Consider the following 288,358-nt stretch of genomic DNA (forward strand, 5'->3'; position numbering starts at 1 on the left):
TAAATTAAAAATAAATTAAATGAATTACATTAAATGAATAAGAGATTAAGATTTAATTTTAAAAACAATAAATTAAAAATAGATGAATTACATTAAATGAATAAGAGATTAAGATTTAATTTTCAAAACAATAAATTAAAAATAGATGAATTACATTAAATGAATAAGAGATTAAGATTTAATTTAAAAACAATAAATTTAAAATAAATGAATTACATTAAATGATAAGAGATTAAGATTTAATTTTAAAAACATTAAGAATAGATGAATTACATTAAATGAATAAGAGATTAAGATTTAATTTTAAAAACAATACATTTAAAATAAACTAAATGTATTAAATGAATATGAGCTTAATATTTTTTCTATTTACATTTTTATTTTATTATTTAAAACATAAAATAAAAAAAATAAAATAAGAAATTAAGAGTGGGAACGGGAAAAGGGGGAGTTGAATACAAGGTGGAAGAGAAAAAGAAAGAAAAGGGGGCATTAACTTCCACTTTCTAGCTCAGTACAAGATAAACATACTCCAGCCTCAACATTTTTTTGGCTGGAGTTTATCTTGTATTGAGCTAGGAAGAGTTGGAAAGTTAAAGAGATTAAGATTTTGCTCAAGAGCCCATAACCGGCAGAATGAGTTTAAATTTACATTTTTCAAGCTAGACCTTTCAAGGAGAGGATCTGAAACATTTTATTCCCCTGAGTTGAATGCTTCAGAGCAATCTGCCATATTCTTTGCTTTCAAAATGTTAAAGGTGTGTCAGTTTTTTCCGCAAGTGAGGAATTCTTAAATTTCCCCCAAATGAGGAAGCATAGAAGCCATTTTGTGTTAGAATTTCTATAGAATCATAGGGTTAGAAGGGATTTTGGAGGTCTTCTCATCCAACCCCCTGGCCAAGAGAGGAGATCTGGGTATTCCATAACCAATCATCCTTTTCTCACTTTTGCTTGTTTAAGAATAGGGACAAATCAAGATCTATCCTACTTTCACATTCATTCATTCATTCATTCATTCACTCATTCATTCATTCATTCATTCATTTTCTCAAGCATGTATTAGATAACAGATATAAGTATAAACATGATTATGAATACATAAAATAGGTACAAATAGAAGAAACATTAGGACAGGGATGGTAGGCACGCTGGTGCGCTTATGCACGCCCCCTTACAGACCTCTTAGGAATGGGGTGTGGTCAACAGTAGACAGTCTAAGGTTAAAGTTTTGGGGGTTTGAGGATGTAACAACTGAGTCATGTAGTACATTCCAGGCGTTGACCGCTCTGTTGCAGAAGTCGTATTTTCTGCAATCGAGCTTGGAGTGGTTTACCTTGAGTTTGTATCTATTGTTTGCCCGCGTATTATTGAGGTTGAAGCTGAAGAAGTCTTTTTTTAAAAAAAAATTTGATTTATATGCCGCCCTTCTCCGGAGACTCAGGGCGGCTTACAATGCGTTAAGCAACAGCCTTCATTCTTTTGTATATTTTATACAAAGTCAGCTTATTGCCCCCACAAACTGGGTCCTCATTGACAGGTAGGACGTTGTAGCAGACAATTTTGTGTACTACACTTAGGTCAGACCGTAGGCGGCGTAGTTCTAGGTCAGTGGTGACGAACCTATGGCACGTGTGCCCTCTCTATCGGCACCCCTCAGCCCAACTCCATCGCGTTTCTCCCGCAAGGGGGAGAGGAAGGGAGAGAGAGAGGGATGGAGGGAAAGAGAGAGAGAGGGAGGGGAAGAGAGAGAGAGAGAGGGAGGGGAAGAGAGGGAGGGAGGGAAAGAGAGAGAGAGGGAGGGGAGAGAGAGGGAGGGGAAGAGAGAGAGAGGGAGGGAGAGAGGGATGGAGGGAAAGAGAGGGAGGGGAAGAGAGAGGGAAGGGAAGATGGAGAGAGGGAGGGAGAGAGGGAGGGAAAGAGAGAGGGAGGGGGAGAGAGGGATGGAGGGAAAGAGGGAAGGGAAGAGGGAGAGGGAGGGAGAGAGGGATGGAGGGAAAGAGGGAAGGGAAGAGGGAGAGAGGGAGGGAGAGAGGGATGGAGGGAAAGAGAGAGGGAGGGGAAGAGAGGGAAGGGAAGAGGGAGAGAGGGAGGGAGAGAGGGATGGAGGGAAAGAGAGGGAGGGGGAGAGAGGGATGGAGGGAAATAGGGAAGGGAAGAGGGAGAGAGGGAGGGAGAGAGGGATGGAAGGAAAGAGAGAGGGAAGGGAAGAGAGAGAGGGAGGGAGAGAGGGATGGAGGGAAAGAGAGGGAGGGGAAGAGAGAGGGAAGGGAAGAGGGAGAGGGAGGGAGAGAGGGATGGAGGGAAAGAGAGAGGGAAGGGAAGAGGGAGAGGAAGGGAGAGAGGGATGGAGGGAAAGAGGGAGGGGAAGAGAGAGGGAAGGGAAGATGGAGAGAGGGAGGGAGAGAGGGAGGGAAAGAGAGAGGGAGGGGAAGAGAGAGGGAGGGGAAGAGGGAAGGGAAGAGGGAGAGGGAGGGAGAGAGGGATGGAGGGAAAGAGGGAAGGGAAGAGGGAGAGAGGGAGGGAGAGAGGGATGGAGGGAAAGAGAGAGGGAGGGGAAGAGAGGGAAGGGAAGAGGGAGAGAGGGAGGGAGAGAGGGATGGAGGGAAAGAGAGGGAGGGGGAGAGAGGGATGGAGGGAAATAGGGAAGGGAAGAGGGAGAGAGGGAGGGAGAGAGGGATGGAAGGAAAGAGAGAGGGAAGGGAAGAGAGAGAGGGAGGGAGAGAGGGATGGAGGGAAAGAGAGGGAGGGGAAGAGAGAGGGAAGGGAAGAGGGAGAGGGAGGGAGAGAGGGATGGAGGGAAAGAGAGAGGGAAGGGAAGAGGGAGAGGAAGGGAGAGAGGGATGGAGGGAAAGAGGGAGGGGAAGAGAGAGGGAAGGGAAGAGGTAGAGAGGGAGGGAGAGAGAGGGATGGAGGGAAAGAGAGGGAGGGGAAGAGAGAGGGAGGGGAAGAGAGGGAGAGAGAGGGAGGGAGAGAGGGATGGAGGGAAAGAGAGAGGGAGGGGAAGAGAGAGAGGGAAGGGAAGAGGGAGAGAGGGAGGGAGAGAGGGATGGAGGGAAAGAGAGGGAGGGGAAGAGAGAGAGAGGGAGGGGAAGAGAGATAGAGGGAAGGGAAGAGAGAGGGAGGGAGGGAGAGAGAGGGATGGAGGGGAAGAGAGGGAGGGAGAGAGGGAGGGAGGGAAAGAGAGGGGGAAAGCGAGAGGGAGGGAAAGAGAAATGATATTACAAAAGTTTTTCCTTTTTATTGTTGTTAAACGTAATATTTCAAAAGCAGGAAAAAAAATGAAGGGGCATGAACATTTAGCTGAACTCTTATCATTATTTTAGGTAGTAAAACCTCATTATTCAGGTTAAATTGCTGTGCTGGCACTTTGTGATAAATAAGTGGGTTTTGGGTTGCAGTTTGGGCACTCGGGTCTCTAAAAGGTTCGCCATCCCTGTTCTAGGTTGTCCAAGCCCAAAATTTCAACCCTGGTGGCATGAGGTATTCTGTTGTATACACCCAATACAATATACAATTATCACACACAATATCACATACTATAAAATATATATTGTAATCAAATATATAATATATATATTTTATTATAAATTAATTTATTAGAAATTTATAAATTTATTATGTATTATAAATATATAAAATATATATTGTAATAAAAATATTTATTTATTTATTAGTCGCATTTCTGTGCCGCCCAACTCCCTAGGGACTCTGGGCGGCTTACAGCAAAAAACAACAACAATGCGAACTATATCCCATAAATTTTTTTTAAAAAAGAACATTAAAAACCCATACACTCTATTCCATGGCCGGGTCTCGCAAGATCGCCGTAGCGAGATCAACGGCCCCAGGCCTGCCGGAAAAGCCAGGTCTTCACCGCTTTCTGGAAGGCCAATAGGGTGGGGGACGGTCTGGACCTCAGGAGATAACTGGTTCCAGAGAGCCGGGGCAACCACAGAGAAGGCCCTCCCCCGCGGGCCCGCCAACCGACATTGTTAGCTGACGGGACCCGGAGGAGACCAGCTCTGTGGGATCTTACCGGTCGATGGGAGCTATGCGGTAGAAGGCGGTCTCGAAGATATACAATATCACATACCCAATATAAATTATATTGATAAAAAAGCAATAATCTGCAGTAACCGGCCCTTTTTCTATGAGGCTCTGAAAGGATTGTGAGCCAAGTCGCCCTAGACTGCTAGCAGATTACCACCGGATTCTTTAATAAAACGAAGTCTTGATTTTGTGTCAGGTAGCTAAAATTGGATGCATTTGGTCTTGGGAGTTCTAAAACATTGACTTGCCTATTTCTTGGCGTTTCGGATTCTTCTCTTGGATTTAGGTTGCCGGATGAACCAGATTGCCCCAATGGTGCTGTTGAAGCTTCTCACTTCAACCACCCTCCCCATGCCAGAAGCAGAGGGAGCCGATCCAGAGGAGGACCACGGCAGATGGAAGCCTTGGCCAACAGTACCCAAACCCGAAGAGGAAATGGCCGGGCTAGAAGGCAGCCCCCCAAGAAGCCAGACAGAGCTCTCTATGTCCCCAGGGCGATGCGGAAGAAGCTGGAGGACACGGGACAGGGTAGCTCCCTGGAAGCATTTGAGAGTGGGTTGCATTGTATGAGCACCAACAAAGAGGAAAGTCAAACATCTGGCAGTGAAAGGATTCCAGATGGACACAGGTTATCCAAGATGGAATATGAAAACACAAAGTCCCAGCCCCCACCCAAGCAAAGACATTCTGATACGGAGCCTGCCAATCAAAGTGGCAGAGGTGCTCTGGGCTGCCCAGATATGTCTCTTTGGAAGGACGCACCAAGGGCATCTTACCTGGAGAAGCAAGAGAATGTGAAGGTGGCCACATTGGTATCCAAAAGTAGTCCAAACCTATCTGAGATAGACCCCCAAAGCAAAGATGGCCGAAATGTTTTTGTCCCAGAAAGCGGTGAAAACTCAGGTCTTCCCGAAGAACTGATGGAGACTTTCGTTGATGCTCTTTCAAAACTAAGTGGACATTCGACTTCGCCTGAAGGCCAGAAGTTCACAGCTCCAGAGGTCCAAAAGTTGAGCACAAAGCCACTCTTTCTTGGAGATTTGGATAAAAGCAGCCAGGATTCCATTCTGTTAGAAAGCGACACATTCCCGTCCCTTCCTGGAAACGGTGGGACGGACGCTTCAAATGCTTTTCTGTTGAAATCTAGTCAGGACTTACCCCTCTTTGAAAATGACCACAGGACATGTCTATGTGCCGATGGAGGAGAGGAGTGCAAACTTCTCCCAGAACTGGGAACGAGGACTGTAGAGTCCTCCAAGGACTACAGTGAGTTGCCAGCGGAAACCCAACCTCAAGATTGCACCGTTGACCTTCCGTTGGAGTGTGGCCAAACCCAGCCATCTGGACTCATTAAGGAGGACTTCATGAGGTGGGACAGTTGCAAAACCCCATCTCGGCTCAATCCTCAAGCTGAACCCTACTTGCACATCTCTATCCCCAGTCCCAACAAAGCCAAGCTACACTTTGAAAGCCAGAAGAAAGAGTCGGTAGGTCTGGAGGGACATCAGTGGCCGGGAGTCGAGCTGTCTGCTGGGGATAGGAGCACCGGAGTTTCTTCGGCGGAAGGGAAGAGCAGCATATTCGAAGACGATTGTGGGACGGAACTCTTGCAAGAGGTAAGATCACGGTGTCATTCTTTGTTTCCACCAGACCGGCTTTATTTCATGCCACAATTTTATTTAATTTACAGGGAGTCCTCGAGATACGGCCGCAACTGAGCCCCAAATTTATGTTGCTAAGTGAAACGTTTGGCCCCATTTTACGACTTTCCTTGCCTCAGTTGTTAAGTGACTCGCTGTGTTTGTGAAGTTAGTGATGTGGTCGTTATGCGACTCCGTCTTCCCCTTTGGCTTTGTTTGTCAGAAGGTCGCCAAAGGTTGTGACACCAGGACACTGCAGCCCATCATAAATATGAAGCAGTGGCCAAGCACCTGGATTTTGATCACGTGAACACGGGGATCGTAAGTGTGAAAAATGGTCGTAAGTTCACTTTTTTTCAGTGCTGTTGTAACTTGGATCGGTCACTAAATGACCTGTTGTAAGTCGAGGACTACTTGTACTTACTTGTATCCTGCCCTTGTTATTTTCTCCTTCCTCGAAGCATCGAAGACATCGAAGCATAGCCAGCCGAACAAATAGGTTTAAAAATAGTTTCTATCCTTGGGCTCTTAAACACAGCCACAATCACTCCAAGCACATGCAGAAATGTATGACTAGTTTTTCTTTTTCTTTCTTTTTCTTCCTCCCCCAAAGCCCACAAATTACTTGCATAGGGATTATTCTTTATACTATTTATCTTGTTTGTGTTTTTTGTCATGGATTGCACCAGAGAGGCTAAAACCAATTTTGTTGTGTACATGATGTGCAATGACAATTAAGGCTATACCCGTGATGGTGAACCTATGGCACGCGTGCCACAGGTGGCACACATAGCCATATCGGTGGGCACGCGAGCTCAGCTGTGGCGCCCATGCAAGGGCCAGCCAGCTGATTTTCGGGCCTTCTGGGCCCACCAGAAGTAGGGAAACAGGCTGTTTCCGGCCTCCGAAGGGCCTCGGGGGGGGGAGGCTGTTTTCGCCCTCCCCAGACTCCTAGAAAGGCTCTGGAGCTTGGGGGAGAGAGAAAAATGGGCCTACCAGGCCCACCGGGCCATCGCTTGCCAGGAGTGGGGGGGAGCATTGCGGGGGCTCACATGCACATGCACGGGGGTGGGGCGCATAGAATTATGGGTGTGGGCATACGTGCGCATGACCCCTCCGCTCCCCCCACTCCTGGCACGTAATGGCAAAAAGTTTAGCCATCACTGGACTATACTATACTCCTCCTAATTCACCGCTTTTGAAGCATTTCAAAGGGGCCTGGAATAAAAGCGCCAGTAAAAGAGGACGATAAACAGTACAAATTGTACCGTCGCTAAGCGAGACAACGGTTAGGTGAGTTTTGCCCCATTTTCATGACTTTTCATGCCACAGCTGTTAAGCGAATCACTGCGGTTGTTAAGTTAGCAACACGGTTGTTAAATGAATCAGGCACTGGACCCAGCTGTTCCTCCTCTTCCTCATCAGCCACCTCCAGGGGCTGTTGACTCTCCATCTGAGGACTGAAGGAAGGCCCAAGCTCCGTCTCTGTCTCTCTCTCTCTCTGATGGCTCCATTCCCTCTTCCTCCTCGGAGCTCTGAGGTTGCCTTGATACTGGCCCTGACTTCCACACCACCACCACCACCTCCTCCTCCTCCTCCTCCTCCTCCTCCTCCTCCTCCTCCTCCTCCTCCTCCTCCTCCTCCTCCTCCTCCTCCTCTGATTCGGTTGCTGGAGGGGCCGGCGGCCGACAGAAGTGAAATCCATGGTATTTTGTAAAGTACCTTTCTGATTTTAGCGCACATGTTATTTTCTGTCCTCCTCAAGGGGAGTTTTGTTCCCCAATAAGCATCGTTTGCAGCTATGTTATTTCCTGCCGGGGAAAAAAATAGCAGGTTTTGGCTTAGAATGAACAGCCAACCTGCTGTTTCTCAGCGTGCTGTCCATCACTTGGCAGAGATTGTTCCCACTCTGATCTTTTCCTCGGGAAGTGAAAAATAGCGCAAAATACTTAATACGCAAACACGACTCTGTCTTTCTCGATTTGATTCCATTTTTTTTTTAATCCACCGCAGCTGAACAGCTTTTGATCGTTAATGAATAATTCAATAATTCAGGGGTTCAAGCAACATAAAAACAAAAAAACAAAACTCAGATATTTATTTATTTATTTATTTAGATATGATAGTCTTTAAAGGCAGGGAAAGCAGAATTATCTTAAGGAGTATCGTTGCTCTTTTAAATATTTTAAATCCAATAGAATTCTTTATTGCCCAAGTGTGACTGGCTCCACAAGGGATTTGTCCCCGGTGCATAAGCTCTCAGTGTACATACAAGCAACAAAGTGATAAAGCATGATCATAATCATAAAATATAATCATCAAGATGCAACATTTGGTGTTAGTCATAGGATACTACATAAGCAATCAACAGAAATCATAATAGGATACTAAAAATTGCTTAACGCATTGTAAGCCGCCCTGAGTCTCCGGAGAAGGGCGGCATATAAATTAAAGCAAAAAAAAAAAAAAAAAAAGCAATTGACATAAATCATAAGATACAAACCACAAAGTTTATACATTCTGTGTATTTTATTGTTTATAAAGTTTTTACATTTTCCACTATGTTATAGAGGCTTTATTGAATTTCCCAGCCTACCTCATCAGTAGAATCGTACGCCAGCAAAGCTATTTCTGGGCTTTTATTCTTTTTATGGGATCGGGAAATTGCTCTGTAAAGGTTAATTAGCAGGAATTTATTAGTCAGTAGATGGCCATATGAATTATAATTGTAGACATTGAATTCCAACATGGTGTTCCAGCTGTTGCTTAAAATGTTTAAAAGCACACTGAGAATGACGATCGCCTAATTTTGCCGATTGTGGTTTGTGTTGATTCTTATTGTATAGAAGTGAAGATGTAAAAAGGTGATTTATTTATTTTTTTTTGCTCTTTTTCAGATCACAAATTATTTGACCATAAAAGACATAAGCATTGAGAAGATTCAGTTTGATTATTCCAGCTATGGGGAGGCACAGATCAACGAAGGAGATTTTGGCCACGTGCTAGAGATCTATGATTTTTCCCCATTGCTAAAAACAGAACATCTGATGGAGGCCTTTGCAGATTTCCAGTAAGTGGTGGGGTTTCATGTTCTGGTGCTAGTCGTTCCCGCCTCTAGGGGGCGGTGCTCATCTCCGTTTCAAAGCCGAAGAGCCAGCGCTATCCAAAGACGTCTCCGTGGTCATGTGGCCGGCATGACTAAACGCCAAAGGCGCACGGAACGCTGTTACCTTCCCACCAAAGGTGGTCCCTATTTTTCTACTTGCATTTTTTTACGTGCTTTCGAACTGCTAGGTTGGCAGAAGCTGGGACAAGTAACGGGAGCTCACCCCGTTACGTGGCCCCAGGGTTTCAAACCGCTGAACTGCCGAACTTTTGATCGACAAGCTCAGCGTCTTAGCCACTGAGCCACCGCATCCCTTAAGAGGTTAACTAAAGAGTTAAAGTTTAGTTAAAGAGTTTAACTAAAGAGCTTAGTTTTATCTTAAAACAGCCCGGGACTGTTTGAAGCAAGTATGTTGTATGATGAGCAACTTACTTAGGAGTCAAACTTCTCTTTTCTCAATTCTAGGATAGAGATGAAATTCTAGACAAGCGCCATAAGAATTCTCTAGCAGGTTCTTTGTTCCTTTTTTTTGCTTCATCCCCTTTTAGATCTGCAGAGAATGTTTTTTTTTTTAATAAGAATGTTAATTAATTCTTTCATTGCTTTTAAAATAGTGACAAAAAATAAATGGCGGGAAAAAAATGCAAGGATGAAAATAAGAACTTTGTCAAAGAAAAACACACACCTAGGCAGTGCTTTAAAAGAAAATAAACAGCAAAGGAAAAAGTATACTGTATCATTTTAATAGTAAATAAGGGCTGCATGGTATGTTTATTATTTTTGGAAAAAAAAATTATATAGCTTTACAACATTAATGTTGCAACATTAGGCATTTTATTTATTTATTGGTTCGATTTATAAGCTGCCCTTCTCCGGAGACTCAAGGCGGCTTACAATGCGTTAAGCAATAGCCTTCATACTTTTGTATATACCTGTTTAGTAGGGCTTTCGGCCCCCACTAAGAGGTGTTCTTTTTTAATACAAAGTCAGCTTATTGCCCCCACAATCCGTGTCCTCATTTTACTTACCTCGAAAGGATGGAAGGCTGAGTCAACCTTGAGCCTGGTGAGATTTGAACTCACAGTAATTGCAGGCAGCTGGTGCTATTTAACAGCACTTTAGTCTGCTGCGCCACCAAGGCTCTTCCACCACCAAGGCTCTTCCATGTTGCAAGCTTTTGTTTATCTTTTTTTCCTTTTCATTAAAGAAAGAGAAAATGCTGGCTTTCTTGGATATCGATGGAAAGATCGAAAAGATTATTGGTACATACCTGATCCGGTCATCTCAGAAAAACAGAGTTAGAAGGGACCTTGGAGGTCATTTAGTCCCACCCCCTGCTCAGTCAGGAAACCCTATAAACCCTCTTGAATGGAATGGAATGGAATGGAATGGAATGGAATGGAGAATAGAATAGAATAGAATAGAATAGAATAGAATAGAATAGAATAGAATAGAATAGAATAGAATAGAATAGAATAGAATAGAATAGAATAGAATAGAATAGAATTCTTTATTGGCCAAGTGTGATTGGACACACAAGGACACACTTTGGTGCATATGTTCTCAGTGCACATAAAAAGAAAAGATACATTTGTCAAGAATCATAAGGTACAACACTTAATGATAGTCATAGGGAACAGATAAGCAATCAGATCATATTAGGAAACAGTCAATATAAATTGTAAGGATACCAGCAACAAGGTTACAGTCATACAGTCATAAGTGGGAGGAGATGGATGATAGGAATGATGAGAAGATTAATAGTAATGCAGACTTAATAACTAGTTTGACAGTGTTGAGGGACAGTGTTGTTTAGCAGATGGCATTCGGGAAAAAACTGTTCTTGTGTCTAGTTGTTCTGGTGTGCAGTGCTCTATAGTGTTGTTTTGAGGGTAGGAGTTGAAAGAATTTATGTCCAGGATGCGAGGGGTCTGTAAATATTTTCCCAGCCCTCTTTTTGACTCGTGCAGCATACAGGTCCTCAATGGAAGGCAGGTTGGTAGCCATTGTTTTTTCTGCAGTTCTAATTATCCTCCGAAGTCTGTGTCTGTCTTGTTGGGTTGCAGAGCCAAACCAGACAGTTATGGAGGTGCAGATGACAGACTCAATACTTCCTCTGTAGAACTGGATCAGCAGCTCCTCGGGCAGTTTGAGCTTCCTGAGTTGGCCCAGAAAGAACATTCTTTGTTGTGCTTTTTTGATGACGTTTTTGATGTTAGGTGTCCATTTTAGGTCTTGAGATATTGTGCAATTCAGAGACGTGGCTTTCGATCCTCTGAATGGCGGAAGAGATGCCTGGATCAGCTGCAAAATCACGACTAGTGATTTCCATTTCAATCCCTTAATTGGAGCACGCCACTTGCCTTTCTTGATTTAGCAAAAAGCCTGCCCAATATTTCCCCAACCCAGGTTAAGGAAGAAAATAACAGTTAAGCTGAGTTGTCTTCCTGTAGCTAGAACTAAAACCTCATTTTTTAAAAAATAAAGTTGGACATTCTTGTTTCCGATCATTTCTATCAGCCCTGCCTTGAATTGGGGGGGGGGTGTCTCAGCATTCAATACAGCCTCCCTTAATAGTCCTTACCGCATTATGCAATGACGGATTCGCAAAGTTAATTATGCAGCTTATGCAGTCTTTTCTTTGATGGCGTTGGAAAAAAATGGAGATTAAATAGAATACATTCTTCAGGACACCTACTGTTCATCCCTTGATTAGGGTAATGCCTCTCTGAGCTGAGTTGGGTATGTTGCAGGCGTAATATTTTTCCCTAATTAATACACATGAAGGGGAGGCTGGTGAGATCTTGTTGGGAAATGCAGCACTGAGAAAAAGAAAGAAAAAATAATAATAAGCTTTATTTTTTTTCCCCAGCAATATCTGAACTAGGATGACCTGACTACTCATCCACGCCTTGCTAGAATCCTTAGGAAAGATAATTTACTATATTAGTGATTGGTTTCACTCGATTGCTGTAAGACTGCCCAGAGTCACTTTGGGTGAAATGGGTGGCTATACAAATTTAATAAACAAATACATACATTTTACTCCAGACATTTTTTTTCTGAGAGCTGAAGGCAACTTCTACAGAGGTATTTCCTTCTCTTATTCCCTAAAACAGGAGTCTCCAAATTTAGCCATTTTTAGACTTGTGGACTTCAACTCCCAGAATTCCTCAACCAGTCATGCTATCTGGGAGATTCTGGGAGATGAAGTCCGCAAGTTTTAAAGTTGCCAAGTTCGGAGATCCCTGCCCTAAAACACTGTAGGATAGGTTGACTCAGCCTTCCATCCTTCCGAGGTAGGTAAAATGAGGACCCGGATTGTGGGGGCAATAAGATGACTTTGTATAAAAAAGAACACCGCTTGGGGGGGCTGAAAGCCCTACTAAGCAGGTATATACAAAAGTATGAAGGCTATTGCTTAACACATTGTAAGCCGCCCTGAGTCTCCGGAGAGGGGCGGCATATAAATCGAACCAATAAATAAAAAAATTAATAAATTGGATTGAGAAAGATTGACTGGTCCAAAGTCAGGAAAGGAGTTCCATAGTCCAGTGATGGCTTGAATCTGATTCGTTCCCGCAATTCAATAATAGCAATAGCACTTAGACTTATATACCACTTCGCAGTGCTTTTTTACAGACCCTCTCTAAGCGGTTTACAGAGTCAGCCTCTTGCCCACAACAATCTGTCCTCGTTTTACCGACCTCAGAAGGATGGAAGGCTGAGTCAACCTTGAGCTGGTCAGGATCGAACTCCTGGCAGTGGGCAGAGTTAGCCTGCAGTACTACATTCTAACCACTGTGCCACCACGGCTCTAATCTAACCATCAAAGACTGAGAAGGGCCTTGGACTGGCCTGGAAATTGATTGATTGATTGATTGACTGACTGATTGATTGATTGATTGATTGATTGATTGAATTTATATGCCGCCCTTCTCCGGAGACTCAGGGTGGCTTACAATGCGTTAAGCAATAGCCTTCATACTTTTGTATATACCTGCTTAGTAGGGCTTTCGACTGCCCCTAAGTGGTGTTCTTTTTTATACAAAGTCAGCTTATTGCCCCCACAATCCGGGTCTTCAATTTACCTACCTCAAAAGGATGGAAGGCTGAGTCAACCTTGAGCCTGGTGAGATTTGAACTTGCAGTAATTGCAGGCAGCTGGTGCTACTTAACAGCGCTTTAGTCTGCTGCGCCACCAAGGACTGGCCTGCGGTGCATTTGCTAGTAAAAATGGGGTGTGGGGAAGCTGCGTGCGGGTCCCTGCGTCCCGCTTTGGCCAGCAGGATGCTGCAGGAGGCCCTCCAGGCAAAAAATAGAGCATGGGGGGGGACTGCGTGTGCCCCCCCTGCATCCCGGTTTGGGTGCTGCAAGAGGTGTCGGTCCAATTTCCCCCCTCCTGCCGGCCCACTTAGGAGAACTACAAGGCTGATCCAGCCCTTGGAGAAATCCAGATTGACACCCCTTTGCCTCTAACCCTGCCCTCCAGATATTTTAGCTATTCTAGAATATTTATACAGTATATATTCATTTCCATGCTTTTGTACTTTATTTTTTAATTTATTTTTTTAATTTGATTTATATGCCGCCCTTCTCCGGAGACTCAGGGCGGCTTACAATTCATTAAGCAATAGCCTTCATCCTTTTTGTATATTTATACAAAGTCAGCTTATTTCCCCCACAACTGGGTCCTCAATTTACCTACCTTAGAAAGGATGGAAGGCTGAGTCAACCTTGAACCTTGGCGAGATTCGAACCTGCAGTAATTGCAGGCAGCTGGTCTTAATAACCAGCTTAATAACAGGGTGCCTTAGACCACTATACTACCAAGGCTCTTAACTGTAATTTCTGTATTCTGTATTCTCATGCTGGGTCTATGATCGAATAAAGAAGAATCTAACCCAGGGGTGAAATCCAGCAGGTTCTGACAGGTTCTGGAGAACCCGTAGCGGAAATTTTGAGTAGTTCGGAGAACCAGCAAACACCACCTCTGGCTGGCCCCAGAGTGGGATGGGAATGGAGATTTTGCAATATCCTTCCCTCAGCAGTGGGGAGGGAATGGGGATTTTGCAATATCCTTCCGCTGGAGTGGGGAGGGAATGGAGATTTTGCAGTATCCTTCCCCTGCCACGCTCACCAAGCCACACCACACCCACAGAACCGGTAGTTAAAAAAAATTGCATTTCACCACTGATCTAACCATGTGTTTCCCAACCTTGGCAACTTTCAGGTGTGCGGACGTCAACTCCCTAAATTCTCATCAATGGCCAAGCTGGCTGTGGAATTCTGGGATTTGAAGTCCACATGCCAGGAAATGGACAAGGCTGGAAATATTAGCCTAACCACACCACCAGATGCATCATGCCTGATGAAGTTGTACAAAGACAGCTTCGCATGTGGGTCCCATGCGACTACCCCCATTTTGAAACCCCCCATATCACTGAGTTCGGTGCTACTCTCTGCATACAACCAACCCAACGCCTTCCATTCTTGCTTACTGGGCAGGAATAGAGAAAACGCTTGGAGGGAGATAAAAGCGTCAGATCTGCTTTTGCATGAAATCTTACTCGGGTGAAACTGACATTTAAAGAATTGTAACTCTGATCTGTCTCTTTCAGAGAGAGTGGATTTAAGTTGCAGTGGGTTGATGACACTCATGCCCTCGGGATCTTTTCCAGTTTGGCAGCAGGTAATTTTGTCTCTGCATGTGTGTGTGTGACTTGTGTGTATTATCCCCTGATAATAAGCCCAATCGGGCTTTTGAGCACATGCGCTAAAATGAGCCCCCCCCGAAAATAAACCCTCCCCGAAAATAAGCCCTCCCCGAAAATATTTAAACGCATGTGCAGCCTGTGAAGTTTCCGAAAGATGCCCTAATTAATTCATGAGCCATGAGCCGAACTTCAAAAGAAATACAGTCATTTATTAGGAGCACCATTTCGGCAATATTCGGATGCAGTTAAAACTAATCCCACGTAGATTTACGTTCCCCTATGACCCTGTCTCTCCCCTCCTCTCTGGAAATCACATTCTCCAATTAACCACTTTGGCTGGCTGTGAAATCCAACACCCTCCTTCTGATTGCGGTCAGGAAGAATGTATGGAATGCACTTCAGTTAGGGAAATCAATCAGCTCTGTCAGTTCTCCCACCCTCCTGCTCATGGCAACTTGAAAGCTTTGCAAGTTGACACAGCCAGTCCCCGCCATTTCCTCTGGTTAAGGTTAAGAAGACAGAGCTGGAAATCAGGTAAGATGGCAAGAGGAACCCCGTCTTGCTCCACGCTCCCCAAAATATTTTCGACCTCACCGAAAATAAGGCCAAGCGCTTATTTCGAGGTTCAGAAAAATATAAGACAAGGTCTTATTTTCGGGGAAACACGGTATGTCCAGTTCTGTTCACCATGTCGATTCTCTAGAACAGCAGTCACCAATTGGTGGTCTGTGAACCACTGGTGGTCCGCGAGAAAATTTTGGTAGTCCACAGAAAAATTATTTACATTTTTTTTATTGCAGTAAATCAGGGGTCCTCAAACTACGGCCCCTGGGCCGGATATGTGCAATGAACGCTTGTGTTGCTGCAGAGAGTCTCCCCCTTCGGGGTCTTTTTGTGTGGGGCAGAGGGGGGCAGAAATTCCGACTTGGGGTCTGCTTCAGCCTCCTGGGGTGGGGCTTTGGGCGAAGGCTGGAGGGGAACGCTGCTGGTGGCGAAGAGCCGGAGGGCCTTGTTCCAGTGGGACTGCATCATGGCCTGGAACTGACTGACCATCTCAGCCCGCTGAGCCTCCAGGCACCGAGACCTGGCCTTGCACTCCCACAAGTCTTCCCTCTGCTTGGAAAGCCTATGCTCCTAGTCCTCAGCGAGGTGCTTCTGCTGAGCCTCCTTCTCGGCCAAATCCAATTTGAACTGAGCCAGCTGTTCTGCCAACTCTTTCTCGTGGTGGCCGCTTAGCTCCAACAACTGCTTCCTGTTGGGGCCCTAAGGAACCCGGGCAGGGAGGAATGGCTGGGAGGGGAGGGGTGAGTAGAGGCCAGCAAGGTACCCCTCGACGTGAGTGACACTGAGTTGGCCATGCCCACCCAGTCACACGACCACCTAGCCACGCCCACCCAGCCGGTCATTAGGCAGAGTGGTCCGCGGGATTTAAAATGATGAATTTAGTGGTCCCTGAGATCTGAAAGGTTGTTGATCCCTGCTCTAGAACAGACATGTCAAAAACAAGGCCCGCTGGCCAGATCCTGGGCATTCTTGGGCTACTGCAGATGAATTCATGGACCATGTCTTCAGGTTCCCTGGGACAGAAAAAGGCCATGCAATGTTGTGCCTTACATGAGACCAACTCTGGGAGCATTGAGCTCAAAAGTATCTCAAAGGATTCTCTCTCTCATTTTTCAGCATCTCAAGCCCTGGAGCAGAACTATACCTCCGTCAAAATCCGGCCTCTGATCCATGGAACGAGACAGTCGAAAATTAAGGCACTTCAGCGTCCAAGTAAGATATGTAACCGGTTTGGCATGCGGCCTCCTAAAAGCAGTGGGAGACTGGTTTGCCTTCTATGCAAATAGAGGTGGATTTCTGTCACCTTTGCTTCTAAATTCTAGCATGGTTTTGCGATAACTTGCCATAGAATAGAATAGAATAGAATAGAATAGAATAGAATAGAATAGAATAGAATAGAATAGAATAGAATAGAATAGAACAGAACAGAACAGAACAGAACAGAACAGAACAGAACAGAACAGAACAGAACAGAACAGAACAGAATTCTTTATTGGCCAAGTGTGATTGGACACACAAGGAATTTGTCTTGGTGCCTACGCTCTCAGTGTACATAAAAAAAAATACATTCATCAAGAATCATAAGATACAACACTTAGTGATAGTCATAGGATACTATTTAGGATGCTTATTTAAGGATACTAAATAAGCAATCAAACCATACTAGGAAACTAAATAAATCAATTGTAAAGATACAAACAACAAGGTTATTGTCATAAGTGGGAGGAGATAGGGAATAGAATGGAATAGAATAGAATAGAATAGAATAGAATAGAATAGAATAGAATAGAATAACAGAGTTGGAAGGGACCTTGGAGGTCTTCTAGTCCAGCCCCCTGCTTAGGCAGGAAACCCTACACCACTTCATACAAATGGTTATCCAACATCTTCTTAAAAACTTCTAGTGTTGGAGCATTCACAACTTCTGGTGGCAAGTTGTTCCACTGATTAATTGTTCTAATTGTCAGGAAATTTCTCCTTAGTTCTAAGTTGCTTCTCTCCTTGATTAGTTTCCACCCATTGCTTCTTGTCCTACCCTCAGGTGCTTTGGAGAATAGCTTGACTCCCTCTTCTTTGTGGCAGCCCCTCAGATATTGGACGGTGAACCTTTAGGCACAGAGTACCTAAACCGGAAGGTGCGTGCATGCCAGGGCGTCAGAAACCTGATGACCAGCTGGCTGGCACGCATGCACGCCACCAGCTGACCTTCGGGTTTTCGAGGCATACATGCATGTATTGGAAACCTGACCAGCTGGTCAGCATGCATGCATGCGTCGTAAACCCAACGACCAGCTGGCTGAGCTGGGGTGACGGCGCGCGTGCCCACAGAGAGGACTCTGCGTGCCACCTCTGGCAGGTGTGCCATAGGTTCGCCATCCCGGCCCTACACCATTTCTGACAAATGGCGCTCCAGTAACACTCCCATGTAACACCCCTCCTGCGCGAGCTGCACTGGCTCCCGGTGGTCTTCCGGGTGCGCTTCAAGGTTTTGGTTACCACCTTTAAAGTGCTCCATGGCTCAGGACCTGGGTACTTGCGGTACCGCCTACTACCACCAATAGCCTCCCACCGGCTGGTACACTCTGATAGAGAGGGGCTCCTCCGGGTGCCGTCGGCCAAACAATGTCGACTGGCGGCCCCCAGGGGGAGAGCCTTCTCTGTGGGGGCACCTACTATCTGGAACGAGCTCCCCCCGGAGATACGGAGGATCCCGGATCTGCGCACCTCCCGCCGCGCTCCCAAGACCTTTTTATTTCACCAGGCGGGCCTGGCCTAACTTTCTCCCTCTTTTTAAACAATTTTAATAATTTTAATATTTTTAAATATTTTTAATACTCAAAGTTTAAATTTGTTTTAAATTGATTGGGGTTTTAATCTGTCTGGGCCAAACTATGTAATTTGATTTTAATTCTGCTTTTTAAATTTTGTATATATGTATTTTATTGTTGGCTGAGTCCTTCGGGAGTAGGGCGGTATATAAATCAAATAAAAGTAAAGTAAAGTAAAGTAAAGTCTCTTCTTGAAAACCTCCAGTGGAGCCTTGTTAGTACAGTGGTTTAATGCACCCTGTAATTAACACAGCTGCCTGCAATTTCTGCAAGTTCGAATCTTACCAGGCTCAAGGTTGACTCAGCCTTCCATCCTTTCTAAGGTGGGTAAAATGAGGACCCAGTTTGTGGGGGCAATAAGCTGACTCTGTATAAATATACAAAAGTATGAAGGCTATTGCTTAACGCATTGTAAGCCGCCCTGAGTCTCCGGAGAAGGGCGGCATATAAATCAAATAAAAAATAAAAATAAAAAAAATGAAGCTGATAGGATAAACTACGGCTTGTTGACAGTGTGATTGGTGACCAAACAAGGATCAAATCTGAATCTTGTTCTAATTTGATCGGTTACCACTGAATCGAAACAAGCCGGAGTTCCTTGTGTTAATGCGTATAGTGGTAAATTGTAGTTTGCTGAAAAGCGTATGATTAATTTGCTTTACAACCGAATGGAGGGAAATATATGAACCCAAGGTTTGCTGTGCTTGTTCATGTAGCAGGAAGTGATGATATAAATTATAAACATATCTGAATCGATGCAGACTCTTGGAAGGGAGGGAATTGAAGGATAAAGTGTCAGCCCTCCCAAGGCAAACCAAAGAAAATGTGCTTCCCCTCCTTTTATCTTCATGAGAACTAGGAAGAGTTTCATCTGAGATGCTTTCTCGGATTACAGTTCTGGCCCAGACTCAGATCTCCTTTATCTAACTATTGTCTCTGTATTGCAGAGGTGTCAAACTTAATTTCATTGAAAGCCGCATCAAGGTTGTGTTTGACTTGGGGGGGCCAGGGTGTGTGTGGCCGGGGTGTGTGTGGCAAGCTTGACTTCACTTGTGTCGGGAACCCCTGTGGTGGCCCGAGCACTCTGCCACAAAAACAGGCTCCTGAGCTCCGTTTTCGGCTGCGATGGCTTCAGGGGTGGGTTCTACTTACCTTTACTACCGGTGTCAGCACTTCAAGCTGCATTTACTCTAGTGCTGACATAAGAAGGAGAAGCGGAGGCGTCTGGAAAGGGACGTTTGACTTTTCACCTACTTATTTTTCCTGGAGATAAAATCCCCTAGGAGATGGAATGGGAGGGGGGAAATTCCTTTGAGCTGGAGCAGTAGATTGGTCCTGCCTTCTCTTGGGATGTTTTTATGACTTTGAAGTCTAGTCTAGAACTCTGTGATTTACTCATGGTCTCCTATTCATGTATCAACCAGGTCAATTCCAGCTCGGCTTCTTGCTGGCTAGCTGCTTCTACCTGAACTTGGCTTATTACAGGAGAAAGTACTAAAACTTTATTCTAGAGGAGAAAGCATTAAAACTGTCCGACCTTTAGTGGGGCAGAAATTCCAACATCTGTTAACTGTTGGGATGATTTGAGATAGATAAGAAGCCATGATAAAGTTTCTGAGTTGAATACAATCATAGATTGTTAACAGAGGGGCTTGAAATTTTAACCTTGTCTCTTTTTGTTGTGTTACCTATTAACTTTTTTTGTTATTCATATAATAGATCAGAGGTCTTCTAACTTGGCAGCTTTAAGACTTGTGGACTTCAACTTCCAGAATTCTGGGAGTTGAAGTCCACAAGTCTTAAAGCTGCCAAGTTTGAAGACCTCTGCAAATAGATAGATGACTGGTTAATAATTTGCAAATAGAGTTAGAAGTTCAAAAATTTCGGGCCTGTTTGGCAAGTGCATATCCTGCAATATCCTGTTGCAGTATATTAAAAATAAATAAATAAATAAATAAATTTTATTTCTATACTGCCCTTCTCCCGAAGGACTCGGGGCGGTGTACAGCCTATTAAAAGCACAAAACAAACCTCAATTAAAATTATTTAAAATTATTAAATAATTCAGCTCAATTTAAAACCCCAGAAATTTAAAACATTGATTGATATTGATTAGTATTCAACTAGAGAGGGTAATACAGATAATCCTCAACCAATAACCACAATTGAGCCCAAAATTCTTGTTCCTAAGGATGACATTTGTGACGTAAATTTTGCCCCTCCCCCCTTTTACGACCTTTCTTGCCACACTTGTTTTTTTTTTTTTATTGCAAAAGTTTTACAATTACATTTTCACCCCTTTTTCCCCCCCCACCTCCCCCCCCAAACTTCCCAACCTCCCTAACCCTCCCTAACCCTCCCCTCCCCCCAGACTTCCCTATAATATACTCATAATCATGAAGAAACCTAATATAACACTTATATATAAACTTGAGCCCCTCCCTCCCCTGTATAATTTTTCTCTTTATCTCATTACTTTAAAAAAATTTCTAGTACATTATTTTCAAGTAAAAGCTATTTGATACTTTCTAGTTTGATATTTGTTCTGAACATATTCTATCCACCTTTTCCATTCCCACTCATAAGTCTCTTGTGAACAGTCTTTTAAATATGCTGAAATCTTCGCCATCTCTTGTTAAGTTGTTAAATTAGTGACACGGTTGTTAAGAGACTCTGACTTCCCCATTGACTTGGCTTGTCAGGAGGTCGCAAATGGGGATCACATGACCTCAGGACTAGGGTGGATAAAAATCAATGATTTTTTTAAAAAAATCAAAAAAATCAGATTTTTTTAAATTTAAATTGGATTTTTTTGATTTAAATCGGATTTTTTTGATTTTTATCGAATTTATTTTAATAAAAAACTTTTGGGGTAAAAATCTATCGTAAGATAGTTTTCTATTTAAGATACATAAATAATTTAGTTTATTCAGCATGAAATGGAGCTTAGTTATATAGCATGAGGCTGTATATTCTGCAACACTGGGACTATCGGTGAGTCAACAGCGGGTCAAAGGAGTATCAGAGATGACAGTTGCTCTTTAAAAATTATGATTTAAATTGAGTTGATTTAAATCAAGCCTTTTCACTAGTGATTTAAATCATGATTTAAATTGTGATTTAAATCAACTCGATTTAAATCAAATCCACCATGCTCAGGATGCTGCAACTGTCATAAGTACCTGCCAGTTGCCAAGTGTCTGAATTTTGATCACGTGACCATAGGGAGGCTGCAACAGACATTAAGTGTGAAAAGCGATCAATTTTTTCAGTGCCGTTGTAATTTTGAACGGTCACTAAATGAACTTGTAAATTGAGGACTACCTGTATGTGTGTGTTTATATCAGCGGTGAAATTCCCCCTGGTTCTATCCGACTTGCCGAACTGATAGCGCCAGTGGCAGGAGGCTCCGCCCACACGCTTGGACGTCATTACGTCCCGGTTTTTTACCATCTCTGCATGCTGAGAAGAGGGCTACCGTTTCCCAAACCGGTAGCGAAGGTAAGCGGATTTCACCGCTGGTGTGTATATGTGTGTGTGTGTGTGTGTCTCTGTGTGTGTTTTGTTAAAGCACATTTTTAATGTATTTTTTGTATTCTTTGTTTATTTTGGTAAAAAACCCTTTTTTCCCCGAATTTTGTATTTTAACATTCTTTGAAAATGTATGTATGTATGTATGTATGTATGGAGAGAGAGAGAAATTCTAACATCAAAGTCCTCTGTACATTTAGATTAGATCTGATCTACTTCATGAAATAAAATGATTTGTGGCTTCGAGATCATTGTGCCAGGCTTCATAAGACTCCTTTTCCAGTTCTTTTCCAATTCTTCTATTCCTTCTCTGCCATCTTTCTCTCTTTTTTTTTTTCCTTCCTCAGAGCTCCTTCAGCTGGCTAAAGAAAGACCCCCAACAGATACAGCAGTAGCCCGACGACTAGTAACCAGAGCCTTAGGATTACAGCGCAAATATCAGCAGAATTCAGGCTGCCAAGGATTGGAATCGGCAACCACCAACCTGCCAGATTAAAACCAGAGTGGTTTGAAGTGACTTTGGGGTGGCATTAAAACAATGTATACAACTGTGTGATGATGGCGGGTCTCATCTGTTCTTTTTTTTTTTTTTTTTGGGTTGTGTTGGTGTTGTTGTTGTTGTTGTTTTGAAGTAACGACAGGCCGGTGGCAATAATCACAACTTGATGTGTGTTGGAACTGGAAAATTCCCAAGTTGGTTTGGGAAGTTAATCTGTGGGAATTGATGAATGGGACGGAGGCCGATCCGGGAAGGCTCCACAGGAGGGCACTGTAGCCTAAGAGAAGAGCTTCGTCCGCCAACTCAAAGGATTTGCCAGAAATACCTTGATTGAACACCTTTGTTAGCATGGAAGTGATAGGACCGATTAGTTTTTGAAACCTGTTTTTGAAACCGCTCTGCAAAAAGTTGGCTGCAACTAGCATCTCATTGCCGTCAACGAGACAGAATTAAAATTCTTTCAAACTGGTATCAAACGTTTTTCTTTCCTCCTCGTGGCTTTTGTCTATCCTCCCAAACCCGCCGTCCCTTTCAAAGCTCGGGTTACTCTCAGGTTACGGGCTGGAGACAGGAGAATTCCTTGGCTGGGAAGAACATACCGTAGCTTTTTGATCTATCGGTCAAATCAGTCGCTCTGGTTTCATAACCCACAGACAGAACCCAGTTGATACCTTGCCCAGTTTCAGCTTGCAAATACATTTGAGAAATAACACGTTGGGATTCCAGCGGATTGAGTTTTGGATTCCCAAGAGATCTTTCAGAGCAAGCAGGGTGATGAATGGAACCTTATCCGCAGCTCCTTCAAGCACCCGAGACCCGGGACAGTTTCTGCAGCTAATGCTTGACTTCAGAAGGATGGCTAAAAGTTCTAGAAGGGTCTAACGTTAGCTTCTCGTGCCCTCTGAAAGCAGGTTCTTGGAACTGAAAGTGTTGCACAGCCCTAGATGGTAGCTATCCACTTTTGGGAAAAGCAATTGGAAAAAAAAGGAAGGACTGAAATGTAGTTAGTGCTCTCTTGCCATTTCTCTCCGGTTTCCCCCAAAATAAGACCTCCCCTGATAATAAGCCCAATCGGGCTTTTGAGCACATGGCAATAAGGCCAAGCGCTTATTTCAGGGTTCTAAAAAATATAAGACAGGGTCTTATATTCGGGGAAACACGTTATGTAATGGCTTAGATCAGGGGTGTCAAACTCGATTTAAATGAGGGCCACATCAGGGTCGTGTTTGACCTCGGGGGAGCGGAGTGGGTGTGGCTGTGGTAGGCATGGTCAGGGTGGGCGTGGCCAGCTCAACATCACTTGTGTTGGGGGCACCTGTGGTGGCTAAGGCAGGACGTCCCTCAGATCCTCCCTCACATTATTTCCTTCCTTCCTTCCTTCCTTCCTTCCTTCCTTCCTTCCTTCCTTCCTTCCTTCTTTTCTTTTTCCTTCCCTCTTCATTCTCCTTTCTTCTTCCTTCCCCTTCTTGCCTTCTTTTCCCTTCCTTGCTCTCTTTCCATCTTCCCTTTTTCTTTTTCTTTTTCTTTTTCTTTTTCTTTCCTCTCCCTTTCTCCTTTCCTGTCCCTTCTTGTATGTTCAAATGCAAAGGGGAAACATTTTAGTTTGTTTTGCTAGCCCTGTGCCAGTGAAAACGGGGCTGGGGGGGGGCATGTGCACCCCCCCTGGGCTGCATTTTCGGCCACGACGGCGTCCTGAAGCCCTCTACCAGCAAAAATGGGGCCCGGGTGTGTGTGTGGCCCCCTAAGCTCTGCTTTTACTGGCAGAGGCACCGCAGTCTGTATTTTTGCTTATTTCCAGGGCAGCCACATGGGCCGAATCCGGTTCGTGGGCCTTGAGTTTGACACCCCTGTCTTAGATGAAGTAGATGAATTGGTATTACAGGATACAATCTGGGTCGGTCACCAGGACCAGAGGTTTAGTCTTCCGAGCTTTTAGACTAATGTTGGAGTCTATCCTGGGGGAACTTCTGTTTACCGAAATGTAGAGAGTAGAAGAGAGAGGGAGGAAGAGAGAGGGAGGGAGGGAGGGGGAGAGGGAGAGAGAGAGAGTAGAGCTTCTGTCTACCACACCTCCCAGTAGAGAGAAGTTCCCCGAGGATGGACTCCAGCATGAGTCTGAAAGCTCAGAAGAGTAAACCTCTGGTCCCAGTGACCGATCCGGATTGGATCCTGCAACATTAACCTGGGACACATATATTTGTCTTTATTTGTGGAAAATGGTATTGCTTTAATTCTGCCTTTTTTCTATTTTTGAAAGCAATAAGCATGCTGTCAGGGTTCCAAGTACCGTATTTTTCAGAGTATAAGACGCACCTTAGTTTTTGGGGAGGAAAATAAGAAAAAAACTGATTGGCAGGTGGATCGGCCTCCGGGAATATCCCCAATCAGCTGTTCCCAGAGGTGAATTTTAGCAACAGGTTCCTTAGTTGTGAGCTCTGTGCCTTGCTTTTTTTTTTGTTTTTTTTTTGTTTGTTTGCTACCTCTGAAACTTCTGAAACTCTGTTTCAGAAAAAACTTTTTTTCCTGCCTCTGAAAGCTTCCGAAAGAGAGCTTCAGAAAAAAAGCCTCTGAAGCTCTGTTTGGGGGCTTCTTTTCTGAAGCTCAGTTTGAGGGCTTCTTTTCTGAAGCTGTGTTTGGAGGCTTCTTTTCTGAAGCTCTGTTTGGGGGCTTCTTTTCTGAAGCTCTGTTTGGGGGCTTCTTTTCTGAAGTTTCATTTCTGATGCTTTTTTCAGCCTCTGAAACCTCCCTTTGAGAAGCTGGGCAGGGCTACATTCAGAGAATAAGACACCCAGATTTTCACCCTCTTTTTGGGGGGGGGGAAAAGGTGCGTCTTATACTCTGAAAAATATGGTAATAAATCCATAGCAAGCAAGACTCCAAGTCATGCAGATTCCTCAAAGATGACTTTTATTAGGAATTATCATATTGGCACTTATCTGCTGAAAACCGACTCTGAGGGTTCCTGAGGTTTTCACCTAATTAAAAGTTTGTTCACTTTCTCAAAAAAGTCAGATGGTCCAATCACGGTGTGATCCGGCAACTGGGTAGCATCACTCCGCCTTCTTCCGACCAGTGAGAATGTCCTTGGTTCCCAAGAGAAAATATGGGGGGGTTTTTTGGCTACAGAAACCCCTCTATCTCAAATCCCCCCTCCCTATCCCTTAGCTCCAGTGTAGCAACACTGAAGTGATAAAAATGGCTTCAGTCAGGTCAGCCTCAGGGTTGACACATGCAGCTGCAACTTTTGATTTTCAAATTCATGTGAGGGAATGATTTCTCGGCCCTCTCATGATGGGACTACAGGTCTAATTAGATTATGTGCCTAATTAGATTGTGTGTGAAAACACTGAAGACACTAAACCATCTATTTGCAGAAGCCATTGACTTGTTTACTGACTCCACTGTTCATTTGTTTTTACAAAAAATTAAAATTGTTCACATCCAAGCCAAAATGCTCAGTGATTTGCTCAAATCCTCTTTTGTTTGCTGCCTTTGACAACTTAGAAAAGTTGAATCGGGGCAGTCTTTTGGCAGTCTGTGATAGGCATTCAGTGGTGGGTGAAGACTTATCACCCTTCTAAGAGATGCGTTTTAGTTCAGGGGTCTCCAACCTTGGCAACTTTAAGCCTGGAGGACTTCAATTCCCAGAATTCCCCAGCCAGCTTTGCTCCCAAGTCCTCCAGGCTTAAAGTTGCCAAGGTTGGAGACCTCTGAACTAGTCCACTGGCCAAATCCGATACTTCTCAGCCTGGATTTTGCTGAGATTGGTTGTGATTTTTGAGCGTCACAGAACTAGCACGCAAGCTTTAAGAGGTACGTTCCTTGGTCAAATTAAATCTGGGTTTGTCTGGTCAAACTAATGGCCGGACAAAAAAAAATGATCCAGGGGAAGGTTACTGCAAAATCCCCATGTCCTCCTGATCAGCTGGGACTCGGGAGGCAGAGAATAGATGGGGGCGGGGCCAGTCAGAATTTTTACTACCGGTTCTCCGAACTACTAAAAATTTCCGCTACCGGTTCTCCAGAACTGGTCAGAACCTGCTGAAACCCACCTCGGAAGGAAGGAAGGAAGGAAAGAAGGAAGGAAGGAAGGAAGGAAGGAAGGAAGGAAGGAAGGAAGGAAGGAAGGAAGGAAGGAAGATCAGTTCAAACATAGTTTTGTGAATGGGCAATTAGTCTTGTCATGCCCATTGTGTGATGAGAGATCTGTTGTGGAGAGAACCAGCTCTGAAAGTTCGTTGGTGCAACCTTTTAAAAGAAAGTCTACAAACGGTCAGCATAATCTCAGTTTATTCATACAACACTTATACCTGTGCAAAATACCATTTTAAAATCCTCTTAGCTTATTCCTCCCAACCAACGTGTCTGTACTAGTTCTCATTCGACAAGCAAGAATCAGCAGAGCGAGCAAGAAAAAGGGAACGGATGGCTATTAAAAAATAATAATAATAATTCACAGTGTCCCTGATCAAGAAGAGTTGAATGAACTTGGTTTGCATAAATCTCCACAGTACTGGACGAGACACTCTTTTTGATAACGTGATTCCCCTCTCTGGTTACGGATTTATTTATTTTCTCTTCCCTAAAGCAGCCAAGGAATGAGTTTTCAAGAATTGGAAGGCTTTTAAATCATTTTATGTTTTGTCTTTTCGCTTTAGATCAGGGGTGTCAAACTCGATTTCATTCAGAGCCGCATCACGGTTGTGTTTGACCTTGGGAGGAGGAACGGGGGCGTGGCCAATTTGATGCCATTCGTGTCGGAGCACCACACACGACCCTCCCGAGCTCCGTTTTCACTGGCAGAAGGTTGCAGGAGGCCGTTGCAGCTGAAAACGGAGCTTGGGAGCCCGTTTTCACTGGCAGAAGTACCGCAGGCTGGGCCTTCGCTGTTTCCAGGGCCAGATCTAATTACCTTGGACCTTGAGTTTGACACCGCTGCTTTAGTTACATTGAATTCCTTCTTTCTTAATAGTCCCCAAATACGGTGGGTTTAAAGCAGTGGTGGGTTTCTACCGGTTCGCCCTAGTTTGGTGGGAGGCTCCGCCCACCTGCCGGATGTCATCACGGATGCTCTGAGCCAGGGGTGGGTTCTAAATTTTTTTACTACCGGTTCTGTGGGCGTGGCTTATTTTATGGGCGTAGCATGATGGTCATGTGACAATTCTTTAGGATTTAGCAGAGGTACTGGTCTACCAGGCTTTTAACTGCTTGCAGAGCTGTACCGGTCTACTCATTTGTTTTTGGAGGCACCGGTCTACTCATTTGTTTTTGGAGGCACCGGTCTACTCATTTGTTTTTGGAGGCACTGGTCTACCCATTTGTTTTTGGAGGCACCGGTCTACTTATTTGTTTTTGGAGGCACCGGTCTACTCATTTGTTTTTGGAGGCACCGGTCTACTCATTTGTTTTTGGAGGCACCGGTCTACTCATTTGTTTTTGGAGGCACCGGTCTACTCATTTGTTTTTGGAGACACTGGTCTACCCATTTGTTTTTTGAGCACCCTGGTCTACCACCACACTGCCTTTTAACACTGATCAGCTGTAGGGCGGCCCCCGTGGCAAGAGTTTAAACAGTTTTTTTCCTTCTAGCTGATCAGCTGGGACTTGGGAGGCAGCAAATAGATTGGGGGCGGGGCCAAATAAAAGGTAAGAATAACGGGGGTGGTGGTGTGCAGGAGGGCCCAGCTCCCGAACAAAGAGAACCGGTTCGGTGACGTCATATCGTCACTGCTACCGGCTTGGCCGAACCAGGCCGAACCAGGAGGAACCCACCACTGCTCTGCGCGTGCGCAGAAGGTTCTGAGCATGTGCAGAAGCGCCGTGCACAAACAAAGCGAGCGTGTGCACGCGCTCACAGTTCCGAACCGGTAGCGAAGGTAAGTGAAACCCACTCCTGGTTTAAAGTCTTGATGCAGCAATAACTAGTAACGTCCACAGTCAGAGGCAATCTACTCTTAGTCACTGGATGCTTGAAAGAAACAATAGATCAAAGTTCACGTTCGGCTTTTTGAGCCTCCAAAAACATCTCCGATTATTATTGTTATTGTTATTATTTTAGAAACAAAACTGCTGGACGTGGGGCTCTGATTCCCCTGCAGCAAATCCATAGCTCGAGTTTGCAGTTCCCTCTTTTGTACAGGATCGTAAAAGTAAGAAAATGGGAACCCTTTCTGGATTGTTTTTTTTTTTTAAATTTCCTTCGGAAGTACTGTATACAAACTGTCTCCCTGGGTAAAAGGCCTTTCCTTTAAAAACGCGGAAAAAAAATAAATATATTCAAGTAGGAATGGTTTTCTGCAGGAATGCATGGCCTCAAACAAACAGAGGCAAATGTGCTTAGCACCATCATACATTTACTAAAGATAGGGTTGTCATCAAAAAGTCAAGATGGCTACAGTCACATGGTTGGGAGTTGCCATCTTGATTTTTGGAACCCCTTCAAGGACTCCCATGTAAAATGTGTCCTAAGAAATTCGTTTTTAAAAAAATCCTTACAAGATATCGTAGAACAGTTTGCTGTAATAAAATAGGGAAGAGGTCTATCGTGGGAAAAGCTTGGCATAGTTCAGTGGTGGGATTCAAATTTTTCTACTAACGGTTCTGTGGGCGTGGCATGGCTTGGTGGGCGTGGCAGGGGAAGGACACTGTAAAATCTCCATTCCCACCCCACTCCAGGGGAAGGCTACTGTGAAATCTCCATTCCCTCCCCACTCCAGGGGAAGGCTACTGTGAAATCTCCATTCCCTCCCCACTCCAGGGGAAGGATACTGCAAAATCCCCATTTCCTCGCAATCATCTGGGACTCGGGAGGCAGAGAATAGATGGCAGAGCCAGTCAGAGGTGGTAGTTACCGGTTCTCCGAACTACTCAAAATTTCCGCTACCGGTTCTCCAGAACTGGTCAGAATCTGCTGAAACCCACCTCTGATATAGTAGATGTATTTCTTAATATTGACGGGAAGGAAATATGTGGCTAAGGGTGGGGTGGCGTGGACGGAAAAGACATGGATAAGGCAGAGCAGGTGAACAGCTTACTGCAGGGGTGTCAAACTTGATTTCATTGAGGGCCGCATCGGGGTTGTGTTTGACTTTGGGGGAGCCGGGTGGGGCGTGGCCAGGGTGGATGTGGCCAACTCGACGTCACTCGTGTCGGGGGCACCTGTGGTGGCCTGAGCCCTCTGTCAATGAAAATGGAGCACGCGGCCCTCCTTACCCTGTTTCCCCCAAAATAAGATAATAAGCCCAATTGGGCTTTTGAGCACATGGCAATAAGGCCAAGTGCTTATTTCAGAGTTCAAAAAAATATAAGACAGGGTCTTATTTTCGGGGAAACACGTTACCTCCATTTTTGCTGGCAGAAGCACTTCAGGCTGGTCCTTCGCTATTTCCAGGGGGGGAGCGTGGGCCAGATCTAAGCACCCCGCAGGCCAGATCCAGCCTGCGGGCTTTGAGTTTGATACCCCTGGCTTACTGTGTTTCAAAAAATTCACATTCTAGTGGTTTTTAAAACCAAGATGGAAGTTAGGATGGCCATATTTTCCTTGCCCTACTGACAGTTTCCCCTGTTTTTCCCCTCCCAAAATCAAATAATCACCCATGTTCTTGTGAGCAGGCTAAGAGGATGTGAGCAGGCTAAGAGGAAAGAAAAGTGACCTCCCACCAGTGGCATAGAGTCAGATTTTCGAACGTCTGCAAGACAAACTACTGAGGCTGAAAGAGAAGTCCTCAAAAAAAAAAAGAAGAAGAAGAAGAAGAAGGTAACTCTGAGCATCAAATCCTTGCTGAGTTGTCAGTCAGGTGCCTCTTCGGACGCTGCAGTGGACCAAGTGGGAGTGAGTGAGAGTTTGCAAAGGGTTGAAGTACATGGAGGGAAGGCAAAGTCGTACAGCTAGTGCAAAACCTTCCTTCTCTTGGAACGGTGTGAAATTTGAGTCTGCCGCTGCGGTTTCCTTCTGCTAAATGTTGCAAAGTAGATTTTGGAGTAACATCCTTGAAAAATAACTTACAGAGCTAACGTGAAAACGTTCATTGCTTAACTTCAGTTTTCCGAGCAGTGGTTAGGGAAATCATGGGGAAAGGCCTTCCTCTTTTTTTTTTAATTCCTTTTTTTTTTTTTAATTAAACAGAGGGTCTAAAGTTAAAACACCTGATTGTTCCAAAGTCCATTGAAATATTCTTTCTGGTCTGGTTCGTAGTAAGAGTTGGCTGTGAGAAAGGAGAAAAAAAGAGAGAAGAGACAGTCAACTAAGTGCAAAAGATGAAAAACTACAGGTATTCCTCAACCTGTAGTGGAGGAATAACCACAATTATTCCTCCACAGCCACAATTCGGGACAGAATTTCCACTGGAGTCATGCCCGATCTTATGAACCTTTTTTTTGCCCCCGTTGTTAAGCAAATCAATGCAGTTGTTAAGTGAAACGCGCAGGGAAATGTCCAGATAAGGCTGATTTTTAACTTTGCTTTTCAAAACAGGTGAATTTCCCAGTTGGCATTTGTGCCTTTTAGATACGTGATAGGCTTCCTGGAAATTTATCCAGTGTGTGCAAAAAAAAGCAACAACCCTTGCAGGATTCTAGGATGACCTTCTAAATGGGAGTTTCAGGAACCGATGAACCAGTTCTAATTCAATCACAAAAGTATCATAATTTAACAAATGAACAATTAAATTAATGGGATGTTTAATTAAAAATAAAAAAAAATTTCTTACACTGTTTTGGATACAAGCAATTCAATTATTGTATTGAATATTCTTTCAAGAGACAGCTTGAAAGAAGGAACATGAGGGCAATTTTATAAACACCAGCAGAGCCTTGAGAGAGGTAGGGTGAGAAAGAAACTCAACGCTGCTCTGTCTTAATTCTCTTCAGAACAAGAGAGAGAGAGAGAGAGATACACACAGAGAAAGATACAGAGACATACATACAGAGAGATACATAGAGATAGGCACAGAGAGAGAGAGAGAGAGAGACAGACAGACAGACAGACAGATTGAGAGACAGAGACACGCAGAGAAATACAGAGACAGAGACAGAGAAACACACACACACCGAGAGACAGGGAGACACACACCCACACCCACCCCACACAGATACACACACACACACACAGACACACATACAGAGACACACAGATACAGAGAGAGAGACAGAGACATAGAGAAACACACACACACCGAGAAACAGAGAGACACACCCACACAGATACACACACACAGAGAGAGAGAGACATACACACAGAGACACACAGATACAGAGAGAGAGACAGAGACATAGAGAAACACACACACACCGAGAGACAGACACACACACACAGAGACACACCCACACAGATACACAGAGAGAGAGAGAGAGACATACACACAGAGACACACAGATACAGAGAGAGAGACAGAGACATAGAGAAACACACACACCGAGAGACAGACACACACACACAGAGACACACCCACACAGATACACACAGAGAGAGAGAGAGACATACACACAGAGACACACAGATACAGAGAGAGAGAGAGAGACATAGAGAAACACACACACACTGAGAGACAGACACACACACACAGAGACACACACACACAGATACACACACACATATAGAGAGACATACACACAGAGAGACACACAGATACAGAGAGACAGAGACAGAGACATAGAGAAACACACACACACCGAGAGACAGAGAGACATACACACAGAGACACACCCACACAGATACACAGAGAGAGAGAGACAGACAGAGAGAGACAGACAGAGAGAGAAAGAGAGAGAGAGAGAGAGAGATACACACACAGAGACCCAGATACAGAGAGAGAGAGAGAAAGAGACAGAGAGAGAGTCAGAGAGAGACAGACTGAGAGACAGAGAGAGACATGCAGAAATACACCGAGAGACAGAGACAGAGACATAGAGAAACACACACACACCGAGAGACAGAGAGACACCCAAAAAGAGACACACGCACACAGATACACCCACACAGATACAGAGAGAGAGACAGAGACAGAGACAGAGAGAAAGAGAGAGAGAGAGAGAGAGAGAAAGAGAGATACACACACAGAGAGAGACACACAGAGACACACAGATACACAGAGAGAGACAGAGACAGAGAGAGAGAGAGTCAGAGAGAGACAGAGAGAGGGAGGAGAAAGTTTGCCAGGCTTTCAAGATCCTGCAGCTGTAGAGTTTTGATAGCATTGCTATACTCTGTTTCCTGATCTTGAAGAACTGAGAACTATTTCATTGATACAAAGCTCATCTCTGCAAGTCGTTGTTTATAAAAAAAAAAGAAAAAGAAAAGTAAAAGCCAAACTTACCTATATGGCAGTTGAATACCCATACGCGTTGTGGCCCATACCTGACGTTACATAGCATCACATTGTTGGAATAATCAGACTCTGCCACTTCAAAGTTCGGATTAACAATGATCTGGGAAAAGATAATTGGGAATTTTAGTGTGATCTAATTGGAGATATAATTTTGATTGGGTGCGTGTAAGAAAAGTTACTTTGATCATGCAATTGAAGCCCCATCTCTTTTTACATCTCACACGTAAAAAAGGGGAGACTTCAATTACTCATTGCTAGCAAACAATTTTCTAGCACAAACTGATGCAGCCATTGTATTTACTGGAGTTAAAATAGCCAAAGAAAGTCGTTCTCACCCTTTTTTTTATTTTATTTTTGCCTTTCATAATTGTACAGCAGTGGCCAAAATTGTGGAAACCTTTTGGGAAAAGTGTATGTTTGAGGTTTGATGGCTAATAACACTACTTTTTGGGGGGGGGGGAGTTTCAAGATAATCCTATTCCACTGCTGGAATGGCCTGGGAATAGCCCAGACCTTAACCCAATTGAAAAATCTATGGAGCCGACTAAAGAAACTTGTTAGTCAGAAGCGACCCAGCAATAAAACCCAGTTAATAGAAGCCATCATTCAATCTTGGTTTCACATTAGAACAGCTGCAGAACTAAAAGACTTGGTTCACTCCATGGGAAGACGTTGTAAGGCCATAATTCATGCTAAAGGTTACCCAACTAAGTATTAACTGACATAGTGATCATTTTTGTAGATCTCGTTTTTTCTATGGTGATCATCTTTGTATATCACGTTTCACTTTTCTTCTTTATAACTGCTATTCTAATAGCAAATCCTTCATAAAAGTGATTGCATTACATTCTTGATTAAACTTTTTTTTCCATTGATATATAATTTTATGGTACTACTCAGTGGTGGGATTCAGGTAATTTAACAACTGGGTCTCTGCCCTAATGATTTCTTCCAATAACCAGTTTTCCAAACTGCTCAGAAAGTTAACAACCGGTTCTCCCGAACTGACTGAATCCCACCACTGGTACTACTCCAAAAAAAGTGGTGTTATTAGCTAGTTTTAGAAAATACACTTTTCCCAAAAGGTTTCCACAGTTTTGGCCACGACTGTAAATATTTTCCTAGTTTAACATTTTTATATATTTTTTTATTTTTATTTTTAATTTGATTTATATGCCGCCCTTCTCCAAAGACTCAGGGCGGCTTACAATGTGCTCAGCAATAGCCTTCATCCTTTTTGTATATTTATACAAAGTCAGCTTATTGCCCCCACAACTGGGTCCTCAATTTACCTACCTTAGAAAGGATGGAAGGCTGAGTCAACCTTGAGCCTGGCGGGATTCGAACCTGCAGTAATTGCAGGCAGCTGGTCTTAATAACCAGCTTAATAACAGGGTGCCTTAAACCCCTGTACTACCAAGGCTCAGTTATTTATTGAGTTACAAGATAAAATAAGATACAAAATACCAAAGTAAATAGGAAGAGAGTGAGGAGGAGGCGGAGGAAAGAAAAGTGGGGAAGGATTAGGAAAGAGAAAAAGAAGCATTGACTTCCAACTCTCTCCGTTGCAGTAAAATAAAGCATTAACATCAAACCAGAACTTTCTGGTTTTTTTCATAATAATATCAACTACTAGCCATTTCTATAAGGAATCTATCAGTCTAATCGGTAAAACCCAAAATCAAAGTTTCATATTTTTCCCACTTCAAGCACAAAGTTTAGAAGCGTTTTCCAGGTGGAAACCAAAGTACTTATGGTCTTTTCTTTAAACAAGATAGCCAATTTTGCCATTTTAGCCAATTCCCATCAGCTTCTGCAACCATTCATCCATGGTGGGAATTGAAGTGCCCTTCCATTTTTGTCTGTGGTTCTCAACTTTTATTTCACCACGGGCCAAATTCCAGGCAGCCGGCAGGCAGCAGAAGTAGCCTGCAGTACTGCATTCTAACCACTGTGCCACCGCGGCTCTGAAATCTGGCTTCCTCATTGACTTTGCTTGTCAGAAAGTCGTCAAATGTGACTCTGGGATGCTGCAACCGTCATAAGTATGAACCAGTTGCCAAGCGTCTGAATTTTGATCGCTGTTGTGGCCCACCAGCGGCCTGTGCAGCTGGTAGCTGATTCCGACAGCGAGGAGGCTGGTGTGGTATTCGCCAGCAGCCTGTGCAGCTGGCACCCAAGTCAGACAATGAGGAGGCTGGAGAAGATGTGGTGCCAGAGGCGGGGATTCAGCCAGGGCCTTCAGAACCTCCAGAAGCTCCCATAAGTGAAGAGGAAGAAGAGGAGGAGCCTCTTCTCGATGCATGGGCGCGCAGAGCTGCCAAAAGGCAGGAGTGGCTCCTCAGGAGGAGGTCTTCTCGAGAGTAAGGCTTGGGGCTAATTGGCTACTCCCCTAGCCTATTTAAGGAATGACGACGACTGATGCAATTTGCAGAAAACAACTGCGTTCATATTCCTTCGTGTATTGACTCCAGAAATGTCTGATCGGCTCTTGCTTCTCTCTTATCATTTTTCCTGCAAATTGCTTCTGGGCATTCACCACAGTAAGTTTACGGTTATCTGAAAGACTGTGCCTCAGAATTGAGTTTTATTCCTTGGACTCTTGTCAGCTGTTAATGAAGTTAAATTAACAGCCTTTGTTCAGAAAAGACTGATTTAAGGCTGTACTTGTGTTTGAACAACTACTAAGAAAGCTCATTAGTAGTCCTTAATTAGTAAACTAAGGTTTGTACGGACTTTGTGTGTGCTGCGTTCTTTGTGGTCTGTAGCTGGGGCAGAACAATCGCCTGATCATGGAGCGCTGCAAAGTTGTAACTGTTGAAAAATGGCCATAAGTCACTTTTTTCAGAGCCGTTGTTAATGGTCACAAAAGCGAACTGTTGTAAGTCGAGGACTACCTGTAGTCAACTGGCTGGCAAAGAGAGAGGCTGGGTTGCTTCTATTCTGCAAACGAGGCCCATGGTTACCATTCCCTGGCAGAATCACGGCTTACCCGGAAGATGTAGTCTCCTGGTTTGAGATCAGTAACGTCAATCCACTGGCAATCAATATCATGCCGATACACGTCATAGCATCCGACAGAGATCCCTTGCTCCCCAAAGTTTGCACACTCGTACTGCTTCTGGACTCCTAAGAAGGAAGTCAGTAGAAAGGTATGGTAGTATCAACGTATTGGAAGGCAAGTTGGTGTTTTAACTAAACCGCAATAAGAGAAGTGATCTATGGATAATGCTTTAGATCAGAGATCTCCAACCTTGGCAATTTTAAGACTTGTGGACTTCAACTCCCAGAATTCCTCAGCCAGTCATGCTATCTGAGAGTTGAAGTCCACAAGTCTTAAAGTTGCCAAGGTTGGAGACCCCTGCTTTAGATGAGCACACCAATACGAATGTGGCCTATGGAACTGGAAACCCACTTCTATGCCAGGACCAATGGCCCCCATTTTAAAAAGTTATGGGAAGTTGTCTGTTTTTTTCCCCCCGAAGGATAAAGCATATCATGTAATTATTAGCCCAAAGCAGGAGTGAAATCCAACAGGTTCTGACAGGTTCTGGAGAACCGGTAGCAGAAATTTTGAGTAGTTCGGAGAACCAGCAAATACCACCTCTGGCTGGCCCCAGAAGTGGGGAGGGAATGGGGATTTTGCAATATCCTTCCCCCTGGAGTGGGGAGGGAATGGGGATTTTGCAATATCCTTGCCCTGGAGTGGGGAGGGAATGGGGATTTTGCAATATCCTTGCCCTGGAGTGGGGAAGGAATGGAGATTTTGCAGTATCCTTCCCCTGCCATGCCCCCCCAAGCCACACCATGCCCACCAAACCACGCCCACAGAACTGGTAGTAAAAAAAAATGGATTTCTTGGTTTTTGAAGAAGGAACTGAAGAAGCTTCTTGGATGAGTAGAGAACATTTTTTAAAAAAGTAGAGAATATTTTCAAATGGGACAAAAAACCCGAAACAAACCCAAGTCCAGTTGCTTTTTGGAAAAAGCTCCTTTGGAAGAACTATGACCTGGATGACTGAGAATTTCCATAGACATAGCATGTAATTAAATATCCTGTTTCAATGGTATCCCCAAAAAAAGAGGTTACACAATGGCCAGTTGACTTGGGAGGAGATGTTGGGTAACAGTCTTTGGTAGGAGGAAGTGAAGGCTTGTGGGGCAAAGCCTTAGATGTTGCTCACTTCAATAAAGGTAAAAGTTCCCCTCGCACATATGTGCTAGTCGTTCCCGACTCTAGAGGCCGGTGCTCATCTCCGTTTCAAAGCCGGAGAGCCAGCGCTGTCCGAAGACGTCTCCGTGGTCATGTGGCTGGCACGACTCAACACCAAAGGTGCACAGAACGCTGTTACCTTCCCACCAATGGTGGTCCCTATTTTTCTACTTGCATTTTTTACGTGCTTTCGAACTGCTAGGTTGGCAGAAGCTGGGACAAGTAACGGGAGCTCACCCCATTATGCGGCGCTAGGGATTCGAACCGCTGAACTGCCAACCTTTAGATCGACAAGCTCAGCGTCTTAGCCACTGAACCACCACGTCCCACCACTCACTTCAATAGAGATATACTAAATCAGACTGGCCCTCCGTTCTGATTTAACATAACGCAGTTTCCTATATCCACAGGAATGAGTGCCTAGAACTAGTATTTTCTTCATTCTGAAGGGGAAAGTATAATCTTTAAAGATTTATTCCCAGGAATGTCCTAGACTCTCAATCATTTTCAGCCTGATTTGTGGATAAATTGAACAATGGATGGTGGAAGGTTGATTCTCCATTTGATTTTAATAGCAATAGCCATAGCACTTAGACTTATATACCGCTTCACAGTGCTTAACAGCCCCCTCTAAGCAGTTTACAGAGTCCAGCCTATTGCCCCCAACCATCTGGGTCCTCATTTTACCCACCTTGGAAGGATGGAAGGCTGAGTCAACCTTGAGCCTGGTGGGATTCGAACTGCCAAATTGCAGGCAGCCGGCAGTCAGCAGAAGTAGCCTGCAGTACTGCACTCTAACCACTGCGGCTCATAATGGTCACGGAGACTCAGCCTTCGACATATTCTCTATGCTGGTGTTAAGAGGGAAAATAGCTGGGATTAAGGAATGCTAATCAACTGGCATATTGTCAATGCACTGAAATAACGTTAGAAACACATGTACCGTCTATGCAGTCACTGTCCTCCAGGCAAAAGCTGGCTTTGTGGCCTTCGGCAACTTGAGTCCAGTTGCTATCCAACAGATCGTAGTGGGCAAAGACTTCCATGCTGTGGTAATGCCTGTGGAAGCCAGAAAGAAAGCAAATTTCTGAAGGTTGCCAATGAAGATTTGATGTCTTGTGTAAACTCAGCAACTGATTATGTTACCTAATGAAACGTCTGCAAGAAAATCACCAAGCTCAGAGACCACCAAAGACTCCACCATTCAACCCTGAGCTACAGCCATTCTCTTCTATCGATAAACTCGGCTCTCTGTGGTTTAGTTAGCAAATCATGGTGAATCTAGACATTATATAATCAAAGCATATCTAATTGTTGGTTGTTTTAGACACACCAGAATGGCAGTTTATCGTGACTCTAGTATCTCCCTTACCACATATGCATACAGGGAAGCCCTAGCCAATTGTTGTGGCCCGTAAGCAGCCTGCGTGGATCGTGGCTGATCCCGGCGACAAGGAGGCTGGTGTGGGGTCGCGCCAGCAGCCTGCACAGCCGACGCTCGTTTCGGACAGTGAGGAAGCTGAAGAGGATGTGGTGCCAAAGGCAGAGACTCAGCCTGGGCCTTCAGAACCTCCAGAGGCTCCTTCCAGTGGAGAGAGCGAAGTGGAGGAGCCTCTCCTCAATGCTCGAGCACGCAGGGCTGCCAAAAGGCAGGAGTGGCTCCTCAGGAGGAGGAGGTCTCCTTGAGAGTAAGGTTTGAGGATAATTGGCCACTCCCTTAGCCTATTTAAGTTGCACGCAGTTAGTAATTTCTTGCTGGAAACAACGTGTAATTATTACAGAGCATTTTAGAGAGTGAGTGTCTTATCGTATCTTGTTTTCTGGGCTGGTTGCCAACCTTTGCTGGATTTTTTTATTCTTAGTACGTTATAACTTTGATAAGGACCTTTGGTGTGTGTCACAATCCTTGGGAATCCAGAGCTGGGGAAGAACACCAATGGTCATCCAGATTTACTACTGGTTAACTATAAAAGCTTTTCGTTCAGATGAAAACATCTCCAAAATGTGACTATTTATTGGATGAATTCCAGCTTGATGACATTAGTCTAGAAGAAGGAAATAAATACCATATGGAATGCATTTTGGGGGGGGATCCTGTTATTTTGTCCCGAGCAATAATACAATATGACTATCCTTAAATGTTGTACCTTATGATTCTTGACAAATGTATTTTTTCTTTTATGTATATTGAGAGCGTATGCACCAAGAGAAATTCCTTGTGTGTCCAATCACACTTGGCCAATAAAGAATTCTAATCTATTCTATTGAATTCTTGTGACGTCAAAGACTCAAGTCCATTCCTGTCAACCTCTAGCTGTCTTCAAGAACTAAGAGGATTATGCCTTAAAACAGTGTTTCTTGACTGTGGCAACTTTAACATGTGTGGACTTCAACTCCCAGAATGCTGGCTGGGGAATTCTGGGAGTTGAAGTCCACATGCCACGTTTGAGAAATGCTGCCTCATGAGATTCTGAGAACTTTGGCCTGATGGGCAAGATAACATAGAGCACGGGTGTCAAACTCGCCGCATCACATGATGTTTCGCGATGTTTTTCCCATTCGTGGAGCTGGGGTGGGCGTGGCTTGCATGTGACGCATCCGGGCCGCGGGCTGCCAGTTTGACACCCCTGATATAGAGAATGGGTCAAGAACCTGAATATATAGAAGATACAGCTCTTTAAAAGCAGGAGACATAGGTCTTTTAAATTAAAGGAGTGGTGCGGTGGCCTAGAGGTGGAGTTCTCGCCTCGTAATCAGGAGGTTGTGAGTTCGATCCTAGGTAGAGGCAGATATTTCTCTTGCTGGGTACAATGAGAATATATCTGCTGAACAAAACTCCGCATTGGTGACAGGAAGGGCATCGGGCCATTAAAGAACTCTGCTAGCTTCATTCAGTTGCCCACCCCGCAGCTCCTGCCAACCTAGCAGTTCGAAAGCATGAAAATGTGAGTAGATAAATAGGTACCACTTCGGTGGGAAGCTAACAGCATTCCGTGAGCCTTTGACATAGAGCCATGCAGGCCACATGACTTTGGAAATTGTCTTCGGACAATACTGGCTCCCTCGGTCAAGAAACAGCGGTGAGCATCATGCCGCAGAGTCGGACATGACTGGAACCCTTAACCTTTTACCTTTTATTCCCATTCCTTTAAAACTGTTATATATTAATCAATTTTCACTTCTGTTCAGAGGTGGTATTCAGCAGGTTCTGACCATCGTTAAAAGATGATGATAGGTCTTTTAAATTAATGCTCAATGGAATTGATAAAAGCCAATAAATCTAGTCTCAGTTTCCATAAAGTTTTAGTGCTTGCTAAAGTTGCAATTGTCCTGCTCGGAAATGCGCTTTTCTTGAAGCTCAATTCATAATTTGGAACAAACTTAACCCAGCAGTGCTCCACAACACCCTTGATCAAACTAAACAGTGAGCTCACCTCCAGGGAGATAAACCTCCTGTAGGTACAGAACTCACTTAGTGGGAGGCCTAATTCAGAGCTTTACTTAAGCTTTAAAAGTTTAAATAGCTTGCGGGTTGATGATTTGAAGAGCCATCTGCTCCTATTTATCCTTCCTGGCCTTCTTTTCATCAACATAGATTTTAGCAGATGGTTACGAAGGGACTCCATCTCTTTGCAGACACGTTCACTGCAACCTGTTTTGTACTCTCTTTGTTTATTTTGTTCTCCAAAGTTTTGAGGGCATCGCTGCAATTTATATGTCCTCTGTACGTGGCCAATATTATAATTAATTCTGTGCTAGGATTATATATTTATAGATTTCTATTCTGTTTCTGCTATGTGTATTGCAATCGTGGGATTCAAAATTTTTTGCTACAGGTTCTGTGGGCGTGGCTTGGTGAGCATGGCGTGGCTTGGTGGGCGTGGCTTGGTGGGCATAGTAGGGGAAGGATACTGTAAAATCTCCATTCCCACCCCACTCCAGGGGAAGGATACTGTAAAATCTCCATTCTCACCCCACTCCAGGGGAAGGATACTGTAAAATCCCCATTTCTTTCCGATCAGCTGGGACTCGGGAGGCAGAGAATAGATGGGGCCAGTCAGAGGTGGTATTTACCGGTTCTCCGAACTACTCAAAATTTCCGCTACCGGTTCTCCAGAACTGGTCAGAACCTGCTGAAACCCACCTCTGGTGTATTGTATATTATGATAATGGGGTCACAGACCGAATCTGTAATGTATGCTCCATTTCATTTTGGAACGGCGTAGAACCATTTAAGTAAAGAACTCAATATTGTCTACCGATTTGTGCTAAGATGACAGAGAACGAATCAACTTCCTAGGATTGATTGGGATTACCACATTCTTTAAATAAATCAGTCAGAAATCAAGGAAGCAAACAGACAAACAAAAATACACTCTAACTTGGCAGGATATACTGGACTTAAATCCGACAAGATTTTGGTGTTCTTTCCTGAAACGTCGTGAGGTATCATGAAAGAATCCTAACATTTTACAAAATTTGGCAAACTTGCAAGATGGAAGTCTTTGGATTTCGGTTTGTCAAAATAATTTGTCGTTAGTTGGGGGCAGTGGTGAAATGTAAAATTTGTTACTACCGGTTACTGTGGGCGTGGCTTGGTGGGAGGGGGGGTTAATATGACTGAGTGGGCGTGGCCAACTTTTTTTCTTTTTAACTTTTAAAACCATTTTTTCTTCGGCTGAAGAGGTTGTAAAAAAATGCTTTTAAAGCCTCTGACGATCCCAGCTCACTTGCCTGATCGCAAAGGCTTTCTTTTTTTAAAAAAAAGCCTCTGACAATCCCAGCTGAGCCACACAATCACCAGAGGCTTTTTTTTTTTTTTTTTACTTTTAAAAGCATTTTTTCGGCCAAAAAGGTTGTAAAAAAAATGCTTTTAAAAATTAAAAAAAAGGCCTCTGATGATTACGTGGCTCAGCTGGGCAATGGGGGGAGGGCCAGGGATTTTTGCTACCGGTTCTCCGAACCACCCGCATCCATTGCTACCAGATCGGGTGATCCGGTCCGAACCAGGAGCATTTCACCCCTGGTTGGGGGGCAAAGCCTAGAGATGGCATTTAGAGGGACGATGGTGCTTTAGGGCCCAATCTTTGAGCGTTACAGTGCTGGCAATTTGCACAAACCTGAATTTCTTCCACAGATTTAATGGTCTCATGTATTAGAAAGCTCTCTCATATTGTCAAGGTATTTGTCCAACCAGGATACTACCTCCTCTACGACTTACAACCATGTTCCAGAAATCTTCCTGGAAGAATTCCCTTCCCTCCCTCTGATACTTGAATGTTTGAAATAGAACTTCAACTGAATGTGGGACTCTGGAACTCAGCTGTGGTTCCTTCCCCAAAACAAAAAATATTGTGTGAATATCTATGGAGATTCTTTGGAGGACTTTGTTGTCCCAAAAGTGCTTTCTCAAAAGGCAACTGGGCTTTCTTTGTTTTTTCCTTGACCCTGAGGGCTCAGTTAAACCTCCAAGTGGCCTCAACAACTCTCAGAAAGAATGCTAACGACCAGATGACTGCAACGAATATAAATCCTCCCATTCTCCACCATTCAGTCAGAAATGACGAAGATTCTTGGATGAGAAGTGAAACGTCTTCACGGAAAAAGAAAGTCCAGTCGCCTTTTGAAAAAGCACCTTTGAGAGATAATTGTATGAATATTTGACCCAGAATTTATGCTTACAAGGGTGGGGTTATAAGTATCAGGTACATTGTAATAAGCTTTTCTGTTGAATATTGAAAGAGATTCTGGCATCTTGCAAGAGGTTTTTAGTTTTTAATTTGTGCAACATCCACGATGAATGCCCACCAGTGGTGGGTTCCTCCTGGTTCGGTCCGGTTCGGCCGAGCCGGTAGCGGTGACGATATGACATCACCTAACCGGTTCTCCCCCCCCCGCCCTCCCTCCCACCCCCCACGTTATTCTTACCTTTTATTTGGTCCCACCCCCAATCTATTGCTGCCTCCTGAGTCCCAGCTAATGACTAGAGGGAAAAAAACTGTTTAAACTCTTGCCGCGGAGCTTCAAAGGGCCGCCCTACAGCTGATCAGTGTTAAAAGCAAACAAATGAGTCGGATCGTAAGTACGAGGACTGGTCGTAAGTGCGAGGACCTTCCAGAAACGACTCTGACCAGCTAGCCACGCCCACCTAGTCACATGACCTCTAAGCCGCACCCACAAAATAAGCCACGCCCACAGAACCGGTAGTAAAAAAATTTAGAACCCACCCCTGATGCCCACCGATTGTGCAAAAACCAAGCGTAGAATCAGAAAGCAAGCGCATCCTGGTATAAGTTGTGGAAAACTAAGGATCTGCAAGGTAGAGTTAGTTAGCTGTTTTGCACCTGAGAAAATAAACCACAGAGGACATTAAACACCTGGAATTCAGTATCAGGGAGATGATACATCAATCTGTTTATTTATTCTACTTGCTTGTGGGGAAAGGAAACCTTCAAAAAAAAAACTGACTCAGAGTTGCTATAATAATTTTCTTTTGCCACACATTCTTGGGTTTCTCTTTTACCTGCCTTTCAGTGGAACTCTGCTACCCACCCCCAACCCGGATCGTGAATAGAATTCCACAGCCTGCAAATGGAAAATACGGAGAGCTGTTAAGAAGTCCAAACTATTTGCTTTGAAGCTGTGTGCTCGAGCGATTTTCCGGTGTGAAAAAGTCAAACATAAATGCCGACTGTTCCTAAAATATGCCCGCCTGCTCAGGGAAGTGTTTATCTTATGCTGTTTATGGACCAGAAATACTGTAGAGCAGTGTTTCTCAACCTTGGAAGCTCGAAGATGGGTGGACTTCAACTCCCAGAATCCCCCAGCCAGCGCTGCTGGCTGGGGGATTCTGGGAGTTGAAGTCCACCCATCTTCGAGCTACCAAGGTTGAGAAACACTGCTGTAGAGGAATTGAGTAGGTATCCCTGTCTATAAACAAACTGGTTTCAACCGTCCGATCAGTTGCAGCTGCCTCACTTAATTTGAACTTTTCAGAAAGTAAAGAAACGAGTGTTAATAGGAAAGGACATTGTGAGGTTAAACAGAAAGAGGCCACATCAAGAGCCATCTTTGTTGGTTCGAGAAGCTTGATCAACTGGTGCTATTAACCTGCCGGAGATACTCTTAGGCTTTGAATCAACAGAAGGAGATGGACCCCACAATCTGGAATCATCCACAAAAGGGGCTGCATAGATTCGTACAGAACTGGCAGGATTCCCTCCCTGTGCTACGTCATAACACCATTTGCTTGGGGAATGATGAAACCCAACTGCGGGGTTTTAAAGCAGGGCTCTCCGAACTTGGCAACTTTTGAGACTTGTGAGCTTCAGCCGGGGGTGGGCTGCTGGGGGGTTCGGAAGCTAAGATTCTGTGCAGTTCGGAGAACCCCCAAATTCCACTCCTGGCTGGCCCTGCCCATACCACCACGCCCCTCCCAGGAGTCCCCATGTGACCCATTTTGGATGCAGGTAAGTGCAAGACGTGCACGGAGGCTCAGGGACGGTGAAAAATGGGCCTACCAGAAGTTCAAGAAGGCCAGAAATGAGCATGTTTCTGCCCTCCAGAGGGCCTCTGGAGCCTGGGGAGGCCGTTTTTGCCCTCCCAGAGGCCTGAGGAAAGCCTCCGGAGCTTGGGGAGGGCAAACACACACACACACCGCCATGGTGCAGGAGGCCGACTAGGCCACGCCCACCATGGCCACGCCCGCCCAGTAACTGGGTAGATAACCCCTTGCTAAAAGTTTTGAAGTCCACCCCTGATTTCAACTCCCAGAATTCCCCAGCCAGCCATGTTTAAACCACAGCGAATTAAATTATGGCTTCAAGGGAGATGTGAGCAGGTCAGGAATGTGCTCATGGCGTTGTTGAGATTGACTTTGAACCAACGGCCAAGGCCACCAGTATTTTAAGTCACACTTAGAACCCTTTTTTGTCTTGCATGTTGGTGACCCCACATGAGTTGTGTCAGCATTTCACTTTTTTTCCCTCCTTCCTATTCTACAAAAGCGAAGACAGAAAGCAAGACTTGCCTGTGGCATTCGTGCCAGATCCAAGCGTGGCGGCCCGTTTTGGGACGGAAGTCAGCCTGCCCGTTATTATGGATCTGGGAGGAGAAGCGGAAGAGTCTCCTGTAACCGGAGGTCACCGAGGTGTTGACCGCGGAGGAGGCCAGGCAATTCTCCTCCATGGCGCACTGCAGCACATGCATGGGGCGATCCTCCAGGTAGGATGTCTGTTCTACTTCCTTGGCGTTGAGGACGAGATCAGCTGCAGCTGCAGACATGAATGGAGAGTAAGGACTTCACTTTTATCCTCTGATTATTTCCGCTGAAGGATTTGTAGACGGCCTTGAAAAATGGAAGGTTTCCCAAGACGCTTTTCAAGACCCGTATTCATCCTAAGGTAGGGTTAGGACCAGTGGTGCCCCTGGTTCGGACTGGTTCAGTAAAACTGGCGGGAGGCCCTGCCCACTGTCCCGGATGTCGTCATCGTCAATCTATGCATGCCGTTCCGAACCGGTAGTAAAGGTAAGTAGAACCTACCCCTGGTTAGGACCAGTGGTGAAATTCATCCAGTTCTATCTGGCTCGGGCAAACTGGTAGCGCCGGAGAAGGGAGGCTCCGCCCACCCACCCAGACATCATTATGTCCCGTTTTTCACCCTCAGCACATGCGCAGCAGATTCTGTGCATGCGAGAAGGAGGCGTGCACGCTCACATTTGTGAACCGGTAGTGACGGTAAATGAATTTCACCCCTGGTTAGGACTCCCATCAGAGTTTGTTTCCATTTATGGAAGGTGATGCTTAGTGATATGGCAGAGATATGTGATAGGGACACATTATTATCAGAGGAAGACACCAGCAAAGTGTTTTTCTAATATTGTCAATAAATCTATCTGGGATGTGATCTTGTGACACCAGGAGAGAAGCTCAGCTCAGCTCAAGAAAATTTTTATATTAATGTTGTGGTCCACCAGCATCCTGCAGAGCTGGCAGCGGAGTCGGACAGTGAGGAGGCTGGGGAGGACAATGGGCCAGTCTGGAGTCTGGGGAAGGCCTAGATGAGGGCACTGCATCGGAGGCAGAGATGGGGCCAGGTCCATGGGGAGTGAGGTGCGGACTCCAGAGCCTCCAGAGGCTGACAGCAGAGAGGCAGAGGAACAGGAGGAGCCTGTTCCTAGTGCATGCATGAGAAGAGCTGCCAGAAGGCAAGAGCAGCTAAAGCAAAAAGGATGACTCGGGAGTAAGGCCAAGAGATGATTGGCCCCTCCCATAAGGCTTAAAAGACCAGCAACGGCTCTTGGGCTCTTTGTCGGAAAACAATGTTGATAGATTTGTTACTTGTCTTGCTGCATTTATTTCTTGTCGGCGTCTTCTGCTTCTGAACTTTTGCCAAGAAAAGCCTTTGGCAGTTTGCCTAATTAGACCAAGGTTGGTGATAAGGCTGAAGAATTGTGTTATGAAGAATTTGTTTTGATTTAGTTTGGACTACACTGAGAATGAGTTAATTCTCAGCTGTTCTAATAAAATCTGTTTGTTTTGAACTGATTGTGTCTGATAATACCTACTTGGGCCTGGGTCACAACAATTAATTCAGATGGCAGTACAATACATTTGCCGGGGCAAATTGCAGCACTTGGCTCACTTTGGTTGATCAGAGAAAGCTTGAGAGGTTAGATCTTGTTTAGAACTTGAATGGGAGGTCTCAAGAATGTCCAAAGGTATGATCTCATCTGGAAAATTGAAACTCTAAAGTAGGCAACGGTAGATCTTTTCCATTAAGTAAACCACATGGACGCACGATATTAGAAACACGAAGCAGTTTTGAGTTTAGAATCAGATTTCTCCCTGAAATATTTAACATAGAATTATAGGGTTGGAAGGGATCTTAGAGGTCTTCTACTCCAACCCTGTGCTCAAGGCAGGAGACTTAAATCATCCTGGTCAAATAGTTGGCCAGTCTAGTTTTGAAAAAAACCTCCTGTGATGGAGAACCCACAACTCCGGGTAGCGAGATATTCCATTGTTTAATTGTTCATTATTGACCAATTAATTGAAGATTCATTAATTAGTTAATCGAACATTATTGATTGGTTTCAGAACCAATTTGTTTTGCTTGCCATGTCACAATAACCAAAGTTATGGAGAAGTCGTGTTAGCATTCATCCTGGTTAAACCAGGGGTGAAATCCTACCAGTTCGGATCGGTTCGAGAGAACCACTAGGGATTATTGGCATCAGTTTGCCAAACTGGTAGTAATTACCCCTCCTTGGCCCCACCCACGCCAAGCCGGTCACCGCTCACCTCTTCCAGTCGCTCGATATTCCACAGAATTCAATGTTAAATGCAGCAGAGAGAATGCTAACTTTTCTCCCTCCATTTACAACGGAGCTGTCCCTTTTAAGGTAGTCCCCAGGAGGGAGGGGGACAGGAGGTGGGGAGCAGCTGGAATGGAGCCGTTTTTGTGAAAGGCAGGAAAACAGGGAAGGGGATTTTCCTGCCTGTCATCCATTCCTCAATCTCAGCACAGACTGAGGGAAGGATGGTAGGCAGGAATATTCCCCTCCCCATTTTCCTGCCATTCGCGACAAGGAGTGGCTGGGAGGGGAGGGGCCGGTGAGGAGCCCCTTGATGTGAGTGATGTCAAGTTGGACACGCCCACCCAGTCACATGACTGCCCCCCAACAAGCCACACCCACAGAACCGGTAGGGTTTTTTTTTTAATTTCACCCCTGGGTTAAACCCAATAAAACACTCATAAACATACTTGGCCGCGATTTAGATAAACTGTGGTCTAAGATGTGAGCCAAGGAAGCCGAAGTGCTTACTTTCTGTACAGGAAACACCAGCTGCATGGCGTCCGCCTCCCTTGGGACAGGAGATCTTGGCATCATGTGGGCAGTGGAACAAAGCCATTTCTGTCCCGGAGCATTTCATCCCACTCATGACCACGTTGTCTGCACCAGTGTCACCATACCAATACCAGGTCTCCTAGTAAGAAATACCCCCCCAAAAAAGGAAGGTGATTAAGTATAGATGCTTTGTAGCATGTCTTAAACCATCTTTCCCACTTCGGTAACCTCGGGAATCACTGAATTTTAGTTTTTTGTTGTCCAGCGCTGGGGGCCTAATGGCCAGCTCATTGCGTAACAGTCTTCTTATTTTTTCAGTATCCACATCAGATATCTTAGGACACGGGTGTCAAACTCAACACGTTATGTTGCCGCTACGTGACGTTTTGTGACATTTTCCCCCTTCGCGGAACTGGGGTGGGCGTGGCCTGCATGTGACGCATCCGCCCACGGGCCATCAGTTTGTCACCCCTTGCTTAGGAGAATTCCTGATTTAAAGGCCAGGCTTCGAAAATTCAAATTCAAATTTAATTCAAATTCAGGTTTCCTGTTTACTTTGGAGAAGGCAATCCCTTCCTTCCTTTATCGATGTACAGTCTTTACTGAGGTGTAAGACCAAGAAAATGTGAAATGATCGTAAGTCAAACAAAGGAGAGCAATGCAAAGCATCATGCGAGACGTAATAAAACAAAGGAAATGGAAGCAAATATTCTGTCAGGTTTCGATGCTATCTCAAAATAAAAGGAATTTCCAAACTGCCGATCTTTAAGGAAATTTTCTCTTTATTTAGCATAGTGATCTGTCCCTGGCTCTTTTGCGGTCAGTACTGACCTTTGCCCCCCAATCCCTCCCTTTCCGATCTCCAATTCTCTGCGTCTCATTGGCTATCTTCCAAGCCACTTTCCTCATCCCTTCTCCATCAGATCTTCCTAATTATTAACTGCACCAAGGATTATATTTGCACAATATTGAAAAAATGAAGAAATAGCATGAGACGAAGAGATAATTAGGAAGATACTGGATTGTGCAGAAATGGACAGACTCACATTGAAGATTAAACAGGAAGAAGATACAGAATATTATCAAACATGGAACTTATTCTACCAGTGGTTGGGAAAAAGGGGTGGAGATTAAGAACGCAATCTGTACTGCTAAGCAAATAAAATAACCCAGACAACACGATGTTTATTAAGCACTAACAAAATGTAGACAATAGAAATTAATAAAACTTTATATAAAAAAACAAAACAAATTCCTCATTCATTCATTCATTCATTCATTCATTCATTCATTCAATCAATCAGTCAATCGATCCAAAAGACACTTATCTCACTTAAATGCAAGGCAGTGACAGACACTGTCAAACTCTGCTGTTTGCATTTATCGTGACAGGAAGTGAGAATTCAGCATAAGGATGGGGGCCACGTTATACAGTACATACATGTTAGACTTCACGTGGCCAAGAAAAAGGGGGAACCTGTTGCCAGTCCAATAGTCCAGGCACAAATAGCCAGAATTATTTGTGAATGAGCCCAAACAGATATTTTATTGTTGAGCACCTATATTACAAGAATCTTGTCAGTTATTCTGCCTTCCCTTGGGAAATGTACAGCTACTGGGATGCGGTGGCTCAGTGGCTAAGACACTGAGCTGGTCTATCGAAAGGTTGGCAGTTCAGTGGTTCAAATCCCTAGTGCTGCATAATGGGGTGAGCTCCCATTACTTCTTCCAGCTTCTGTCAACCTAGCAGTTCGAAAGCACATAAAAAAAAAATGCAGTAGAAAAATAGGGACCACCTTTGGTGGGAAGGTAACAGCGTTCCGTGTGCCTTTGGCATTGAGTCATGCCGGCTACATGACCACAGAGACGTCTTCGGACAGCGCTGGCTCTTCGGCTTTGAAACGGAGATGAGCACCGCCTCCTAGAGGCAGGAACGACTGCGAGGGGAACCTTTACCTTTATATTTAAACCTAAACTAGGAATGAACTCCAAGCTGAAATGTCTCTTTACTCCCCCAGGTGGAGCTCCCTCCCTTTCAACTGTTGGTTCCATCACAGATCTTCTAATAGCTCCTTAAGCTCCCTGCCTCTAGATCTAATCAATAGATTAGAATAATCATTAGTTAATGATTGGGAGTGAAAGATGATTGCCTATTCCAAACCAGCTTTGCTAGTAGAAATGACTAAGGATTCCAGATGGTGATAGACAGGAAAATGAGATGAGATCAGAGGTGGGTTTCAGCAGGTTCTGACCAGTTCTGAAGAACTGGTAGCGGAAATTTTGAGTAGTTTGGAGAACCGGTAGTAAAAATTCTGACTGGCCCTGCCCCCATCTATTCTCTGCCTCCCAAGTCCCAGTTGATCAGAAGGAAATGGGGATTTTGAGTAACCTTCCCCTGCCATACCCCCCAAGCCACGTCCACCAAGCCACACCCACAGAACCGGTAATAAAATTTTTTGGAATCCACCACTGGATGAGATACACTGCAGTCCTTATTGTACATGATCCTGGCTTTGCATCTGGGGTGCGTGTTTGTGTGAGAGACAGATGCAATCTGCAGATCTGGTCCGCCTTTACTTCTTGCTTGGCGTTGAAGTTGGTGGCCCACCAAATATGTAGTCAAAATTCAAGGGAAGCTTTGGAGAAGCCTTCAAGCAATACGCACAATCCTATAGGTTGCGTACTTTTGACCTAACAGGAAGGAACTCTTTAGAACTTGGATCAACTGTTTTTCTGCCAATCTCTCTTTCTCCCCCGCTCCCCATACCCAATCCATCCACACTGGCCTGTAATGAGAATGAATTAACTGAATTATGAGCCAATTAGAATGGCATTTTCCTGAGCTCACAGAGCAACTGAGGCCTGGACTCTTTCCCGGAAAATACATAACTGCTCAATAATCAGCAAAACAAACTGCTCGGCAATCCGTTCCCCCTCCCACAGCCCCTCCTCCTGAGTCATGCAGGAGCCAAGGATCCTGTCTACTGTGAGTGAATGAATGCCTTTTCCATTAGCAGTTGCCCTGTCCTGAGCATAGGACTGACCAGTTTAGCATCTCCATGATAGGATCTTTCATGCTAGAGAATTATTCCAGCATCAAATTTGTCAAGTTCACCTTAAATTTGGAGAGGCATCGTTGCTCTGGACCTTGCGGTACTCATGTCTAAAGATCTAAGTGCCCGAGCCCACTGTAACAACATTGCCAAAAAGGCATTAAGAGTTGTTAACCTAACCTTGCGTAGCTTCTTCTCTGGTAATGTTGTACTACTAACTAGAGCATATAAAACATTTGCTAGACCAATTCTTGAATACAGCTCATCTGTCTGGAACCCGCACTGCAAATCGGACGTAAATACAATCGAGAGAGTCCGGAGATATTTTACGAGAAGTGTCCTCCATTCCTCTAACCGCAATAAAATACCTTATGCCACCAGACTCCAAATTTTGGGCTTAGACAACTTAGAACTATGCCAGCTTCAGTCTGACCTAAGCATAGTACATAAAATCATCTGCCACAATGTCCTTCCTGTCAACGACTACTTCAGCTTCAACCACAACAATACAAGAGCACACAATAAATACAAACTTAAGGTAAACTGCTCCAAACTCGATTGCAGAAAATATGACTTCAGTAACAGAGTGGTCAATACCTGGAATGCACTACTTGACTCTGTAGTTTCTTCCCCAAACCCCCAAAACTTTAACCTTAAACTGTCTACTGTTAACCCCATGACCTCACCCCATTTCTAAGAGGTCTGTAAGGGGCGTGCATAAGAGCACCAGCGTGCCTACCGTCCCTGTCCTAATACTCCTTTTTACTTACTCTTTTCATGTATTCAAATTAGGTTTATACTTTTACCTGTTATCTTATATATGCTTGACAAATAAACTTATGATTATGATTATGATTAGCTATGGGTGAGGACTTATTGGGGACTCGATTGGTTCCATCACACACTTTGGAAAATCATACAGGTGATTTTTGTGAATCAGTGCATGCCTCTTAGTATCTTCATTTCTCTCGGCCGTCTCTTGACAAATTAACTTATTGCAAAGTGCACTGATTTGAGATTGGCTGGCGTGTGTTATGTCCAAGCTCCAATTCTCAGTGGAACACAGCTCCATGATCAATCTACCTGCTTAATCTGTTTTGGGATAGAATTCTTGCCATGATCGTATTGTTACCCACTAAATAATCCTTTGCTAGTTTTCTGCATCTGGAGGTAGGTTCGAACCCCAGCTCCATAACCACACTTGCACTTAGTTAATAAGTTTACTTCGTGGAAATAGAGTGGAGAATGAAGTTGCCTGCTTTGGAAGATGAGGTGAAGATCAAGAACCTAGTAACACAGGTCATCTTGGAAACAGCTCAGTAGTGATAGTGGAATCCTGAATGTTATTATTCATTAATTTATTTATTTTGCATATGATTGTAGGTAGGAGACTACAATGCTAATGCAGAGTAGTCGTTTGGCTGCCTAAAACTACTAGCTGTCAGGGTTCCAATGGATGCCCTAATTAAATCATCCTGACAGCAAGCCAACTCTGACTCCACCTAATTTACTGCCCAGACTTGACCTTGTTTCCCCCCTCCCTCCAGGGTGCGTAATCGGTCACATTCACCAATGGAGCAATTTCGCAGGTTGTAGAAATCACTCCCCTCTGGCTGCTGTGAGTAACTCTGGGAGACAGCCTTGAGAGAGATATGTCTAGAATGTGCTTTTGTTTTTTTGGCTGCTGTGCTGCTTCACTGTTTTCCCATCCCCCTTACCTATGGCAACTCAAGAGCAGGCCAGGGATGTTTTGTGAGTTGACATTAGCCCTATTTGGTTCACGCTCACGCACTATCCAAGGTGAGCTATGGGTGAGCTAGCTCTACATCAGAAAGAAAGAATAGCAGCTTTCCTGCAGCATCATGTAGGGCCCTCTCCCTCTACTAAAGTCACCTGGCAAACTGCTATTGCACCTGGGAAGGTCCAGTGCCAGCAGGATTCTAACTGTCTGCACAAAGTGCTGGCTCATCCCCCCCCCCCATCAAAATGGTACCTATTTATCTACTTGCACGTAGCATGCTTTTGAACTGCTAGATGGAAAGGAGCTGAGGCAAGTGATGAGTGCCCACCCTGCCACGCAATATTAGAACTCAAACTGCTGAAGGGAAGACCGTGTCCAGCGTCATTAAGCTGCTGAGCCACTGCCTCTTCTAATCCTGAATACGGTTAACACTTCACTATAACCAGATGTATAAAAACCAGGCAAGAAAAACAGCAGAATAGTAATGACTGTCCAGCGTTCAGAATCTCTTCATCATATTTCACCTAAGGAAAATGCTGCTAAGGTTCTAACGAACAGGACGTTTCTTGCATCAGGCAGAACCTTATTAAAAATGCCTTCTTGGCATGCAAACCTCCACAGGATAAGTCTGTTCCACCTATACAGAGGGTTTGTATGCTCTATGAGGAGGGCAGCCTGGAGCAAACACAAGGACCCCTGTTCCCAAAATAAGCAGATCCAGTGCAAGGAAATGCCTTCTTCCATCAAAGAGCATAAGGGCCGCTAATGTCAACACAGCAAAGAGATTGGAAACGGGGGCATTCGGTGGACATAGCAGTCCTCAACTCCTGAACCAAAAATTGGCTGCTGTACAAGAAAATAAACCGAGACCTCTGGGGTGGCAGAGCTTTTCAGTGGAGCTGAACTTGCAACAGGCAAGAGTTCCCTTTACTGCTCTTCCCTTTTTGGCTTGTGTGCCGGCCCAACTTATTTCCTGGGGAAAGGCTGAAGGAGGAGATGAAGTGAGTTGCAACAAATCACAGGTCAAGCATGGCGAGCCTCATGAAAAAATAAATTTCCCAACCATTTTCTGCAGAGAGCCATTTTCCTATGAAACTGATACACTCTCTCTTTCATGCCACCAATTTATCACTCACTCACTCACTCACTCACTCACTCACTCACTCACTCACTCGTCCTATCTGTCTGTCTGTTTCTCTCTCTCTCCCTCCCTCTCTCTCTCTCTCTCTCTCTCTCTCTCTCTCTCATCTATCTATCTATCTCTATCATCTACCTACCTATCTACCTACCTCCCTACCTCCCTACCTACCGGTATCTATCTTTATCTATCTATCAATGTCTATCATCTACCTACTTACCTAGCTACCAGTCTCTCCCTCTCTCTCTCTCTCTCTCTCTCTCTCTCTCTCTCTCTCTCTCTCTCTCTTTAGACTAACAAAAACATACATACAATACACAACATAAACAAACTATACATTTAAATCAAGTCTTGCAACTTGAGCCTTAAGAAAAAAGAAAGTTACTTCGGTATTCTATATTTCTCTCTATATATATCTACATCTTTCCTTATATAACAATATTTTAAGTTTATTTCTTGATTTTTGTTTCCTTAGTTGGTATTCCCTTTCTATCTTACTAATTATTTTTTATTTCGTCTTCCTTTTCTCTAACCATTTGTGCCATCGTTGCCAAACTAGATAATACTCTGTGTCTTCCTTTTCTTGTATTTCTTTGGTAAGCCTATCCATTTCTGCACATTCCATTACTTTTTGTATTATTTTATCCTCTAATGGCGTATCTTCTAATTTCCACATTTGCGCGAATGTGATTGTTGCTGCTGTCAGGATATGGATTATCAAATATTGTATTTCTTTTTCATAGTGATTTGTTAATATTCCTTATAGGTACTGTATGTTTCTGGTTTTAATGGCACTCTCTGGGTCGTAATTTCCTCTAATTGTTTTTGAATCATTTTCCAATTTTTTTTTGCCTTTTGGCAGGACCACCACATGTGATAGTATGTCCCTTTGTGTGATCTGCATTTCCAACAATCCTGTGTAGTGTTAGGGAACATCTTTGCCAGACATGCGGGAGGGAGATGCCACCTGTAGGGCTACTGTCTCTTAACGAATTTGCAGCCAAAGATACTGCGTAGAGAAGATAATCTCTCCAGCTTTATCCCCTGAAATATGGGTGGTCCATTTCTCAATGGTTGCAAATGATGTCATCTTAAATATCTTTCAGGGGCCTTCGATTTGTAACTTCACTTTCCTTCTTGCTGCCTAGCTACTGTGCTGTGTGGTTTCAGCCACAACTGCTTGGCTTTAACAAGAGCGATGAATGTTTTTTTTTGACTCAACAGACATTTGGCTGAAAATGGTCTCCAAAATGTTGGGTGTCCAGGACCTAAGACTAAATCAACTGAACGGAAAAGTAATTCAAATCAGATGGAATTCAATAGCGTAGTTGAAAGTTTTCACCTTAATGTTTCTCCTTTCTGCCACATGATTAAAGAGTACAATTCAAGGCTAAATTAAAATTAAGGGAGGTGTTCCATGCATAGCTTGAGCATTCCAGAGAAAAAACAAAACATAAATATGCCATTTTATTATTAGAGTTATATTTCGCCTTTCCTCAGCGTGGCTTACTTGGGCATTCACTTCACTCAGTAAGTTTCTATAGCTGAGAGGATGAGTTTTTGAGCTACAATTAGCCCATGAGATGAAAAATGTCAGGAAGGAACCCTTTGATCTGACTCAGTATGATTTTTTTTAAAATGTATCTATAAAAACATGGTGAATCTTCCCATCCTGCTTACAATCTTTTTGGACTGTTGCTTCTGGCAGAAGATACAGAAAATTAAAACTCGGACCGCACATTTTCTGAGTAGTTTTTATCCTAGAGCTATAATTGCACTCAACAATGAACTAAAGGGCCACCATCAGTGAGCTGTTGGACAGCATTACTTGGTCTGTTGTGTGGATGTTTGGGTGGTTTAGGGGCGGGGAATTTGTGGTGGGTGGGAATGTGTTTGGGGATTGTTATGTGTGTTGGACCTGGTCTTTGGGTGTTAAGTGAATTTCGTTGTATGGGTATATTGTGTATACACGTACAATAATAAAGTTGTTGTTGTTGTTGTTGTTGTTGTTGTTGTTGTTGTTATTATTATTATTATTATTATTATTATTATTATTATTATTATCATCATTATTTAATCTTTAGTGAGATTCACAGCCTTTGAGGCTGGTTAATAGCTCAGCAGCTCGAGTCCTAACCAAGGACCTAGGAACTGTTAAGGTATCGTCGGAGGATGTAAGCTGTTCCGAGTAAGGTGGTTTTTTGTAGAGTCAAAATGTTCAAGTCCGGTAAATTTAGAATTTCTAAATAGAAAATAAATTTCTAAATATTATTATTATAATTCTTCTTCTTCTTCTTCTTCTTCTTCTTCTTCTTCTTCTTCTTCTTCTTCTTCTTCTTCTTCTTCTTCTTCTTCTTCTTCTTCTTCTTCTTATTATTATTATTATTATTATTATTATTATTCATATACCAGGGGTCTAATGATCAAAGTAGATTGTCATCATCATTCTTTGTTTGAAGTATGTCAGTGACTACAAATAAAAATATGGGACCTGATGAACTTTTGATCAGGTATCCTGAAGAAATCCTTGTGCTTATGCGCCACAATGCTCCAAAAATAAATACTGATGCTCCATGGAACATTAAGTGGAGCCTCAAATTATAGCAATAGTAACAGTACTTGAACTTATATACCGCTTCACAGTGCTTTACAGCCATTTCTTTACAGAGTCAGCATATTGCCCCCAACAATCGGGGTCAGTGGTGGGTTTCAAATTTTTTACTACCGGTTCTGTGGGTGTGGCTTGGTGGGCGCGGCATGGCTTGGTGGTCATGGCTTGGTGGGTGTTGCAGGAGAAGGTTACTGTAAAATCTCCATTCCAACCCCACTTCAGAGAAAGGATACTGTAAAATCTCCATTCCCTCCACAATCCAGGGGAAGGATACTGCAAAATCCCCATTCCTCCTGATCAGCTGGGACTCAGGAGGCAGAGAATAGATGGGGGAGGGGCCAGTCAGAATTTTTACTGCTGGTTCTCCGAACTACTCAAAATTTCCGCTACTCGTTCTCCAGAACTAGTCAGAACCTGCTGAAACCCACCTCTGATCGGGGTCCTCATTTTACCCACCTCGGAAGGATGGACGGCTGAGTCAACCTTGAGCCGGTGAGAATTGAACTGCCAAATTGCAGGCAACTGGCAGTCAGCAGAAGTAGCCTGCAGTACTGCACTCTAACCACTGCACCACCATGGCTCTTTATATATATATATATATATATATACAAAAAAAATAAAAGGAAGAAACAGCTGCGATCACACATTGCTCCTAGAAGCACGAAGCCGAAAACACCAGCTTGAAGATGATGAATGAGACTTCGTCGAAACGTCGCCAAGACACTTCCAATTTTACGCAGGAGAAAACCCGAATAACCAAAGACCTACATATATACTTATAATTTATATAAATTATACTCAGCTTCTACAAAAGAAATAGTGTCATCTTGTATCTAATTTATCACAATTCTATCATAATTCCTCTTCTTCATGTTACTGATCTTTGACTGGTAAGTGTAGCTCCTGGTTGTTCTGGGCTGAAAAACACATTTCTTTGATAGCCTCAAATTAGAGCCAATTTCATGTGACTCAAATGAGGGCCACTCAACATCTGTTTCAGCTTTCTTTCATACCTTTTCAAAGGCGACAGGAAGGGAAGAGAGGAAGTAGATTACACAAAAATATGGGACTATGGAGAAGGAAGGCTAAAGCAGAGGGAAGCAGAAGGATAGACACAGAAGAAAGTTGTATAGGATGCCAGGAAAACAAGAAATTTGTATGTTGTAAATCCTGGCCTGAAAATTCAAAGAATATGTCTTTAGATAAGAACTTCTGAATTCCGAAGCGCAACGAATAACAACGGGAATTTGTTTTTCACCCGTGGAATTAAAACAAATCTCGTACCTGGAATGCATGGTTAGCATAGCCAAGATTCAGCTGGCGACAAACCACCATGGCGTCCATTATATTCCATCCTTCGCCGCAGATGGACCCCCATATGAAGGTGCCATTGCGTTCCTGGAGAACTTCCACCCGGCCTTCGTAAGGTGTGCGGCCGCCACTCAAGCGTACCTGCGGAGAATAATTGACAACTATAAAAGTCACACTCCAATTTCACTCCATGAAAGAGGCAGAAAGTTGCATTTTCTGCTCATAGAGGACAACCAGAAAACCAGGTTAGTGAAACGAGTTGTGTCACAAAGGTATGTTTGGCAAGTCGGTTTACCAAAATTATCCGGCTGGCTTTTGAATGGGGATTGCTTCCAGTTGACTTGGAAATAACTTTAGATGGTTTAAAACTTTTAAAAATTTTGAATTGCAGAAAAAAGTATCCCATTGACATAGCTCAGGCTACCTCCACATTTTGAGTTGTCGCTGCCCAACGATATCTTCCATCAGCATGATCAAGATGATGTCTTGAGCCACGTTTCAGGTCCAGGACAAAAAATTATTCATAAGTTTTTTAAAAATTTTATTCCACTTTTATTACTTTAAGACTAACTCAAGGCAGCAAATGAACCGAATACTCCTGCCTCCTCCTATTTTCCTCACAATAACCCTGCGAGATGGGTTTGGCTGAGAGAGGGAGAGGGAGAGGGGGAGAGGGGGGGAGGGAAAGGGAGAGGTAGAGGGACAGAGGGAGAGAGGGAATGGGGGATGGAGAGGGAGAGAGAGAGGGAGAGGGAGAGAGAGGGGGGAGAGGGAGAGGGAGGGAAAGGGAGGGAGAGGGAGAGAGGGGGAAGAGGGAAAGGGAGAGAGAGGGGGGGAGAGGGAAAGGGAGAGGCAGAGGGAGAGAGGGGGAGTGGGAGATGGAGACAGAGAGAGAGTGGGAGAGGAGGGAGAGGGAGAGAGAGCAGGAGAGGGAGAGAGAAAGGGAGAGAGGGAAAGGCAGAGGGAAAGGCAGACAGAGAAAGGGGGAGAGGGAAAGGGAAAGGGAGAGAGAGGGAGAGAGGAGGGAGTGGGAGAGAGAAAGGGAGAGAGGGAAAGGCAGAGGGAAAGGCAGACAGAGAAAGGGGGAGAGGGAAAGGGAGAGGGAGAGAGAGGGAGAGGGAGGGAGTGGGAGAGAGAGAGGGAGAGGGAGGGAGGCAGAGGGAGAGAGAGAGAAACTCAAAATCACCCTGCAAGTTTTCATGCCTGAAGCAGAACTAGAACTCACAGTCTCCTGGTTTATAGAACGGCACTTCAACCACTGCACCAAACTGGTTCTCTATACCAAATTGGCTCAGAGGTCTGTGAATAATAACACCTGTAGTCTATAGATGATACCTGGTATAATATCTGATGATCAATTTATACAGCAGCCTTCCCCAGCCTCATGAAATATTTTCAGATTATAATCAAAGACAGAAGCAACCTGGAATTAAGGAGAAACTTCCTAACAGTGAGAACAATTAACCAATTGAACAGCTTGCCTTCAGAAGTTGTAGGTGCTTCATCACTGGAGGCTTTTAAGAAGAGACTGGACAGCCACTTGTCTGAAATGGGATAGGTTCTCCTGCTTGAGCAGAGGGCTGGACTAGAAGACCTCCAAGGTCCCTTCCAGCTATATTCTCTTCTATTACTCCCACAATTCCTAGCAAGATCTCGGCTGTAATAAATCCTACTAGAAAAACTCTAGCCTTCTACTCCTAAATCCATTAAGATGATCTTAAATAATCAACAGCATATGGCAACCCACCATACCCTTAGCCTATCTCCTTATTCTTGGAAGTCCAGAACTCCAAAATAATTTTTATATATAAGCTATCCAACATGATATAGATATATCCTACACACTATGAAAGATGTACTGGGCTATGCTAGATTTGATGGTACCCAGGTTTTCCCAGGAACCTCTAAAAATCATACTAATGAAGGATGAAGTTTTGAGACATGAACAATTTTACCTGGGGGAATAGGAGCTCATTTTTTTCCTACCAGTTCTTGAAAACAATGTACTATGTTTACTCAGTCTAGATTAGAAGAGTCCTATTCCAGGGGTTTCAAACTCAAGACCCGGGGGCCGGATCTGGCCCACAGGGGCCGGATCTGGGCCCTGAGGCCACCCTGGAAACAGCAAAGGACCAGCTGCAGGAGGCCATCACAGCCAAAAATGGAGCCTGGCAGAATGCTTGGGCCACCACAGGTGCCCCCAGCATGAGTGATGTGAAACTGGCTATGCCCACCCTGGCCACACCCATCCTAGCCCCCCTGAGGTCAAACACAACCCTGATGCGGCCCTCAATGAAATCGAGTTTTGTCACATGAATATTCATAGACTGGAATAAGTCAGCCAATGAATAGGCATAGCAACTGGGTCAGCCAATGAGGGCTCTTTTGGAAACAAAAACTTAAGTAAGAAGTTTGGGCATGGCTTAGCCCTGCAGCTGCTGAGTCTGTGCAGAGAAACCAAGGTGGCGCAGTGGTTAGAGTGCTGTCGCTACTTCAGCTGGCTGCTAGTTCAGCAGATCAGCGGATCAAATCTCACCAGGCTCAAGGTTGACTCAGCCTTCCATCCTTCCGAGGTGGGTAAAATGAGGACCCAGATTGTTGGGGGCAATATGCTATTTAGTATACTGTTGATTGTTGTAAGCCGCCCAGAGTCCTCGGAGAGTGGGCGGCATAGAAATATGATTAATAAAATAAATAATTAAAATAAAATAAAATAAACTGAAACTAGTCTGCTCTGCTGAAATGAAATTAACTGTTCTCTCCTGCCTTGTGTTTTGCTTGTAACTGCTACTACGTTGAAGAAGAATCTATATTGGTATTGTACATTTATCTTCATGTATTATATGTATATAAAGAAGTTAATGAATCCTGCTGAATCAGTTTACCTGTGTGTGCTTTCTAGATTTCATTTCTGCAACAAACTCTGATAAATTTGACAACCCTGTTCTACTCTAACCTGATATTCCTCAGATGTATTGAATTATAATTCACACTGTCTCTAAGTTATCAGGATATTGTTCTGAACTGTAGTCCATCAAGAAGGCATCAAGTTAGGTCGGATAGACCTAATCGACGTATAAAGGTATATAAGTTGTTCTGTCTTCTCCGGAATATAATATGGGAACATAGTACCGAATATTAGGTTATTAAGGTACTACATAGAGATATGCCTGTTTTTTCTTTTCTTTTCTTTTCTTTTCTTTTCTTTTCTTTTTTCTTTTCTTTTCTTTTGTGTTGTATTGTATTGTCTTGTGTTTTGTGTGTTATTTATATGATGTGTTGTTTTCTCTTTTTAATGGAAAATGTAAATAAAGATTATTTTTTTAAAAAAAAAAGTTGGCAAAAGCCTCTCTTGGGATTGAGGTTCTCAAAACCGAGGTTACATATGGCCTCTAACCCTGACATTAAGTAATGCCTGAGCATAAACCCCAACTGATATTCAAGGCGGAGTAATTGTTTTAATGAAAGTATTAGGAAGAAGGTTGGTTAAAAACTATGAAGCAAGTTATTTGGAGAAAGGCTAGGATGTTTCTCAAATTATGTTGCGCTCATGGATTTTAAGAGAACACAGATGTTAAACTGAATGGAACATGTGGAGTTTGGCCAAATCCTGGGTTGTAAATCTTACAAATTCACTGAACTGCCTGCCAGTAGGGACTCTGAGCCAGCAGTCTGAAGATGACCTCAATATGGAAGGTTGAGGAAAAGCGCCTCCTGTTCAAAAACCCGAATTCAGTAAACATTTTAAGGAGTCTCCAAAAGTCTGATTCATATGACCCTTGTCAGGTCATGGCGGCTATTTGAGGAGGCTATTTGTGTTTTTTGGTCCTCTTAACATCTGTTTGTGTGCTGCACTTTATACGGTTTTAGCTCCATTTGCACATGGGTTTAAAAATATTACAATGTGCTCAAAGTCGAATTTGACCCCATGGGTTAGTAGCTGACGTCACACGCAGTGATCATGCTACCAAGACATAAAAACAAGCCACATCAAAAGACCCCCCAGCTCCTTTGCTCTGACTGACGGTAAGACTGGTCCTGAAGAAAACCGCTACTTCTACTATCACTGCTACTATAGCAATTAACTCTCCTCATTGTCTACGGAGATTCTCAGTCATCTAAGTCAGGGGTGTCAAACTCAAGCCCTGTGGGCCAGATCCATCCTGTGGGGTGCTTAGATCTGGCCCGCAGGGCCACCGTGGAAATAGTGAAGGACTGGCCCGCAGTGCCTCTGCCAGTGAAAATGGGCTCCCAAGCTCCGTTTTTGGCTGTGACAGCCTCCTGCAACCCTCTGCCAGTGAAAACAGAACTTGGGAGCCAGGGGTGGGTTCTACTTACCTTTACTACCGGTTCGCAATGGGGCGGCGTGCGCATGCGCAGAAGCTTCCTGATGACGTCAGGGTCGGTGGGCAGAACCTCCCACCGGTTTTACTACCGGTTCTTGCGAACCGGTCCAAACCGGGGGCAACCCACCACTGTCGGGAGCCCATTCTCACTGGCAGAGCACACAGGTGCCCCCGACACAAGTGACATTGAGTGGACCATGCCCACTTCAGCCACGCCTCCTGTGGTCCCCCACAATGCAATCAACCCTGATGCGGCCCTCAGTGAAATCGAGTTTGACATCCCTGATCTAAGTTATGGTTGTCGCAAAGGTGATTTTTCTAAAAGGCAACCGGATTTTCTTGGTTTTTTTCTTTGAGAACATTCTGCTTCTCATGAAAGAAGCTTCTTCAGTTCTGAACTGAAGAGGTTCTTCAGAACCGAAGAAGCTTCTTGGATGAGAAGCAAAATGCTTTCAAAAGGAAAAATCAAGAAAGTCCAGTTGCCTTTGGGTTGACTCTCCTCGTGTTTTTGTTCTAACAACAAGGTGGGGTAGGTTGGTCTTAGAGATTGTGGCTGGCCCAAATTAAACCAATGATCTCAAAAGTAGAATAGATTATATCTTTGATGGTGGTCTCTTCAACTGGAGGTCAAGGGGGATAAAAGTAAGGATTATATTTCCATGTTCCAGCTCTTATGATGAAGTGCACAGTGCATTCTACAGGAGGAGGAGGAGGAGGAGGAGAAGGAGGAAGAGGAGGAGGAGAAGGAGGAGGAGAAGAAGGAGGAGGAGAAGGAGAAGGAGGAGAAGGAGAAGAAGGAGGAGGAGGAGAAGGAGGAGAAGGAGGAGGAGGAGAAGAAGAAGAAGAAAAAGAAGGAGGAGGAGGAGGAGGAGGAGGAGGAGGAGGAGAAGAAGAAGAAGAAGGAGAAGGAGAAGGAGAAGGAGAAGGAGAAGGAGAAGGAGAAGGAGAAGGAGAAGGAGAAGGAGAAGGAGAAGGAGAAGGAGAAGAATTCTCTCATCATACTCCCAATGATCTCACCTGGTTTTGGAAGCCCATTGCTGGGATGTTGCATTTCACACCAGCATCTTCTTCATGGGTGCAGCTCCTGATCTCCTTGCTGAATTTACAGTCTGTAATAGACTTTTCAAAGCCTGTGCAGTCCACTTCATTGAGATGGATAGGGCCAATGCCTTTAAAAAGAGAGGGACGCTCATAAGCTCATTTCCCCACAATAAATCTGAAGTACATATTCTACATGTTCTGATGGAAACTACCCTAATTTGGTGACTATAGCAGTTAAAGTCAACATATCTGCATAGTTCTTCAATTAAGAAATGTGAAGATCTTACAATCCCCCTTTCAGAGAGTAAAACATATGACTTCATTAAATGTGGTAAGCCAATGTTGTTGTGTTTTCTCCTGCTTTTTCGTTCTGCTTAATAAAAGCTTTCCCCCATGTGGTCATGTGGCCAGCATGACTCAACGCCAAAGGAGCACGGAACGCTGTTATCTTCCCACCAAAAGTGGTCCCTATTTTTCTACTTGCATTTTTTATGTGCTTTTGAACTGCTAGGTTGGCAGAAGCTGGGACAATTAACATGAGGTCATCCTGTTACGCCGCACTAGGGATTCGAACCGCTGAAATGCCGGCCTTTCGATCGACAAGCTCAATGTCTTAGCCACTGAGCCACTGCGTCCCTAGAGACTGTCTATAGAGATTCTCAATTCAACTGAAGAAGCTTGGATGAGCAGCTAAATGTTTTCAAAGGAAAAAAACCCCAAGAAAATCCTGTTGCCGTTTGAAAAAAAGCATCTTTGAGACAATTTATAGACTGAACATCTCAATTGCCCAGATATTCTCAAACCCAGATAGAGGCCCAGGAAACTTCTGAGTTAAAAATATCCAGGGCTTTAATAAAGTTTTTCTGCAGTTAATTTTGTTTTTATTCTTTGAAATACCGTTTCCAATATTTTTCTTTCTTTCAATTGTTAGAAGCAGAACGAAGGCCAATTTTCCATTTCTCCATCATTTCTTAAATTTCATTTGGAGAATTGGAAGCAAAATATGCAACTGGCATTTTTTTTTTTTTACTATTTTTGCCCACAAGTCTGACATTTCAACAGGGATCAGGATAATTCTTTCGTAGGACTATAGAAAGATTGCAAATAAACATGGATTATTGGAAGATTTCTAACATTATTTTTTTACTTTTGCAAGGAAACAGAGGGTTATAAAAGGATTTCCAAGAATTCTTTGAACTTTAAATGGACATCATAGCACTACAAAATTAGAGAAAAAATATTAAGTCTGGTAGAATGGCTTATGGTTCCCTTTTGTAATGCAACCCCAGTGAAATAAGCTCTTAAAATCCAGCTCTTCTCCCAAGTCTTGGGTTAAAGTAAACCATGGACCTCTGATGGGATATCAATCTAGTAGAGCCAGTGTTCCCAAAGGTGCTTTTTCAAGAGACAATTGGACATTCTGGTTTTTCTTTGAAGACATTTCGCTTCTCATCCAAGAAGCTTCTTCAGCTCTTGGATGAGAGGCAAAAGCTGAAGAAGCTTTTTTTTTTTTTTAAATTAATTTATACGCCGCCCTTCTCTGGAGACTCAGGGCAGCTTACAATGTGCTAAGCAATAGCCTTCATACTTTTGTATATATTTATACAAAATCATCTTATTGCCCCCACAAACTGGGTCCTCAATTTACCTACCTTTGAAAGGATGGAAGGCTGAGTCAACCTTGAGCCTGGTGAGATTTGAACTTGCAGTAATTGCAGGCTGCTGAATGTTAATCACCGTGCCTTAGTCTACTGAGCCACTCAGGCCCCTGGAAGCTTTTTGGATGCGAAGCAAAATGTCTTCAAAGAAAAACCCAAAAAGTCCAGTTGCCTCTTGAAAAAGCATCTTTGGGAACAACCAAAATCTGGATGACTGAGAATCTCCATACAGATAGAGCTGGTATTTTTCCACGCATTTGTTTTGCATTGTTTTGCATTATATTCTTTTAATGAATATTCATGCTGAACACTGTCCAAAGTTGCGATGAAACTAGACAGCCTACAACTACCTAAATAAATACACAAATAAATATTCATGCATTTTCTCTAGTAAATCTATTAGTGTCTGATATTATGCATGTTTATTAAATATTCCCATTAAGTTCAAAAGATGCAAATAGAACTGGACTCTTAGGGTGCTAGCAAACAAACAGTGTTGTCTGTTATCTTTACTCTGCCAGCTTATATTCAAGGCAGAAGAAACCAAAGAATAATAATAATAATAATAATAATAATAATAATAATGATGATGATGATGATGATGCACTTTTGAATGTTCAGTTGACTGAGTTTCAATAATAATAATAATAATAATAATAATAATAATAATAATAATAATGATTAAAAAATACAGAATCTAAAAACTAAAATAGCACATTAAAAACTAATAATTTAGTAGGTTCCAAAATGTCAGGCATGAAGAATTAGGACCGCATGTTAAGTTCCAGTTTTACTGATTCATTGCTTTATTGCTTATTTATTATTTATTGATTTATTACACAAGAATCGAGTCAACTAATGGTCAACACTAAATTGATGGAATTTGAGAGGAGCTGGAATTGGATTGCTTGCGGCAACATAATGATTCCCGGCAGATTCCTCTCTTGACTCCGCCCCAGGTTCTGCCTCTCCTTCTCCTACATCAAATCATTTAATTATCACAAGACTAGCAAAAATGCTTTGTCTTTATAGGTTTTCTACACACTGAGAGAGGGCAAAGTATAATTCCTAAGTGGAATACTGTATTTTTCGGAGTATAAAATGCACCTTTTTCCTCCAAAAAAGAGGGTGAAAATCTGGGTGCATCTTATACTCCGAATGTAGCCCCGCCCAGCTTCTCAAACGGAGGTTTCAGAGGCTGAAAAAAGCATCAGAAACAAAGCTTCAGAAAAGAAGCCCCCAAACAGAGCTTCAAAAAAGAAGCCCCCAAACAGCTTCAGAGACTTTTTTTCTGAAGCTGTTTCAGAGCCTTTCAGAGACAGAATTTTTTATTTTCTGAAACGGAACCTGTTGCTAAAATTCACCTCTGAGAACAGCTGATTGGGGGTATTCTGGGAGGCCAATCCACCTGCCAATCAACTTTTTTCTTATTTTCCTCCCCAAAAACTAAGGTGCATTTTATAATCCGGTGCATTTTATATTCCGAAAAATACGGTATATTTCAAAACATTCTTAGTTTTTCCACAACTATGGGCTTCTGAGAGCAGTGGCTACATCAAAAGAATATTTCTTGCTGATCTTAGTGATTGGAGAAGTTTCCAATGGGAAAGGCGGTTCTTTATACCTGAAGTTTCCAACCTTGGCAACTTTAAGCCTGGCGGACTTCAACTCCCAGAATTCTGGGAGTTGAAGTCCTTCTGGCTTAAAGTTGCCAAGGTTGGAGACCTCTGCTTTGGACAATCAGACCCTGAGATCAATGCCATTATCAAGATTTAAAATTAGTCAATTTCAGAGTCAGTTGTAGAGTAATTGGACTGAGATGGAAGGCTATTAGAAATTGAATAAATAAAATTACATTTGGTAAACAACTGGCAATCAGCATTGATATTTTGATGTAAACATATGTGATTCTTGCATCGGTTGGGAACATAGCTGCTACATTTTACAGTTTCTGTGTCCTTTTCAAGAGTACAGTACAGTGGTGGGTTGCCCCCGGTTCGCACCGGTTCTATAGAATCGGTAGTAAAACCGGCCAGAGGCTCCGCCCACCAGCCCCGACGTCATCAAAAGGCTTCTGCGCAGCCCTGCTGTGAACTGGTAGTAAAGATAAATAGAACCCACCCCTGGTACAGTACATATAGTAGTAAGTTAGTTTTCAGTATTGATTTAGACACCAGAGAAATTTTAGGATCATATTATAGCCAAGACCCTGTGGAATTAATCCAACTATCACAGTAGCGTCCTAATTTATTAGTATATATTGAAGGTTAGAACTGTAAAACAATTACAGAGGCCTGTTCATGCGATCCTGTGTGCTTGAACAGACTAATAAATTAAACTGAAAGACCTTTCATGGTTTTCCAAGTTTCAAGAACAAAGTTTAGAAGACGGAAAAAGTTAATTTTGTTGCTGTTCTCATTAAGCAGTCATCTACATTTCTCCAAACAATATACCCTGTTTTCTCCCAAAATAAGACATCCCTTGATAATAAGACCAATCGGGCTTTTGAGCGCATGGCAATAAGGCCAAGTGCATATTTCAGGGTTCAAAAAAATGTAAGACAGGGTCTTATTTTCAGGGAAACACGGTAGATAGATAGATAGATAGATAGATAGATAGATAGATAGATAGATAGAGACAGATAAGAGACAGAGACAAATAGATATAAATTAATAAATATAGATGATAGAGATAGGTAGATAGATACCCTGTTTTCCCCAAAATAAGACATCCCCTGATAATAAGCCCAATCGGGCTTTTGAGTGCATGGCAATAAGGCCAAGCGCTTATTTCAGGGTTCAAAAAAATAGAAGGCAGGGTCTTATTTTTGGGGAAACATGGTAGGTACATAGATAGATAGTTAGTTAGATAGATAGATAGATAGATAGATAGATAGATAGATAGATAGATAATTATTTCAGAGTTCAAAAAAATAGAAGGCAGGGTCTTATTTTCGGGGAAACACGGTAGGTAGGTAGGTAGATAGATAGATAGATAGATAGATAGATAACTATTTCAGGGTTCAAAAAAATAGAATGCAGGGTCTTATTTTCGGGGAAACACGGTAGGTACATAGATAGATAGATAGATAGATAGATAGATAGATAGATAGATAGATAGATAGATAACTATTTCAGAGTTCAAAAAAATGGAAGGCAGGGTCTTATTTTCGGGGAAACACAGTTGGTAGGTAGGTAGGTAGGTAGGTAGGTAGGTAGGTAAGTAGGTAGGTAGGTAGGTAGGTAGGTAGGTAGATAGATAGATAAATAGATAGATAGATAGATAGATAGATAGATAGATAGATAGATAGATAGATAGATAGATAACTATTTCAGGGTTCAAAAAAATAGAAGGCAGGGTCTTATTTTCGGGGAAACACGGTAGATAGATAGATAGATAGATAGATAGATAGATAGATAGATAGACAGATAGATAGATACGCTGTTTCCCCCAAAATAAGACATCCCCTGTTAATAAACACCATTGGGCTTTTGAGCGCATCACAATAAGGCCAAGCACTTATTTCAGGGTTCAAAAAAATATAAGACAGGGTCTTATTTTCAGGGGAACACGGTAGATAGATAGATAGATAGATAGATAGATAACTAGACAGATAAGAGACAGAGACAAATAGATATAAATAAATAAATAGAGATGATAGAGATAGATAGATAAATACCCTGTTTCCCCCAAAATAAGACATCCCTTGATAATAAGCCCAATCGGGCTTTTGAGCTCATGGCAATAAGGCCAAGCACTTATTTCAGGGTTCAAAAAAATATAAGACAGGGTCTTATTTTCAGGGGAACACGGTATACATATATATTTTCTGAAGCAGAAAGGAAAAAAAATGCAAACATATTTTGCTAGAGGTGGTACCACCTGCTTTATTAATATACTTCGGAGCAAGGCTAGCTGTTTTTCCTAGCAATCTCCAATTTTCCGTAAAGAAAACACAAGAAAACCGAAGCAGTCTTTCAAAACGTCTAGCTTCTCCTTGTGTAATGTGCCAACCTGCTCCAGCCCCATCACGTTGCAGTGAGGCTTTTTTTCATGTGATGCTAACGCTTCCGTAGCGGTAACCACAATTAAATATATATTAGAGCCCGTTCCGTGCAATTTGGCTGTAAGCTCACATTTTTAAGATTCCGGAGAGCTGCAGTGTCTGTCTCATACATGAATTATTTTCCTTTTCTTTCCTCAAACCACACCGTTTTGGAGTTACTTCATGGTTTATTTAGATCCCTTGACTCTTTTGTGCCATCAACATTGCTTTGATGCTACCATGGCAGAATTTTTTTCCCCAGCATCCAGCCAGGCTGAATTCTATACATTTAATGCAGTGGTGGGTTTCAAATTATTTTACTACTGGTTCTGTGGGCGTGGCTTGGTGGGCGTGGCGTGGCTTGGGGGTGGGGCAGGGAACGATACTGTAAAGTCTCCATTCCCTCCCCGCTCCAAGGGAAGGATACTGTAAAATCTCCATTTCCTCCCCAATCCAGGGGAAGGTTACTGCAAAATCCCCATTTCCTCCCAATCAACTGGGACTTGAGAGGCAGAGAATAGATGGGGGCGGGGCCAGTCATAATTTTTACTACTGGTTCTCTGAACTACTCAAAATTTCTGCTACTGGTTCTCCAGAACTGGTCAGAACCTGCTGAAACCCACCTCTGGATTAATGTTACATTTTTTTGAAACTTGTGTCATTTCCCCCCCGTCTCTCTCTCTTTTTTTTTTTGTACACCAATCTTTTTTCTTTTGTTATTAGTGCTGGATGTATTTTTTTTTCCTGTTTTGTATTTTAGTTTTGTTGATAAAACAATATATATATATATTAAAAAACTTAAATCTTAGATACTGGATTTTATAGAACAGGGGCGTCAAACTGGATTTCATTGAGGGCCGCATCACGGTTGTGTTTGACCTTGGGGGGGGGCTGGGGTAAGCGTGGCCAGGATGGGCGTGGCCCAGGGGTGGGTTCTAAATTTTTTTACTACCGGTTCTGTGGGTGTGGCTTATTTTGTGGGTGTGGCTTGGAGGTCATGTGACTAGGTGGGCGTGGCTAGCTCGTCAGAGTCATTTCTGGAAGGTCCTCACACTTACAACCAGTCCTCGCACTTACGACCCGACTCATTTGTTTGCTTTTAACTCTGATCAGCTGTAGGACGGCCCTTTGAAGCCCCGCGGCAAGAGTTTAAACAGTTTTTTCCCTCTAGTCATCAGCTGGGACTCAGGAGGCAGCAATATATTGGGGGTGGGACCAAATAAAAGGTAAGAATAACGTGGGTGGGGGTGGGGGTGGGAGGGCGGGGGGGGGAGAACCGGTTCAGTGACGTCATATCGTCACTGCTACCGGCTCGGCCGAACCCGACCGAACCGGGAGGAACCCACCACTGGCGTGGCCAGCTCAACGCCACTCATCAAGGCTCTGGTTTTGTCTGCGATGGCCTCCTGCAGCTCTCTGCCAGCAAAAATGGAGATCTGGGGAGCCGCGCATGGCCCTCCTGAGCTCCGTTTTCACTGGCAGAGGCACTGCGGGCTGGTCCTTTGTTGTTTCGAGGGGGCCCCCACAGGCCAGATCTAAGCACTCCAGGGGCCAGATCTATCCCACAGGCCTTGAGTTTAACACCCCTGTTATAGAATATTCCCTCCCTCTCTTGATATGCCATTCTAAGTTATATCAGCTTTCCGAAGAGTTAGACAGATTGTTTTATCTATCAAGCAATCCCTTCCTAAACCTGAAGATGTTAATGATCAGATTATAGGATTTTCTGCATATAAAGCATGGACTCAGCTCATGGACTCTCCATCTTCATTACTCCTTCATCCTTTCTAATAACTCCCTAATTTTAAACATGCTTACCTTGTCCAAGTCTCGCACCCAAGATAGCCTCCTTGGCGGTTCCAAAGCCCAATTCTCGGCAGGCCACACTGGCTGAAGGTAGGTCCCACCCGTCATCACAAATGGTTCCCCATTCTCCATTCATCAACACTTCAAGACGGCCTTCTCCAATCTGGGCTCCACCCTTTAGCCTCACCAGAAGGTGCTAAAAAGGAATGGGAGAATCTTTATTACTTAGGAATGTAATTCCCAGAGGCAATTTTTGTTTTATCTGGTTTTTTGTTTTTAAATCAACTGATCAACAGAAATGCATCTTCTGGCACAAATCACAGATGGCATAACAATAGAACTTGACTTATGACCAAAAGAGTCGCGGTGGCGCAGTGGTTAGAATCCAGTACTGCAGGCTACTTCTGCTGCCTGCCGGCTGCCTGCAATTTGGCAGTTCGAATCTCACCAGGCTCAAGGTTGACTCAGCCTTCCATCCTTCCGAGATGGGAAAAATGAGGAGCCAGATGTTGGGGGCAACAGGCTGACTCTGTAAACTGCTTAGAGGGGGCTGTAAAGCACTGTGAAGCCGTATATAAGTCTAAGTGCTATTGCTATAACTGGAACCAGAATTTCCATCACTAAGCAATGCAGATGTTGAGTGGTTTCACACCAGATTTTTCACATTTTTTTTGCCATGAATTAACAAGCGAATCATGGGGTCATTAAGCAAACCCAGTTTCCCCCTTGACATTGCTTTTGAAAACGCCTGGGAAGGTCACATATGGCAATCATGTGAACCCAGAATGCTGCAACCATCGTAAATACACACTGGTTGTGAATTTGATAAAATGGCTACAGTAATGCTACCAAGGAGCCTTGGTAGTACAGTGGTCTAAAGCACCCTGTTATTAAGACCAGCTGCCTGCAATTACTGCAGGTTCAAATCTCGCCAGGCTCAAGGTTGACTCAGCCTTCCATCCTTTCAAAGGTAGGTAAATTGAGGACCCAGTTGTGGGGGCAATAAGCTGACTTTGTATAAATATACAAAAGGATGAAGGCTATTGCTTAGCGCATTGTAAGCCGCCCTGAGTCTCTGGAGAAGGGCGGCATATAAATCAAATTAAAAAAAAAAAAGATGTTGAGGCTCTAGAAAGAGTGCAGAGAAGAGCAACCAAGAGGATTAGGGGACTGGAGGCTAAAACATATGAAGAACGGTTGCAGGAACTGGGTGTGTCTAGTCTGATGAAAAGAAGGACGAGGGGAGTCATGATAGCAGGGTTCCAATATCTCAGGGGCTGCCACAAAGAAGAGGGAGTCAAGCTCTTCTCCAAAGTACCTGAGGGCAGGACAAGAAGCAATGGGTGGAAACTAATCAAGGAGAGAAGCAACTTAGAACTAAGGAGAAACTTCCTGACAGTTAGAACAATTAATCAGTGGAACAACTTGCCTGCAGAAGTTGTGAATGCTCCAACACTGCAAGTTTTTAAGAAGAGGTTGGATAACCATTTGTCTGAAGTGGTGTAGGGTTTCCTGCCTAAGCAGGAGGTTGGACTAGAAGACCTCCAAGGTCCCTTCTAACTCTATTGTGATTCTATTCTATTCTAAATAAAGAATTGAGTCAAGTTCTACTTTTCATTACTCCTGAACACAAACCTGTCTGGATTATGACCTGCTCCACAAACATGCACAACCAACATGGAACAATTTATTGTACAACCACCTTTGAAAGATCTATTTACAGGTAAGTCCTCACAGCAGTTCCCTTAGTGACCATCCGAAGTTGCAACGGGACTGAGAAAAGTGACTTGTTTCACACTTACGACCGTTGCAGTATCCGCATAGTCACATGGTCAAAAATCGGATGCTTAGCGACTGGCTCATATTTATGACGGTGGCAATGTCCCAGGATCCTGTGAACATGTTTTGTGACTCTTCTGAGAATGGGGAAGCCAGATTCACTTAACTTAACAACTGCAGGGATTCATTTAATGACCGTGGCACAAAAGGGGCTCAATTATGGTCGTAAATCGAGGACTACCTGTACAATCTATTAACAAACCTGAATAGCTTGTTAGAGCCACCAACATCACAGCTGGAATCTCAAGATCTTATTAATCATCTTAATCTTATTAATAATATTTTAATAATTAATTAATAGCCTGAGTGGCGTAGGAGGCTAATGCCTCCTAAGGCAGCATTAACATCCAGCTGTCTGCAATTAGTAAGTTCGAATCTTGCCAGGCTCAAGGTTGACTCAGCCTTCCATCCTTTCTAAGGTGGGTAAATTGAGGACCCGGTTTGTGGGGGCAATAAGCTGACTTTGTATAAAATATACAAAAGTATGAAGGTTATTGCTTAACGCATTGTAAGCCGCCCTGAGTCTCCGGAGAAGGGCGGCATATAAATCAAATTTAAAAAAAAAATAACTAATTGATAACATTAATAATCTTATTAGTAGGAAGAATTAAGAGTCTCCAGGTAAAGAATTGTATTGCATAACAGAGTCATTATATAATAAGAATCAGGATCTAATATAGTGTCTCAATCTGGAGCCTTTGAGTTGGTTTACAATTCCAGACCCGGCCAACCGAAATGGTACCATGAAGTCTATGCTGTGATTGCTATTTTTGTTACCAACTTACGGAGTCGTATGTGGCGATTTTCAGCTTTTAAAATATGAGTGCAGGAGATCTGCGGCATCCAAAAAACGGGGCTGATTCAGAAACAGTTGGCAGCCTCAACTATCCATCTACATTAAAAACAAATCCGTTTTTCCTCGTCTTTCTTTTGCTGTCACGGCGTGCTAATAAGCTACAAATCCACGCTTACATAAAGTTCAGGAATTCTAAGGCACAACTGTCCACATTATCGTTTACATAATAGGAAAGCTGTCTTTTTTGGAAGAACACAAAGCAACAGTCAGCTGGCGTGAACAAAAGAATTTGGAACGAGAATTAGGCAACGTTTTGCCAAGAGCTTCACCCCTTCCAGCGATAAATGAAGCTTGGACAGTTCTGGAACTCCTAAACATCCTGAGTTAAAGCAGGGAGGATTTGTAAACAAGGCTCTGCAGAATATAATTCTTAGCATTTTCCAGGTAAATATGAGCAACTGAGCAACGGTGCTTGAAAAATAAATGCAACGTTTTAAGAGTGATGGCAGTGCCTTGGAAATATTGTTATTTAGGAGGAGCAGGAAATATAAATATACGCCTTGGAATGCTGAACTTCGGAAAATTAGAATCTGCAGGGGAGAGAATGTTTTCAGCACTATGAATTATGTGGAATTGGGAGAAAAGCTGTTTATGACTGGCTTTTAAATGTCTCCTATTTAAGTCCCAAAACATTTTCACAATATTTTTTTTTTAATGCTGTCATCTTATTTAGGAATTTCATACTATTCAAGACATAGGCAAAAAAAGAAGAGAAGGTCAAAGAACATGGGGCAGACTCAGAAGAACATGGAGATACAACATTAAAGACACAATACAACAACATCAATTAACAATGGTTGAGGCCATTAGAAAAGCCATAGCTTTGTATCTCCCTGGGCAGAGGAGGAAGAGGGATGGGGAAGGGGAAGGGGAAGGGGAAGAAGAGGAGGGAGAGGAGGGAGAGGAAAAAAAGGAGGAGGAGGAGGAGGAAAAAGAAGGAGGAGGAGGAGGAGGAGAAGGAGGAGGAGAAGGAGAAGGAGGAGGAAAAGAAGAAGAAGGAGGAGGAGGAGGAGGAGGAGGAGGAGGAGAAGAAGAAGATGAAGAAGAAGAAGAAGAAGAAGAAGAAGAAGAAGAAGAAGAAGAAGAAGAAGAAGAAGAAGACGATGAAGGAGGAGGAGGAGGAGGAGGAAGAGGAGAAGGAGAAGGAGAAGATGATGAAGGAGAAGGAGAAGGAGAAGACGACGACGATGAAGGAGGAGGAGGAGGAGAAGATGATGATGATGAAGGAGGAGAAGAAGGAGAAGAAGAAGAAGAAGAAGATGATGATGATGAAGAAGGAGAAGAAGAAGAAGAAGAAGGAAAAGGAAGAAGAAGAAGAAGAAGGAGGAGGAGGAGGAGGAGGAGGAGGAGGAGGAGGAGGAGGAGAAGGAGAAGGAGAAGACGATGAAGGAGAAGGAGAAGGAGAAGAAGATAATCTTATTTAGGAGAAAATGCAAACTTATCATTCAATGAACATTGGTTACATTCTATGAGATGGAAGGCTGGTCCAGCAATAAAACTGCTGGAATTCATACACAAAAAAGGCAAATTAAGAAGCAGGGTTCCTACTATTGATATACAACACAAAGTATTGTGAAGAATACTATTTTGTACAAACTTAATGTGTGCCTTATCCTACCACTGGACTGTAGCCAGTTATGTTCACAATTCTGTAAATAATGACCATATATGGACAAAGAATTCGTGATTAGCTAGGATATTTTATCCCAATAGAATTTGGCCCCTGACTGAGCAGATTTTTGCTCACTTTTGGAGCTGAGTAAACTTACTCAGGCTATAATGACACTATGCAGTGTCCAACACATTCAACATCTTTTCCTAAGAGTATTTGAAATGCAAAAGTTTGTGATTTCAATACTAAGACAGCCACAGCCACATAGACCTCTAGCTAACCTACAATTCTCAAAGTTAGCAAATGAGAACTAACTAACCAGAGCAATTTTATGATGAGGAACATTACTGTGTAGTCTACCAAAGACTATTGTGTCCTAGTCTGAAATCTTTTGAGATCTCATGTGAGACATGTGAAATCTCAAGAAATACTAATCTTTTCACATTGGTAAATGTTCACCAAATATTTTAATTTTAAAATTTGCTATCCTGCCAATATTTGCATTGAAGGAAGACACTATGGTATCAACACAAGAATTTCTTGGAAGCAACTCAGAAGCTTGAGCGATTCTGGTTGTGATATCATCTTGCATTGCTCTGTCTCAACAGATTGACCAGAGAGAGGCCTTCACCCTACCTCAACCCTTAATCACAAGAAGAATAACTTAGAAAGCAATCTGCTAAAGACAAATAAAGCACCATGGTTAATTTAATGATCCTAACAGTTTTCCCTAATTAGAATGAACATCACCACTGCTGAAAATTTTGGGAAATGAACTGTAGGATACTTAAGTTGTGGAAAAGTGGGTTAAACCATCTTGCTAAGATCAGTTAGTGTTTTGCTAAGATCTAACATATTAGAAATTGTTTCATATAAAGCACCACAGATCAAACAAAGAGTACAGTCACCATGTGCTTTACTGCTCAACTATATTACGGTAACAGGAAACAGGAAACTCTCCTCAGAACATAAAAAAACCATAGATTATAACCATAGATGCACACTAAATGCTGCCATCTATTGGCTAAAATAATTCTGTAGTTGTTGCAAAACAAAATACATTCTAACATGTATTCCAACAAAACATTATGTTCAAATCCCTACTATGCCATGAAGCTCATTGGGTGTGATTTTATGTCTTCCAATCAACTTCATTTCGCAGGTCTTTAAGAAGATAAATTAGGAAGAACCATGAATGTAGCTGCTCTTCTTGGAGAAAAGATGGGAAATGAATATGATAAATAAGGAATACTTCACACGCATTGTCAAGCATTGGATCCAGGTTGATGCAATGAAATGGTGAAAGGGAATCAGGGCTACAGTTTCCTTAATATCAAGGTGCTCAAGCTTGGAAGTGATCCTAAAGTTTGTTTGAACGGTTCACCGCTAGCAATATGCGCCATAGCAAATTCAAGTTCCCTATCAGACCAAGGAGAAGTTCTTCCACTTACCTGAGCACGGAAAGCTTTGCCGAAGCCACTGTGGCTGCCTGGGGTAAACGCTAGTCCAGGGCTGCAGCTTACCACTGCAGGCATCCCATTCTCACAGGTAATGTTCCCACCGAATGTCATGATCCGATCACCCATTTTGCAGCTAAAGAGATGTGACTCAGTGCCTTTGCAATTCACAGAATAAGCCCAGTATTTATGATTTCTTCTGCTTGCTGATGTCCTGGAAGAGAAAGAAGAATACGACAATTGTTAAGATTCCGCCACTAAGGAAATAGCAATAATAGCATTAGACTTATATTCCACTTCACAGTGCTTTACAGCCCTCTCTAAGCGGTTTACAGAGTCAGCCTCTTGCCCCCAACAATCTGGGCCCTCATTTGACCCACCTCGGAAGGATGGAAGGCTGAGTCAACCTTGAGCCTGGTGAGATTTGAACTGCCAAATTGCAGTCAGCAGGCAGTCAGCAGAAGTAGTCTGCAATATTGCACTCTAACCACTGTGCTGCCGAAATAATGGAGAAGACCTATCATTGACCAGAAGCAGTTTGTTTACCTGGAGGCCAGGACATCCTCGCATCCAGGCCAAATGAGTTCACACAACCAAGCAGGCAAGCATAATAAGGTCTACGACAAGTCACCATGGCCAACTGACCATGGCCAACTTGCCACAGGACAAGAGTTAACACCAGTGGTGAAATCCAAATTTTTTACTACTGGTTCTGTGGGTGTGGCTTGGTGGGCATTGCAGGGGAAGGATACTGCAAAATCTCCATTCCTACCCCACTCCAAGGGGAAAATACTGCAAAATCCCCATTCCCTCTCCACTCCTGGGGGAAGGATATTGCAAAATCTCTGTTCCCACCCTAGTCTGGACCAGCCAGGGGTGGTATTTGCTGGTTCTCTGAACTACTCAAAATTTCTGCTACCGGTTCTCCAAACTACTCAAAATTTCCGCTACCGGTTCTCCAGAACCTGTCAGAACCTGCTGTATTTTACCCCTGGTTAACACTACTATTGAAGAAATAATGGAATAGAATCATTAAAGAAAGGATGCCAAAGGAGGGACAAAATGAAATGTGAATGACAAAACTTAAAACAATTTTTAAATTAGTTTAAATAATTACACCGAATGGTTGAATTGCCCCACAATAAGTTGTCCCATGGCAGGTTGGCCCTGGCGAGTTGCACCGCAGAGAGTTGGCTGTGGCGAGTTGTCCCTGTTGTGGTCCGCCAGCAGCCTATGGAGCTGGCAGAGGAGTCGGACAGTGAGGAGGCTGGGGAGGACAATGAGCCAGTCCTGGAGTCTGGGGAAGGCTCAGAGGAGGGCACTGCGTCGGAGGCAGAGATGGGGCCAGGGCCATCTGGGAGTGATGCGCGGACTCCGGAGCCTCTAGAGGCGGACAGCAGAGAGGCAGAGGAACAGGAGGAGCCTGTTCCTAGTACACGCATGTGAAGAGCTCCCAGAAGGCAAGAGCAGCTGAAGAAAAAAGGACAACTCAGGAGTAAGGCCAGAAGATGATTGGCCCCTCCCATAAGGCTTAAAAGAGCAGCAACGAGCTGTTGGGTTCTTTGTAGAAAAGCAACATTGATTCCAGTGCTTCTTGTCAGCGTCTCTTGAACTTTGTGGGGGGTTTTTTTGCCAAGAAAAGCCTTTGGCAGGTTGCCAAAGACATCAAAGGTTGGTGATAAGGCCGACGGACTGGTTATGAAGAATTTGTTTTGGACTAAGCTGAGAATGAATTAATTCTCAGCTGTTTTAATAAAATAAGTTTGTTCAGGACTGAATTGTGTTTGGTAATCACTATTTGGGCCTCGGTCACAACAGTCCCATTCCGAGCATAATAATCTGAAAACCTGTGTAGCCTTTTCTTAGATTGCAGTATATGTCAAAAGAAGGAAAGGATGATTTCTTGAAAGACCTACATGTGTTTGATATCAGGGCAGTTCATGCTATTTGGATGGTCTATTCATATCCAATTGGTTTGCAAAAGATCATGGAATAAAAGGAAACAGTACAAATGAAGTCAGCAAACTAATCTGGTTAATATGTTTACTTTCTGCCCTCAGGCTGGAAAGGCAAAAAGTAATAATCTACTCAGTTTATCTACCATTTAATCAAAATCCCACCTTGTCTGCAATGAGTCAAAAGTTTGGTCTAGTGCCAAAGAAAGCGAGTTTGGTCTAGTTAAGACACCAGATTAGAAACCAGGGGATTGTTCTGTCCCCGTCACACACACGCACCCCCACAGACGGTCCGGAGTTAATAAGCCACACGACAAAATCTTTGAAGATAAAGCTGGCAGCAACCCAGTGGCTAGCTGCCAATTCAGACTTTACTCACACAAAACAAAGATTAGACTGCAAGCATTCCGATAAAGCAGGCAAAGTTTCCACAATACAAGGATTAGTCCAAATGCAGTCCGACAAGGCAGGCAGAAGTCCAGTAACTCAGAGATCATGGATTATTTCTAGTTTTTGCTCATCACAAACTCAACTGGCCACCACACCCACATTTATACCCTGTGGGGTGTGGTCCAGTGACTCAGCTAATCTCTGGCACACCTTCCCCTCTGCTGTGCACGCTTCTCCCTGCGCCTCTGCCAAGGGTCCAGCCAGCACTTATCTCCTTCGTTGCTGTCCACCTGTGGCTGCGGGGACGTGCTTGGCTCTGGGCCTATCGTTTGGCCTTCGGTGTCCTCCGGAGACATTGCCAGAGAGGAGGATCCTGGAGAGGGAGGCCTTGCCAACTCCTCTCCCTCACTCTCAGAGTCTGCATCTGTCTATAGCCCAGGCCCAGGCAATGGAGCCACAACAGAGAATTTGGGCCAGTCCCGCCCTCTCAGAACCAATTCACTTCACAGGGTTGTTGCCATTGGAAAATAGGAGAAGGAAATAGCATTAAGTATGGTCATCACTAGAGTTATTTATAAAACAATCAAGGCAGGATATAAATAAACAAAATAAAAAATTTAAGGGAGTCAAGTTCTACTTTTCAGTATTCCTTAAGGAAAAAATTGTATAATCTTAAAGCAGGAATATATGATTTATATCCATTTGAGGGTTATTTGATTGTGAGTAACATGTCAAGAGCTACAAAAGGATGAGACAAGCACTTGGCATCGTGCCCACATTGTTGTCAATGGTACGAATTATGTAATTTGCATCCATTGCATTCCGTAATAATACCTTTGGTATTACTAGCTCTCCTTACCCTTACTTTTCATTACTCCTGAACACAAACCTGTCTGGATTATGACCTGTTCACTTAGTGACTGTTCAGAGTTGCAACGGGACTGAGAAAAGTGACTTGTTTCACACTTACGACCGTTGCAGCATCCACATAGTCACATGGTCAAAAATCGGATGCTTAGCGACTGACTCATATTTATGATGGTTACAATGTCCCAGGATCCTCTGAACATGGGCCCGTTTCCGGCCTCCAGAAGGCCTCCGGAGCCTGGGAAGGCTGTTTTTGCCCTCCTGGAGGCTCAAGAAAAGCCTCCGGAGCCTGGGGAGGGCAAAAACACACACAAACACCCCGCCGTGGTGCAGGAGGCCGACTAGGCCACACCCACCATGGCCATGTCCAACCAGCAACCAGGCAGAGAACCCCTTGCTAAAATTTTTGAAGCCCACTCCTGGTCCTAAGTCACTTTTTTCAGTGGCATAGAAGTTTGAACAGTCTCCCTCCTCTAAGATTAACCAATGACCCACACCGTCTGTTTCAACAGGGGAAAAAAAATCAACCGAGGAACAATCCCTTTGGCTTATCTGCTAGTTCCGAACAGAACCTTTTATGGCCTCACTGCTAAGACCCTCAAGGATTACGTTCAAGAGGTAAAGGAAATCCTTTGTGCCACGTTACGGATAATTTAGGCAATCCTTTCCTTCCACCGCTTCCAAGTCCTTCAGATAAGATTGGAAGAAAAGAGAGAAATTAACTTTGCCCTTCCAACCAGTCTGAGAACACAAGCCAGATCTTCCAAGTATGTCTGGAAGAGAAATTCAGCAAAAGGCTGTCAACAACTTTGGGAACAGATTAATAGGAACCATTTGAAAGGAACACATACGCCCTTGCCCGTAATATCTGTGGCATACGGTGTGGCAATATTTCATACAAATTCCTGGACACGAGAGAGGGGAATAAATCACGATGGATTACTCTGTGTCAAAATCAACAATGATTTTGTTACGGGAGGAAATAAGATGGTCTTAATTTCGAACCGGTACATGAAATCCACTTTGGTGATTTTGAAATCATCCCAAGAATTAAATATAGCATCCACATTACAAGTCGGCAGACTTAGAGGTAGTGCAAGCACCAATAATGATGACTAATGTTACCTTTATTGTAAGGTTACGTTAACAGACTCTTGCAAATCTTAAAAAAAAATGCTACTTCTTCCCCCAACTTTACAATCCAAGAAACTCATGTCCTTCTGAGACATTTGCTAGACCCCTAACATAGCTGTAGCATACTAAAAAACAAAAGAAAGACATCACCCTGCCAACAAAAGTGCGTATAATCAAGGCGATGGTTTTCCCAGTTGCAATGGATGGCTGTGAAAGTTGGACCATAAGGAAGGCTGAGCGCCAAAGAATGGAGGACTTTGAACTCTGGTGCTGGAGAAGACTCCTGCAAGTCCCTTGGACTGCAAGGCGATCCAACTGGTCAGTCCTAGAGGAGATCAACCCTGACTGCTCTTTAGAAGGCCAGATCCTGAAGAGGAAACTCAAATACTTTGGCCACCTAATGAGAAGGAAGGACTCCCTGGAGAAGAGCTGGGAAAGACTGAGGGCAAAAGAAGAAGGGGACGGCAGAGAATGAGGTGGCTGGATGGAGTCACTGAAGCAGTCAGCGTGATCTTAAATGGACTCCAGGGGATGGTAGAGGACAGGAAGGCCTGGAGGAACGTTGTCCATGTGGTCACGATGGGTCAGACACGACTTTGCAACTAACAACAACAACAACAAAACTTTACAGTCCAAGAAAATCAGAAGGGTCCTTCTAAGACATCTGCTAGACCCCTAGGTTAGCTGCCTCTTATCTGCTGTAGAAAGTTAGCACCCACCCCTTACCTAGAAGAATGAAATATTTTAGGAAATATTGAAAAGGCAGAATATTATATTTCCCTTAAGGAGAAATGGAGAAACATTGTCTCGGAGACAGAAAGCAACCCCCACCTTTCTTAATAGCCCTCAGCAGATGCCAGCACTTAAGAGATAAAGAGCTTATTGAAAGAAGCCAAGTATCTAGGTAGCTCTAGTCATAGGCAAAGCAAATACTGCTGGCAGAAATCCATTCAAGACAGGATATTTCGAAACAAAGGCAGAATGGTAGGATTAGCCCTCACTCAAGATCCAAACCAACCATTAACCCATAATAGGAATTGCCCAACACCCTTTAAGAACACAGGCTCCTTCATTGCATCATCTCAGTTGTACCACCCCCAGCAAACTTCAACCAAACCTGGGAGCTCAGACAACCTATAGAGCCAGCTATGACCCCTACATAACCCCTAAACAGCCAATAGAGTACATGTTCTTGCACAGGAACAGGAAGCTCAAGTGCAAAGCCCAAGAGAAGGTATAAAAAACCCTACACTCTCAACTCCATGTGGTCGGCTGCCCAGAATCCATGTGCTTCTGCTTCATCATTAAACCATCTTTCCAATCAGCCTTCATGTTTCCAGTGTCTTTCTCCCAGCTTGGAACTGAACCAGATGGATGTTTCTTCCCACACTGTCCATTGCCTAAACTTCTGGTCCCTCTCCTCCTCCCAAGGTCATTCCCACAGACCATCAACAAAGCTGACCATTCTTGACTTAAAGGGAGCATTTTAGCAAAGTCATATTGCAACTGCAATGATGAGAGTCAGTAAATAAGAAAAGGAGAAGAAATAACTTTTGGCTTCTTTTCACGAGCATGCTGAACGTTAACTGTAAAACTTCTATAAATTCTTTGTCCATATTAAATGATCTTTAAAATTTATAAATGATTTATTTTAAAAAAATGATTAAAAAGCAATACAAAATGGAATTGAAGGGTTATGAAAGTTAAGGGCAACTTCTAAATTAGTCCAGTTCAGGGGTGAAATGTAAAATTCGTTACTAGCGGTTCTGTGGGCGTGGCTTGGTGGTGGTGAGGGTAATGTGACTGGGTGGGCGTGGCCAACTTTTTTTTTTTTTACTTTTCAAAGCATTTTTTCTAATACTTTGAAAAGCCTCTGCCGATCAGGCAACTCAGCTGGGATCGTCAGAGACTTTTCAAAGCATTTTTTTTGCCACCTCTTCTGCCAAGAAATTGCAGAAAAAAATGCTTTGAAAAGCCTCTGACGATCCCAGCTGAGCTGCGCGATCATCAGAGGCTTTTTTTTTTAACTTTTAAAAGCATTTTTTCGTCGGAAGAGGTTGTAGAAAAAATGCTTTTAAAAGTTTTTTAAAAAAGCCTCTGATGATCCGCGGCTCAACTGGGCATGGTATGGGAGGTGGGGCGTAGGGATTTTTGCTACCAGTTCTCCGAACCACCCGCCGTCATCGCTACCAGATCGGACGATCGGGTCCAAACTGGGAGCATTTCACTCCTGGTCCAGTTGTGTCTTGCTTAAAAAAAAAAACCCTATTCAATTTCAAGTTGTAAGTAGTCAATGAGTCAATTTTATTTATTTTTTTTGTCCAAGCTTGTAAGTAATGCTGGCACTCGACGATACCTATGAGTGAAACACACATGCCCCTTCTACTTTAGATATTTAATCTTGGCTCATGGGTAATCAAGTAGCTACGACAGATCCAAAACTTAAATCAGAAACAGAATGCTTCTGAATATCACGGAGAAAAAAAAAATGCTTTCTCACAATGTGCTAAAATATTGCACAATTTGCTTGCTTTTCACTTAGCGTTGTGTGCAAACACTACCGTGTTTTAAACCGAGATCTGATTAAGCATAATGTATGGAGTCAGTCAACATGGGGGAATTTTCCCCCAAACTGGCCATCCCAACTGGAAATTTGAGGAAACGCAATCCCCAGAAGGCTAAAAGAGAATACTCTAGGAAAAATGCTCAGAAAAATACTACGTTCTCGACCAACCAGGTCCCCCTTTTACTTCCACGGATGACGGAAGCCATGGTCTTACCCATTCTTTTAACAGATTAAGAGTTGGAAGGGACCTTGTGGGTCATCTAGTCCAACCCCCTGCCCAAGAAGGAGACCCTACACCATTTCTGACAGATGGCAGTCCAGTCTCTTCTTGAAAGCTTCCAGGGATGAAGCTCCCACAACTTCTGAAGGCAACTTCTGTTCCATGGGTTGATTGTTCTCACCGTCAGGAAATTTCTCCTTATTTCCAGGTTGAATCTCTCCTGGATCACTTGGTAGTCCTTGGTAGACTTACCACCACAATTGAGCCCCAAATTTCCGTTGCTAAGAGAGACAGTTATTAAGTGAGTTTTGCCCCATTTTACAACCTTTCTTACCCCAGTTGTTAAGTGAATCATTGCAGTTGTTAAATTACTAACACGGCTGTTAAGTGAATCTGGCTTCCCCATTGATTTGGCTTATCAAAAGGTTGCAAGAAGTGATCACACGTCCCCGGTCATAAATACAGGCCTGTTGTGAAGTGTCCTAGTTTTGATCATGTGACCACGGGGATGCTGCAACGGTCATAAGTATGAAAAATGATCATAAGTCACTTTTTTCAGTGCTGTTATACCTCCGAACAGTCACTAAACAAATTGTTGTAAGTCAAGGACTAGCTGTATTTGACTACCAGCAATTCAGAGCTGGTGGTATTAATGGATTTAAGCAGGGGTGAAATCCAGCAGGTTCTGTCAGGTTCTGGAGAACCAGTAGCGGAAATTTTGAGTAGTTTGGAGAACCGGCAAATACCACCTCTGGCTGGCCCCAGAGTGGGGAGGGAATGGGGATTTTGCAGTATCCTTCCCCTGGGGTGGGGTGGGAATGGAGATTTTGCACAATATCCTTCCCCCAGGAGCGGGGAGGAAATGGGGATTTTGCAGTATCCTTCCCCTGGAGTGGGGTGGGAATGGAGATTTTGCAGTATCCTTCCCCTGGAGTGGGGTGGGAATGGAGATTTTGCAGTATCCTTCCCCTAGAAGTGGGGAGGGAATGGGGATTTTGCGGTATCCTTCCCCTGGAGTGAGGAGGGAATGGGGATTTTGCACAATATCCTTCCGCCAGGACGGAATGGGGATTTTGCATTATCCTTCCCCCAGGAGTGGGGAGGGAATGGGGATTTTGCACAATATCCTTCCCCTGGAATGGGGTGGGAATGGAGATTTTGTAGTATCCTTCCCCTGGAGTAGGGAGGGAATGGGGATTTTGCACAATGTCCTTCCCCCAGGAGTGGGGAGGGAATGGGGATTTTGCAGTATCCTTCCCCTGGAGTGGGGAGAGAATGGGGATTTTGCACAATATCCTTCCCCCAGGAGTGGGGAGGGAATAGGGATTTTGCAGTATCCTTCCCCTGCCATGCCTACCAAGCCACACCCACCAAGCCACACCACGCCCACAGAACCAGTGGTAAAAAAAATTGAATCCCACCACTGGATTTTTTTTAAGTCTATCCAAGAAGGCCATTCTTACCCTTTTCTGCTTCTAGAACAGCAGTGTTGACTGAGCTCAAGAAAACAGCACAAAAACGAATCCCCAGATTTTCCAACTCGATTTTTTTCCTTCCCCCTTTAACATAAATTGTCCGCCGAGCAGAAATTAAACGGCATTCTAAAGAGCAAAATTTGGCAGCCAGGATTGGGATGAACTAAACTGTTTGCTTTTGCAAAAGGTCCCATCTGTGACTCATTTCTTCCTCACCGCCCAACAAGAGGTTCTACAGCTTCATACGGGTTACCTCAGCACCTAAATTCTGTGGTTAGAGTTTTTAAAAAATGAAAACTCTCGGCTTGGCAGGCAAATCTGCCTTTTTTTCCCCCTAGACTGCCTACAGAAGCATGAAGCCAGCTTATTGGAAGAGATCCTCAGCTGCAGAACCACAATGTGAGTGGAAGATCCCATCCATGGCGAGAGTAATTTGTATAGAAGGAGACCAGAGGGATGAGACACAGATTAACAGGGCCTCTGGAGTCACGTGTAAAAAGAACTTGGTCCAAGTGACTGGCGAAGACGTGAATGGAAGCTTTCCTTCCCTTGACTCTACAGGTAGCTCTTGACTTACAACCCAACATTTCTGTTGCTAAGTGAATCAGGGCAACGAATCAAGGAGAGAAGCGACCTGGAACGGAGGAGAAATTTCTTGACAGTGAGAACAATGAATTGGTGGAACGAATTGCCTCCAGAAATTGTGAATGCTCCAACAATGGGAACTTTTTAAGAAGAGATTGGACAATCATTTGTCTGAAAGGGGATAGGGTTTCCTGCCTGAGAAGGGGGTTGAACTAGAAGACAAAGAAGAGGGAGTCAAACTATTCTCCAAAGCACCTGAGAGTAGAACAAGAAGCAACGGGTGGAAATTAATCAAGGAGAGAAGCAACTTAGAACTAAGGAGAAATTTCCTGACAGTGAAAACAGTGGAACAACTTGCCTCCAGAAGTTGTGAATGCTCCAACATTGAAAGTTTTTAAGAAGATGTTGGATAACCATTTGTCTGAAATGGTGTAGGGTTTCCTGCCTGGGCAGGGAGTTGGACTAGATGACCTCCAAGTTCCCTTCCAATTTGTTATTCTATTCTAATACCTCCACGGTCCCTTACAACTGTCCTGTCCTATCCTATCCTATCCTATCCTATCCTATCCTATCCTATCCTATCCTATCCTATCCTATCCTATCCTATCCTATCCTATCCTCTTCGAATGTGTTGTGCTGTAAGCTTTATTATTCTTAGCCAGTACTATCAGTGGTTGAGTTGATTAACTGGAATTACAGAGGTTGTAGTCCAACTTATCCAGAAGGTGCCAACATTAAGGAAAGTAGAATTATAACAGTAGCAGAGCTGGAAGGGACCTTGGAGGTCATCTAGTCCAGCCCCCTTCTCACGCAGGAGACCTATACTAGGGATTCGAACTGCCGAATCTTTCTGATTGACAAGCTCAGTGTCTTAGCCACTGACTTAATTGCTTTAATTAATTAACTTAATTCAGTTTTTAAAGAAGAGATTGGACAACCATTTGTCTGAAATGGGATAGGGTTTCCTGCTTGACAAGGGGGGTGGATTAGAAGACCTCCAAGGTCCCTTCCAACTCTGTTATTTTGAATTCTGCCCCATTTCATAACCTTTCTTGCCAGAGTTGTTAAGTGAATCGCAGTCATTTGTTAAGTTAGTAACACGGTTATTAAGAGGATCTGACCTCCCCATCAGTTTTGCTTGTCAAAAGGTCGCAAAAGGTCATCACATGACCCTCGGGGCACTCCAACCGTCATAAATACATGCCAGTTGCCAATCATCCAGATTTTGAACATGTGACCATGGGAATGCTGCAATGGTCGTTAAGTATGAAAAACAGTCATATAAGTTACCTTTTTCAGTGCAGTTGTAACTTCAAAGCAGGGGTGAAATGCTCCAGGTTTGGACTGGATCGCCCGATCCAGTAGTGATGGAGGCGGGTGGTTCAGAGAATCGGTAGCAAAAATCCCTGCTCCCTCATTGCCCAGCTGAGCTGCATGATCATCAGAGGCTTTTTTTCTTTTAAAAGCCTCTGACGATCCAAGCTGAGTTGCTTGATCATCAGAGGCTTTTTTTCTTTTAAATGCCTCTGACGATCCAAGCTGACCTGCATGATCATCAGAGGCTTTTTTTCTTTTAAAAGCCTCTGACGATCCAAGCTGAGTTGCCTGATCATCAGAGGCTTTTTTTCTTTTAAAAGCCTCTGACGATCCAAGCTGAGTTGCCTGATCATTAGAGGCTTTTTTTCTTTTAAAAGCCTCTGACGATCCAAGCTAAGTTGCCTGATCGTCAGAGGCTTTTTTTCTTTTAAAAGCCTCTAACGATCCAAGCTGAATTGCCTGATCGTCAGAGGCATTTAAAAGAAAAAAAAGCCTCTGATGATCAGGCAACACAGCTGGGATTATCAGAGCCTTTTGAAAGCATTTTTTTACAACCTCTTCGCTGAAAAGGTTGTAGAAAAAATGGTTTTAAAAGTAAAAAAAAAAATGGCCACACCCACCCAGTCACATTACTCCCCCCACCAAGCCACGCCCACAGAACCGGTAGTAATAAATTTTAGATTTCACCACTGCTTCAAAGGGTCAGTAAATGAACTGTTATAAGTCAAGGACTATCTGTATATGAATCTACAAGAGTAAGTTTTTTAAAGGAGAAAAGGAGATGCTACGGGTTGAGTTGCAACAGAAAGAAGCTGATAAATTCTTTTGCTGGGTTTTGAAATTGAGTCGTTTTGGGTCAGCTGCTAAGGAGGGTCAGGGCAGGGGCAAGTGTTGGTTGTCCTTATTTTGCTTTCAGTGACTATCTCTACCTTCTGCCACACGCAACTGGAAAACTACAGAAGATTGAGTCCACGTTACTCTGCAAGCAATACATAAAATAGAGGAAACAAAGCATGCATGTTTATAGTAGCTGACAATCACTAAGCAAACTTGGCTGATCTCAAAAGGCTAAACATTGGCAGGTCTGGAAATCTGACAGCTGTAGCATGGCCTGGGGAATAAAAATAGGTTGGGAAATGGAGATGGCAAACCACGTCATCACGCAGTGAAGAAAACTTCACAGCATGTTCATGAAGTCACCAGAAGTCAACTTATTGAAGGAAGTTTTGGCCTTAACTTTCCTGGGAGTGAATAAAAAGTTTGGTGCATAACCCTGGGATTATACAATAGCAATAGTAATAGCACTTAAGATTTATACACCGCTTCACAGTGCTTTCCAGCCCTCTCTAAATGTTTTACGGAGTCAGCCTCTTGCCCCCAACAATCTGGGTCCTCATTTTACTGACCTCAGAAGGATGGAAGGCTGAGTCAACCTTGAACCAGTCAGGATCGAACTCCTGGCAGTGGGCAGAGTTAGCCTGCAATACTGCATTCTAACCACTGCGCCACCAGAAAGAAGAATGAGAAAGGGAACAAGAGAGGGAGGGAGGGAGGGAGGGAGGGAGGAAGGAAGGAAGGAAGGAAGGAAGGAAGGAAGGAAGGAAGGAAGGAAGGAAGGATAGCAATAGCACTTGGACTTATATACCAGTTCACAGTGCTTTCCAGCCCTCTCTAAACGGTTAACAGAGTCAGCCTCTTGCCCCCCAAAAATCTGGGTCCTCATTTGACCCACCTCGGAAGGATGGAAGGCTGAGTCAACTTTGAACCAGTCAGGATCGAACTGCTGGCAGTAAGCAGAGTCAGCCTGCAATACTGCATTCTAACCACTGCGCCACCAGAAAGAAGAATGAGAAAGGGAACAAGAGAGGGAGGGAGGGAGGGAGGGAGGGAGGGAGGGAGGGAGGAAGGAAGGAAGGAAGGAAGGAAGGAAGGAAGGAAGGAAGGATAGCAATAGCACTTGGACTTATATACCAGTTCAGAGTGCTTTCCAGCCCTCTCTAAGCGGTTAACAGAGTCAGCCTCTTGCCCCCGAAAAATCTGGGTCCTCATTTGACCCACCTCGGAAGGATGGAAGCAGTGGTGGGTTGCTCCCGGTTCTGTCCAGTTCTTTAGAACTGGTAGTAAAAGTGGCGAGAGGCTCCGCCCACCCACCCGGATGTCATAATTGACGATCTGCACATGCGCAGAAGCGCACACACTCTCCCGTTGTGAACCGGTGGTAAAGGTAAGTAGAACCCACCCCTGGATGGAAGGCTGAGTCAACTTTGAGCCGGTGAGAATCGAACTGCTGGCAGGCAGGAGAATTAGCCTGCAATACTGCATTCTAACCACTTCACTACATTAATGCAATATAAGCAATCCTTGACTTACAACAGTTCATTTAGTGCAGTGTTTCTCAACCTTGGTAGCTTGAAGATGGGTGGACTTCAACTCCCAGAATCCCCCAGCCAGCGCTGCTGGCTGGGGGATTCTGGGAGTTGAAGTCCACCCATCTTCGAGCTACCAAGTTTGAGAAACACTGATTTAGTGACTGTTCAAAGTTCCAACAGCACTGAAAAAAGTGGCTTATGACCATTTTTCACACTTATGACCGTTGCAGCATCCCTGTGGTTACGTGATCAAAATCCGGCCACTTGGCAACTGATTTATATTTATGATGGTTGCAATGTCCTCGTGGTCATGTGTTACCTTTGGCGACCTTCTGACGAACAAAATCAACGGGGAAAACCAGTACTAATTTAACAACTGCAGTTCAATTTTTTCTGAAGATCTTCCTTTTCCCAAACAGTTTGTAAAACAATTTTGTTTTTATTAGTTTGGATGAAGCATGCTTTAAAAGTGTTTGATCTTATCGGGAGTAGATTAGAACCGTAACTATGACAGAAGGGGGAAATGACTAAATGCAACCCAGACAAGTTAATGTACAGAGTAAGGGCTGAATGTAATTTAAATGATTTCAAATTCAGCATTACCCTGGCCCCATCATCTCTTTGGAATCATTCCCTGAAGGCCAAGTTGGGGCTTTTACCATAAACAATGTTGTGTACTCTGCCCTTAGCAACAGTTGCTGAGAGGCAATTCCCCATTTTGGAAATATTTAAGAGGATTTCGTGCTGTTTCTGGTGGCCGGGTGAAAATTTCATTTGTCTAAATTGGACTTTCTCAACATGACCAGAGGTGGGTTTTAGCAGGTTCTGACCAGTTCTGGAGAACCGGTAGCGGAAATTTTGAGTAGTTCGCAGAACCGGTAGAAAAAATTCTGGCTGGCTCCGCCCCCATCTATTCTCTGCCTCCCAAGTCCCAGCTGATCGGGAGGAAATGGGGATTTTGCAGTAACCTTCCCCTGGATTGGGGAGGGAATGGAGATTTTACAGTATCCTTCACCTGCCACGCCCACCAAGCCACAGAAGCGGTAGTAACAATTTTTTTGAAACCTACCACTGAACATGACCCTCTGTGTGAGAAGATGGAGGAGTGTGTACCGATGGCCACTGTTCCACTGTGTGAGTATGGTGGGGCGGGCTGCGGTTCGGTGAAGAAGATGTGCTGCCATAGCACTACACAAACCCAGAGGAGCCGGAGATGGCTGCTACCAGGTGGAGAAGGGTGCAGAGATGACCCCCGTGGGTGGAACCGGTGCTGCAGGCATGTGTGCATACTTGCTATTGAGTATGAAATTTCTGAGATCTCATCCTATGTGGCCAGACTCCTCTGGAGAATAAGTCTAAGTGATTCCTGGAGTGATTGATGCTCAACCTTCCCTGACAGTTTCTCCATTGACTTTGCTTTTGTGAAGCCAAGAGAGAAGTTTGCAAATGGCGGTCATGCATATACAACTATCAGAAGTGCAAACATTGGATTGCAATTATGTGACAGGATTTCGGCAGAGGTGGGATTCAACCGGTTTGCACCACTTTGGCTGAACCAGTTGTTAAATTGCTGGCTGGCCCCGCCCCGCCCCTTCCGGAAGTCCCCACGCACCCCGTTTTGGCTCCAATGTAAGTGCAGGGAGGGCCAAAATGGGGGGGGGGGCGGGACTACGTCTCCCCCCCAGTGGCCTGCTTTTGTTCCCAGGGTGCTGCAGGGAGGCTTTGTTGTGGTCCACCAGCAGCCTGTGGAGCTGGCAGCAGAGTCGGACAGTGAGGAGGCTGGGGAGGACCATGGGCCAGTCCTGGAGTCTGGGGAAGGCTCGGACGAGGACTCTGCTTTGAAGGCAGAGAAAGGGCCATCTGGGAGGGATGTGCTGCCTCCGGAGCCTCCAGAGTCAGACATCAGCGAGGCAGAGAAACAGGGGGAGCCTGTTCCCAATGCGCGCATGGGCAGAGCTGCCAGAAGGCAAGAACAGTTAAAACAAAAGGGACGACTCGGGAGTAGGGCTTGGAGATGATTGGCCCCTCCCATAAGACTTAAAAGAGGAGCAAAGGAACATGGGCCTTTGCAGGAAGCAACATTTGTTCATTCAGTTCAGCTTAAAGCCTGAAGCTCTGTTTGATTCTGGACTCCATGTGGCTTTGTCAATTAGGTCTTTGGCAGCGTGTCAAGGGAGATAAAGGTGAGTGATTATCAGCCTTATCCCGAAGGACTCTTGACAACTATTTGGGACTCATCTGTGAATGAACAGAATTCACAGCTGTTAAAATAAAAGAGGTTTTTGGGACTACTCGTGTGCTTTACTGACTCAGGAGGCCTAGGTCAGAACAGGCTTACTAGGCCCAAAATGGGACACTGGTGGGGAGGGGGTGTACCACCACCACCCCCGGCGGTCCATTTTTTTCTCCCAGGGAGGTGCAGGAGGCTGCGTGGGCATTAACATACTGCAATTCTAACTGTATTGTTGGTGATGATCATTTAAGCAATTGCTTTTCCTTGTAAGCTTCTCCAGGAATTTGTTGGGTTGAAGGAAAGGAGATAAATGAATCACGAATGATAGGATGTAGCCATTTTCCTACTTTCGACTGACCGAAATGACCCTACTGAAGAGAGGAAAGACTTAGTCACCAAGCCTGAAGACCGTTCCCTCAGGACAGGCAGTTGTGATTCAACTGACAGAGCAGATAACCAGATTTATTCTGAGTGAGCAGTTAAGCAGGCGATCCTACTCCATGTAAAGCAGCAACCAGCTCACCCGAAGGTAGAGATATAACCAGGGTGGAGACTAGAGATCCCAAGGAAGCCAGAACATTGGTGTAGACACGTGATTGTTTCTCCCCCACGTGTAAAACAAAACACGCCTGGCCATCTGGAATCACTTCCACACCAATGATTTGTAAATATATTATACATAAAAACCCGGGATGGCCTTAAGAAATCCACTGTGATGCGGTTTTTAAGAATTCCATTCCATAAACCTTCCTTCTTTCTTTTCATTTTAATTGCATTATTTTTCACTAACGAAGTATTTGAAACTTGGAAAATGAAATCTTGCAAAGAGAGGAGACTAGAGGGGAAAAAAAATCCTTCATGGAAACTTGAAGAGCAAGCATGGAAAGCAGAGACTTGGTACCTTCAGACCTCCCTCCATCTTTGGTCAGGACAAACTGTTCAAATTATATTGCTCAAGAGAATATGCTTTACAGCTGTCCGAAGGCCTCTTTTTGTCAAAAACGATGAAGGAAATTAAGAGTTGAAGCCCTTCAGACGTTGACAACAAAACACACAGAAACTACCAGAATTTTTCCAACTCCTGTTTGGAAAGGGCTGGATCCAAATAGATCTGCATATGCATTGTATTCTTGAAGTTTAAGAATGTAACCATCCAGAGGTGGGTTTCAACAGGTTCTGGCCAGTTCTGGAGAACCGGTAGCGGAAATTTTGAGTAGTTAGGAGAACCGGTAGTAAAAATTCTGACTGGCCCCGCTCCCTTCTATTCTCTGCCTCCCAAGTCCCAGCTGATTGGGAGGAAATGGGGATTTTGCAATAACCTTCCCCTGGAGTGGGGTGGGAATGGAGATTTTACAGTATCCTTCCCCTGGAGTGGGGAAGAAATGGAGATTTTACAGTAATCTTCCCCTGGAGTCGGGAGGAAATGGAGATTTTACAGTATCCTTCCCCTGGAATGGGGTGGGAATGGAGATTTTACAGTATCCTTCCCCTGGAGTTGGGAGGAAATGGAGATTTTACAGTATCCTTCCCCTGGAATGGGGAGGAAATGGGGATTTTGCAGTATCCTTCCCCTGGAGTGGGGTGGGAATGGAGATTTTGCAGTATCCTTCCCCTGGAGTGGGGTGGGAATGGAGATTTTGCAGTATCCTTCCTTTGCCATGTCCACCAAGCCACACCACAGGCACCATGCCACGCCCAGAGAACCGGTAGTAAAAAAATTTGAATCCCACCCCTGTAACCATCCCTTAGAAAACTGCCTCTTACTTGTAGGCTCTGACGTTGTATTTCTTCTCTGCCGGAAAGCCGAACATGCCGCAGACAACACGGGAATTTTTGTTGGTCCAGTTTTTGTCGCAGATCTGTTTCCAAGTACCCCCTTCTTTGACCTCCACGTAACCCTCCGTTACAGGGATGCGTTTGCGAGACGCTGAAAAGACGGCCCGTATTCGGACATCTTCTACTTTGATGTTTGTGTTCTAAGGAATGTAAGGAAGATAAGAGTTTCTGTTTTAGGCATAGGCTGCTGGAATATATAAAGGCCAGAGGGGGGGAAATAATCCTTTAAACCAGGGGTGTCAAACTCAAGGCCCGGGGGCCAAAGCCGGCCTGTGGGGTGCTTAGATCTGGCCCGCAGTGCCTCTGCCAGCAAAAACGGAGTTCGGGAGGGCCACATGAGGCCCTCAGAGGCTCCATTTTCGACCGTGATAGACTCCTGCAACCCTCTGCCAGTGAAAACGGAGCTCGGGGGGGCTGCACGGGCTCCGTTTTTGCTGGCAGAGGGCTTCAGGAGACCCTCACGGCTGAAAATGGAGCCCAAGTGGGCCGTCCATGGCCTCCCTGAGCTCTGTTTTAACTGGCAGAGGGCTGCAGGAGGCTGTTGTGGCTGAAAACAGACCCCAGGTGAGCTGAGTGACATCAAGCTGACCACTCCCCCTGGCCACTCCCCCCTGGTCCCCTGAGGTAAAACACAACCCTGATGTGGCCCTCAATGAAATTGAGTTTGACACCCCTGCTTTAAACCAACCAACCAACCAACCCACAAACTCCCTTTAAAGTAGAGTTGTGAAAAGCTGCACAGTATTTCTGGCATAGCGCTTCATAGAAGTCACTAGACGTCTTCGAACAAATCACTTCCTCTCAACCCAACCTTCACTTCGACATTTTTTTCCCCCTTTACGTTTTATTGTAACGCCTTTGCTTATTGTGAGTCGTTAAGAATCAGGTGACATAAATGCATAAATCAATAAATCTAGAAGGACCAAATATCACAGATGGATTCATCCAAACTTGTGCGCTAAAATCAATCGATTTCTTTCCGGTAATGCTGGACAGAAAATCGTGGTTCTCCAAAGATTCAACAAATGAACAGATTAACGGAGTTGCAAGCAGGGATGAAATCTACTTACCTTCCTTACTGGTTCGGAAGCATGCACGCGTGTCATATGCATGCACAGACCTTCTGCACATGCGTAAAACCTTCTGAGCATGTGCAGAAGGTAAAAATCATATTACTTCCTGGTTAAAACCAGGAAGTAATGACACCCAGGCGGGTGGTTGGAGCTTCACTCCACCATCGCTACCGGATTGCCGAACCAACAGCGAAGATTGGCTACCAGACTGAGCGATCTGGTCCGATCCGGGAGCATTTCACTCCTCCTTGTGGGTTATCTAGTCCAACCCCCACCCACCCAAGCAGGAGAATTTACACCATTTCTGACAAATGGCAGTCCAGTCTCTTCTCGAAAGCTTGCAGCGATGAAAATTTGGATTGCTGGATTCAGAGTCCAGAGGGCTAACCGTTCCACTTGTTGAATCAGGACTTCAGTTGCCACAACTATCTTGGGAGTTGTTGCTTAGCAGCCTTTGAGGGTCCCAGCTCCCCACCTTTCTGTTGTGGCTCCGTTGCCTGAGCCTGGGCTATCGACAGATGCAGACTCTGAGAGTGAGGGAGAGGAGTTGGCAAGGCCTCCCTCTCCAGGACCCTCCTCTCTGGCAATGCCTCCGGAGGACACCGAAGGCCAAACGATAGGCTCAGAGCCAAGCATGTCCCCGCAGCCACAGGTGGACAGCGACGAAGAAGATAAGTGCTGGCTGGATCCTCGGCAGAGGCACAGGGAGAAGCATGCACAGCAGAGGGGAAGGAGTGCCAGAGATTAGCTGAGTCACTGGACCACACCCCACAGGGTATAAATGTGGGTGTGGTGGCCGGTTCAGTTTGTGACGAGCAAAAACTGGAAATAATCCATGATCTCTGCGTTACTGGACTTTGCCTGCTTTATCAGACTGCATTTGGATTAATCCTTGTATTGTTGAAACTCTGCCTGTTTTATCGGAATGCTTGCAGTCTAATCTTTGTTTTGTGTGAGTAAAGTCTGAATTGGCAGCTAGCCACTGGGTTGCTGCCACCTTTATCTTCAAAGAGTTTTGTCGTGTGGCTTATTAACTCCGGGCCGTCTGTGGGGGTGCGTGTGTGGTACAGGGACAGAACACCTTCACACTTGTGGTTTCGTCTCGCTAAAGGTAGAAAAATTTAATCCATGATTTTCTAAGACTCCTGTGTTTTGCTTGGGAGAACAGCATGGAGTGCTGAAACTATGAGTGGGGATGAGTCACAAAAGTGAAGTATTTCCATATTCCTGCCTACGTGAAACTTCCAGCAGAGCCAATCCCAACGGGCTCTTATTGGCTTTTATTGGAGAGGACTGAGCAGTCTCGGAAAAAATGCTCTTTGCTGCACCAATAAGTAGCTAAAAAGGGAACTAATTCCAGAGAAGGTTTATGTACTTCTCTGCCACCCAGCAAGGCCGGGTTTCTATTTCATGACCTCAGGGCTGTGGAATTCTTCTCTTCCCATTTATAAACGCAATACCTCCGAAGGGCAAAAGTGTTTAAAATGCTTATTATAGAATAACTGGAAATCAAAGTTTTCAACGGAAGTTGGATTTCACCCAATCCACCGTTTCTCCGTGCCGGCATGCAATCAACAGAAAAGATGAAGCTTAAAAAAATATATGGGAATTTTGAAAAATATATTCAATAAAAATCGGGGATGCCTGGACATCATAGTAAAAAGTACTAAATTGAAAATGAATACAGCAATAGAGAGAGATGGAAGAAGGTGTGGGGAGATGGAAGGAAGGGAGAAGGAGAGAGAGGAATAGAAGAAAGGGAAGAGGAGAGGAAGAAAGGGAGGGGAAATAAGAGTAGGAGAGAAGGTAGCTAGGGAGGAAGAAAGGAGGAGGGGGAGAAAGGAAGGGGAAGTAGAGAAGGAGTAGAGCTCCTGCGCGAGCTGCACTGGCTCCCGGTGGTCTTCCGGGTGCGCTTCAAGGTTTTGGTTACCACCTTTAGAGCGCTCCATGGCTTAGGACCTGGTTACCTACGAGACCGCCTACTACCACCAATAGCCTCCCACCGGCCGGTACGCTCTCATAGAGAGGGGCTCCTCCGGGTGCCGTCGGCCAAACAATGTTGCTTGGCAGCACCTAGGGGGAGAGACTTCTCTGTGGGGGCACCTACTATCTGGAATGAGCTACCCCCGGAGATACGGAGGATCCCGGATCTGCGCACCTTCCGCCGCGCTCTCACTACTTTTTTATTCCATCAGGCGGGCCTGGCCTAATCTTTTCCCTCTTTTTTAATTATGTAAATTTTAATCAGTTTTTAAATGATTTGGGTGTTTTAATGTGTCTGGGCCAAATTGTCTAATTTGATTTTATTCTGTTTTTAAATTTTGTATTTATGTATTTTTACTGTTTTGGCTGTTCACCGCCCTGAGTCCTTCGGGAGTAGGGCGGTATATAAATCAAATAAAGATAAAGATAAAGAAGATAAAGGAGTAGGAGAGGAGGGAAGAAGAAGGTAGGAAGGATAAAAGAAGGGAGGGAGGGAGAGGAAAGAGAAGAGAAAGAGAAGAAAGATTGCTGTAAAACAAAAATAATGAAATGGAAGAAAGGTAATCCCGAACATGTTTAAATGTATTAAAATAAAGAATGAATTATCAAAGAATTAAAAGAAAATACATCTGATTAAAAATGGAGAAATTAGAACTGGAGGGCAAAAGAAAAAAAGAATGTTGTTTATATAAACAAGCATAGAAATATTAAGGTATGATTAAAAAATATGGAAAAAGAATACTTTGGCAGAAATTGTGAGTAAGTAAAATGTATTTGGATATGACAAGTTGTATAAGATGATATGATATGGCCAATACTTGGTTTCATAAAATATGTGGGTGGGTGTGAAGGAAAAAAAAAAAACACTAATAAAACTTGACTCAAAGAGATGAAGCTTGCGCTAAGCTTTCAACGCTGATTTTTGGAGCCAACAAGCGTCATTTAAACGAGACAACAAATGTGTAGATGAAATACAACACATTTTCCATTTCAAAGCAATACTGGCTTGCCATGATTATAGCCTAAAACATTAAAAAGATATTAACAGTGTGGAGAGAAATGAATGAATACAATAAGAAATTGTATTCCTTTCTGATTTGGATCTTATATAGCTTGGATAGCTCATATACTGCTAGTCCTCGACTTACAACAATTCATTTAGTGACTGTAACACCGGCGCTGAAAAAAGTGACTCGTGACCGTTTTTCACACTTATGACCGTTGCGGCATCCCCATAGTCATGTGATCAAAATTCAGATGTTTGGCAACCGGTTCATACTTATGACGGTTGCAGCGTCCCAGGGCCATGCGATCCCCCTTTTACGACCTTCTGACAACCAAAGTCAATGGGGAAGTCAGATTCACTTAACAACTGTGTTACTAACAACTGCAATGATTCACTTAACAACGGTGGCAAGAAAAGTTGTTAAATGGGGCAAAACTCGCCGAACAAATGTTTCACTTAGCAACAGAAATTTTGGGCTCAACTGTTGTTGTAAGTTGAGGACTACCTGTATTTTAGAGATTAATGGATGAGAAGATGACAGACTGAAATAATGTTGCCATCAAGAAATGGACAAAACAACATATAGACTTGAAACCAGAGATGTTTTTGTTGGGCATTCTACCTGTTCTGTCCCAGCTACGGACCCCAAAGAACGCAGCACACACTAACTCTATACAAAGCTTATTTTACTCAAATAACTTAGTCTTTATCATTCAAAGGCTGTTAATGCACTGTCTTAACAGCCTACCAGAATTCTAAGATAAGGTAATCACAGTCTTACTAGAGTTGGCAGAAAGCCCAGAAGCAATTTTGCAGACACGAAAGAGAGTGAACTAAAGTTGTTCTCTACAGCTTGTTGCAAGTGGTGTTCCTTCTTAAATAGGCTAAGGGAATGGCCAATTAGCCCCAAGCCTTACTCTCAAGGAGACCTCCTCCTGAGGAGCCACTCCTGCCTTTTGGGCGCTCTGCGTGCCTGTGCATTGAGAAGAGGCTCCTCCTCTTCGTCCTCTTCACTTAAAGGAGCTTCTGGAGGTTCTGAAGGCCCTGGCTCAATCCCTGCCTCTGGCACCACATCTTCTCCAGCCTCCTCACTGTCCGACTCGAGCGCCAGCTGCACAGGCTGCTGGTGCACCACCACACCAGCCTCCTTGTTGTCGGAATCAGCTACAATCTGCACAGGCCGCTGACGGGCCACAACACTACCGGAAAAATATGATAAAAAGACTATATATCTGATTTTGCATATACTGACCGCAACTAGAATTGTATTTGCACAGCAATGGAAAAATGATGAGATTCCGTCAGAGGGGAATATAATTAAGAAAACATTAGAATACGCAGAAATGGATAGATTAAGACAATTTAAGACAATTTAAATGTCTCTGTTGTGATGGGGGTAACAGGTTTGTGTATCATTACCCAAAGAAGAAACATTTTTACTTAATTTGGGATAATTTACCCAGATTTGGCAAGTACTGGGATTAAGAGACCCAGTCCCTTATATAATTTACCCACTCTCCCTGTTATTTGCGCTTCTCTGTTCTCCTTCCAATTCATCAGCATATTATTATTATTATTATTATTATTATTATTATTATTATTATTATTATTATTATTATTTGATTTATATACTGCCCTACTCCCGAAGGACTCAGGGCGGTGAACAGCCAACAATAAAATACATACAACTTTGTCCAAAACTGGACAAACAAGTACCAATGTAGCCTAAAGCATAAAGCAGAGTTGTTATTTGCTGTAATCTCAATATTACAATATCAGTGCCATCCAGTGGTGGGATTAATTTTTTTTTTTTACTACCAATTCTGTGGGCGTGGCTTGGTGGATGTGACAGGGGAATGATACTGTAAAATCTCCATTCCCACCCCATTCCAGGGGAAGGATACTGCAAAATCCCCATATCCTCCCGATCAGCTGGGACTCAGGAGGCAGAGAATAGATGGTGGCGGGGCCAGTCAGAGGTGGTATTTACCGGTTCTCTGAACTACTCAAAATTTCCGCTACCGGTTCTCCAGAACTGGTCAGAACCTGCTGAATACCACCTCTGGTGCCATCCAAAAATGCCGTGGCTCTGTTGGCAGTTGCACCACGTTGCTGGCTCATGCTTCATGTGTGGCTCACCAGAACAGATGCTAGAAAAGAAATTAGTGCGCAAAGCTCAAAAAGATGTGCAACTTCAGCCATCTGTTATAATCTTTCTCTCTGTGTAGCATATGGATTTTGTGGCCTGGAAGGGCTCCTGTTCTGCTTGGACAAGCCAACATATGGAGTGAGAAAAATCCAAGGAAAAAACACAGCTCAGTTTGGGTGTCGAAAAGCAGCTGCTATATCATGAGGTCTGATGAGCTAACTTGGCTCCTAGTCAGAGCTGATGTGGGGAAGTTTTGAGTCAGTAGTCCCATTGGTGCAGTGAGATACCTAAGTATCAGGGACCTCAGCCGGGATGGGGGGGACACTCTCTTCTCACTGGGACATGCTCCAAAAATTGGAGAGAGAGAGAGAGAGCAAGAAGGAGCAGGAGAAGGAGAGTAGACTAGAGTACATTTTTGTGGCTGGAGTGAATGGACAAGCTGGAGAGAAGTTGTAAGTGAATTGTGTATTGCAAGTGTCGATTCCTGCTTAAGAATAGAAGAACAGTCCAGGGGATTCTTCCGTGGGAGAAAGGAAGACTCAGAGAAACAAGCTCCACCCAAGCCCTGAGAGAGGAAAGAGACTGGTGCAGGTGGCAGCTTTGCCCAAGACCCTGGAGAGGATGGAGATCGGGGAGAAATACTACCGGTTTGGGCCGGTTCGTACAAACCGATAGTAAAAGATGCTTTAAATTTTTTTTTAAAAGGTTCCGACAATTGTGCGGCACAGCTGATTGTCACAGCTGATTGTCACAGCTGATTGTCGGAACTTTTTAAAATCTTTTTTAGTTAAAAAATGCTTAAAAAGTAAAAAAAAAGTTAGCCACACCCACCCAGTCACATGACACCGCCCCCTCCCCACCAAGCCATGCCCACAGAACCGGTAGGGAAAATTTTTGAATTTCACCACTGATGCAGAGAATCAATTGCTTGTACGGAATCCCTGACTGAAGACAGAGGAAGGAAACTGGAAAAGACAATCCTTCTACCAAGGCAGAAGAAGGTGAGCAGCTGCAAACTCTGCTGGACTTATCTCTAAAGGTTTTGGTTTTTTTTAATTTGATTTATATGCCGCCCTTCTCCGGAGACTCAGGGCAGCTTACAGTGTGTTAAGCAATAGCCTTCATCCTTTTGTATATTTTTACAAAGTCAGCTCATTGCCCCCACAAACTGGGTCCTCAATTTACCTACCTTAGAAAGGATGGAAGGCTGAGTCAACCTTGAGCCTTGGAGAGATTCGAACTTACTAATTGCAGACAGCTGGAGTTAAATTACAATGCATTAGTCTGCTGAGCTATCCAGGCTCCTAGATAAGGTAAAGGTAAAGGTTTCCACTGTCCAGTCATGTCCAACTCTAAAGGGCGGTGCTGATCTCCATTTCTTAACTGAGGGAGCCACCATAGTCTGAAGATGCTTCTGTGGTCATGTGTCCAGCATGACTATACACTGAGGCCAGTGGTGGAATTCAGATTTTTTTACTACCGGTTCTGTGGGTGTGGCCTGGTGGGCATGGTGTGGCTAGGTGGGTGTGGCTTGGTGGGCGTGGCAAAATCCCCATTCCCTCCCCACTCCTGGGGGAAGGATATTGCAAAATCTCCATTCCCACCCCACTCTGGGGCCAGCCAGAGGTAGTATTTGCCAGTTCTCCGAACTACTCAATATTTCCGCTATCGGTTCTCCAGAACTTGTCAGAACCTGCTGAATAGCATCCCTCGCTGAGGCACACGGAATGCTGTTGCCTTCCCACCGAAGTGGTACCTATTTATCTAATCACATTTGCATGCTTTAGGTTGGCAGGAGCTGGGCAAGGAGCCGAGCCCACCCTCTTGCGCCATCCTTGAACCCAGGCTGTCAACAGACAAGCTCAACGTCTTTAACCACTGAGCCATAAGCCCCAGCGGATTTATATCTACTGAACTTTTATAGTTGACTCCAGATCGCCTAATTCCTGGTTCAACAGTTCAGCCACAATACTTCACTGCTTCTCTGCACAGATATTTCAACAATTACTATGTTAACCGCAGTGTGGAAGACAAGATTTCCCATAACATCCTTTCTGCTTTTTTCCAATTCTCAAGATTTCGTTAAGTGACTCATATATTTTTTTTCTCATGGGGTATTTCCATGAGCGGTCCTGCAATAACCTCATTCTTTAAGGTTTCCATCATAGTTATAATATAATTGACAGATAGATTTTCTAATAATTGCACATGGAATTGAGGAATGGGGGAATTGGAGGGAAAAAAATGAAATTTAGGAGGAAAAGGTAACGTCTCACCATAACAAGTTTATTCCATTGACTTGGGATATGAGTTGCCTACATGTTCCCACCACATTGTGTAAGCTACTAACACATTTGGCAACTGGTAACTCTTTATGGTATTTTTACTGACATCACCAGGCCTGAAAAGTTAATGATTTGTGGATTTCTAAATGACTAAGGCATGGGTTATGAGAAGAAAAGATATTTGCTGGGATCCTCTCGCTGCTCCTGTTCAACATTTATGTGAAGCCGCTGGGTGAGATCATCCGTGGTTTTGGGGTACGATGCCATCTGTACGCTGATGATACTCAGCGTACATGCTTCGACTCAACCCTTCCAAGACCGAGTGGCTGTGGATGCTGGCGTCCCGATACAGTCAGCTGGTGCCATCGCTGGCTATTGGAGGCGAGTCATTGACCCCCACAGAGGGGGCTCGCAACTTGGGTGTCCTCCTGGACACACGGCTGTCTTTAGAAGAGCATATGACGGCCGTGGCCAGGGGGGCTTTTTATCAGGTTCGCCTGATACGCCAGTTGCGCCCCTTTCTGGATCAGGACTCCTTATGCATAGTCACCCATGCCCTCATCACGTCTCGCCTGGACTACTGCAACGCTCTCTACATGGGGCTCCCCTTGCGGAGCACCCGGAGGCTCCAACTGGTCCAGAATGCGGCCGTGCAGGTGATTATGGGAGCGACGTGGCGCTCCCATGTAACACCTCTCCTGCGCGAGCTGCACTGGCTCCCGGTGGTATTCCGGGTGTGCTTTAAGGTGTTGGTTCCCATCTTTAAAGCGCTCCATGGCTTAGGGCCAGGGTACTTCCAAGACCGCCTGCTGTTACCGATAACCTCCCACCGGCCAATACACTCTCACAGAGAGGGCCTCCTCAAGGTGCCGTCGGTCAAGCAATGTTGGCTGCCGGTCCCCAGGGGGAGATCCTTCTCTGTGAGGGCACCCGCCCTGTGGAATGAGCTACCTCTGGAGTACGACTGATCCCGGACCTCCCTACCTTCCGTAAGGCCCTGAAGATTTATCTATTCCAGCAAGCCGGCCTAGCCTAAAGGGTTTTTAATGGGATTTTTAAATTTTATAGACTTGGGGTTTTAAATTGGGAGGCCGATTGATTTAATCTCTTTTAATTATCTTAACTTTTTTATTGTATGTATTTTAATTTTGGCTGTTCACCGTCCTGAGTCCCTTTTGGGAGAAGGGCGGTATACAAATTAAATAAATAAATAAATAAATAAATAAATAAATAAATAAATAAATAAATAAATAAATAAATAAATAAATAAATCTTACAGGGAATGAAGAGTTATTAAGTTTGTTTCTACTTGTGATGAAGATAGAAAGTCACTTTTTAAATATTTCTTTTTTTTAATTTTTTTTTATTTTAAATTTGTATACCGCCCTTCTCCCTTTTCTTTCTTTGCACCTTTTATTCTTCTTTCTGCTGCTCATTTTTCTCTGCGTTTATTTTGTATTTGCTTTCACTATTTTAAAACATCCTTTTAAAATGTTTTTATTGCTTCAATGAAAACATTTTAAAAGGCTGATCTTCAATCTTCTTCAATGAATGTTATCAGATCCATCCATTTTACCAGAAAAGCCCATTTAAGACTACACATTCCATTTTCTCCTTTGCTATCCCTTGAAGTAATAGTCTTTATCTCTTTGTGTAGTGTTACGTAGACTAAAGTGTGAATACTTAATCCCGAACAAAAAAACTTTAACATCAAAAGAACAGTCGAACAACATGTAGCCAAATTCTGGGAAACAACATGAATGGAATGGAAAAACCATCTCCCTCTCTGATGTCACCAGGAACTGAGTTTTACTGGAAGTCTTAACATTTATTAAGAATAATTTTCATGAATTATTCTGAATTCACAGCTCGCCTTAAATTATAATCTTTGCTTTGTTAGTTCCAGTTTATGATATGGCGTGAACTAGCCATTTGTCAAACAAGGTTTATGGCTTAGTATATTTTGCAGAAAGAGCCAAAGCTGGTTTATTTCACAAACCACAATTAAACCAAATGCAGCTTACTGCAAGATGGGACTCCTGCTAGCTACTGACCTTGGCTGACTGAATAAAAACCTCTTGGATTGAATAAAAAGCGATGACTGACACAGTTGGCAGTAAATTGTTCCTCTTTCAGTGCAAGATTCAATTAAAATTGTGGCTCAAAACTTCTCATTGCAAAGGATATTTCTTTCCAACTGTGAGAAAGAAACATGGGTGACCTATTCCGATATTGGCTACAGAACATGCAAAATTAAAAGCAAAGCAAATCTACTTTTTCCCTTTGGAGGTATCACATTTTCTTTGGGCAAATCTGGATAATCAGTAATTGAGTACAGAGTTGTTGGTTTTTTTAGTAATAACAGATTCCAAGGACTCTTGTGATGGAGGGGTGTGTGTGAGAGAGAGAGAGAGAGAAAGAGAGGGGGAGGGGGGAGAGAGGGAGGGAGAGGGAGAGGGAGAGAGAGGGGGAGAGAGGGAAAGGGAGAGGCAGAGGGAGGGAGAGTGGGGGAGAGGGGGAGAGGGAAAGGGAGAAGGAGAGAGAGAGGGAGAAGGAGGGAGGGAAGGAGAGTGGGAGGAAGGGAGGGAGAGAAGGAGGGAGAGGGAGAGGGAAAGAGAGAGAGTGGGAGAGAGGGAGGGAGGGGAAGAGAGAGAGGGAGAAAGGGAGATTATGTATGTATGTATGTATGTATGTATGTATGTAAAGAAAGAAGCAGATAAAGTAAAGATATATGAGCTATTTTTTCTCTAAATCCAGAGTTTCTCAGCCAGTTGTGTGAAGAAATTCTCCCCAAACTTCCCCAAATATGAGAGGAGAACAAAGATGATGTCATTCTTTGGTCAAGTATGCTAAAACAAATAAACTGATCATGACAACAAAGAATTTTCTTCTGTCCAAGATTAGAACAGTCTATTCGGTGTGTGGTGACTAAATACTGTTTTGCACTATTATGCATTATTTACATTCAAATGGCAGAGGACTCATTTATCTCTTGATTTCAGTTTATGGAAAGTCTGTTCCTACCGCAGTCGACGCTACTTTAACCCGAGTTAGCTCTCAGTTGTTATTTTATGCTTACAGAAGTGACAATTATTATTAACAGAATTACACGATATTTATGTCTCCAAAATTCAGAAGGATGCCTCTGAACCAAAAGTGGTATTCAGCTGGTTCGGACCGATTCGCCCGAACCGGTAGCGAAAATCGTGGGTGGGCCTGCCCAACTGCCCTGGTTATATGCCATCCTATTTAGGCACATTTTTGAGGCTGGGAACATGCGCGGAAGATGCGCATGCAGGGGTGAAATGCTCCCAGTTCGGACCGGATCGTTGATCTGGTAGCGATTGCGGCGGGTAGTTCAGAGAACTGGTAGCAAAAATCCCTCCCCCCCCCACGCTCATGCCCACCTAATCGCCCGGTCCCCACTTGCCCACTTGGCAACTTGCTGCTTCTTTCGGGCTTGCTCGCTTTTCCTGCCTTGCTTCGGCTGCTGCAATCCATTGCATCTGCTAGCAACTCAATCTGCCTGCCTGCAATCAATCCAATTGGTGAGCAACTCAATCTGCCTGCCTGCCTGCCTGCCTTCAATTCAGTAAGTAACTGGGTTTTTTGGGGGGGGGATAAAAAAAATAGTTAATTGGGGTTTTTTTAGGAGTTTTTTTTGTTTAGACATAGCAATTTAAAGTTAAGGAAGTTTTAAATTTAGCTGCTTTTATCTAAAAATATAAATAAAATAAAATAATAAAATAAAATATTTGTGCAGCTTTCTGAGATTTGGTGTGTTTCTGTAGTGTTTCACTCTAACTACACAAACACACCAAATCTCACAAAGCTGTATGTGGCATTTTGTGTGGAAAAAGTGTGAAAGTTGTTTTTTGAGCTTTTTGTGGCTGTGAGAGGGTCCTGCTTGTTGCAGGGGCCATTTTGGGTCAAGTGCAGCTGCTTTTACATTGTGCGTGAGTCAGTTGTGTTGTGTTGTGTTGTGTTGTGGTGTGTTGTGGTGTGGTGTGGTGTGTGGGTGTGTGGGTGTGTAAAGTGTGAAAGTTGGTTTTTGGTACCTCTTATTGTTTTGTGTACTTTATTATTTTTATTATTTATTATTATTGGCCATGCTCACCCGGTCACCTGACCACCAAGCCACACCCACTGGGTCACCTGACCACCAAGCCACGCCCACCAATTAAGCCACACCCACAGAACTGGTAGGGAAAATTTTTAGATTTCACCCCTGTGCGTGTGCCAGCACATGCGTGGAAGGCTGGGCGCATGCGTGGATGGGGCGCGTGCACTCACATTTGCGAACCGGTACGGAAAGTAAGTGTATACCATCCCTGCTCTGAACATATAAATATCCTTCTCAAAAAACAGAGTTTCAACCCAAATTTTTGAGGGAATAATTGGTGGGACTTAAGATATAAAAGTCCGAGAACTACTGGTCTAACTCATCCCAAGCCTGGCCACAAAACATTCACTGTTTCCTTGTCTATTTTTCCCAATAGATTTTTTTTTCCTTCTGAAATCCTGGGATCCCCCCATTCCTTTTAATAGAATTAGAAGGAATGTTTCAGGGGGGCTTCTCGGATTTCCTAACCAGCTGCGAGTTAAAACAATCATTGTATTTTGAGGCACTGCCAAGCCTTTAGGAAGTCTGAGTAATAATAATAATAAAAGGCATCATTAATGGGCATTTGAGCTGAAAAACTCATAATATATAAAGAAAAAATAGCTCCCCCGCCCCTCCGACAGTGGGCAAATGGAAAAGTGAGTTGGGTACAAAGCCAAAGGAAATTCAAGATAATCAGACACTGTTTTAGACATGTTATGAGCTCATGGCAATCAGGGAATGTTGTGGTAAGTTTTTTAAAAATGACTTTTAAAAAAAACACAACACAATGCTCTCAAATATAAAAGAAAAGAAAACCCAACTCTCAATTCAGTTCCACATAGTGACATATCTTGGCAACAATCTACTGCCGCCTTCTTCTACTTCTTAACCTACTGCCTTCTTCTAAATTTTGTTTTAAGTTTTCTCCAGAATAATTTTCAGTTTTAGGATTTCGTGGTCTTTCAGTAATTACTAATCAACCTGTTTAGATTTCAGTGATCAGAAACATTTGGCAGGGATCAGTGGTGGGTTTCAAATTTTTTGACTACTGGTTCTGTGGGTGTGGCTTGGTGGGCGTGGCATGGCTTGGTGGGCGTGGCTTGGTGGGCATGGCAGGGGAAAATTACTGCAAAATCTCCATTTCCTCCCAATCAGCTGGGACTTGGGAGGCAGAGAATACATGGGGATGGGGCCAGTCAGAATTTTTACTATCGGTTCTCCGAACTACTCAAAATTTCCGCTACCGGTTCTCCAGAACTGGTCAGAACCTGCTGAAATCCACCTCTGGTTCTAATGCTTTTTACTGTTTTTATTGTTTTAAACCTATTTTTAACATTTTAATTGTTATAAGTAAACAGGATAACTGCTCAAATATTGGTTGACCCTATTCCTCAAATTCTAGTTCTTAGCCAACTGTTCATTAAGAAGAACTCTCTCATGGCCAGGAAGTTGTATATAGAGATGCTGAGATCAGACTTCCTTCAAAATAAAACATATTTTCTGCATTGAACTAAAACATATTCTCGGTCTTTCTCCTTCAGATCATTTTCTGACCCTTTGCTTGGTGCCGATTTCCCCACACTTTTGTTTTTCTCTTTGGGATAGCCCATCCTTCGTTTCGCCAAAGAATGGAGGCCTTTGAACTCTGGTGCTGGAGAAGATTCCAGTGAGTCCCTTGGACTGCAAGGCGATCAAACCGGTCAGTCCTAGAGGAGATCAACCCTGACTGCTCTTTAGAAGGCCAGATCCTGGAGATGAAATTCAAATACTTTGGCCAGCTGATGAGAAGGAAGGACTCACTGGAGAAGAGTCTAATGCTGGGAATGATGGAGGGCAAAAGAAGAAGACAGAGAACGAGGTAGCTGGATGGAATCACTGAAGCAGTCAGTGTGAGCTTAAATGGACTCCGGGGGATGGGAGAGGACAGGAAGGCCTGGAGGAACATTGTCCATGGGGTCATGATGGGTCAGATATGACTTCGCAACTAACAACAACAATCCTTCATTTAAAGCTCTCCCATAAACCACAATCTAGTTTTCTTTCAAGAAGCTGAAGAATCCAAAGAATGCATTAGCATGTACTCTCAATATGTACAGTCTCAGATGAGACAGACGTGTCCCCTTAAAAGTGCATCTGCTTGAAAGCTCCGACATTGGTCTGAGTAGACATCATAATCTTTGGACATAGAATTCCTTTCCTCCTTCTGACACATTCCCTGCACGCATGACATTTTTTTCTGGCAGCACCTTTGGCATCAGGAATGCTAAACTTTTGATTTTGGAAGGGAGGGCAGGGGGGGGGGTCCTGGGAATTCCTCAAGCGGTTTACACTGACGCTGTATTTGCTAATCTAGCTAGTAATTGTCCCAAAGGTGCTTTTTCAGGAGGCAACTGGACTTTCTTGTTATTCTTGGAAGACGTTTTCGCTTCTCCTGCAAGAAGCTTCTTCCGCTCTGACTGGATGGTGGGGAATGGAAGGATTTATACTCCTTGCAGACAGCTGGTCATTTGCATCCTTTTAGAGGGTCGTTGAGGCCACTTGGAGGTTCATCTATGTCCTCAGAATCTCTACAGACGTTTAGCTGTACAGTTTGGGATGAATGGTGTGGAACGGATTTCCAGAGGAAAAAAATTGCAGACTGCAGGAACCAGAAGCACCACTCAGGTGACTCTGAGGACAAAGATAACCCTCCAAGTGGCCTCAATGACCTTCTAAAAGGACGCAGGTTGCTTCCTTGCGCAATTTGTTGGCTACTGTGACAAGAGATCGTGGATTAGATCGACCAGGGATCTGATCCATGAGGACATTGCTTGTGTCTTTAAAGTCTAGTCTTAGTTAATTGCAATACAGAATAAGAGTGATAGAAAGGACCTTGGAGGTCTTCTAGTCTACCCCCTACTCAGTCAGGAGACCCTACACCATTCCAGACAAATGGCTGTCCAATATCTTCTTAAAAACCTCCAGTGATGGAGCACCCACATCTTCTGGAGGCTATCAAAGGTCCATAACTTCTCAGTTCAGCTGGTGAGGAGCTATGGCAGGGGTCCCCAAACTTGGCAGCTTTAAGACTTGTGGACTTCAACTCCCAGAATTCTCCAGCCAGCACAGCTGGCTGGAGAATTCTGGGAATTGAAATCCACAAGTCTTAAAGCTGCCACGTTTGAAGACCTCTGAGCTATGGAATGTATCATGCACATTCCAACAGCCCATTAGTATAAAAAGAAACGTTCTCAGCATGTGAGGCCGCAGACAAATGCAAACATGGCAGGAAGCAAAGCTGAGAAAAGAAGGGGAATGCCAGTAGCAGTCAGCTGTTAAAACGAAAGATTATGAATAAGGTATCTGTGCACAACGGAGAGACATATATAGACACAGTATATAGATTAGGGAAAGTCTGGTCGAGGTTCGGGCAACGTTCTATTCTGCTTATATTACCCAACGGATCATCAAAAAGAGTCTGCAATTTGGATTGTTTAGAGTTTCTCCTTCAAATTCCAAAAGATGGCTGGGCCCTATCAGGCGGATTCCCACTCTTGAGCAGCTCTACAGGATTCATAATGGACATGTTCATTAAGATAAGTCAGCAATTATGGCAGGGGTGTCAAACTCAAGGCTGGATCTGGCCCATGATGTGGTCGGACCCGGCTGATGGAGCCATCCTGGAAAATGTAAGGGGCCGTCATGCATCGCTTTGGCCTAGTCTATCCGTGGAACTTCGGCTCGGTATATCCAATGAGAAAAGGAAACATCAGGACAGTGTGGCTTCGGCCTGGTCTACCCAGGGGTGAAATCCAGCAGGTTCTGACAGGTTCTGGAGAACCGGTAGCGTACATTTTGAGCAGTTCGGAGAACCGGTAGCGGAAATTTTAAGTAGTTCAGAGAACCGGCAAATGCTATCTCTGGCTGGCCCCAGAGTGGGGAGGGAATGGGGATTTTGCAATATCCTTCCCCTGGAATGGGGAGGGAATGGGGATTTTGCAGTATCCTTCCCCTGCCCACTAAGCCACGCCCACCAAGCCACACCACGCCCACCAAGCCACGCCCACAGAACCAGTAGTAAAAAAAAATCAGATTTCACCACTGGGTCTACCCAATACGAAGAGGAAATATGCCAGCAGTTTGGGGAGTGGCATCAAGCTAGCCATGCCCACACAGTTACCCCCCCCCAAGGTCCCCGGCACCCCTGAGGTCAAACACAGCCCTGATGTAGAATTGAGTTTGATACCCCTGACCTATAGGGTGGTTTAAATTTTGACAGACCAACCTATGGATTTGTCTTCTAGTGAATTAAAGAACGGGCCAGCTCGGTTCCGTGCTGTCCCTGCTCAGATTGACAGTGACTGAGATGTAACACAAGGAGAGGACCTTCAGAAGTTTGGACAGGAATTAGATTTGGAGGCCTCGGTGTGCCAAGTGAGCTCACTAGCACCAGGCTACGTCTTCCCTCTGCACAAAATAGTCTATATGACCGCCATCTTCTCCCTGTGGGACCTGTCTTCTCTAAAGCCAGAAAAAACTTTGCAATGCAAGGAGGTCAAAGAGACCGCTTTAAGGAAGAAGGAAAAGGTCTCTCTTACTGCACACTATGGCCTAATCCCACTCCTGTAGGATAGCCATTTAACATGTTTAAACTCTATATGCTAATTGGTCTCACACTATTACTGCTTGACCCTGGTTTTTTAAAGAGACAACTGGACTTTCTGGTTTTCCTTCGAAGATGTTTCTCATCCAAGAAGCTTCTTCAGTTCTGACTGGATGGTGGGGAAAGGCCGAAGAAGCTTACAGAGTAATAGAATTGGAAGGGGCCTTGTAGGTCATCTAGACCAATTCACACACACCGTCCAAGCAGGAGACCCGATACCATTTCTGACAGATGGCAGTCCAGTCTCTTCTTGAAAGCCTCCAGTGATGAAGCTCCCACAACTTCTGAAGGCAACTTCTGTTCCATGGGTTGATTGTTCTCACTGTCAGAAAATTCCTCACTTCCAAGTTGAATCTCTCCTTGATCAGCTTCCATCCCTTATTCCTTGTCAACCTTTGGGTGCCTTGGAAAATAGCTTGAACCGTTCCTCTCTGTGGCAGCCCCTCAAATATTAGAACACTGCTATCATGTCTCCCCTGGTCCTTCTCTTCCCTAGACTAGCCATGCCCAGTTCCTGCAACTGTTCATCGTATGTTTTAGTCTCCAGTTCCCTAATCATCTTGGTTGCTCTTCTCTGCATTCTTTCTAGAGTCTCAACATCTTTTTTATAGCTTCTTGGATGAGAAGCGAAACATCTTCAAAGAAAAACCAGAAAGTCCCGTTGCCTCTTGAAAAATCACCTTTGGGAGAACCATGACCTGGATAACGGAGAATCTCCACAGATATTACTGCTTTCAGTTTTTCATTCTTATCTCCCGATTAAGATGAAGATGCTGAAGCAGAGCAACAATGCTTCTGTGCACAAAACCACAATAGTGTAATGGATCTGATCTTAGTCCACTGAGACACCTATAAAACATCACTTGCGGGATTGCAGAACTATCCGAGTGGACTTACGAAAGCCCACCAGATGGCCTTAAGAGGAGAATCTTAATGATCCGATTAATGATGTACAACTACTTAATTACATCAGTGGAAAAAACATCCAGGCCTGGCAAGATATTTTTACTGCAGATAAACATTTGCTCCAAGAATCACGCGAAGTCAAGCTAGAAAGACTCTACACAACCCATTACACACAGGTAATTCCCTAATCCCAATGGAGCTACCAATGACTGGGGTTGCTATTTGTCAGCACAAAGTGCAGCCCGGCCCAGTTGGGGCACTACGGTACTTTCAGAGAACCAGAAGTTTCATTGCTCAGGTTGTTCTGGTGTTGTAACTGAAAAAAAAAGAGTAGAATTTGACTAGGCTGGTCTGATGCATTAAGTAACCAGAATGCAATGGGAATTGATAGATTTACTTCTGTGCAAGAGAACTGTGCAAGAGAACAGAGTGCAAAATTGCTGTTCCTGGACAATAGCAAAGCACAGAGAAACTTCGACATTACGAGTTGTTAACCTAATCTTGCGTAGCTTCTTCTCTGGTATTGTTGTACTACTAACTAGAGTATACAAAACATTTGCTAGACCAATTCTTGAATACAGCTCATTCTGTCTGGAACCCGCACTGCATATCGGACATAAATACAATCGAGAGAGTCCGGAGATATTTCACGAGAAGAGTCCTCCATTCCTCTCCCCGCGATAAAATACCTTATGCCACCAGACTCCAAATTTTGGGCTTAGACAACTTAGAACTACGCCGACTTCGGTCTGACCTAAGCATAGTACATAAAATTATCTGCCACAATGTCCTTCCTGTCAACGACTACTTCAGCTTCAACCACAACAATACACAAGCAAATAATAGATACAAACTCAAGGTAAACCGCTCCAAACTCAATTGCAGAAAATGCGACTTCAGTAACAGAGTGGTCAATGCCTGGAATGCACTACCTGACTCTGTAGTTTCTTCCCCAAACCCCCAAAACTTTAACCTTAAACTGCCTACTGTTGACCTCACCCCATTCCTAAGAGGTCTGCAAGGGGTGTGCATAAATGCACCAGCATGCCTACCATCCCTGTCCTAATATTCCTTTTTACTTACTCTTTTCATGTATTCAAATTATGTTTATACTTTTACCTGCTATCTTATATATGCTTGACAGAATAAACTTATGATTATGATTATGTAACTGTTCTCAGCTGATGACTAATAAATGATCCTCCTAACTTTTCCCTGAATTTTGCCACGGGTTGCTAATTTCATCATTTGACCATTGTCGTACGCTGGAGGACCCACCTTGTTGCAAAAACGCCTTGCGGAATAGTAGGAGAAAGAGTGAGATTGGCTTCTGATAGTCATTGTGAAGGAAATCATATCCTAAATCAGGGTGTCCAACTGTGGCAACCTTAATTCTTGTAGAACTCAGAATTTCTATTTTATGACTATTATATGATTTATGATAGAAATTGGAGGCTCAGTTATGGCTGTAGGCCATCTATCTACAGGTAGACCTTGGCCTACAACAATAACTGAGCCCCCAATTTCCCTTGTAAGTCACTGTAAGTCATAAAGGGGGAATTGAGGGAGGTCCAGAAGTCTTAAAGTTGCCATGGTTGGACACCCCTGATTTAGGACATGACTTGCCTCACAGCGGCAGTGAAATCCTCTGAAGTCTGCTACTGGATCTGTGAGTCTGCTACCAAGGGCGCGCTTTGCTAAAATAGGAACATTTTGAAGCCTTCTGAGTTTGCAAAGGTAGGCTGATCGTCAGAAATACCGGTTCTCCCGAATAAGCAGCATTTTTTTTTTACTACTGGTTCGCCCGAACTGGTAGCATTTCACCTGTCGAGCCCGACATCAGCTCGACATATTTGTCGGAGGGGGAGGCATCCAAGGCCGTTTGATGATTCCTCTGAAGAACCGCCCAGAGGCAGATCAGAAGAGCCGAGATCACCCCTGCCTCACAGCAATGGTGAAATCCAAATTTTTTTATACCGGTTCTGTGGGCGTGGCTTGGTGGGCATGGCAGGGGAAGGATACTGCAAAATCTCCATTCCCACCCCACTCCAGCGGAAGGATATTGCAAAATCTCCATTCCCACCCCACTCTGGGGCCAGCCAGCGGTGGTATTTGCCAGTTCTCCAAACTACTCAAAATTTCCGCTACCGGTTCTCCGAACTGCTCAAAATTTCCGCTACCGGTTTTCCAGAACCTATCAGAACCTGCTGGATTTTACCCCTGCCTCACAGTGACTATCAGAAGCTAATCTCAATCTTTCTCCTATCATTCCACAGGGTGCTTTTGTGACAAGCTTGGATGCCACAGCATGGTTGAAACGCATGCAACAACGGTCAAAGGATGGAATTAGGAATCTCCTAGTTTCAGAGGCAGGCAGTGTTAGGATATGGTTTGAGCCTAACAAGTTGTCCAGGCAATATAAGTGTACTGTAACTTTAATCTGTAAATGTATTATGTGACTTTAATATGAATATGTATTATGTTACTTTAAAAGGTTTTCTTGCTGATTCATTGTACTGCTGAGTCATGCTGTAATTAGGTAATCACTGGTTGTGAGAGTATTTAAGCAAGGTATTGTAACGTGTTCAGTTGCTGCTATGATATGCTGCCATTGTGTATGGAGCTGATATGATAAGCTACCATAGTGTGCTATCATCGTTTGATGGATCTGCTACCATCGTGGTTTGTGAACCAGAGTGAGTTTGTTATTCTAACCAACTACTGTTTGTGTGGTAAGAAGATCTTTGTATTACTGGACTGATTTAACTGGCAAAGACTTGGATTGATTTAAAGACTATGAGACTGTTTTTCTACTATAAAGTAAGCTTTTGATAAACCAGTTTGCATATATTTTATTCATTGCTCTCAGCAACGTTTCCTTGTGCATTTACTCTGCTGGTTGGTAACACAACAACAATATCCTTAACAGGCAGTTTAGGGAGATCCGTGGGCTTTGAGAGCTATTCCAGTAGAACACGGGGGTGTACAGGTAGTCCTCGACTTACGACCACAATTGAGCCCACAATTTCTGTTTTTAAGCGAGACATTTGTAGAGTGAATTTGGCCCCATTTTATGACCTTTCTTGCCTCGGTTGTTAAGTGAATCACTGTGGTGTTTTTTTTTGTTTTGTTTTGTTTTTATTTATATGCCGCCCTTCTCCGGAGACTCAGGGTGGCTTACAATGCGTTAAGCAATAGCCTTCATCCTTTTGTATATTTATACAAAGTCAGCTTATTTCTCCCACAAATTGGGTCCTCATTTAACCTATCTTAGAAAGGATGGAAGGCTGAGTCAACCTTGAGCCTGGTAAGATTCGAACCTGCAGTAATTGACAGATTAGTAACCTGGTTGTTAAGTGAATCTGGCTTCCCCGTTGATTTTGCTCATCAGAATGTCGCAAAAGGGGATTACATGATCTTGGGACCCTGCAAGGGTCATAAATATGAACCCGTTGCCAAGCCTTTGAATTTTGATCACGTGCCCCTGGGAATGCTGGAAAGGTCATAACTGTGGAAAATGGTCATAAATCACTTTCTCGGTGCCCTTGTTTAGTGAATAGTCACTAAACAAACTGTTGTAAGTGGAGGATTGCCTGTAGTGGCAAAGTTTAGTGAGTTAATGAAATAGAAGCTAGATCAGAAACATTTGGCACCATTAAATTTGTGGCTCTTGTTCTTTGGATGGCATATTCTCTATGGCAAAATGTAGAAAATGGAAGTATTTATATCAACCTGGCTTTAGCATATGAGAAGGGCCTTCGACGCATGCCACCTGCCCACACACAATTTCTCCACTCATAGCTGAAACCGACGCTAAAATTCAAAGCCACAAAAACGTTCTGTTTGCACAGGGGCTTGTTACAGCTAGCAGCTTGGGCTATATCAAATAGAAAAAGGGCAAAGTCAACATGAAATATTTTTAAAGGAATGTTTGAGGTGATTCTTGTAAAGAAATCTTCTATGAGCAGCTGTATGTCTTTCTTTCTTTAAAAAAAAAAACAGTCTCCTATTTCCTACTGCCGTGACATTGCTGGATATCATGGCAAAATTATAATTATATACTATATTAAACGAAACTTGCTGGACCATGTTGAATGGCGAGCTGAGTACTATGAAAGAACTTGCATTCAAATTTGGTCTCGGATGCAAACTCTGATAGTTCATCTATGAGTGCAGAGAAAAGCAATAAGAATGCAAAGAAGAGAAACAAAGATGATTAGGGGACTGGAGGCTAAAACATATGAAGAACGGTTGCAGGGACTGGGTATGTTTAGTTTGATGAAAAGAAGGACTAGGGGAGACATGATAGCAGTCTTCCAATATCTCAGGGGTTGCCACAAAGAAGAAGGGGTGAACCTATTCTCCAAAGCACCTGAGAGTGAGAACAAGAAGCAATGGGTGGAAACTAATCAAGGAGAGAAGCAACTTAGAACTAAGGAGAAATTTCCTGACAGTGAGAACAATTAACCAGTGGAACAACTTGCCTCCAGAAGTTGTGAAAGCTTCAACACTGGAAGTTTTAAAGAAGATGTTGGATAACCATTTGTCTGAAGTGGTGTAGAGTTTCCTGCCTAAGCAGGGAGTTGGACTAGAAGACTTCCAAGGTCTCTTCTCTTCTCTTCTCTTCTCTTCTCTTCTCTTCTCTTCTCTTCTCTTCTCGTCTCGTCTCGTCTCGTGTCGTCTCGTCTCGTCTCTCCTCTCCTCTCCTCTCCTCTCCTCTCCTCTCCTCTCCCATCTCATCTCATCTCATCCCATCCCATCCCATCCCATCCCATCCCATCCCATTTTCTATTCTATTCTATTCTATTCTATTCTATTCTATTCTATTCTATTCTATTCTATTCTATTCTATTCTATTCTATTCCTTTCCATTTCCATTTCCATTTCCTGTTCTCCTCTTCTCTTCTCTTCTCTTCTCTTCTCTTCTCTTCTCTTCTCCTCTCCTCTCCTCTCCTCTCCTCTTCCATTCCATTCCATTCCATTCCTTTCCTTTCCATTTCCATTCCCGTTTCCGTTTCCATTTCCACTTCCACTTCCACTTCCATTTCTATTCTATTCTATTCTATTCTATTCTATTCTATTCTATTCTATTCTATTCTATTCTATTCTATTCTATTCTACTCTACTCTACTCTACTCTACTCTACTCTACTCTACTCTACTCTACTCTACTCTACTCTATTCTATTCATCTTCAAATGTGTTGTGCTGTAAGCTTTATTATTCTTAGCCAGTACTATCGGTGGTTGAGTTGATTAAGTGGAATTACAGAGGTTGTAGTCCAACTTATCCAGAAGGTGCCAACACTAAGGAATTAAGTATTTCAGCTACCAGATAATCTCTGTTTGGTTCAAAATTTGCTTAAACTTATCAAGAAGATTTCCCCCCTTGCAGCCTACCCTAGCTCACACAGTTGTGAGAAGAAGCACAAGTCCAATTCTCAAATGGTGCTTCTTTGGAATCACATATTTATTTTGTGTCAGGTTTACATTACAGGTAGTCCTCGACTTACAACCACAATTGTTGCAAAATGAAACATTTGTTCAGTGAATTTTGCCCCATTTTATGACTTTTCCTACCATAGTGAATCACTGCGGTTGTTAAGTTAGTAACATTGTTGTTAAATGAATCTGGCTTTGCTTGCCTGAAAGTCCCAAAAGGGGATTGCATGACCCCGGGACACTGCAACTGTCATAAATATGAGTCAGTTGCCAAGCTTCTGAATATTGATCACGATTGTGGGGATGCTGCAATGGTTGTAAGTGTGAAAAATGGACATACGTCGCTTTTTTCAGTGCCGTTGTAACTTTAAATGGTCACTAAATGAACTGTTGTAAGTCAAGGATTACCTGTATAAGCATTCACCATGTGGAAGGTCCCATCTAGAGCCGTGGTAGCGCAGTGGTTAGAGTACAGTACTGCAGGCTACTTCTGCTGACTGCTGTCTGACTGCAATTCAGCAGTTCGAATCTCACAGGTTGACTCAGCCTTCCATCCTTCTGAGGTGGGTCAAATGAGGACCCTAATTGTTGGGGGCAAGAGGCTGTCTCTGTAAACCACTTAGAGAGCGCTGTAAAAGCATTGTGAAGTGGTATATAAGTCCAAGTGCTATTGCTATCGATCCTTCCTTCCTTCCTTCCTTCCTTCCTTCCTTCCTTCCTTCCTTCCTCCCTCCCTCCCTCCCTCCCTCCCTCCCTCCCTCCCTCCCTCCTCCCTTATTCCCTTTCTCATTCTTCTTTCTGGTGGTGCATTGGTTAGAATGCAGTATTGCAGGCTAACTCTGCCCACTGCCAGGAGTTCGGTCCTGACTGGCTCAAGGTAGACTCATCCTTCCATTCTTCTGAGGTCGGTAAACTGAGGACCCAGATTGTTGGGGGCAATATGCTGACTCTGTAAACCACTTAGAGAGGACTATAAAGAACCGTGAAGTGGTATATAAGTCTAAGTGCTATTGCTTTTGCTCTCTCTCTCTCATCTGTCTGTCTGTCTATTTATCTATCATCTATCAATCTATCAATCTATCAATCATCTATCTTTCTATCATCTATCTATCTTTCTATCATCTATCTATCTATCTATCTGTCTATCTATCTATCTAGTCTGTCTGTCTATCTGTCTATCTATCTAATCTATCTAATCTATCTATCTATCTGTCTATCTATCTATCTAGTCTGTCTGTCTATCTGTCTAATCTATCTAATCTATCTATCTATCTATCTATCTATCTATCTATCTATCTATCTATCTATCTATCTATCTATCTACCTACCTACCTACCTACCTACCTACCTACCTACCTACCTACCATCTATCTCAGGTTAACTCAGCCTTCCGTCCTTCCAAGGTGGATAAAATGAGGACCCAGATTGCAGCTATTGCTATTGTCCTCCCTCCCTCCCCTTCTTTAATTAAGAAATTAAATTTATTGGGGAAATTATGTGGTTCTACTGAAAAATTCATTTGTGCGTGAAGCCAAGGGTATTCCAAAAGAACTGAATTTACATCCCTTTCTTCCAGAACCTTCAGAAATAAAATAATTTAAAAAAAAAGCCAGACAAATACAACTTCCACTGAAGTGTGACTGCGATGAACTGATATTAGAGTTACAAAATAATGAAGAGCAACCGTTAAAACAGAGGTCTTCAAACTCGGCAGCTTTAAGACTTGTGGACTTCAACTTCCAGAATTCTTGGAGCTGAAGTCCACAAGTCTTAAAGCTGCCAAGTTTGAAGACCTCTGAGTTAAAACAACAGCCTCTTCAGGCCTTGTGTGCAGAGGGTCAGTTTTTCCATTACGGGAAGAATGCCAGGGAAGAGCTGTTTTTAATCCACATGCTGATACACATCATGCATCTGTGGGATCTTGGACAGCTTAGCACTATCTGCTGAGAAAACAACTCCGTCCAGGGCATCACTCCCGAAGTGTGGAAGGAATGAGGCCAATTTAGACCAGGACAAAAACAAAGGAGAAGAACCTCTGTGGTTGGCCAGATTGGGGGAAAAGTATTCTGCAGCTGCACAGTTGCAAAAAAATTATTATTGTTGCTTCCTTTTCCATGAAAATGCAGCATCATTCCTGAAATTTGGAAACTTGAGATTTTTTGGGGGGAGGGCAAGTGCAAAGTTAGAGCAACTAAGATGCTTAAAGGCCTGGAGACTAAAACATATGAAGAAGGGCTGCAGGATTTGGGTTTAGTTAGTCTCTAGAGAACTAAGGGGATGCGGTGGCTCAGTGGCTAAGACGCTGAGCTTGTCGATCAAAAGGCCGGCAGTTCAGCGGTTCAAATCCCTAGCGCCGCGTAATGGAATGAGCTCCCGTTACTTGTCCCAGCTTCTGCCAACCTAGCAGTTCGAAAGCATGAAAAAATGCAAGTAGAAAAATAGGGACCACCTTTGGTGGGAAGGTAACAGCGTTCTGTGCACCTTTGGCATTTAGTCATGCTGGCCACATGACCACAGAGACGTCTTTGGACAGCACTGGCTCTTGGGTTTTGAAATGGAGATGAGCACCACCCCCGAGAGTCGGGAACGATTAGCACGTATGTGCAAGGGGAACCTTTACCTTTACCGTCTAGAGAAAGGAAGGACTAGTGGGGACATGATAGCAGTATTCCAGTATTTGAGAGGTTGCCACAAAGAGGAAGGGGTCAACTTATTTTCCAGAGCACCAGAAGGCAAGACGATAAACCATGGATGGAAACTAATCCAGGAGAGAAGAAACTTGGAATTAAAGAGAAACTTCCTAACAGTGGGGACAATTTACCAGTGGAACAGCTTGCCACCAGAAGTCGTGGGTGCTTCATCACTGGAGTTTTTTAAGAAGAAACTGGACAGTCACTTGTCTGAAATGGTCTAGGTTCTCCTGTTTGGGGCAGGGGGCTGGACTAGAAGACCTCCAAGGTCCCTCCCAGCTCTATTCTGATTCAAATACTTGCCTCCATAGAAAAGAGATGTTGGAGATGTTCAGGTTGCTTGGCTGATCTCAAAAAGACTAAGTTGGGTTGACCTATTTAGGATTCAGATGAGAGACCACCAACAAAGTTCAGAACGTCAGGTTAAACGGGGAATTCAACACTTACACACACACACATATCCCAAATATAATCTTGGAAGATTTTTGTAGTATTGCCAGGAAAGCAGCATGGAGACACGCTCAACAGAGATTTTCTTTATTTAGTATTGACTAATTATTGGGCTGAGAATCACAATTTTAAACCTGGAATAGTGCTCTGAACAAATACAAATTTGTATTTGTGTTTGTTCGGAGCTACAAGTTCAGTCTACCAGAGTTTAATGCAGGGGTGAAATCCAGTAGGTTCTGACAGGTTCTGGAAAACTGGTAGTGGAAATTTTGAGCAGTTCAGAGAACCGGCAAATACCACCTTTGGCTGGCTCCAGAGTGGGGTTGGAATGGAGATTCTGCAATATCCTTCCCCCAGGAGTGGGGAGAGAATGGGGATTTTGCAGTATCCCACCCCACTTCCCCTGGAGTGGGGTGGGAATGGAGTTTTTGCAGTATCCTTCCCCTGCCACGCCCACCAAGCAACGCCCACCAAGCCACACCCACAGAACCGATAGTAAAAAATTTGAATTTCACCACTGGCTTAATGTTGTAAGCTTAAAGAGAATGACTGGACCAAACTCACCCAGCTGCTTTCATGGCTAAGGGAGGGAACTAGAACTCACAGCCTCCTAGTTTCTATCCTGGCGCCTTAGCCACAAGACCAAACTCGCTCTCAATTATTTGATGGTATTTCGACGGTCTGTTTTAGCTCATCTAAAGAATTCACATTTTCAAACTAGGTTTCTGATTTTGTGTGTGTTTGGTTGCAACATGTTTTGCACACGAGTATGTTTCATTTTGTTTTGTAAATAATTGCACCCCATTTGAAAGTGTTCTGGGTACGGGTGAAATGCTACCGGTTTGAGGCAGTTCGCCCGAACCGGTAGTGAAAATGCTACTGGTTCGCCGGAACCTGTAGTAAAAAAAATGCTTTAAAAAGTTTTTTAAAAGTTCCAATGATCGCATGGCACGGCTGATTGTCTAAACTTTTTTTAAAAAACTTCTTAAAAGCATTTTATTTTTACTACCGGTTCTGGCGAATAGGTAGTAAAAAATGCTTTAAAAAAGTAAAAAAAAGGTTCTGACAATCAGCTGTGACAATCAGCTGTGACAATCAGCTGTTCTGCGCGATGGTCGGAACTTTTTTTTTTTTTTACTTTTTAAAGCATTTTTTTTACTACCTATTGCTCCAGCGGTATTTTTTGTATAAAGTGTGATCGTTTGTTTTTGACCTCTCTGTGACTCTGTGAGGTCCCTGTTTGTTGCAGGGGCCATTTTGTGTGCGGCCCAGCTGCTTCTGCATTGTGTGTGAGTCAATTGTGTGGGTTTTGTGTTATTTTTGTGTAAAGTGTGATAGCTGGTTTTCCTGATCACATGACCACCAAGCTATGCCCGCCAAGCCACACCCACAGAACCAGTAGGGAAGATTTTTTTAATTTCACCACTGGTTCTGGGAAATCTAGAATACGTCAGAGAAACTCTTTTTTTTTTTTTTAATTAGATTTATATGCCACCCTTCTCCGGAGACTCAGGGCGGCTTACAATGCGTTAAGCAATAGCCTTCATACTTTTGTATATTTTATACAAAGTCAGCTTATTGCCCCCACAAACTGGGTCCTCATTTCACCTACCTTAGAAAGGATGGAAGGCTGAGTCAACCTTGAGCCTGGGGAGATTCGAACTTGCAATAATTGCAGACAGCTGAATGTTAATAATGACAGGCTTTTAGTCTGTTGAGCTATCCAGGCTCTTAAACAAACACATCCGATTCCTCCCATACATTTTTATCCTCTTGCATTAGCAGAATGCTAAAGCCAGAAATAAGCCCAACGGGGGAAATAAACAGGAGGCAAGAAAGAATTAAGACATTCTCCTTTGAGCCACAAAGTCCTCTTTGTAAATGTCCATATTATATTACTATTACTCTGAAAGCAGAGTTTACAACACATGTTTGTTAAGCTAGCCAAAGTCAGGGGGGAAAAAAACACCCAGTGAAGCACCTCATAAAAATCAGGAATATGAACTGAGCAGTAGAGAGTGTCAACTCGGGGATATTTTTTTGCTTGGTTTCCAAGCTACCTCCATATGAGGTAATATGGAGGTAAAATTAAGAAAACATGGGTGCAACAGTGTGAGCCATCCTTGATAATTTAGCCAAGTTCTTTGCTTCAACAAAGTCTTCCTACACAAAACTCTTTACTTCTTTCCCTTTTTCCCTTCCCCCCAGATTCGATGGATTGGACAACCTCCTTGGAAGAGTTAGTTAAGTTAGTTTCAACCAGGGATGGGCTGCTGTGGATTCGCAGGGGTTCGAGAGAACCTCTAGCTAAGATTCTGTGCAGTTTGGAGAACCCCCAAATCCCACTCCTGGCTGGCCCTGCCCAACCCACCCCGCCCCTCCCAGGAGTCCCCACATGGCCTCTGGTAAGTGCAGGGCACGCAAGGAGGCTCGGGTAGGGCAAAAAATGGGCTTACTGGAAGTTCGGGAAGGCCGGAAACGGACCCATTTCCAGCCTCCAGAGGGCCTCTAGAGCCTGGGGAGGCTATTTTTGCCCCCCTGGAGTCTCGAAAAAAGCCTCCAGAGCCCAGGGAGGGCAAAAACGCCCCCGCCGTGGTGCAAGAGGCTGACTAGGCTACGCCCACCATAGCCACACCCACCCAGCAACCGGACAGAGAACCCCTTGCTAAAATTTTTGAAGCCCACCCCTGGTTTCAACTAATATAATCATCAGTTAGGGAAATTGTGGCCTCGAATTAACTCAATACACTTTTGAACCTTTTACAAAGGGAAAGCAGAGGCAGAGTAACCGGTGGAGAGTGATTCATGGCTGAAACATCCTTGAGTGAGCTATCCTCTGTGTAGAGTCTAGACTGTTCCAAGTCCCCCCCCCCCAGATTTTGCTCTGAGAATTAAAATCTGACCCTGGAAAAACTGATGACTCCAAAAACTATCCCAAATATTCAGTGTCTCCTCCTCCAGGCGCTGAGCTATCTTTGTTAAGACAACTGCTGGGATTACAAAGAAAGAAAAGGCTCATTCAAGAGAAGATACACAGCATTCTATCTCTACTTGCTGGTGATGTGTATGTGTTTTTTTTTTTTTTTTAAATGCCAGATCTCAAAAGATGCATGTTGGAAACTCAGAACATAGACAGTAGCACATATCTGGAGTGGTTATTTTTTTTTCCTGTAAACCCACACCAGTGGTGGGTTCCTCCCGGTTTAGTTCGGTTCGGCCGAGCCGGTAGCGGTGACGATATGACGTCACTGAACCGGTTCTCCTCCCCCCGCCCTCCCACCCCCCCACCCATGTTATTCTTACCTTTTATTTGGTCCCACCCCCAATCTATTGCTGCCTCCTGAGTCCCAGCTGATGACTAGAGGGAAAAAAACTGTTTAAACTCTTGCCGCGGGGCTTCAAAGGTCCGTCTTACAGCTGATCAGTGTTAAAAGCAAACAAATGAGTCGGGCCGTAAGTGCGAGGACTGGTCGTAAGTGGGAGGACCTTCCAGAAATGACTCTGACCAGCTAGCCACGCCTACCTAGTCACATGACCTCCAAGCCACACCCACAAAATAAGCCACGCCCACAGAACCGGTAGTAAAAAAATTTAGAACCGACCCCTGACTCACACATAGTACTTTTTTGAGCAGAAAGAATACTGCTAAACCGAGCTGAACAGATGGAAACCTATCAAGGAGAAATCCAAGCCCTACATGGCTCAGGGCCAGGCTATCTTCAAGACCGCCTTCTACTGCATAGCTCCCAGCGACCGGTAAGATCCCACAGAGTCGGTCTCCTCCGGGTCCCGCCAGCTAAACAATGTCGGCTGGCGGGCCCGCGGGGGAGGGCCTTCTCTGTGGCTGCCCCGGCTCTCTGGAACCAATTACCCCCTGAGGTCCAGACTGCCCCCACCCTACTGGCCTTCTGGAAAGTGGTGAAGACCTGGCTGTCAGACTTCAATGCTATCTCAAAATAAATGAATTTCCAAACTGCCAATCTTTAAGGAAATCTTCTCTCTATTTGAGCACAGCAACCGGATCATGACTCGATGCAGACAAGACTAACCTTTTGCCCCCCAATCCCTCCCTTTCCGATCCCCAATTATCTGCTTCTCATTGGCTATCTTCCAAGTCACTCCACTGACTTCTTGTCTCGTCATTTCACAGGAATGCCCCCCCCCCGTTCATTTCCGCGACGACCCAGCTTCAAAGGGATTTAGCAGGCAAAAGTTCAGGGCTTATCTCTCTCCTCTCTATGCCAACGGTGAGACGCTGACACTGGCTCTTCTGGCAAGCCTGGGGCCGTTGATCTCGCTACGGTGATTTTGTGAGACCTGGCCACGAAATTGGAATGTATGGGTTTTAATGTTTTCTTTTTAAACTTTTGTATGGGATATTGTTCGCATTGTTTTATTCTCTGTGGTTAGCTGCCCAGAGTCCCTCGGGAGTTGGGCAGCATAAAAATGCGACTAATAAATAAATCTAGAAGTAAGGAGACATTTCCTAACAGTGAGAATGATTAATCGGTGCAACAGCTTGTCTTCTGGAGTTGTAAGTGCTCCATCACTGGTGGTTTTTAAGAAGGGACTGGACCATTGGTGGGATTTAAATCATTTAACAACCGGTTCACCCAGGGTTAGGTTGGCTGTTGTGGGAGGCATGGCCCAACCTGATCCTGGGCGAACCAGTTGTTAAATCCCCCCTCCCCCACTATCAAAATGGATCCTGGGCACTGCGCTGCAATGGGGAAACGGGCAATGGAGCAGCCGACAAAACGGAAGGAGGAGGAGCCAGAAAACAGCAGCTGCTATGCTGCGGCCAGGCAGGCGAGCTGAGCCCACCGACCCCGGCTCCAAGTCATGCTATTTAGGCACATTTTTGAGGCTGGGCGTATGCACAGAAGGTGCGCGCACAGCAGCAAAGTGCCGGGCACATGTGTGGATGGGGTGCATGGGCCAGGAGTGAAATCCAGCAGGTTCTAACAGGTTCTGAAGAACCGGTAGCGGAAATTTTGAATAGTTCGGAGAACCGGCAAATGCCATCTCTGGCTGGCCCCAGAGTGGGGTAGGAATGGAGATTTTGCAGTATCCCTTCCCTGCCATGCCCACCAAGCCATGCCCACAGAACCGGTAGGGAAAAATTTTGGATTTCACCCCTGGCGTGCGCTCACATTTGCAAACCAGTAAGGAAAGTAAGTGAATTCCACTCCTGCATATAAGATTCAACATTGCAATGCTAGGATCCCCAAGAAAAGTAAGAAGGTCCTTTTTGAATACTTGGCAAACTTCCACAGAAGGGATACAGTGCAATTCTCTATTTACACCCCCCCCCCCAACATATTCTGCATTCTTCCATGATTATTTCAGGGCTGTCGTAAAAAGAAGCTGGGCTTTTTCTGTTGTCTGATCGAAGGAGCTAATCCTACTTATCTGCTTTAGAAAATGGCAATGATTTCAAGAATTCCTGTATGGAGAAATTCGATCCCTCTAAGGAAGGTGGACGACAGAGAGTCCACACCAGTCCATATCTTTGACATTGCATTACATCCATCAAACCTCAGATCACAGAAGATGTGGATTAAGTGACAGGAGTAAGTATCAGTGTCAAAAATTAATTCTTTAAAAATTACTGTAAATTCTCTAAAACACAAGTCCACAAGGTACCAAATTTAATTTAACCAGGACCGCATTTATGAATTATGCAGACAAGACTTGGAAGACATCCAAAGTTAGGGTTTAGCTCTTAATTGTTTATTCAGATTGGAGATCTTTATTATGTCGCCTGCTCTTTTTTTTTCTTGTCTCTTTAGCTCTTCTATTTTGTTACCTGCTAATTTTCTTGGTCGGACTTTAAGGTGATCAAAATAGAATATAGTAAAATACAATAAAAACAGAACATAAAATTGAAGCATCTTTGTATTTCTGTCCTTCGCTTATTTTACATTTAGCAAATGCTCTTCTCGGTGTTTATTTGTGCTTCCACACATATTTCTCTTGGCCAGGCGGTTAGTTTCAGTGGCAGGACGCAGGTGAACTATCTAGTTATCTATAACTGATCTTGAAAAGCTAAGCAGAATCAAAACAGTAAAATGAGGCACATGTACAGTATCTCCATCAAGGGCAGGTTCCTGATTCTCTAACCCAGGAGTGTCAAACTCAATTTCATTGAGGGCCACGTCAGGGTTGTGTTTGACTTCGGGGGAGCTGGGGTGTGTGGCTAGGGTGGGTGCGGCCAGGGTGGGTGTGGCCAGCTTGACGTCACTCATGTCGGGGGCGCCTGTGGCGGCCCAAGCGCCCTGCCAGCAAAAATGAAGCTTGGGAGAGGCGTGCCGCCTTCCCGAGCTCTGTTTTCGCTGGCAGAGAGTTGCAAGAGGCCATTGCAGCCGAAAACGGAGCTCGCAGCCCTCCCGATGCGACCCTCCCGAACTCCGTTTTCGCTGGCAGAGGCATCGCGGGCTGGTCCTTTGCTGTTTCCAGGGCGGTCCCGTTGGCCAGATCTAAGCATCCCATGGGCCAGATCCAGCCCGCCAGTTTTGAGTTTGACACCCCTACTCTAACCCAAGAAAACTCCATGGATGTATCTACAGTATATCACAGAAGTGAGTACACCCCCTCACATTTTGTAAATATTTAAGTATATCTTTTCATGTGACAACACTGAAGAAATGACACTTGGCTACAATGTAAAGTAGTGAGTCTACAGCTTGTATAACAGTGTAAATGTGCTGTCCCCTCAAAATAACACAACACACAGCCATTCATGAAGGAGCCGAGGTGGCGCAGTGGTTAGAGTGCAGTACTGCAGCTACTTCAGCTGACTGCTAATTCAGCAGATCAGCGGATCAAATCTCACCGGCTCAAGGTTGACTCAGCCTTCCATCCTTCCGAGATGGGTAAAATGAGGACCCAGATTGTTAGGGGGCAATAAGCTATTTAGTATACTGTCTTTGGTGTAAGCTGCCCAGAGTCCTCGGAGAGTGGGTGGCATAGAAATATGACTAATAAAATAAATAAATAAATAAACAATAAACAGGTGGCAACAAAAGTGAGTACACCCCTAAGTGATAATGTCGAGACATTTACACTGTTATACAAGCTGTATATTCACTACTTTAGATTGTAGCCAAGTGTCATTTCTTCAGTGTTGTCACAGGAAAAGATATACTTAAATATTTACAAAATGTGAGGGGGTGAACTCACTTCTGTGATATACTGTAGGTACTCACCAGGGATCAAATTTCCTTGGAGTGAGATTCAAGTTTTTTTGTGCAAAAGATAGTCAGTCTCAATAAAGGTACTGAAAAGCTGTTTACCTCAATGCAGCTGCCGGAATTGGCCAATTGCACTGAATGGAGAAATTGCAGGTTTCAACAAAGGTGCTAAACTCTCATTACTACTGTAACGCTCTCTACATGGGGCCCCCCTTGAGGAGCACCCGGAGGCTCCAACTGGTCCAGAATGCGGCCGCGCGGGTGATTACGGGAGCGACATGGTGCTCCCATATAACACCTCTCCTGCGCGAGCTGCACTGGCTCCCGGTGGTCTTCCGGGTGCGCTTCAAGGTGTTGGTTCTCACCTTTAAAGCGCTCCATGGCTTAGGGCCAGGGTATTTACAGACCGCCTTCTGCTACCGATAACCTCCCACCGGCCAATACGCTCTCACAGAGAGGGCCTCCTCAGGGTGCCGTCGGTCAAGCAATGTCGGCTGGCGGCCCCCAAGGGGAGAGCCTTCTCTGTGGGGGCACCCGCCCTCTGGAATGAGCTTCCTCCCGGAATACGACTGATCCCGGATCTCCGCACTTTCCATAAGGCCCTGAAGACGTTTTTATTTCAGCAAGCCGGCTTAGCCTAATTAGGTTTTTTACGGGTTAAGTTTTTAATTGCATAGCTTTGGGGTTTTAAATTGGGGGCCGATTGATTTAATTTATTTTATCTATCTTAACTTTTATATTGTATGTATTTTAATTTTGGCTGTTCACCGCCCTGAGTCCCTAGGGGGAGAAGGGCGGTATATAAATTCAAATATAAATAAATAAATAAATAAATAAATAAATAAATAAATAAATAAATAAATAAATAATAAATTACTCCCAACTTTGCTTACCTCTATTTGATTGAGCAGGGGGTCTTCAAACTTGAAGCCCGGGATCCTCTTTTCACTGCAGACCACACTCACATCCTCGGTGTGTTTGCAGTCTGACACACCCCATCCGTTGGAGGTACACTGAGCTATCGATGACTCTCTGCCGGTGCAGTAGAGGTTGTCCAACCAGATGGGGCCTACAGAGAAAGAAGAGCAAAGGTCTCGTTTAAGAGGTCCCAGTCTCCACTTTGTAGAGCAGAAAGAATTTCATAAGATTGAGCTCTGCAGCCAACTACAGTAGTGGCCAAAATTGTGGAAACCTTTTGGGAAAAGTGTATTTTCTAAAACTAGCTAATAACACCACTTTTTTTTGGAGCAGTACCATAACATTATATACCCATGGAAAGATAATTTAATCAAGAATGTCATGCAATCACTTTTATGAAGGATTTGCTATTAGAATAGCAGTTATAAAGAAGAAAAGTGAAATGAGATATACAAAAATTATCACCATAGAAAAAATGAGATATTCAAAAATTATCATTATGTCAGTTAATATTTAGTTGGGTAACCTTTAGCATGAATTATGGCCTTACAACGTCTTCCCATGGAGTGAACCAAGTCTTTTAGTTCTGCAGCTGTTATAATGTGAAACCAAGATTGAAGGATGGCTTCTATTAACTGGGTTTTATTGCTGGGTGATGATGTTTGAATCAAGATGATGTTTGAATGAAAATAAAATTAATAAAAAAAAAAAGAGGGTAAAAAAAGGGACGCAATGACGTCCCGGCGGGTGGGCGGAGCCTCCCGCCACTGGCACTACCGGTTCACACGAGCCGGATAGATCCAGCTGGATTTCACTGCTAATGCCACCAAATATTAACAGCCCCCCTTTCTCTGGCTGATGCTTGCTAGTAGGGATCAGAAAACCAAACCAAGCCAAGCCAAGCCAAGCCAAGCCAAGCCAAGCCAAGCCAAGCCAAGCCAAGCCAAGCCAAGCCAAGCCAAGCCAAGCCAAACCAAACCAAACCAAATCAAACCAAATAATTGTTCAGCATCTCACCTTCTCCTTTGCCAAATTTGGAGCCAGGGTACCAGGATGTGGCTTCCACATAGCCCAGTTGCCTGCAGAACACATTGGCTGAGTGGATGGAGAAATCATCATCACAAATGGTGCCCCACTGGTTGTTATAGTAGACTTCCGCTCGCCCTTCATTGTGCTTCCTCTTGTCTCCTGCCAACCGGACCTGAATAGAAGGCTCAGTGCTGGGTTGGGAATCCCGTTGATCCTGGGCAAGGATCAGGTGGTCCAGGCACACAAAGAAGAAGAAAACGATCGGATGGCAGTTTGAGAACTTTGCCATTGAGGATGTGAAGTTCTCTTTGGAGACAAGTCTTAAATTCAATCAAAGATCGGAAGGTAGGCTGGCCGGTTTGCTGGAAGGAAAGAAATGAAGGAAATACTTGAGAAATAAGAGTCGCGGTGGCACAGTGGTTAGAGTGTAGTACTGCAGGCGACTTCTGCTACTGGCTGCCTGCAATTACTGCAAGTTCGAATCTCACCAGGCTCAAGGTTGACTCAGCCTTCCATCCTTCCGAGGTGGGTCAAATGAGGACCCAGATTGTTGGGGGCCGTAGGCTGACTCTGTAAACCACTTAGAGAGGGCTGGAAAGCACTGTGGTATATATATATATAAGTCCAAGTGCAATTGATATCCTTCCTTCCCTCTCTCCCTCCCTCCCTCCCTCCTTCCTTCCTCCCTCCCTCCCTCCCTCCTTTATTCCCTTTCTCATTCTTCTTTCTGGTTGCACAGTGGTTAACAAGAGTTTGATTCTGATTTGCTCAACATTGACTCATCCTTCCATCCTTCTGAGGTCGGTAAACTGAGGACCCAGATTGTTGGGGGCAATATGCTGACTCTGTAAACCACTTAGAGAGAACTATAAAGCACCGTGAAGTGGTACTGTATATAAATCTAAGTGCTATTGCTATTGCTAGATGCTTAGGGGTGTATGAACATTCACTTTGGAGATCCAATTGAAAGGAGATTTGATAGAAACCCAAATGGATTCCAAACCAAATGATAAGATGAGGTGGATTTGATTGTCCAGATCAGATTGGAGGCTTCCAAACTGATTTGGAGAAGTGTAGCAGAATGATTCCTTTTCAATTGTAGAATGTATTTCTTAAATGCTGTAAGCTACCCAGTCACCTAGGTGTGAGCTGGGTAGCTATTTACCATACTTTTCGGAGTATAAGATGCATCCCCTCCCAAAAAAAGTGGGTGAAAATTGCGATGTGTCTTATACACTGAATGTAGCCAAAGCCCTGCCCACTCACTGGCCTCCACCGTTCGGCCGCTTTCGGCCTCTGCACGTCACGTTTTTGGCCTCCGCATGCTCTATTTTAGACCTGTTCCAGGCTGCAGGGATCACCACAGCACATCGCCACCAATTGCACCCATGTGCATCATGTTTTTCGGCCTCTGCATGCCACATTTTTGGCATCTGTGCATTGCATTTTTGGCCGGTTCAGGTGGCGGGGATCGGTGGCAGTGGTGACGACAATCCCCACCACCTGGGACCAGCCAAAAATGCGATGCACAGAGGCTGAAAACGCGATGCGCTGAGGCGGCAATGGGCTGTGGCGATCTCTACAGCCTGGAACGGCTGATTGGCAGTATTCCAGGAGGCCGATCCAACTGCCAATCAGCTGCTCCTGCTGAACCAGGCTGCGATAAAGTGCTGAAGCTGTTTGCTGCAAGGACGCTAGCCTGATGAATACCGATGGATGCTGGGAGACAGAGGCAGATTTTTTTCTCTTGTTTTCCTCCCCAAAAACTAATGTGCGTCTTATACTCCAGAGCGTCTTATACTCCGAAAAATACGGTAACTGTGTTTAATAAACAAAGGAACAAATAATTGCCTTCAAATCTAATGGATTTGCTAAACAGAATCAAGAATCCATATAGGGATGGGGTGGGAATCAGAAATGATGTTTGGTAGCAGCTTATGGCTGACTTTCACATGCTTCCACTGAGTTTTCCATTACAGGTACTTACAACAGTTCATTGAGTGATGGTTCAAAGTTACAACAGCACTGGGGGAAAATTGACTTACGTTTTTCACACATACGACCATTGTAGCAACCCCATAGTCATGTGATCAGAGGTCAGACGCTTAGCAACTGACTCATATTTATGACTGTCGCAGTGTCCTGGGGTCATGCAATCACCTTTTGCGACCTTCTGACAAGCAAAGTCAAGGAGGAAGAAGCCAGATTCACTTAAGAGTCCTGTTACTAACTTAGCAACTGCAGTGATTCACTTAACAACTCTGGCATGAAAGGTCATAAAATGGGGCAAAACACACTTAGCAACTGTCTCGTTTAGCAACAGAAATTTTGGGCTCAATTGTGGTCGTACGTTGACGATGACCTGTATCACCATTATCTGCCATTACCAACTTTTGCAGCAAGCAATGACAAACCAACAGCTGTGGCCCAGAAACTAACACCTTGAACTGCTAGATTTCTCTGACAAATAGCAATAGCATTTAGACTTAAAAGGAAGGAAGGAAGGAAGGAAGGAAGGAAGGAAGGAAGGAAGGAAGGAAGGAAGGAAGGAAGGAAGGAAGGAAGGAAGATAGCAATAACACTTAGACTTATATGCCACTTCATAGTGCTTTACAGCCCCCTCTAAGCAGTTTACAAAGTCAGCCTATTGCCCCCAAAAATCTGGGTCCTCATTTTACTGACCTCGAAAGGATAGAAGGCTGAGTCAACTTTGAACCAGTCAGAATCGAACTGCTGGCAGTGAGAAGTGAGTTAGCCTGCAATACTGCATTCTAACCAGTGCGTCACTACAGCTCAAATGCAGTTCATCTTAGAAAGAAATACTATCTTTTCATCTGCTGGATGAAATGCAGAATAATTTCTTCCACTTGCCCCTATCCCCGATAGAAAGAGAAAGAGAAAACTGCAATTCCTGCATGTTTATTTTTATGCTAAATGCAGCATGAGCTTTGACTGTATCAGGCGTGGCCGATGGCTAAGAGAATTATTTTGAGAAATTGGAAGAGTATTCCTATTATTCCGGACATTAAGGATTACCGTATTTTTCAGAGTATAAAACGCACCTTTTCCCCCCAAAAAAGAGGATGAAAATCTAGGTGCGTCTTATACTCTGAATGTAGCCCCACCCAGCCTCTGAAACAAAGGCTTCAGAGGCTGAAAAAAGCCTCTGAAAAAAAGCTTCAGAAAAAAAGCCTCTGAAATGGAGCTTCAGAAAAAAAGCCTGAAACGGAACTTCAGAAAAAAAAAAGCCTCTGAAACGGAGCTTCAGAAAAAAAGCCTCTGAAACAAAGCTTCAGAAAAAAAGCCTCTGAAATGGAGCTTCAGAAAAAAGCCTCTGAAACGGAGCTTCAGAAAAAAAGCGTCTTTAATGGAGCTTCAGAAAAAAAGCCTCTGAAATGAAGCTTCAGAAAAAAAGCGTCTTTAATGGAGCTTCAGAAAAAAAGCCTCTGAAATGAAGCTTCAGAAAAAAGCCTCTGAAATGGAGCTTCAGAAAAAAAGCCTCTGAAACGGAGCTTCAGAAAAAAAGCCTCTGAAACGGAGGTTTCAGAGGCAGGAAAAAAAGCAAGGCACAGAGCTCACAACCAACAAACCTGTTGCTAAAATTCACCTCTGGGAACAGCTGATTGGGGATATTCCGGGAGGCCGATCCACCCGCCAGTCAGCTGTTTTCTTATTTTCCTCCCCAAAAACTAAGATGCGTCTTACACATCGGTTCCTCTTATAGTCTGAAAAATAGGGACCTTCAGTAGATGTGTTATTTATCCATTTTTGAAAAGGCATTTTCTCTCCCCCCGCACCCCCGCTAATCAAAAAAATGATGCAACGACCGTGTTTCCTTTTGGTCCATTCAACATACAATAAGCCAAAAGCTGTTATTGCACCTGGCTGGGAGGCGAGATAGCTTTGAGAAGGGCAAACTGGATGCTGCCCTTTTTAACCCCTGCTCTCTCTGCAAACATCTTTAACCGGCGTCTGGAACTCTTTGTCCATTCTTGTCTGTTTTCCTGTGAGTCACGCTTTCTATAGAAGAAGAGCGAAATGCCAGATCTTGTGCGGGGAGAGTAACACAGCCTCTGTTTATGGTAAAGATTTCCCCTTCTCCAAATACCACCACCCCCGTCTGTCACAATGCGTATTTCCATTACTGCACGTCTGGTTTTTTTAACCGTACTTAACGCAAACAAAAAAACCAGCAGAATCTGTTCTCTGCTTCCACTTGTACAGAAAGCAATTTAGCAGAAAAGTTCTTTGTCGACCCTCTAGCTCAGCCAACAAGTTGACTGATGTTTGGGACTGGCTGTCAAAACTGCATTGCTCCTTTCCCAAATCAGCGGGGAGGCATTTAAGGCGAGAGAATCAAAAATGTGAGCTGAAACTCCACCAATCCCCACAGAGCTGCTCCTTGTGTCATTCTCCGTGCAAGCTGCACATGCGGTAGTCTGGAAAGCCACGTGTGTGGAAAGGCTTCCGTGGGAAGGGAAGCCAAGAGGCAGCCCAAAGAAGCCCACCACTTCTAATTTCCTAGAACAGCATAACTTTTCTTGGCCTTGTCAGCGTGCAAAACATAGCAACAGATGTGTTCTGCTCACAAACACACTTGCAGGAAAGACAAGTTTCCCAAACTGAGCATCAGTTGTGACACAGACGGGGGTGGGAAGAGGGAAAGGAAGAAAGGCTAGGGGTTTTTGGGGGGGGCTAAGCATTACTTTATTTAGATTTTATTGTCATGGTCAATTTCTTTTAAATTAATCAACAATTATAAGAGCAAAAATAAATGTTCCCCTTGCCCATGTGTGCTAGTCGTTCCCTACTCTAGGGGGCGGTGCTCATCTCTGTTTCTAAGCCGAAGACCCAGCACTGTCCGAAGACATCTCTGTGGTCATGTGGCCGGCATGACTCAATGCCAAAGGCGCATGGAACGCTGTTACCTTCCCACCAAAGGTGGTCCTTATTTTTCTATTTGCATTTTTTACCTGCTTTTGAACTGCTAGGTTGGCAGAAGCTGGGACAAGTCACGGGAGCTCATCCTGTTATGTGGCACTAGGGATTCGAACCGCTGAACTGTCAACCTTTCGATCGACAGGCTCAGCATCTTAGCCACTGAGCTACCGCATCCCTTAAGAGCAAGTTTCGGCACTCAGTACCTTTTTGGTACCGAGTGCCGAAACGGGAGCACGTGGGGGAGCGCCGAAAACCGGAAGAACAGTTCCCTGGCGCACATGTATGGGCCGGGAAGCTGAATTTCCGGTTTCCTGCATGCGCATGCGTGCTGGTCACCTGGTCTTCTGGGTTTTGGCATGCACGTGCGTGCCAAGACCAACTGACTGGTGTGCATGCGTGTGCTGGAAACCGGAAGAGCAAATGGTGATGGCTGGCGTGCCCGGAGAGATGGTTCTGTGTGCCACTTCTGGCACGCGTGCCATAGGGTTCCCCATCACGGGTTTAGGGTCTCCTGCTTAATCATGTTGTGGCTCCGTTACCGGAGCCTGTGTCATCGTCAGGAGAGGACTCCGAGAGTGAAGGAGAGGAGTTCGCAAGGCCTCCCTCTCCAGGATCCTCCTCTCTGGCAATGCCTTCGGTGTCCATCTAAGGGCAAGAGATAGGGCTGGGGCCAAGCACGTCCACGCAGCCACAGATGGACAGTGATGAGGGTAATGAGTCTTGGCTGGACCCACGCCAGCGTCACATAGATAAGCGCGCGCAAAAGAAGAAAGGGCGTGCCCGAGATTAGGCTGAGTCACTGGACCACACCCCACAGGATGTAAAAGGGAGCGTGGTGGCCAGTCAAACCTTGTGACGAACAAAGCTGAAAGCTTCCACGCCATTCTGCATTGCCGGACTTTTGCTTTAAGACTGGATTATCTCTGGACTTGATTGTAATTATTGAGCTGCTTTCCTTTGATGTATCAGAAGTGGGGAGAAGTTATCTCTCCTCTTTGTAAATAATAAACTCTTGGCAGGCAGCCACTAGGTTGTTGCCAAGTTCTGTTATCATAAGGAAAAGGATTTTGCTGGCCGGTTTGGTCTTTAACTCTTGAACGTCTGTTGGGGTGTGTGCGTGGGGTTGGGGACAGATCAAATCAGGGGTCTGGATTAGAAGATCTCCAAGGTCCCTTCCAACTCTGTTATTCGGTATACTTATTTTAAAAAGGCAAAAGAAGGAATGTCCATCCAAAGAAAATTAAACCTGAGTAAGCATTTCAGCCCTGGGTATCTCATTTCTCCAAAAAGTAGAGGAACATTTGCCATAATAGACACAGGGCAAAGATGTTTCCATAAATGCATTTAACAAATTGACTGTTGTTATTGTTTTTTTGTTATCATAGAAACAGAAGTACATGCTGGAAATCCATTAGAATAAATCTTCTCTCTCTGCTTCTGGAGATGATTAATCCGGCATAATAGCTTTTCAAGGTGGCATGGAAAAGAAGTTTAAGTTTTTTGGGAAAAATCAACTCAATAAATCCCATCCTCTTTACCGAGCCAACATTTTATCCATAATGAAAAAGCTGAGTGTGGAAATGTAATTTAAGCGAAGTGAAAAAGCTGAGTGTGGAAGGGTAATTTATGTCATAATCCCAGAGACCAGATTTTAGTCCTGGATCCAGCAACCAGGACTGGATTTTTCATAAATAGTATTGGATAATGTTGCAAAATGTCTTTTCATAATCAAAAAAGACCAACATGGCAATTTTAAACCGAGGTGCCATCTGCACATATAAACAGCAATCTCCTCTCTTTTTTTGTTAAAATAAATTCAAAAGCTTTTTTTCTTTTTTTAAATCCTCATTATCTCTTTCTTTGGGATGGAGAGGCATCAAAGCAACATATAATGCAAAAGCAAGGAAAATACCCATGCTTTAAAAACATGTTAAGGCAAAAAAAAAAAAAAATGAAGACTATTGTTGAAATCCTGAAAAGTCTGGTTGAACACGGGGGGGTGGGGGTGGGGCTTCAAAAATTTTAGCAAGGGGTTCTCTGCCAGGTCACTGGATGGGCGTGGCCATGGTGGGTGTGGCCTAATTGCCCTCCTGCACCACAGTGGGGGGGACGTTTTTGCCCTCCCCAGGCTCCAGAGGCTATCCTTGAGCCTCCGGGAAGGCGAAAACGGCCTCCCCAGGCCCCAGAGGCCCTCTGAAGGCTGGAAATCGGCCCGTTTCCGGCCTTCCCAAACTTCCAGTAGGCCTGTTTTTCGCCCTCCCCGAGCCTCCATGCACACCCTGCACTTATCTGCATCCAAAACGGGCCATGTGGGAACTCCTGGGAGGGAAGGGGAGGGGTGGGTGTGGCCAGCCAGGAGTGGGATTTGGGGGTTCTCCGAACTGCACAGAATCCTAGCTAGAGGTTCTCTGGTTGAACAACCTAGAACATAGGAAGTTGGATTGCAAAATCGGGCAGAATATAACATTAATATAGATGGTGCCAAATTCATTGAGGGTCCCCCCTCATCTCAATGAAAAAGAGAAGATGACCTCTCCCCCACGGTTGCCTAATAAAGATAAGGAGCAAGGAGGTTATTTCTAGCCACTGAATGTGACTCGTCCATCTGCTTGGAAGGGATTATTTGACCATCCTTCTTATAGCCTCCATATGGAAATCCCATCTGGAATTTGGGGGAGAGCTCTAGCCTCAGATGGACATTTTTGGTTACTATTGTTACCTTATGATACGCATCAGGAGAGCAAGTTGGACTTGATTTGTTGACATATGTTGGAATGGAATTGAATCTAAGCTATTCTTGGAGATGTCTTGGTGTCCAACTCAACAAATGGTTAGCTGTCTGACATACCTACAGGGAAGAGTGAATATGCTTGGAATCTAGTAACGACAACAATCCAAAGATTGTCACCGCTACCGGCTCGGGAGAACCGGGCCGAACCAGGAGGAACCCAACACTGCTACAGGCACTCCGAACCACTGGCAGCTATCGCTACTGCCATCGCATTTCACCCCTGGATCAATAGAAAATCTGAAACTCTGGACAACTAGATTTTGTAGATAAGGGGGGAGCAATTTAGATACCAATGTGTGTTATTTCCCTTACATCAAAATGTGCTAAGTTATCCCTGCTCTGCCGAGAACTTCTACTGTTTCTTCAGTTGAGTGAAGAGTCCTATCTGGATGGCATTGCTGATTATCATCCCACAGCTGGCTTCCATAGCAATACGTAGGCAATCTTGAATGATTTCGAAAAGTAACCAGGGTCAAAGGAGTAAATGCTTACCCGATAAAGGAGAATATTTGGTGAATGCCTAGATGGGAGATCATCAATTTTAGGAAAAGGATTTGCACAACAATGGAAAAATGATGGGATCCCATCTGAGGGGAATGTAATTTAAAAGATATTAGATTCTGCAGAAATGGACAGATTAACACTTGCCATTAAGGATAAAGAATGGGAATATGGAACATATTCAATCAATGGCTAGATAACAGAGACAGAAGTTAGAAAGGAAGAGATATAAATAGAGGAAATGGTATAGAGGAGAGTTGTTAAAAGAAGATGATGTTAAATGTTAAGCATTAATGTTATTATATTATTATGTTATTATATTATTAATATGATGATGATGACCTATCACCACATCACTCAGTGGTGAAATCCAATTTTTTTTTACTACCGGTTCTGTGGGCGTGGCTTGGTGGGCGTGGCAGGGGAAGGATATTGCAAAATCTCCATTCCCAGCCCGCTCCAGGGGAAGGAAATTGCAAAATCTCCATTCCCACCCACTCTGGGGAACAGAATCCTGCAAAATCCCCATTCCCACCCCACTCCTGGGGGAAGAATATTGCAAAATCTCCATTCCCACCCCATTCCAGGGGAAGGATCCTGCAAAATTCCCATTCCCTCGCCACTCTGGGGCCAGCCAGAGGTGGCATTTGCCGGTTCTCCAAATTACCTAAAATTTCCGCTACCGGTTCTCTGAACTGCTCAAAATTTCCGCTACCGGTTCTCCAGAACCTGTCAGAACCTGCTGGATTTCACCCCTGCCCCACCCCCTGCATGCACGCGACCCCGTTCCCACATGCCCCCCCCATGCATGCACACAAGGCTCCCCGCCACGCATGCACAGCAGAGATCCAAAGACCAGCTGGCCGGCGGGAGGCATGCGGAGCTGAACTGGGGTGACGGCTCATGTGCCCACAGAGAGGGCGCTGTGTTCCACCTCTGGCACGGCCCTATACCATTTCAGACACATGCTTGTCCGGTCTCCTCTTAGGAAACTCCAGTGTTGCAGCACCCACAACTTCTGGAGGCAATCCGTTCCACCAATTAATTATTCCCACTGTCAGGAAATTTCTCTTTAGTTCTAGGTTGGTTCTGTATAAAGCAGTCCAGACAAGAAGCACAACCTAACTTTCACTTTATCAGCTGCATCTTGCAAGATTGAAAGTATATCCATTTTCTCTGACTCTCCGGAAAACTAAGGAGGGTTCCTTCTGAAGTGCTTTCCATACCTTCCCTCCTTCTAAGGCAGGGGTCTCCAACCTTGGCAACTTTAAGCCTGGAGGACTTCAACTCCCAGAATTCCCCAGTTCAACTCCCAGAATTCCCCAGTCAGCTTCGCTGGTGGGGAAGTCTGGGAGTTTGTTTATTTATTTATCTATCTATCTATCTATCTATCTATCTATCTATCTATCTATCTATCATCTATCTATCTATCTATCTATCATCTATCTATCTATCTATCTATCTATCTATCTATCTATCTATCTATCTATCTATCTATCTATCTATCAAATTTCTATACCGCCCTACTGCCGGAGGACTCAGGGTGGTGAACAGCCAAGATAAAATACAGATAATACAAACATTAAAAGTCCCTTAAAATTATTAAATATTTTGGACAAAAAGATTAAAACACCCAATTTATAAAACAAATCAAATGATTTAAAATTTTAAAAGGGAGAGTTAGGCCAGGCCAGTTGAAGCTGAAATCCTCCAGGCTTAAAGTTGCCAAGATTGTTCTAAGGTACCCCTGTTCTTAGAACCCCTGTTCTAAGGTATCTTTCACACTCCAGTTGTCCAGTCTGCAGCTCTCCTTCCTGTCTCCCAATGTCATTTTGCACACTCCAGTACAGCAGTGCATGTGTTAACGTTTTCATACTGTAAATTGCAAAAGTCCCCGAGATGTTTTCCTCCCCTTAATTTTATTAGCTGTTGGGATTTCTGCAAGATTTCAGGCAGAATGAAAAAACAGGGTTTGGCGACCTCTCAGAATTCCAGCCAACCAGCAATGAAACTGGCAGGTGTCAAGTTCTTCCTCTCGTTTAGTAAAATCTATTTTTCTGACAGTGAGAACAATCAACTCATGGAACAGAAGTTGCCTTCGGAAGTTGTGGGAGCTTCATCGCTGGAAGCTTTCAAGAAGAGACTGGACTGCCATCTGTCAGAAATGGTGTAGGGTCTCCTGCTTGGGCGGGGGGGTGGACTAGATGACCTAACAAGGTCCCTTCCAACTCTGTTAATCTAATCTAATATTTCCATGCTCAACCAGCTCCAATATATAGGTAGCCCTTGATTTATGACCAGAATCGGGATGGAACCAAGCAATGCGGTCGTTGAGTTGTGCCCAATTTCACAATCTTTTCCCGCTGGGGTTGTTAAGCAAATCACATGGTCGCTATGCAAATCCATCTCCTCCCCCCCCCTCCCCATTAATTTTGCTTGTTGGAAACCAGCTGGGAAAGTTGCAAATGATAATTTTATGATCCAGAGGGGCTGCAAACATCCTAAATACATGCCAGGCACCCAATTTTTTTTTTTTTTAATTTGATTTATATGCCGCCCTTCTCCGGAGACTCAGGGCGGCTTACAATGTGCTCAGCAATAGCCTTCATCCTTTTGTATATTTTATACAAAGTCAGCTTATTGCCCCCACAATCCGGGTCCTCATTTTACCTACCTTAGAAAGGATGGAAGGCTGAGTCAACCTTGAGCCTTGGCGAGATTCGAACCTGCAGTAATTGCAGGCAGCTGTCTTAATAACCAGCTTAATAACAGGGTGCCTTAGACCACTGTACTACCAAGGCTCTTCATGTGACCACGGGGATGCTCTGACAGTTGTAATGCAAGGAGTGGTCCCAAGCAGGGGTGAAATCCAGCAGGTTCTGACAGGTTCTGCAGAACCGGTAGCGGAAATTTTGAGTAGTTTGGAGAACCGGCAAATACCACCTCTGGCTGGCCCCAGAGTGGGGTAGGAATGGAGATTTTGCAATATCCTTCCCCTGGAGTGGGGTGGGAATGGAGATTTTGCAGTATCCTTCCTCTGCCATGCCCACAAAGCCACGCCCACCAAGCCACACTATGCCCACCAAGCCACACCCACAGAACCGGTAGTAAAAAAAAATTGGATTTCACCACTGGTCCCAAGTCACTTTTGTTGGGGGTGCTGCATTTCAGCCACTGGACAAATAGTTATAAGTTGAGGCAGTGGTGAAATCTGAACCGGTTTGCTGGCTGCACAGGCATGCTGTGTGCCAAGCATGAGCTGCGTGCATGCACACCAAATGTGCACTGCGTGCACATGCCCACTGTGCACCAAACACGTGCTGCGTGTTTAAAAAGCTACCGGTTCAGTCGAACCGGTAGTTTAAAAACTACGATCCGACAATCAGCTGTGCAGCACGGTTTAGCTTCACTAGATCGGGGTCACCAACCTTTCGGACCTCAGGGACCACTAAATTCACAATTTTAAATCCCGGGACCACTAATATGATCTGCCTAATGACCGGCTGGGTGGGCGTGGCTAGGTGGTCATGTGACTGGGTGGGCGTGGCCACCTCAATGTCACGTCGGGAGGCACCTCGCCAGCCTCTACTCGCCCCTCCCCTCTCAGCCATTCCTTACCTCCCCGCCCGGGCTCCTTAGGGCCCCAACAGGAAGCAGTTGTTGGAGCTAAGCAGCCACCATGAGAAAGAGTTGGCAAAACAGCTCAGTTCAAATTGGATCTGACCGAGAAGGAGGCTCAGTAGAAGCACCACACTGAGGACTAGGAGCATAGGCTTTCCAAGCAGAGGGAACACCTGCGGGAGTGCAAGGCCAGGTATCGGCGCTTGGAGGCTCAGCAGGCTGAGATGGTCAGCCAGTTTCAGGCCATGATGCCGTCCCACTGGAACAAGGCCCTCTGGCTCTTTGCCACCAGCGGCACTTACCTCCAGCCTTCACCCAAAGCCCCACACCAGGAGGCCGAAGCAGACCCCAAGTCGGAATTTCTGCCCCCCTCTGACCCATACAAAAAGACCCCGAAGGGGGAGACTCTCTGCAGCAACACAAACGTTCATTGCACATATCTGTCCCAGGGGCCGTAGTTTGAGGACCCCCTGATTTAGTGCAATATAAAAAAGGCAAATAATTTTTCTGCGGACCACCAAAATTTTCTCGTGGACCACCAGTGGTCCACAGAACACCAATTGGTGACCACTGCACTAGAAAGCAGGATTTCCGGATCGAACCGGTAGCATTTCACTCCTGAATTGAGGACTACTTATAATTACAGTGAGAGGTTGCACAGTGGCTGCGTTTTTCTCATCGTTAAGTTAGTGGTTTTCCAGATATTATTGCTCTGGCAACTGTGTGGGGAACTGAAGCGATAAAGTTACCTAACCTGGCAACGAACTGCCTGCAAATAGAATAGCAAAGCTCCGAGATCACCAAGACCCCACATATTCTCCTCCAGAGGTCCATTCCCCAAATAAAATTATTAAAAGAAGAAACTCAGCGGATCCTTTTCATTTTAAATAAACCTTTCAGTCCATTCCATATATTTATTTCTACGTTGCAGTTCACCGAAAAACTGCAGTTCACCATCTGGGAAAGTGGATAGCAAAATTTCAGACCAAATTGCGTTATTATTGCTTAATGCATTGTAAGCCGCCCTGAGTCTCTGGAGAAGGGCGGCATATAAATCAAATTAAAAATAATAATAATAATAATAACCCTAACCCTCCCTAAACAGTGGCTAGCTTCTTGCAACTAAACTAAGCGTAACTCCTGATTAATAAGCAGCACTGCAGTATTCACGCAACATACTATAAATCATATATATATATTTGATATATCTTTGATCATATATATATATTAATCATATATATTTCATTGGATATCTTGGACTCTCACAATACACTAAACCACAAACTACCTAACCCTGTTTTAGGCTAATCGTTGTACACATTCACAGATTTGAGTTTCCTCCATTCCAAACAATTTTTATGCATGTCTATTTACAAGTAACTCTTGTCTAGTTCATCAAGGGTTACTAAATCCCAGATAAATGTAGATAGGATTTCAGCTACAACAGTTAGCATTTCTATCATTATTTACGGGACCTCCTACTACCACAAACAGCCTCCCACCGGCCGGTACACTCTCATAGAGAGGGGCTCCTCTGGGTGCCGCCAGCCAAGCAGTGTCGACTGGCAGCCCCCAGGGGGAGGGCCTTCTCTGTGGGGGCACCCACTATCTGGAACGAGCTCCCCCCAGAGATACAGAGGATCCCGGATCTGCACACTTTCCACCGTGCTCTTAAGACCCTCCTATTCCAGCAAGCTGGTCTGGCCTAATTTTCTCCCCTTTTAAAGTTTTAAACTGAAATTTTAATTTGTTTTAAATTATTGGGATTTTTAATTGTCTTGGGCTAAATTATTTAATTTGGTTTTAAATTGTTTCTAACTTTTGTATTTCTGTATTTTATTCTGTGCCTGTTCACCGCCCTGAGTCCTTCGGGAGTAGGGGGGTATACAAATTTAATAAAACATAAACAAAACAAACATGAACCTGCCATCCCTTTCTAAGCTGCAAAATGCCATTTTTCTCCTTCAGATCTAAGAACCTTGCAAGATGGACCAGTGCTCTACCGCTAAGTTGTCTGATGTCAAGGATCAAAGCAACGGTTACGTGGCATCTAATATCCAGAATTACTGCAATGTGTATTGGAACATCTGGGCTCCAGTGGGCCAGACAGTTTGGCTTTCAGAATTGAAGCTGATGGTAAGGAAGATGCCAACTGGATCCTGCCTCAAGTTGTCTGCAAGAGCTACTGTTTCCGTCCCTCTCGATGCACACAATATACTGACCCTTTTTTGGTCACAGACACAGATTGGACTCATAGAATCGTAGGGGTAGAAGGGACCTTGGAGGTCTTCTAGTCCAACCCCCTGCCCAAATCAGGAACTTTATACTATCCAGGACAAATGGTTGTCCAATCTTTTCTTCAAAACCTCCAATAATGGAGCATTCACAACAACCAGGAGGCAAGCTGTTCCATTGCTCTTCATCAAAGCGCTCCATGGCATTGGACCTGGATACCTTCGAGACCGTCTTCTGCCACCAGTAGCCTCCCACCGGCCAGTCCGCTCCCACAGAGAGGGTCTCCTCAGGGTGCCATCGGCCAAATTATGTCGGCTGGCGACACCCAGGGGGAGGGCCTTCTCTGTTGGTGCCCCTGCCCTTTGGAATGAACTGCCCCCAGAAATGCGTAAGATCTCCGACCTCCGTGTATTTCGCTGTGCCCTCAAAACCTTATTGTTCCGCCAGGCCGGGCTATCAATGTAAAGATTTTAATTGGTTTTAAATATGGGATTTTAAATTTGGGGGTTTTATAATTGAGCCAATTATTTAATAATTTTAATTATTTTTAAATTTTATCTGTCTTTGTGCTTTTAATCAGGCTGTACACTGCCCTGAGTCCTTCGGGAGAAGGGCGGTATAGAAATAAAATAATAATAATAATAATAATAATAATAATAATAATAATAATAATAATAATAATTATTATTATTATTATTATTATTATTATTATTATTATTATTATTATTATTATTTAATCTTTAGTGAGATTCACAGCCTTTGAGGCTGGTTAATAGCTCAGCAGCTCGAGTCCTAACCAAGGACCTAGGAACTGTTAAGGTATTATTAAGTATTCAGGTATTATATTATTATTATTATTATTATTATTATTATTATTATTATTATTATTATTATTATTATTATTATTATTATTATTATTATTTCATCCTCCCCCCCCCAACCTTTTAGTCCCAGGTCCTTTGATAAGTTAATATAGTGCCTGTTTCTTCATTTTTCTTATATGCCATTTGCTTTTCCCATTAATATTTCATTTGCCCTCAAAAAAATCCAAGGGAACTTTGCTAGTAGATATTTTTTTCCCCCCTGTGGCATCACAACTGTCTTGGAAGGGATGTTAGGGTGAAAATGAAAGAATGTTATGGTAGATTGGGTATTGAAAGCAAATTTCATGTGCCCAAAAGTAATATTTCATCTAGCCTACCATCTAATTTTATTTTATTTTATTTTATTTTAATTTTATATTTTTATTAAACAGTTTTTTTAAAAAAAACAAACAAAAACAGATATTTACATCTTCTTTTCAACATCTTCGCATCAGTAATCCATATTTATACATTTTCTCTTTCTTATCTTAATATATCTTTTATACATATATTTTTAGTATATTATATATATAATTTTATTGAACCTTGTCGAATAATTAGGAATATTCTACCATAAGAACGGTCCACCATAAGCATATATGGAATTGTAGTATTATCTTTCTTTAAATCCCAGAGTTATCTATTCCTGGAGCCGGACTATTAAATTGGAAAGATTGTTTTAATGGACTTTAAGGAAGGATAACTTTCTCCACCGCTTCCCAAACCTCAGAAATATATCTTATGCACATGGAACAATACGGGATGACTCCGGGAAGTTTGAAAGCAGCTAAAGAGAATTCAGAAGGGCTGATGATTCACAGCTGAATGTGGATTAAGGATGGGAGTGAGAAGGAGAAGTAAAGATCAAAGACAATCCTTTCTAACCTCGTTCCTCTAAATCAGAGGTCTTCAAACTTGGCAGCTTTAAGACTTGTGGACTTCCAACTTCCAGAATTCTCCAGCCAGCTATGAATTCTGGAAGTTGAAGTCCACAAGTCTTAAAGCTGCCAAGTTTGAAGACCTCTGCTCTAAATCCTGACAATCTTCCAAGTGAGCGAGGACCCCACAAACTATTTGAAATCACTCGAGACTTTCAAGAAAAGACTGGACTGCCATTTGTCAGAAATGGTGTCGGGGTCTCCTGCTTGGATGGGGAGGGGGCTGGACTAGATGACCTACAAGGTCCCTTCCAACTCTGTTCATCTGTAAATAAAGTCCCTTCCAACTCTTCATCGGTTAAATTAAACCACCCAAGGATCTTCTTTTTCAGTATCACCCATCCCACCTTTTCCCAACAAGGGGAACTTCTTGGTCTGTTGGGAGGGTCTACTTCTCATCATCCTTCCAGTCCTATCATCCGACACCCCCCCCCCAATTCCTATCTACTGCCATGAAGTGAACTTTCCAAAGTTTCAAGCAAAACTTCTTTTTTTCTTCCCAGCCCTACATGAGTTCAACCCAGGACTTGAGCTCTCCAGAGACTGGGCAAACCCTCTGCTGAGCTATGAGTTCTGTATGCTTGTCCCATCTCTATATCAGTTTAGGATGGGGGCAACTCAGTTTGGGAGCAAAATCCCTGGAGGGGAGGGGAGGGGGGGTGGGAAATCAGGAGAAGGAAGAAACGAAAAGAACAGGCATCAATTGTAAACATCAACCCAGTTCTTCACACACACACATGCACACACTCCTGGCTTATTTTTGTTGCCCGAATCGTTCTGTCTCTTTTAGTGCAATAATCATTTGCTGCCTTACCTATCGTGGTTCAGGGCTTCGGAGGCAATTCGCTGGCCGAGAGCGCTTCTCCTGGACCGAGTCTGGGAAGAGAGTCTGGTTTAGCATATTTCACAGGACTTCTCTTCCCAAACCCCTCCCAGGGCCCACCCCTTCCACTGAGGCTGAAATGGGGCGATATCACAATTTTGGCATTTTGTAATCTGATACTATTTTTTGTGTGTGTGGATACCCAGAGTCTTTCCTGCTTCGGAAGCATGGAGAAGAGGCAGGCAGCCAAGGAGGGGGGGGGGTGAGGGGGTCGCAAACAGCCTTCCATGGAACTTGGATTATAAACAGAAAATCTTCCCTTTTTAAAAAATTTTTTTAACAGTCGGATGGACAATATTTGCAGTTTTCTCTGCAACAGAAGGCGTAACTCAGTCCTTTTTTAAACTGGAATCCTGCTAAATCAGTGTTTGAAGGGGTCCTTGGTGCTCTCTGAGCTTGGTTGTTTTCTTGTAGACGTTTCATTACCCCAACTAGGTTTAACAGAGTTGGAAGGGACCTTGTAGGTCATCTAGTCCAACCCCCTTCCCCACCCAAGCAGGAGACCCTACACCATTTCTGACAGATGGCAGTCCAGTCTCTTCTTGAAAGCCTCCAGTGATGAAGCTCCCACAACTTCTGCAGGCAACTTCTGTTCCATGGGTTGATTGTTCTCACTGTCAGAAAATTCCTCCTTATTTCTAGGCTGAATCTCTCCTTGTTCAGTTTCCATCCATTATTCCTTGTCGGGCCTTCGGGTGCTTTGGAAAATAGCTGGACCCCCCCTCCTCTATATTAATATCCTCAAGCATTGAGAGCACCAAGAACCCTTCATTTCAACCTTGAGCTACAAACACCCTCCTTTATTGAAATCAGTTTTTTTTCCCCTCAAAGTGTGGTCTGAATATTTCTGGGAGAGGGGGGGTCCTCCAAGATCTTTTTGGGGTCCATGAAATCAAAACTGTTTGCCAGCCTATGTTGAAAAAAAATAGTACAATGTTAACATCCCATCGAAGAATCGTGAGAAGCAGTGGTGGCCATTTTAATTTTTAAATAGGATAAATGTTGATTAATATCATCTGTAAAGGTAAAGATCCCCCTCACACATATGTGCTAGTCGTTCCCCACTCTAGAGGGCGGTGCTCATCTCTGTTTCAAAGCCAAAGAGCCAGCGCTGTCCGAAGACGTCTCCGTGGTCATGTGGCCGGCATGACTCAACGCCAAAGGCGCACGGAACGCTGTTCCCTTCCCACCAAAGGTGGTCCCTATTTTTCTACTTGCATTTTTTACGTGCTTTCGAACTGCTAGGTTGGCAGAAGCTGGGACAAGGAACGGGAGCTGCACCCATAGAACAGGGCCCTTTTGGGGTCCTCCATCATTTTTAAAAGTGAGAGGGCTTCCTGAGGGGAAAATAAATTTAAGAAATGCTGTGCTACAATATTGGATTATCACACTTATCGATTCCTGTCCAAGCTGGTGAAGCTGTTACCGCCCAGTATGACTGGAGACCCAAAGAGACAGAGAGGGACCAATGGACCAAAAGTTAAACGTGTTTTGGAAATCTGAGGGATATGCATTTAGTTCATTTCTTTCTTCTCGCCTATTTTCAGCATTCCTGCAATATGGATCTCATTCTTCTCTTCACTGGAGGGAAGCAGAAGAAGATGATTATATTTGCATAATATAAATGTCTATGGAGAGTCTCAGTCATCCAGGTCAAAGTTGTCCCATAGGTGCTTTCTCAAGAGGCAACTGGACTTCCTTGGTTTTTCTTTGAAGACGTTTCGCTTCTCATCCAAGAAGCTTCTGAAGAAGCTTCTTGGATAAGAAGTGAAACATCATCAAAGAAAAACTAAGGAAGTCCAGTTGCCTCTTGAAAAAAGCACCTTTGGGTTCACATAATATACTTCGTGCTTAATTTAACTCAAGATCAAGGGAGGTACTAATACCACTCTATAAAGCCTTAGTAAGACCACACTTAGATACTGCATCCAGTTTTGGTCACCACACTATAAAAAAAGATGTTGAGATTCTAGAAAAAGTGCAGAAAAGAGCAACCAAGATGATGAGGGGACTGGAGACTAAAACATATGAAGAACGGTTGCAGGAACTGGGCATGACTAGTCTAGTGAAGAGAAGGACCAGGGGAGACATGATAGCAGTCTTCCAATATTTGAGGGGCTGCCTCAGAGATGTGGGGGTCAAACTATTTTCCAAAGCACCTGAAGGCCAGACAAGGAATAATGGAAGGAAACTGAACAAGGAGAGATTCAACCTAGAAATAAGGAGAAATTTTCTGACGGTGAAAACAATCAACCCATGGAACAGAAGTTGCCTTCAGAAGTTGTGGGAGCTTCATCACTGGAAGCCTTCAAGAAGAGACTGGATTGCCATTTGTCGGAAATGGTGTAGGGTCTCCTGCTTGGGTGGGAGGTTGGACTAGATGACCAAAAGGTCCCTTCCAACTGTTAATCTTTAAAAACTACTCAAGGGGGAGTTGGGCACAAAGACAGGTTTAAACATATAATTCCCAGAGCACTGTCATATGCCTAAGGATATGTAGTTGGACTGTATTATTATTATTATTATTATTATTATTATTATTATTATTATTATTATTATTATCCTTCTCTCCTTTCCTATTACCTACTCCTATGATCTTATGACTATCACCTGTCGGTTAGTTGTATCTTATGATTTATGATTGCATCTGATGACTTATGATTTATCATTTTGTTCCTTGTATCTTAGTGCTACTCTTGACTTCACGGCCATCCCCTCAAATGAAATTATTAATATTATTGGCCAAATCTTCACAATTTATTAAAAATTGTGGAGATATATTAAAATAACATGATAGCCAAACATGTTGGAATTAAAGGCATATGCTGAAGAGAATATTCAGAAGTTCTCTTTTGAGCATAAAACAGATCCCAAATGTCATGATTTTGCAGCAGGAAATGCCTCTTAAAATGAATCTCACATATTGTTGACTTTTGATTTTTTCCCCAATCTGCTTTAGCTAGAAAAGAGTCGTGTGGACATACCTACTCCAGTGGTATGGGCAGCTCTCCTGTACTAACAACTGTGCTTGTGTAGACAAGGCTGAATAGCGAGTTGTGATGTGGTCCAGACAGTGGGGAAAATACCAGCTCATTCTACAGAAAAGATGCTGAAGCAAGGCATAGAAATGGAGAAAGCATTCATTTGGATATATTAGCATCCCTTCCCAATGGATAGGAAAATTGAAGTTGCCTTCAGACCTTCTTCTCCTGGATCACCTGACATTAAAAAAAATAATGATAATAATCTAATGGAAAGTTAAACCATGTCCCGAAGCTGTGATTAGAAGTCTTAACGTTTCTCGATGGGAGAAGTAGTTTGATTGGTTGGAGAGGAAAGTGAGAAACGAGGAAATCAGAATCCTATAAATTTCATAACCTGGATGTTAAAATAGGAGCTAACTGGGCATAGAAGTTGCCACGCTTTTGAAGAGTTTCTCCCTCCTTGCTTTCACGGGTGGCTCAGTGGCTAAGACACTGAGCTTGTCGATCAGAAAAGTCGGCAGTTCGGCGATCCGAATCCCTAGTACAGGTCACCTGCCTGAGAAGGGGGTTGGACTAGATGACCTCCAAAATCCCTTCCAACACTGTTACTGTTTCCAGTCCTTCTGTTTACACACGTAGCTGCATCCCTTTAGTTATCGGCCATGAATTTATTCATTCACTTATTGATTGTGCTTCAGTTTTGTGGCCAAGGTAGAACACAACGTTAAAAATGGAAGGGATTGTTTAAAGAGCCTTGGTAGTACAGTGGTCTAAAGCACCCTGTTATTAACACCAGCTGCCTGCAATTACTGCAGGTTCGAATCTCGCCAGGCTCAAGGTTGACTCAGCCTTCCATCCTTTCTAAGGTAGGTAAATTGAGGACCCAGTTTGGGGGGCAATAAGCTGACTTTGTATAAATATACAAAAGGATGAAGGCTATTGCTTAGCGCATTGTAAGCCGCCCTGAGTCTCCGGAGAAGGGCGGCATATAAATCAAATTAAAAAAAAAAATGCAACCACTAAACTCAGTTCAGGAATCTACAGCATCCTGACAGATTATCTCCTGAGCCTTTGCTTAAATATCGCCACCTCCTAAAGCAGTCCTGTTACATGGCCAATCAGCTCTGAGTATTATAAGTTTTCCTGCCCAGGTTTGCTTCACATCTGCTCTCTGAAATTTCCACCCACTGGTTCATTCAATTCCTGCTCTCTGGAGTAATAAAGGACCGTTTTATATCTGTAATTTGAGGATTCTGGCTGGCCAGTAAAGAAGTCTTCGGAGAGGAATAGCTGGCCTCCTGTAGGTGCTTCATTGCTGGTGGTTTCCAAGACAAGATTGAACAGCCATTTGTCATGTGGGGCGGTGGGGAGGGGTTGGCCTATCCTTTACAGCCCTAGGATTCTAGGATTCTACTCTCTACAAGTCTTAAAATGTTTGGAGAGCATTACTCTACCATGTCTTCCTGTAATTACCTCTTTATGAGGCTCAACACCCAGTCTGGTGCCCATAGCATGACCTGTCAAAATATATTTTGTGACTACATCTCTTGCATAACAGATTCTCTCTCTCTCTCTCTTTCTCTCTCTCTCTCTGTTTCTCTCTCTTTCCATTTCTCTCTCTCCCCCCCCCCCTTTGTCTCTCTCGTCTCTGTCTCTGTTTCTCTCTCTCTCTCATCTCTCTCTCTTTCTGTCTCTCTTTCTCTCTCTCTCTCTCCGTGTCTCTCTCCCCATCTCTCTTTGTCTCTCTCTATGTCTCTCTTTGTCTCTCTCTCTGTCTCTCTCTCTCTCTCTCGTCTCTCTCTTTCTGTCTCTTTCTCTCTCTCTCTCCGTCTCTCTCCCCATCTCTCTTTGTCTCTCTCTCTATGTCTCTCTCTCTCTCGCCTCTCTCTCTTTCTGTCTCTCTTTCTCTCTCTCTCTCTCCGTGTCTCTCTCCCCATCTCTCTTTGTCTCTCTCTATGTCTCTCTCTGTCTCTCTTTGTCTCTCTCTCTCCGTGTCTCTCTCCCCATCTCTCTCTCTGTTTTTCTTTCCATTTCTCTCTCTGTTTCTCTCTCCGTTTCTCTCTCTCCCCCTTGTCTCTCTCTCTCTCTTTGTCTCTCTCTCGTCTCTGTTTCTGTTTCTCTCTCTCTGTCTCTCTCTTTCTCTGTCTCCATGTCTCTCTCCCCGTCTCTCTCTCTTTGTCTTTCTCTCCCTTTGTCTCTCTCTGTCTCTCTCTGTGCCTCTCTCCCATCTCTCTCTCTCTCTCCGTCTCTTTTTATCTCTCTCTCTCCGTGTCTCTCTCCGTGTCTCTCTCCCCATCTCTCTGTTTTTGTCTCTCTCTCTCTGTCTTTCTCTTTGTCTCTCTTTCTCTGTCTATCTGTCTCTCTCTCTCTCTCTCTCTCAACAGTTCCTGAAAGCCTTCTCCCAGATAACTCTTCACCTGCCCGGAGAAAGCAATTGAGGGGCAGCAACAAAAAGGAAGAAAGAACTGAAGCAGAACCAGGTGGTGTGAGGATAGTCAGCAGAACCTCATATTAGGACTATGGTTCCTATCAAATGCCTGACATTGGTGACTCCCTTAGAAGGGGAAAGTCTCCATGATGGCGTGATTGGTTGAAATATTGCCTTCCTGCATGTATTGTGCCCCACAGGTTTTACCTCACCAGTTGTGACAGACTTCAGGGGTGGTGCTTATCTCCATTTCTTAAGCCAGCATTGCCTGAGGAGATGTTTCCATGGTCATATGGCCAGCATGACATCACGCCGTTGTTTGGAGACATTTCCACAGCCAGGTAGCCAGCATAACTTGCTGCAGCACAGACCATATGACAAAACATGGAACACAGTTGCCTCCCCACATACTTATTATTTGGTACTTATTCATCAACTTGCATTTACATGCTTTCGAGTCGCTAGTTGGCAGGAGCTGAGATGAGTGACGGGAACTCCCTCCATCTCGTGGCACTCAGGTCTCGAACTGCCAAGCGGTAAACCCTTAATGGTGTGAGACTCAGCATCTTAATTGCTGAGTCGCCACATCCTGGTGGATCCATTCATAAAAACATAGCCCAGTGTGCAAAAAGAGGGTTATAATCTCCCAAACACCATCTTGTGGTGTATAATTTAGCAGGTGACCCATTTGGTTCAGCTACGGGCTGGCGGGCAAAAGTCCCGTAGGAAGAGCGCCTTTGAGTAAACTTCACACTGGTTGCAAGGCGGTGAATGGAGCTTTGGCTGTAGGATGGAATCAGAGAACAGCCAAAAAACTCATCTCAGGAATGCTAGGTAAGATGGTAGGTCCACTAAGGATAAGGCACCAGTGGTGAAATTCAATTTTTTTACTACCGGTTCTGTGGGCATGGCTTGGTGGGCGTGGTGTGGCTTGGTGGGTGTGGCAGGGGAAGGATACTGCAAAATCCCCATTCTCTCCCCATTCCTGGGGGAAGGATGTTGCAAAATCTCCTTTCCCACCCCGCTTAGGGGCCAGCCAGAGGTGGTATTTGCCGGTTCTCTGAACTGCTCAAAATTTCCGCTACCGGCTCTCCAGAACCTGTCAGAACCTGCTGGATTTCACCCCTGTAAGGCACCCAGATCCTTGCCAACAGGATTCCTTGTTTTCTGGGTTAAATGAATGATTCTCATAGAAATGAACTGAAGTGCCCGAGGGGAAGTTGCCAATCTCATCGTAAGCAGCTCCTTTTTCAGGACACAGAGACCAAAGCAAAACCCAGGGGACTCTAAAATTGCCCCTTTTTTCTACCACAAACAACCAATCCCAGAGATTAAACCCTCTTGGGAATCCCACAGAGCCTTCTGAAGTTACGTGCCAACCTCCGATCTGAAAAGGAAATGGGAGAGAAATCAGATCCGAAGGCAGGTGGAGAGGAAAGAGTATTCTACTCAACCCATATTCAGATCATGTTTGAAAGAGGTCATGGAAGCATTTCCAAAAAAAGAGCTTCCGAGCATCCTTTGAGATGACTTCTTACTTGTGGAAGAGTTCATGAAAAATCAAAAGTGTCACGGTTCCAAGCCAAGCTGGCAAAAGGCCACACTGTGAGCAGAATGGGTCTATTTACTGGAGTCTCGTCTCGGCATGTGGTGAACAATACAAGTAAAATGGGTGAAATCCAGCAGGTTCTGACAGGTTCTGGAGAACCTGTAGGGGAAATTTTGAGCAATTCAGAGAACCGGCAAATACCACCTCTGGCTGGCCCCAGAGTGGTGTGGGAATGGAGATTTTGCAATATCCTTCCCCTTCCATGCCCACCAAGCCACTCCCACCAAGCCACACCATGCCCACCAAGCACGCCCACAGAACCGGTAGTAAAGAAATGTGGATTTTACCACTGGTAAAAGGGCCACATTGTGGCTTCTTCTTTTGCTGGCTTGGCTTGGAACCATGACAGGTAACCAGCATTCCTGGTTTCTGCTAGCCAGCTGGCTATATGGATTCAGCATGCCCCGGCATGCCCGGGCCTCCTGTTCCCGGTTACTCTAAGCTGGCTCCAGCACATACTCTTCGGGCCTGGCTCCAGCACGTACTCTTTGAGCCTGGTTGATTTCTGGCCGGCTCCAGCATGTACTCTTTGGGCCCGGATGGCTTCTGAACGGATTGCAGATGGCTTGCCTTCTTGGTTTCTCTCCCAGCGTGAGTCCCATCACCCGACACCCACCTGTGCAGCCCATGCACCCCACTCAGTGGTGGGATTCAAGTAATTTAACAACCAGTTCTCTGCCCTAATGATTTCTTCCAGCAACCAGTTTGCCAAACTGCTCAGAAAGTTAACAACCGGTTCTCCCGAAGTGGTGCGAACCGGCTGAATCCCACCACTGGATTCAAGTAATTTAACAACCGGTTCTCTGCCCTAATGATTTCTTCCAACAACCAGTTTGCCAAACTGCTCAGAAAGTTAACAACCGGTTCTCCCGAAGTGGTGCGAACCGGCTGAATCCCACCACTGACCCTGTTCCCCCTGCGCATGTGTGGCAACTCTGAAACGGCACGCTGTCTCAGACATTGACAAAAAGTTTGCAACTATTTAAGAAAGAAAGGAAGGAAGGACGTTTTGTAGACTTCTTATTAAAGTTCATTCTGAGGAGAGTTGTTTTAGCTTGGTGACAGAATCTCTTCTGTTCAGGAGTCTAATTTCAATTTATTCCTGGGAATATCCTATTAAAGTAATCAAAATAAAGCAGGCCATCTTTTTTGTTTCCTGTCAGAGATACAGGTCGTCCTCAACTTACAACAGTTCACTCAGTGACTCTTCGAAGTTACAACGGCACTGGAAAAAAGTGACTTATGACTATTTTTTTTCACACTCATGACTGTTGCAGCATCCCCATGGTTACGTGATTGACATTCGGATGTTTGACGACTGACTCGCATTTATGACCGTTGCAGTGTCCCGGGCTTCAGTGAACACCAGTTGCGACCTTTTGACAAGCAAAGTCAATGGAGAAACCAGGTTCTCTTAACCACGATGCTACTAATTTAATAACTGCAGTGACTCACTTAAGAAATGTGGCAAGAGAAGTCTTAAAATGGGGCAAATTTTTCACTTAGGAACATAAATTTTGGATTCAATTGTGGTTGTTCATCAAGGACTACCTGTATTGGATAGTCAACGTTTCCAGAGAGACTGCTGTGTTAATTTTTTGTACGCAAGAAAGATAACAGTCTTATAGGCACTTTAGAGATGAACACGTTAATTGGACAGAAGCTTTTGTGAATCTCAATTTACAGAGAAAGGAAAAGGAGGAGCAGGAGGAGGAGGAGGAGGAGGAGAAAAAGGAAAAGGAAAAGAAGAGCCTTGGTGGCGCAGTGGACTAAAGCGCTGTTAAGTAGCACCAACTGCCTGCAATTACTGCAAGTTCGAATCTCACCAGGCTCAAGGTTGACTCAGCCTTCCATCCTTCCAGGGTAGGTAAAATGAGGACCCGGATTGTGGGGGCAGTAAGCTGACTTTGTATAAAAAAAGAACACCGCTTAGGGGGGCCCAAAAGCCCTACTAAGCAGGTATATACAAAAGTATGAAGGCTATTGCTTAACACATTGTAAGCTGCCCTGAGTCTCCAGTGAAGGGCGGCATATAAATCAAACAAACAAATAAATAAATAAATAAATAAAAGGAGGAGGAGGGGGGAGAGGAGGAGGAGGAAGGGAAGAAAAGAAGAAGAAGAGGAGGAGGAGGAGGAGGGGAAGAAGTAGAAGAAGGAGAAGGAGGAGGAGGAGGAGGGGGAAGAAGGAGAAGAAGGAGAAGAAGGAGACGAAGGAAAAGGAGGAGGAGAAGGAGGAGAAGAAGAGGAAGAGGAAGAGGAAGAGGAAGAGGAAGAAGAAGAAGAAGAAGAAGAAGAAGAAGAAGAAGAAGAAGAAGAAGAAGAAGAAGAAGAAGAAGAAGAAGAAGAAGAAGAAGAAGAAGAAGAAGAAGAGATGAGACAGTCTATGATCAACAATAGCCAAGACACTTTTGGCACTTGGATGAGCTGATGAACCCATATGTAGTGCGATATTAAGGCTCAGACTTTTATAATTCATGAAAAATTAAATCTCCAACTAAGTGGAGATTCCAGAACCCAAAATTATTGCAGAGTCATATTTCTTTTCATCTGACCAAAGTTTATTTCTTTATTTGGCATTGTATTTGTTTTTGCCTTGGTCCCACCAGAGGTGTCCTTCAAAGGTCATACAGCATATGCCTTTCTCTCTCCCAAATGTTTTAATCTTATTAAAGAGCAGGATCTTTCTAAGATACTTCCTTCAAGAATAAAAATATAACGAAGCTCTATTGCTAAGGTATACCTTTAGTGAGAGAGGAGGAACATGGAAAAGGACATTTATCGAAGAAAAAGCATAATATTAAGGGTTGCACGAAACATCTCTTTGAATTTCATTTCCTAATTCATGGGTTGGGAAATACACATATCAATCAGTCCATAATTTATCATTACCATGTTTCCCCAAAAATAAGACCCGGTCTTATATTAATTTTTGCTCCAAAAGATGCATTAGGGCTTATTTTCTGGTTAGATCTTATTTTCAGGGAAATACAGTACTAAATGCATCCATCAGGCTGACAATCTTAACTGGGAGTTATTTTGAGGGTACGTCTTATATTACGAGCATCCTGAAAAGTCATGCTAGGACTTATTTTCCGGTTGGGTCTTATTTTGGGGGGAAACAGGGTACCTGATAACAGAATTCATTTCTGATTTAAACAGTCTTCAGAATACTGTATCAAATTTTTAAAAATTAGGAACCTTGATTAAAGCTTGAAGGTCAACTTCATCAGCCAAATGAAGGTCTACCAAGAGCCTTGGTAGTACAGGGGTTTAAGGCACCCTGTTATCAAGCTGGTTATTAAGACCAGCTGCCTGCAATTACTGCAGGGTTCGAATCTCGCCAAGGCTCAAGGTTGACTCAGCCTTCCATCCTTTCTAAGGTAGGTAAATTGAGGACCCAGTTTGTGGGGGCAATAAGCTGACTTTGTATAAATATACAAAAGTATGAAGGCTATTGCTTAACGCGTTGTAAGCCGCCCTGAGTGTTCGGAGAAGGGCGGCATATAAATCAAATTAAAAAAAAAAAAAAAGGTCAGTCGACCTTCATTTCTGAGGAAATGAAGGTCAACTTCATTTCCTCAGAAGAGGAAAGTGTGTCTTAACTGGCTTTTTGACCAAAAAAGAGGGGTCAAATTTGCAATTGGAGATGCCTGCAGATTTCTGAACCTTTAAGAACCTCGGAAGGGGAGGTTGCAATTAACAGCTTGGCATCAGAGATGCCTTGCATTGATTTCTCTCTTCATGTTTCTAGAAATAAGACTGTTGTTTATTGGTTGGTTTGTTTTTACATTGTGGGTTCCTCCAAGGTTAAAATGGGCCAGCAATGGCTAGAAGATCATGAGCCATTATTGGACTTTCTCTAACTAGTTAGCTTTTGCTAACCTGGCATTTCTTTTCCCCAATCATTCAGCTCTTTCCAGAAACAAGAAAGCGATAATTTTTAGCAGCCTTTTATCTAGCTCATCTAGACTCCTTGGAACCACAGATTCAAGATTTGCTTCGGTCACCACGGTCTTTCATTCATATTGACTAAAGCAGTTGAATAGCTCCTCCGAGCAAGCTGCTCCCCATGGAGAGATTGCGAGGGCGATACTTTCAGGTGAATAAATTGCAATGCATGGCAAGGCAGACAATTCATCAGCAAACCGATTTATTCATTCAGGACATACAGCTGCCCATCTTAAACTCTGGGCAGCTTACAGCAAATACCATCCCAAGAGGAGAAAGTTGTGTTAATCTGCTGTAGCAATTTGCCTGGTGATTAATCCTTACGGATTAATGTATTTATTTTGGCAAAATGCTTTGTGGGCTACTGTCTGTTTTACCAAATGTATGGAGCGCTCTCTTGCTACCTATAGAGCAGTGATGGCTAACCTTTTTGCCATCGCGTGCCAAAAGCAGGGGGAGTGCAAGGGGGTGTAGTGCACGGGCGTGCCCACACCCATAATTCTATGCACCCTGCCCCCCCATGCATATACGTGACGCCCCCGCGCGACTCCCACTTTTGGCACATGATGGCACGTGGGCCCAGTAATCCCGTTTTTCGCCCTCCCCAGGCTCCAGAGGCTTTCTAGGCGCCTGGGGAGGGTGAAAACAGCCTTCCCCACCTCTCTGGAGGCCCTCCGGAGGCCGGAAACAGCCTGTTTCCTGACTTCTGGTGGGCCCAGAAGGTCCCAAAATCAGCTGGCCAGCGCGCACATGCACGCCGGAGCTGAGCTTGCGTGCCCACCAATATGGCTCTGCGTGCCACCTGTGGCACGCGTGCCACAGGTTCGCCATCACGGCTATAGAGAAAAAAATATATGTCTAAGATTAGCATTGTCAGATATCGTCTAAAGAATTCCAACTAGATAGAACTAGACACACTAGATTGAAGGTATAATACAGAGCTGTCAAATTCAAGGCTGGATCCGGCCTGCGAGGTGCTTAGATCTGGCCCACGGGGCTGCTCTGGAAACAGTGAAGGACCAGCCCACAGAGCTCGGGGGGGCTGCACGCGGCCCTCCCGAACTCTGTTTTCACTGGTAGGAGGCCGTTGCAGCCAAAAACAGAGCTCGGAAGCCCGTTTTCACTGGCAAAGCACTTGGGCCACCTCAGGCACCCCCGACACGAGTGACGTCAAGCTGGCCAGGCCCACCCTGGTCACCCTCATGCCGGCCCCCAAGGTCAAACACAACCCTGATACAGCCCTCAATGTGTCCCTCAATTGAGTTTGACACCCCTGCTATAATATGGCTAGCTGTTCACTGTCATCTAGTTCAGGGTCTCCAACCTTGGCAAAAAAATTTTTAAATATTTTTTTATTTGAGTATAAATATTAAAAAAACATAACATAACATATACACAACAAACATTTATACAACATATAAACGAAGAGATTATGTTTCCTTCTTAAGCATTTTTTCAAAGTGACATTCTACTTATATTTCTTCACCTCTCCTTAATCTAATAACATTTTTTTTTAATCGGTAATATTTCCCCCTATATTTTTTGTTTATTTCTCATTTTTAACCAATTATACCAATTGTTCCATATTTTGTAATAATCTGATTCTTCTCTTTCTTGTATTTCTTTGATTAACCTATCCATTTCAGCGCATTCTAGAATTTTTTCTATTAATTCTGTTTCAATTTTTTAATTCCATTTTTTTTGCGTAAATTATTCTTGCAGCTGTTAGTATGTGAATTGTAAGGCATTTGATATCTTTAGGATATGATTTATTAAAAATTCCTAATAAAAATGTTTCTGGTTCTTTGTCTATCTGTGTTTCTGTTATTTGTTCCAACCATTTTTTAATATTAGACCAAAATTTCTTTGCTGCCGGGCATGTCCACCATAAATGATAGAAGGTTCCTTGTGTCTTTTTACACTTCCAGCAGATCAGGCTATTTTTAGGCTGTATTTTTGCAACCTTGGCAATTTTAAGGCTTGTGGGCTTCAGCTCTCAGAATTCTGGGAGTTGCAGTCCACAAGCCTTAAAGTTGCCAAGGTTGGAGACCCCTGATCTAGTTGACACCTGGGAACAATCTGGACACCCAGTAAATGATGGGGCGCCTTAAAAAAAAAAAGAAAAGAAACATTATGGTAAGATGAAATGTATGAAAGATAAGAGTACCTATTGATCGCCACTCTCCATTAAAAATTGTGGGTCTTGATGCAGATTGTGGCATTGGGTGAAACGTCCTTTCATCTATAGCCGTGATGGCGAACCTATGGCACGTGTGCCACATGTGGCACGCAGAGCCATATCTGTGGGCATGCGAGCGTTGCCCTAGCTCAGCTCCAGTGCGCATCTGAGTGCCGGGCACCTGATTTTCTGGCCTTCTGGGCCCACCGGATGTTGGAAAACGGGCTGTTTCTGGCCTCTGGAGGGCCTCCAGAAGATGGGGAAGGCCAATTTTATTTATTTATTTATTTATTGGTTCGATTTATAGGCCGCCCTTTTCCGGAAGCTCTGGGCGGCTTACAATGTGTTAAGCAACAGCCTTCATACTTTTGAATATACCTGCTTAGTAGGGCTTTCGGGCCCCCGCAATCGGTATTCTTTTTTATACAAAGTCAGCTTACTGCCCCCATAAACCGGGTCCTCATTTTACCTACCTCGAAAGGATGGAAGGCTGAATCAACCTTGAGCCTGGTGAGATTTGAACTTGCAGTAATTGTAGGCAGCTGGTGTTAATTAACAGTGCTTTAGTCTGCTGCGCCACCAAGGCTCTTTTCGCCCTCCCCAGGCTCCTAAAAAGTCCCTGGAGCCTAGAGAGGGCAAAAAATGGGACTACCGGGCCCACCATGCCATCATGTGCCAAAAGTGGGGGGAGCACGGGGGGGGTTACACACACATACCGCAGGGAGTGGGGCGCATTGAATTATGGATGTGGGCACGCACACGTGCAACCCCCCTGCGCTCCCCCCATTTTTGGCACGTGACAGCAAAAAGGTTAGCCATTACTGATGTATAGGAACTGGAATGGAATCTCTTGATGAGTTTAAATGCAAACTCCCACGAACATCTGTTTTAAAGCTGTGTGGCTAAAGAACTCCTCTTGAGGGCATTTTAAATTGCATTTTGGCCGCTGGCGTTTTAAGCCACAGCAATTTAAAATGACACCATATTAACTTACCCAGCTCATGATGCTGCTAATCCCTAGCCAAAAGTGGGGTCTTGTTCATCAGCAAACAACAGCCATTGTCTAAGGCTATAAATCTCCCACAAAGGGCCTTGAGAGTACAGTGGTTTAGTGCACCCTGTTATTAACACAGCTGCCTGCAATTTCTGCTGGTTCGAATCTCTCCAAGGCTCAAGGTTGACTCAGCCTTCCATCCTTTCTAAGGTAGGTGAAATGAGGACCCAGTTGTGGGGGCAATAAGCTGACTTTGTATAAAATATACAAAAGAATGAAGGCTATTGCTTAACGCATTGTAAGCCGCCCTGAGTCTCCGGAGAAGGGCGGCATATAAATCAAATTTAAAAAAAAAAAAAAAGGGCCAGGCCCCGAACAGCAGGAGAAGGAAAGGAGTGGAAGAATGGCAAAGTGAAGGGTTGAGCTAATGAGACAACACAGCAAGGGACAGTTGCTCCTGGGAAATCCCATCCTCATCTCACCAAAGACCAGTGTCCTGAAACTTGAGTCTCTCTCCCGTTTTTGGTATTCGCGTTCTGATTTCAACGGGCATGCTGACTCATCTGTCTGTGCAATGCCTAATGCAGAAGGATGGCCTCAGATGAGCCTTGAATTCTCGGTGTCCTTTTTTTAAGTTGTAAAAACAAAAAAACAAAAAACACATCCCGGAATTTTGAATTTCAAAGGATGCGTAAAGCTTATACGTCAGTTCCAATCTACAGGATGAGGTGAGTTGGAGGGTACATAAAGCCTCAAAAAAAGGGGCACACTGGTTGCTCGTGTGAACTGAGTTTTAAAGCAGGGGTCTCCAACCTTGGCAACTTTAAGCCTGGCGGACTTCAACTCCCAGTTTTGCTGGCTGGGGAATTCCGGGAGTTGAAGTCTGCCAAGTTTAAAGTTGCCACGATTGGAGACCCCTGATCCAGGTCATGGTTGTCGCAAGCTTTGCTGGCTGGGGAATTCTGGGAGTTGAAGTCCGCCAGGCTTAAAGTTGCCACAGTTGGAGAAGACCATAGGACAGCATCTCATTCGTGTTTAGGCTAAATCTCAAGCAGGAACATTGTGTGAAGAAAGGGGTGTGGTGGGGGAAAAAGGAATGCCTTTGAAATAATCTGGCTAGGGTATTGTATCCTTTGTCAACGTAACCTTCTAGATGTAGATATGAAGAGTTGGCTCCAGATCTTTGGCCTGGTTTGAGCAGAGACATTTCCACAAATCATATAGGATGAGACAACAGCATCACTAGCGGGACCAGAAATTCTTCACACAATGAGATGTGGCAACGGCAATTGGCAATGAAGGAATGTTGTTTGTGCTTGAACTCGATCGCCTAAACCTGGCATTGTTAAACTGAGCTGTGTGCGCACTTGCGTTCACGTACCTTTATTTAGGAATTTATTTATTTTCAAAGACTGTGCCAACTCAAGATATTGTGCCCCGAAAGGAAGAATCTTGTGATTGCAATGTTGTGCTGTTATAATTGTGGCTTCATTGTTGTGGCAGATGGTGACACCTTTTCAGGTGAGCGAACTGCACCCGTGGACTCAAGAGCTACCAAATGTACACACCGTTTTATTTTTATTTTTTTTTCATGGTCGTTTACCTGCTTGTAGCTTATGTTACGGTTACCATAAGAGCTAGACCTCTCTGAAGCTGTTGGCTTGGGTAATTTGACAACTAAAGCCACCCAGATGAGAAATACACAAGGCTTCTCTTTACATTTTGTAAAGTATTATTTGCATTAATAGAGGGAGAGAATCGAGATCGCGTGAAGTTCTAATAGCACTTTACAAAGCCTTAGTAAAGACCACCCTTAGAATACTACGTCCAGTTCTGATCACCACAATGCAAAAAGGATGTTGAGACTCTGGAAAGAGTGCAGAGAAGAGCAACAAAAATGATTAGGAGGCTAGAGGCTAAAACATACGAAGGAGGGTTATTTTATCTAATCTAATGAAAAGAAGGACTAGGGATGACATGATAGCAGCGTTCCAATATTTGAGGGGCTCCTACAAAGATGAGAGGTTTAAATTGTTTTCCAAAGCATCAAAAGGCAAGACAGGAAACAATGGTTGGAAACCAAACAAAGGGGAGAAGCAACCTAGAACTAAGGAGAAATTTCCTAACAGTGAGAGCAATCAACTAATAGAATGGCTTGCCTTCAGAAGTTGTGGGTACTCAGTCACTGAAGACTTTGAAAAAGAGATTATTCAACCATCTGAAATAGTATAGAGCAGGGATCTCCAATCTTGGCCATTTTTTTTTTAATTTTAATTTTTATTTAATTTGTATACCGCCCTACTCCCGAAGGACTCAGGGCGGTGAACAGGCACAGAATAAAACACGTAAAATACAAAAATTAAGAGCAGAAATAAAATCGAATTAAATCAATTTAGCCCAAGACAAATCTAAAACCCCAGGTTAAGAACAAATTAAAATTTACATTAAAAAAGAATGGGAGAGGTTAGGCCAGACCAGCCTGGTGAAATAAAAAGGTCTTAAGAGCACGGCGGAAGCTGCGCAGATCCAGGATCCTCCGTATCTCTGGGGGGAGCTCTTTCCAGATAATAGGTGCCCCCACAGAGAAGGCTCTCCCCCTGGGGGCCGCCACCCGACATTGTTTGGCCGACGGCACCCGGAGGAGTCCCTCTCTGTGAGAGCGTACCGGCCGGTGGGAGGATGTTTGCGGCAGCAGGCGGTCCCGTAAATAACCAGGCCCTAAGCCATGGAGCGCTCTAAAGGTGGTAACCAATACCTTGAAGCGCACCCGGAAGACCACCGGGAGCCAATGCAGCTCGCGCAGGAGAGGTGTTACATGGGAGCGCCACGTCGCTCCCATAACCACCCACGCGGCCGCACTCTGCGCCAGTTGGAGCCTCCGGGTGCTCCTCAAGGGGAGCCCCAGAATTCTGGGGAGTTGAAGTCCACAAGTCTTAAATTTGCCAAGGTTGGAGACCCCTACTATAGAGTCTTCTGTTTGAGCAGGAGATTGGGCTATAAAACCTCCAAGGCCCTTCCAACTCTATTATTCTATGTTCTACAGTTGGACCCTTTGTTGATTGAAACCTGGTTTATTTGGGAGAAGAACTAGTTTTCTCAGTTTATTTGGGAGAGGTCCTGGTTTGGTCGGCATTCACAGATTCATCACATGCTGACAATGCTAGTTCCATCTTCATTTGCTCCAAAGTGATCTCAACCTTGAGATGATTTTCAACTTTGATAAAAACTATCCAGGGAAATGGCTTTGGTTCCTTCTAGATAAATAAAGTGCATAAAATGGCATTTGTATTGTGTGCTTATGCAGCTGTGGATATTGTCTGAACACCAAAGCATCTTCTCTGAACTTAGTAACATCTTTTTAATTCTATGTTTTAAAAAACAAAAAAGTCTTGGCAGATGTAGGACTTGGCTTGCTGGAGATGTTCAGGAACATATCCATAAAGTTTTCTGGAGAACAATGTGGAAGCATTTTGTGACTACCATCTAGATCAGGGGTCTCCAACCTTGGCAACTTTAAGACTTGTGGACTTCAACTCCCAGAGTTGTCAAGGTTGGAGACCCCTGATCTAGATCAGCGTTTTTCTGAACTTGGCAGCTTTATGATGCTTGATTTTCAACTTCCGGAATTCTCCAGCCAGTGTTGGCTAGGGAATTCTGGGAGTTGAACTCCCATGGGTATTAAAGTTGCCAAGTTTGAAAAATACTGATCTAGAACTTTTAAAACCATTTTCCTAGGATTTCCAGATATTTTCCCATCCAAGATAACTAAGCAGATCTGGCATTGCTTACTTTTTTTTGAGTTTAATGTACCCTTTAGCTAAGCCACTTCTCGGATAGCTTGACATCATTGTTATTGTTGTTGTTAGTTGCAAAGTCATGTCTGACCCATGGTGACCCATGGACAACTTTCCTCCAGGCCTTCCTGTCCTCTACCATCCTCTGGAGTCCATTTAAGCTCACGCCGACTGCTTCAGTGACTCCATCCAGCCACTTCGTTCTCTGTCGTCCCCTCCTTCTTTTGCCCTCAATCTTTCCCAGCATTAGGCTCTTCTCCAGTGAGTCCTTCCTTCTCATTAGGTGGCCAAAGTATTTGAGTTTCCTCTTCAGGATCTGGCCTTCTAAAGAGCAGTCTGGGTTGATCTCCTCTAGGACTGACCGGTTCGATCGCCTTGCAGTCCAAGGGACTCGCAGGAGTCTTCTCCAGCACCAGAGTTCAAAGGCCTCAATTCTTTGGCGCTCAGCCTTCCTTATGGTCCAACTTTCACAGCCATCCATTGCAACTGGGAAAACTATAGCCTTGACTATACGCACTTTCGTTGGCAGCTTGACATTATAGTCTGTATTAATGAACAAAAGTATCTAGTGTAATGTGTAATCACATCAAACAAAAGTGATTCCTAAAAGATGAAACAGCCTCAGGGTAATAAGTAACAAAATGAATGAGAAAATAATTGAACTGTATTAGGGATGTAGTAAAAATGCTTTAATGCTTTTAGATAGAAGCATTTTATCATTTTACCTTCAGCCAACACTATATTCCTATTTTAAAATCTGTTTTATAGGTAAAATAATTCCTAATGTGTGAGAAAAATAGTGTAATATTTCCTCCCAATTCTTTTTTTTTTTTTTTTAATGAAGCCATTAGTTGAACTTTAAAATTAATTTTCAATATTTCCTCATTGGAATTTTTCTCTCTCTATATAAGGAAACAAATATATCTGTGAAACAAAAATGAAAATTTGGCTCCAAAGGCTTGGCTCTTTTTACCAAAATGACTAGAAAGAGATACCTGCAAAATGATGGTGGGAACAATATAGCTGATCAGTTAACTTTAAATATTTCCCAAGCAACGGAATACAAGTATTTAATTATCTTCTTACACTGGCCACTAGATGGAGAACATACTATACAGTAAATTCCAGATATTAGAATACCCCCTTGTTCAAAATTCAAAATATAAAAGCATTTTTACAATTGAAAAGAACCCAGACTGAAATTGCTGAATAAACACTAATCAAAAAGTTGAATTTGATCCATTAAGGATAATCAAAATAGGTCTTCTAAAAAAATGTTTTGTTTCTTTCAATCTTCTTCTTCCTAGCATTATTCCCATACTCTGGGCAAGGCCCGCTTATTTCTTTAAATAGCAACTTTTGTGATTTTGTAATATTGTTATTTTGTAAACACTTTTTTCTATTTTTTTTTCCCAGCAAAACTTATAAAAGGATCGTCAAGATAGTGCTGAATTGTAAACTTAGTAGTGCTCTTTTATACTCATTTATTAATTTTATTTATTTATTAAATTTGTTTTTACCTAGATTTAACGTGATGGTTAGAATCCAGTATTGCAGGCTAACTCTGTCCACTGTCAGGAGTTCGATCCTGAGTGGCTCAGGATTGATTCAGCCTTCTATCCTTCCAAGGTCAGTAAAATGAGGACCCAGATTGTTGGGGCTCAATAGGCTGACTGCTTAGAGAGGGCTGGAAAGCACTGTGAAGCGGCATATAAGTCTAAGCGTTATTGCTATTCTCAATCAGTTAGTAGTTGGTTAAAAAAAAACCTAGTATTTGCAGCTTCCTTAAGATTTTAGGTAATACCATGTGCACTCTGTACCAAAACTGATTAATAGCATTTTATGTACTTTTAATGTTCTTTGGTCCAAAAAAAAAAGATGAAGAAAATGCTCATACAATAGCGTAAACATTACTTTGTGCAAAAAGTATCTGATCAGGGTTAATGATTATATGTGATTGGATATTCAGTATACCAATAATCACAATTTACTTCCGTATAGTTCGTTGCAATTTGAAAACCAGGCCAAGAAGCAAAATCTGTCAACCGATGTGGTAGTTTTCAAAGTCCTTAATATTTGGTTCAGGTGTTGCGAATTGGATCAGGTTTGTGTGGAGAAAATGAAGGCTTTTGGAGTCTTTTGCACTGGGACACATTCCCAATTTATTTTATTTTATTTATTTATTTAATTTGATTTATATGCCACCCTTCTCCGAAGACTCAGGGCGGCTTACAACGCGTTAAGCAATAGCCTTCATACTTTTGTATATTTTTACAAAGTCAGCTTATTGCCCCCACAAACTGGGTCCTCAATTTACCTACCTTAGAAAGGATGGAAGGCTGAGTCAACCTTGAGCCTGGTGAGATTCGAACTGATGTAATTGCAGACAGTTGTAATTAAAATCATAATGGTGTAATTAAAATCATAAAAACGTGTAGGTATCAGTATCCACTCATTGGAACCTCTGATAAACATACAGAGTTGTGAAGTTGGATCTAGAGTGAACCATTTCAAGGTAGGATAGAAAAGGGTAGAAAACAGATGTAGTAAGCTTAATCTTCTCTGAATTGCTAGCTTCCAGATGTTTAGGATCTTACCTGCCATCTCCGAACTCTGGGCTGTCAAAGTGTGCCATTCAAGAAAACCGGATAGCCATTTGTTTGGGGGTTGGACTAGAAGAAGATCTCCAAGCTCCTTTCCAACTCTTATTCTTCTATGTTCAGCACATCTGAAAGGAACCAGAAGTCAGGAATGGTGTCTCTGTAACAGTGATGGCTAAACTTTTTGTCGTAGAGTGCCAAAAGTGCGTCCATACCTGCATCCATAATGCAATCTGTGCGTGACCCCCCCATGCATTCGTGCATGCCCCCACATGCCCTCCCCACCCCACTTCCCCACGCATGCACGCATGACCCACCCCGCTCCGTTTTGGGCCTAGCAGGCCTCCCTGCAGCCCCCTGGAACCCAAAACAGGCCGCGGGGTGACCGCCCCCCCCGTGGCCCACTTTTGGTCCCAGGAGGCTGTGGGCCATGGGGGGCACACAGCACCTCCCTGTGCACCCCCACACCCCCTACGCATGCGTGCGTGACCACCTGGCAAGCCCATGCATCTCCCGCATGTGTCCCACACATGCGTGGCATAGACCCAAAAATCATCTGCCCCGCAGAAGGTGCACGCACATGCAGGGTGGAGCTGAGCTGGGCGACGGGTCGCGTGCCCGCAGAGAGGGCTCTGCGCGCCACTTGTGGCATGCGTGCCATAGGTTCGCCATCACAGCTCTATAATGTTCTTAAAATATTTTCAAAACTGGATATAAAGTGAGGAAGGTTCCAATTTCCATTATGGATTTTTCTCTGGGGGGAGAAAGGTCGTGTCCTGACCAGTATTGCATCACACAAATGATACACTGATATGGCTGAAACTAAGCTTGGGAAATACCTATTGAAAGACTACCTAACCCTTGCATTAAAGTCACCAAGTCAGTCTGTGTGAACGCATAACATTTGAGGAGCATTTAAGGTAAAGTCTTTCGAAACAGAACCTATCTGCGAAAACAGCTCCATGGAGTACTTGGTTTATTATTATTATTATTCTCTCTGAAGAACCAACGCGCTCCCGCTGTAGAGTACATTCCTATTAGGGATTACTACTGCATACGTGGCACTTGGTCCATGCATCATTAGAAAACAACAATGGCCTAGATAAGGAAGGACAGAATGCCCTGGATCATGCTTGTCGCCAAAGTAATAATTATAATTTATTTATTTATTTTTTTGGCTAGCCTTTTTGTTAGGTTGTTTTCGGTAGGTTTTTCACTAGTGGAATTCTTTTGTTCAAACCGTTTTTTTTTTTAAAAAAGGTGCCGGAGTAAAAGAAAAGAAGGAGAAGCTAACTTCGTTGGAGAGTTCTGTCTGAGGAAATTGTTTGCAGTGGTGGATAAAGGAGCTGTTTTGTAAGCCAGGAGGCCAAAAAAAAAAAGAACATTTGATGCAGAGGCGGGTTTCAGCAGGTTCTGACCAGTTCTGGAGAACCGGTAGTGGAAATTTTGAGTAGTTCGGAGAACCGGTAGTAAAAATTCTGACTGGCCCTGCCCCCATCTATTCTCTGCCTCCCAAGTCCCAGCTGATTGGGAGGAAATGGAAGAGTACACCTTCCCTCTGCCACACCCAAGCCACGCCCACCAAGCCATGTCACGACCCACCAAGCCACACCCACAGAACCGGTAGTAAAAAATTTTGAAACGCACCACTGGTACGGTTAAGTGGCTAGGCTAACAAGAGGCCTCTGGGCCTCTTCTTCAGCTCTTATTCTTAACACTGGTACACCACAGGGTTGTATGTTGTCCCTTACTCTATACCCTTTATGTGCATGACGTTCTCACCTAGGCTTCCCCAGCAGCATGAAGCCGATTCCTCGTCGCGATAAATCCTTTATTTAATTTACAGTGAATTCCTCTCCAGCCAAGTCTTTCCTCTCCCACAGTCTTTCAAGATAGTTCACAATTACCAACCTTTATCAGGCTTGGAGAGTGGCCAGGCCGATATCTTTCAGACTCCATGCTGTAACAGACAATGCTTGGCAAGAATGCAGGAACAGATCTTCACCCAAATGAACTAATTGTCTCCTGCAAACTCCCCTCCCCTTCGCTCCTCTTTATTCCCTATGGGAGGGGACATTCACCGTCCATCTGTGGCTTTACTCCTGAGTCGACCCTTGTTCCTTAGCTGTTTCCTTCTCCTGGCAGCTCTGTGCACGTGTACACTGGGAACAGGATCCAGTTGTTCTTCTGTCCCACTGAAGTCCGACTCCGAAGGCAGCTGACAACTGTCAGACGGCCCTGGCTCCCTCTCTGCCTCCGACGCAGAGCACTCGTCAGAACCTTCCCCGGACTCCAGGACTGGCCCATGTTCCTCCCCAACCTCCTCACTGTTCGGATCTGCTGCCAGATCTGCTGGCCGATGGCAGGCCACAACACATAACTGCATTCCCACTCTCATGCACATTCCCACAGATGATACAACAGTGGTGGGACTCATTTCCGGGGGTGATGAGTCTGCTTATCGAGATGAGGTGGATCGGTTGCTTTCATGCTGTGGAGACAATAACGTGGTCCTTAACACCAATAAGATCAAGGAGCTTATAGTGGACTGTAGAAGGAATAGATCAGACATCCAGCCCTTGCATATCGATGGAGAAAGAGTGGAGCAAGTGGCCAGTTTTAAGTTTCTGGGTGTTATCATAAAAGAGGACTTGACCTGGGGCGCTCACATTGCAGCATTGGTCAAAAGGGCCCAGCAGAGATTATATTACTTGAGGCTTCTCAGGAAACAACAACTGAATGGAAAACTTCCGGTGACCTTCTACCGCTGCACCATAGAGAGTATTTTAACTTACTGCACCTGTGTATGGTTTGCCAATTGCACAGTGGCAGTTAGGACAGCGCTCCAGAGGGTCAACATCGTTGCCCAGAGGATCATTGGTTGCCCATCTTTGGAAGAGCTTTATAGCTCCCGCTGCCTTAAGAAAGTTCAAAACATTCTTAAAGATTCATCTCATCCTGGGCACTTTTTTTTTTTAAACTATTACCATCTGGCAGACGGTACAGGATAATAAAAACAAGGACAAATAGGCTGAAAAACAGCTTCTATCCCAGAGCAGTAACTATATTGAATTCTACTGTATAGTGCAATATTAATGCAATATCAGGGGTTCAATTGTATAGAATGTGAAGGATGTGTGTTTGTGTTTTATTTTTATAGTTACAATGTACACTGAAGATGTCATTTAATTTTGTTGTACGAGGTACAATGACAAATGAGCCTTGGTAGTACAGTGGTTTAATGCACCCTGTTATTAACACAGCTGCCTGCAATTTCTGCAAGTTCGAATCTTACCAGGCTCAAGGTTGACTCAGCCTTCCATCCTTTCAAAGGTAGGTAAAATGAGGACCCAGTTTGTGGGGGCAATAAGCTGACTTTGTATAAAATATACAAAAGTATGAAGGCTATTGCTTAACGCATTGTAAGCTGCCCTGAGTCTCCGGAGAAGGGCGGCATATAAATCAAATTTTAAAAAAAACCAATAAAAATAAAGTAAACTAACCTGGCTAACAAGGTCATTGCTAAAGGCTAGAGGAATAGCAGCTCTGATCCCTTCTTTACACTCTTCCTTACAGGTATGTCTTGTCCCTAAGACTTTCAGGAAGAAAACAAAGCTTGTTTAGTACACACCCAAGCACTAAATGCAGTCCTTGAGGGAGGAGGTACCCTGATCACAAGGCCTGGAAACCCACCTAAAAATTGAAGCACCTTATTGTCTCAACAGTTGACTTTCACGATTGAGGATCTCTAGAGATGATTTGGGATCAGAAAACAGCTACTTAGTTCATTGGACAGCAGTTCCACACTTTTTGGGGCTTGGATATGTGCTAAATCTTCCAAAGTTTCGTATTTGTGTAGACTTTTAACATGTGGGTCATGATAAGTTAATAATAATAATAAATATTTTATTTTATTTATTTATTTATTCAATTTATATGCCGCCCCTCTCCGAAGACCCAGGGCGGCTATAAAAAGCTTAAAAGATCGTCTTGGAAAAAAAAAAAAACTCCAGATCGCTGTGACGTAGCCAAAATGAGAATGCCCGCAAGAGGCAGCATTCTCTGGGCTGGAGTTATCAAAGGACAGAACTTAATTAAATTTTTATTAAACTTTGCTTCAAGAGTCTTCACTCATTTCCTGGAATGTATTTGCCACTGTCAAATTAAGTTAAACGTATTTCCTTTAGGGCAATGTAACTTTAGGATGAAAATGATGCGAGCTGCTGTGAAAACCACATCCCTAAGAAATTAGCAAGTATTGCTGCGTTTGTTAGGAGGCGGCCTAATCAAGACTTCAGGCTCTAAATGCCAAACACGTTGATATGGTGCTCTTTGAAAATGTCAGCTTTTTATCGGCAGAAGAACCTGCTCCCACACACAGCGCAACATCTGTTGTCAAATGCTTGAAATGTTCACCAAGGATGCCTGAAGGCAAATGGGAATCAGGTTTTCTAAAAGCAAGGTGGAGAGAGCCTTCGGAACAAAATTAAAAGCGAAGAAAAGAAAGGAACGAGGAAGCTGAGGTTCTTTTGTCTGCAAAAACTAGAAAAGTCTAGGGTGACAGTCTCTAGGAGAGATCCACCAACTCTCCTGGGTACCACAGGATCTCTTGCATTTTAATGGAATTTCAGCAAACGTATTCAAGTTCCTTTAACGTGTCTTTTTATTTTCCCCATCTTCCAACAGCTGGGAACAATTTCAGCGAGGTACCATCGCGTGACATTTCATAAGCCAGATGCGGGTTCCTAGGATGATGGCAGTTTGTATATTTCCTAAGACAATCTCATCGATGCTGTTTTCAACTATGGACACATTTTTTTTTTCAAGTAAAAAAAAAAAAGGCTCTGTTATCCAGAAATAAGAAAGTTAACAGCGTACTTGTTATCGTTCCACTGCTACTCTTGTTTTTCCCAATCCACCACCCCACCCTCCCAAATTATCACGAACATTTGAAATGACGCTCAGACCATAGAATGCCACATAGGTGCACGCTCGCGCACATATACACCCATACATAAGACCAGCTGCTGCTCACTCACATACACACACACACACACACAAAGGAAGTCCAGGGAAGCCGATTGTGCAATGCGTTCTTCCGATTTCCAACAGCAGGGAAGCACCACGTCCTGCCAGGCTCTTTAGCACACCGTTTTGCAAGGATAGGAATTTTCTATCTTAATAGACGGGACGGCCATCTTTTTTTGAGACTTGAGCTTTCACTATCCATGGTCCTGATTAGGGATTTAGAACAGGGGTCCATCCTTGGCGACTTTTAAAGCTTGCGGACATCAACATCCAGAATTCCCCAGCCAACATGATCTTAAAAGTTCACAGGTCTTAAGAGTTGCCAAGGTTGGACACCCGTGATTTAAAAATGAGCGGTCACGTTTCAATCGAGCAAGAATTAGGAACTGGTAATGGATATTTCCCTCTCCAATTCTTTTTACTTCTCTGCCACGTTTTTTAAGACTGGGGTGGCAAGGGCTGCTTTATTACTGATCCATCTATTCTTGATATAAGCTATTTTTTTTGGTGGGGGTGGGGAAGAAAGGAAAGAGTCAAAATGGTTTAAACAAATAATGGAGAGTGAAATGCTGAAGTCTCTTTAGCTGTTCAAATCGGGGCAGGAGAGGCTGAGGCGGCTTTTCCCCCGTGCTTTGCGTGGCTCGAGAACATGGCACGGAACAGCGAACTGGTAGCCCACAAGAGTCAGCTAAGCAAGCCTGCATTCAGACCGAGGAAAACCCTCACAGCAGACTTACAGCAAAAGGAGAGGACAAACCCATCAACATTTACTGAACATAAAGAGTTGCTTGCGACTTTCCCATTTAACGTACTGGCACAAAGTCTTCACTGCATTCTCCTGCTTTTCTGTCTGTCCCCTGTCCTAAGTCAAAGTGCATTTGCTTTCAAAGTAAGAGTTTTAAAATAATTTTGGCTGAGAGCCCCCTTCCCAGCCTTGTCAAGCCAAGTTTGACCTAGCTTTGCCCCGCAGTCCTCCAGAGAGGGAAATCCCACCAGGGGCTCAGGCAACGCTCTCCGAAGGCGAGAGAGAGAGGAACCCTGAGAGGAGAAGGAGGAGGAAGGGTCTGAGATTCACAGTCAGCAGCTTATAAGCCTCCGGGGATCTTCTGTGACGGGAGGCCTTCTTCGATCCAGAGGGGAGGAGAGGAGCCGTTGTGCAGAGTTCGCCGGTGGATCCTCCGTAGGCGCAGCAGGTAGAGGAGGATGGAAAGCAGCACAACGAAGAAGCAGGCAAAGAATAAGTAATGGTTGTAAACGAAGGCGAAGCTGCGCCAGTGAGGGTGGTTGCCTCGGAAGTTCTCCTGCTGGATGTCTCTGTGGGAGGAGGAAAGGAGAGTGGATGAAAGAGATGGTTCTACTCCAGACCAGGTTATCTGAGGGACCGTCTCTTGCCGGTCACATCTACCCGACCCACCAGAGCGGGGAGGCAAGGAATGCTGTGGGTCCCGTCCCCTAGGGAGATACACCTGGCGGGACCCAGAACAAGGGACTCCCTCTCTCTGGAACATCATGCCCCCCGAGATCAGAACGGCCCCCATTCTAACACTCTTCCGGAAGGGTGGCACTTGGCAGGAAAAGGATGAGCCATCCCTGTCTTAGAACTTACAGAGGAAATTTCTACTCCAAGCAGGCGAGTGTTCCTGTGACACCAGCAGCTATGAAAACCGATTTCTGCTTTCCTATTTGCATGGCCTGCAATCAAGAGCTAAAGAGTGTGTATCTATAGATCCCAAGACGACAGTGGCAAGAATGGAAACAATGGAAGAGAATATTTGTACCTCAGGGTTGAAACTGTGGTGTCCTTGGTACATGATGATGTTACCTACCGTATTTTTCAGACTATAAGACGCACCTACCTTTTTTTGGTGAGGAAAACAAGAAAAAGAAATCCGCCTCCCAGCAATTTTGCCTCGTAGCAGCGAACAGCAAATAGCCTGCTTTACTTTCATTTTTGTTTTCAGCATAGCTTGATAGCACAAGAAAAAAAAAATCTGATCCCAGCAAATTTACCTCCTTGCAGCAAACAGCAGAGGCCCCCGCAAAACAGCTGGAGAGCAAAACAGCTGAGAGTCAGGAGGCCAATCCAAGGGACAATCAACTTGTGCTAATTAGGCTGTGCTGAAGCTGAAATGGGCTGTTTCTTCTTGCTGCTTGCAGCAAGGAGGTAAATTGCTGGGAAGCAGAGGCCAAAGGGTGGGTGGGGCTACATTTGGTGTATAAGACGCACTTAAACTTTTCACCCCCTTTTAGGGGGGAAAAAAGGTGTGTCTTATACTCCGAAAAATACGGTAATTTGGTAATGAAATGTCTGCAAGAAGAAAAGCAAGCGCAGGGAGCATCAAGGACCCCGCAGCAAAAATTGTGTCGAGCAAACTGAGATGGCCAACCAGAATTTTCTGCTTACGGAGACACAGCCTCCATTCACATTGACTGATAAACAATGCATTGGTTCTACATTAGGCTTGGAAATCAAAACAAATGCAAAACTTTCTGGAGACTGTGATTAAAGCTTGTGTGTGTGAGTGTGTGTGTGTGAGAGAGAGAGAGAGAGAGAGAGAGAGAAAGAGAGAGAGAGAGAGAGAGAGAGAGAGAGAGAGAGAGAGAGAGAGAGAGCGCAAAGCTGCCTTTGAATTTCATAAGTAACGTGGCAATGCCTCAAAAGGTGTACCTCAAAGGTAAAAACCGGGTTCGATAAAGGATGGCCCCCAACGTCCACTGAACCTCTTTATCGTATACTTGAAGTGCTGTTTTTAAGCTGTTGTAGTTCACAGGAAATCCGAAGCCATTGTGAAATACCTCGTACATCCAGGCTGACTTAAAGCATTGATACCTGCGAGGGATAAACATAAGCGGAGCATCCAAATGGGGTTCTTATTTAGACAGGAAACCGAGCTAAACGGCACAATCCAAAAGAAGAATGAGCTAAATTCCACCAGTCTTAAGCACTTAATTGCGCATTCAAGGTCCCAGTTGTTGTTACTCTGGATTCTGTCCAAAATAATTAAGATGCTTCCTTAGAAGGGCTAATTAAGCTGTGCGATGACAAAGAGATATCCCTCCTTGGGGGGGGGGGAGGCTTGTACGTTAATGAAAAGGAATGAAAGGTGTGGGGTGAAAACTTAGAAGTCCTTCTCCTGCAAGTTGCTGCAAACAAGGGACCGTGGAGTTGGCTTTCAAGGAGGGGAACTTTTCAGCAGAGTTAGCACAGGCAGTTTTTCTGAATTATTTCAGTAACCGTAAACCATGTTTATGATTTATGATAATTAATAACAGCCAATTTAGTCTGTGGGTAGGCAGGGTACGTGCATGTATCATCAAAACACCACTGTCTTCCAGAAAGGGAAGATAATTCGCTTCCTGTTCATTCATCACTTATTTTCTATGTAGTGGGAAAGGAAGCCACCTGGTGACCAAAAAGAGGCACAGTTGTACCAAAAGGAAAAATACGTATATATTCTGTATGCCATCCCTCCCTCCTTTCTCCATCTCTCTCTCTCTCTCTTTCTCTCAAACTTCCTTCACTTTATGTTAGGCTTATATTGTCTAAAAACCTTGCATAAAGCAAAATTGCAAAAAAAAAAAAAAAAGAAGAAGAAGAAAAAAAAAGAAAAAAAAAAGCAAGAGACTTGGGCAGGGGTGAAATGCTCCCGGTTCGGACTGGATTGCCCGATCTGGTAGCGATGGCGGCGGGTGGTTCAGAGAACTGGTAGCAAAAATCCCTTGCCCCCCCCCCCATGCCCAGCTGAACCGCAGGATCATCAGAGTCTTTTTTTTTTTTTTTTTACTTTTAAAAGCATTTTTTCTACAACCTCTTCGGCCGGAAAAATGCTTTTAAAAGTAAAAAAAAAAAAGCCTCTGATGATCGCACGGCTCAGCTGGGACCGTCAGAGGCTTTTCAAAGCATTTTTTTTCTGCAACCTCTTGGCCGAAGAGGTGGTAAAAAAAATGCTTTGAAAAGTCTCTGACGATCCCAGCTGAGTTGCCCCACACAACCGGTAGTAACAAATTTTACATTTCACCCCTGGACTTGGGGCTTTGGGACAAAGATGTCTTGGTGTGTTTCAAGATTTGGTTGCAAATTATGCTGGCACAATTGTACAACAGTGACTTCTTTTTAGATAAAGCAAAATCTTGGATGAAAACAATTAACCACATTATATTGAATTGTGCAAAGCAACTTCACGTAGTGTGAGAAGTCAGGCTCTGCCAATTCCAAAATACACCCCACCATTAAACATATAGCATCTTTACATTCTCCTTAAGAGTCCTCCAACAGCTCAGATATTTATTATATATATGGAATTCAGTTTGGGATCTCTCTCTGGCAAGGACTGTTTAACCACATGTAGTACAGAAGAATGTGGATGCTTACTTCACTCGATGGAGATCTGCATGGGAGGCATACAGGCCACGATCAAATCTTTCCCGTAGAACAGACCACTTTGTGGCACAATATTCCTGAGGGGGGAAAAAATATGGAAATAAATATACACACGTTATTTATATAAATGCACACATAAGATGTCTCAGAAGTAATAATGCAGTCACTCAAAACTGACCAGTTACCTCTCAGTTATTCTGGTTTCTTTTTTATTATCATTACCCTGGTTCCCCAAAAATAGGACCCAAACGGAAAATAAATCCTAGTATGATTTTTCAAGATACTCGTAATATAAGCCCTACCCCAAAATAAGTTATCAGCCAGATGGATGCATTTAGTATCATATTTGCAGAAAAATAAGACCTAACCAGAAAATAAGCCCTAATGCACCTTTTGGAGCAAAAATTTAATATAAGACCCAGTCTTATTTTCGGGGAAACACGGTATTTCCTATTATTTTAAGAATTTATTTCCTGATTTATTGACAAATTTTGGCTGCCCTGTTATTTCTGGTATACCATATATAATGAAGAGCATTTTAGAATCAATATTACTGTCAGGTTTCGATGTCATCTCAAATAAATTGCACTCCCAAACAATTAATCTTTGCTGAAATATTCCATTTATTGACTACGACAGATCTGGCCCCGACTTCATCGCAGCCGATACTAACCCTCTGACCCCAAACCCTTCCCTTTCCGTTCCCCAATTCTCATCTGCTCATTGGCCATCTTCCAAGTCAGTCTCCCCAGCTTCTGACCTCACCCCACAGGAATGTTCCCCCTCCCCTCCCATCTCCTAGGGGATATTATCTACAGAGAAAATAAGTAGGTGAAAAGTCAAGCCTCGTCTTTTTATGGCAGCATCAGAATGCTGACAATTACCCTATGAGAGATTTACTATCTAAAATCTTGACGTTACAGAATGTGTTAATTTAGGGATTTTATTGTGTGGTGTATTTATATGCGATCTCCAGCCTGAGCTGGAGAAAAACAGGTTAGATTTCCTAAGGGCACCGAAGTTACTCCTACTTTCTCAGCCAAACCTTGAAGTGGGATATGCCCGGCCTTACATTTGCAGCTTTGAGGAACTGAACAGCCTTGTAATCTCCTCCCATCCTTAAGACGTCCTCGGTGCAGTAATAGAACTCTGAAAACCCGTAGAATTCGCTATTCTCGAAGTGGACGGGTGGCTGATAAATGCCATTCAGGGACGTTTGCGTTTCGTTGGTCTTGTTCATGAAAGGCTGAATGACATTGCGACACAAGTGGAAATCTCCTGTCCCTCGAAGGTACAGAGTCTGCCCATTTTGCTGGACTTCGTCCTCAGCGTCTAAGGGCAGGCAAGGGTCTAAGTAGGGAGTCTCGGAGGTCAGACCGATCTGTTTACCAAGAAGCCTGCAAGCAGAACGGATCAAAGGACAATCAATGGAACAGCCAAAGGGAACTAGATCTCAATTAGAAATATGGAACCTCATTCTTCTGCCCTGACAAAAGTATTCTTTTGTGAGGAGGGAGGGAAATAGGGGAGCATAACCACCTAGCCCGGGTGTCAGCAACCTGTGGCTCTGGAGCTACATGCGGCTCTTTGGGCCCTCTGCTGTGGCTCCCTGTCGGGTGATCTCACCACTGGCTGGCCCCGCCCCTCGCTCTCCCCTCCCAGTCACTCCTCACCTGGCCTGAGAAGGTAAGGGCAATGTCGGGGGATGGAGAAGCAGCCAGGGCAGAGACAGAGAGATACAGAGAGAGGGGGAGAGAGAGAGAGAGAGACAAAGAGAGATACAGAGAGGGAGGGAGGGAAGGAGGGATGTCAAAAGAGTTTTGTGGTTCCCGGTGTTTTTTAACAACCAGTTCTCTGCCCTAATGACCAGTTGGGTAGGTGTGGCTAGGGGGGGTGTCATGTGACTGGTAGAAGTGAGTGACATTGAGTTGGCCACGCCCACCCAGGTTTTGTGGCTCCGTTTTCTTTTCTGTGGGAAATGGGTCCAAATGGCTCTTTTGAGTGTTTAAGGTTGCAGACTCCTGACCTAGCCCAAATCATTACAGTTAAATTATAGGGTCTGACCAACCAGACCCACACTGCAGAGTTCAAGCTAACTACTTTATTATGTTCTGCCTATAATACAGGAATCTCCTCAGGAGAGGCAGCCTTCTCTTGGGAACTAACAAGACTCCAAGGAACTTAGACGGTGGCAGTGGCTAAGTCTTAATCATTTTGCAGTTGTGCAGTGACTCAAGTTCTGTATTTGAGCCCTCCTCCCTGCCAGGTTGGGTTCTTCCCGCCATCAATTATATTTGGGGAAGCACCAAGCCATGGATTATTTCTTGTTTGAACAAGCCGTGCTGATCTGACTCAGCCATAACTCTAAGCCACACAGAATGATGTGTAAAGGGGCTAGTAGCTACCATCCTCCAAAAGGAACCTGCCTGATGACAGGAGACCCAAAGGGGTGGATCTGACACCATCTACTATCAATTCCTATTACTATCAAGGGACGCGGTGGCTCAGTGGCTAAGATGCTGAGCTTGTCAATCGAAAGGTCGGCAGTTCAGCGGTTCGAATCCCTAGTGCCACATAACGGGGTGAGCTCCCGTGACTTGTCCCAGCTTCTGCCAACCTAGCAGTTCGAAAGCACGTAAAAAATGCAAGTAGTAAAATAGGGACCACCTTTGGTGGGAAGGTAACAGTGTTCCGTGCGCCTTTGGCATTTAGTTATGCCGGCCACATGACCACGGAGACATCTTCGGACAGCGCTGGCTCTTCGGCTTTGAAACGGAGATGAGCACCACCCCCTTGAGTTGGGAACGACTAGCACATATGTGCGATGGGAACCTTTACCTTTTCCTTACTATCAATTCCTACTTCTGGCTTATTTTTGCCCCCAACTGAACTAGGGCCTTTCATATAAAAAGCTTCCCTGCCCCCAATTTAGCTCTTACGTTCTGGCATCTAGGAAAGAGATTTATTTTATTTGTCCCGATAATTTAATTAGAATGAAGATGACCGTGCTATGTTTGATGCAGGTTTTTTTTTAAACTCTACACTTTGCTCTTGCAATGTCATTGTCATTTGACGAAAATTTCAAATTCTGAAAATCCAAGGATCTTGTTGGTACAAATGTGGCATAGAAACATCTTTAAAAACAAACACATCTGGACCTTTCCTGTAAACATTGAATTATTTTCATACACACAATTTGGGATTGACAATTGCAGAAAACCAGCTGTGTTAAATCAATTGTGTAAACAGGCTTTTTCCTTCTGCAGTTGACATGACAACTAATCGCATTCACTCACGTAGCCTCAAGTCACTATTAGTCACCCCTAGCTTATACTGCATTTTAAGACCGGAAATCTAATATTCTTTTTTTGTTTTTTGACACGTGCCCGTTTCATAGATTTTATGCTTAAGCATGTCACTAAAGTTACAATTTGGAAGCAAATTCATTATAGTCCCCACACCTGTTTCTCAATACTGTGTTGGTGAATATGTTGTCTGCGTATCTCTGTCGAGCAGCGTTACCGCCAAAGCCCAGAAAAGTTGCCACGTAGACGCGATACACGTGTTCGTTCTGGTGAGCGTCACATCCCAAGTTAAATTCCGCCAGTAGGTTCTTGGCCACCTCCTCCTGCCGGCCATCAAAGAAAGAGATTGAGAGAGGCAGAGTTCGGCTCTGCTGTGTTTCATTCCCCAGGTTTTGATTAGTCAAGAACACTTCCAGCTCCGTTGGATTTCAAAACCTTCTTGGCAACAGTTGTTTACAGTAAACACCTGAGCAGTAAGCCAAGGATGGGACAAGTATGGCCATTGAGAGGTTCTCGGGTACAACTTTCCAACAGCTTCAGCCATCATAGCTTAATACGAAGGGATAGATCTGGAAATGTATCCCTTTTCTGGTTTCCTGGCCCTGCACAATGGAAACAACACCGATGTCCAAATATTTGTCAACTACAGGGACAGCTATGCATATGCCCATATAGACCATGCTAGCAAATATTACACCTTTCCTTCCTCTATGGTAATTTTTAATAATGAAACATTTTCAAAAGTGGTTTGCCATTGTCTACCTCCTAGGGCTGAAGGAGAGAGACTTGCCCAAGATCACTCAGCTGGCTTCACACCTAAAGTGGGATTAGAACTCCCGGTCTCCTGGTCATTGGCCCAAAGTCTCCCAGCTGGCTTAATGCCTAAGGCAAGACTAGAACTCATAGTCTCCTAGTTTGTAGGCTGAAATCTTAATCACAATTGAAATGTTCTTGGTGCGTTTATCCTGGCACCAAGACAAGCTTTATTTTTGATCCCAAAAATTGAAACGGAAAAAAACAGAGGTTTTCACAAGCCATAGATTTTGATAAAACCTTAAAAACAAACAGTATTTAATGTGCAAAATCTGTGAATGTCTCTTGCCTTCTGTCACAGATCAGGTATATTCTATAGAGATGTAACCCTAAAGCTCTATGTAGCTGTAATACTAAACTGTGGTTTTGTTTCTAAACACAGGTTAGATGTTTTTGAATACATAAACCATAGTTAAGAAATGAATCCACTGTTTATAGTGGTTAAATGTTTGACTGATCATGTTCCAAGCATGCTTTTTGAGAGCAAGATTTTTCTGAGCTCCTATATTCAGGTTTTCTTATATCTGAGTTTTCAGCCAGAGTTAAAGAAATACACCATGCTTACTGCTACTTAAAACAAAGCATCAGGTCTGTATTCATTTTCAAAAAGCCCACAGTGGTGCAGAGGGCACAAGTAATGTAGAAAAGGAGGCCTGGAGCAACAATAGGTTAGAAAAATCTGCTGTACTAAAAAAAAGGAGAATTCTGGATTTTATTTTTCCTCTTGTAAAAGCTACTGAGAACAGAAAGTAAATAAATAAAAGTGAACTTCCACACTGTACTGTACTTTTAACTGTCTGACCATGATTCATTCAATAAGGTACAACGGTTGGAGTTACACATCCAACTAAGCCAATATCAAACAAAGCTTGTAACAGCTAAGTATGATGTGAATCCAATGTTTCCTTTTCGTCTCAAAAGGCTGCAGGTCAGGATTTTCCTTGTATTGAGTGCCACACAGTCAACTCAGGTATACCATACAAATAACAGTTCCTATTAATACCCTGTTTCCCTGAAAATAACACCCAACTGGAAAATAAGCCCTAGCATGATTTTTCAGGATGCTCATAATATAAGCCCTACCCCAAAAATAAGCCCCAGTTAAGATGGTCAGCAGACGGAGGCGTTTAGTACTGTATTTTCCCCAAAATAAGACCTAACTGGAAAATAAGCCGTAATGCGTCTTTTGAAGCAAAAATTAATATAAGACCCGGTCTTATTTTAGGGGAAAACATGGTATTTTCCTGACAATATTTACATTTAGAATAATGATTTTAAAAAGGGATTCTGCGACACGTCAACCATTAAGAAATCGCATCCAATAGTAACCGCAAGTTAGGTTAACAGAGCATATTTTTCTTTATGTACAGTATGAAAAAAAAAATGATAATTTCAACAGCAATATTCATCCATATTAAGCTCCGCATCGTAAGCAAAACACATTTCTAGCACACGGACTGATGAAATGGAAAAATAACGTTTTATGGATTGCTTAGCTGATGGGACACAGAAGTTCAGCTCCTTCTCTTCATGCGGGGGGTGAAACTGCTCGCGCACCGTAGGGCTCAGGACTCACACCGTGCAAAAGAAAATGAATCAATGGACATGGGTTAAAATGCAGGAAAACAAAAGAAGGAAAGTTGTACAGATAATAACCTGCTGTGAAGAGGCAAAGCTTACAGTTTTAGGGACTTCATACGCTATTTGAGTTGAAACACCACCCATGTCAAGTATACCCACGGTCCTCTTCCGGACAACTTCCTCTTTGCTTTCGCTGTCGGGAACGTGCACTTCTACTACCGCCTCCTCCTCTAGAAGACAAGACGGGGAAGAGGCGCTGCTGAAAACGGGGCGTCGCTTCAATTTTTGTATTATTGCACAGGGGGTCCTCGACTTACGACCTCAAATGAGCCCCGGATTTCCTGTTGCTAAGTGAGACGTTGGCTAAGTGAATGATGACCTTTCTGGCCACCGTTGTTAAGTGAATCCCTGCAAGTGGTTAAGTTTGTAAACACGGTTGTTAAGTGAATCTGGCTTCCACATTGATTTTGCTGGTCAGAAGGTGTCATGCCCCCCGTCGGAGTCTGAATCTGAGATGGAAGAGGAATGGCTGACAGAGAGCGAGAGAGTGGATCCGTTGGCTGTGGAGGAAACAGGGGAAGGGCAAAGTAAGGCTGGGCAGAGCAGGGGAGAGGTAGAACAAGGAAGAGGGGGTTCAGATGAAGACCAAGGCCCACCCCCTCCTCATCCTAGGGCACGCAGGGAAGAACGCAGAAGAGAGCAATGTGGGTTGTGTGGCTTACAAGAAAGGAAAGGGTCCCGATTCCCTTCACAAGGCACACCTGGGGATGGAGTTTAAAGGAGTTTGGGAGGGGCCTTTGTCGGGAACAAACGCTGAATTAATCTGGTGTTGAGAGTTGTGGCCTGCATTCCCTCCTGACTGTTTGAATTACTGCCGTGCTACTGTGTGTTTATCTTGTCTTGCTGGGATTATTCTTATTTATTTATTTATTTGTTTGTTTGTTTGTTCAACTTGTATGCCGCCTTTCTCTGAAGACTCAAGACGGCTTACAATGCATTTAAAAACCATATATAAAAACATTAAAAATTAAAACATTAAAAATGAGCCCCGTCTGGGGCTCATTATCTTGCCCTGCTGGAGTGATTGATTGCAGTCATTCTGTTTACAGCGTTTGGACTGGAGTATCTGCAGGTTTGTGGGAGAGCTTTTCTCCAGGCCTTAAAAGGGATGTTGGGGGCAGAATTGGTGCCAATAAAGGGATTCATACCAGTTCTCTGGCTGTGTTGCCTTCGTGCCATGCCCTGGGTCATCACAGAAGGTCGCAAAAGGGGGATCGTGTGACCCTGGGACGCTGCAACCGTCATATGAGTCAGTTGTCAAGCATCTGAATTTTGATCATGTGACCATGGGGATGGCGTAAGGGTGGAAAACAGTCAGAAGTCATTTTTTTCAGTGTTGTAACTTCAAGTGGTCACTAAGCAAACTGTTGTAAGTCAAAGGCTACCTGTAACTGTTTTGATTCTTAATTCGTTTGCTAGCCAGAGTCACTTTTTGCATACAAATTAAATAAACCAACAAATAAATAAACTCTTCTCAATATCTAAACCCTTGCTGGGCCTAGCAACAGTCAAGGAACCAACAGGATCTCGACAATGTCGGCTTAATATTTAGAGGCCAGAAAGAATATAACTTGCCCAAGAAGAGCCTTTCCTAGTGTAGAAAGTCTTAAAGGGATGTGATGTTGGGACACTGCAAAGAAACTCTGAGCAGTGCACGAGAAAGTGCTGCTAATATAAAAAAGCAGCTAAACTGTAGTGTGAGAAATTAAGATCTGAGATTTGTTTATGTTAATTATATTAATATTTTTAAATAATGCAATAATATTCTTAGTAATGTTAAGAAAAATACTTCCCAAATGCCAAATGAATAGGCTCAAAAGAATAACACAGTGCTGGGAAAGTTACAGAAAAAGCACTTAAACTGAATAAAAAGCAACCAGAGCAATCCAAAATCCATAGGAGGCCATACCTCTACTTGCAACAACAAAAATTACATAAAAGAGAATGACGATTTTTGAGTTTTCAGAATTCTTCTGATAGTATGTATGTATGTATGTATATTAATTTGTATTCCCCTCCCCATCATGCCTAGAGGTGATATTATGGCTATTTTAGATTGATTTGCAACTGATTTGAGAGACAGTCACTAAAAGAAATATTTTCTCTACAAGTCTTGATTTTTGTTCTCTAATAAAACCCTAAATGCAGATTACGGAAAACAGCTAATTAAGCTGTGAACCAGCCAAAAATAAACTTAGGAGGAGTGGAGGAGGCAACGCTGGGGACCAGTTAAAGCTAAACTGTGAACCAGCTAAATATAAGGTAAGGAGTGGAGGAAAGCATCCCTGGAAACAGCTTATTATGCTGTGATCCAGCAAAAAATAAACTTAGGAGGAGAGGAGGAGACATACTGGGGAGGAGTTAAAGCTAAACTGTGAACCAACGAAATATAGGTTAGGAGTGGAGGGAAGCATCCCTGGAAAACAGCTGAAAAGCTGTTATCCAGCTAAAAATAAACCTAGGAGGAGTGAAGGAGAAAACGTTGGAAGCAGTTAAAACTAACTGTGATCCAGCCAATAAATAAGATCAGGAGTGGAGGAAAGCATCCCTGGAAACCAGCTAATTAAGCTGCAATCCAGCTAAAAATAAACCTAGGAGGAATGAAGGAGATACTTTTGAAGAATGGATATTGACTTTAAAATGTCTTTCAGAGAGGAATGAAATATTTAATATTGGTTATTAGATGTGTTCTAAAAGAAATATTGACTTGATTTGGGTCTTTGAAGTACAGAAAATACATGAAATACTGATTGTTAAAATGATAAATGAATACTATAAAGTGCTGTTTGGATTTGAAGTTTAAGAGTTAGGGTGACTACACAATAGTAACTTAAATGTTAGAATAAGATGTTAGATTGAATGATAAAAATTGGGTTTAGATTTGGGGTGTTGTTTTTTTTTTGTTTTGTTTTGTTATTTTTGTTACTTTTTGTTTGTCTTAAGATGTTAATGGATGAAATTGGGAATTTATACCTATGTTATACTGGGCCAAACTCTTGCTCCAAAAAGATGTTGTTTTATGTTTTTTGTTTTAAAAATAAATAAAAAAATTTTTCAAAAAAACAAACAAATCCTAAATGCAGATTTGAAGAATTGTTATGGAGACACTCTTAACCAAGTACCGAGGCTGAGCAATTTCCATTTGTAAGAATAAAGCCAGAGGGGGAAGAAAACTGTGCACTAACAATGATACTTTAGCAATTCTTGGAATTAATTAATATTAAGGCCCTTACCTTCATCCATATGTTCAAATTTTCCAAGGACAAAGTTGATGCCAATCCACGCGTATACGCCTGGATAAAATGTAAAAAGTACATTTGTAAATATTTTAATATCACTGGTGGGGGTGGGGAGGTGGGGAGCTTTTAAAAAAGAACACCTTAACAAAACCAAAACAGTAGCAAAACAGAGCTATATCAAGTATACATAAAAAAATTCAAACTCTGCTTTCTTGAAAACTCAAATATATATTTGCAAGTGAAAATGCTCCAGCACTCCATCAAATTAAAGAAGGCAATGTCCTTAGCTCATTAAACCCCTTAAGCCTCACAGCTTAGCAAATAGTTTCCTGCTGATTTCACACACACACCGGACAAATATTTACGGGGACAAAGTTTTTGCATGTTACTATAATCCTGTATAAATGAGGTTCCAGCTCATGTAAAAACTTTTGCACATAATAGTTACATACCGGTATGTAAAAGTTCCTTCCTTGCAGATGTTTATTTTGTATCCCGTGTGCCCTTAAATATCAGGATAGTTAACATTATCTGCTTCTCTTGAAACATTTTCTTAAAATATACCAGCAGGTTCAGGCTGGTGTTAACAGGCTGCACAGGGCATCTTAATAAAGATACATTGGTACTCTTATTCTTTCCTGGACTGGACAGTTTCACTCTGGCTAGTAGCTCAGTGATCACAAAACACAGGCCTCTCCTAAATTATTTCTGATCTTGCAAAAACTAAAAAGTACTTCCAAATATTGCCACCACCACTGGGCATAGTGAAGAGAAGGACCAGGGGAGACACGATAGCAGTGTTCCAATATTTGAGGGGCTGCCACAGAGACTATTTTCCAAGGCACCTGAAGGCCAGACAAGGTATAATGGATGGAAACTGAACAAGAACAGTGAGAGCAATCAACCAATGGAACAGAAGTTGCCTTCGGAAGTTGTGGGAGCTTCATCACTGGAAGCTTTCGAGAAGAGACAGGACTGCCATCTGTCAGAAATGGTGTAGGGTCTCCTGCTTAGACAGAGGGTTGGACTAGATGACCTACAAGGACCCTTCCAACTCTGTTATTCTAAGCTAAGATGCTCTCAATAATGAGGCCTCTTTTCTCCAGTTTTTCAGGACCGTGCCTTCTCACTTTTCCTCTGGTTACATATTCCATCAGACCCCTGACTAAAATTCCAAGCTTTCTTTGCTTCAGCCTGTATTCTTACCTTCTTGCTTTCCTGAAATCACTTCAGCGTGAGAATCCGAAAACAGAAAATCAAAATGCACTGGGATATCAGTAAGAAGATCTTCCAGTATCGCCTTTTGCTGGCTGCAAGATTTGAAGTGGATTAAATGTAAATTAGGATCGATTTCTGTGGACAAATCTTTCTGTTTAAACGTTAAGAGGAAATAAAAGATATTCAGGTTACCTCTCTGGCAGGATTCTCATCCCTGCGGTACAGAGAATATACAGAGGGGTTTCTTTGTGCTTTGCACGGGGTATGTGTTCAGCAGCAAAGTTCAGAAGCGGAAAAATATAGTCACTAACTTTCTCAGGAGAGGTAGCAAATTCTGAAATGCCTACAGAGTGAGAGAGATAAATACACTTAACCATACATCGACATGAGAAAGCAGAACACACTTTTTAATAAGGAGAGTATTTTTCTCACTTAATACCCAAAGTGGGAATTCAGTCAAAGGCAAAATACTGCAACTTTTAAAAAGTCATGCCTTTCTAAAATACAATATGGGTGTACAAATGCAGGATATAATCTTAAAACAGGGGTGTCTATTTCACTGAGGGTTACATCAGGGTTGTATCTGACCTCGGAGGGGCGGGGGCCATAGCCATGGTCGGGTGTGGGCATGACACAGGACTCATGTCGGGAGCACCTATGGTGCAAAGTGCTAAGGCAGGACTTCCCTGAGATCCTCCCTCACTCTCATTATAATCCCTTCCTTCCTTCCTTCCTTTCCTTCTTTTCCTTCCCTCATTCTCCTTTCTTCTTCCTTCCCCTTTCCTTATTTTTCCTTCCTTGCTCTCTTTCCATCTTTTTCGTCTTTCCCTTTCTCCTTTCCTGTCCTGTCTTGCATGCTCAAATGCAAAAGGGGAAACATTTCTCCTTTTGCAGCTGAGTCCCGTTTTCGTTGGCAGAGAGCTCCAGGAGGCCATGGCAGGTGAAAATAGGGCATGGGGGGGAGGGGCGTGTAGCCCCGAGCTCCATTTTCTCTTGCAGAGGCACCGTGGGCCGGTTCTTTGCTATTTCTGGGCTGCATATCTAAGCACCCCATAGGCCAAATCCGGTCCTCAGCCCTTGAGTTTGACACCCCTGTCTTAAAATTACATTCTGTATAGCAATACTTTAAATAAGATATTGTGAAAAATTGTCCTGAACGAAACTTGGCCTTTAATGTTAGTATACAAATATTAGCAATAAAAAATAAAATGAAATAAAATGAAACCTATTTGCATCTTTGGGGCTTTTTTAAGCGTTAAGAATCTGAAGAAATAAATGAAAAACAGGGGGACAAATGTGGGAAGTCCCAGGTCTTGCAGATCCCAAACAAAATGGCGGAAAGAATCCACCGCATTTTAAGAAACAAATATTGCCAAATCTTTGGCATGACGGAGTTTCTTCATAGGCAAACAAGCAGCTGGGGGAATAGGTATGACTTCCCCTGGTACCTGGCTTAATTTTCATAACCACTGGATTTCTGTTTTTGTCCCGCATTTGTTTGATGTCAAGTAAATCATGAGGATTGCCATTGTGCCTTGGCCACCAATACACGAAGATCCGAGACCCACTGCTTCCACAATCCACCATGATGCCGTAATTCAGCTTTGAGTTGCTCGTATCTGTGGCTTCGGTGTCTGTAACTCGGGCAAGATACCTGGGAGAGAGAGAACAGAAGAACTGCTCAGAAGTACTGTATTTTTTGGGACTATAAGACACAACAGAGTATAAGACACACCAAAATTTCGAAAAGGTAAATAAGAAAAAAAAAGTTTTCGCCCTCCCTGACCCCCAGGAGCACTATGCAGGCCTCCCAAACCCTCTGCATGTCCTGTTTTTGTGAAAAATGGGCTTGTTTTTCGCAAAAATGGGGTGTGCGGTGTTTGGAAGCCTGCAGAGTGCTCCTGGGGCTGGGGAGGGCAAAAACGCCATTTTTTTTGCAAAAAATGGGTCCATTTTTGGCCTCCCAAACCCCCCCACGCGTTGCATTTTTGCCCTCCCCAGCCACCAGGACCACTCTGCAGGCCTCCAAACACTCTGCGCACCCTATTTTTGCAAAAAACAGGCCCGTTTTCGGCCTCCCAAACCCCCCACACATCTCATTTTTGCCTTCCCCAGACCCCAGGAGCACTCTGCAGGCCTCCCAAATCCTCTGCGCATCCCGTTTTTGCAAAAAGCGGGCCTGTTTTTGGCAAAAATGGGACACGCGGGGCAGGGTTTTGGGAGCTCCAAAATGGCTGTATTCGGTGTAAAAGATGCACCAACATTTCCACCCTCTTTTAGGAGGGGGAAAAAGTGTGTCTTATACTCCGAAAAGTACGGTAAGTCTCAGTGAACCCAGGAATGCTACAGAGGAAACAGGGGCAGGACAAAGCCCTAATGTCAATCACACTGAACTTGATAGCTGCGGAAACACATATGTAAGAGCAATTACACAATTAGATTTCCCTTGCTTGATTTGGAGGTTCAACTCTTCATCTGTGTCTTTCACTGAGTGACATTGGACTAGCCACCAACACTCAGGCCGGCCTACTACTTCAGAGGATTGTTATTGTAGATTAAATGAGGGGAGGCCTAGATTTATGCCAATTTAAGTTTATACAGAAATGGAGGGGATATTAACACAATAAATAAGTTTAATGTAAGGTGATCTGTCTCATTTTGTTAGGTGTTCAGTTTTGGATTGGTTTTTAATCCGACAAAGATTACCTGTGCAGCTTTTTGTCCCGGGAGCTGTATTTTAAAACAGAGTAATATAATATGAAAAATGCAGCAGCGAGGAGTCCAGTGACAATAATTTGCCGTAATGTGGTGTTCAGTATCCGAGGGCACCCAACAGGGGAAATACTGAAGTGCCAGGAAGCAGGAAAAAGGCAAGAGAAACTGATCCTGGAATGAAGAAAAACAAGACATCTGCATTTAAAACTCTGTGCTGGCACCCCACAGATACAACTGTTGAAATATATCACTGTTCATTTAAAAAATAAATAATTTTCAGGGGAAAAAAAGTATTTTTTCTGGCAACTAAAAAAAAAGTCTCCCCCCTCCTCCCCCCCCCCCCCCCACTATTCAGTCCAAACTGTAGAAACCTTTCTTTACAAGCATGGCTATGTTCTTATCTGACAGTATTTATAGCCCTGACCTTCCATAACAACACAATATACAAAGTGATATATTCAGAAAATATATGAAAATCCAAGGGTCAAATATTTATTTATGGTTGAATAAATAAACAAGTGCAAGCTAAATCCTTTTTTAAAAATATATACATTCACTAAAATCAGGAAACAATGCTCTTATAATTAACAATTATAAACAAGATTATACGCAGTTATAAGCAAGACTAACAATTATAAACAAGCAAGAACTTTGGAAACAGAGGAATGACTGCAGAATGAAATAGCCAGATTGAGAATGGTTAGACGTGGCAAACAGATTAACATGGAACATTCTGAAACATTTCTAATGTAGTTTTAAATAGTTCAGCTCTTCCAGTGCGAACAACTGAAATACTGTTGTTGGAACTGCATGTTTTCTAGAAGGGAATCAAGAAATGTCTTGTAAATATCGGCTGGGAGAACTAAAATTTTTAATAATTTGTACCGTCATGTTTTATTGTAATAAAATTTTACAAAACTAGCAAAGCTAGCAAAAGTGACCTGGATGACTTGATATGCTAAGTCATAAGCCATGGTTTATAAACTAGAACTGAGTCCACACATTTGGCTAAGGCCAAACAAGCCACATTTTTTCCCACTTACCACAAAAACAAATCGTGGCTAAAACAAATGTTGACTTATTGCAATACAAACTTTCAACCTTCAGATCTGCAACATGGAGGCAACTGATTTATAGGGCTGTTTAAGGATTACTGAACTAATTCGGAAGATAATATTTGACAATTCCAATATTTTGTGTGTCTAGACAAATGCCCTTGATTAATTATGCAGATTTTATTTTAAAAACAGACAAAAACAAAACAACTATTAAAACAAAGGATGTGAAATATCATTAAAGAGAGGCATTACTATTTTAATCAGCTGATTAGCTCGTTTTTTAGTTTTCCATAACAGAGTTAGCTAGGGTCCCACCCCTTTCTTAATAGTGTTGCCTTTTGGAACCAACCATTTCATGGCACTATCAGGGAGAGGCAGAAAGTGCATATTACATTATTGGCCACAGTATTTTCAGGGGTCCAGGGAGATTACAGATGCCTACTTCTATCCTGGGACCATCATCGAGGAAGTCTCAATGTTCCAAGCCAATTGGGGATAGTCCAGAACTCAAAAGAAAAAAAATCATCAACATTTCGACATCTCAAAAATACTTTCCCCCAAAAGGTTTCCACAATTTTGGCCACTGCTGTAGAGGCGCCAGTAGTGGCCAAAATTGTGGAAACCTTTTGGGGGAAAGTGTATTTTTGAGGTTTGATGGCTAATAACACATTTTTTTTTGGAGTTTCAAGGTAATCCTATTCCACCGCTGGAATGGCCTGGGAATAGCCCACAACTGAAAATCTATGGAGCCGACTCAAGAAACTTGTTAGTCAGAAGCGACCCAGCAATAAAACCCAGTTTATAGAAGCCATCATTCAATCTTGGTTTCACATTATAACAGCTGCAGAACTAAAAGACTTGGTTCACTCCATGGGAAGACGTTGTAAGGCCGTAATTCATGCTAAAAGATTCGCAACTAAGTATTAACTGACATGGTCATAATTTTTGCATATCTCATTTTTTCTATGGTGATTTTTGTATATCTCATTTTTTTTCTACGTGTTTCACTTTTTTTCTTTATACTGTAACTGCTATTCTAATAGCCAATCCTTCATAAAAGTTATTGCATTACATTCTTGATTAAATTATCTTTCCATTGATATATAACTTATGGTACTACTCCCAAAAAAGTGGTGTTATTAGCTAGTTTTAGAAAATACACTTTTCCCAAAAGGTTTCCACAATTTTGACCACTACTGTAGATGAATCTTGCAGTATCCTATATACTAAGACAAAAATAAATAAGTGTGATCTGAATTGGGACTGGGACCCAATGAGAAGCCCAAAAAGTATCGAGCAATAATTATATAGATGAAGGTACTGTTGCTGAGTGGCAGGTTTCCTGTTATGCTCATGCTGGACAGCTCCGTGACTGCCCTGGCCTGTTCATCCTTAGCCACTCTTGATAAAATAGGCTTTGTTGTACATTAAAGGACTGGCAGAAGCAGGAAAGATATCCCCTGAAACAAGTGCTTAGCATACATAATTCAGGTTAAGCATTCTTTCTTCCTTAAAGCTATTTTTGTATTGCTCATGATGCCACCCAAGCCATCAGACAACTAACAAACATTGGTATCTCAAATTGTACAAGTTTTAGGGGAAAAAACAGGGGAAGCATTAAATTTCTGGCTACTGAAACTTAAAAATCAAACACATTTGCCAAGTTTTGTTGTTTTGACTCATCCAGGATTTGGATACTCACCTACCCATTTCTGATCAGGATAACTAGGTCACAGAAAAAGCTACCTTTTTACGGTCAGCCCAGATTCATAAGGCACAAGATTCATCCCCGGAACCAACAGTACAAGTAGGAACTGAAAAATAGTAATTAAAAGGTAGCATTTTCACTCAAGCTAAAACAGATGAAATGCCATGAAGTCAAATTAATGTATGTTAGCCAACATATCCTCCAGAAAGTTCAAAGTGGTATGCATAAAGTTATGATTCTTTTTCCCTCTGCCTCTAAGAAGTAAGATTGAGAGATAATATCTAACTCAAGGCACCTCACATCTATTCTCCAATTACTCTATACACTTTTAGCAGACATTGTGTTTTTTCATTCTATCTGAAAAAGGAGATGATGATCAGCTTTGGCTCTGTACAGATATGAAGCTTAATTTTTTAATAAAATGTTGTCTTCCCAACACAGATACACAGAATTTTAGAAACAAACAAAAACCTTCCTAGTATTAACATTTATAAACTCTGAAATATAGCAGAAAGTTCTGAAAATCTTGTTCCTTGCCATATTTGGAAAATATATGTCTTTTTTCGTTGTTTTCAAACTGGCAAATATTTTTGAAGTAATTAATAGAAGCTCTTCACAAAAGATTTCATGAACGGTAATTTCCACTTATAAAAAGATATTTATAATTCCTGTAGTGAAACTTCAATGGGTTTTAGGACGTACTTTCAAACGTGCAATAGAACATTTAAAAAAGTATGCCTGCTTACCTATAAAACACAGTAATCTTTGGGCAGAAGACACCAAATGTTTAATGCAAGCTGCATTCCTTAATAGTTCCATGGAAGAAACACTGGAAGAAGCCATCTCATTTGGAAACTAAATAGGGAATATAGAACATAAATGTGATAAAAATTAAGACATTTTCTCAGTAGAAACTGTACATAATCCTGAACAGCTGCTGCGACATTAAAAACGTTGAATCCATTTAGTTAGTTAAAATGTTTACATGTTACTTTTTATGCCACGTATCTTCAGGCAAGTGTATAATAGACATATCCTTAAAAATTCTCTAATTTAAGATTCAATATACCACATAAAACATTATGATTAAAATACATAAAAAGCTACAAAACATAAGCTAGCTGCCATGAACAGTGGAACAATAATATTATGAGATGTCAAATGGTAGATTAACAGTATTCTCAGCAGTATCTGAACTATTGCTGGCACCGATGAAAATATATACAGGTAGTCCTTGATTTACAACAGTCCATTTAGTGACCGTTCAAAGTTAGAACGGCACTGAAAAAAGTGACTTATGACCATTATTCACACTTATGACTATTGCAGCATCTCCATGTGATTGACATTCACAACCGCAGCGATTCACTTTAAGAAATGTGGCGAGGAAAATCGTAAAATGGGGCAAAAATCACTTAACAAATTTCATAATTAACACTTTTAATAAATTTTGGGCTTCATTGTGGTCGTCCGTCTGAAGACTGCCTTTATTTCTTTATTTCTAAGATCAAACACAACAAAAGAAGATAAAGGTAGGAAAGGGGGGGGGGGAACTAAATTAAATCTTTCTCATTGACATCTAGCTTTCTGGTTAGAAGAACATACTTTGTGCCCTTTATTCTAGTCTGAGATGGGTCAGTTTCAAATCCAGCCTTTCCCTCTATCTAATCTTGTCTTTTTATGTACACTGAGAGCATATGCACCAAAGACAAATTCCTTGTGTGTCCAATCACATTTGGCCAATAAAGAATTCAATTCAATTCCAGTTCAATTCTATTGTATTTCTATTCCTTTTCTTTTCATTCCATTCCATTCCCATTCCCTATTCCATTCTATTCTGTATTCCCACTCCACTCCACTCCACCCCATTCCCTTCCCCATCCCATCCCATCCCATCCCAGAATATTATCGGATTTCAGCTACCAGCCCTGGACAACATCTTCGAATCTCGCTGTTTGAGGAAGTTGCATAACATTCTCAGAGATTCTTCCCATCCTGCTTACAATCTTTTTGGACTGTTGCCTTCTGGCAGAAGATACAGAACTAAAACTCGGACCGCACGTTTTCTGAATAGTTTTTATCCCAGAGATATAATTGCACTCAACAATGAACTAAAGGGCCATCATCGGTGAGCTGTTGGACAGCATTATTTGGTCTGTTGTGTGGATGTTTGGGTGGTTGAGGGGTGGGGAATTGTGGTGGGTGGGAGTGTGTTTGGGGATTATGTGTGTGGGACCTGGTCTTTGGGTGTCAAGTAAATTTCGTTGTATGTGTATACTGTGTATACACATACAATGACAATAAAGTTTATTTATCCTTATCCTTATCCTTATCTTTATCCTTATCCTTTCATCCTTATCCTTATCCCTATTCGTCTAGTAGTTCCAAGGGAGAGAGCCTTCTCTGTGGGGCACCTACTCTTTGGAACAAAATAGCCCCTGGAATATGAATAATCCCAGATCTTCGCACTTTCCGACGTGCCCTGAAGACCTGTTTCAACAAGCAGGGCTAGCATAAACATCTAAATTCTATGCCAAGGTCTTAGCAGATACACCCCTGAGTCCTTCGGGAGAAGGGTGGTATAGAAATTCAATAAATAATAATAATAATAATAATAATAATAATAATAATAATAATAATAATAATAATCCCTATCCCTATTCCATTTCTTTTCATTCCATTCCATTCCCTATACCATTCTATTCTGTATTCCCACTCCACTCCTCCCCATTCCCCTATCCTATCCTATCCTATATCCGTGATGGTGAACCTATGGCACGCGTGCCACAGGTGGCACTCGGTGCCATATCAGTGGGCACGCAACCTCAGCTCCCGCCACCTGATTTTTGGGCCTTCTGGGCCATCAGAAGTAGGGAAACAGGCTGTTTCCAGCCTCCAGAAGGCCTCGGGAGGGTGGGGAAGGCCCATTTTTCGCTTCTCCCAGGCTCCAGAGCCTTTCTAGGAGCCTGGGGAGGGCTAAAATGGCCTTTTTCCACACACACCCGGAGACCCTCCAGAGGCTGGAAAGTTGGCAAATGGGTCATTTCCAGCCTCCGGAGGGCCTCCATGGGGGTGGGGAAGGCCATTTTCACCCTCCCCAGGCTCCTGGAAAGGCTCTGGAGCCTGGGAGAAGCGAAAAATGGGCCTTCCCCACCCTCCCGAGGCCTTCTGGAGGCTGGAAACAGGTCCCACCGTGCCATCTCGTGCCAAAAGGGGAGCACGGGGGTTGGGGGTCATGCGCGCATGTGCAGGGGGCATGGAATTATGGGTGTGGGCACGCAGGCGGGCGGGCCCCCCTACTCCCCCCCCGCTTTTGGCACATGATGGCAAAAAGGTTAGCCATCACTGTCCTATATCCTATATCCTATCCTATCCTATCTTATTCTATTCCCCAGTGAGGGGGAGGGGGGGTTCTGGGAGTGGAAGTCCTTCCCTCTCCAAGTGGCCAAGGTTGAAAACTCTGAGCTAAATCAACCCGGGGATTATGGGATTTGTAGTCTGCGCTCCTCTGGAAGGCAGGTAAACCTTGTGTAGCCCCAAGAATGGCTGCAACCCCCAGCAACCCCAGAGCCCATGGCGCTTCCCCGCCCTTCAGCTCCTCCTGATCTCTTGTCGGCAGAGGCGCCCGAGCGCTTCGGCGACAGGCCCCGTCTCCTAGGCAACGGCAAAACCAACACCGGGGCGAAACAACGGAGGTTTTGACCCCATTACCGCCCCCCCCCGCGCCCCCTCCTCCTTTACCTCCTTTACCAGAGCGCCCAGGCCGGCCCTGGAGCCCAAGACGGAGAACCGAAAGTCGGGCAGGGTTCGCAAGCGCCCTTCCCCGGCCCGCTCCTCACCTCCCTCGCCTCCTCTGCGGTCTCGCCGGCCCGATCGCCGGTTGCCAGGCGCATCCCGACACCTCAGCCATCTTCCACTTCCGGGGCCCGGCCGGGTGTGCGCCGGAAGTGACGAACGGACGAACCGCCAACGCGGCGAGGAAAGGGAGGGGGGGCCGAGGAGCGCGCGCAACTCTCGCTCTCGCTCTCCCAGGGAGTCCGTAGAGCTGCGAAAAGTGCAGAGGGACGCGCCCACGCTGTCCTTGTGAGTCAGCGAAGCCCAAACGCTGAGCTCGGTTCGCACGAGACGCCAAACTCCGTCCTGAGCCAACTTGGCCGCCTCTACTTTGCAATGCTGAGCCAAAGGAGGCAGAGGCTGCAATGCCATAGGCCAGGTCGAATAATCTATGGGCATAACTTTGTTTTATTTTATTTTATTTTATTTTATTTATTCATGTATGTATGTATTTTATTTATTTATTTATTCATGCATGTATGTATGTATTTTATTTATTTATTTATTCATGCATGTATGTATGTATTTTATTTATTCATGTATGTATGTATTCATGTATGTATGTATTTTATTTATTCATGTATGTATGTATTTTATTTATTTATTCATGCATGTATGTATGTATTTTATTTATTTATTCATGTAATGTATGTATGTATTTTATTTATTTATTTATTCATGTATGTATGTATGTATTTTATTTATTTATTCATGTATGTATGTATTTTATTTATTTATTCATGTATGTATGTATTTTATTCATGCATGTATGTATGTATTTTATTTATTCATGTATGTATGTATTTTATTTATTTATTTATTCATGTATGTATGTATTTTATTTATTTATTTATTCATGTATGTATGTATTCATGTATGTATGTATTTTATTTATTCATGCATGTATGTATTTTATTTTATTTTATTTATTCATGCATGTATGTATTCATGTATGTATGTATGTATGTATTTATTTATTTATTTATTTATTCATGTATGTATTTTATTTATTCATGTATGTATTTATTTTATTTATGTATGTATGTATGTATGTATGTATGTATGTATTTTATTTATTTATTCCGGTATGGTATGGTATGGTATGGTATGGTATGGTATGGTATGTATGTATATATGTATGTATGTATGTATGTATTTATTTATTTATTCATGCATGTATGTATGTATTTTATTTATTTATTCATGTAATGTATGTATGTATTTTATTTATTTATTTATTCATGTAATGTATGTATGTATTTTATTTATTTATTCATGTATGTATGTATTTTATTTATTTATTCATGTATGTATGTATGTATTTTATTTATTTATTCATGTATGTATGTACGTATTTATTCATGTATGTATTTTATTTATTCATGTATGTATTTTATTTATTTATGTATGTATGTATGTATGTATGTATTTTATTTATTTATTCCGGTATGGTATGGTATGGTATGGTATGGTATGGTATGGTATGGTATGGTATGTATGTATGTATGTATGTATGTATGTATGTATTTATTTATTTATTCATGCATGTATATATGTATTTTATTTATTTATTCATGTAATGTATGTATGTATTTTATTTATTTATTTATTCATGTAATGTATGTATGTATTTTATTTATTTATTCATGTATGTATGTATTTTATTTATTTATTCATGTATGTACGTATTTATTCATGTATGTATTTTATGTATTCATGTATGTATGTATGTATTTTATTTATTTATTCCTGTATGTATGTATGTATGGTATTTATTTATTTATTTATTTATTTATTTATTTATTTATTTATTTATTCATTCATTCATTCATTCATTCATTCATTCATTCATTCATGTATTTATTTTGTCAGTCATGTGTATGTTTATCTAGTCACATGGCCGACTAAAGTGGCTCAGTGGCTAAGACACTGTTCTTGTCGATCAGAAAGATCGGCGGTTCAAATCCCTAGTACAGGTCTCCTGCGTGAGCAGGGGGTTGGACTAGATGACCTCTAATGTTGCCTTCCAACTCTGTTACTGTTAAACCCAATGTAGTGTATGTTGGAGGGGGTGACCTGTTGAGAACTCAGTGCAAAGAAATTTCATTCCAAGTAGTGTGCCATTCAAAGTGACCATAAAGTTATTCTAAGCCTAAATGCACAAGGCCTAAGGGGGATGGACGGATCCTGATGCAACTTTTGACCAAGAAAAGTTTATGTCCGGGATCTGTTGAGTGCCAAATAGTCAAGAGCCAGATTGGCTCAAAAGCCCTGGAGCTCTGCCTTCATTTCCTGGATGTTCCACGTGGCTCTACGTGGGTTTACAACAGAGTGTCCTGAGGATCCCACACCACAGGATGGCAGCAAAGAGACAGAAATTGCTCCTTGTAGTTTCCCCCCCTCTGATGGCCATTGGTATTGTTGCAGGTTTTTTCAATCTGTGTAATAAATCAGTACCCTAAATAAATTAAACAAACAAACAAACAATAAATAAATAAATAATAAATCTAATTACTAACTAAATACATACATACATACATACATACATACAATACAGTGGTGAGTTTCACATTTTTTTACTACCAGTTCTGTGGGTGTGGCTTGGTGGGCGTGGCATGGCTTGGTGGGTGTGGTTTGGTTTGGTGGGCGTGGCAAGGGACGCCCACCAAACCATGGTGGGCGTCCATAAAATCTCCATTCCCACCCCACTCCAGGGGAAGGTTACTGCAAAATCCCCATTTCCTCCCGATCAGCTGGGACTTGGGAGGCAGAGAATAGATGGGGGCGGGGCCAGTCAGAAGTTTTACTACCGGTTCTCCGAACTACTCAAAATTTCCGCTACCAGTTCTCTGGAACTGGTCAGAACCTGCTGAAACCCACCTCTGATACAATACAAGTAACTCCCCATGACCATATCAGGAACAAACCTTCCTGATATGAGTTCTTCTTCTTCACTTCTTATACCGCTTCAGGTATGGAAGGACTTGATATGGGTGGGAAGCAAAATAAGAAGTTCTGTGACGGCTTCAGTTGGGAATAGAAGCCAGGGATGTACGAATGCTTAGAAGCTGGGTGGAAAGTAAGGGTTGAGACTACGTAAGAGTTGAGGAAGCGAACTATGTCATACAGTGGTGAAATCCAATTTTTTTTACTACCGGTTCTGTGGGGGTGGCTTGGTGGCCGTGGTGTGGCTTGGTGGGTGTGGCAGGGGAAGGATACTGCAAAATCCCCATTCCCTCCCCACTCCTGCGGGAAGGATACTGCAAAATCTCCATTCCCACCCCACTTTGGGGCCAGACAGAGGTGGCATTTGCCAGTTCTCCGAACTACTAAAAATTTCCGCTACCGGTTCTCTGACCTGCTCAAAATTTCCGCTACCGGTTCTCCAGAACCTGTCAGAACCTGCTGGATTTCACCTCTGATGTCATACAAGTAGTCCTTGACTTAAAACCGTTTGCGTAGGAACTGTTCAAAGGTACACCGGCACTGAAAAAAGTGACTTATGACCATTTTTTCACAGTTGGGACCTTTACAGCAATTTTGATCATGTGATCAAAATCATGTGATCAAAATCCAGATGCTTGGCAACCGATTCATATTTATGACGGTTGCAATGTCCCAAAGTCATGTGATCACCTTTTGCGGCCTTCTGACAAGCCGTATTCACTTAATAACTGGGTTATTAACTCACAAACGGCGGTGATTGACTTAACAACCAAGGCAAGAAAGGTAAAATGGGGCAAAACTCACTTAACGAACGCCTCACTTAACAACAGAAATTTTGGGCTCAATTGTAGTCATATGTTGAGGACTACCTAAAAGGGTGGGTGAAGTGATACTACCCTGTTTTCCCAAAAGTAAGACATTATCCCCTGATAATAAGCCCAATCGGGCTTTTGAGCACATGGCAATAAGGCCAAGCACTTATTTCAGGGTTCAAAAAAATATAAGACAGGGTCTTATTTTCTGGGAAACACAGTATTTCTGTAAAGAATGTCAGAAACCACTTCTTAAACTTCTTCCTTTCTTAATCTCATTCCTCCAGTTTTCCTGGAGAGAAAGCTTATTCAACGGAAAGAAAATAGAAAAAGTTGCTTTGCATTTTATTGGCATGCAGTGGAGCTTTGCCTTTGGGAGAAAAAAATATTTCATGTACACATTAAGTCAGATCCTATTTTACAGAATTGTATTTTTGAAGAAGGTGGGGAAGGGGAGAAAAAAAAAAAGAGGGGGCACCCAGATTTGAACTGGGGACCTCTTGATCTGCAGTCAAATGCTCTACCACTGAGCTATACCCCCAGCTGCCTATTTCCTCTTTTCTAATCGGCTTGGTTTATAGCTGTTTATTCGTTCCTCACTTCCCTTCTGGCTTTTTTTCAGTAATGAGTTTATTGCAAGGAAAAGCAACTGCTTTCCTTCCTGCTACAGGAATAGAGCTGAGTCAGAGGTAAAACATTTGGCTGCAGATCATTTTTCTAAGTGTTTGATTAGGAAGGGCTGGAACGAAGAAGGAAAATTGTGATGCAATAGAGGAGCTGAAAGCGGGCTTCCCAGGCATTTCCACCATGTAGTAGGCAATAGAATAGAATAGAATAGAATGAATAGAATAGAATAGAATAGAATAGAATAGAATTCTTTATTGGCCAAGTGTGATTGGACACACAAGGAATTTGTCTTTGGTGCATTTGCTCTCAGTGTACATAAAAAGACAAGATACATTCATCAAGAATCATTAGAATAGAATAGGATAGGATAGGATAGGATAGGATAGGATAGGATAGGATAGGATAGGATAGGATAGGATAATAGGATAGGGATAGGATAGGATAGGATAGGATAGGATAGGATAGAATAGAATAGAATAGAATAGAATAGAATAGAATAGAATAGAATAGAATAGAATAGAATAGAATAGAATAGAATAGAATAGAATTCTTTATTGGCCAAGTGTGATTGGACACACAAGGAATTTGTCTTTGGTGCATTTGCTCTCAGTGTACATAAAAAGACAAGATACATTCATCAAGAATCATTAGAATAGAATAGGATAGGATAGGATAGGATAGGATAGGATAGGATAGGATAGGATAGGATAGAACAATAGGATAGGGATAGGATAGGATAGGATAGGATAGGATAGAATAGAATAGAATAGAATAGAATAGAATAGAATAGAATAGAATAGAATAGAATAGAATAGAATAGAATAGAATAGAACAGAACAGAACAGAATAGAATAGAATAGAATTCTTTATTGGCCAAGTGTGATTGGACACACAAGGAATTTGTCCTTGGTGCATATGCTCTCGTCATTATCATTAATGCTGGCCAATGTTAAGACAAGTTAAAGGAAGATTTTTTTTATTTTTACTTTTATTTATTTTTATATGCCGCCCTTCTCCGGAGACTCAGGGAGGCTTACAATGCGTTAAGCAATAGCCTTCATGCTTTTGTATATTTTATACAAAGTCAGTTTATTGCCCCCACAAACCGGGTCCTCATTTTGCCCACCTTAGAAAGGATGGAAGGCTGAGTCGACCTTGAGCCTGGTGAGATTCGAACTGGCAGTAATTGCAGGCAGCTGGATGTTAAATGCTGCCTTAGTAGGAGGCATTAGCCTCCTACGCCACTCAGGCTCCTTGTGAGGATGTGGTCGATCCTCACACATCACAGAGACTGGGCTGCCATTTGTCAGATATAGTGTAGGGCAGTGATAGCTAACTTTTTTGCCATCGCATGCCAAAAGTGTGGGGAGCATGGGGGGGTTGCGCACATGCGTGCCGACACCCATGATTCAATGTCCCACCCACACCCCCATGCATGTGCACCGACCTTCCTGTGCTATCCCCGCTTTTGGCACATGATGGCAAAAAGGTTAACGGTTGGCCCGGTAGGCCTGTTTTTTGCCCTCCCCAGGCACCAGACTCTTTCTTGGAGCCTGTGGAGGGTGAAAACAGCCTTCTTCACCTCCGAGAGGACCTCCGGAGGCCGGAAACGGCCCATTTCCTGACTTCCAGTAGGCCCGGAAAGCCCAAAAATCAGCTGGAGCTGAGCTAGGGCAATGCTCATGTGCCCACAGATATGGCTTCACGTGCCACCTGTGGCACCTGTGCCATAGGTTCGCCATCACAGGTGTAGGGTTTCCTGCTAGGGGTTGGGATTGGACTAGATGACCTACAAGGTCCCTTCCAACTCTGTGAATCTGTTAAATCTGTTATCCACCCACTGAGTGATTCTGGATGTTCTGTCCCCGTCTCACACATGCACACAAACAGACAGCCGGGGGTTAAATAAACTGGCAGACAACCAATTCTTCCGATAAGAGGCTTGGCAGCAACCCAGTAGCTGCTTGCCAAGAACTTTACTCATAAACAAGATACACACAGTTCAAGAATTGTCCAGTCCGTAATTAAATCCAAGGCAGATAATGTTGTTTCCAAAGATGCAATGTGACTTGATAGTAGTTAGTTTTGTCTGTCACAGAGTCTGAATGGCCACCTCACCCCCTTTTATACCCTGTGAGGTGTGGTCCAGTGACTCAGCTTAATCTCTGGCACGCCTCTTCTTCTGTTGCGCGCGCTTATCTCTGCGACGCTGCCGAGGATCCAGCCAAGACTCATCTCCCTCATTACTGTCCACCTGTGGCTGCGTGGACGTGCTTAGCCCCGGCCCTATCTCTTGACCTTCGGCGGACACTGAAGGCATTGCCAGAGAGGAGGGTCCTGGAGAGGGAGGCCTTGCCAACTCCTCCCCTTCACTCTCAGAGTCCTCTCCTGCCGATGACACAGGCTCAGGTAACGGAGCTACAACAATGGGTGGTGAATAAAACAAAAAACAAAACTCATTAAGAATAGTCAATAAGCCTGGAATTCCAACTTTCAGAAAATGAAAATGAAAAAGCCATATTGGGCGAGAAGAAAAATACCTCCAAAGTCCCTTCCAACTCTGTTACTGTTACTGAAATATCTTGTCTGAGCTTTTAACCACTTGGGGCATTTCCGTTACGAGGTGAACAAATCCATCAAAGTGGGGTGGGGTGGGCTTCTTGGAGGTCTTTCTCTTAATCCAGAAATGAGGCTGTCCGACTTGCCCTCGTCGGCAGCGCTTCAGAAATAATGTCCTTCCACGATGAGCGACAGGAAACGAGTCCTGTTGACAGGAATTGACCTACATCGGAGCGATTGGCTTCCAATGTGGCCGAGGAGGGGAAGAGAATGATGTTAAGGGCAGTAAAAACAAGGAAGGAGGTCATTATGTCAACCTCTTGTCCCAAGGAAGGTGGAGATCCAGCTGTGTACACAAATCCAGAGTTGTCATTCTGGAGCAGAAGAGGGAATCCATTTGAATGGCAGTTTTGTTCTTGAGAGGGTCGCCTCCATCTTGGCTCTGGGGTGGGAACTGTCTGCTGTGGGGTTTTTGTTTTTTTTCCCACACATGTTGCCAAACATCTTTAGAAGGATCTGTATTCTTGAGGGGCTTCCCACACACCTGGTCATGGATCTAATAACAGTTTACACCAGTCTAAACACTCCGGGGTGCCTCTTAACCTCCAGGGTAGAATTCTGTTTGAAGGAGGCCTTTTGAGCAATTGAATTACCTTTTCTTTCTTTCTGTTTTTTTTTTTACAACTTTATTGAAATTCGGAAAAAATATTAAAAAAAAGGGGAATAAAGAGAAAAAAAAGGAGAGAAGCAGCAAGTAAGGGGAGGAGGACAGACAGCAGAAAATATGAAAACTGTTGAAAAAAAAAGTTAACTTCTGACTTTCTTTGGGGCAGATACAATGTAGTTACTTTTTTGATAGGACTTGGTGTTGCCTTCTTTTTCTTTTAATGAATATATTGATGCGCAAACACAAAACATTGTATCCTTGCTAAAGTGAGATGAGGCAAGGATCTTTAAAAGAAAATATTGTTGGATGCCCTAAGACAGGGCTCACAGGGTTTGTGCTAAACCGTGGTTTGTTGAGAAAAGCCCAGTTAGCAACATGATTGTTACTCCTTGTTTAGAATAGAGTACAGTAGGGTAGGGTAGGGTAGGGTAGGGTAGGGTAGGATAGGGTAGGGTAGAGTAGAGTAGAATAGAATAGAATAGAATAGAATAGAATAGAATAGAATAGAATAGAATAGAATAGAATAGAATAGAATAAGAAACAGAATAGAGCAGAGCAGAGCAGAACAGAACAGAACAGAATAAGAAACAATAGAATTAGAAACAGAAAAGGAATAAGAATAGGAATAAGAACAGAACAGAATAAGAAACAATAGAATTAGAAACAGAAAAGGAATAAGAATAGGAATAAGAACAGAACAGAATAAGAAACAGAATAGAATTAGAAACAGAAAAGGAATAGGAATAGGAATAGGAACAGAATAGAACAGAACAGAACAGAATAGAATAACAGAGTTGGAAGGGATCTTGGAGGTCATCTAGTCCAACCCCCCGCTCAGCAGGAGACCCTACACCATTTCTGACAAATGGCAGTCCAATCTCTTCTTGAAAGCCTCCAGTGGTGAAGCTCCCACAACTTCTGAAGGCAACTTCTGTTCCATGGGTTGATTGTTCTCACTGTCTGAAAATGTCTCCTTATTTCCAGGTTGAATTTCTTTGAATTATTCCTTGTCTGGCCTTCAAGCAACATTGGAAAATAGCTTGACCCCCTCCTCTCTGTGGCAGCCCCTCAAATATTGGAAGACTGCTATCCTGTCTCCCCTGGTCCTTCTCTTCACTAAACTAGCCATGCCCAGTTCCTGCAACAACCATTATTCATTGAAGGACATCTTTCCTTGCCATCGACTCCTGCACCCAATGATACAAACGAGAGCACCGTGTTGCCCGTTGCTATGTTGTCATAGCAAGTAGCAGCTCCTACCCCATCTTGGTGGATCTCAAAAAGCCAACTAAGTTTGGATCTGGCTAGTAGGCGATCTTACCACATCCCAAGTGGGTGGCTAGTTGGATAATTTAGAGAACTACGCTGAGGAGAGACAAGAACAATCCACTTCTATATCCCTGCCAAGAAAAAATAGGGATGGGTTTTCCAGGAAGTCAGCAAAAGCTGAGCTCAGATCCACTCACTTCAAGGTCCTTCTTAGAGTTTGTTGATATTTTAAGACTCGGATTTGACAGTCCGTCAAGAGGAGGATATAATCTAACGCAGGGCTGACAGCCCTTCAAAGGGAGAATTAGTCTCAACAAAGCACATGAGCCCAGTTCCCGACGATGAAAGATCTACCATATACAATACAGTCAATGTAAGCAAACTTTTGTATTGAATCGTTGATAACTTTTTTTTTTCTTTTGCTATGGTAAAAAATCATTTTGCTAGTTGTCCGGAATGCCATGGGAGGCCCTACTCTCGGCAACCCCCCACCCCCCAGGGACTTGTCTGTCTGCCAGAAACTTATATTTCATTCTGGGGCCCCCGTGCTCTAATGAATTAACCTGCTAGAGAAACAAGCACAGACTGGTCATCTCTCTCTCTCTCTGTCTCTCTCTTTCTTTCTCTCTCCCATTCTTTCATTCTTTCTCTCTCTTTCTCTCTCTCGCTTTTTCTCTCTCTCTCTTTCTCTCTCTCTTTCTCTCTCTCCCTCCCTCTCTCTCCCTCTCTTTCTCTCTCTCTTTCTCTCTCTACCTTTCTTTCTCTCTCTCTCTCCCTCTCTCTCCCTCTTTCTCTCTCTTTCTCTCTCTCCCTTTCTTTCTCTCTCTCCCTCCCTCTCCCTCCCTCTCTCTCCCTCTCTCTCTCTTTTTTTCTCTCTCTCCCTTTCTTTCTCTCTCCCTCCCTCTCTCTCCCTCTCTTTCTCTCTCTCTCTCTTTCTCTCTCTCTCTCTTTCTCTCTTTCTCTTTCTCCCTCTTTCTCTCTTTCCCTCCCTCTCCCTCCCTCTCTTTCTCTCTCTCTTTCTCTCTCTCCCTTTCTTTCTCTCTCTCCCTCCCTCTCTCTCCCTCTCTTTTTCCCTCTCTTTCTCTCTCTCTCTCTTTCTCTCCCTCTCTTTCTCTCCCTCTCTCTTTCTCTCTCTCTCTCTCTTTCTCTCCCTCTGTCCCTCTCTTTCTCTCTCTCCCCCTCTCTCTCCCTCCCTCTCCCTCCCTCTCTTTCTCTCTCCCTCTCTCTTTCTCTTTCTCTCCCTCTCTCTTTCTCTCTCTCTCTCTCTCTCTCACCCCCCCCTCCGTCCATCCCTTCTCCCACTCTGAAAAAGGGAAAGACTAAAGGAAAATGCACCAAAATATTACATTTTCTTATACTAATTAAAATGCATTTGAGATTTGGGTGTCTGTATCTGCAAGAGAGAGAGAGGGAGAGACAGAGAGAGAGAGAGTGAGTGAGTTGCAACTGTATAGCTTCGTTTCTTTAAATTATTTCATATTTAAATACTTCCTATTTAGATAGCTAGAGTTGTTATGGCAATACTGTGCAACACGTCAACGTTACTGCCTCCCTTGTGGATTAGGGCACTAAAATGGGCGCACATGTCTCATTAAATGATGGTTTGTTTGAATAAAGTGTCTGGATTCACACAACAGATTATGCCCAACTCAAAGAAGCACCCTTGCGGCTTAGTGAGCTGTGTGAAATCAGGTTAAGCAAGGGAAATAAAGAATAGTCAAAGCACCCCATCCTACTCTGTGGGAGGAGATGGCATGTTTGACACAATTCTTGACATTCTGATGCCAATGCTTTCATTAACATTCCCCTGTCTTTCGTGCTGGCTCCCACTGAAAGTGTGCAGAAGATTGTGTGTTGTTACGCTCACTCTCAGATGAATAGCCGGAAGAATCTTCTTTCAACCACTGTGAGGCAGTGCGAGTCTTAAGTCAAGGTAACACGTTGCAATGCGTGGCAAATTACACTGATCAAACTGTCCCTCAAACTGAAAGTGATCGCGTGAGCGTGCCATTCAGCCAGTGGTGGGATTCAAATAATTTAACAACCGGCTCTCTGCCCTAATGACCAGCTGGGTAGGCGTGGCCTGGTGGTCATGTGACTGCGTGGGCGTGGCCAACTCAACCAAGTTGGCCACGGGGCCATGTCCACCAAGCCACGCCTACCAAGCCACACCATGCCCACTAAGCCACGCCCACAGAACCGGTAGTAAAAAAAAATTGAATTTCACCACTGGTCGGAAGGGATCTTTGAGGTCTTCTAATCCAGCTCCCTGCTTAAGCAGGAGGTTCTATATAACATTTCAGACAAATGGTTGTCCAATTCCTTCTTAAAATCCTCCAGTCATGGCGCAACCAACACATTTGCAGGCAAGACGTTCTACTGATTGATTGATTGTCCTTCTCCCTGATAGAATAGAATAGAGTTTTTTTATTGGCCAAGTGTGATTGGACACACAAGGAATTTGTCTTTGGTGCATACACTCTCAGTATACATAAAAGATACATTCATCAAGAATCATAAGGTACAACACTTAATGATAGTCATAGGGTACAAATAAGCAATCAGGAACAATATCAATATAAATCGTAAGGATACCAGCAACAAAGTTACAGTCATACAGTCATAAATGGAAGGAGATGGGTGGTGGGTACGATGAGAAGATTAATAAATGATTATTCATTGATAAATCAAAACCTGCCAGCAAGCTCTGTTGAACTCATTGGGACGTATTTCTGAGTAATTGCGTTATATAGGATGGCTGCTCATTAAAGCTTTTCTCTTATTTTTTAGAATATAATTTTAACGTTGCAAAATCGCCGTGCCTGGGTTTGTTTATTTCATAAAGCATTTGCCAAGGAACTGATGTCTTCAGCTGGTTTTCCTACACTCAAATGGCTATTCTCAGAAAAGGGTTATGAAACATAAAATCCCCGCCCCCAAATTTTTGGGAGGAAAATTTTTGGAAAACCCGTGCTGTCTAAAAACAACAACAACGACAATTTAACTCTGAATTGTGTAACAATTATGCTGTGTGCATTACAAGCAGCTACAGCGATAGCTTTGAGCTCTTCTTCAAGAATGCATTCAACCAGAATTTATTTAGTTATTGCTATCTGAATCGTACATATAATTACGAGCATAGGATTTAGGAATAGTGGAACGGCAGAGAGATTTTTCTAAGAGTTCTTTGTAAACCTGGCCACGCTTGTGATCAGAATGGAATCCTGCATTTTCTGGTTTAATTTCACTTCAAGGGGCGGGTAGCCGAAGACAAAACAAGCCAAATAAATAAACGGAAAAATATGTTTTGAATTACTAAACATTTAAGGTAGCACTCAATGGATTGCAAACTCAATTGCTGTATCTCACAATTCATTTGGATGCATTCCTTTCACCCCCGCTTTCCATCCATTGTCTGGCCTTCAGGTGCTTTGGAAAATAGCTTGACCCCCTCCTCTCTGTGGCAGCCCCTCAAATATTGGCACGCTGCTATCATGTCTCCCCTGATCGATTTTGGCCGATAGTCCTGAAAATGGGAGTTGCATTGCAACAGATCTGAGACATAGCGTTTGCAAAAAAAAAAGTGGACTTTGGCCGCCATGGACTTTGGTTTCGGACTAGCAGTTCCCAGCCTCTCATTTCCTCCTATCCTGTCCTAAAATGAAACCCTACTTGGCTTCCCTTGCAGTTCAACTGAACCTTAGGAGAGAGGGGAAAAAAAAATCTTTTGGAACTAGTTATGTTTGCTTTAAAGTCCAAATTAGCCTCGGTATTGAGAAATCCCAGAATTCTATAGTCCTTAGAAGCACGAGGCAATCAAAATAGCTTAAGTTATTAAAGAAAAAAGGTAAATATTTTCTCTGTCCAGCTGTGTCTGATTCTATGGGATGGTGTCAACTCCATTTCCTAGCCGAGGGAGCCAGCGTTGTTTGAAGATGCTTCTGCAGTCAGAAGGCAAGACAAGAATCAATGGTTGGAAACCAGGGGTGAAATCTACTTACCTTCCCTACCGGTTCGGAAGCGTGCGCAAGTGTCACGTGCAATTTTGGCCCCTCTGCGCAGGTGCAAAGCCTTCTGTGCATACACTGAGGGTAAAAAACAGGTTACTTCCTGTTTAAAACCAGGAAATAACGATGTCTAGGCAGCTGGGCGGAGCCTCGTGCTGCCGCCGCTACCAGTTCTCCGGATCACCCGCCGCCACCGCTACCGATTCGCCCGAACTGGTGCGAACTGGTAGCATTTCACCCCTAATGGAAACTAATCAAGCAGAGAACCAACCTAGAAATAAGAAAAATATTCCTGACAGAACAATTAACCAGTGGAACAGAAGTTGCCTTCAGACGTTGTGGGTGCTTCATCACTGGAGATTTTAAAGAAAAGATTGGACGCCCATTTATCTGAATTTGTCTAGGGTCTCCTGCTTGAGTATGGGGATGGACTAGAAGACCTCCAAGGTCCCTTCCAACTCTGTTATTCTGTTATATCCATGATATACTTTTTAAGAATGCAATCTCAATGTCACCAGAGCTAGGGCAAACATTTGCTCTGTCACTGTAATTTTTTAATACCAGAATATCAGTTTTGCAGTTCAGATTAATGATTACTGTCCTTTAACAGCAGAGAAAAAAAAACAGATTCTTCACTTAACAGGGAAACATCACATTGCCCAGGGAAACTCAAATATCTTTCTTGCCTTTTCAAAAAAGAAATATTTCAGACATGTCCACCTGAATCAGTTTCCAACTTCCTTGCATGAAGAGAAATTCTAGTTAACTTTGGATCAGAGGTGGGTTTCGGCAGGTTCTGACAAGTTCTGGAGAACCGGTAGCGGAAATTTTGAGTAGTTCGGAGAACCGGTAGTAAAAATTCTGACTGGCCCCTCCCCCATCTATTCTCTGCCTCTCAAGTCCCAGCTGACCAGGAAGAAATGGGGATTTTGCAGTAACCTTCCCCTGGAGTGGGGAGGGAATGGAGATTTTACAGTATCCTTCCCCTGCCATGCCCACCAAGCCATGCCACACCCACCAAGCCAAGCCCACAGAACCGGTAGTAAAAAATTTTGAAACCCACTACTGCTTTGGATATGCAGCTAAAAAGAAGAATCAATTGGCTGACAAGTGTAGGGTAAGGTTGAGTTTAACAGATTAACAGAGTTGGAAGGGATCTTGTCGGTCATCTAGTCCAACCCCCTGTCCAAACAGGAGACCCAGACAAATGGCAGTCCAGTCCCTTCTTGAAAGCCTCCAGTGATGAAGCTCCCACAACTTCCCTGAGCTGATTGTTCTCACCGTCAGAAAATTTCTCCTTATTTCCAGGTTGAATATCTCCTTGTTCAGTTTCCATCCATTATTCCTTGTCTGGCCTTCGGGAGCTTTGGAAAATAGCTTGACCCCCTCCTCTCTGTGGCAGCCTCTCAAATATTGGAAGACTGCTCTCATGTCTCCCCTGGTCCTTCTCTTCATTCGACTAGCCATGCCCAGTTCCTGCAACCGTTCATTGTATGTTTTATCCTCCAGTTCCCTAATCACCTTGATTTATTTATTTATTCACTAAATAAATAAATAAATAAATCACCTTTATTTATTTATTTATTCACCTTTGGAGAATAGCTTGACTCCCTCTTCTTTGGGGCAGCCCCTGAGATATTGGACACTGCTATCATGTCTCCCCTAGTCCTTCTTTTCATTAAACTAGACATACCCAGTTCCTGCAACCGTTCTTCCTATGTTTTAGCCTCCAATCATTCCCTAATCGTCTTTGTTGCTCTTCTCTGCACTCTTTCTAGAGTCTCAACATCTTTTTTATAGTATGGTGACCAAAACCGGATGCAGTACTCTAGGTGTGGTCTTACTAAGGTTTTATAGAGTGGTGTGAGTACCTCCCTAGCTCTTGAGTTGCCAGATAATTGCCCAAAGATCCTGCCAAAATCTTGGAAACATTTTGAGGCACCCGGGCAAGTTTCAGCGAGCTACTACTGGCTCCCTCCTTGCTCCTCCATCAACAGATATGGAGGCCTATTGCAGCTTGTTTGAAGTTTCTGTGCAAAGCAATGTAGCCCCCTCACTTTAAAGACTAAACCAACTCTGGGACTTGCCTTTCCTCATCCAGCATTTACAAAAACTGGACCTTTGCAAGCACCCTTTGCCTCTGGATGAGAGAACCCCCATCATCTCCGCAGTGCAAAGCTCTTCTGGGCATTCATTCATTCACACAAGCCAACCAGGCATCAAAAATGAAGAGCTGGGTGGTTAGAATGCAGAATTGCAGGCAGGGGTGGGCTGCTGGGGGTTCGCAGAGGTTCGGGAGAACCTCTAGCTAAGGGTCTGTGCAGTTCGGAGAACCCCCAAATCCCACTTCTGGCTGGCCCCACCCATACCACCCTGCCCCTCTCAGGAGTGCCCATGCGGCCCGTTTTGGATTCAGGTAAGTGCAGGGTGCATGTGGATGCTCGGGGAGGGCAAAAAATGGGCCTACCGGAAGTTCAGGAAGGCCGGAAACGGGGGCTTCCGGAGCCTGGGGAGGCTGTTTTCACCCTCCTGGAGGCTCAAGAAAAGCCTCCGGAGCCGGGGGAGGGCATAAACGCACCCCCACCCCGCTGTGGTGCAGGAGGCTGACTAGGCCACACCCACTATGGCCACACCCACCCAGCAACCAGGCAGAGAATGCCTTGCTAAACTTTTTGAAGCCCACCCCTGATTGCAGGCTGACTCTGCCCACTGCCAGGAGTTTGATCCTGACCGGCTCAAGGTTGACTCAGTCTCCATCTTTCCGAGGTCCTTAAAATGTGGACCCCAAAGAGCCTTGATAGTACAGTGGTCTAAAGCACCATGTTATTAAGACCAGCTGCCTGCAATTACTGCAGGTTCGAATCTCGCCAAGGCTCAAGGTTGACTCAGCCTTCCATCCTTTCAAAGGTAGGTGAAATGAGGACCCAGTTTGTGGGGGCAATAAGCTGACTTTGTATAAATATATACAAAAGGATGAAGGCTATTGCTTAGCGCATTGTAAGCCGCCCTGAGTCTCCGGAGAAGGGCGGCATATAAATCAAATTTTTTTTAAAAAATGCTGACATTGTAAACCACTGGGACAGTGCTGTAAAGCATTATGGGGCAGTATATGAATCTAAGCGCTCTTGCTAAAATCCTTAATCTGAACTTCTTCTGTGATTATCAACTTTGAGTCCACACAGGGGACCGTGTGATAGAGCACATGGCCCCCTTGGAATCCCCGATACCATGCGTCCCTAGGCTAAACCCCCATTTTGAGCCGGGCTATTAAGTTGACTGATGTCATCAGACTTGAATGATGGACCCCAAATTTACGAACTGTGTCCAGTACGTTGAGACCCCTAGATTTCTTTCGGTGTGTCCCCACCTGTCCAAGGAGCACCAGCAATGTCCGAGGCTACATTTCTGTTATTTTGTATTTTCGCTTGCTGTAGGAAGCGTCTTCTTGTTGTTCTTGTTGCTTTTGTGTGGGCATGCTTATTACTGTGTATTACTGCTCCCTTTTCTCACTTCTGGAATGATGGAATGACAGGTTTCTATTTATTATTGCTTTGGATGAAATCTATAATTTTATAAAACTATCTGTCCTGTTGGGAGATGCAATTCACAACGGCAGGCGCTACAGAATTTAGTCTTTCTTTCCTTCCCTCCCTCCTTCTTTCCTTCCTTCTTTCCTTCCTTCTTTCCTTTTTTTCTCCTTCCTTCCTTCCGTTCCTTCCTTCTTTTTTCTTTTCTTTCTGCTTCCTTCCTTCTTTCTTCCTTTCCTTCCTTCCTTCCTTTTTTTCTCCTTCCTTCCGTTCCTTCCTTCTTTTTTCTTTTCTTTCTGCTTCCTTCCTTTTTTCTTCCTTCCTTCCTTTTTTCTTTTCATTCTGCTTCCTTCCTTCTTTTTTCTTTTTTCTGTTTCCTTCCTCCTTTCCTTCCTTCCTTCCTTCCTTTTTCTTTCTGTCTTCTTCCTCCCTTTCCCCTTTTTCTTTCCTTTCTTTTCCTTCCCTTCCTTCCCTTCCCTTCTTTTTTCTTTTCTTTTCTTTTCCTTTTGCCAAAAAGAAAGGAAAAGAAGAGGAATGGATTGGAACGGTTGGAGAAATGAGAGTCAGCATAAGTAAGATGGGGTAAATTGATGGATGTTGGGAAAACATTCTGATTGCAACGATGGGTTTTGAGTTGGCCAAAACAGCAGAGATGCTGATTTCTACAGGGTGTCTTAATGTACATGCCGGCATGACGGACATCTCGAAGACCCAAAGTACAAAATCCATCTTGGGGAATCAACAGGAAAGCGATGAAAAAAATCAAACTGCCAATGCTAGCATGCCTGGAACATTCTGAGCAAGGTGCTTTGAAAGAGATCTTCTAGAGCTACTGGATGGAAAAGATCAACCGAAATGATTGGGTGCTAAAGCAACTCTGGTTTAAAGAAAGTGACAAGAACTGGAGGATGTTCTGGATTTTGCAGCTTCCTCTTTCATAGCAGAACCTGGAGGTCAACCAAGCAACTAAATGTTAGCTGAATCAGGATGGAGAAAATGGCAACTTCATACCACCTGTCAATGAACTATAGAATTTGCAGCCACAAGCTACGTGCTCGCCAGTAAATTGGACAATTTTCAATGATCACACAAGCAATTTCTGTCACAGGTCCTCCATGGCTTTCACTGTTGCTGACCCATTTATTCATTTATTCAGTCATCCATCACTCACGGAAAACACTTCTGGGATAAATGCAATGGTACAATCAGCGGTAGAGCGATACCTTCCTTTCCGCAGCCAAAAATTGCATCGTTCCATTTTAGGAGGCATGATTTTTTGCGGGTGGGAAGCAGTGATGGGTTTCAAAAAATTTTACTACCGGTTCTGTGGGTGTGGCTTGGTGGCTGTGGTGTGGCATGGTGGGCGTGGCTTGGCGGGTATGGCAGGGGAAGGATACTGTAAAATCTCCATTCCCACCCCGATCCAGGGGAAGGTTACTGCAAAATCCCCATGTCCTCCTGATCAGCTGGGACTTGGGAGGCAGAGAATAGATGGGGGCGGGGCCAGTCAGAATTTTTACTACCGGTTCTCTGAACTACTCAAAATTTCCGCTGCCGGTTCTCCAGAACTGGTCAGAACCTGCTGGATACCACCTCAGGTGGGAAGTCTAAAATTTGCAGAGGTACTGTAGGAAGTTAGCACCCACCCCTTTCCTAGAAGAATGGAATATTTTAGGAAATATTAAAAAGGCAGAATATTATGTTTCCCTGGATGAGAAATGGAGAAGCATGTTTTAAAGATGAAGAGCTCCCACCTTTTTGCCCTCCCCACCCTTTGTCAATGGGCCAGAGGCAGAAACTCAATCTTTGTCAATGGACCATCACCTGCAACACAATAGGACCCATCTAGCAACAGAAACTAACACAATAGGACCCATCTAGCAACAGCAACTCACCACATGGCACCTGGGAAGATTACATCAGCCAGCAAGGCTAGCTAAGACCCCCACCCCCTGGGAGTCTGACAACCAATCAGGATACTCTTTCGGGGCCCCAGGAAGTTCAAAGCCAGAGAGGACATAAAACCCGGGGACTCACAGCATCTTGGCCCCCTTTTTCTGTTCAGGAACTGAAACCATGTGACCCTGTCCACCATTAAACCATCTTTCCAAGCAGTCTCCATGTTTCCAGTGTCTTTTTCCCCACTTGGAGCTGAACCCAGAAGGACATTTCTTCTTACAGGTACAAAATAAATAAATAAATAAAATAAACCCCAACCTTCAGGATGGGCACCTTAAAGAGTATCAGGGGAAAAAACATTATCCGATGGCAACTGGTAATGCATGGCTATTTGGAATTCTCATTGGATGTTGAAACGGGGAGAAACCAGGATGCCTGATGTTTTTATCTGGCTCTGAGTTACAGAATTAATTGTTCCTATGACAGGTACATATTAATTTAACAGTGTTACAAATCCTGCGTTCTCAATTACCGAGAGTGCTCTATAGACTTTGTCACAGGCTGTTAACCATGTTAGTAACAAATGCAATGATTCACTTAACAACTGTTGCAAGAAAACTTGCAAAATGGGGCAAAACTCACAATGTTTCCCTTAGCAACATAAATGTTGGGCTCAATTGTGGTCGTAACTCGAGGAGCACCTGTATAGCATTCCACCTTGTAATGAGTCGTATTTGTATAAATAGCCTATTGTTCTCCTGGTGCCTTGGACTCTACTCAGTGGAGTCAATGAACTTAAAGGGCAAAACATCTACAAGATGCCAGGTTGCCTATCATTGGATGTTCTGAATTACTGGCCTTCACTCAAGCAACTTCACTTCCTTTTGTGTTTGAAATTATGAGGCATCTTGAAGAGTTATCTTTCTGCCCACACAGTTCTTCTAAGCCAGGGGCCTACAGATTGCATTAAACGCCCCAGGTCTGAAGGTCTTTCGGTGCCAAAAGAATTGCCTCAGCCTTCCCTTTGTGGGTGTTAACACTTGCTTTTGGACTGCAACCCTCAATATGTCACGTAAGGTGTGGTGTGGTTCTTGAACCAACCGAAGCTACATGCCAAGAAACTGATAATCAGAATAGGGGATGTGGCCTTCAGAACCAGAGTGTTCATATCTGGTAGAAGAACATCTGTAGATACTCCCCTCTTCTTCCATGTATCTGTGGTCGGCATGGAAAGGCTGCAATTGGCAGATATAAAATTCACAAGAATACAGGCAATTTTTTTCCAATGTTTCCTTACACTACCTACATTAACCTCTCCCAAAAAATTAGGACTTCAACACCCAGAAACCCTAAACAGCCAGACCATCCTGGCTCCCACTCTGGGAGTTGAAGTCAATTCACATCTGGTGTGTGCGAATGTTGTTCTACAAGTTTAAGCTAACTTTCTTCTTTTTTTGGTGTGTTTCCTTTGAGCCGGTTTTGACTCCTGGAGACCACCTTGACTAGTCCAAGCAGATTTCTGGGCAACATTTTCAGAAGTTGTTTGCCATTGTCTTCTTTCTAGGGCCAAGAGAAAGGAACTGGCCCAAATTCCTACCACTAGGTTCTGTGTCTAAGGCTGGACGGGTTTCTAGGTCAGTGCCCTAAGCACAATACCAGTCTGACTCTCAATCTATCATTAGACCACATTATTAATACCAATGTTTTTTTTCTGTGTACTCATCTATACCTTAGTATAGGTTTTGTAGGACCTATGATTTTTGTTGTTGTTGTTAGTTGTGAAGTTGTGTCCAACCCATCGAGACCCCATGGACAATGTTCCTCCAGGCCTTCCTGTCCTCTACCATCCTCTGGAGTCCATTTAAGTTCATGCCGACTGCTTCAGTGACTCCATCCAGCCACCTCGTTCTCTGCCGTCCCCTTCTTCTTTTGCCCTCGATCGTTCCCAGCATTAGGCTCTTCTCCAGTGAGTCCTTCCTTCTCATTAAGTGGCCAAAGTATTTGAGTTTCATCTTCAGGAACTGGCCTTCTAAAGAGCAGTCAGGGTTGATCTCTAGGACTGACTGGTTTGATTGCCTTGTAGTCCAAGGGACTCGCAAGTCTTCTCCAGCACCATCGTTCAAAGGCCTCAATTCTTTGGCGCTCAGCCTTCCTTATGGTCCAACTTTCACAGCCATACATTGCAACTGGGAAAACCATCGCCTTGACTATATGCACTTTTGTTGGCAGGGTGATGTCTCTGATTTTTAGTAAGCTATCTAGATTTGCCATAGCTTTTCTCCCCAGGAGCAAGCGTCTTTTAATTTCTTGGCTGCAGTCCCCATTTATGGTGATCTTGGAGCCCATGAAAATAAAATCTGTCACTACCTCCATTTCTTCCCCATCTATTTGCCAGGTGGATCTATGATAGTGTCCCTTAATTATTTAAATTATCAAATTACCAGCAATTAGAAAATGATCATATTTTAGAGCAACCAGAATCTACTCTCTAAGGCACAGATTCCCAGTCCCAGATTCTGTTCATAAACATTAAGTCTTCCATTGTAAGGTGGAAACCATGGTTTATGACTTACCAATTTAGAGGGACCTAGCTACCCTGAGTCAGACTTTGCATGGGTGCTTCATGAATTGACTAACTCTATAGCCAATTGTATAATTAACCATGATAAAACATGGTTTAGTGAGATGCATCGCTAATTTAATTCAACATCAGAACAATCTCCAGTACTCTGGAGATTGAAGCGTGCTCCTATAACTTGATCAACCCTTCTGCCAAGAATGGAATCAAACAGCTTTTCCAGTAAGTAGCATATCATATACCTTTGGTTAGTTCATTATACTTTGAAGGAATTTCTAGTTTAGGAAAAAAGCACGGTTTAATGGAATGCATCCTAGTCTAACGTCTTACTGCTGCTCTCACCATTACACATGCAATACTCAGAAATGGTGAGGTGTTTATTTATCTCTCATTGGAGTCAAGAAGATATCCAGAATCCTTGGGACACAACAGGCAGATGAAATGGGAGAAGGGGAATATATAACAGAATAACAGAGTTGGAGATCTTCTAGTCCAGGGGTCAACAACCTGCAGCTCTGGAGCCGCATGTGGCTCTTTCACCCCTCTGCTGCAATTCCTTGTCACTCAAACTATATGTCACAACCACCAATGTGCGACACTCGCTGGCACGCGATTTATTGAGCTTTTCAACCCCTGATAGGCCAACCATAGATAAATCCAAGAAAAGAACAGTTTCAGAAGAAAAGGGAACATTTAATTCAATGCTAGTTATATGGTGCTCAAGAAATAGTCAGGCACGGGAAGGGTTTTGTGGCTCCCGGTGTTCTTTTTCTGTGGGAAAGGAGTCCAAATGGTTCTTTGAGTGTTTAAAGTTGCAGATCACTGTTCTAGTCCAACCCCTTGCTCAATCATACCATTGCCATACCATTCCAGACAAATAGCTCTTCTTAAAAAACCTCCAGTGTTAAGAGTATCCACAACTTCTGGAGGCAAGCTGTTCTACTGATTACCATAATTATTCTCACTGTCAGGAAGTTTCTCCTTAGTTCTAAGTTGCTTCTCTCCTTGATTAGTTTCCACCCATTGCTTCTTGTCCTGCCCTCAGGCGCTTTGGAGAATAGCTTGACTCCCTCTTCTTCGTGGAAGCCCCTGAGATATTGGAAGACTGCTATCATGTCTCCCCTACTCCTTTCATTGACATGAACATTGAAGGGAGAGCAACTTCTTCTTGGCGACTTTTTGTGTGTTCTCTCCATCCTACCAGCAGCTTGCGGGACCCCTAGCAGTGTTTTTTCAAAGCAGCAGCTTCATCTTTGTTACCTGAGGACCTGCAAACTGGAAAGACAAGTTGTTGAAGAGACTGGGTCAACATGGGAGCACAAAAGGTGGCATAATTACTCTACTAAAGGCAGCCTCTCCCTGTTCCATGAACAACAGGAAAGAGAAGATTAAAGGGGAATATCTTCCCAGGGAATTTTGTAACAAAATCTACAGGAAGTTGCTCATGATGGTGTCCACGTGTAAAATGACCAATAAATCTAATGCATAGAGCTTCAGATTAGCTGTCTATAATGCTAATTACAGTATATTGGCCATCCTCTTTCTTTGCCTTGAAGCAAATATTAATGTGATTATTTATTTCTTACGTTTGGCCAAATAGTACAGTGGTCCGTCGTTGATACTGTATGGAACTTTTGCTGGCCTGATGAACCAGCACACAAGGAATTCTAGAAGATTCTGGAATGTAGGGGAATAATCTTCAGCGCTACTCAGAAAGAGACACAACTTATCTACAATTGGTGGTCTAGGCTACAAGCCAGGTGAATTATTTTCCTTTTCCTTCTTTCCTTAAAGAATAATTTCAGTGGTTTCATAAGATAATGTTAGACTGTAATGTCTTAGCATAGTCATATTTTGGTTCGGTTCGCACCATATTAAGCCAAATCAAGATTTGATGTTTGGCTGGCTTATTGATTGTTGTTGTTGTTGTTGTTGTTGTGTGTGTGTGTTGCTGTGGTTGGTAAATCATGACTTGGTATAATTTGTGAATCCAGCCAATGGTGGCTTAATGGACAAACCCTGATTAAGTCAATGATAATTTAGAATGATGTGTGGAACAGGGTTTAAACAACATTGTGCAGTATTTTACTTACCTGAACAGGTGGAAAATCAGTCACATTGCTTCTGCTCATTCTGCTGAGTGCAATCTTGGACTTCTGCTCCAAAAATTTCTGCTGATGGGACCACTAACATATAAAGAAAGATGGTGGAAATACTTTGGTGGAGCTTGATCTAATAAGGTTTTCATTCTGCTCTTAATTCTGAACTTGTTACGTAACATTTGTCCAAGCACAGAAATGAGAGGCGCCAACATGCTAGGCCATAAAAGGGTTGGTTTGGGCTTAGCATGTTACGTGATCTCAACCATTTGTAGCCTTTTTAGCACAACGTGGTGTAGAGCAGGAGAGAGATTAAACTGTAGATTTTATTGGGCTCAGAAAAAGAATAGCATAATCAACCATGTCCCATTTTGGGGGTGTTGTCGGGCGAGATGGCTGCTGGTTGATCAAGAAAGATGAAAATGGATTACTACATGCCTCTACCCTAGGGAGTGTATCTTTGTGAAATCCTGCTGGATCTCCAAGATAAGGAGGGTAGGCCTTATTTCTCAGAAAAAAAAATTGTCCTCCCTCTAGGGTGCTTCAAACCAGCCGCACCTCCGTTATCAGACCTAATCCACGGCCTGCTTTAAGAACCAGCAACTCGAATGACTCCTTGCCCGTTTAGAAAGTAGCTTAAGATAACGTTGGCTTTAGCCTTCTAATCAGCTGAGAAGAAACTGCCATTTGGGGTGGGGGTGGTTGGTGGACGTTGCAAGTCCAGCTCCACCCTTCTTGGGCCAGAAAATTGAACAAGGAAGGGGGAACTGAGTCTCCCACTGAGCTGGTTGGAGACGTCTTACCTAGTAAAATGTCTTGAATTACAGCTTTGCTTCTAAGAGACATTTTGGTTGTATAAGCCCATCTCTAGGTAGAATGACTACTGTATAAAATTATATCCATTGAGGGAGGAGACTCTTTCCCATTCCACTTGTTGAAGAAGTTATTGTGACTAATTCTCCACCCCTAGCTGAAAACATTGTTTTATAGCCAGTGGTGGATTGCCCCCGGTTCGGACTGGTTCGCAAGAACCATTTAGTAAAATCGGTGGGAGGCCCCGCCCACTGCCCCGGATGTCATCATCAGCGTTCTGCGCATGTGCAGAAGCAAGGTGAGCATGTGAGCGATCCCATTGCGAACCGGTAGTAAAGGTAAGTAGAACCCACCCTGCTTATAGCAGACAATCAGTTCCTCTACCCTGTTTGCTACCCAAGTTAGCACCAGCTCTCCAAGATCTCAGACTGGCATGGGTATTTCCTAGGTTGGTCACCCCACAACCTTTGTCACCTAGACATCCAGATTAGCCTATGGTACTTTAAGGAAACTGCCAAGGCACAAACTCTCCAGGAAAGTCCACCATGGCTCAAATGCTTCTTAAGACTCCTGGCTTTGGCAGAGAAAGTTGGAATCTCCTCTGTATCATCATGCCACAAACATAACATTGCTCCAGGCAATGAGAAAAAAAATTAAAATAAAACCCAGACACCTTGTGTCTAAATGTCAGGTAGCAAAACTTCCTCCAATATGGACCTGATAGTAATGGAAAGCACCACAATGAAGCTCCGGACCAAACCAGTTTAATTTTGTGGAAATATCATATTTTCTATTGGTTTGTTGTTTTTGGATGTAAATAGATGGTATATTGGGTAATATATCGCTATTGTCAAATAATCATTACATTCGTTCTCTACTCGACATCCATTATAGTGGAAAGTTTGAACTATTGGCAAGTTAGGTTAACTTTAATGACAGCCAGCAAGAGCTTCTCTTGTTCACCTTACTTGGGTCTCCAGTTTCCTAGCATCCAAAAGCTCTATTTATTTATTATTTTATTTGTATGGCCACCTATCTCAACTAAGCAACACTTGGAGGCTCACAATAGTCCAATGAAAACAAGTTAAAAGGCAATATAAGGTAAAGATAAAGGTTCCCCTCGCGCATACGTGCTAGTTGTTCCCGACTCTAGGGGGCAGTGCTCATCTCCGTTTCAAAGCCGAAGAGCCAGCACTGTCCGAAGGCGTCTCCGTGGTCATGTGGCCGGCATGAGTCAACACCAAAGACGCACGGAATATTTTACCTTCCCACCAAAGGTGGTCCCTATTTTTCTACTTGCATTTTTTACGTGCTTTCGAACTGCTAGGTTGGCAGAAGCTGGGACAAGTAACGGGAGCTCACTCCATTACACGGCACTAGGGATTCGAACCGTTGAAACTGCTGACCTTTCGATCGACAAGCTCAGCGTCTTAGCCACTGAGTCCCTAAAAGGCAATATACAAACATACAAAAACCATCCATGCTCAGTGTAAAACAGAAAATCATGATCAGTGGTAGAATTCATTTGCCATCAGCACAACAGCTCATATTGTAAGAGCTCCCCACCTTTGCCAGATCCCCAGGCACGGAGTTTTCAGGACCTCCCTAAAGACCAGGAGGGTTGGGGCCAATCTAGATCCAGAGTGATGATGTTCCACAGAAAAGGCTCACTTCCTGGATCCTGCCGGATGACAAACTTTCATAGATTGGACCCATAACATGCCTTTCCTGATGGGATGGGTAGATCTAAGCATGGAGAGATGGTCCTTCAAATAACTTGGTTCTAATGCCATATAGAGCATTATAGGTCCTAACCAGCATCTGGAATTGAATCCAGAAGCAGAGTAGCAACCACTGCGGCCCCCAAAGTAATGGGGTACATGCATTGATTAGAGCAGAGCACATAATTGCTTGCACTGCTGTATTTTGTACCAGCTGCAGCTTTTGGGGGCTCTTCAAGGGCATCCCCATGTCAACCCAAGAGGCCTGCAAGAGGAATTTATCCATCTGCTTTGAGCACTAGGATTACAACAGAAGACCAGAATAACAAAGTCGGAAGGGACCTTGGAGGTCTTCTAGTCCAACCCCCTGCTTAGGCAGGAAACCCTACACCACTTCAGACATATGGTTATCCAACATCTTCTTAAAAACTTCCAGTGTTGGGGCATTTACAACTTCTGGAGGCAAGTTGTTCCACTGATTAATGGTTCTCACTGTCAGGAAATTTCTCCTTTGTTCTAAGTCGCTTCTCTCCTTGATGAGTTTCCACCCGTTGCTTCTTGTCCTGCCCTCAGGTGTTTTGGAGAATAGCTTGACTTCCTCTTCTTTGTGGCAGCCCCTGAGATATTGGAACACTGCTATCATGTCTCCCCTAGTCTTTATTTTCATTAAACTAGACATACCCAGTTCCTGCAACCGTTCTTCATATGTTTTAGCCTCCAGGCCCCTAATCATCTTTGTTGCTCTCCTCTGTCTTCTTTCCAGAGTCTCAACATCTTTTTTACATTGTGGCGACCAAAACTCACACGGATCTGGAGATCTGGGACAGATGGGGATAAAGAAATTTCCACTACTTTCTATCTTGTTTTCATAATCTAAACCTCTCTGCCCAGATTATTCGTATATCTGAACATATAGGTGTGTTCGGAGGAAAGGAATGCAATTGTATCCGTATCAACTTATCTGAATCAACTTATCCGTATCATCTCACAAGGAAGAATGTAGGCAATATCTTTTAGAGTCAGCTAGCATGCTGAGCGCATGGGAATGTAAGAATTCTGTTACCTTTAGACATCTGGAAAGAATTAGGTCCCTTCTCCTCAGAGGTGGTATTCAGCCGGTTCGAACTGGTTTCAGCGAACTGGTAGCGGAGACCGCGGATGGGCCTGCCCCCCCCCCAGCACTATGCCGTCATATTTAGGCATGTTTTCGAGGCCGGGCGCATGCGTGGAAGATGCGTGTGTGAGCAAAGCGCACGCACGGAAGATCAGGTGCATGCACAGAAGACGCGCACATGCGCAAAGTGAGCATGTGAGCACGGGTCGAACCAGTGGTAACAAAATGTGAAACCTACTGCTGCTTCTCCTGCTACATGGCAGGTTCTGACTCCTCACAGCCACTGGCCTCCCACTCATATACCCCCTTCAGCAATAGTGTCTCAAAGTTTTGAGTTTTCATAAAGCAATGTAAGCAGGCATGGATGCAGAGTAAGAATGCCAACTGAAGCACCTTCACTGCACTTTTTCAGTCCCACCGTGTGGTTTATTAAAGGGGAAATGGTTTAACCCCCACCCCCATCTTCCCACAATGGAGGAGAAGCAGCAAAGGCAACCCTCTGATCATTTATTGAGGATGGGAGCTTGGTAATAAATAAATAAATAGATAAATAGCTTTATTGTCATTGTATGTGTATACACAGTATACCCATACAACGAAATTCACTTAACACCCAAAGACCAGGTCCAACACGCATAACAATCCCCAAACACACTCCCACCCACCACAAATTCCCCACCCCTCAACCACCCAAACATCCACACAACAGACCAAGTAATGCTGTCCAACAGCTCACTGATGGTGGCCCTTTAGTTCATGGTTGAGTGCAATTATAGCTCTGGGATAAAAACTATTCAGAAAATGTGTGGGCCATGATAGAAGTGGTGGTTTGCCCCTGGTTCGGACCGGTTTGCAAGAACCGGTAGTAAAACCGGTGGGAGGCCCCGCCCACTGCCCCGGATGTCGTCATCGGTGATCTGCGCTTGCGCAGAAGCAAGGCACCCGTGTGAGCGAAGCGAGCGTGCACGTGTGATCCCGTTGTGAACCGGTAGTAAAGTAGAACCCTCCCCTGCATGATAAGTGTCCTTCCAGGAGTCAGAAAGTAGAATGACGCAAGAGGAGTACGAATCTAACGGTCCCACTTTGCATCTCCAAAGGTTTATAGTTTATTGGCTTGACTTCTCAAGGCTCATGCGTGTCTCGGAACCTCATCATACCAGACAAGAGGTGTCCCAAGCACTGATAACAGATTGCCCAGATCCGTAGAAAGGCCTAAGACTTTTTGCTGTCCCACCCTACTTATATAAATTCCCTCTCCGATGAAGAGGAAGTAAGACAGGAATATTGACTTAAGGCCAAGAATCACAGAAATATTTTACGAGGGAAAGGGTTCCGTAGGCGATGTTAGGCAACCTGCGCAACCACATTCCAGAGAGCAGTAGCAATCGCGTGTCCTCTTGGCGAATTAACACACATTTCTCTGGCACCAAATGTTGACCTTGCTTCAGATCTACTTAGGTTTAAGTGCGGGCACCTGGAAAGACAGTGCAGCATCAAGCTTACATTGTAGGAAGAGAACCAGGTAGATCTATGACAGTGAAATAAAAAAAAAATCAGAAGTCTGAGACCACCTTTTTCTTTCTTTTTTTAAAAAAAGATTTTTATTTTTATAGACAAACAAACATACAGTACATAATCAATCCATCAGTGCATCTTCTGAGTGCATCTTTTGTGTCTTCTCCCTCCTCAATTATTTCTCATATCTTAATATTTATCATTTCATTTGTTATAACATTTCTCCCCTTTTTCTTTACAATATTATTCTATATATATATATATATATATCTTCTCCAACCAATAATAAAATTGCCCCCATAGCTGAAAATATTCCGATTCCTCTCTTTCTTTAAGCGTCAAGGTCAATCTATTCATTTCTGCACAATCCAATATTTTCTTAATTGTTTCTTCCTCCATAGGGATTTTCTCTGCTTTCCATCTTTGCGCAAATACTATCCTTGCTGCAGTTATCACATGTACAATCAAATATATATTTTCCTTACTAAATTTCTCTGGTAAGATACCCAATAGGAATTCAGGTTTTAAATCTATGTTGTTGTATCATTTCTTCTAACCATGTTTTAATTTTCATCCAATCATTTCTTGCTTCTGGACATGCCCACCACATATGATAATACGATCCTGGTGTCTGATGGCATTTCCAACATTTTGCAGATTTCTCTTTAAACATTTATGCCAATTTTTCGGGTGGCATGTGCCATCTATAAAATATTTTATATTGATTCTCCTTATATGTTGTAGACATTGTTAGTTTATAATTCCTTTCCCATACCTGCTGCCATTTATCTAACTCAGTTGAATAACCTACATTTTTTGCCCATGCTATCATTGTTTCTTTTACCTGTTCTTCTGCTAATTCCATACTAAGTAAATGATTAGATATATTTTTTAATTATGTGTTCATCTGTTTCTGTGAGTATCTTATCCAGTTCTGTCATTTCCTGAGACCACCTTTTTCAACTAACAAATTTAATTGTAAGGTACACCTTGTACCAATTCAACAGGAACTTAAAATACATACGAAACAATCCCAATGGTCATTCAATAATTAGTCAAAATATATTGGCAGCTTTGTTAAATAAACAAACCCCAGTCATGTGACCTTCCAAAAATCAACTCTCAGTTGGAATCCAACAATTCACTCAGAATCAAACAAGGTAAAACATAATTTCTTTCCTTTCCCAACAGTAAGTCAAAATTCCATGCATTTAAAAATGATCAATTGCCATGGTTTTCCCTCTACTTTTTAGAAGATTCTTTTTTTAAAAAAATACCTCTGCAGATTTGTCTTCCTACACACACCGATGTACAGATTCGTCTTCCATGCACGTGCATGATATTCTTTTGGCTATACAAGAATGCACCTCGGTTTTAGCAAAAAGTACATTGTTTGTGTGTACAAACAATGTACATTGTTTGACATACTATCCTTTATAGTAGAAAGGATAGTATGTCCTTTGTACGTACAATGTATGTACATTGTACGTACAATGTACATTGTACGTACAATGTACAAACAATGTACATTGTGGACATACTATCCTTTGTAGTGTTTGTAGAGCCAGTTTGGCGTAGTGGCTAAGGTGCTGACTAGAAACCAGGCGACTGTGAGTTCTAGTCTTGCCTTAGGGATGAAAAACCGGCTGGGTGACTTCAGATCATTTGATCTCTCTCAGCCCATGTCACAGGTTTGTTGCTGTGGGGAAAATCGGAGGAGGAAGGAGTATTATGTATGTTGACCGTCTGGAGTTACTTATATAAAAATGAAAAAAGGCAGGGTTAAAATAAATAAATAAATATTAATGTTGAGTCCACTTTCCTCACCTCTGTCGGTCTATTTACAGACCCATGCAAGCAGATATATAAATGGTATTTTCCTTTCCCTCTTCATGGGAGAGATGGAGGCTCAAAATAAATGTATCTGTTTCTCATTGAATGGCAACTGCTGAAGTTATATGAATCAAATGCACAGAAAGAGCTACATGGCCAGAACTATCAGCTACAAGTCGCAAAGTATAATTATCTCCAAATTCAGCCTCTGTCTGCCTCTGGGAGTCTTTTACGGATCTCCTCAGTGCGAATGTTGTTATCTGTGGAATGTGGTCTTACGAGTGCCATTAAACACCTTCTGGATCAGGGGTCTCCAACCTTGGCAACTTTAAGTCTTGTGGACTTCAACTCTGGGAGTTGAAGCCCACAAGTCTTAAAGTTGCCAAGGTTGGAGACCCCTCAAAGCTGGCTGAGGAACTCTGGGAGTTGAAGCCCACAAGTCTTGAAGTTGCCAAGTTTGGAGACCCCCTCAAAGCTGGTTGAGGAACTCTGGGAGTTGAAGCCCACAAGTCTTAAAGTTGCCAAGGTTGGAGACCCCTCAAAGCTGGCTGAGGAACTCTGGGAGCTGAAATCCACAAGTCTTAAAGTTGCCAAGGTTGGAGACCCCTCAAAGCTGGTTGAGGAACTCTGGGAGTTGAAGCCCACAAGTCTTAAAGTTGCCAAGGTTGGAGACCCCTCAAAGCTGGCTGAGGAACTCTGGGAGCTGAAATCCACAAGTCTTAAAGTTGCCAAGGTTGGAGACCCCTCAAAGCTGGCTGAGGAACTCTGGGAGTTGAAGTCCACAAGTCTTAAAGTTGCCAAGGTTGGAGACCCCTGTTCTGGATAGTCTCCTCATGCTGTCATTTTGCATGAAACGGGGGGGGGGGGGGAGAGAAACATGGTTTTGACAATTAGAAAAAAATACAGTAGTAAGAAGGGAGGGGGGGGAAAGAGAGTTTTCTTTTGTAACCAGTTTTGTAATTATACTTACAACGGCTGCATAGAAAATCGAAAGCTAATTTTCAATTTTCAATTTTCTTTTCTTTTGGCGCTTTGGTCTTGTTCTGTTTGTCTTTTTCTTTATTATTTTATATCAGGTTTTGTTTGTTTTTATCCTTTTTTTTTTTTTTTTAGAAACTCTTCATTAAATTTTATATAAGCCTTCCATCCTTTCTAAGGTAGGTGAAATGAGGATCCAGTTTGTGGGGGCAATAAGATGACTTCGTATAAATATACAAAAGTATGAAGGCTATTGCTTAACGCACTGTAAGCCGCCCTGAGTCTCCGGAGAAGGGTGGCATATAAATCAAATTAAAAAAAAAAAAATCAACACCTCCTACTGCCAACTCGAGTTCTCCGCTCTGGAGATTGTGCAATTGCTTCATTGTACATTTTAAATTCATCGGTTGCACAACCGCAGTGCCAAAGAGCGTTGGTCTAACCACGTGGAGTTAAGTTAAGATGTTGCAGCATGTGGTTGGTGATTTTGGCTAGACAATTGTACTTCCTTTCCTCGCCTGTCTGCCAGTTTCCCTATGAACAGTCAACCAGCATCTGTGACTGCTCTCGGCACTCAATTCTGGTCAGGCTAGGTGAGAGGTTACCTGTATTACTTTTTTCAATTGGGTTAAGGATGAGGGTAGCGTTTTCCTTGTTTTTCCACTTATTTTTTTCCCCTCCCCTCCTCTCTTCTTTCTTTCTTTCTTTTTTCTTTTTTGAAAATTTTTATTTTTAAACAAACATACATAAAAACATAATTACACACAGTGTGTTGGTTGGTTACAAATCTTTTGTGCGTCTTCACCATACTCATAGCTTACAGTTTATCTCAATTCTTATATTATCGATCTAATATATATCTGTATTATAGAGCCTGAGTGGCGTAGGAGGCTAATGCCTCCTACTAAGGCAGCATTTAACATCCAGCTGCCTGCAATTACTGCGAGTTCAATTCTCACCAGGCTCAAGGTCGACTCAGCCTTCCATCCTTTCTAAGGTGGGTAAAATGAGGACCCGGTTTGTGGGGCCAATAAGATGACTTTGTATAAAATATACAAAAGTATGAAGGCTATTGCTTAACGCATTGTTAGCCGCCCTGAGTCTCCGGAGAAGGGCGGCATATAAAAATAAATAAATAAATAAAATATTATTGTCTTCATTAATCATTTATTTGACTATAGCTGTTCTTCCCTCATTTTGTACAAACTATTCTAACATTTAAGTTAATTTATATTATAACATTCATTTCATCATCCTAAATCGATCCAATAATAATACATCTTTATGTTATACTTTATATAATTCTACAATTCTTGTATTATAAAAACCTCTATCATATTTCATTTCCCTCCTCTCTTCTTTCTTGAAGGTGCCCTTCAAATCCAAATTAATGAGGTCCTCGTCCTGTTCTAAAAGCTTTCTGTATTAAAAGCCAGCTCTTAGGAATACTGAATTTGCTAGCAAGAACCATGATCTTTGGGGGGAGGAAAGGTGGGGAGGAAAGGGGGAGAAACAATACAGGTAGTCCTTGACTTATAACAGTTCATTTAGTGACCGAAGTTATAATGGCACTGAAAAAAAGTCACCTATGACCAGTGGTTGAAATCCAAATATTTTTACTACCGGTTCTGTGGGCATGGCTTGGTGGATGTGGCAGGGAAAGGATACTGCAAAATCTCTATTCCCACCCCACTCCTAGGGGAAGGATATTGCAAAATCCCCATTCCCTCCCTACTCCTGGGGGAAGGATACTGCAAAATCCCCATTCCCTCCCCACTCCTGGGGGAAGGATACTGCAAAATCCCCATTCCCTCCCTACTCCTGGGGGAAGGATACTGCAAAATCCCCATTCCCTCCCTACTCCTGGGGGAAGAATATTGCAAAATCCCCATTTCCAACCCACTCCTGGGGGAAGGGTACTGCAAAATCCCCATTGCCTCCCCACTCCTTGGGAAAGATACTACAAAATCCCCATTTCCTCCCTACTCCTGGGGGAAGAATATTGCAAAATCCCCATTCCCTCCCCATTCCTGGGGGAAGGGTACTGCAAAATCCCCATTGCCTCCCCACTCCTTGGGAAAGATACTACAAAATCCCCATTTCCTCCCTACTCCTGGGGGAAGAATATTGCAAAATCCCCATTCCCACCCCACTCCTGGGGGAAGGGTACTGCAAAATCCCCATTGCCTCCCCACTCCTTGGGAAAGATACTACAAAATCCCCATTTCCTCCCTACTCCTGGGGGAAGAATATTGCAAAATCCCCATTCCCTCCCCATTCCTGGGGGAAGGATACTACAAAATCCCCATTCCCTCCCCACTCCTGGGGGAAAGATACTGCAAAATCCCCATTCCCACCCCACTCCTGGGGGAAGAATATTGCAAAATCCCCATTCCCACCCCACTCCTGGGGGAAGGATACTGCAAAATCCCCATTTCCTCCCTACTCCCGAGGGAAGGATACTGCAAAATCCCCATTCCCTCCCCACTCCTGGGGGAAGAATATTGCAAAATCCCCATTGCCTCCCTACTCCTGAGGGAAGGATACTGCAAAATCCCCATTGCCTCCCCACTCCTTGGGAAAGATACTACAAAATCCCCATTCCCACCCCACTCTGGGACCAGCCAGAGGTGGTATTTGCAGGTTATCCAAACTGCTCAAAATTTCCACTACTGGTTCTCCAGAACCTGTCAGAACCTGTTGGATTTCACCCCTGCCTACGACCATTTTTCACACTTACGACCATTGCAGCACTCCCCTGCCCCCCATGGTCACGTGGTTTACATTCGGATGCTTGACAACCGGTTCGTATTTATGACGGTTGCAGTGTCCTGGGGTCATGTGACCTTCTGACAAGCAGTGTCCACGAGGAAGCCAGATCCACTGACCCACCTGGTTGTCAGGCCTGGAAGCCATCTTTTGCGTTGGGCCTTCAGGCCTGCCACATTTACTACTGTGGGAAACTGGGAGTGGGGATTGTATGGAGCGGGGTGATATGTAGTCATAATAACATTCCTTTCTCAGAAAGTCAAGGTCATCTTGCCCTGCACTTGGGAGGCTGGAACTGGGAGGGATCTCCAGTTGGGACGGTGCTTTGTTTGGATCATGTGATGGACTTGTGGGTGTTGGGCAGGGACTTGGACTTTCCTTTGGGTGGGCAAAATCTGGAAGGTCTGAGATTGGGGTTTTCCCAAATGTGCCAATATGACATCTCTAATAAAATGGAACTTTGAGGAAACTCAAGCGTCGGAGTTTTCTTTCGTTGGGGGTGTTGCTTGGAACCCTGACACAGGTTAATTTAGCATCTGCAGGGATTCACTTAACTGGGATGAAACTCGCTTAACACATTTCTCACTTAGCAACATAAATTTTGGGCTTAATTTTCTTCCGTCTATGAAGATTCTCAGTCCTCCAGATCATGGTTTCCCAAGAGGCAACTGGGAAGTTTTAAAAACTTTCTGGTTTTTAATTTTTTCTTCTCTATACTCCCCTGCTCCAATTCTTATGAAAGCTGCCCTCTACATAGTAAATGATATGTAGCACTTCTACTGAAACGTAGACTAAATTTACATTTCTAATATGCATTATTATATGGAATGATATGTTTAATTTGATTTTTTTAAAAAAGTAAAGAAATCCCTGTGGATTTTACTCCACTCGTGGTTGGAGGCAGTGCTTATCTATGTTTCAAGGCCATTGAGCCAACGCTGTCTGAAGACATTTCCGTGGTCATGTGGCCAGCATGACGTCATGGAAGGCTGTTATTTTCCCACCATAGTGGTACCTATTTATCTACTCACACTTGCATGCTTTCGAACTGCTAGCTTGGCAGGAGAAGTTTGATTTGGAGGGGTGTTGTGGCCCGCCAGCGGCCTGCGTGGATCGTAGCTGATCCCGATGACGAGGAGGCTGGTGTGGTGTCGCGCCAGCAGCCTGTGCAGCCGGCGCTCGCGTCGGACAGTGAGGAGGCTGAAGAGGATGTGGTGCCAGAGGCAGAGACTCAGCCAGGGCCTTCAGAACCTCCTTCAAGTGGAGAGAGCGAAGTGGAGGAGCCTTTTCTCAATGCTCGAGCACGCAGGGCTGCCAAAAGGCAGGGGTGGCTACTCAGGAGGAGGAGGTCTCCTCGAGAGTAAGGCTTGAGGATAATTGGCCACTCCCTTAGCCTATTTAAGTCACATGCCGTTAGTAAGTTTCTTGCTGGAAACAACTTGTAATTATCATCAGAGCATTTTTGGAAAAGTCTTATCGTATTTTGCTTTCTGGGCTGGTTGCCAACCTTTGCCTGACTTTGGTTTATTCTTGCTACTTAATAAATTTGATAAGGACTGTTAGTGGAAATCCGGAGCTGGGGCAGAACAAGGGGTGGGGGAAATCTATGTGGTCTTCTGAAGTTATTTTAATTATTCTTAGGCCTAAAATGGAGAAGGGATGGTAATCACAGGATCTTTGTCTGTTTAAAATATGGTGGCTATTTAAAATCCCATCTTTACTGCGAGAAGGGAGAAGTCTTAGGTCAAAAATTTCTGCTTTGCAAAAGCATCCAAATTCACCTGGCACTTAACTGAAGTTTATTCTAACGTTGTTGATCTAACATAGGATTTATGTTGTCACTTGTTAGTATTCTTGTCTTTAACCTTACTTTTTTTTTTGTAAGACATTATGAAAACTTCCTCTTTAATATGGTGCTGATAGTGTAGGACTTGAGAATAAAAATCCCCCAACTTTTATTCACTATTTTCTACTTTCTGTACCTTCTCATTGATTAATCCTTAATGAAAAATGCCTTCTTGTAATTAATGCACTTAAACATCACAAACATATCTTAGTTACATCTCATGTGGTCTTTGCTTCATTCCCAGTGCATACATGAAATATTTTTTTTACATGGTTCTTAGCTGAACTGGTGGTCCTAATCATACGCCGTCCTGCATGAACATTTATGTGCAAAATTGTGAACAGATCAGCAAATAAGTACGTTTTGATCCGGCCACGATTTTCCAGATTGTTATCTTTGTGTCTCCCTTATATAGATACATGACAAAACATCTAAAATCTTGCAGAATTCTGGTGTTTGGGTTTCTCCAGTAAGGAGAAGAACAAATTTTGATATGTCAAGGATGTCATTTTTGGATTCTAGCCTAGATCATCATATAGTTGTTCATAGGAAACAAGCAGCAACAAAATAAGTTGTAGGTAACCAATAATTAAAGGCAGCATTTAAAACCAGACACTTTAAAAAAACAAATAATTCTTTTACAAATCTTTCATTGATTATATATTTTAAAAAATAATGTTCCTTACTTTGTGATGTGTTTGTAATTATGAAAATTAGTAGTTGTTCAGAGAACCTGGGCCCAGAAAGTTATACACATTTACCTCCAGGCGTTAAATTCAATTTTAGAAAATGCTGTACCCTCCTTTCTTTTTAAAGGGCAGTATATAGATTCACAAATAAATAACATAACGAAATGCAGCAGCCTGAGCTGTTCAACACTGAACAACAGCTGTTCAGATACACTTTGAACTACTCCATCATTTTTGAGCTGCAAGGTTAAAGAGACTTGTGGTGCAAAACAGTTGAAGGCCGTTGACATAAACTGCATTCAGTCGAAAACGAAATATATTGCATTTGGTTAAAAGCACAAAACAGATGGAGGCCCTTCTGAAGCCACGCTTAAAGTATCCTGCTGGGTAGCTGCCATGCAGTTGTGGATTTTCAGTGCAAATTGGGTCTTGAATCATTCAGCAAGTCATGCTGAGTTGCCTGTCGGCTTACCTTGGGCGGAGTCTGAGTTGATTCTTACGTTTACTTCTTCTCTGGCAACATACCATGCCAGAAAAGTGTGGAAGTTGGTGAGAGAGAACATTTTCTCAATCTATTTCTCGTAACGGTACTTTTGCTTGCAAAAGGAAACTTAAGAATCCAGACAATTTGAACTGGTTGGCCTTCCTTACTCAATGAATAATCACATGCCCTTTAGATTATCTTGACTCCTATTTAACCCCGGTTGGCATAACCCTAGAAACAGTGGAATTTCTAAAGGCCATGATGGTTCTGTACTGGAGATAATTTATTATTATGTACACACAGTGGTGGGTTGCCTCCGGTTCGAACCAGTTCTATAGAACCGGTAGTAAAACCGGAGGGAGGCTTCGCCCACTGATTGGACTGTCATCTATCAGAAATGGTGTAGGGTCTCCTGCTTGGGCGGGGGGTTGGACTAGATGACCTACAAGGACCCTTCCAACTCTGTACATCGTTGGCTGTTGTATTTGCATCTTTTGTAGCATGTATTTCAGTGACATCATCTCCATCCAATGCATCTGGAAGTCAGGCACAATGGAAAAGGATTTATTTTTTTTTATTGCTGGCACCAAGATGATGGAACTGTCCTAAAATGGGGTTTTTCCAATTCTTCTTTTCAGAGAATTATTTCCCCTTGCAGCAATCGTTTGAAGTTTGGCCACCTTCCAAAATATTGTTGGAAGCCACATGATTTCTGATCATACTAGCTGAAGACTGGCCAGAGTTGGAGCTCAACATTTGGGAGGATTGCATTTATTGAGGATTGAAGGTCTCTTCTGGATTTTCTGCCTAAAAAAATGTGATTTACGGTTTTGATAATTAAATAGGATAGATCAGAGGTCTTTAAATTTGGCAGCTTTAAGACTTGTGGACTTCAGCTTCCAGAATTCTCCAGCCAGCTATGCTGGCTGGAGAATTCTGGGAGCTGAAGTCCACAAGTCTTAAAGCTGCCAAGTTTGAAGACCTCTGGGATAGATGATAGAAAGGAGAGCAACACAGGTAGTCCTCGATTTACAACAGTTCATTTAGTGACTGTTCAAAGTTACAATGGCACTAGCTAGTGACTTATGACCATTTTTCAGAGTTACAACCTTTGCAGCGTCCCCATAATCATGTGATCAAAATTCAGATGCTTGGCAATTGGTTCATATTTATGACGCTTGCAGTATCCCGGGGTCATATGATCCCCTTTTGCGACCAGATTCACTTAACAACCGTCTTACTATTTTAACAACTGCAGTGACTCACTTAATAACTGTGGCAAGAAACTTCGTAAAATGGGGCAAAACTCACTTAACAAACGCCTCTTTTAACGACAGAAATTTTGGGCTCGACTGTGGTCGTAAGGTGAGGATTACCTGTATGATGTGACTTTAGAGATATTGAAAATATATTTGAACTTATCACTGCTGTGAAGAACATTGAAAGTGACATCTTTATAAAGACATTTTTTTCTTTTTTCAACTTTATTCTTGCTTCCCCCCCCTTCTCTTTCTTTTCCCTACTTAATATTACTTTGCGTTATCGTCTCATTTCAAAGTTTTAATAAAAATTATGTCTCTTTTTATCTGCAGGGAGCCGGCAACTCATTGACCACAATGGAGGCCGGAATTTCTATTATTAAGCAAAGTGGTTGCTAAGTAAGTTGTGCCTGATTTTATGACCTTTTTTGTTGGGCTGGTTAAGGAAATCATTGCAGTTGTTAAATGAAGCATGCGGTCATTAAATGAATCCGCTAGGACCCCCCCCCCATTGACTTGGCTTGGGAAGGTTGCAAGTGGCGACCCCATGACTCCAAGACTTTCCCAATGTTTTAAATACATCCTGGTTGCCAAGCATCCGAATTCTGATCATACTTAATTAATTAATTTATATTGCCACCTATGCGACTCAAGGCGGCTTACGGGGATATAAAACCACATTTAAAAACAATAAAAACTAACAAAAAGAATCAAATAAATTAATATAGTACAATATAACAAAATCACCTCCCCACCGCACGAGCCATTGAATGGGTTCCATCCCGTTCTAGGTTCCCCAGGCCCGCTGGCAGAACCAGGTCTTCAGCGCCTTCCGGAAACGTATTAGAGTGGGGATCGTTCTAATCTCTGGCGGAATGATGTTCCAGAGAGAGGGAGCCACCACGGAGTAGGCCCTTCTTCTGGGTCCCACCAGGTGTATTTCCCTCAGGGATGGGACCCGCAACATTTCCTGCCTCCCCGCTCTGATGGGTCAAGTAGATGTGACTGACAAGAGACATACGAGGATGCCGTGTTAATTCGCAAGCCACTTTTTTTTCAATGCCATTGTAACACTGAATGGTCACTAAATGAATAATTGCAAGTTGAAGACTGCCTGTTATATAAAATAAACATTTGGGTGGTTAATGGTGGCCCACCCATTTTAAAGCAGTCTTGCCAAGGAATAGAACAGAATTTTTTATTGGCCAAGTGTGATTGGACACACAAGGAATTTGTCTTTGGTGCATACGCTCTCAGTGGACATAAAAGAAAATACATAAAATAAGGGGACATAATATATATGCCAATTTTTACTTCCTGTCACTTTGGCCTTGGAGGTTAGTGATTAAACCAGTGTTTCTCAACCTTGGAAGCTTGAAGATGGGTGGACTTCAACTCCCAGAATCCCCCAGCCAGCGCTGCTGGCTGGGGAATTCTGGGAGTTGAAGTCCACCCATCTTCAAGCTTCCAAGGTTGAGAAACACTGGATTAAACTGACCGGAAAATTTAGTATCCCAACATTATTTTGGTTATGACGGCTGGCTTTTATTTTGGAGTCACGCATCACAAACCAGAGTTTGTTGAGTGAGCAACCACTGACTTGAGTTCACCCAACATGCCAAGAAAACACCAAAAACAATTTGAACAACCTTTTTGTTCCAAACCAAACAAGCCACACCGTGGAATGTAAATAAATAAATTACTGTATTCCAAAATGCTTTGGGGGAAAGAAGATGGGCCTGGATTTTTTTTTTTGTTAATTTTTATTTATTTATTTTAGTCAGATTTATATTGTATCTACTGTGTTACTCTCTGCACCCTGCCTTAAGTGGTGAAAAATGAAAACAGTATAAATATGTTGCAATGAAAACGGTCAGATGATTAAACCACCGTGTCTGCGACTTGCCAGCCCTCTTAAGTTCACGGTGCAAAAAGCTACCCAGTTGTGGTTTGTTGTTGCAACAAACCAGGATTCCATTTCCTCCTCCTGGCCCGGCCTGCGAGCTCTTGTGCTTTGCAATTATTATTTGAACCGTCTCCCAATTCAAATCACACACACACACATACCCCTTGTTCGGCTCAAACGCCTTCTCTGGGGGGGCACCTACTCTTTGGAACAAAATACCCCCTGGAATAGGAATAATCCCAGATCTTTGCACTTTCCGACGTGCCCTGAAGACCTTTCTGTGGGTTGCCAGGTGTCCACTATTTGAGCGGACAGTCCGCTTTTTTCACATTATGTTCACTATTTTTTTTCACAAAATAGTGGACATTTTTTTTATTCAAAAGCTTTATGATGAAATGGTACGTAATCTAAAGCTGTACAGTCTCAGAGAATAAGGATAGGAGAATCACGTTTTGTCTTTTTTTTCATAAGTTAGACTGAGACAAAGATCGAATATCCATTGAACTCGATTCTCCGAAAAAATTAATGATGAGATTAAAATAAAAATATATGATAATGTACAGTTCACATTTTTAAAATGTATTGTAGCTTGTGTCGACTGACCTAAAATGGCGTGTTAAAATGTTTGTAAGAAAATATATAATTTAATTGTAATTTTTTAAAAAATTTTTTTACTACTTAACACCCCCCCCCCCTTGTTTCAACAAGCAGGGCTAGCATAAACATCTAAATTCTATGCCAAGGTCTTAGCAGATACACTAAGTTGACTCAATTTATTATTTACTGTTTATAAAAAAAAATATGATATGTATATAAAATCTTCTTCTGTTCACTGCCCTGAGTCCTTCGGGAGAAGGGCAGTATAGAAATTCAATAAATAATAATAACAATAACAACAATAATAATAATTGAGTTGAGCGACTGTGGAAAAAGAAATCGTGTGTTGTCCCGATTGTAATTGGAGCCCTTGGAGCAATACCCAAAGGGCTACCCCACTATTTAGAAATTCTAAATTTACCAGACTTGAACATTTTGACTCTACAAAAAACCACCTTACTCGGAACAGCTTACATCCTCCGACGATACCTTAACAGTTCCTAGGTCCTTGGTTAGGACTCGAGCTGCTGAGCTATTAACCAGCCTCAAAGGCTGTGAATCTCACTAAAGATTAACTAAATAATAATAATAATAATAATAATAATAATAATAATAATAATAATAATAATTGAAAGCCAAGGCGCTTTTTTTTTTTTTTTTGCAAGTGAAAAAGCAGAATCAGAGGCCAGTGGGATCCCGGATCGTGTGGATGGGGGAAATTTTATTTATTTATTTATTTATTTTTAAATTTGTATACCGCCCTTCTCCCGGAGGACTCAGGGTGGTGAACAGCCAAGTAAAAACATAAACTACAAACATTAAAATACAATTTAAAAAGATATATATAAATTTGGCCCGATGATTAAAAACAATAACAGACAATTAAAAACATTTTAAAAAATGTTAAGCCAGCCTGGCTTGCTGGAAAAAGAAGGTTTTAAGGGCACGGCGGAAGGCACCGAGGTCTTGGATTCTCCTTATCTCTGGGGGCAGCTGATTCCAGAGGGTAGGTGCCCCCACAGAGAAGGCCCTCCCCCTGGGGGTCACCAGCCTACATTGTTTGGCTGATGGCACTTGTCCTTCCCCCCTCCCCATATCAAGATATTGCAGGCCGGCCAGACTGGCATTTTCCCAACTAACTAACCAACCAAAATAATAATAATAATAATAATAAAAAATCCAGCTCCATTGCGCTTTCCCAGACTCCAAACCCGGTGCCCTGACGTCCCCAATCCCGTCTAGTCAAGGGAAGCGCAGGCCTGGATCCCCGGGCGCAAGCAAGGCCCATTTTTTATTTTTATTTTTATTTTTTGGCCTTCCCGAGGATTTGTTGGCAGGACTGTAAGTCCCCTTCCAGCTCCCAGCCCGAGCCGCCCCAGCGGGCTGGCTTGGCCAGGAAGCCGCCGCGGCGGCAGAAGGAAACCCAGCTTTGTGTGCCAATGGCGCACCGGGCGCTGCGCTTTTACGCACGGCAATTGGCCGGCGGCTGGCGGAGAGGGGAGGAGTGGGGGGGGGAGGGCGTGTCGGGGGCGGGGGGAAGCGTTACTTTCCGAAGTGAACTTTCTCCTCCCCCCCCAACCTTCGCCCTCCCCCCACCCCGTCGTCTCCTCCCCCCCCTCCCGCCCTCCCCGCCTCCCTCCCTCTCCACGGTGTCTCCCCTCCCGCAGCGGCCGCTTCGCCTTGTTTTTACGCGCGGATGGAACTGAGCTGCAGCGTCGCGGGGAGGAACGGCGGCGGCGGAGGAGGCGGCTCCAGCAACGGCGGGCAGACGACGGCCACGCCGGCCAGCCTCGCGTCTTCTTCCTCCTCCTCCTCTTCTTCCTCCGCCGCCGCCGCCGCCGTGGGGCTCCTGATGGACGGCGAGAGTCCCTGCGAGGAGGACTACGAGACCCTGCCTACCAACGCCTCCCTCTACACGCACATGACGGCCGGGGCGGTGGCCGGCATCCTGGAGCACACGGTCATGTACCCCGTGGACTCCGTCAAGGTGGGTCTGGGGGCGAGTGAGGTGGGGGGGGGAGGAAAGTGGGACGCGTGGGCCAGAGCGGGAGAGAGCCTCCCCCTTTCTCCTGGGGTGTCCCTGCTTCCCAGATCTTGCCGGACTACAAAGCCCATCGCTGCAGCCGGAGAAGGAGAGCCTATCCCAACGCATTTGGGTGGGATAGAGGTTTGGAGGGGGGGGGAGACCCTCTCCTGGGCATTCTTCTTTGCACACCCCCCCCCCACATCCTCCAGTTTCTCCTTGCACCCTAATCTTGGGTTTCCCTCTTTTTTGGGGGGCATTCCTACTTAGGGGTGCAAGAATTCACTTTAAGCGTTGGGGGGGGGGTTTCCTGTAAAATATAACTTTTGGTTGGGATAGAGGTGGGGTGGGGGGGGAGACCCGCTCCTGGGCATTCTTCTCTGCCACCCCCCCCTCCTCCAGGTTCTTCTTGCATCCTAATCTTGGGGTTCCCTTTTTTTTTTTTTGGCATTCCTACTTAGGGGTGCAAGAATTCACTTTAAGCGTTGGGGGGGGGTTCCTGTAAAATATAACTTTTGGTTGTGATAGAGGTGGGGTGGGGGGGAGACCCGCTCCTGGGCATTCTTCTGTGCCACCCTCCCTTCCTCCAGGTTCTTCTTGCATCCTAATCTTGGGGTTCCCTTTTTTTTTGGCATTCCTACTTAGGGGTGCAAGAATTCACTTTAAGCGTTGGGGGGGGGTGTTCCTGTAAAATATAACTTAAAAAAAAAAAAAAAAACCTAGGTCTGTGCAATTCTACAAATTGTAGTCAGGGATTGCGAAATGGCCCTGGCAGCTGGAGTTTGGGACAACCTGGTTTTGGGGCAGCGTTGATCCGCTCCAGGTTTATTTATTTATTGGTTCAATTTATTTGTCGCCCTTCTCCAGAGACTCAGGGTGGCTTACAATGCGTTAAGCAATAGCCTTCATATTTTTGTATATACCTGCTTAGTAGGGCTTTCGGCCCCCCCTCCTAAGCGGTGTTCTTTTTTTATACAAAGTCAGTTTATTGCCCCCCACAATCCAGGTCCTCATTTTATCTACCTCGGAAGGATGGAAGGCTGAGTCAACCCTCAGTCAACTGGTTGGGTTCCCCTCCCCCCACTCCCTCCCTCCCAGAAAGAGATCTGTTGGGCCACTTTTCTTGCATTGATGGTTGTCAGCAAATCTACTTCTGCCTTGAGTTGTGCTATCACACTCTTGGAAAAGGTATACAAATCGGCCCCGGGGCCTTGCAATAGTATAATAATCACATGCATTGCTAATTATGGGGTTGGAAGTTGGGGTGTTTCCAGATGTGGCAGGTACTCGGCAGCCCTTCGGTGGCTTCACCCAGGTTGGTGTGACGCGATGCTGGCCTTTCTCGGTCCGTGGGAGGGAGATTTGGCTCAAATAATCCCAAAGAGTCCTTCATTTGGAAACACACTTAAGAGATGCCGGCTTGGTCGTAGAGCAGATTTTTTTTGACAAGCGTGTGGAGAAGAGCATCAGCTTCAGCCTAATTAATTGGGCATTATTAATCCCTGGCATTAAGAATTAACCTCATTAGTAGGCCAGCAACTGCAACTGTAGTAAATTTGTAAAGAGCTGGGACAATGCCTAGAAATACTTTGTGTAGACGTCCCTGTGTAGCATCTACGTGTTGAACTGGGCCCCAAATCTGGAATAAGCAGTAGCCGCCCTGAGTTTTTGGAGAGGGGCGGCATATAAATTGAATTAATTAGATTAAATTAATTAAATAACTCTGGTCATAGATTCCTGACCATCCACCTTCTTTTAGCTGGAAATGATCTCTTTTCTGGTGGCACAAATTGCTTAATCATCTTTCCTACCTTGTCATTTTCAGTAGGGCTGATCTCACACACACACACACAATTTCTAAATAGTCCAGTTTACCCATTTGGCACCAACTGTTCCTTCAAAATATTGCTGAAGGTTGTGTGTGAGCTGCCTTATCCTATTTTTTTTTTTGACCTGTACACTTATGTCTGTGTTTTAGGCCTTGCCAGCATAGTCTTCATTTCCAAGGAACTGTTTATGGCTCTATGCCCCATAAATGCATTTTCATTTTCATTTCTTTGAAACGCAGATGGTCTGAGAATTCAAGTTCAAATTGCGATGTGGTGAATTCTGTAAACTTTAATCCTCCCAACCCATCTGCCGGGCATCGGGTTGGGAAAAAGTGATCTGATATAGTCAGATCACTTTTAAGGACTCACAGCCCAAACTAGTGAGACAAGGCAGACCATCAAGTCAATAACGTCACTGCTGCTGTTTGCAGCTAGGCGATTCCTGGTTGAGCAAAATTGGGGTAGATTTCTGAATTGCTTAACTTAGGCTGAGTTCCGTTAGCTTCAAAGAAAAGGAAGCTTGTGTTTCTTTCCAAAAAATAAAAATAAAAAATCAATGCTTTCTTCACCTAGCTGAATTTTTGCAATAGTGGCAGTTAGGTGTTTACATGCTGTAACTCCTCCAGCAAAATGCGGTGTGAGAAACAGCTTAGCTTCTACCGCGGAATTGCCTTGCGTGGACGGGCAACAGCGGGGAGCCTAATAACACCATGGGCGTGGGTCCGGTACGACAACTTTCATTAAGAAAAAATGTGGCAATGTGCTGCTCAGTTGCATCAGGAAAGGCCTTGAGGTTTTGCAGGTGGATTTCACCTGTAGCTCAGGACAGGGATAGGAGCAGGAAGTCAAATCATGTTGTTTTCCTTTTCTCCTCCCTCGACTGTGCTGCGTAGTGCGTGGTGAGTCCGGTAGTATTTCAATGCTGGCTTCAGGAATTCCTTCCGTCACACCACCTAATTCTGGTGCTAGAGCAGGTTGTTACCGGGTTGTGTTCTCAGCAAGATGTATTCGCTGTACATTAGCCACCGTTCCACAAGACATCTGCGTCTTTCATTTAAAAACAGGTTCCGTGGCTTGGGTGGTTGAATTCTCCATTCACGACTCTTTTCTTAGAATCCTATCTGGATTCTTCCTGCTGTTGATCCAAACTTGGGAAGTGTTGGCTCAGCTGCAAAAAAGTATTTTGAGTCTTGGGGTGTGTGGGGGGGTGTCTCCCTTTTTTTTTTTAAAGTTTTATTAATTTTTTAGACAAACAAACATTTAATACATCAGTCATTCCTTCCATGTGACATCTCGGTCTTGTCTCCAAAAATTCTTCTTTTTGTTGTTCCTTCTATCTTCATTCTCGCCAAGTCCATTACAGCAATTCCTCACTAACACAGTATTCTAATTATAACACTTTTTATACATAACTATTAATTTAGTTATTTGTATCTCTTTTCTAACCAGTGGTAAAAATTGATTCCATATCTTAAAAGTATTCTGAATCTTCTCTTTCTCTAATCATCAATCTATTCATTTCTGCACAGCCTAATTTTTTTTTTAATTACTTCTCCTTCCAAAGGTATTTTTCTCTGCTTTCCAATTTTGTGCATAAACAATCCTTGCAGCTGTTATTACATGTATAAATCAAATAAATATTTTCTTTACTAGTTTTTTTTTTAAATTTGATTTATATGCCGCCCTTCTCCGGAGACTCAGGGCGGCTTACAATGCGTTAAGCAATAGCCTTCATTCTTTTGTATATTTTATACAAAGTCAGCTTATTGCCCCCACAAACTGGGTCCTCATTTCACCTACCTTAGAAAGGATGGAAGGCTGAGTCAACCTTGAGCCTTGGAGAGATTCGAACCAGCAGAAATTTATTTTCTGGGAGGATATCCAGTAGGAACAGCTCTGGTTTAAAATCAATACGTTGCTGTATCATTTCTTCCGAGGGGTGGGTGGGTGGATGAGGGGTGGGGTGGGGGTTCCCCTCTTAACGACATGATATCAGGGAACCTCTTTGGAGTTTGCTCCTAATTAAGGAGGGGTGTGTATGTGTCTTCTTCCAGTAATTCTGTGCTCCCCCCCTTCTCAGTTAAGAAAAGCAGGTGGCATATTAAATGTGGAATCTTGCTCCTGAGGTCACAGTCCCTTTGTATCCTTATTGTGTGTCTCTTAACAGGATCAGCCTGTTTCTCTCTTCCAAGTATCAAGTTAATAGCGAAGCTTGTTCAACTGGGTAGCCAACCTGTGGATTAAGCCCGTGAACACCTTTGTGGTGAGAGAGAGACATAATTGGCAGGGGAAAAAAGAAAAAACCCACCAGGGCTCTGCTTTGCTGTTAAAATTGCTGACACCATGTCAGTCTTTTCAGGATGACAAATTGAGCAGGAAGTGGGAGACTACTGGAATGCAAGCGCAAACTTGGGGGGGTGACAGCGTGAGTACGAAAATGGCATTTGTGCCTGAGCTGGACTATTGAACCTGTGTGTCGAGAGTCTGTTTTTCCTCGCCAGTGGGAGTCTGAGGTCTCATCCCCCCCCCCAAATGAGCTACCATACTTTTCGGAGTATAAGACGCACTTTTATCCCCCCTAAAAGAAGGGTGGAAATGTTGGTGCGTCTTATACACCGAATACAGCCATTTTTGGCCTCCCAAAACCGCACCCCGTGCGTCCCGTTTTCACGAAAAACAGGCCCGTTTTTCGCAAAAACGGGATGCGCAGAGGGTTTGGGAGGCCTGCAGAGTGCTCCTGGGGGCTGGGGAGGGCAAAATCTTTTTTTTCTTCTTCTTTACCTCTTCGAAATCTTGGTACTTCTCCGGGGCGTCTTATAGTCCGAAAAATACGGTAAATCACGCTTTTGTTGGTTTGGAATCAGGTCAGCGGTGAAATCTAATTTTTTTTACTACCGATTCTGTGGGCGTAGCTTGGTGGGCACAGCAAGGGAAGGATACTGCAAAGTCTCCATTCCCTCCCCACTCCTGGGGGAAGGATATTGCAAAGTCTCCATTCCCACCCCATTCTGGGGCCAGGCAGAGGTGGTATTTGCCCGTTCTCTGAACTGCTCAAAATTTCCGCTACCGGTTCTCCAGAACCTGCTGGATTTCACCCCTGGATCAGGTGTGTTGTGTGAACCCAGCTAGTTACGCCTTATTGCAAAGTGTCCAGACAAGAAGCACACCCAGAGGTCCTAGTGTTATAGTTAGGTTATATTAACAGAATCTTGCAAGCCTGGAAGCCGATGTCTCTCCCCCCCTCCCTTTGTCTTTACAGTCCAAACTACAGAGGGGTCCCTTTTGAGATATTTCCTACATCCTCATTCCTTCTTTGGACTCGCCTACTTCTTATCTGACTGTTGTCTAGTCTGGGTCCTTCTTCTTGCCTCCCAAGGTCACATACCATTACATAAAGTATTATTCAACAACCATTATACAAAGCAGGTTGCTGCTTTTGGTAGAAGGGTTTTATAACAGATGTCACAAGCATGTCTAAAAAGAAACGGAATGATGATCGCACATGAGATTTGTTGTTGGCATAACCGGGGAAATTAATTGAACTGACTTCCTGGCCCTTTGCTGAGATTTTTAAACATTGCCTCTGTTTATTAATTCCCTCTCAGGCCTGCCTAATTTTAATTATGACCGTTTTGAAATCAGCTAGCTGCAGATCAGAGGTGTCCAACCTGGGCAATTTTAAGACTTGTGGATTTCAACTCCCAGAGTTTCCCAATTAGCCATGCTTGAAGTTGAAGTTCACAAATCTTAAAACTTGCCAAGGTTGGACCCCCCCCCCATCTAGATTCTTGGTACAAGAATTCTGCGGTAGGATTAACCCCACTTTAAAGGTTCAGATGATACGGTAAAGTGGTAAATCCAGAATGGAGAATGAAATTTTAATTTTGGTGGCTTGTGCAAAAGGAGAAAGATAGAACGATGTGTTTAAAGAGCGTGGGGGTGGCTGTTATTTTTGATCTCACAATAAATCCTTGTGCCAACTAATTTTAGCCAGTGATGGTATATGTTTTAAAGAGAGTGTTCAAAATACTGTAAAACAACGTGTACAAAATTGGGCAATAGCCAAATTCTGATACTACAGTATTCCCTTCCCCCCCAACTACCAATTTTTTTTTTTAAATTTGATTTATATGCCGCCCTTCTCCGGAGACTCAGGGCGGCTTACAATGCGCTCAGCAATAGCCTTCATCCTTTTGTATATTTATACAAAGTCAGCTTATTGCCCCCACAAACTGGGTCCTCAATTTACCTACCTTAGAAAGGATGGAAGGCTGAGTCAACCTTGAGCCTTGGTGAGATTCGAACTTGCAGTAATTGCAGGCAGCTGGTCTTAATAACCAGCTTAATGGTGCCTTAGACCACTGTACTACCAAGGCTCTTTAATGGTTTTCTTGAAAATCCTTAAAGAAGCATTGCCAAGGGGATCATGAAGCAACATAAACCATTTTAAACATACCCTTTAATTTTTCCAATATGGTGATTAGGCAGGTTTAACAGATTAGAGATCTGTAAAACAGAAAAGCTACTTGAGTTTGGGGAAATTCTCTTTGTCGCTACTCACATTACAAATTCCAGCTGCATACTTACACAGGTATTTGCAAATATTTGAGGTCGGTTTGAGTGGAAGTTTGGTAGGTAGGTAGGACAGATTGCTAGTGGATTGGGGCAAATATATATTTGCGTAACATTAACTTGAATACGGTGACTAACACGGTAATTGTCAGCGGGCGTCAACCATTTGCAAATTTATTCTGTTCACGTTTATAATAATATTGTAAAAGCGACTATTTAACTCTTATTGCAAAACAATATTTAAAATTGCAACAAATTCTAACAAAGCTTAGGTCAGGTTTCTGTAAACAACTCAGGCTTTTATTTGGGGCTGCCTAGAATCAACTCGCTTACTACTAATTTGGGTTGTTTTAATTTACGGCCAAAATATTTAATTTTTTTAAACTGTTTTTAAATTTTGTATGTTCTGTTTTTTACTTTGGCTGTTCACCGCCCTGAGTCCACTTGGAAAAGGGCGGGATATAAATTGAATAAAATAAATAAATAAATAAATAAATGACAAAAATTTAGGAAGGCAGTAAAGTTCTGGCTTGATCACAGGGAATGCAGACTAGATTTTTTGTTCTTCAGTAGGTTATTGAGAAAGGTACAAAAGTCAGATATGAAGAAAAAAGTATACCGTTTGTTGGTTTAGAAAAAGTGCATTGTAAATTGAATGGGTTTCTACAATCTAAAATGTTTTCACATAAATATGGAATCAAAGTTTGCTTGCTAAGAGCGGTAAGGATTATATCTGATGAATATAAATAAAGCATGCACGAGACTACTGTCAATTGAATGGGTTCCTTTGAATAAGAAATAAGACCAGGTTGCGTGTTATAAATACACTTAGTTGGTAAGTATTTTTGCATACATTTATAGGGATGTTTGTGGTGGCATTAGAAATGTGTTGATTAGAACACAGGAAACTCTGCGTATTTTGTATGCAAATAATTAAAGGTTTTGTGGTGAATGTTAGTTGGATTAAATGATACGGTGAGAAGTACGGATTTGAAAATTATCCTATCAAAGACCAGGGTAGTGGTTGTGTTTGACAAGGAAATGGAGTGGATGGATTGTAATTTAAATGGCAGAAATTAGCGGCAAGCGGATGAATTCGTATCCTTGTAGTCCTTGACTTAACAACCACAACTGAGCCCAAAATTTCTGTTTGCTGAGTGAGACAGTTAAGTGAGTGTTGCCTCATTTTGCAACCTTTCTTGCCACAGTTGCTAAGTGAATCGTTGCAAGTTGGTAAGCTGGTAACACAATTGTGAAGTGAATCTGGTTTCCCCATTGTCTTTGTTCGTCAGAAGATTGCAAAAAGTGATCACATGATCTCAAGACACTGCATCAGTCATAAATACCTGCCAGTTGCCAAGCATCTGGATTTTGATCATGTGACCAGGGGGATACTGCAACAGTTGTATGAAAAACGGTCATAAATCACTTTTTCCAGTGCTGTTGTAACTTCAAACAGTGTTCTGCCCCAGCTACGGACCCCAAAGAACGCAGCACACACAAAGTCTGTACAAACCTTAGTTTACGAAATTAAATCAGTCTTTTTCAAACAAAGGCTGTTAACTAACTTTCTTAACAGCCTACAAGAATCCAAAGAATAAATAATCGTAATCTTACTATGGTTGGCAGAAAGCCCAGAAGCAATTTGCAGGAAACTGATAAGAGAACTAAGATCAAGACGCGAAGGAGAGTGAATGAAGTTGTTTCCTGCAAATTGCCTCAGTCGTCGTCCTTCCTTAAATAGGCTAAGGGAGTGGCCAATTAGCCCCAAGCCTTACTCTTGAGGAGATCTCCTCCTAAGGAGCCATTCCTGCCTTTTGGCAGCTCTGCGCGCCCGTGCATCAAGAAGAAGCTCCTCCTCTTCGTCCTCTTCACTTAAGGGAGCTTCTGGAGGTTCTGAAGGCCCTGGCTGAATCCCCGCCTCTGGCACCACATCTTCTCCAGCCTCCTCATTGTCCGACTCGAGCGCCAGCTGCACAGGCTGCTGGCACAGCACCACATCAGCCTCCTCGCTGTCTGAATCAGCTACTAGCTGCACAGGCCGCGTACGGGCCACAACAAACAGCCACTAAATGAACTATTATAAGTCAAGGACTACCTGTACTGGTTAAATGGGAAAATAAAATGGAGAACGTTTTAAGACATGGCAATGCTGGAAACAGCCTGTGAGTAGCACTGTGGGTGAGTTGCAGGGGTGGGTTCTACTTACCTTTACTACTGGTTCGCAACGGGGCCGCATGTGCAGAAGCATTTTGATGACGTCGGGGTCAGTGGGCGGGGCCTCCCGCCGGTTTTACTACCGGTTCTATAGAACTGGTGCGAACCGGGGGCAACCCACCACTGGTGAGTTGGGAAGCTCTCTAAATTTTCTTCATAAATAAATAAAACAAACACGGTCTGTTGTTAGGAAATCAGCATTTGCGAAAATAAATGAAAATGCTTTTCGCTCATGTTACTTTTCTTTTAATTTATTTGCCTTGTTCATTTTTCTGCCCTGCACACTTTGTAAAATAGGGCTTATCCCAGAAGGAAATACCTGGCTACATTGGCAGGTATATTTACATTTTATTGTATATGCAAATATATCTGTTGCTCACACCTAAATGAGTCTGGGCAGCTTGCAAAGTATATTTGTCTTTCTGCAGCCAGGGTGGATTTGATTTAAATAGAGTTGATTTAAATCACAATTTAAATAATGATTTAAATCACTAGTAAAAAGGCTTGATTTAAATCAACTCGATTTAAATCATAATTTTTAAAGAGCAACTGTCATCTCTGCTGCTCCTTTGACCCACTGTTGACTCACCGATAGTCCCAGTGTTGCAGAATATACAGCCTCACGCTATATAACTAAGCTCCATTTCATGCTGAATAAACTAAATTATTTATGTATCTTAAATAGAAAACTATCTTACGATAGATTTTTACTCCAAAAGTTTTTTATTAAAATAAATTCGATAAAAATCAAGAAAATCCGATTTAAATAAAAAAAAATCTGATTTTTTTGATTTTTTTAAAAAAAATCATTGATTTTTATCCACCCTGTCTGCAGCTGAACCCCAAAATCCCAAGATATTGGTATATCTTAATACTTTTCTATGGCTATTCGTAGCATGGCATGTGCTTGGGCCCTAGATCTAGAGATGTTCTGGAGAATAATAGCTGGGTTGAAATATTTCCAGATAATTAAAATGTACCAGGGCATGTTTGCAAGATGAGACAAGTAAAATTGTCTATTCAGTGCACAGTAGCTTACTTATTTATTCCTGAGTGTTATATTTGAATTAGAATCATATCATCAGCATGAATTGCTGAGGCATCAACCCTTTGAGGTAGGGCAGATCAAGAAACAGACAATAAAAAGATTACCGGAACTCTTAATACAGGCAAGACAATGTCCCAAAGGTGCTTTTTCCAAAAAAACAACTGATTTTTTTTGTTTTTTGTTTTCATTGAAAGCATTTCACTTCACATCCAAAAAACTTCTTCAATTCTCTTAGATGAGGTTCTTGAATGAGAAACAAAATGTTTTCAAAGGAAAAAACAAAGTCCAGTTGTTGTTTTTTATGGAAAAAGTACTTTTGGGACAACAATCACCTGGATGATTAAGAATCTCTGTACACTTTATAAATATATACTTGAATAAGTGGAAATATATTGTTAAGATGTTTTGAGAAATATATTTGATGATTGAAATTGAATGTAAAACTGAATGAAATTGAAATGATAAAAGTGATTTAAATGTTATACTTGAAAGAAGCAAAGTAGAAAAAATATATTGGTAAAAGTAAAAAAAGATAAGAGATTAGAAAATTGTTTGAGTAAAGATTTGAAAGAAAAAAAAGAACAAGATGAAATATAGAGTTAATAATTAAAAAGATGAGGGATCGGGGTTGCCTGAATTCCACAATGGAAAACATTAAATTGAAAATGAATACAGCAGTAGAGAGAGATGAAGGAATTGGAAGGGAGGAGGAAGGAGAGAGAGGGATGGAAGAGTAGGGAGGAAGGAAGGGAAGGGAAATCAGAGTAGGAGAGAAGGTAAGACGGGGAAGAGAGGAGGAATAGGAGAAGGGAAGGGGAAGTAGAGAAGAGAAGAAGGTGGGGAAAGAAAGTTGGAAGGAGAAGAGGGAGAGGTTAGGTTTGAGGAGAAAGATTGCTGTATAATAAAAAAAAAGATGAGGTGGAAGGAAGGCACCTCTGAACAAACAAATATAAATATATTAAGAAAAAGAACGAATTGTTTAAGAATAAAAGAGGATAAATATGCACAAATAGTAAAGTTAGAATTTACGGATAAATGAAGAAGGTGTTTATGTATGCAAGTGTAGAAATACTGAGGTATATTCCAAAAAAAAAAAAAGGAAAGGGCGGAAGACGATATTGACAAAAAATTGTAATTGAGTAAAATATATTTGAATTTGACTAATTGTATAAGATAAGAAACGACCAACACTGTTAAAAAAAAAAGAAAAAGAAAGATGTAGGGGAAGATGGGAGAGGAGAAAAGAAAAAAACCAATATGTATGTGTGTGTATATCACTACACACATTACTACACTAAAAACATGTGAAACCATCTCTGTTGTACACATCTTGCAGATATGGGACTTTTTGCTTTTACTTGCAGACTTCGCCCTGCCACAACCAACCAACCTAAGGCACAAACGAATAAAATTTCCTGAATGATTTCCCAGTATCCCATATATATACGTACGTGGGAGAAGACCCGAATAACCAAAGACCTACATACATACATACATACATACATACATACATACATACATACATATATATAGCAAGAAAATCTTGGAACCTTGGCAGAATTTCCCTTTCAATCCTCTTATAAAGCAACAGAATGAAGGCGGAGTAGAAAAATCACAAAAATAGGGTAGGGTTATCTTGAGTTTCTTTCTCACCTGCTCTTCCTTCCCAGGGTGAGATTAACATTCATTTAAAGTTCCAGCCTTGAAGCAGAAATGCTCTTTAAAGGATAGGATCCCTGTTTCTCCAGCTGCTGCTGAAGTAGAAACTCTACCAATCTTGGGCAGAGTAACCAACACTGGGGATACTGGGAAATCATTCAGGAAATTTTGTTCGTTTGTGCCTTAGGTTGGTTGGTTGTGGCAGGGCAAAGACTGCAAGTAAAAGCAAAAAGTCCCATATCTGCAAGATGTGTACAACAGAGGTGGTTTCACATGTTTTTACCAACGGTTCGCCACGCGGACGCTCGCTTCGCGCACGTGCCTTTTGCACACGTGCCTGGCCTTCCATGCATACGCTTTGCTCTCTCTCACGCCTTCCGCGCCTGCGCCTGGCCTCAAAAATGTGGCTAAATAGGACGGCATAGCGCCAGGGCGGATGGACATGCCCACCCGCGATTGCTGCTACCGGTTCAATACTATCACTGGTGTACAAATCCGGATGTCAACACGAGAAGATGACAATTCAAAGTGGGAAGGGATGGACTCATTATTTCACATTGGCTTTGCCTAAGATTATGCCTTTATGCTAATACAGGCATAATCTTAGGCAAAGGGACCTTGGTGACGCAGCGGACTAAACTGCTGTTAAAGTAGCACTTAGCTGCCAGCTGCCTGCAATTACTGCGAGTTCAATTCTCACCAGGCTCAAGGTTGACTCAGCCTTCCATCCTTCCGAGGTAGGTAAAATGAGGACCCGGTTTGTGGGGGCAATAAGCTGACTGTGTATAAAAATAGAACACCGCTTAAGGGGGGCCAAAAAGCCCTACTAAGCAGGTATATACAAAAGTATGAAGGCTATTGCTTAAAGCATTGTAAGCCGCCCTGAGTCTCCGGAGAAGGGCGGCATATAAATCGAACTAATTAATAAATAAATAAATAAATAAATAAATAAATAAATAAATAAATAAATAAATAAATAAATAAATAAATAAATAAATAAATAAAATGTTGAATCAATTTTTCTCAGTTCTCCCCTACACCCCATAAGAAGCTGTGTCTTTTATTACCATTGATTAGAAATATTAAACAGGATCTGGAAAAGTGGGGAAGACTACAGATATCATTATTAGGCAGAATCGCGGCAATAAAAATGAGCATATTACCCAAGTTATTGTATCTATTCCGAACGGTCCCTGTTAAATTAGATAAAAAATTCTTTCTGGAGCTCAATAGCATCATCAGGAAATTTATTTGGGAGGGAAAGAAACCAAGGATAGCGATTAGGAATTTACAGGACAAGAAGGAAAGAGGGGGTTTCGGATTACCTAAATGGGAGTTATATCAAAAAGCTGCAAACCTAGTATGGCTGAAAGAATGGGCAACCCTAAGAAATAAAAGACTGTTAACTCTAGAAGGGTATGATCTCCAGAAGGGGTGGCATGCATATCTCTGGGATACTGGGAAGAAGATAAAAACTTACTTCCATAGACATAAAATAAGGGAGATCTTGATACAAATATGGGGAGAGATGAGACAGAAGCACTATAGGAAAATTCCGAGATGGCTTTCCACCATGGAGGCTATAATATATCCAAATGTATTAGAAATGGGTAAAACGTTCAGATACAATGAATTATTAGATGGGGGAGGGAACCTTAAAACAAGGGAAGAATTGATGGAACAAGGTATTTCTATAGACTGGTGGCCATATAACCAAATTAAATCCAGATATAAAAAAGATAAGGAGGAATTCGGCATTGAAATGAGCATAAATGGATTTGATAAGATATGGATGGGTACGGACGACAAAATTTTAGCTAAATTATATAATTATTTATTGGAGTATGATATGGCAGAGGAAGTAGTTAAAGAACCGATGTTAGCATGGGCCAAAAATATAGGACAGAATATAAATTTGAACGAATGGGATTCAATATGGAATAACAACCTTAAAATGACAAAGGCGACGGCTTATAAGGAAAACCAATACAAGCTGTTTTATAGATGGCATATGGCCCCAGCCAGGATAGCGAAGATCTACCCCAATTCGAGCCCTAAATGTTGGAAATGTGACCATCAGCAGGGTACTTTTTATCATTGCTGGTGGACATGTAATCAGGCACAAAAATTCTGGAGGATGATATGGGTATGGATTAGAGAAATAATAAAAGAAAATTTTGATTTTGACCCAAAAGCTTTTCTCCTGGGAATTTTGAAAACTGAATATGCAAAAAAGAAAAAGTATTTAATTATACATATTCTGACAGCCGCTAGAATTTCCTTTGCCCAGTATTGGAAAGAAAAACAAATACCACCTCAAGAACATGTTATTGGAAAAATATTGGAGTGCGCCGAAATGAACAAATTGACTTCAGAACTTAATGACAGAGAAGATTCAGAATTTTATAGCGTGTGGGACATGTGGTACGAATGGATGGGGGAAAGAAATAAAGAAGGTAATAGAGATTAAATTTTAACTAATTAACAAAATCTATATGAATAGTATTAGATTTAGTCTTAGGGAGTTGAGCACTATTATTTTTAAATGTTTGAAATTAAATCTAGCTCCAAGAAACAATATCAACAAAAGACAAGCAATAATGTATGCAGATGTATATATGTATATAACTGCACCAATGAACCGAAAATGTACCGATTGTATTACTATATGTTATAATAAAATCAAATTCAAAAAAAAAAAAAAAAAAAAAAAGAAGCTGTGTCTTTTGTTTTATTAAGCGAAAGGCCCTTGATTTGAGACGACGAACTGAGGCCTGATCTGAGGCCTGTTTTTCATCATTGATAACTGACCCTGCCATTCGGTTAAAGTCGTGAAGCTGCTTGTGTTGTTTTCCACCACAGAATTTCTCTGTGGTCAAGTAGGTGTAATCGTCACTTCGTATTTCCTATTTCCTATGTTCTAAACCAGTGATGGTGAAACTTTTAGAGGCCGAGTGCCCAAACTGCAACCCAAAACCCACTTATTTATTGCAAAGTGCCAACACGGCAATTTAACCTGAATAATGAGTTTTTAGTTTAGGAAAAAAACCAATTCTTTTCCTCCGGGGTGGGGAGGAAGGGCTCGAGAAGGGGATTGGGGCAGCCCTGATGGGATTAGGCATTTTGCAGGGCAGCCTAGGGGGCGGGGTCCTCACCCTGGCAGAAAGTGAGGGGGGGGAGAGAAGAACCTGGCGGAACTGGAGCTGCAGAAGCGGAGACCGATGTAACCTCGGCCCGCTGTAAACATCAGTCTCTGCTTCTGCAGCTCCAGCTCCATCAGGCTCGTCTCTCCTGCCCACTAGGCTGTTTCACGAGATGCCTGATCCTACTGAGGCTGCCCCAATTGGCAAACTCTGTGCTGGGGCGACGGCGCGCATTCCCACAGAGAGGACTCTTGAGTGTCTCCTGGCACGCATCCATAAGTTCGCCACCACTGTTCTAAATGATACGTTAACACAATATTTTGTAGGCATTCACAACACAGTATTCTATAGACATACATTCATTGCATATGTATTCAGTATATCAGTGCTCTTGACGTCAGTCTTTTTCTCATTTTTGTACACATTTCTGTACTCTTCCTGAGTTTACTTTCTAGTTGGAATTCAGATTGTGGTGCTTTTTGCTTTGACAGCGGATTTGCTTGCTTTGTACAACACACCATTATACTAAATTAGCTTTTTTTCCAAATTAGCTCATTCTGGATGAGTTGGGCATCAACACCCATCATCCCCAGCCAGCATGGTGAAATATTGGTGGTTGAAATAGAATTTTATCTGGATGATTCTTGGCGTAGGGAGTGTTAGATCAATGGAATTTGCTCCGAGCCAATGACAATCGTGTCTCGGTTGTTCTTGAAACAACATTGTTCCTTCTAAGGAACAATGGAGATATATATCAAATGATTTCCCATTTTATCTTTATGGTTAACCGACAAAGCAGATTAGACTGTTTCTACAATGCTCGGCTATAATGTGGTGAGCTTGGTTGTTTTGGTTTCGGAGCCCTGCCACTGTGTTTTCAAAGCCATGGTTTACAAGTTGGCCTGTCAGGTGCAAGAAATTGGGGACCAGGATGCAGTTCAAAAGAACTACAAGTTTATTTCATGCTATCTATACACAAGAATCTGAACTGCTAACGATCAAGGCGAATTGATGCCAAATAGGAGTCAACAGACTTCAAGGGAGGAACTGGACTTAAGACTGTTTTTTTTGTAATTTTTTTTTTATTTTTTAAATACAAAGATAAACCATTCCATCTTTCTTTATGCAGTGTGTTGTCTGGTCACGAAATCTCTGTTCTTCATCATTCCTTATTTATAACATCTTTCACATTCACGTTAACATTAATATTATAATATATTAAACATTTAAATATTGTAGAACTCTCCATTTTCTTCTTAGTGTCTTTTAGTAATAATACGATATTGACATCAAACATTATTATTCTCTTCCCACACATACTAACAATTTTCATCTTATTTATACCTGTATTTTAATATATTTTCTGCTTATTTTTTTTTGTCATCTTCATTATTCCCCAACTATTGATAAAATATTTCCCATATCATATAATATTCAGTTTGCTCTTTCTCCTTAATTGCTAATGTTAATCTATTCATTTCTGCACATTCTAATATTTCCCTTATCACCTTCTCTTCAATGGGAATCTGGACTTAAGACTCTTATGGGGGCACAGAGATTGCTAACTGATGATGGATTTGACTCCACTTTTGGACTCAGCCTTGTAAGGTGTCATGTGATCCAACTTTTATGACTTACTATTCTGAAACAACTGTCCAAAGGGTGGATCCAGCCATAGGATCATACTGTGATCTTCAAGCCATTAACCAGAGATTCTTGTGGCTGTACTTGCCTTCATGTGTTCCTCATGTGATAGCTTTACACATGAGAAATGGCTGTTTATATTTATTTTATTTATTTTACAACTGCAGCTGTATAGGAAATGTCTTTGGAGGCCAACTATAAAATCGTATAACAATTGCAATGTTTTATAAAAACGATTGGCCTGGTTTTACATCTGAAAGAAGATGACTAAGCACTAGGCTACAACTCAATGATTTTTACTGAACCTCGCAATGTTTCTTATTCAGACTAATAATACTTTGAGAACAACGGATTTGAAGTTCCAGCTGTTTCTAAGAATGTGCTCAATACATCTTTGTGTACAGAATTTGAAATGGCCACTCTTTCCAAAAAGAAACCACAGTTTGTTCTTTTAAATTTTCAAAATGTAAACATTATTTTTAAGAACAAACAATCTTATTTTCAGAATCCCATGGAATTAATTGTAAATCATCCCAAATAGACCCATTATACCTGTCCATTGTAGCGACTCCTGGAAATCAAAATAGAATCAAACCTAGCTAGTTACTGGGACAAGAAATATCAGAATAATATCAATACTGAAAATCAGACGAGAAAGTTTTGGGGGGGGGGAAACAACAAGGAATTATAAACCACTTTTGTTTTATAACTAAAGTACCTGGATGAGAAGTTAAGTTTGACTGGGAGGTTTTACTTTATTAAAATCCCTTGTGATTTAAGTAGACCAGGGATTCTAATACAGTCCTCAATCTACGCCCAAAATGGAGCCCCAAATTTATGTTGCTAAGTGAGAAATTTGTTAAATGAGTTTTGCCCCATTTTATGACTTTTCTCACCACATTTGTTAAGTGAGTGACACCGTTGTTAAGGGAATCTGGTTTCCCTTTGACGTTGCTTGTCAGAAGGTTGCAAAAGTGGATCACATGACCCTGGGATGCTGCAACCGTCATAAATGTGAGACAAGCGTCCAAATGTAAAAATCACATGACCATGGGGATGCCATGACCGTCCTAAGTGTGAAAAAGGTCACTTTTTTCAGGGCCGTTGAAACTCCAAATATGTCACTAAACGAAGTGTCGTAAGTTGAAGACTACCTATAAATAATTAACTACTTTGGCATTGGAAATAGCCCAGATTGTCTGCACAAATAGGGTTAGCATGCTACGTATCTTTGACTTGTTTGAGATGTGCTAATCTTCCAAAGGTGATGCCTGAAGGCCTCTCTGTCTTGTGCCCCAGCTACGGACGCCAAAGAACGCAGCACACACAAAGTCTGTACAAACCTTAGTTTACTAAAATATAATCAGTATTTTTTTTTTCAAACAAAGGCTGTTAATTAACTTTCTTAACAGCCTGCAAGAATCCAAAGAATAAATAATCTTAATCTTACTATGATTGGCAGAAAGCCCAGAAGCAATTTGCAAAGAACTAAGATCAAGGCACAAAGGAGAGAGAACGGTTGTTCCCTGCAAATTGCTTCAGTCGTTGTCCTTCCTTAAATAGGCTAAGGGAGTGGCCAATTAGCCCCAAGCCTTACACTCGAGGAGACCTCCTCCTGAGGAGCCACTCCTGCCTTTTGGTAGCTCTGTGCGCCCGTGCATTGAGAAGAGGCTCCTCCTCTTCGTCCTCTTCACTTAAGGGAGCTTCTGGAGGTTCTGAAGGCCCTGGTTCAATCCCCGCCTCTGGCACCACATCTTCTCCAGCCTCCTCATTGTCTGACTTGAGTGCCAGCTGCACAGGCTGCTGGCGCAGCACCACACCAGCCTCCTCGCTGTCCGAATCAGCTACCAGCCGCACAGGTCGCGTACGGGCCACAACACTCTGAAGTGATACCTGGAATGTAACGTAGGGTGGGTTTTGTGTTGTTTTCTAGGTTACGTTTAAAGCAGGGCTTAATGCATTCCCTGGTTATTTAATAGCGCTAATACGCACCCAGGGTGAAATTTACCAGTGCTGTCTCAGCTGCAGGAAGCACGTGAGGGTTGTCTGTTATATCACAAAAGCAGGGAAGCGTTCTTTGGTTTCACGCCTTGCTCGTTTTTCCAGTAAAGTTTGCTTCATCGTGACTTGCGAAAAAAAGGTCTGGATGTTTTAATACAGCAGAGCGATTCAAAGGCCACTTAAAATGCAGTGATCCTCAAGCCATTATTCCAGAGCTTCTGGCAACTGACAATGCATTTAAAGTAAAATTCCAGCTTAAAATGCTTTTTTTTCCCCCTCAAAAAAAGTAGAACGTTTCAAACGCTTTGTATAAATTATTAGCATTTTTATTTTTTTGTCCAAACAGGGTGCTTTTGTTGACCATTGCAGAAAAAGAACTGGTGATATAACTCCCGATTTCTAGTGTTTGGAAGCTCTTAGCGAAAGACGGTTGGGAAAGCTAAATTCTATATCGTAAATGTTTTTAGGTATTTGCTAAGATTACAGTAGTGATATAGTCCATACTGTGAATCAGGAAATGCCTACAGCACATCTTTATTTTGCTGTAAACCTGTTAAGCCAGCTCTCTTTCTGCATTAAGAGAACAATTCTGTCATACATTACACCACAGTAATATAATATGTGCCAGGTAATATCAACTTTTAGGGATGATTTGGAATGCTTTGGAAAACTTACTTATGATAATGATGGGAAATTGTTTTGTTTTGCAGTATGCAGGTAGTCCTTGAATTACGACTACAATTGAGCCCAAAATTTATATTGTTAAGGGAGACATTTGTTAAGCGAATTTTGGCCCGTTTTACGACCTTCCCAGCTACGGTTGTTAAGTGAATAATAGCAGTTTTTTTTTTTAATTTGATTTATATGCTGCCAAACTCAGGGTGGCTTACAATGCGTTAAGCAATAGCCTTCATCCTTTTGTATATTTATACAAAGTCAGCTTATTGCCCCCACAAACTGGGTCCTCAATTTACCTACCTTAGAAAGGATGGAAGGCTGAATCAACCTTGAGCCTTGGCGAGATTCGAACCTGCAGTAATTGCAGGCAGCTGGTCTTAATAACCAGCTTAATAACAGGGTGCCTTAGACCACTGTACTACCAAGGCTCTTACTAACTGTTAAGTTAGTAACACGGTTGTTAAACGAATCATGGACTTTGCTTGTCAGCAGGTTGAAAAAGAGGCTCACATGACCACAGGACGTTGCCACCGTCATAAATATGACCCAGTTGTCAAGCATCCAAATTTTGAACTCATGACCACGGAAAAGCTGTAACGGTCGTAAGTCTGAAAAAACGGTCGTAAGTCACTTTTTTCAGTGCCATTGAAACTTTGAACGGTCACTAAACAAACTGTTGTAAGTCAAGGGCTACCTGTACTCCCGTATTTTTTGGAGTATAAGACACACCTTTTTCCCCCCAAAAAAGAGGGTGAAAATCTGGGTGCCTCTTACACTCTGAATGTAGCCCCGCCCAGCTTCTCAAAGGAGGTGTCAAGTTTCCGAAAGATGGCCTTATTAATTCATGAACCATGATCCAAACTTCAAAGGAAATATAGTCATTTACTAGGAGCACCATTCCGGCAATACTCGGATGCAGTTAGAACTGATCCCACGTAGATTTATGTTCCCCTATGACCCTGTCTCTCCCCTCCTCTCTGGCCATGTCATAAATCACATTCTCCAATTAACCACTTTGGCCAGCTGTGAAACCTAACACCCTCCTTCTGATTGTGGTCAGGAAGAATGTATGGAATTCACTTCAGTTCTCCCTCCCTCCTGCTCATGGCAACTTGAAAGCTTTGCAAGTTGACAGGAGGTTTCAGAGGTTGAAAAAAGCCTCCAAACAAAGCTTCAGAAAAGAAGCCCCCAAACAGAGTTTCAGAAAAGAAGCCCTCAAACAGAGCTTCAGAGGCTTTTTATCTGAAGCTCTGTTTCGGAGGCTTTCAGAGGCAGAAAAAGAAAGCAAAAACAAAGCAAGGCACAGAGCTCACAACCAAGGAACCTGTTGCTAAAATTCACCTCTGGGAACAGCTGATTGGAAGTGTTCCGGGAGGCTGATCCACCTGCCAATCAGCTTTTTTCTTATTTTCCTCCCCAAAAACTAAGGTGCGTCTTATACTCTGAAAAATACGGTAACTTCCCGGTTTTTAAAATTGTGGAAACCTTTTGGGAAACGTGCATTTTTGAGGTTTGATGGCTAATAACGCCACTTTTTTGGGGAGGGGGGGGAGTTTCAAGATAATCCTAATCCTCTGCTGGAATGGCCTGGGAATAGCCCAGACCTTCACCCAATTGAAAATCTATGGAGCCGACTAAAGAAACTTGTTAGTCAGAAACTGACGGTATCCTGAGTAGTCCCTCCCTGTGAGAACGAACTGGTCGGTGGGAGGCTATTGGTGGCAAAAGACGGTCTCGTAGGTACCCAGGTCCTAAGCCATGGAGCGCTTTAAAGGTGATAACTAACACCTTGAATCGCACCCGGAAGACCACCGGGAGCCAGTGCAGCTCGCGTAGGAGAGGTGTTACATGGACGCAACGAGCTGCGCCCGTAATCACCCGCGCGGCTACATTCTGGACCAGTTGGAGCCTCCGGGTGCTTTTCAAGGGGAGCCCCATGTAGAGAGCATTACAGTAGTCCATACGGGAGGTGACTAGGGCATGAGTGACCGTGCGCAAGGTCAGTTTGAAGGAGATTGTTTAACCCAAAGGAATAATTCATTGGTTGGCTTGAATGTTGCAATGTAACACTGCATTTTGACCTCTGTTGGCCAGTTTCACACTTCATGCCAAACCTCAGTTAAGCAGGGCGTATGTAGATCTTCCATACCAAGTAGATCCTGGCTCCTATTTTTAAAAGAAATGTATGGGCTGCTTGTGGGGAAAAAAGGAAGAAAGAAAGAAAGACGGATATCCTTCCATTGATTGCGATTCATTGGTAATACTCTGCAGGCCACTGAATAACCGGATCCTTATTATGTAACGGGTCTGAACGGCAGAGCTTGGTTTGAAAGTTTTCAAGGTTATTGAGAGGTCTTCCCTTTCTGCAACATCCAGCATGAGCAATCGAAGTGGCCGCTTCGGTCTCATCTCTCAGGCTGACTTCTCTTCCTTCCCTCCCCCCCCCTTCTGAAATTAAATAAACTGTAAGAGGAAAAAGTCCCAAGTTGCGTCAGAAAACCTGCCTTGGCCTTCTTCCTGATTAAAAAAAAGGCTTTCAAAGCTCTCCAGCCAAGAAGGTCATTCATTTGAGGCCACAACAGCTGGAACCGAGGGTGTGTTGTGTAACTGGAATACCTTTAACTTCTAGTGCAGCGATGGCTAACCTTTTTGCCATCGCATGCCAAAAGCTGGGGGAGTGCGGGGTAGTCACGCGTGCGCGTGCCCACACCCATAATTCTAGGCCCTGCCCCCCCCACATGCATGCACGCACGATCCCCCCATGCTCCCCCCCCCACTTTTGGCATGTGATAGCATGGTGGGCACGATAGACCCGTTTTTTTGCCCTCCCTAGGCTCCAGAGACTTTCTAGGAGCCTGGGGAGGGCGAAAACAGCCTTCCCTACCCCACCGGAGGCCATCCAGAAGCTGGAAACAGCCCATTTCCCAACTTCTAGTGGACCCAGAAGGCCCAAAAATCAGCTGGCCAGCACACGCATGCATGCTGGAGCTGAGCTTGGGCAACGCTCGTGTGCCCACCAATATGGCTCCCCGTGCCACCTGTGGCACGCGTGCCATAGGTTCGCCATCACGGTTCTAGTGTATCTGTCATTTGGGAGGAGGGATTTCCCTCCCCTTCTCAAAATAATCTTTTGGGGGAAATCCAACTTGGTTGCATTCTCAACAGAATAACAGAGTCGAATGGAACCTTGGAGTTCTTCCGGTCCAACTCCCTGCTCAAGCAGGAAACCCTATACCCGTGATGGCAAACACAGGTGGCACAGGTAGCCATATCGATGAGCATGCAAGCTCAGCTGATTTTTGGGCCTTCTGGGCCCACCAGAAGTAGGGAAACAGGCTGTTTCCTGCCTCTGGAGGGCCTCAGGGTGGTGGTGGTGGAAATGGAAGGCCCATTTTTCTCTCTCCCTACCCCCCGGAGGCCCTCCAGAGGCCGAAAATGGCCCGTTTGCCAACTTCTGGTGGGACAGATGCAAAGACATTAGAAGGCTGTTTTCGCCCTCCCCAGACTCCTAGAAAGGCTCTTGAGCCTAGGGGGAGAGAAAAACAGGCCTAGTGGGCCCACCGGGCCATCGCCTGCCAGGAGCAGGGGGAGAGGGGGTGGACGTGCGTGCATGCGTGGGGGCGGAGAGCATACAATTCTGGGTGTGGGCGCGCATGTGTGACCCCCCCTCACTCCCCCCACTCCTGGCACACGATGGCAAAAAGGTTAGCCATCATTGGCCTATACCATTTCAGGAAAAAGGTTGTCCAGTCTTTTTTTTACAAATCTCTAGTGTCGGAGTACTCATAATTTCTGGTAGCAACCATTCCATTGGTTAATTGTTCTCACTGTCAGGAAATTTCTCCTTAATTCTAGGTTGCTCCTCTCCTTGATTAGTTTCCATCCATTGCTTCTTGTCCTGCCCTCAGGTGCTTTGGAGAATAAGTTGACCCTTCCCCCCCCCCACTTCTTTGTGGCAGCCCCTCAACTCTTAGAAGACTGCTATCATGTCACCTCTAGCCCTTCTTTTCATTACTTTACTTTACTTTACTTTTATTTGATTTATATATCGCCCTACTCCCGAAGGACTCAGGGCGGTGAACAGCCAACAATAAAATACATATATACAAAATTTAAAAAACAGAAATAAAATCGAATTAAATAGTTTGGCCCAGACAAATTAAAACCCCAATCAATTTAAAACAAATTTAAACTTTGAGTATTAAAAATATTAAAATTATTAAAATTGTTTAAAAAGAGGGAGAAAATTAGGCCAGGCCCGCCTGATGGAATAAAAAAGTCTTGAGAGCGCGGCGGAAGGTGCGCAGATCCGGGATCCTCCGTATCTCCGGGGGGAGCTCGTTCCAGATAGTAGGTGCCCCCACAGAGAAGGCTCTCCCCCTGGGGGCCGCCAGTCGACATTGTTTGGCCGACGGCACCCGGAGGAGCCCCTCTCTATGGGAGCGTACCGGCCGGTGGGAGGCTATTGGTGGTAGTAGGTGGTCATATCCAATTCCTGCAACTGTTCTTCATATGTTTTAGCCTCAAGTCCCCTAATCACCTTTGTTGCTCTTCTCTGCACTCTTTCTAGAGTCTTAAATCTCAACGTCTCAGATTGAATCTTCCCACTGTCCCTTTGATGACTATGCATTCCTGTTTCCGCTCTACCACATTGTTAAGGTCTACAAATATAGCCAGGAAAGAATGAAAAACACAAACCATGCAGCCACAACATATAGATGTGCACTCATCCAAAAACAAGCATCATTCAGCAGAAGGAGCGCCACGGGGTGGGAGCGGATTGGGTTAATTTCATTAAGAAAAACATTCACTTTTTTAATTGCATGAGTTGCCAGCAGCTTGCACAATTTGTGGCGGGTGTATGCATGTGTATGTGCGTGAATGAGCGATCCAAGATTTGCTGAGTATATGCACTGACTAATGTTTTCTGGCAATCCGTTTAGGAATGATGATGGGCAATTCCCATCACTGTTTGCCGGGGGAAGAAATTGGGACCAGGAACTTAAAAGGCAAATCCTTTGCCCAGTTATATGTTTACTCTGCATTTCTTGTCGGTTTTGCATTTTTGCTTCTGCCGGTTGGTTGGGCTTGGGATTGTTGTGCTTCCCCGATTAGATTTCTCTATCATTGAGTGCTTAACAAAGCCTCTCTCTTTTGCATCTTTGGAAAACAGAATAGAATGAAGATAGAATAATAGAATAGAGTAGAGTAGAGTAGAGTAGAGTAGAGTAGAGTAGAGTAGAGTAGAGTAGAGTAGAGTAGAATAGAATAGAATAGAATAGAATAGAATAGAATAGAATAGAATAGAATAGAATAGAATAATAGAATAGAACAGAACAGAACAGAACAGAACAGAATATAGCATAGCATAGCATAGCATAGCATAGCATAGCATAGCATAGCATAACAAAGTTGGAAGGGACCTTGGAGGTCTTCTAGTCCAACCCCCTGCCCAGGCAGGAAACCCTACACCACTTCAGACAAATGGTTATCCAATCTCTTCTTAAAAACTTCCAATGTTGGAGCATCCATAACTTCTGCAAGCAGGTTGTTCCACTGTTTTCACTGTCAGGAAATCTCTCCTTAGTTCTAAGTTGCTTCTCTCCTTGATGAGTTTCCACCCATTGCTTCTTGTCCTGCCTTCAGGGGCTTTGGAGAATAGCTTGAGAGAGCTTCAGTACTGTGCGAAAAAGGTTATCTATCGGCAAGGGCTTTAAAACAGAGACACAGAGATGCTATTTTTCAAGTGAGGTCGGATACTGTAGTACCGAATGTGTGCAGAGTTTTAAAAAGCTGGTGGAGGGTTTGTAGATAACTTTTTCAGCTTGGCGGTAGAACTTATCATCGCTGGACAGATGCAACAACCCCCACCCCCACAACAGCCCAGGGTGTTATGTGAGATGATTGGGTTTTCCTGTCCCACCCTTGAATTTGAGAAGGCCTACTACGTTCTTTCTCCTCCTCGCTGTTTTCCTCCAAGCCGATTCATCAGTGAAGGCCGCCACCACAAAGGCAGCTTCATTTCCAGGGGCGGCTTGTCTGGCAGGGATGAAAAGGACAGGAAGATGGATGGATGAGGGGTGTTTTTGAGAATATTTGAGCACCACACCCCGTTTAGTCAGAAGGAGCTTTACATGAAATAAATTCTTCGGTTTGTTTACACTATTAGGGAAAATTACCGTGTCTTACGAGAGATGTAAAGTTCAACTAAGTTCAAGAACTCATAACACCCTTCCTTCCTTCCTTCCTCCTTCCTTCCCTCCCTCCCTCCCTCTCTCCCTCCCTCCCTCCCTTCTTTCCTTCCTTCCTTCCCCCTCCCTTCCATCCTTTCTTTCTTCCTTCCCTCCCGCCCTCCCTGCCTCCCTCCCTCCCATCCTTTCTTCCTTCCCTGCCTCTTCTCCTTCCCTCCCTCCCTCCTTCTTTCCTTCCTCCATTTCTCCCTCCCTCCTTCTTTCCTTCCTCCATTTCTCCCTCCTTTCCTCCCTTCCTCCCTCCCATTCTTTCTTCCTTTCCTGCCTCTCCTTCCTCCTTCCCTCCTACCCCCCTACTTCCTCCCTGCCTGCCTGCCTGCCTGCTTCCTTCCCATCCTTCCTTCCTTTCCTGCCTCTTCTCCTTCCCTCCCTCCCTCCTCCCTCCCTCCCTCCCTCCCTCCCTCCCATCCTTCCTTCCTTCCCTGTCTCTTCTCCCTCCCTGCCTGCCTCGTTCCTTCTTTCTTTCCTTCCTCCCTCCCTCCCATCCTTTCTTCCTTTCTTGCCTCTCCTTCCCTCCTACCCCCCTCCTTCCTCCCTGCCTGCCTGCCTGCCTCCCATCCTTTCTTCCCTCCCTGCCCCTCCTTCCTTCCTACCCCCACCTTCCTCCCTGCCTCCCTCCCATCCTTCCTTCCTTCCCTGTCTCTTCTCCCTCCCTCCCTCCCATCCTTTCTTCCTTTCCTGCCTCTCCCTCCCTCCCTCCTTCCTCCCTCCTTGCCTGCCTCCCTCCCTCCCATCCTTTCTTCCTTTCTTGCCTCTCCTTCCCTCCTACCCCCCTCCTTCCTCCCTGCCTGCCTGCCTGCCTCCCATCCTTTCTTCCCTCCCTGCCCCTCCTTCCTTCCTACCCCCACCTTCCTCCCTGCCTCCCTCCCATCCTTCCTTCCTTCCCTGTCTCTTCTCCCTCCCTCCCTCCCATCCTTTCTTCCTTTCCTGCCTCTCCCTCCCTCCCTCCTTCCTCCCTCCTTGCCTGCCTCCCTCCCTCCCATCCTTCCTTCCTTCCCTCCCTCTTCTCCCTCCCTCCCTTCCTGTTGTGGACCTATCTATGCACACACAATACTAATATCAAGATTACGCTTCTCCAGCATTTTCTTTTCCTTTATTGCAAGGCATATATTTCAATCTGGAACAAAGTTATTCATAAGAGAAGGTAGATTTGAAAGAAAAAAAGAGCAAAGAGCTGATTGACTAGCTGTTAAAGAGAGGGTGGGTGACTCATATCCTGAGATCTTTCAATTTGTTGGATGCCATAATTTTCAGCGTCGCTTAAAGCCTTGCTTGCTTGAAATTTTGAGAGGAAGTAAAAAAAAAACAAACCTGCATCTAGTGGGGTTTAGGTGGCAACTACTGATGAGGTTGATCTTTCTGTAATGCAATATCCCCTCCCCTCCACTCTCCTCCCCTGGATCAGACCTTTAAAAGTTGACCCAGTTTGCACGTACTAGAAGTTAAACGGAGGTAGATAATATTAGTTGCATCTTGAAAGCCACCATTTGGCAATTCCTGGGTTGAGATTCTAGCTCAGACACCTCTTTGATCAATTAGGACAATTGATTAGGTAGTGTAAGGAAAATAGAAGGTATACTTGGATCATATATGAGACGTTGCATTAATGGCACACTTCTGTAGTTTAAACCAGCGGTCACCAACTGGTGGTCCACGAGAAAATTTTGGTGGTCGCATTTTTAACATTGCACTAAATCAGGGGTCCCCAAACTACGGCCCCTGGGCCGGATACATGCAATGAATGTTTGTGTTGCTGCAGAGAGTCTCCCCCTTCGGGGTCTTCTTGTATGGGTTGGAGGGGGGCAGAAATTCCGACTTGGGGGCTGCTTCAGCCTCCTGGTGTGAGGCTTTGGGCGAAGGCTGGAGGGAAGTGCCGCTGGTGGCGAAGAGCCGGAGGGCCTCGTTCCAGTGGGATTGCATCATGGCCTGGAACTGGCTGACCATCTCAGCCTGCTGAGCCTCCAGGCGCCGGTATCTGGCCTTGCACTCCCGCAGGTGTTCCCTCTGCTTGGAAAGCCTATGCTCCTAGTCCTCAGCGAGGTGCTTCTACTGAGCCTCCTTCTTGGTTAGATCCAATTTGAACTGAGCTATTTTACCAACTCTTTCTCGTGGTGGCTGCTTAGCTCCAACAACTGCTTCCTGTTGGGGCCCTAAGGAGCCCGGGCGGGGAGGCGAGGAGTGGCTGGGAGGGGAGGGGTGAGTAGAGGCCGGCGAGGAACCCTTCGATGTGAGTGACATCGAGTTGGCCACACCCACCCAGTCACATGACCACCTAGCCACGCCCACCCAGCTGGTCACTAGGCGGATCATATTAGTGGTCCGCGGGATTTAAAATTATGAATTTAGTGGTCCAATCTGAAAGATTGGTGACCCCTGGTTTAAACAACAAACAACTCCAGTTCCTTCTTTAGCTTTACTATCCCATCTCTGTTATCTAGTAATACCAAGATCTTCATAGGATTGGAAAATCAGGCTGAGTATGCATTTATGCTTCAGCTTGTTCCCAAATCATAAGGACTAGAAATTAAGGAAGTAAGCGTTCTTAAAACTCTGTCTATTGAGATATTTTCAGCGTTGCTCATCTTCCATTAAAATAAATTATATAGACAATGTATAAAAACCAGACTCTATATTGCCCTTGATGCGGTTCTTTAATTTGCTTTACACTATAATCATTTAAAACTTATATTATCTCTCATTCAACTGTAGGTGTAGGTCTGTGTCTACACAAACACATAAGCACAAGCGATTTTTAATGGGATTTGCCAAAGCCAAGAATTTTGGCAGCTGGCAAATTGGTATTTATTCGCTATAATTCCTCTGCTGTGTTTTCTGAGGATTTAGAGCTGACAAAATGATTTTTGGAGATTAGATTTGCATGTTGTTCAGGCTTTTCAAATAGATGGTTATAAGTGGAAGTGGGATTTGCTAGACTTGGGTAACTGAGAAGCCTGGGATTTAAGCCTTGCTGTTTCTCTCAGCAAAGTATTATGAGATAAGAGGAATAATTTTTCTCTCTTGAGAAGGACCTGAAGTTTACGAACGAGGATGTGTTGCGTGAACTGGGGACCACTTTATACACAGAGAAGCTGAAGAAATCCCACCAGACTGAGTAGACTTGCTCAACTTCCCTTGAATTTTACAAGTTCAGCAGTCCAAGCCTGCTAGATAACTCAATAACTAACTTGATTATTAAACAACCATCCAAGAAAGGGGAAAGGTTAGAAACCAGAAACTTGGAATTAGTTAAGAACAGGGGTGAAATCCAGCAGGTTCTGGAGAACCGGTAGCGGAAATTTTGAGTAGTTAACCAGCAAATACCACCTCTGGCTGGACCCAGAGTGGGGTGGGCATGGAGATTTTGCAGTATCCTTCCCCCAGGAGTGGGGAGGGAATGGGGATTTTGCAGTATCCTTCCCCCAGGAGTAGGGTGGGAATGGACATTTTGCAGTATCCTTCCCCTGTCACGCCCACCAAACTACACCACGCCCACCAAGCCACAGCCACAGAACCGGTAGTAAAAAAAAAATTGGATTTCATAGCTAAGAAGCTATGTTTTACTCCCAAAGTGTTTTTTCCAACAGGCGGGGCTAAACATACGAACATGTGAATGATTTTTTAAATGTTATCTAATTCTGGATTTTATTTAATTGACCAAACTAAGTAATAATTTTAATTAGCAATTTTATGATGTTTGTGTGTCTATATTTTTCTTGACTGTACACCGCCTTGAGTCCTACGGGAGAAAGGCGGTATAGAAATATAATAAATAAATAATAATAATAAAAATAATAAATAAAAGGCAACTGGACTTCCTTGTTTTTTTTCCTTGAAAATGTTTTGGTTCTCATTCAAAAAGCTTCTTAAGCTTCTATTGACCCAAGAAAATCCAGTTACCTTTTGGAAAAAAAAAAAAAACACCTTTGCAACTATAACTTGGATGATTAAGAATCTCCATAGACATCTCTTTCTTTCTTATATGGTTACCTAAGAATTGTGATGCCCAGGAAAATGGGATGATGCCTTGGCTATAGCATATGGCCCAAGAATTAGGTTGGATCTTCTGCTAATGCTTGCAGAGAAGAAAATGTTCAGAGCTGTACATTTTCAGACATGTGTAACGAGCACAAAAGCGGGGTTTTTTAACAGAATTATAGTCCTCCTGCATTAGTCAGGTTGATATTAGGCTGTTGGGACATGTCCGGTGAGACATCTGGAGTTTTGTAGGCATTCGGCTTGGATTTAAATCACACCAGTCATTAGTCTTGTGCATTCCTGCACTGTGATATTTTTGAATCAACAAGAGGTGGAGAAAGGACTGCCTTAAATCTGGTAGACCAGTCATGGCTTGATGCAGGAAGCATAGAGCCACAGCACCTGTCATGGATGATATTTCTGTCTCTGCTTGGGGAAAAAAAAGTAGTCTAGTCATTGGGTGTTATCAAAACTACTAGTAGACTTTCTGCTGACATCCAGCTGAAATCTACACCTTATGTTTAAGACTTTTAGATGCAGGAAGCAATCTGATTTTTTTGATTTTTTTTTAAAAAAAATCATTGATTTATATCCACCCTGGGAAAGACACAATGTCAACGACACATCAACAAAGCAGCATAAAGCAACAAAGATGATAAGGGGGACTACTGGGGACTAAATCATATGACAAGCAATTGAGGGAAATAGGTATGTTTAGTCTAGGGGTCGGCAACCCGTGGCTTTGGAGCCGCATGTGGCTCTTTCATCCCTCTGCTGCGGCTCCCTGTCGCCGATCAGCTCCACAATTGAAAGGGCTTTCGGTTAGGACAGGTAGAGGAAAAAAGACGCCGCGCTAGGAGGAGACACTATGGTGGGGGAACTGACTTCCGGTCAGCAGAGGAAAAAGGACGCCATGCTAGGAGGAGACACTATGGTGGGGGAACTGGACTTCCGGTCGGCTGCAGAATTGAACGGGGAACTTCTGGTTAGGAACTTTGTGGCTCTTTGAGTGTTTAAGGATTAGTCTAACCAAGAGAAGGACAAGGGGTGACATGATAGCAATTATTTGAGGGGGCTGTCCCAGAGATGAGGGGGTCTATCTGTTCTCCAAAGCACCTTGTGGACAGGATAAGAAGTAATGGATGGAAGCTCATCAGGAGAGATCCAACCTGGATCTCCTAAAGAGAAATTTCCTGACATTGAGGGCAATTAATCAGTGGAACGGTTTGCTTCCAGAAGCTGTGGGTGCTCCATCATTGGAAGTTATCAAGAAGTGATTGGATAGTCCTTTGTCCGGATCTTCTCCTGCTTGGACTAGAAGACCTCTAAGATCCCTTCCAACCTTATTATTTTATGTTCTATGTTCTAAATCCGTGATGGTGAACCTATGGCACGCGTGCCGGAAGTGGCACGCAAAGCCATCTCTCCAGGCACACTAGCCATCCGGGTTGCTCTTCCGGGTTCTAGTGCGCCGGTCATCTGGTCTTCATGCATGCGGGAATGCCGTAAACCGGAAGAGCAGCTGCCCGGTACCATGCACATGCTGGGAAGATGATCTTCCGGTTTACGGTGCACACATGCGCACTGGCGCACCGGCTAGTCTTTGTGTGTGCATGCGCGCCATAAACCAGAAGACCACGTGGCTGGTGCGCATGTGCACGCCGGAAACCGGAAGATCATCTTCCCGGCGTGCGTATGCGCACTGGGTGGCTGCTCTTCCGGTTTCCGGCACGTGCCCAAATTCGGCACGTGCCGTTGACGAATCGTATTCGCCAACACTGTTCTAAATCATTACTGCTAACTATTAGTAACCAGTGGCTATCTAACTTCTCATGTTAGAGGTTTGCATTAGAGCAGTGTTTCCCAAACTTGATCCTTTGAAGATGTATGGACTTCAACTCCCAGAATTCCTCAACCAGGCATACTGGTTGGGGAATTCTGGGAATTGAAGTCCATGCATCTTAAAATAGCCAAGTTTGGGAAACACTGCATTAGAGGTATTATCACTTCTGGCCACTATATATTTGGCTTAAGATGGGTCTCCATTGCTGAGATCTGTGCCCAAAGTATGTATTCCTTCTCTGTAGACCCATATTGGCTACAAAGGGCCTTGCAATAACTTTGCTGGAGATGGCACTGCCATGCTGGGCAGGCTTGGAGCACCCCCTCCTGGCATGTTCCAAAAACATGTTTTTTACATGCTTGGCTTTTTACAGGCATTTTCCCCCGTTGCATTGTGGGAAATAATCACATTCCCTATATTTAATTCATGGTTTTTTTTTTTTTAATATTCCGCTTAACTTCAAATTTGGTTAAGTAACATTTAGTTTTCTCTGGACTTTGTCCACATTTTTCCTTTGCCCTGTCTACTTTTTCTATGCTGGTACAGGTAATTCACCTTGAGCCTGGTGAGATTTGCAGGCAGCTGGCAGCTAAGTGCTAGCACTTAACAGCACTTAGTCCGCTGCACCACAGAGGCTCTTGTTAACAGATTAACACTGAAAGGAAAAGAAAAGGAAGAAACAGAATACTTTTAAACATGGGACTCGTTTTACCAATGGCTAAGTAATAGAAACAGATTGGAAACTGCCCAGACAACACACTGTTCAGATGAATATGGAACTTTTAATGTTTATTTTAAAAAAAATGTATCAATAAAAGATATTTTTTTGAAAAAAAAATGTTATAAGTCAAGAACTATCTGAAGGCTGTTCCAAGATTAGGTATGTCTCCTCCCCAAAGGAGGAGCCTAGAGCCGTGATGGCAAATCTATGCCATGCATGCCAAAGGGGGGAACGCATTGCCCTCTCTGAGGGCACGCGGATTTCTCTCTGTGGGCACGTGAGCCGTCACCCCAGTTCAACTCCACCGCCACATGCGCATGTGCCTCCTGCCAGCCAGCTGATTTTCGGGTCTCTGCCGTGCATGCAGGGGGGCGGGACACATGCGGGAGACATGCTCACATGCGTGGGGAGTGGGGTCACAGGCTCATGCATGGGGGTCTTGCACAGGGAGCGCGTGGGGGTGCGGCCCGTTTTTGCTCCAAGGTGGCTGCAGAGAGGCCTACTAGGCCCAAAACAGGGCAGAGGGGGGTCGCGTGGACATGCTCAGGGTGCAGGAGGAGCATTTGGCATGCAATGACAAAAAGGTTAGCCGTCGATGGGGGTGGGGGAAGAATGAATGTTTTAATATAAATGTACAATTATGAGGATAGAAGAGATAGATTAGGCAAAATTGAAAGGAAATTGGAAAGAAAGTAGATATTAATATAAAATTGGGGATGCTGGGATATCAAATAGGGGAAATATTAGACAACAAAGAAGAAAGAAAGAAGAGAGGAGGAAAGGGTAAGATAGAAGAGGAGAGGGAGAGAGAGGAAGGGAAGAATAATGTAGGCTGGTGACCCCCAGGGGGAGGGCCTTCTCTGTGGGGGCACCTACTCTCTGGAATCAGCTGCCCCCAGAGATAAGGAGAATCCAAGACCTCGGTGCCTTCCGCCGTGCCCTTAAAACCTTCTTTTTCCAGCAAGCCGGGCTGGCTTAACATATTTTTTAATATATTTTTAATTTTTAATTGGTTCGCTATCTTAAACTGGGGCCAAATTAATATATATCCTTTTAATTGTTTTTTAATGTTTGTATTGTATGTTTTTATCTGGCTGTACACCGCCCTGAGTCTTTCGAGAGAAGGTGCGGTATATAAATTTGAAATAAAATAAAAAAATAAATAAAATAAAATAAAGAAAGGGGAAAGGAGAGGAAGAAAAGATAGGGGAAAAGAGTAGGAGAGAAGGTTAGAAAGGGGGAAAAAGAGGGGAGGAGTGGGGGAAAGGAAGGGGAAGTAGGGAAGAGGAAGGAGAGGAGGAAGGAAGAAAGTAGGAGAGGAGAGGAGGTAGAGAAGGGGAAAAAAAGAAGAAAGAGAAGAAGGTTTGTTGTAAAATAAGGGAACAGAAACGGTAGAAGAGCAACCCCGAATGCAATTAAAATGTTTTACTGTTATGCTTTCTTTAAAAAAAAATATGTATATGTATGATTAATTATGGATAAGAGAATGTACATTTACAATATGTGTATAAGAAATAAAAATAAAAACTTTTTCAAAAAAAAAAAATGGGTTAGCCATCACAGGCCTCGAGCCTCTCTCTGCTCCTGTACATCATCCCTCTTCTATTTTGTCTTCTTGTAGACTCGGATGCAGAGTTTGCAACCTGACCCCAAAGCTCAGTACCGGAGCGTCTTTGAGGCCTTGAGAAAGATCGTCCGCACGGAAGGCCTCTGGAGGCCGCTGCGAGGAATTAACGTCACCGTCCTGGGAGCCGGCCCGGCCCACGCCTTGTACTTTGCCTGCTACGAAAAAATGAAACGCACTTTAAGTGACATTATACAACATGGAGGCAACAGCCACCTGGCCAATGGTATATTGACATAACCCAATGGGTGCCCTCTTGGCGCTTTGACTCGACTTGCGTACTTTTTCATGTGGTCTGACATCTTCAGCATGCAATTTCTGCTTCTGGAGAGACAAAAAAACAAGACGCTTGGAAGACTCCATCTTTGGCAACCAAGGCGTTCTTGCTACGTTCAACTTCTTGTCTATTTCCTACAGGCACCTGCTCAGTTTTAGAGGCACGCACGTATGAAGAATACCGAAGATACGTAGTGCTCCAGTTCCTCTAAAAGTTAGATGTTAAAGTGTTTTGATCCTAAATACCTCTGATTGGGCTCTGGGAAGGAGTTGTCTGAAATAGCTTGTTGGTCTTAACATGGGCAGCTTTCTAGGAAAATTTGGTTCTTAGATTTCGGGTTTCGCTTCTCTCCAGAAATCTGTTTTGTCACTGCTAAATCTTACCATATTTGGCTGTGCTGCCAAGAATGTAAAATTACAAGCTGGCTTGGATCACTCCAATCTCCACCTCTGGTCCGACATTTTTTACTTCCTATAATAATCAGCCAGCTGTCTTTAAAAATTTACCAGTCTTTCTCTCCAGCATATGACACTCAGAGGCATATTGGTTCTATAATTGGAATTTCTGCTTTTAGGATCCACGTTGATGCTTATTATGTGCTTCGTAGCAAACTGTGCGCTAGAATAAATTCTGCAGTCTCCTAATCGGCAGTTCGCAAATATGCATCTAATTGCGTTTCTATTATCCTCCAATTAACACAAATAGCTTTTCACTGAACTTTGTTTGTTTTATTTAGATCTTCTTGGCACTGAATGAAAGAATCAGTAGGTTGCTAATATTTAAATGTATGCCTCCAAAATCCTGTTTGCTTGGAAGACACTGAAATCGAAAAGGGTGCACTTCTCTTAATATACAAGAAATGCAGAGTTGTAATCTCCTTAGATAGGCAGTTAATTGAACCATGCCAGCACAGTGGTTAGAATGCAGTATCGTAAGCTAACTCTGCCCACAGCCAGGAGTTCAATTCTGACCAGATCAAGGTTGACTTAACCTTCCATCCTTCTGTGGTCGGTAAAATGAAGACCCAGATTGTTGGGGGCAACATACCAATCTTATTCAACATGCTACCATGTTGGATGCCTTACTTCTTGGTCCCACTAGATTCGCCTTCTTCGGAGAGGTGACCTGCAGTATTCCTTCTGGTAGGATGTTAGGACCTAAAGTTTGAATTATGTGCCTGGAACAGGTAATATGTGATGCGTAGGCATATTAAGAAGATCAAAGTACCATCTTCAGTTTGAGGGAATCACTCCCATTTTTTTGAAGATGCTCTTTTTGGGGCCAGGGTGGTACTGCTTTTCACCATAGTTGCCTCACTGGTAGAGGTCCTTGGAGGTCAACCTGGATTAGTGATTTTTTCTGGAGATTATTTCCGGCTGGGATGGTAATAAACAAGGCACTCCTCCTTGTCTCACACCAAAGTCTTCTTCAATGTTATTGGCTTAACTTGTGATTATAATTACGGTATTTAAAGTGGCACAGTCTAAGAAATTGTTTATAATGTTCTTAGCATCCATCAGTATTAATAATATGTATTTTTCAAGATGATGCCTGTTTCTCTTTGTTTAAGAACAATGAATACCACACAATCATGTGATATTCCCGGAGCTTTCTTTGTATAATGATTTACTTTAAAAAGGCAAGTTGTCTGAATGCATCTTTTGTAGTGTTGATGTTGTGCATAAGAGAGAAAACATTCTAACTGATCAGAATAGAGTTTCAGATTAATTTTTTTTTATTTTGCCCTCCAAGAAGTAGACCAAAGTAGGAGGAATTAGTGGGTAATCCTCCATGGCTTAATTTTGGAATACTGGAAAGAGATAATTGTTTTATTTCCAAGAGAAATAATTTCAAGTAAAGTTTTTTTTTTTCTCTTGAGATAGAACATTTTTAAATTTGGACATGTGGCCTTTCTACATAATGCAGAATTTGGGGTTATGCAAGATTAATAATTCGAAGTTCAATATACCGTATTTTTCAGAATATAAGACACATTTCCCCCCCCTAAAAGAGGGTGAAAATTTGGGTGCATCTTATATGCCAAATGTAGCCAAATACACGAGACACGGAGGAGGTGATGGTCCATGGCAATCCCTGCAGCCTGGAACAGCTGATTGAGGGTATTGAGGGAGGCTGATCCACCCGCCAATCAGCTGCTCGTGCTGAATCAGGCTGCAATAATTTGCTGAAGCTGACCTGGCTGTTCGCTATTTGCTGCAAGGACTGTCAGAGTTTGCAGCAGCAAGCGAAACACAAGCGGAGGAGAGGAGTTTCAGTTTCAGTTTTAGTTTCAGAGATCAGCACAGCATGCAGCTTTAGAACAATTAACCTAAGCCATGCTCAGGCTCCTTGCTGTCTCCTTCCTTGTTGCTCACACAGCAAATACTGTTTGTTTCCAAACAATCTCACACACTGACAGGATGCTATCCAGATGAATACTGATGGATGCTGGTAGGCAGAGGCAGAATTTTTTTTTTTCTTATTTTCCTCCCCCAAAACTAAAGTGCATCTTATACTCCGAAAAATATGGTAATTTTAATGAAGGGTGCTGAGTGCTGTTCTTATGCTCAGTTTGATTTAAAGATGCACGAGTGGGATTATGAATTTTACATGGATAGTTGACATTTTATTTCAATAATTGTAAGTTTTTTCCATATAGAGAGTGTTTGTTAGAGTGAAGGAAAAAAAGGATATAGATATCTCTTCCCTGACCTTGAAGAGGAACTCTCAATTGCCCTGTGAATCCTTGAGATTAAATTATTTTCCATTAATTAAGATTATGTTAGCATTTGTCAATTGTTTCTCAGTGCATTAATCCACAGCAGAGATGTCCAACCTTGGTAACTTTAAGTCTTGTAGACTTCAACTCCCAGAATTGAAGTAAACTTCAACTCCCAGACCAGGTGATCTGAGGGACCATCTCGTGCCAGTCACATCTACCTAACCCATCAGAGTGGGAAGGCAGGGAATGCTGCGGGTCCCATCCCTGAGGGAGATGCACCTGGTGGGATCCAGAGGAAAGATCTTCTCTGTGGTGGCTCCCTCTCTCTGGAACATCATTCCCCCAGAGATTAGAACGGACCCCACTCTAATACTTTTCTGGAAGGCACTGAAGACCTGCTTCTGCCAGCGGGCCTGGGAAACCCAGAGTGGGATGGAGCCCATTAAATGGCTCGTGTGATCTGTTGCCATAGTGGTGGGTGAGAGGTGGAGGTGCAATGGTGGGATTCAAATAATTTAACAATTGGTTCTCTGCCCTAATGACTAGCTGGATGGGATGGCCATGGTGGGCATGGCCAGGGGGTGTGACAGGCAGCACTGGGCCTCCTACACCCCCCGGGAGCAAAAACGGGCCGCGGGAGGGGAGCCGCCCCCCTGCCCCATGTTTTGGGCCTAGTAGGCCTCCTTGCAGCTTCCTGGATCGATCTATCTATCTATCTATCTATCTATCTATCTATCTATCTATCTATCTATCTATCTATCTATCTTTCTTTCTTTCTTTCTTTCTTTCTTTCTTTCTTTCTTTCTTTCTCTCTCTCTCTCTCCCTCCTTTCCTTCCTTCCTTCCTTCTTTCCTTCTTTCCTTCCTTCCTTCTTTCCTTCCTTCCTTCCTTCTTTCCTTCCTTCCTTCCTTCTTTCTTTCCTTCCTTCCTTCTTTTCTTCCTTCCTTCTTTTCTTCCTTCCTTCCTTCTTCCTTCCTTCCTTCCTTCCTTCCTTCCTTCCTTCCTTCCTTCCTTCCTTCCTTCCTTCCTTCCTTCCTTTCTTTCTTTCTTTCTTTCTTTCTTTCTTTCTTTCTTTCCCAGCATGGGAGTTGAAGTCCTCAAATCCTACAGTTGACAAGATTGGACACCCTTGATCTACAGTAATAGTTTTTTGCCGTCATTATTAAGGCAATTCCAAATGTTCTCTGCCACCACAAGGGAAATCTTTTTGTCATATGTTATGACTGATAATTGAGTGCAAATGGTTATATTTCTGGTTATATATAGCAAAGTTTTTCTTTACTTAACTTGTGCGCTTTGAGTAACTTGCTGAAGGGCCGCTACAGTAGGTGAGGTTAGGGAAAACATAATGCCAGCTGACATTCTCTATCGCACTGAAAGTTCTAATTTAATGGTAATTTTGGAAGGAGTTCTGATTGGCTGCCAGCAATAACATAGCTCCACGTTGTATATTTCTAGCATCTGTAAATCTAGCCAACATATTCTTTTTTTAAAAAAAAAATGAGAAAGAAAACCTTTTATTCTTCCCAGCCATGCTGTTGGTAAGTTCATGGAAATTTATTTAGATATTTTTAAAAGTTGTTATTCTGGAGGTTTTCATTTGGTTACCTTCAGATTTTTTTTAAAAAGAAATTGTTTCACAGCTGTTAAATGCAATTCTTTATATTCCTTTTGTATGTGACTCTTAGGATGTGTACTTCTGTGATACTGTATGTTCTTTTTCAAACGATCTGCAATATGTTAGGTTGGTTTGCAAGAGGCATAATGAGCCTGGAGGCTTGAGTGCTAATCGTTAAGGGGATGCAGTTTTGTGCTCAGGATCAAGGACGGCTTGTCAAAACTTGCTTTGTGAAAGGGGCCTGTCTTGGTTTCTTCTTTTGCAGGCATGGCTGGGAGTATAGCTACCCTTCTTCACGATGGTGTCATGAATCCAGCAGAAGGTAATGCTTTTTTGGGGGGGCAATTGGCCCAGTGAGGCTGAGAGAAGGGAAGGATAATTAAAAAATTATCTGAGATATGCATTATATTGCCCATCGGGGTTCCATATCAGCTATCAGAAGTTTCTAAGAGAGATATACGGAATTTATTTTAACATCATAGGGCCGTGATGGTGTTCTGTCCCAGCTTCGGATTCCCAGAGAATGTGACACACACCAAGCTTCGCAAACACTGTTTCATTCCAAACAAAGCCCTTTCAAGAATGCAGGCTTCCCGTGGAAAGGGTCCTTATTAAAGTTATTATGAACAAAGTCCAACAAAGGTTGGCAGTCAGTCCAGAAAACCAGATATGAGAAGTCGCTTGCTCTCCAAGATGCTCTGTAGTAATGAGACGTTGTTTCCAGCAAGAAAGCACTAGCTGCATGCGACTTAAATAGGCTAAGGGAGTGGCCAATTATCCTCAAGCTCTACTCTCGAGTAGACATCCTCCTCCTGAGTAGCCACTCCTGCCTTTTGGCAGCCCTGCGTGCTCGAGCATTGAGGAGAGGCTCCTCCACTTCGCTCTCTCCACTTGAAGGAGCCTCTGGAGGTTCTGAAGGCCCTGGCTGAGTCTCTGCCTCTGGCACCACATCCTCTTCGGCCTCCTCGCTGTCCGACGCGAGCGCTGGCTGCACAGGCTGCTGGCACGACCCCACACCAGCCTCCTTGTCGTCAGGATCAGCCATGATCCGCGCAGGCTGCCGGCCAGCTGATTTTTAGGATGCACGGGGGCCGGGGTACATGCAGGAGACGCACACACATATGCAAGGGGGTCACAACATGCGCAGGGAGTGGGGGTCGCGTGCACATGTGTAGGGGGCGGGGGCAGAGCACGGGGAGGGCACTCCTCCCCACAGCCCGTTTTTGGGCCCAGGAGGCTGCAGTGAGGCCTGCTAGGCCAAAAACGGCAGGGGATTGCACGCACCGAGGCAGGGGCATCGTGGGGGATCACGTATGCATGTGTGGGGGAGGTGGAAGGAGCGTGGGGGGGGTCATGCACTCATGCGCAGGGGACACATTGCATTATGAGTGCTGTCACACGTGTGCGCTGTCACATATGTGCATGCTTTTGGCACACAATGAGAAAAAGGTTAGCCATCACTGTCATAGGGTTATAAGAAGCATACAGGTAGTCCTCAACATACAACCACAATTGAGCCCAAAATTTAGGTTGTTAAGTGAGAAATTTGTTACGTGAGTTTTGGCCCATTTTACGACTTCTCGTCACCTTGGTTGAGTGACTCACTGAAGTTCTTAAATTGGTAACCTGGCGGTTAAGTGAATCTAGCTTCCCCGTTGACTTCGGTTGTCAGAAGGCCACAAAGGTGGATCACATGACTCTGGGACACTACAACTATCATAAATGTGAGTTGTCAAGTTTTTCAATGTAAATCACATGACCATGGGGATGCTGCAACGGTCATAAGAGTGAAAAATGGTCATAAATAACTTTTTGCATTGCCATTTTAACTTGGATTGGTCACTAAATGAACTGTTGTAAGTGGAGGACTGCCTAGCAAAAGAAATTCTTCCTAGAGATGATCAGAAAGATAATGGGGGGTCCTTGGTAATCTCTGAGATGGATTGTTTTCTCGCACACAATTCCTTACTCAACTAAGTAAAATCAGCAGATGTGTGGATGAGGTTATCCAGTTGGGTAGTGAAACATCTGCAAAGAACCAAGCTCAGAGAGCACCAAGGACCCCCTCAGTTCAACCCTGCGCTAAAAATATTATCCCCTAGTGATATCTCTGATATAATTATGAAGAGAGCATTTTAGCCAATAGTTTCTCCTCTCCTCATATCCAAGAACAACTCTCTGCTCCATGAAAGGAGGCCTGTAATCAGGGGTGGGCTGCTGGGGGATTCGCAACGGTTCAGGAGAACCTCTAGCTAAGTTTCTGTGCAGTTCGGAGAACCCCCAAATCCCACTCCTGGCTGGCCCCGCCCACCCCACCCCTCCCAGAAGTCCCCCACACGGCCCATTTTGGATGCAGGTAAGTGCAGGGCATGCGCGGAGGCTCGGGGAGGGCAAAAAACGGGCCTACCAGAAGTTTGGGCCCATTTCCGGCTTCCAGAGGGTCCCTGGAGCCTGGGGAGGCCGTTTCCACCCTCCCAGAGGCTCGAGGAAAGCCTCCGGAGTCCGGGGAGGGCAAAAACGCAGGAGGCTGACTAGGCCATGCCCACTATGGCCACGCCCACCCAGCAACTGGTCAGAGAACCCCTTGCTAAAATTTGTAACATTTGTAATGTGCTTGCAATATGGCAGTGAGGGGAAAGCATCCCAGCCAACCTTAAAAAGAGGCACTATTCTCTGTCCTTTGCTTGGAAAAGATTCGAATTGGTGCAGCGTGATTAGGCAAGCGATAAATCACACGGCGGCCACTGCAACTTTCCTGCCCTGCTCCCAGGTGGCCCTTCAGGAATGGGTATCTTCCACTCAAGCGTGTGACCTTGATCTAACTTGGATTTCTTTTTGTTGTTTCTTGTCTCTCTTCCTGTTGTTCCTTCGCTCTGCTTCCCTTTTCCATCCGGGGACGCGCGCCACGCCTGATCTCCTGATGGCCAGTCGTGAAGCAACGCATGCAGATGTACAATTCTCCGCACAAGACAGTCACGGAATGCATCCGCTCGGTGCATCGGACTGAAGGCTTGGGGGCCTTTTACCGCAGCTACACCACCCAGCTCACCATGAACATCCCTTTCCAAGCCATCCATTTTATGACCTACGAGTTCATGCAGGAGCAAATCAACCCCCAGCGACAATACAACCCTCGCTCGCACATCGTTTCGGGGGCCGTGGCGGGAGCCGTGGCAGCGGCGGCCACGACCCCCTTAGACGTTTGCAAGACCTTGCTCAACACTCAGGAGAACTTGGTGTTGAGTTCTGTCAACATTAGCGGGCACCTCTCTGGCATGGCCAACGCCTTTAGAACAGTCTACCAACTGGGAGGGGTCACCGGGTATTTTAAGGGCGTCCAAGCACGTGTGATCTACCAGATGCCTTCAACTGCCATCGCCTGGTCCGTCTATGAATTTTTCAAGTACGTCCTTACCAAACGCCAATTGAAGAAAGGCGCTCCTTGCTGAGGGATCGCCCCGGAGCAACTGCAGACAAAATCTCTGAGAAAGCTGTCGGCCTCTCTCTCTCTCTCTGTGTGTGTGTGTAAACCTCACCAGGTTCTTTATGGCCATTTGTAAAGATAGCTGGTGGATCCCTGACTGGATTACGCCTGTGTTTGTGTGTGCGCGTGCACCAAAGGATGTTCTTTTGGAGAGGAGATGGCTCTTTCTCCCCATCTTCCTCCTGCTTTTGCTAAATCAAAATGTTTATTCTTTTAGACCTGTATTTATAGTTTTCTAGGGTGTTGATAAGTGTGATGAGATTTGTACAAGTTTGTACTTATTTTTTCACTGGAATGCTTGGGGGAGGTGGGGGCTAAGCTGGGGAGGGTTGCGTATCGGGGTGGGGCGGGGGGAAGACAAATGCTTCAGCTATGGGCAGCTTTTCCCAAAAGACTAATGCCTTTAAACCGAACAGAGACAATTACGCGATGGATAAAATAGATGGATAATGTTTATCCTTTATTTTTCTATTATTTTTTTAAGGGGAAAAAAAAAAAAAGATGATCGTGCCAGGGTGACTGCTTTGTGAATTTTAAAGGGCTTTACTGTTTTTGTTGTTTCCATTGGTAAGAAGAGTATTTTCCTCCTAAACTAGAATAGCGCCAAGCACATCTGGTCTGATATTATACTGGCTGTCAAATGTTTTTTTTTTCTTCTTTTCCTTCCAATGTACTTGAAGGGATTTCAGACCGGGGGTGTCTGTGTGGGACAGATGGGGGTTGGGGTCAGAAATATTCAGATTATGGCTCTTAATGATCAATGAACAGTCTCTTTGTGTAGATGGGATGCTGAAATACGCACAAAAAGGAGTTTGGTCTTGTTTGTGTGGCAACAGCTATGGATGTCACCTTGACTTTTGTCACTGTTACACGCACGCGCACACACACAAAATCCCCTCCAGATGGTCTGGAAATCCCAAGGTTTTATGTTACATTTTCCCTTTCTTAAGCATGTCTGAACTGGGCTGCTTCTGATAATAACCATTCAAAAGCCTTTTCTTTGGCCACGCTTTAGCAGGTGTTAAACCTCTGAAGGTGCTCCAATGAATTGCATCTCATTTTTGGATTGTCGTTGTGCTCTTTAATTTATTTCTACTTCTCACCAAAGCTCTGCTTCCCTTCGGGCCTCCCTTCTCTCTACCCCTAAGCCAGACGTACTATGATACACAAGTATATTGATTGCACTCGTGTGTAAATGAATACTCAAGAGACGTGCTCAGGAATGGGGGCATCAGGTTTACATTGCTGCAATAAAGCTTGCCTCAGATTGCTTCTCCCAAAAATACTGACAGCCATTCGCTGGTGTTCCATTTTGGCATTGACAACCTTTAGTGAAGGAAGGGTTTCAAGTCCAGCTTACCTCCAAAGTTAAGAAAAAAGAGAAATGAGGGTGAAATGTTGCATCTGTGATCATCCCTTTTCAGGTACTTGATCGATTAAAATGAAGATCAATAGAGTAATTTTAGCACTTGGGACAAATCAGGAGTGCCGCTATGAAAACTAACTATGCTAACTAATATTCTAAGACAGCGGCCTCCAACCTTTTGGGCACCAGGGACAGGTTCCGTGGAGAGAGGTTTTTCCGTGGACTGGAGGGGACGTGGTTTTGTGTGCTGCCTGCATCCCACGGATGGGGCTTTGCTTGTTTGCGTGGCCCGGTTTCTAGCATGCCACGGCCCAGTACCAGACCCCTGTTCTAAGGCAAAGGTTTTTACAAATAACCTGTCCTTGCACACGCCATGCATTTAATAGGAATGGTGCAGGGGTGAAATGCTACTGGTTTAGATCAGTTCTGGCGAACTGGTAGTAAAAAAATGCTACCAGTTCGCCTGAACTGGTATTTCCGACGATCAGCTGTGCCGTGCGCTTTAAATCCTGTTTAGAAATCCTGCTTTCTAGCGAATCTAAATCATGCAGCACAGCTGTTCCACCCCCCTCTCGCTGTTCTACTTACCTTCTTAAGCCTCCTTTTTCAGCGCTGCGTGCACACAGCAAGCTAGTAGCAAACCTTGGAGGATTTCACCACTGGAATGGTGTCCAGGGTTATCTGATGAGTTACTCATCTCCTTTTGTGCGTAAGGGCAGAAACTTAGTCTTAAAGCTTGAATTGCAAATGTTGACTACTTAGATCAGGATGCTTTCAGAAAACATAGTTTCCCAGCCCCGATGGAAATGAAACAAAACAATAACTCAAGAAATATTTCCTTGGGGACTTCAGGAAATACTACTGCTTGCAGTAAATATTGTAAAGATTGACATCAATATTTTCCAACTGGGCATCCCCCCCCCCAACTGGGCCTAGGATTGCAGTGGAGAATTCCCAGCCAGCCTTGAGAGAAAAAAATGTCTTCATAACCAGCTATGTTCTATTCCAAATACAGAATTTACAGCGCCATTTGGTTTTAAGTCATTACATTATATTTGCAGGCTTTGAAAGGTTAAAAGAAAAAGAAGAAGAAGCAGAATGTAAAGTTTCCAAAAGATGCCCTAATTAATTCATGAGCCATGATCCAAACTTCAAAGGAAATACAGTCATTTATTAGGAGCAACATTCCGGCAATACTCGGATGCAGTTAGGACTGATCCCACATAGATTTACGTTCCCCTATGACCCTGTCTCTCCCCTCCTCTCTGGCCATGTCACAAATCACATTCTCCAATTAACCACTTTGGCTGGCTGTGAAACCTAACACCCTCCTTCTGATTGCGGTCAGGAAGAATGTATGGACTTCAGTTCTCCCTCCCTCCTGTTCATGGCAACTTGAAAGCTTTGCAAGTTGACATAGAACCAGGTTTAAATCAGGGTTTTTCAAACTTGGCAATTGTAAGATGGGGGGATTTCAACTTCCAGAAGTCCACACACCTTCAAGTTCCTAATTTTGAAGAAACGCTGATTCATTGTACTTAAGGACCAACTCCCAGTTTGTTCAAGAAAAACAAAAATAGCAAACCAGTGTCGTTAAATAGAACTGTTCTTCGACAGTGTCAGATTGAAAAGTCTAACTTTAAAACACAAAACGAATAATGGGGAGGTGGGATTTTGGGACAATTCCCCTTTTCCCCTCCGTGCTGCTTTTTGGCCTTAGAAATACTCCCCAAATAAGGTACCCACCAAGGTTCTTACATAGAATCTTCTTCCCAAAAGTGGACTGGATTGAACATAGATGGTGATATGTACGAGAGTGACTATGAGTTAGCGGTGGAAGGAACAGGATATAGTTTAGTTGCTCTCTATCTGGGTGAGCTATTTTTTCCTTCTAAACCTTTCTCATCGTTGCCTAATTTATGGGGACAGTCTCAGATTTAGCACACTTTGGCCTGCTCAGAATGCAACCTGCTAATCTTTCCTCAGTAAGGAGGAACTGATTTCAAATCAATGTCTTGAATGAGGTCCCTGAATTGTTTTTTTTTTAAAAAATATGTGCTTATAAGCTAAATCCAAATGCGTAAGTGTTACCCTGAAGTATGTTGGACTTGAAGTATTTGCAGGCAAAATTCACAGTGGGCGAAGACAAGGCCTGTCTGAATTCTGAGTGGGTTGGTAACTTTTTTCTAACAGCAGCAGCAACCACAAAAAATGCACAACTGAATACACAATGCAGGTAGTCCTCGACTTACAATAGCTTGTTTAGTGACCTTCAAAGTTATGGCGGCACTGAAAAATTTGACTTAATGGCCGTTTTTCACTATTACGACCTTTGCAGCATTCCCCCTGGTCACATGATGAAAATTCAGACGCTTGGCAACTGGTTCATATTTATGCCAGTTGCTTCGTCCCGAGGTTATGTGATCCCCATTTTGCGACCTTCTGACATGCAATGTCCATGGGGAAGCCAGATTCACTAAACAACCATGTTACTAACCAGCTGCAGCGATTCGCTTAACAACTGTGGCAAGGAAGGTCGTAAAAACGGAGCACTTAACAAACGTCTCGCTTAACAACAGAAACTTTGGGCTCAATTGAGGTCGTAAATTGAGGACTATCTGTAGTACTTAAAATGCTTAGGTTGGCGTTCTGAATCATCCTTTTTTGCTCTGTTGTATTGAGTCCCACTGTGTGCTGGGCTAGAATTCTCTACTACAGGGGTGTCAAACTCTAGGCCCGGGGTGCTTGGATTCGGCCCACAGGGTGCTTAGATCTGGCCCACAGGGCTACCCAGGAAATAGCGAAGGAACGGTCTGTGGTGCCTCAGCCAGCAAAAACGGAGTGTCAGGATTCCAAGTAATGTAAAAGATGGCTTCCAGGCTTGACACGGAGCTTGGAAGGACTGTGTGTGGCCCTCCCGTGCTCCGTTTTCTCTGACAGAGGGCTGCAGGAGGCCGTCGCAGCCGAAACGGAGCTCGGGAGCCCGTTTTTGCTGACAGAGCGGTTGGACCACCACAGGTGCCCCCGACACGAGTGACATTGAGCTGGCCACGCCCATCCTGGCCATGCCCACTCTGGCCCCCCAAGGTCGAACACAACCTTGATGTGGCCCTCAAAGAAATAGAGTGTCAGCATTCTGATGCTGCCATAAAAAGACGAGGCTTGACTTTTCACCTACTTATTTTCTCTGTAGATAATATCCCCTAGGAGATGGGAGGGGGGAACATTCCTGTGGGGTGAGGTCAGAAGCTGGGGAGACTGACTTGGAAGATGGCCAATGAGAAGATGAGAATTGGGGAACGGGAAGGGTTTGGGGATCAGAGGGTTAGTATCGGCTACGACGAAGTCGGGGCCAGATCTGTCGTACTCAATAAATGGAATATTTCAGCAAAGATTAATTGTTTGGGAGTGCAATTTATTTGAGATGACATTGAAACCTGACATAGAGTTTGACACCCCTGCTCTACTAAGATAACGGCATCCAATAGCTGCTCCCGCCAAAGGCCTTTTAAAAAGTGAAGCGAGATTCTGCAAATGCCGAAGTACGGATTCCGCTGCTTTGCACGCTACAGACGCACATTTTTAAAGTGATTTTTTTTTTTTTTTTGGAAAGCTGACATTTGCCGTTTGAAAATTGCCTTCTTATAAATTTACCAATGTAGACTTTTTACCAGGAATGTTTGTACGTGTATATATACAATCATGCTTATGCGCGTGCACACACAAACACACACTTATTCCCAGCAGAACAAAAATGTGTTTTGAAATGCTGCTACAGTTAAAACACTGGGGCTCAAGTAATAAAAAAAAATGTGTTTGATTTATTAGATCAAGGTCGGGTTTTGTTTTTCCAAAAGCGGCTCCTTACTCATCGACTAAAAATGTTCCTTGGGGTCATTATTGTGGAGCGTCTGGCTTTTCCTTTCACCATTGAACAGTGGCTAATGGTATTTGCATATGTTTCCCCATTTAATTTACAGAACCAGAAAGAACTCTTGAGGATGGCTGAACATACTACTGGTAATAAGGGAAAATATTTGTTGCTCAGGGTTGACATGAGTTGGGTCCTTGGTACTCTCAGCTTGCTTGTTTTCTTGCAGATGTTCCATTACCCAAAGTAGGTAACAACATCTAGACAATGGTGGGATTTGGCTGGCTTGGGCCGGTTTGTGTGAACCGGTAGTTAAATTCCTGGCTGGCCCTGCCCCTCCCCGCACCTTCTAGGAGTTCCCACGCACCCCATTTTGGCTCCCAGGTAAGTGCAGGGAGGCCTACTAGACCCAAAATGGGGCACAGTGGGGTGCAGTGTCCCTCCCCTGCGGCCCGTTTTTGCTCCCAGGAGGCTGCAGGGAGGCCTACTAGGCCCAAAATGGGGGGGCAGGGTTCATTGGGGCAGAGAACCGGTTGTTAAATTATTTGAATCCCACCACTGGGCAAGAAAAACAAAATGCACAGGTACGGTATATGTGGTACCTTGCTCAATAGTAGTAACTGCGAGAGGGATCTTGGAGTCCTAGTGGACAACCATTTAGATATGAGCCAGCCGTGTGCAGCAGCTGCCAAAAAAGCCAACACAGTTTTGGGCTGCATAAACAAAGGGATAGAATCAAGATCACGTGAAGTCTTAATACCACTTTATAATGCCTTGGTAAGGCCACACTTGGAATACTGCATTCAGTTTTGGTCACCACAATGTAAAAAAAGATGTTGAGACTCTAGAAAGAGTGCAGAGAAGAGCAACAAAGATGATTAGGGGACTGGAGGCTAAAACATGAAGAACAGTTGCTGGAACTGGGTATGTCTAGTTTAATGGAAAGAAGGACTAGGGGAGACATAATAGCAGTCTTCCAATATCTCAGGAGCTGCCACAAAGAAGAGGAAGTCAAGCTATTCTCCAAAGTACCTGAGGGCAGGTCAAGAAGCAATGGGGTGGAAACTAATCAAGGAGAGAAGCAACTTTGAACTAAGGAGAAATTTCCTGACAGTTAAGAACAATTAATCAGTGGAACAACTTGCCTCCAGAAGTTGTGAATGCTCCAACACTGGAAGTTTTAAAGATGTTGGATAACCATTTGTCTGAAGTGGTGTAGGGTTTCCTGCCTGGGCAGGGGGTTGGACTAGAAGACCTCCAAGGTCCCTTCCAACTCTGTTATTCTATTCACTGCATCTAGAGGAGCATTGATGATGTTACCTAGTTTGGGTAATGAAACGTTTGCGAGAAAACAAGCAAGCTCAGAGAGCACCAAGGATCCCTCATGACATACTTAGAGAATAAGGAAGATGACCTTGACAGAGATAAGACAATGGAGTCTGCGTATCTGTCCTCTTATTCACTGATGTCTTTACTAGGGTTTAGTTCTCAGGTGGCATTGGTAGATTAGAAAATGATAGGAAGCACAGTTTCCCTTTGATTTAGCTGAACATTTCATATTTTTATGGTAAGGATGGGGAATGTTAACCGTTTGAGGCTCACCCTTCGTAGGTAGGCCAAGACCCACTGTAACGAGGCATAGGGGAAAATTTCAAGATGTTTCATTGTCTCCTGGCCTTTTGGAAGGTCTCCACAAGCTCCAAAAGGTTGCTTGATGTGCCTATTGTATTGTACTCACAACATTGGGTATTCTCTGGCTTAGAACGGCAAGGAGTTGTGTCATCAATGTTTAGCCATCACAGAGGGGCCCCCAAAAATGTGTACGTGTAGCTGAATTCCATTGTCAGTCCCATTGAAGGAACAGTAATACTCGAGATTCCAATTGAAAAGAATATTTGTTGTTAGTTGCGAAGTTGTGTCCGACCCATTGTGACCCCATGGACAATGTCCCTTTAGGCCTTTCTGTCCTCTACCATCCCCCGGAGTCCATTTAAGCTCACACCAACCGCTTCAGTGACTCCATCCAGCCATCTCGTTCTCTGCCGTCCCCTTCTTCTTTTGCCCTCGATCGTTCCCAGCATTTGGCTCTTCTCTAGGAAGTCCTTCCTTCTCATTAGGTGGTCAAAGTATTTGAGTTTCCTCTTCAGGATCTGGCCTTCTAAAGAGCAGTCAGGGTTGATCTCCTCTAGGACTGACCGGTTGGATCGCCTTGCAGCCCAAGGGACTCGCAGTCATCTTCTCCAGCACCAGAGTTCAAAGGCCTCAATTCTTTGGCGCTCAGCCTTCCTTATGGTTCAGCTTTCACAGCCATGCATTGCAACTGGGAAAACCATCGCCTTGACTATACACACTTTTGTTGGCAGGGTGATGTCTCTGCTTTTTAGTATGCTGTCTAGCTTTGCCATGGCTTTCCTCCCCAGGAGCAAGCGTCTTTTAATTTCTTGGTAAATATTCGTTACTAAGGGTTAAACCCTAGAGTTCTCAGTCTTCTCTAAACTTGGTTGCTGGCCTGTGAATGTTTCGTTACCCAACTAGATAACATGATGATGATGATGTTATCTTGTTGAGTAGTAATGTACCTAGTTGGTAATGTAACTAAGAATTCCACTCTTAGTTGGAATTATATCACTAACTGTTGGAATCTCACAATGTTTACTTGCTTCTGGTGTCAAATAACCATGGTGGTGATAGCACTCTTGTTCTTTTAATGTATTGTGGGGCAGTAGGACTTGAATCTGGGCTAATAAACCTGTTTCTTAAATGGAGAGGGAGATTCATTCATTCATTCAGTTCTTCAGTTTCTATACCACCAAACAATGCAGAACCTTAGGAGGTTGACTCATACAGGTTAATAATAAAACATCCGCAGTAGAAATGTCCCAAAAATGCAAACTATCCACAGTTAAAAATAAATTTCAAAGTTAAGTAGCAAACCCCGATAGAAGACGGCTCAGGCATGCATTCATCTTAGAAGAATTTAGTCCAGAGTTGTCCAACAAGGGCAACTTTTTAAGACTTGTGGACTTCAACTTCCAGGATCTCCCAGTCAGCCATGCTTGGACACCCCAAGATCTACTCATTCTGCAAATACTCTGCTGATGAAAACTGCATTTTGGGCTTATTTTTAGATGGAATCAAGATGGGAAGGGCTGCTTGATTTCAACTGAGAGGGTATTCCAAAGGGCAGGAATTGCCACGTTCCTGCTTTGGCTCCTTTTACAGGCAACAGTTTTCATGGGGCAACCAGGTTGGTTGAGATCAGAAGGATCATTTTTTGCACGTCAGCATTTGCCACGCTGTATTTGTCATAGCTCAAAACCACCATTTTATTTAATTAATCTTTATTAAAGAACTTTTTTTTCCAGAATAAACGATACAAAGGAAAAGGAAAGTAAAAAATTTTTAAAATGAAAGAAAAGTGTTAAACAAGTAATAAAAATGATGGCGTGACAAAGTCATCATGATGCATTGAAAGATCTGCAAGAAATACCACTTGCCTGCAAGCAAGTATTGGTGGGACCATAAAGTAGAGAAAGTAATAGAAAACAAAGAAGCTAAATTGTTCTGGGATTTTAGAATTCAACAGGCACCTGCCACATACGTAATACCTGAGACTTAACAATTGTCAATAAGAAAGACAAAAAAGTCTGCATTGTGGACATGAGTAAAGCAGAATGAAAGAAAGAACTGGAGGAGAAAAAATTACAAAGAAATAAAAAGACTGTGGCAAAAGAAAGTAAAAATAGTCTTAATAACGATAGGCATCCTGATGCCATCCCAAAACAGCGGAAGTACTACTTCAACAGCAATGGCATTGACAAATTCACTATCAGTCAATTCAATCAATCAATCAGAAAACTTTGGGGGTTTTCTAGTCCAGCCCTCTGCTCAAACAGGAGGCCCTATACCCGTGACGGCGAACCTATGGCACATGTGCAACAGGTGGCACACGGAGCCATATTGGTGGGCATACAAGCTCAGCTTTGGCGCGCATGTGTGCGCTGGTGTGCGCTGATTTTCAGGCCTGAGCCCACTGGAAGTTGGCAAACGGGCTGTTTCCGGCCTCCGGGGGGGGGGGGTTGTGGGAAGGCCGTTTTTGGCCTTCCCAGACTCCTAGAAAGGCTCTGGGGAGAGCAAAAAAATGGGCCTACCAGGCCCACCGTGCCATCACGTGCCAAAAGCATAGGGGGTCGCGCACACATGTGCGGAGGAGCGGGGCGCATAGAATTATGAGTGGGCACAAGCACGCTCGACACCCCTCCACGTGCTCCACCCACTTTTGGCATGCAATGGCAAAAAGATTAGCCATCACTGCCTCATACCATTTCAGACAAGTGGCTGTCCAGTCTTCTAAAAAACCTCCAGTGATGAAGC

At 43.5% G+C, this 288,358-nt stretch overlaps 4 protein-coding genes and 1 non-coding gene across 13 annotated transcripts in view; 2 read left to right on the plus strand and 3 right to left on the minus strand.

Annotated features, from left to right (window-relative positions):
- Positions 1-21,987, plus strand: part of R3HCC1 (R3H domain and coiled-coil containing 1) — a 35,134-nt gene extending 13,147 nt beyond the window's left edge. For all 5 annotated transcript variants that reach the window (XM_087875906.1, XM_060684889.2, XM_060684888.2 and 2 more), the window contains exons 4-8: positions 4,337-5,666; positions 8,588-8,760; positions 14,418-14,488; positions 16,194-16,289; positions 21,784-21,987. In XM_087875906.1, coding sequence (XP_087732032.1) covers positions 4,337-5,666; positions 8,588-8,760; positions 14,418-14,488; positions 16,194-16,289; positions 21,784-21,932 — 1,819 coding nt within the window. In that variant the 3' untranslated portion in view covers positions 21,933-21,987. The remainder of the gene's footprint in view (positions 1-4,336; positions 5,667-8,587; positions 8,761-14,417; positions 14,489-16,193; positions 16,290-21,783) is intronic.
- A 4,221-nt stretch (positions 21,988-26,208) lies between these two features.
- Positions 26,209-145,499, minus strand: LOXL2 (lysyl oxidase like 2). Its single transcript, XM_060693494.2, has 14 exons — positions 145,358-145,499; positions 128,642-129,015; positions 127,600-127,775; positions 92,714-92,925; positions 75,833-76,052; positions 70,087-70,270; positions 62,542-62,693; positions 57,152-57,319; positions 47,301-47,463; positions 44,503-44,746; positions 37,417-37,532; positions 35,253-35,389; positions 32,249-32,360; positions 26,209-30,139 (listed from the first exon to the last, which is right to left on the minus strand). Exons 2-14 carry the CDS (start codon positions 128,940-128,942, stop codon positions 30,072-30,074), a joined length of 2,253 nt encoding a protein of 750 aa, XP_060549477.1. The 5' UTR covers positions 128,943-129,015; positions 145,358-145,499; the 3' UTR covers positions 26,209-30,071.
- A 25,110-nt stretch (positions 145,500-170,609) lies between these two features.
- On the minus strand, positions 170,610-195,161 carry ENTPD4 (ectonucleoside triphosphate diphosphohydrolase 4). Of its 5 annotated transcripts, none has more exons than XM_034436821.2 (14): positions 194,910-195,161; positions 191,817-191,925; positions 191,065-191,176; positions 188,296-188,475; positions 187,038-187,243; positions 185,782-185,932; positions 185,578-185,681; positions 184,366-184,425; positions 181,148-181,302; positions 178,835-179,001; positions 176,446-176,770; positions 175,365-175,450; positions 173,661-173,822; positions 170,610-172,306 (listed from the first exon to the last, which is right to left on the minus strand). In XM_034436821.2, exons 3-14 carry the CDS (start codon positions 191,070-191,072, stop codon positions 172,078-172,080), a joined length of 1,833 nt encoding a protein of 610 aa, XP_034292712.1. In that variant the 5' UTR covers positions 191,073-191,176; positions 191,817-191,925; positions 194,910-195,161; the 3' UTR covers positions 170,610-172,077. The 5 variants fall into 5 exon arrangements, with proteins under 5 accessions (XP_034292712.1, XP_034292715.1, XP_034292714.1 ...); XM_034436824.2 differs by having other exon boundaries at positions 191,069-191,176; positions 194,910-195,160; XM_034436823.2 differs by having other exon boundaries at positions 181,172-181,302; positions 194,910-195,160.
- A 3,970-nt stretch (positions 195,162-199,131) lies between these two features.
- On the minus strand, positions 199,132-199,203 carry TRNAC-GCA (transfer RNA cysteine (anticodon GCA)). The gene has a single exon. It is a non-coding gene; the product is annotated as a tRNA-Cys (tRNA).
- Positions 199,204-233,243: 34,040 nt separating this feature from the next.
- SLC25A37 (solute carrier family 25 member 37) lies at positions 233,244-283,940 on the plus strand. Its single transcript, XM_034436825.3, has 5 exons — positions 233,244-233,314; positions 237,086-237,405; positions 270,644-270,872; positions 275,529-275,585; positions 278,192-283,940. The coding sequence occupies exons 2-5, from the start codon at positions 237,115-237,117 to the stop codon at positions 278,710-278,712; spliced, it is 1,098 nt and encodes a 365-aa protein (XP_034292716.2). The 5' UTR covers positions 233,244-233,314; positions 237,086-237,114; the 3' UTR covers positions 278,713-283,940.
- Positions 283,941-288,358: the final 4,418 nt, after the last annotated feature.

Source organism: Pantherophis guttatus, chromosome 9, assembly GCF_059756535.1.
Source record: "Pantherophis guttatus breed Tessera chromosome 9, ASM5975653v1, whole genome shotgun sequence".
Lineage (NCBI taxonomy): Eukaryota > Metazoa > Chordata > Lepidosauria > Squamata > Colubridae > Pantherophis > Pantherophis guttatus.

What these genes read in the sequence shown, in the direction of transcription:
- LOXL2 (XM_060693494.2), bottom strand. Translation starts at nt 128,942, where the DNA reads ATGGCAAAGTTCTCAAACTGCCATCCGATCGTTTTCTTCTTCTTTGTG. An exon ending in CAAATTTGGCAAAGGAGAAG is followed by an intron (nt 127,776 to 128,641) that starts GTGAGATGCTGA and finishes CTTTCTCTGTAG; the next exon opens with GCCCCATCTGGTTGGACAAC. An exon ending in GGACAGTGACTGCATAGACG is followed by an intron (nt 35,390 to 37,416) that starts GTACATGTGTTT and finishes CTTCCTTCTTAG; the next exon opens with GAGTCCAGAAGCAGTACGAG.
- ENTPD4 (XM_034436821.2), bottom strand. An exon ending in GCTTTGCCTCTTCACAGCAG is followed by an intron (nt 179,002 to 181,147) that starts GTTATTATCTGT and finishes GATGGCCGGCAG; the next exon opens with GAGGAGGTGGCCAAGAACCT. An exon ending in AACACAGTATTGAGAAACAG is followed by an intron (nt 176,771 to 178,834) that starts GTGTGGGGACTA and finishes TTCTGCTTGCAG; the next exon opens with GCTTCTTGGTAAACAGATCG.
- SLC25A37 (XM_034436825.3), top strand. Translation starts at nt 237,115, where the DNA reads ATGGAACTGAGCTGCAGCGTCGCGGGGAGGAACGGCGGCGGCGGAGGA. An exon ending in CAACAGCCACCTGGCCAATG is followed by an intron (nt 270,873 to 275,528) that starts GTATATTGACAT and finishes CTTCTTTTGCAG; the next exon opens with GCATGGCTGGGAGTATAGCT. An exon ending in TGTCATGAATCCAGCAGAAG is followed by an intron (nt 275,586 to 278,191) that starts GTAATGCTTTTT and finishes CCTGATGGCCAG; the next exon opens with TCGTGAAGCAACGCATGCAG.